The sequence below is a fragment of the Eleutherodactylus coqui genome, chromosome 10, assembly GCF_035609145.1.
Source record: "Eleutherodactylus coqui strain aEleCoq1 chromosome 10, aEleCoq1.hap1, whole genome shotgun sequence".
NCBI classification, from domain to species: Eukaryota; Metazoa; Chordata; class Amphibia; order Anura; family Eleutherodactylidae; genus Eleutherodactylus; species Eleutherodactylus coqui.
The window spans coordinates 2,266,248-2,505,525 of NC_089846.1; the positions used below are offsets into that span (position 1 = coordinate 2,266,248).

At 51.5% G+C, this 239,278-nt stretch overlaps 6 protein-coding genes across 10 annotated transcripts in view; 4 read left to right on the forward strand and 2 right to left on the reverse strand.

Annotated features, from left to right (window-relative positions):
* Nucleotides 1-27,253: 27,253 nt before the first annotated feature.
* Nucleotides 27,254-40,652, forward strand: LOC136579661 (M1-specific T cell receptor beta chain-like). Its single transcript, XM_066579709.1, has 3 exons — nt 27,254-27,475; nt 32,606-32,962; nt 39,841-40,652. Exons 1-3 carry the CDS (start codon nt 27,421-27,423, stop codon nt 40,167-40,169), a joined length of 741 nt encoding a protein of 246 aa, XP_066435806.1. The 5' UTR covers nt 27,254-27,420; the 3' UTR covers nt 40,170-40,652.
* Nucleotides 40,653-63,656: 23,004 nt separating this feature from the next.
* CDK16 (cyclin dependent kinase 16) lies at nt 63,657-86,435 on the forward strand. Of its 2 annotated transcripts, XM_066579981.1 has the most exons (17): nt 63,657-63,794; nt 65,571-65,706; nt 66,533-66,691; nt 69,606-69,736; nt 71,112-71,237; nt 71,327-71,383; nt 71,470-71,584; nt 74,098-74,192; nt 78,086-78,148; nt 79,557-79,680; nt 79,754-79,874; nt 80,193-80,290; nt 83,355-83,460; nt 83,533-83,575; nt 83,710-83,800; nt 84,201-84,272; nt 85,494-86,435. In XM_066579981.1, the coding sequence occupies exons 2-17, from the start codon at nt 65,580-65,582 to the stop codon at nt 85,532-85,534; spliced, it is 1,569 nt and encodes a 522-aa protein (XP_066436078.1). In that variant the 5' UTR covers nt 63,657-63,794; nt 65,571-65,579; the 3' UTR covers nt 85,535-86,435. The 2 variants fall into 2 exon arrangements, with proteins under 2 accessions (XP_066436078.1, XP_066436077.1); XM_066579980.1 differs by lacking the exon at nt 66,533-66,691 and having other exon boundaries at nt 63,664-63,794.
* A 3,944-nt stretch (nt 86,436-90,379) lies between these two features.
* Nucleotides 90,380-105,235, reverse strand: LOC136579900 (ER membrane protein complex subunit 3-like). Its single transcript, XM_066579983.1, has 8 exons — nt 105,025-105,235; nt 104,882-104,939; nt 93,948-94,041; nt 93,484-93,588; nt 93,078-93,159; nt 92,754-92,833; nt 92,164-92,246; nt 90,380-90,520 (listed from the first exon to the last, which is right to left on the reverse strand). Exons 1-8 carry the CDS (start codon nt 105,177-105,179, stop codon nt 90,428-90,430), a joined length of 750 nt encoding a protein of 249 aa, XP_066436080.1. The 5' UTR covers nt 105,180-105,235; the 3' UTR covers nt 90,380-90,427.
* Nucleotides 105,236-105,267: 32 nt separating this feature from the next.
* UXT (ubiquitously expressed prefoldin like chaperone) lies at nt 105,268-113,954 on the forward strand. Of its 2 annotated transcripts, XM_066579984.1 has the most exons (6): nt 105,269-105,395; nt 108,012-108,093; nt 108,897-108,964; nt 110,560-110,667; nt 113,505-113,568; nt 113,721-113,954. In XM_066579984.1, the coding sequence occupies exons 1-6, from the start codon at nt 105,334-105,336 to the stop codon at nt 113,766-113,768; spliced, it is 432 nt and encodes a 143-aa protein (XP_066436081.1). In that variant the 5' UTR covers nt 105,269-105,333; the 3' UTR covers nt 113,769-113,954. The 2 variants fall into 2 exon arrangements, with proteins under 2 accessions (XP_066436082.1, XP_066436081.1); XM_066579985.1 differs by lacking the exon at nt 113,505-113,568 and having other exon boundaries at nt 105,268-105,395.
* A 7,366-nt stretch (nt 113,955-121,320) lies between these two features.
* On the forward strand, nt 121,321-203,640 carry ELK1 (ETS transcription factor ELK1). Of its 3 annotated transcripts, none has more exons than XM_066579989.1 (6): nt 121,321-121,451; nt 121,583-121,789; nt 161,028-161,486; nt 162,707-163,114; nt 169,323-169,424; nt 194,031-203,640. In XM_066579989.1, the coding sequence occupies exons 2-6, from the start codon at nt 121,583-121,585 to the stop codon at nt 194,127-194,129; spliced, it is 1,275 nt and encodes a 424-aa protein (XP_066436086.1). In that variant the 5' UTR covers nt 121,321-121,451; the 3' UTR covers nt 194,130-203,640. The 3 variants fall into 3 exon arrangements, with proteins under 3 accessions (XP_066436086.1, XP_066436087.1, XP_066436088.1); XM_066579990.1 differs by having other exon boundaries at nt 161,028-161,459; XM_066579991.1 differs by lacking the exon at nt 121,321-121,451 and having other exon boundaries at nt 121,581-121,789; nt 161,028-161,459.
* A 28,869-nt stretch (nt 203,641-232,509) lies between these two features.
* LOC136579907 (leucine-rich repeat neuronal protein 1-like) overlaps nt 232,510-239,278 on the reverse strand; it is a 21,536-nt gene continuing 14,767 nt past the window's right edge. Inside the window, exon 2 of the mRNA XM_066579993.1 lies at nt 232,510-235,064. Within this exon, the coding sequence (XP_066436090.1) occupies nt 232,804-235,014 (2,211 nt within the window). The 5' untranslated portion in view covers nt 235,015-235,064 and the 3' untranslated portion in view covers nt 232,510-232,803. The remainder of the gene's footprint in view (nt 235,065-239,278) is intronic.

Genomic DNA, 239,278 nt, shown 5'->3' on the forward strand with positions numbered 1-239,278 from the left:
GTCGGGTCTACTTTTGTGTTGAGATTCGATCTCGGTTATTTGGGCAAGGAGCTTATTTGTTTCTTCTTCTCTTTGTCGTTTGACTTTAGTTCCCAAGGATATTAGTTCTCCCCTAATGAAGGCCTTGTGGGCCTCCCATAGGATGGGTGTGGATATCTCTGGTGTGTCATTAATTTTAAAGAATTCCTCCAGCTTTCCCGTCAAGAGATCGCATCTTTCTCGGCCATTTATAAGCGTACAATTGAGGCGCCAATGCCAGTCTCTCCTGGGCAGGCTGTCCACCACCAATTTAGTGGAAATGGGGGCGTGGTCCGAGATTGTGATTGGGCCTATGTCTGTTGCGGTGACTGCTTGTATGTGTTTGCCTGATATTAGAATATAATCTATTCTGTGGTATGTAGAGTGTATATGGGAGTAATACGTGTATTCTCTCGCGTCTGGGTTCAGTTTTCTCCATGCGTCTTGTAGGTTTAATTCCGACAGGAGGCTTCTTATTTTATGTATTTGTTTCCGAGTGTATGCCTCAGTCCTCGAAGTAGTGTCCAGTGTGTGGTCTAGGGCCAGATTAAAATCTCCGCCGACCACTCGTAGGCCCTCGGCAAATTCGTTAAATTTGGATAGGATACGCACTAACCATGGAATTTGGTTTTTATTTGGGGCGTATAAATTAGCGAAGGTTATTTTGCTGTTGGCTATTGTGCCCTTTAAGAAAATGTACCTGCCTTGTGTATCTATCTCCGTCTGCTCATGGGTAAAGGGGATCTTTTTTTCTATTGCTATCGAGACCCCCCTAGAGGCCGAGGAGTGAGTGCTATGGTACCAGTGGTTGAATCTATACGTAGGGAGGTTGGGGATTCTGTTATGTCGAAAATGGGTCTCTTGTAGAAACACCACTTCTGTTCCGAGTTTTTTCAGGAGAGCAAAAGTTTGGGCTCTTTTTTGCGGGATGTTCCAGCCTCTCACGTTAAATGACGTAATTTTAATTTCCGCCATGGGTCGGCTCCGGGGCAGCTTCAGGTTTTCGCTGGGTTACTCTCTCTCCTCCCATAATATTAAGTGCACGCTTGCCAGTTAAACAGTTAAACAAACATTTGTAAACAATAAATATCACAAAATGTGATAAAGTGAGGAACTTTGGTGTGTACGGGGTAATGAGGGGCTCATGCCTAAAAGGGTCCCGAGCCCGTTCCTCAATCGGGTCTAGGACTGGGGCTAAGCCCCCATGGTTCCCCTCATTCTCCGTATAAATGGGGGGTGGTTGGGCGCTCACCTGCAAAGGTGGGGTCAGCTCCCAAGACCTCCTCGTTCGACATTGCTATAGTTATATCTAGGGCCACTTAAGGTGGTCCTGATTCAGCATTTAAATTATTAGTAACAGACCGAAAATATAAGAAAATATAAGAAAATAGTCCCTGAGAGTGAGGGATCGTTCAAACCTTTCCAACAGCAGTAATAATGACATTTACTTATTTAAGGTAGAAATCTAAGTTAGTAACATTCAATTTGCATATAAGGCCCCGGGAATCGGGGACACTGTGAAAGTTACAACGTCTTTGGTGCGGATAGAATTGTCTATGTGGCCGCAGACCGAGTCTCTGTAGATAATGAGGTTGTGGCCCTGTATCGGGGATTGGGAGAAAAAAAAAAAAAAAACGGTGGTGGGGTAATACCCCTTTACCTGGCCTTCTAGTCCCAGAGGAAGCTCTCTGTGTTTCCTCGAATTCCCTCTCAGCATCCATCACATTGCTGAGCGTCTCATCAGCTAGAGGGCCGAGTTAAAGACGAAGTGTCAATGTCTCATATGGTGGCTTCCCACTGGGTGGAAGAAAAGGGTCTGAGAGTTTAGGCATCCGTTAATGTCCTTTTCTTGTGTCTTGGCGTTTTCGGGGTTCGTCCTAATGTCCAGTTCTCTGGTTTCTTTAGTGGGGGGAATTGGTGTTTGAGCTGGGCAGGTTGCCACGGCGGTATATCCATAGGGGGTATCTTGAGTCTCTCCCAAGCTTTTTCGAGATCCTCTGGGGTTCTTATTATTATCTGCTGGCCGTCTTTGTATGTAGAGAGGCCAAACGGAAAGAGCCATCTCACTGGCAGTTTTTTCAAGCGTAGAGCCTCAGTCAGTGGCTTTAGTATGCGTCTCTTTGCCAGGGTGCTAGGTGCTAGGTCCTGGAATAAGAGGATGGTGTTATCCTCAAAAATCACTTCCTTCATCTCTCTGGCTCGGTGTAAAATAGCGGCGGTGTCTGTGTAGCTTAATAGTCCGCATATTACGTCTCTAGGTGGCTCAGTGGGAGAGGGTCTGGGTCGTAGGGCTCTGTGGATCCGTTCAATAACTATTTTGTTTGCCCTTTCCTCCCCCAGTAAGTCCTGGAAAATCTTTATCGCGGTTGAGTTTAGTGTCTCCGTGGGAATGGACTCTGGTAAGCCTCTGAAGCGTATATTCTTACGCCGACTCCTGTTCTCCTGATCCTCTATCAGAAGCATGGCTTGGTTCAGCTGTTCTTGTTGAGCCGTCATGTTAGACTGGAGGGTCAGGTTGTGATGCGTTAGTTCCTGTTGTGCGTTCTCCAGGTCCTCCACTCTATGCCCAATTTGTTTTACTTCTGATTTAATGTCAGCTAGCTCCTTCATAACTGGCGAAATAGTGTGGGCTAGTAATTGTTTGAGGAAGGAGCGGGATATCGGGCCTCTGTCTGTATCGTCATTGCGTTCTGAGGTGATGGAGGCGCTATCTACGTCAGAGTCCTCTGAGATGTGTTCGGTGAAAGTTTCTTGTTGCGCCTTCTGTTTATGCGCCGCTGGGGAGTTGTGCTTTTTTTTTAAGTATTTTTCCATTTCAGCTTGATTTTTGGCAGGTCTCGGCGTATCTATGTGTTCTTTATTTTTATCTTTACCAATTTTCACCATGGTCTTTTTTTTTTTTTTTTTTTCCTCTTTTTCTTTTTTTTTTTTTTTTTTCCTCCTTTTTCGTAGGTCTGCGGCTTGCTGTTTTGTGCTGTAGTCTCAGGGTCAGTTAGCTTATTGTTGGTTCATTCGGTCTGTTATTTCATTAGGAAGGGAGAAGGTTCGGAGGTCTCGGGGTATCCCCTTACATTTTTTTTTAACTAGTCTTCCATCCTTCTTTTGGGCCCCTTAGCAGTGTGGCGCAACTAGGGTGCGTTTTCGCGGTTTTGTCGCTGTACGGCTTTAGGGGGGGAGGTTGCTGTTAGTAGAGCCACGCTAATGGTGGCTCCAGAAAAATTAGAGCTGGGCTCTCTACATGCCTCTATGTGAGGGGGGGGGGGGGGGGAGTGCTTCAGCCTCTCTATAAGGCTCTGCTGGCCTTAGGGCTTATTAATGTGTAAAAGTCCCTCTGGGCTGGTATGGAGGCTCCCTTTTATGCTCAGGGGTCTCTCTGTCTTTCAAGAGGGCTCTGCTGCTTTGTGTGTGCAGGCCCCCTCCCCTCTGCCAGCTCTCACCTCCTTCCTATGGAGCTTCAGCCCCCTGTCTCTACCTTCGGTTTCCTGCTGGAGGGCTCCGGTCTTCTCTGTCTCCCGGCCGGGAGCAGCTGCAGGCTGGTGTGCAGGTTAGGAGCCCGATTTTGCCGCCGTCAGGCCGCCGCAGTCACTTCCGGTCGGCCGGGGCCGGCAAATTTAGCCCGGGGATCCGCCTTGTGATGTAGGCCGCAGCGGTGAAAATGCAGCTAGAAGGCCCAGAGTGGTCTCGTTTTAAAGCACTCACGAGCGCGGTTCCGGTGGTGCTGTTTTTATCCCCGGATGGGGCCTCGTGACGGCGGGATGTCCCTCGGAAGCGCTGTGCCCTCAGGTGCCTCTAAAATGGCGCCCGCTCCCGCTGTTAGCTAGGCCACGCCCCCCTTATATAGTGATTATTAAGTCTTATTTTACACTCTTTGTCATAAACCCTCCGGCGCCCCCTGAAGAAGCTGGCGCTCTGCTGTAACACCCCGGCATGCGGCTCCACCTCAGGCAGATCTATAATGATGGGAGTTGTGGTGATTAGAAGGACGGTCACCGGAGGCCCTAAAACCGGTTCCCCCCCTTGGGCTATAAGAGGCTCTCGTAGGCCCCTTGTGTGTAGTGCCCTCTTCTTCCGCTTGTAGAGCTTGTTGGCCACTTGACGCCTCTACGACGCAGAGAAGAGGTTTCACCCCGTTACGAGAGGGGGGCACATTATTGGGATGGGAGAAGCTGGAGGGTCGTATTGATGAATTGTCCCCCACCGGCCGTTCTGACCAGACTGTTAGGAGGTGTTGGGACCAGTGGATGGGGGCACACAAGGTGACCAGGCACAGGACGCCCCCTACAGACCACCAGTAGAGAGAAGCGTCTGATCAGACTGTTAGGAGGTGTTGGGACCAATGGATGGGGGCACACAAGGTGACTGGGCTCAGGACGCCTCCTACAGACCACCAGTAGAGAGGAGCGTCTGACCAGACTGTTAGGTGGTGTTGGGACCAGTGGATGGGAGCACACAAGGTGAACAGGCTCAGGACGCCCCCTACAGACCCACAATAGAGAGGAGCATCTGACCAGACTGTTAGGAGATGTTGGGACCAGTACATGGGGGCACACATGGTGACCGGGCTCAGGACGCCCCCTACAGACCCCCAGTAGAGAGGAGCGTCTGACCAGACTGTTAGGGGGTGTTGGGACCAGTGGATGGGGGCACACAAGGTGACCGAGCTCAGGACGCCCCCTACAGACCACCAGTAGAGAGGAGCGTCTGACCAGACTGTTAGGGGGTGTTGGGACCAGTGGATGGGGGCACACAAGGTGACCGAGCTCAGGACGCCCCCTACAGACCACCAGTAGAGAAGGGCATCTGACCAGACTGTTAGGGGGTGTTGGGACCAGTGGATGGGGGCACACAAGGTGACCGAGCTCAGGACGCCCCCTACAGACCACCAGTAGAGAGGAGCGTCTGACCAGACTGTTAGGGGGTGTTGGGACCAGTGGATGGGGGCACACAAGGTGACCGAGCTCAGGACGCCCCCTACAGACCACCAGTAGAGAAGGGCGTCTGACCAGACTGTTAGGGGGTGAAATACAGTCTCCATATCACATCCTGTATCAAAGCTAGAGGCGGCACAACAGGGTACTAGAGTCTCTCTCAGTCTCTCTCTCATATACACACACTTCTTCTAGGGGGGGATGTTACTGATAATGAGTGTAGATCCGGAAAATACATTAATACTGATATAATAGTAAAGTCAGACATAAAATAAAAAAGTGCTATAATGCAAATAACTAAAAGAAGTCGTAACTGAGAAGACTTTTGGCTTCGTTACTTCTAAAAGTTCTCCTAGTAAATAATAGATGATCAAGAAAACAAAAGTTTCTGGACTTCATGTTTCTTGTATTCCATGCAAGGGTTAACAAGCTTTGTGGTGCCAAGTCTGTCCTAAGGCTGATTTGCACACAACAATTAGCGGTTTGAGCGATCATCTTTGTGTGTAGATGGCGCCCGTCCTGCAGTCCTCATCCATTACAGCATGAAGTCCTCGTCCCGCTTAGAGGGACAACATGCCGAGTTCTCCACGGGCAGCGCTGATAACAGTTATCAGCTAGTTATTAGCCAGCAGCCCTGCAGCAGAACAATGGACATGTATTTAAAGAGCAGACCACCTGCTGTTCTGTAAATACGTCTCCTGGCAGCTGATTAACATGCAAATGCTGTTAATTAACTGCTAAAGGACATTAGCAACTAAATATCATTATTACCTAATGCAAAATAATCGCTCACAGCTGTCCGTTTCTGAGGAATTTTGAGCGATCATCTTTGTGTGTAAATAGACTTTACCCAACGTGTTGGTTGCTTGTGGCAGTGTAGTAGTGGAGGAGAAGTTAGGAGGCGGAGCCTAGGCAGATGTAGTCGGTGGAAGAGGACGTCTCAGCCGGAGGCTGAAGCTCGCTTTACCTTCTGCCTGCGCAGAGCCGTGGGCCGATCTCATGTACGCTGGGATGTATCCCAGACTGCTGTAACAAGTCGGGAGAAGTAACCAGCCAGCAAGAGAAGCCAGGAGTTGTGTGTGAACTCACCATGTCAGGAGTGAATCCCCGGGGAGCGTCTTACAGATAACCTGGACTGAGGACGGGGAGGAGAGTGGCTCCTAGAGGAACGTGTGTGTGACAAAGTGGAAGAAGGAGGCAGCCTGCCAGAAATGTTGTGTCCGAGACGGTTGTCTGGTTGTATACTTGGAAAATCAAAGCTGGATTCTGTAAGTAAAGGAAACCGTGGACCTCCAGTTTGAAGATTATCACTTGGTTTGTGGACCCCTTCATTCGACATCTAGCAACTGTTTTGCTTGGAAGAGGCACTGGCGTCACGTGACAAGATCGTTAGGACGAAGTAATATGGTGTATTTCTGCTTGTTCTTTTGCATTGCACGCTACCGAGCTGGGCCACGTTGTGCCATTGTTTGGAGGAGATCACAGAGCCACCCCTGACAACCATCTTTGAGAACCCCCATGGTCTCACCTACAACGGCCGGTCCCCACCCCAACAAAGCGAGCAAATAAATAAGAGCAGCTGTCAGGACTCGGGGTCCGGGAAACTGGAGATCCCTGAAAATACCCGCAACCCCTGTCCCTTCCTACTTGCCCCCCTGCGCTAAGCCCCAGGGCGACAACTGGGCGACGGTCCCTACACTCACTAAGGAAGGGGGACACGGGGACTGACGAACAGACAGGCACTGGAACAAACAACAGCAAGGAGAGTCAGACAATCCGGGTCAGCAACAAGAGGGTACGCGGTACAAGAGGGTCAGGCAAAGGCAACGTCAGGTCCAAAGGCAGAAGGTCAGTAACAGGAGTCAGGAGTCAGAAGTATGCAGTACGCTGGTGTAGCAGGAAATCCAAATCTAACACTGGCACTGGTCAGGAGACACCAGCAGGTTAAAATGCTGTCAGAGCTCCCGCCCCAGCAGCTGATTGGGGCGGGGAGCCTGACAGCAGCTGAGTGCACCCAGCAGCACTGGGGAACCCGCCCCCAGCCCTGCAGGAGGCAGGACAGGAGACGCATGTTTGGTTGCCAAGGAACCTAGGACGCGACGCGGGGCAACACCCACCACGTCCCTAGCAACCCGGCGGCGAGGCGGAGCCCGGCGGCCAGGGGAGGTGACGAGGACAGGGGCTCCCCTGCGCCGCACAGCGGCCGCACGTGTGATCGGACCGGCGGTGCGGGCACAACGGACCCGCGAACCGCCAGTCCTTACAGTACCCCCCCTTCTACGGGGGGACACCGGACCCCCACGGCCCGGAGCAGGCTTGAGGGGAAAGGCTCTGTGGAACCGTCGGACCAACAGGGGTGCATGTACGTCCCGGGCAGGGATCCAAGTACGGTCCTCAGGGCCAAAACCCTTCCAATGTACAAGATATTGCAAAATACCTCTCACACGCCGAGCATCAATCAAACGCTCTACCTCAAACTCCAGTTCCCCCTGTACAAGAGTCGGAGCGGGCGGGCTCTGGGCGGGCAGAACTGGGGTTACATATTTTTTCAGCAGCCCCTTGTGGAAGACGTCATGAATCTTCCACGACTGCGGAAGAGATAATCTATACGCCACAGGATTGACCACCTGGGAGATGGTGAACGGACCAACAAAGCGGGGAGCCAGCTTTAGGGATGGAACCTTGAGTCTCAAATTTTTTGAGGCCAGCAATACCTGCTCCCCAACCACGAATGGTGCAGAGATCGTGCGTCTTTTATTAGTTTGACCAAGCAGTTTATCCTGGGAACCCTGAAGGTTCTTACGAACCTGGGCCCAAACTGTGCACAGTTCATTAATGGCAGAGTCCACAGATGGCGTGTCAGAAAATGAGGGCGCAGAAAAAGAAAATAGAGGATGGAAACCATAATTACAAAAGAACGGCGACACATGAGAAGACGAATTTACATGGTTGTTAATGGCAAACTCGGCGAGAGGTAGGAAGTTAACCCACAGATGTTGATTGTCCGAAACGAACAGTCGCAGGTATTGGATTAATTCTTGATTCATCCTCTCAGTTTGCCCATTCGACTCGGGATGGAAGGCAGACGAAAAGGACAGACCAATATTCAATTTCCTGCAGAAAGCTCGCCAGAAGCGAGCGACAAACTGTACACCTCTATCTGAGACCACATCCTCAGGAACCCCATGCAACCGCACCACCTCCTTAATAAACATGTCAGATAACAGTTTGGCGTTTGGTAGCTTGCTCAGAGGAACGAAATGTGCCATTTTGGAGAACCGATCTACAATGACCCAAATGACCGTATTCCCCTGTGACGGCGGCAAATCTGTGATGAAGTCCATTGATAGATGTGTCCAGGGCCTGGACGGAATGGGCAAGGGAAGAAGAGGCCCCTCAGGACGTCTCCTGACACTCTTCCCCCTGGCGCACACCGGACAAGCAGTGACAAACGCCCGAGCATCCCTACTCATATGAGGCCACCAATAAGTTCTGGAAAGTAATTCCTGCGTTCCTCGGATACCGGGGTGCCCAGCCAGGACCGAGGCATGCGTCTCTTCTAACACCTTCAACCTTAATGGTAATGGAACAAAGAGTTTGCCTTCTGGAAGTGCTTCAGGAGCTGATTGCTGCGCAGCCTGAATTAGCGGTGAGAGGTCAGAGGAGACAGCTGCGAGAACCACCCCAGGGGAAAGGATAGTCTCAGGCTCCGACTCGGGAGGTTCCGGAATACCAAAACTCCTAGACAGAGCATCAGCCTTAACATTTTTTGAACCGGGTCGGTAAGTAACCAGAAAATTAAAACGAGAGAAGAAAAGAGCCCAACGAGCTTGTCGAGCATTCAACCTTTTAGCAGAATCTAAATATATCAGGTTCTTATGGTCTGTGAGCACCATGATCTGATGGCGTGCTCCCTCCAAGAAATGCCTCCACTCCTCGAACGCCCATTTTATAGCAAGTAACTCACGATTGCCTATATCATAATTTTGTTCAGTAGGGGAAAATTTTCTGGAAAAGTAAGCGCATGGTCTAGGATTTGTGAGTGTAGACGGCCCCTGAGAAAGGACCGCCCCTACTCCAAACTCAGAGGCATCCACCTCCACCACAAACGGGCCCGACAGGTCTGGTTGGACAAGAACGGGTGCGGAGGAAAAGGCAGCTTTCAGGGTAGCAAATGCCGCCAGCGCATCTGGAGACCAGGTACTCACATCTGCCCCTTTCCGGGTGAGATCCGTTAAGGGTTTAGCCACTACAGAAAAGTTCTTGATGAACTTCCGATAATAATTAGCGAAGCCCAAGAAGCGCTGGAGGGCCTTTAGAGTGATTGGTTGGGCCCACTCTGTGATGGCTTTCACCTTCCCCGGATCCATCTGGATATCCCATGGAGTAATGATATACCCTAAAAAGGATATCTTCTGCACCCCAAAAACACATTTTTCAAGCTTAGCAAACAGCTGGTTAGCCCTGAGTCGAGTCAGGACCGTTTGAACATGTACCTGGTGTGTCTCCCAGTCGGGGGAAAAAATCAGAATATCATCTAGATACACTACGACGAACACCCCCATGATGTCCTGAAAAACTGAGTTCATGAAACCTTGAAATACAGCAGGGGCGTTACACAACCCAAAAGGCATGACCAGGTACTCAAAGTGACCGAGGGGCGTATTGAATGCAGTCTTCCACTCATCCCCCTCCTGAATACGAATGAGGTTGTAAGCTCCCCTTAGGTCGAGTTTAGAGAACCACTGAGCACCGGTGACCTGGTTGAGGAGGTCTGGGATGAGCGGGAGGGCGTACTGGTTCCTGACAGTGATTTTGTTTAGCTCCCTGTAATCAATACAGGGTCTGAGACCCCCATCCTTTTTCTCCACAAAGAAGAAACCAGCCCCTACTGGAGACTCGGAGGGCCGGATGTGCCCCCGGGACAAACTATCCTGGATATAGTCCTTCATAGATTCCCTCTCCGGAACCGTAACATTATAGATGCGACCTTTAGGAAGTTTGGCCCCCGGGATCAACTCTATCTTACAATCCCATTCTCTATGGGGAGGCAAGGCTTCTGATAGCTGTTTGGAAAAGACATCCGAAAACTCGGAGAGGTAGTCAGGTAGTTCAACTCCTTCACAGGTGGAGACATCCACCCCCACTGGGCGCACGTGGCTGTCACAGCGAGAACCCCACTTGACCAGTTCCAACGTATCCCAGTTAATTACTGGGTTGTGTTCCCTTAGCCAGGGTAGCCCCAGCACAACATCCACAGACAGGTTCTTCATAACCAAAAATGTACAGGACTCCGTATGTAAGGCCCCAATAGTGAACTGTAACTCCGGGGTAACCAGATTTACAAGACCAGCCTGCAAGGGAGTAGAGTCGACACCAGAGACCAGAATAGGGGGGTCTACACGGAAAAAATACTCAGACAGTTTAGCAACAAATTCAAAATTAACAAAATTAGCAGCAGCTCCAGAATCCAGAAACGCTTGCCCAGCACGGTAGAAAGACCGGAATTCTAAGGTGCAGGGCAGCAACATTTTAGACTTTACAGGGAGTACCTTAGCTCCTAGACAGTCCTCCCGACAACTGCCTAGGAGCGGAAGTTTTCCTGCCGCGGCTTTTTCTCACAGGTCACAATGCGATGACCCGGCTCCCCACAGTAGAGACAGAGGTTCATTCTGAGACGATATTCCCGACGTTTCTTCGGGGTCATGGTTCCCAGTTCCATGGGTTCTGTGGAGGGAGGGGTTAAGGTCGGAACCACCGAAGGAGTAGACGTACGGACAGGGCTGGTCCGAGTCGAGCGTCTGGCCCTCAAGCGTCGGTCAGCCCGGATGGCCAGAGACATGGCTTGCTCCAAGGTTCTGGGCTCCGGGTGTGCCACCAGGAGGTCCTTGAGGCCCTCCGACAGACCGGTCAAAAACAGATCCTTTAAGGCCGCGTCATTCCACCCAGACTCCGTGCAGTGTTGGCGAAATTGTGAACAATAGTCCTCAGCCACCTTCCGCCCCTGTCGCAAGGCCAGGAGTTTAGAGACTGCGAAGGCCGCACGGTCAGGCTCGTCATACAGCTGGCCCAAAGCAGTAAAAAAGGCGTCTAGTGACTGTCGGGTGGGGGAGTCAGCTGGTAAGGAGAAGGCCCAATTTTGGGGTTCTCCCCTCAGGCGAGTTATCACGAAACCCACTTTCTGGTATTCTGTGCCAGAGGTGTGGGGTCTGAGGTCAAAATAAAGCTTGCAGCCTTCTCTGAACACAAAAAACTGACTTCTCTCCCCGGAAAAGAAGTCAGGAGGTGTAGCTCGGGGTTCAGAAACCGTACCAGGAGTGGCAGGGAGCTGCATCATATTAGAAGCCCCTCGCTGCTCCTGATGCTGCAGGCGAGCAGTCAGGTCCTGGACCAGGTCCGTCAGAATCTGTACCTGGTTGGCTAAAGCCGCAACAGCCTCCATAGTGGGTTTCAAGGTTGCTGGTCGGATGTAGGGATCCGACTTCCGTTCGGCCAGTGTTACTGTCAGGACTCGGGGTCCGGGAAACTGGAGATCCCTGAAAATACCCGCAACCCCTGTCCCTGCCTACTTGCCCCCCTGGGCTAAGCCCCAGGGCGACAACTGGGCGACGGTCCCTACACTCACTAAGGAAGGGGGACACGGGGACTAACGAACAGACAGGCACTGGAACAAACAACAGCAAGGAGAGTCAGACAATCCGGGTCAGCAACAAGAGGGTACGCGGTACAAGAGGGTCAGGCAAAGGCAACGTCAGGTCCAAAGGCAGAAGGTCAGTAACAGGAGTCAGAAGTATGCAGTACGCTGGTGTAGCAGGAAATCCAAATCTAACACTGGCACTGGTCAGGAGACACCAGCAGGTTAAAATGCTGTCAGAGCTCCCGCCCCAGCAGCTGATTGGGGCGGGGAGCCTGACAGCAGCTGAGTGCACCCAGCAGCACTGGGGAACCCGCCCCCAGCCCTGCAGGAGGCAGGACAGGAGACACACATTTGGTTGCCCGGATACCTAGGACGCGACGCGGGGCAACACCCACCACGTCCCTAGCAACCCGGCGGCGAGGCGGAGCCCGGCGGCCAGGGGAGGTGACGAGGACAGGGGCTCCCCTGCGCCGCACAGCGGCCGCACAGCGGCCGCACGTGTGATCGGACCGGCGGTGCGGGCACGACGGACCCGCGAACCGCCGGTCCTTACAGCAGCAATAATAAGAATAAGAGTAATAATATATCACTTTATGGATCGGCCCTCCCCACGCGGTTCTGTCTTTGTGTCAGCTTTCATAGTATCAATGCAGCGCGTTCTTTGGTGGCCGGGTCTTCTTTTGCCGCTGACCACTCCAAGCATTATGGAGGTTTCTAGTGACTTAGCTTGTTTGGCTTCATGCGATCTGGACTGTTTTGTTTGTGATCTTGGCGGTCCAAGGAGTTTGTGGGAGTTTCTTCCAAATTTTGAAGGCATCAAACTTCCTCCTTTCCGTATACATCAGTTAGATTGGGAAGATGATGGTGTTGGCCATCCGGCATTTCATTGTAATTCTTATGTCTTTGTTTCTCCAGATCTCGTCCATACTTATCACCGCGCTGCGGCCTAGAGGGATTCGTTGGTTTATTTTGGGTCCCGATTCTCTATTCGGTTGATTTTTTGATCCGAAGAAGATGACGTCCTTCTCCTCTCCTCCCCATATTTCCAGGACTGGAAACTGCGCTACCAAAACTGTCTTTAGTCGCCGACCGTGCGGCTGGGATAACGCTACTAATAAAAGCCGTAATAACGGAAATAAGCATTCTAATGAAAAGTCAGTCCCGATGGCCGTAAAGAACAACCGCTGTTGTGGTAAAACGAAGCCGGCGTCCTCTCTGGGGAACTCCTCCTCCAGTCTGATGCATCACAGCCCGACCGTCCCGCTGCAAACATTCCAGATGAATCCAAGATGGTGGCATTCAAAATGGCCGTCATGTTGGTCACATGGCCTGACAGGTTTCCCCCGCAGCTTGTAGGTAAGATTGGATCATCATCCGCCAAATCGTTTACATTCTCTATGGGCGTTTCCACACTTTTGACACGCCCTGTATTCACAACTTCTTGATGGTGATGATAAAACCAGCTTGTAATTCATCTGGAAAGTTGATATTTTTTGTTTTCTACATAAAACCTCTCCAGTTTCCTCTTCCAGCCCTCTGCGGCTCGGTAGTCATGGTTCACTGCATACAGACAACTGTAATCCTCAGTGCGCGCCTGTCCAGCCCCCAGGTGAAAAACAAACTAGAACTTCAAACTTCCCCAAAATCGGCTCGTGGGGGGTTATTTCATGACATTAATTGTATGCTTTCATTGAAAAAAAAACAAAAAACAAATGTTAAAAAAATGATCTGTGACTAAAGCACATACAAGTTACCGTCTCCCCAGGCCACCGAGTCCACAGGTTACCGTCAGGTCATTGTCTCCCCAGGTTACTGTCTCCCCAGGTCACCGTTTCCGCAGGTCACCGTCTCCCCAGGCCACCGTCAGGTCATTGTCTACCTAGGTCACCGTCTCCCCAGGCCACCGTGTCCGCAGGTTACTGTCTCCCCAGGCCACCGTCTCCCCAGGTCACCGTGTCCGCAGGCAACCGTCTCCCCAGGTCACCGTGTCCGCAGGCAACCGTCTCCCCAGGTCACCGTGTCCGCAGGCAACCGTCTCCCCAGGTCACCGTGTCCGCAGGCAACCGTCTCCCCAGGTCACCGTGTCCGCAGGCAACCGTCTCCCCAGGTCACCGTGTCCGCAGGCCACCGTCTCCCCAGGTCACCGTGTCCGCAGGCCACCGTCTCCCCAGGTCACCGTGTCCGCAGGCCACCGTGTCCGCAGGTCACCGTCTCCCCAGGCCACCGTCTCCCCATGCCACCGTCTCCCCAGGCCACCGTCTCCCCAGGTCACCGTCTCCCCAGGCCACCGTGTCCGCAGGTCACCGTCTCCCCAGGCCACCGTGTCCGCAGGTCACCGTCTCCCCAGGCCACCGTGTCCGCAGGTCACCGTCTCCCCAGGCCACCGTGTCCGCAGGTCACCGTCTCCCCAGGCCACCGTGTCCGCAGGTCACCGTCTCCCCAGGCCACCGTGTCCGCAGGTCACCGTCTCCCCAGGTCACCGTCTCCTCCTGTGCGCTCCATGTAGGCGCACAGGAGGAGACTCAGATCCGTCTTTGATGGTCCTTGTGTCCTTGTTGCCATTATTTCATGAATGAAGTGCCATCTTTTACTTTCAGACCTTGGGATATTATTCTTTGGTGTTTGGACGCGTGAGGAATATTTATGGCATTTAGTAAATTGGAGAATAAACTACATTTTCGGTTTAATTTAATTTAAAGAAATTTTTGCTTAAAGGGCTAAATAGATTTTCTGCCTAGTTTTGTATCCTGCAGCAGGGATAGTATCAGCCGCATATGGTACCTGCATGCTGCACACGTGTTCCTTGAGGAGCAGTCAGGCTCCTGCAGGTTACAGTGGCGCTCCTGGACTGCGATGGATGTCCTATGAGGCCTCCTTACAACTCTGCATGCATGAGGTCTTATCCTGTCTCACATGCTAACTTAAAGGGGTTGTCCAGCTGTAAGCTATTTGCAGGATAGTTGCCCATCAGTAGGGTCTGCTGACTGAACCCCCTCTGATTAGCTGTTCGCTGGGCACTGAGCAGACAGTTCCGTTTTTTCACAGTGGCCAGACTTGGTGTTACGGAGGGTTTGTGGATCCACTCCATCGTCCTTCCGAGTGGAACCGCCCAGCAGGATAAGCAGCTGACACCGAGGCGAAGACTGTGCAAATGTGGGACCTCAGTACAAAAGGATGAGAACGGAGCTTACCCTGAACTTAGATATCCCTTCCTGGAGATACTCCAAGTGGTGGGGAGGTCCAGGCCGCCTTCCCTATCCCTGACTCCTAGACTTCCCTACCTACCTGGTGAGGATGGGAATCCAGAGTCAGTTGCACCGAGCCCAGCTGATATGGAGTAGTGGACATAAGGTGAGGACAGAAGGCAGTCCAGTACAGAGACCACAGAAACAGGGAACAGATAACAAGGACCCAGCAGAAAAACACACAGAGCCGAGAAGACCCAAAGACACAGAAGAGTCCAGCTAAGAAGTGAAGACAGACAGGATGGCTGCACCAGCAGCTCGCATGCAGTCATACAAAACATGGACACCACCAAGCATTCTGGGAAAGATCTGCAGAGGTTAAATAGGAGGATGATTGCAAATCCCCAGCAGCTGAGTGGAGGAGCTAGACAGAGTAACCCTGTGAATGCTGGAAGAAACAGAAAGAGACTCAAGAGACAGGACGACTCAGAGTACAGCTCATCAGGGGGGATCCCAGGTGGCAAATCCCCCACTAATTTACTATTAATGGTCTATACTACAGCTAGGCCATCAATAGTTTACAACTGGACAACCCACGGGAGTGTTCCTTCAATGGAAGTCTTCAGAGGCCGGACAGACATCTGGGATGTTTTAGTGATCCTGTACGGAGCAGGGAGTTTGAACTGATGGCCCCGAAGGTCCTGTCCACCTCCACCATTGTAGGATTCCAGATCATCTAAACTAAAAAATCAAACCTATTTAACCTCTTAAAGTCACCCTCCAGTTTGGGGATAAAGTTCTGTTGCAGGACAGGAAGGACAGGGCAGTGTCATGCCAGCAGTTGTTCTGCTCTGCTGGCCCTCTGATCTGCCAGTTTTGACCCCGGTACGTATTCATCTATTCAATATGGCTGCAACAATTTTCAAACAACGTAATGCACACTGTGTGCTGCTCTCTGATTGGCCAATGCTGATCACATGAGCAGCTCTGGCCAAAGAACAAGTGTAGTGCATTGGTAGTCTAACACTAGGTAGTCTGAAGGCGGCATCAGCCATCTTGGATGCCCAAGAACAGGACCCAGAAACATCAGATTGGAGGGACAGCAGAGAAGAAGAAGTGCAGGTAATAAACTCCTCCGCTCCAGATCTGGGACAGAGTTTTGTCCCAAAACAAGAGAGTCGCCTTAATTCTTCAGAGGACAAAACTGGAAGCAGAATCTGATTCTATTCTTCCATCTACTGTCAAAAGGTGGTGCAAAATAATCATCTTTATTTGTATAGCACCAGCTTATTCCACAGGACAGGGGGACACAAACTCTACCACAACTTATATGTGGTGCAAGGGCAGAAGAAGTACATGATAGACAAGGTGGAAAATGTGGGGAGCCATAAGGAGGAGAGAGAAGCATGTTGTGGGGGGACTATATCAGAAGGCATGGTATGCCTCCCTGAAAAGGTGCGTCTTTAAGGCGGGTTTGAAGTTTCGGACAGTTCCCGACGCACGGGTGTTTTGGGGTAGAGCATTCCAGAGGATGGGTGCTGCTCTAGAGAAGTTCTGGAGGCGAGTGTGTGAGGTTGGGATTAGAGGGGTGTTTAGTCTGAGTGTGTTAGCGTATCAGAGTGCAGACTGGGTGATGAACGGACAGGATGGAGGTGATGTATGGTGGTGCGAGGCAGGTGGTGTATGGACTGGGGGGGGCAATGTATGGTGGCACGGTGCCATGGAGAGCTTTGTGGGTGAGGGTGATGAGTTTGAATTGGGTTCTGCAGTGACCGGCATGGTGCAGACAGGTAGATGAGCCTAACTGCTGAATTCAGGATGGGTTGGAGTGGAGCGAGTCTGGTGCGGGGGCCGATGAGTAGCGAGTTGCAGTAGTCGAATTGGGAGTGGATGAGAGTGACAATGAGTGTCTTTATCTTGTCCGTGGTGAGGAACAGACGCATTTTAGCATCTTCACAGAACCACTAGGAATCTATTGCACTTTCCAGTGTGGGAGTTGAGCCTTAAATAACCCATGAAGCATCTGGATAGGCTGCAGATACAAACGATGGGTGCCCATGCTGGCCCATGCACACCCCGCACACCACTTAAGGGCAGACTAGCCCGCCAAAGGAATAGTGCAGCATCCGTTGCCCAGAAGCCCAAGGATGCCGATGGCAGTGACAAGGTGAGAGGGGACGGTGTGGAGAGGACCATTAGCCGTGGCTGGGACCGTAAAAATATCTAATTATAAATGGAAAATGTTTAGAAATACATTTTATTTTTAAAATGTAACTTTTTATTAAAAATGGACTCTTAAAAGTTTTTAATTTCTTAGAACTTTGTTTTTATTATTGCATAAAGATGTCTGAGAGGGTAAAGGTCAAGCGGAAAACAATACAGCAACCTAGAATAGTTAGAAGCTGAACATTCATTCCATGAAATACATTTAAAATCAGATTAGAAACATTTAAAACTGATTGACACAATTAATGAACTGAAGGACCGCCCATAAAGGGTGTGGCCTGTGATGCAATCCAGGTGATGGCGCTCTTTATCCTACAGCAGTTGGTAAGGAGAGGCGCCTGGGGCTTCCTGGCAGTTTCTATGATGTCAGATTTGTAAATTATGGCGCTCGTTTCCTTCCACCATGTAATTAATTGTAACCTGTGTCATTTCTGAACATTATTTTGCGCTAATTTCCTGATATAATTATTTTCAGAAGACATGACATATAATTATAAGTCACAGGGGCCAATCACCAACTGCCTTCAACTTCATCCCAAAGGCCGACAGTAGGTGCAGGAAAACCAGAAAATGACATGAAGTTCCCCTTCAAGGGGGCGACCACTTTGAACAATCTGCTTTTGTTAGAAAAGTCCCCTGATAAGAAGCTGAGCATGGAGCGTTTTGTTGCTGGGATCTCCTGTTATACCCTGGGGGAGGAGCCAGCTTCAAGTACTCCGTTTTCCTGCAGCACCTCCACAGGACAAGTGCAGCATTACACAATTCTCATTGATATCAATATGGTGTTTGTGTAATGCACCAATTATAGATGTCCGAGAATTGTCTTATCTGTGAAAAGTAGAACTCTTTTTTGGCGCCATTCCACATACATATACGGTGGTTGTGTGCAGGGTCTGTACGGAGCAATATTAATAACTGTATGGACATAAAGAGTCGGAATGTGAGTGATCGACATCAACGGTTGGAAGCTTCCAATATGGCTTCAGTTTGTTGACCTGTTGGGAATTCCTGACTACAAAGGTGATCACTGAAGACTTCTGGAAGTTTCCCATCATTTTAATACTGGGTCATGTCACTTAGAATAGAGACGGGTAGTGAGACCATCATCTGGTTCCTTATCTGCTACCATGTTTGCAGCCATCTTTTCATAGGTTTACTGCTTGGGGGCTTCCATAAGAAAGCCCCAAGTATGGGCTCTCACCAGTTGTTGCTGGGGCTCTCTTCTAGTCATCTTCTGGAATCACCTAGTAGAGGTGATTTGTTTGCCCCATTTCCTTTCAGAATAACTGCGGATTCTCACTATGCTGTAAAATAGAGAGTTAAGTCAACATGACCGGGCCATATCATCCAGGGGTCCCATATAGGGTTACTACCAGTAATCTGTCCAGCAGGCCGCTGTTTTACTTTTTACTGGTCCTATTGGAGGTAATAAATAATCTCCCATACTGAGCAGCTTGGGCCAACCAACCAACGCATTCACTTCACTGAGGTTCCATTCCAGATCCCACCCGCTGTACTCACACAGAGGGCTAGACTCCCCCGCTGGTGTCTATGTTCAGCAGAACGGAACCTCAGTGAAGTGAATGTGCTGGTTCGTATGGCTGTTGCCTGGTGCGGGCTTACACTATGGGGGTCACTTAGTGAGTCACTTGCTACTGCAGCCACGGTGAGGGCCACTATGGCTACTGTAGCATTCAAGGAGCGGGCCCGCAGCCGAGGAGATAGCGGGGTAGATAAAGACCTTGTCACTGGGCTCTAACATCTCCTCCCCCGGGGGTAGCTTGGGACCCGACCCTGTTACTACTGGGGGAGATCACAGGGAAAGTAACTGGGAGTTACTTTGAGTCCATTTATCATACGTGACACCACCGTTCCATCCTCTGCGGTGAAACTTGACAATGAAATAAAGTAGTCCATACCCACTGAGAAAAACGGTTAGGCTGGATGGAATCCAGGATACACTAACATTGCTAAGGGGCACTTACAGAATTCTTCTTCTCAAAGATTAAAGGAGAAATATGACACTGCAGCTAAACAGAAGAATAGAAAAAGGGTGACTGGTAGGACATGGAATGATTATCACTTCCCCTGAATCTCACAAAGGGTGGTAGCTTAAGTCAATACCCCCAACTGAGCTGACTAGAGAAAAAGTGGTTATGAGGCTGCGTCTCCTGTGACAGATAAGAAGACAGATAGACACTGGTGCACTAAGTGAATTAGTAGGGTGTAGGGTTTAAACCTCTTGCTTAACTATGCAAGGGACATAAATAACTTTAAAGTTCTTTTGGGCATAACAGGGGATGAAAGAAAAAAAATACCGTCTTAGGAAAGTCCAGAAGTACAACACAGGCACATAGAGTATCTTAACACCAAGACAGTCTTTGGCTTGATGAAATGGTGGTCTCTTCAGGCTCAGACCCCCTGCTAAAGCCTGTTGGCATAGCGTTGCTCTCCCAGGAACGAATTCCGACTGACGAACAGAGGGCAGACTGGCTCGCATAAAGGCTCTCACCTCAGACTCCTCTGTAATGCTCTTCCTTGACCGGCTCAAAACAGTTGGCTCCTGACTGCTGCCGAGCTTGAGATAAGTCCACTGAGCAGAGAGTTTCTCTGGGCAGACTCGTGATAAAGGAACATCACCGACAGCTGTTGCAGTCTCGCCAGAGGTTCTCTAGGGTGGTCATCCACAAAATAAAATGCAAAGTTGGAGTCCCCAAACTCCCCGAGGAATCGATGAAAGGACGATGGCTGCGCAGCCCCTACTGCCTGATTGTCCCAATGGACCAGGATCCACAGAGGATAGCGCAGTTCCACAAATCCACCCCGAGTCCTCAATTTCTGTAGTTTTCGGGGGCCTTTTCCTGGCCGGAGGAAGAAGATGCCGCCTCAGGAGGAACAGGGTCACGGTCCTGCGGTTCTACTATCCTTTCCTCAGATGGCTGAGAAGCAGGTGAAGCACTGGGCAGCAGCTCAAGCAACTCCAGCTCATCACCCCCAATAGAATCTGGACTGAGGTGGTGGGTGCCTAGCAGGAACAAACTAGAGTGTCTTAGTAGCCATCTCACCTGCAGGGGTGCTCATGCTGGTCTGCCGTGAAAAGTCCATAGGTTCACTCACCAGCGTATCTGACTCCTCCCCTGGGCGGTCTCCAGCACTCTTCTGCTGCTGTTCCGCGGTAGGTGTATCCCCCCCCCTACTATTCCCACAGCCACGGCGGGAACTGAGTGGCTAGAAATTTTTGCGGGTTCAGTAACTGTAGAAGACTGGGCGCCATCTTGAGTGTCCATACAGTCTTCCACATTTTCTGGCGCAAAGTGTAGATTAGGCAAATCCACCATGTCTACCAGTAGTACACGATCCTTCTCCAGATGAAAACGCATTCGGGACACATAAAAATAAAGTTTAGAGTCTTTTTGTCCACTCTGCATTCCTGCAGCTAAGTCAGCCTTGTCTCCCTGGCTTTTCTCAGGCTTAGAGGCTTGGAGAACTCTTGTCCTGGACATTCTCAGAGGGCTGGAACTGGACACAACATGATTGTCCATATAGACTCAGGCACAAGCACATACTCTTCTCTGTGTCTGGGAATGGCGGAGGTGCTTCTCCGTTTTTGCAGTGAAGGCGTGGAGGAATCATCCTGTCCGTGACGCCATAGCTCTGCGTTGCAGTGTCTGAGGAGCGGGCCCACAGCCGATAAGATAGAAGGGTAGATAAAGACCTAGTCACGGGGCTCTACCATCTCCTCCAGGTAGCTTAGAGCCCGACCTTGTTACTGCTGGGGGAGATCACAGGGGAAGTAACCGGGGGTTACCTTGAGTCCATTTGTCACACGTGACGCCACCGTTCTGTCCTCGGCGATGAAACTTGTTGAAATAAAGTAGTTCACACACAGGGAAAAGTTTCTGAACAAAACAGGCAACGGTCGGTAATGTCCATTTACTGAATCAAAGTCCAAACCACATCAACAGTCCTGGCACAGATACAACAATCCAGAGTGGTCTGACAGGGAGGATTCTTGGGGGAACTCGGATGATCCACAGTCCCAGTTATCTGTGGGGTTCTTCTCCTGGTGACTCTCTCTCTCACTCTCTACCGGTAAACACTCACTCTTGTTGTCCTCTTCTCGCCATGCAGCGGTTGGTCTCACTCTCAGCACTCAGCAGCACCAAGGTTTCCTAAGCAGGCTAAGCCCAAGCTGAGCATCAGACCATCGCGCGGCCTCCTCCATGATCCACTCACGGACCGATCAGAGTCTCAGTCCCTCTCCCTCCCTCTCTCTCCCCCTCTCTCCCTCTTCCCCTCTCTCCCTCTCCCTCTCCCCCTCTGCCTCTCCCCCTCTCTCTCCCTCTCTCTCTCCCTCTCCCCCTCTCTCTCTCCCTCTCCCTCCCTCTCCCCCCCTATCCCCTCTCTCCCCCCCTCTCCCCCCCTATCCCCTCTCTCCCCCTCTCTCCCTCCCTCTCCCCCTCTCTCCCTCCCTCTCCCTCCCTCTCCCCCCCCTCTCTCTCCCTCTCTCTCCCTCCCCCCTCTCCCTCCCCCTTTCATTTTGCTAAATGGTGTTTGCAAACTTCTGGGGTCTTTATAACCCCCCACCCATCTGAATATGTCCCCGATTTACAGTTTGCTCCCCAATAGATTCTGTGGCGGTTTCGTGATACATTTATGGCGCAGATGACCTGGCAGGAGGGTTCGCTGGCATCCGTAGCGATCTACGGGAATGCTCTACGAGGGATAATGGGAGGCTTTATTAACCCTTACATACCAGGATAGTCCGAGCTCCTGACTCTATCATGGGACGGCATTTTCTGTTATTCGCCGTCGTGTTTTGTTCTTCTGCTGGATAAAAATATCCCAACATAACAAGAAAACAAGTAACCGCCGAGCGGCGCAGCTGCAGACGGGCGCTTCCTCCTCCGCGCTGCAGGGGAAACAGGCATCAGTCTGGAGAGGACGCAGCGAGGAGGACGCACGAGGGTCGGGTGAGCCAGCAGGACACCTTATTAACCACTAGCAAACCTCAGGCCCCTATATACACTACAACTCCCAGCGGGGCACAAGACGATTATACTACTGACCCCCAACATGACCGACCGCCGGGCAGGACAGAACATAGTGCTGCTATACTCTGTATAGAGGACTACAACCCCCAGCATGCTGTAATACTATACTACTATACTCTATATAGAGCACTACAACCTCCAGCATGCTGTAATACTATACTACTATACTCTATATAGAGCACTACAACCCCCAGCATGCTGTAATGCTATACTACTATACTTTGTATATGGGGGACTACAACCCCCAGCATGCTGTAATGCTATACTACTATACTCTGTACATGGAGAACTACAACCCCCAGCATGCTGTAGTGCTATACTACTATACTCTGTACATGGGGGACTACAACCCCCAGCATGCTGTAATGCTATACTACTATACTCTGTACATGGAGAACTACAACCCCCAGCATGCTGTACCGCTATACTACTATACTCTGTACATGGGGGACTACAACCCCCAGCATGCTGTAATGCTATACTACTATACTCTGTATATGGGGGACTACAACCCCCAGCATGCTGTAACGCTATACTACTATACTCTGTACATGGGGACTACAACCCCCAGCATGCTGTAATGCTATACTACTATACTCTGTACATGGAGAACTACAACCCCCAGCATGCTGTACCGCTATACTACTATACTCTGTACATGGAGGACTACAACCCCCAGCATGCTGTAATGCTATACTACTATACTCTGTACATGGGGGACTACAACCCCCAGCATGCTGTAATGCTATACTACTATACTCTGTACATGGAGAACTACAACCCCCAGCATGCTGTAATACTATACTACTATACTCTGTACATGGGGGACTACAACCCCCAGCATGCTGTAATGCTATACTACTATACTCTGTACATGGAGAACTACAACCCCCAGCATGCTGTACCGCTATACTACTATACTCTGTACATGGGGGACTACAACCCCCAGCATGCTGTAATGCTATACTACTATACTCTGTATATGGGGGACTACAACCCCCAGCATGATGTAACGCTATACTACTATACTCTGTACATGGAGAACTACAACCCCCAGCATGCTGTAATGCTATACTACTATACTCTGTACATGGAGAACTACAACCCCCAGCATGCTGTAATGCTATACTAATATACTCTGTATATAGGACTACAACCCCCAGCATGCTGTAATGCTATACTACTATACTCTGTATATGGAGCACTACAACCCCCAGCATGCTGTAATGCTATACTACTATACTCTGTACATGGGGGACTACAACCCCCAGCATGCTGTAATGCTATACTACTATACTCTGTATATGGAGGAGTACAACCCCCAGCATGCTGTAATGCTATACTACTATACTCTATATAGAGGACTACAACCCCCAGCATGATGTAACACTATACTACTATACTCTGTACATGGAGAACTACAACCCCCAGCATGCTGTACCGCTATACTATTATACTCTGTACATGGGGGACTACAACCCCCAGCATGCTGTAATGCTATACTACTATACTCTGTACATGGAGAACTACAACCCCCAGCATGCTGTACCGCTATACTATTATACTCTGTACATGGGGGACTACAACCCCCAGCATGCTGTAACGCTATACTACTATACTCTGTACATGGGGGACTACAACCCCCAGCATGCTGTAACGCTATACTACTATACTCTGTACATGGGGGACTACAACCCCCAGCATGCTGTAATGCTATACTACTATACTCTGTATATGGAGGAGTACAACCCCCAGCATGCTGTAATGCTATACTACTATACTCTGTACATGGAGGACTACAACCCCCAGCATGCTGTAATACTATACTACTATACTCTGTATAGAGGACTACAACCCCCAGCTTACTGTAACGCTATACTACTATACTCTGTACATGGGGGACTACAACCTCCAGCATGCTGTAATACTATACTACTATACTCTATATAGAGCACTACAACCCCCAGCATGCTGTAATGCTATACTACTATACTTTGTATATGGGGGACTACAACCCCCAGCATGCTGTAATGCTATACTACTATACTCTGTACATGGAGAACTACAACCCCCAGCATGCTGTAGTGCTATACTACTATACTCTGTACATGGGGGACTACAACCCCCAGCATGCTGTAATGCTATACTACTATACTCTGTACATGGAGAACTACAACCCCCAGCATGCTGTACCGCTATACTACTATACTCTGTACATGGGGGACTACAACCCCCAGCATGCTGTAATGCTATACTACTATACTCTGTATATGGGGGACTACAACCCCCAGCATGCTGTAACGCTATACTACTATACTCTGTACATGGGGACTACAACCCCCAGCATGCTGTAATGCTATACTACTATACTCTGTACATGGAGAACTACAACCCCCAGCATGCTGTACCGCTATACTACTATACTCTGTACATGGAGGACTACAACCCCCAGCATGCTGTAATGCTATACTACTATACTCTGTACATGGGGGACTACAACCCCCAGCATGCTGTAATGCTATACTACTATACTCTGTACATGGAGAACTACAACCCCCAGCATGCTGTAATACTATACTACTATACTCTGTACATGGGGGACTACAACCCCCAGCATGCTGTAATGCTATACTACTATACTCTGTACATGGAGAACTACAACCCCCAGCATGCTGTACCGCTATACTACTATACTCTGTACATGGAGGACTACAACCCCCAGCATGCTGTAATGCTATACTACTATACTCTGTACATGGAGAACTACAACCCCCAGCATGCTGTAACGCTATACTACTATACTCTGTACATGGAGGACTACAACCCCCAGCATGCTGTAATGCTATACTACTATACTCTGTATATGGGGGACTACAACCCCCAGCATGATGTAACGCTATACTACTATACTCTGTACATGGAGGACTACAACCCCCAGCATGCTGTAATGCTATACTACTATACTCTGTACATGGAGAACTACAACCCCCAGCATGCTGTAATGCTATACTAATATACTCTGTATATAGGACTACAACCCCCAGCATGCTGTAATGCTATACTACTATACTCTGTATATGGAGCACTACAACCCCCAGCATGCTGTAATGCTATACTACTATACTCTGTACATGGGGGACTACAACCCCCAGCATGCTGTAATGCTATACTACTATACTCTGTACATGGAGAACTACAACCCCCAGCATGCTGTAATGCTATACTAATATACTCTGTACATGGAGAACTACAACCCCCAGCATGCTGTAATGCTATACTACTATACTCTGTATATGGGGGACTACAACCCCCAGCATGCTGTAACGCTATACTACTATACTCTGTACATGGGGACTACAACCCCCAGCATGCTGTAATGCTATACTACTATACTCTGTACATGGAGAACTACAACCCCCAGCATGCTGTACCGCTATACTACTATACTCTGTACATGGAGAACTACAACCCCCAGCATGCTGTAATGCTATACTACTATACTCTGTACATGGGGGACTACAACCCCCAGCATGCTGTAATGCTATACTACTATACTCTGTACATGGAGAACTACAACCCCCAGCATGCTGTAATACTATACTACTATACTCTGTACATGGGGGACTACAACCCCCAGCATGCTGTAATGCTATACTACTATACTCTGTACATGGAGAACTACAACCCCCAGCATGCTGTACCGCTATACTACTATACTCTGTACATGGAGGACTACAACCCCCAGCATGCTGTAATGCTATACTACTATACTCTGTATATGGGGGACTACAACCCCCAGCATGATGTAACGCTATACTACTATACTCTGTACATGGAGGACTACAACCCCCAGCATGCTGTAATGCTATACTACTATACTCTGTACATGGAGAACTACAACCCCCAGCATGCTGTAATGCTATACTAATATACTCTGTATATAGGACTACAACCCCCAGCATGCTGTAATGCTATACTACTATACTCTGTATATGGAGCACTACAACCCCCAGCATGCTGTAATGCTATACTACTATACTCTGTACATGGGGGACTACAACCCCCAGCATGCTGTAATGCTATACTACTATACTCTGTATATGGAGGAGTACAACCCCCAGCATGCTGTAATGCTATACTACTATACTCTATATAGAGGACTACAACCCCCAGCATGATGTAACACTATACTACTATACTCTGTACATGGAGAACTACAACCCCCAGCATGCTGTACCGCTATACTATTATACTCTGTACATGGGGGACTACAACCCCCAGCATGCTGTAATGCTATACTACTATACTCTGTACATGGAGAACTACAACCCCCAGCATGCTGTACCGCTATACTATTATACTCTGTACATGGGGGACTACAACCCCCAGCATGCTGTAACGCTATACTACTATACTCTGTACATGGGGGACTACAACCCCCAGCATGCTGTAACGCTATACTACTATACTCTGTACATGGGGGACTACAACCCCCAGCATGCTGTAATGCTATACTACTATACTCTGTATATGGAGGAGTACAACCCCCAGCATGCTGTAATGCTATACTACTATACTCTGTACATGGAGAACTACAACCCCCAGCATGCTGTAAGGCTATACTACTATACTCTGTACATGGGGGACTACAACCCCCAGCATGCTGTAACGTTATACTACTATACTCTGTACATGGGGGACTACAACCCCCAGCATGCTGTAACGCTATACTACTATACTCTGTATAGAGGACTACAACCCCCAGCATGCACCCACATAGTATCACACACAGTGGGCTTAGATACAGCGGGCGGCTCCGTATCACCCTGTCTACGTGGTATTTCCTGCAGTGCAGCAGAGTTTCCCGCGTTCCTGCGGATGTGTTTGCTGTGTGGTTGGGGGTCACAGCTTCCCATATTCTGTGCTGGGTCTTATGCCCCCTGCTGGACAGCTCGGACCCTGCAGACGGCACCCCTGGATTTAGGGACATTGGCCTGTGGTCCACAATCTGGGGTCCCCTGACGAGGTCCTGCTGCTGGGGTCACCCTACAGACACTGCAGGATGGGACCTCTGAGACCCTACGTTGGTGGGTCATTCAATGACATCATCCGAGCAGCGGGGGGCGCTGCCTTCTCCCCCCTCCCCCCCCCCCCCCAGCCACCCCTTTAAGGGAGACAACATGTCCTATAGGGGATTTCGCCCCTCACTTGCTTACTGCGGTTTGGGGAGCCCGCCTGTCTGACAGAAGAGCGCCCCCTGCTGGAGAGGTCTGCGGATGGGGGTGATAATGCCGCTCTCTTTATAGGTTTCCGGACTCCAGATTTTTGTATCCGATCTAAAGAACCAACCGACATCCAGCTAACTCCACGCCATGAGGTCCGCCACCGCCGCCGCTGCCTGCCTGCTGACGTGGCTGCTGCTTCCAGGTAAGTCCTGCCATCCCTCCCATCGTTAGAGCCTGACTCCCATGAGAGCGGCGCTGTGAGGGAATGTAGAGCGCACGTTGCAGACCGGTCACGGTCACACGTTGGTAGAATGGTTGGCACAGTAAATGGCAGCCGTCCCCCCAGGGTCACTAGCCCCCCGCCGGGTTCGCAGGGCCACTTGTGGTGAGAGCGCTCCCCAACATCTGTGTCACTCAGGCTCTTCCTCGCTGCACGGCGTCTTCTCCCACGACCTCCAGGGTGTCACTTCTAGCACCGCGCCCATCTACCAGTGGCTGACGCTGCGTCCGGTGGAGCCGACCTTCTCAGAAGGGGGCTGCGTACAGAATACGGTCATCAATTGCTGCCAACACCTCTGCAAGGACACTGCATGCACTCTACCCAGGGCCGGCTCCAGGTTCATGCGGGCCCTTGGACAACATAGTCTCAGTGGCCGCTCTTCAGCACCGCATACAGTGACCATATAGCGGTAGATAGCAGCTCTACAAAGGCGCTCTGCAGCCCTAGGAAGTGATTACAGTACCATTATATACAGTAATCTCAGGTGATATCCTCTCTGACTGGAGTTGTTCAGTTTCCCTTTTCTTCTGTATCCAGCCCAGACCACCATGATGACTTCTCCTGGCCACAACTTGTCTCTGTGGAATTTGGCACAGATATAATAATAATAATAATATAATAATCTTTATTTGTATGGCGCCAACTTATTCCGCAGCGCTTTCAGGCCTGGATAAATGCAAACAATACAATTACAATATAAGGTACATTGGGTTAGACACAAATGGGTTGAGGGTGGTACAGGAGATGCAGGGGGTGGGGAACACAGGCAATAGGGGATTTCATGTGCAGATCAATTATTAGAAGGCAAACAGGTGGAGCACCATAGGGAGGGGCGAGGGACTAGGTCAGGGGATTTGGTATGCTTCCCTGAAGAGGTGCGTTTTTAAGGCACGTCTGAAATTTCGTGCATTGGGAATTGTCGGGATGCCTTGGGGTAGAGCGTTCCAGAGGATGGGTGCTGCTCTGGTGAAGTCCTGTAGGCGAGCATGAGAGGTTCGTATTACAGGGGCGTTTAGTCTGAGTGTGTTAGCCGATCGGAGTGAGCGGGCTGGGTGGTGTACGGACAGTAGGGAGGCGATGTATGGTGGTGTACTGACAGGAGGGAGGTAATGTATGGTGGTGTACTGACAGGAGGGAGGTGATGTATGGTGGTGTACTGACAGGAGGGAGGCGATGTATGGTGGTGTACTGACAGTAGGGAGGTGATGTATGGTGGTGTACTGACAGTAGGGAGGCGATGTATGGTGGTGTACTGACAGTAGGGAGGCGATGTATGGTGGTGTACTGACAGGAGGGAGGCGATGTATGGTGGTGTACTGACAGTAGGGAGGTGATGTATGGTGGTGTACTGACAGTAGGGAGGCGATGTATGGTGGTGTACTGACAGTAGGGAGGCGATGTATGGTGGTATACTGACAGGAGGGAGGCGATGTATGGTGGTGTACTGACAGTAGGGAGGCGATGTATGGTGGTGTACTGACAGTAGGGAGGCGATGTATGGTGGTGTACTGACAGTAGGGAGGCGATGTATGCTGGTGTACTGACAGGAGGGAGGCGATGTATGGTGGTGTACTGACAGTAGGGAGGCGATGTATGGTGGTGTACTGACAGTAGGGAGGCGATGTATGGTGGTGTACTGACAGGAGGGAGGCGATGTATGGTGGTGTACTGACAGTAGGGAGGCGATGTATGGTGGTGTACTGACAGTAGGGAGGCGATGTATGGTGGTGTACTGACAGTAGGGAGGCGATGTATGGTGGTGTACTGACAGTAGGGAGGCGATGTATGCTGGTGTACTGACAGTAGGGAGGCGATGTATGGTGGTGTACTGACAGGAGGGAGGCGATGTATGGTGGTGTACTGACAGTAGGGAGACGATGTATGGTGGTGTACTGACAGTAGGGAGGAGATGTATGGTGGTGTACTGACAGTAGGGAGGCGATGTATGGTGGTGTACTGACAGTAGGGAGGCAATGTATGGTGGTGTACTGACAGTAGGGAGGCGATGTATGGTGGTGTACTGACAGTAGGGAGGCAATGTATGGTGGTGTACTGACAGTAGGGAGGCGATGTATGGTGGTGTACTGACAGTAGGGAGGCGATGTATGCTGGTGTACTGACAGGAGGGAGGCGATGTATGGTGGTGTACTGACAGGAGGGAGGCGATGTATGGTGGTGTACTGACAGTAGGGAGGCGATGTATGGTGGTGTACTGACAGGAGGGAGGCGATGTATGGTGGTGTACTGACAGGAGGGAGGCGATGTATGGTGGTGTACTGACAGGAGGGAGGCGATGTATGGTGGTGTACTGACAGGAGGGGGGTGATGTATGGTGGTGTACTGACAGGAGGGAGGCGATGTATGGTGGTGTACTGACAGGAGGGAGGCGATGTATGGTGGTGTACTGACAGGAGGGAGGCGATGTATGGTGGTGTACTGACAGGAGGGAGGCGATGTATGGTGGTGTACTGACAGGAGGGAGGCGATGTATGGTGGTGTACTGACAGGAGGGAGGCGATGTATGGTGGTGTACTGACAGGAGGGAGGCGATGTATGGTGGTGTACTGACAGGAGGGAGGTGATGTATGGTGGTGTACTGACAGGAGGGGGGCGATGTATGGTGGTGTACTGACAGTAGGGAGGCGATGTATGCTGGTGTACTGACAGTAGGGAGGCGATGTATGGTGGTGTACTGACAGTAGGGAGGCGATGTATGGTGGTGTACTGACAGTAGGGAGGTGATGTATGGTGGTATACTGACAGTAGGGAGGCGATGTATGGTGGTGTACTGACCGGAGGGAGGCGATGTATGGTGGTGTACTGACAGGAGGGAGGCGATGTATGGTGGCGCAGCACCATGCAGAGCTTTGTGGGTGAGGTAGAGGAGTTTAAATTTAGTTCTGCAGTGGATGGGCAGCCAATGCAGCGACTGGCATAATGCAGCGACTGGCATAATGCAGCGACTGGCATAATGCAGAGGCGTCTGAGTAACGGCTGGATAGAAAAATGAGCCTAGCTGCTGCATTTAGTATGGATTGGAGCGGAGCGAGTCTAGTGCGGGGGAGGCCGATGAGTACCGAGTTGCAGTAGTCAAGCCGGGAGTGGATGAGGGCAACCACGAGCGTCTTTAGCGTGTCCGTGGTTAGGAACGGACGGATTTTAGCAATATTTCTGAGGTGCATGTGGCATGTTTGGGCCAGAGATTGGATATGGGGGGCAAAGGAGAGGTCAGAGTCCAGTGTGACCCCAAGGCATCGGGCATGCCGTCTGAGGGTTTTGATGGTGCCAGACACTGGAATGGAGATGTTGAGGGGAGGTCGGTTAGAAGGTTGAAAGACAAGGAGGTCAGTTTTAGAGAGGTTTAGTTTGAGAAAAGAGGAGGACATAGTGTTAGAGACAGCGGACAGACAGTCGGTGATATTTTGGAGGAATGGTCCAGAGATCTCACGAGAGGAGGTGTATAGTTGGGTGTCGTCAGCATAGAGATGGTATTGGAGGCTGAATCTGTGGATGGTTTGTCCAATTGGGGCAGTATAGATAGAGAAAAGAAGGGGACCAAGGACCGAGCCCTGGGGTACCCCGACAGCGAGAGGAAGTGGATCAGAGATAGAACCAGCAAAGGAAACACTGAAAGAGCGGTCAGAGAGGTAGGAGGAGAACCAGGAGAGAGCAGTATCCTTTAGACCAATAGATTGGAGCATAGTGAGAAGGAGATTATGGTCGACAGTGTCAAATGCAGCAGACAGGTCAAGGAGGATTAGTAGGGAGTAGTCACCTCTCGACTTTGCAGTCATCAGGTCATTTGTTACTTTTGTAAGGGCAGTTTCGGTGGAGTGTAGAGAGCGGAAACCAGACTGGAGGGGGTCGAGGAGCGAGTTGTCAGAGAGAAAGCGAGTAAGCCGGGAGTAGACCAGGCGTTCCAGTAATTTGGAGATAAAGGGGAGGTTTGAGACGGGTCGGTAGTTAGCAGCATTAGTCGGGTCCAGGGTTGGTTTTTTAAGCAGAGGGGATATAATGGAGTGTTTGAATGAGGAGGGAAAAGTGCCAGAGGTTAGGGAGAGGTCGCAGATTGTGGTAAGGTGAGTGATGAGAGCTGGGGAAAGGGAGTGGAGGAGGTGAGAGGGGAGAGGGTCGCTAGTGCAGGTGGTAGGGCGGGCAGCGGAAAGGAGCCTGGAGACTTCTTCCTCTGTCGTTGGTATCTTTGGCTCCCTAAGTTATCCACTGCTTTACAGCCCCCACCCCCTTCTATGGCACCCAAGATAATAATAATGCCACCTGTGGTACCCCACACAGCATTACTGGCCCCATTTATGTGCCTCCTGTAGACCCCACACAATAAATACTGCTTATAGTGACCCTCACACGGTAAAAATGCCTCACTTAGTAATAATGCTCCTAATGTCCCCGTGGATGTAAAAAAAATTTTTTAAAGTCCATACCACCACCCCCTGTGTCACTCCCCAGCAGCTGTACTGGGGGCACTGTCCCCCACTACTTCCATATTGTGCGGTCATGTGACAAACACATGATCGGTAACACTGAGGCCAGGAATGGACTACGCTGGTCATGTGATTAGCACATGATCGTACAGCAGCGGACTGAATACACATTACAGCTGCGGGGAGCAACACAGGAGTGTGGGATGGACTTTATTTTAATTAATTAAACACACTTCAAATTAAAATCAGGGGCCCCGACTACTGTGCCTGACCGCCGAGCGCGGGCCCCTTTGTAACCCATCTTTGGTCAGCAAGTGGAGTGGCCCCATTCCTCTGGCTCAGTGAGTTCCAGCATCTGCCCGGTTTTGGAAAGTGCTGACACCGGCCCCGACGCTACCCATAATTCTAATTGTAACAAAATGACTCTGCTTACTCTGTCCCAGTCTACACAGCAAAGCTAACAAGTGAGCTCCTAGATCTGCTGCAGTGGCCCTTGTGAAAACTGGAATATTTCTGGAAGTTTTATCTAGATTTTTCACCTAAAACTTAAAATAGATGAGCCTGTGATTGTCGCCTCTCTGATGACACTTTATTGTTGCTTACTGTATTGAAGGCACCACCCCCATTGGACCTCACCAGTACAAGCACACCTCTGTGTCGGAGGGCAGCACGGCAGTTCTGGGATGTCTGCTGGACGGCAGCGGGGAGATTCAGGATGTCAGTATTCACTGGTTCAAGCAGTTGCCAAGTGCTGCGCCCGTCTACCTTCTCTCCCACTTGAATGACTCCAGCGTCCGCTGGTCTGGTGCATCTCCACCACGCTACCAGTCAATCAGGAATGGCAGCCATGTTCATTTACTGCAGGTCACAAATGTCACTGTGCAGGACAGCGCCCTCTACTGGTGTCTCCTCACAAGGAATGGCTCCTATCCAGTCTGGGGGGATGGAATGCAGCTCAGTGTGTATGGTGGTGAGTATCACACATCATAGGCTTAGATACACCTCGAATTAGATACATAGTTGCTACATCTGTGCTGGCCGTAGGAACAATGACCTACGGGAGCGCAATGGAATTGTATGAAAGGTGAGGAGAAGGGGGAGTTGGGACGTGCAGACATACCGGACACCAACCGCAAACATAGACCGGACGGGCATACAAACACAGGGAAACACGAACCGTGTCGGATCTCACCCACCAGACAACCTACAGGCCATGTCTGGGGGCCGCAGATCAGGGGTCCACACCATCTTCAGGGAAGCTGGGGCAGCAACTCAAACAAGCAGCATGCATGACACAAGCCACCAGGGACTGAGAAGGGAGGGATGAATGACCGGCACCCAAGGGGGCTGCAACTTACCTGCACAGACCAGTGGTGATTGGAGTATCCCCACTCCCAGCCAACCAAATCCTCACCTGTGGAAGTGTGCTCCAGGAAACCCATAGAACTACAGGTCCCAGGAGCGACACGTAACAATAGGATCACACATGATAGGTTTAGATACAGCATCTCAGCAGACAGTATCACACATATCGGGCTTAGATACACCAGTTCATCAGCATTGTATTGCACATGACAATCTTAGATATATAAGCTTAGCATACAGTATCACATACGACAGACCTAGTAGACACTAAGGTTGCACCTTTGTCACAAAAAGTACAGGCCAAGATAAAAGGGGGTGTGGTGTGGAGGCGTGGTCCCCAACAACATTTGTCTTTAACTCCATTATTTTGGTACCCTTAGTAGTGACCCCAGTATTAATGTATTAAAAGTGTCCCAAATAATTACTTCAGAAGTAATAGTGACCCACTCAGTGGTCCAGATTGTAATAGTGTCCCCGACAGTAGCTTCAGTAGTAATAGTGACCCCCACAGTGCCCTAGTAGTAATAGTGACCCCCACAGTGGCCCTAATAGTAATAGTGACTTCCACAGTGGGCCTAGTAGTAATAGTGTCCCTCATAGTGGGTTCACTACTCATAGTGACCCCCACAGTGGCCCCAGCAGTAATAGTGACCCCCAGAGCGGTCAAAGTAGTAATAGTGACCCCCACAGTGGTCCCAGTAGTAATAGTGACTCCCACAGTGGCCCCAGTACTAATATTGTCCTTCACAGTGCCTTCAGTAGTCATTGTGACCCCCACAGTGGTCTCAGTAGTAACAATGTCCCCCACAGTGGCCTCAGTAGTAACAATGTCTCCTACAGTGGCCTTAGAAGGAAAAGTGTCCCCCACAGTTACCCAAGTAGTAAAAGTGTCCCCCACAGTGGCTTCAGTAGTCCTAGTGTCCCCACAGTGTCCCCAGTAGTAATAATGTCCCCCAGTGGCCCCAGTAGTAAGTGTCCCCCACAATGGCTCCAGTAGTCATAGTGACCCTTACAGTGCTCCAAATAGTCATAGTGACCCCCACAGTGCCCTAGTAGTAATAGTGACTCCCACAGTGGCCCAAGTAGTAATAGTGTCCCTCACAGTGGCTTCAGTAGTCATAGTGACCCCCACAGTGGCCCCAGTAGTAATAGTGTCCCCCAATGGCCCCAGTAGTATTCGTGTCCCCCACAGTGGCTTCAGTAGTAATAGTCACCCCCACAGTGGCCCCAGTAGCAACAGTGACGCCCATAGTGGTCCTAGTAGTAATAGTGACTCCCACAGTGGCCCAAGTAGTAAAAGTGTCCCCCACAGTGGCTTCAGTAGTCATAGTGCCCCCACAGTGTCCCCAGTAGTAATACTGTCCCCCAGTGGCCCCAGTAATAATAGTGTCCCACACAATGGCTCCAGTAGATATAGTGACCCTCACAGTAGCCCAAATACTCATAGTGACCCCCACAGTGCCCTAGTAGTAATAGTGATTCCCTCCATGGCCCCAGTAGTAATAGTGTCCATCACAGTTGCTTCAGTAGTCATAGTGACCCCCACAGTGCCCTAGTAGTAATAGTGATTCCCACAGTGGCGCCAGTAGTAATAGTGTCCATCACAGTTGCTTCAGTAGTCATAGTGACCCCCACAGGGGCCACACTAGTAATAGTGACTCCCACAGTGGCCACAGTAGTAATAGTGTCCCCACAGTGGTTCTAGTAGTAATAGTGTCTCCCAGCGGCTCCAATAGTAATAGTGACTCCCACAGTGGCCCCAGTAGTACTCGTGTCCCCCACAGTGGCTTCAGTAGTCATAGTGACCCCCGCAGTGGCTCCAGTAGTCATAGTGACCCCCACAGTGGCCTGAGCAGTAATAGTGACCCCCACAGTAGCCCCAGTAGTAATAGTGTCCCCAGTAGTAATAGTGACTCCCACGGTGGCCCCAGTAGTAGTATTGTCCCTTGCAGTGGCCTCAGTAGTCATAGTGACCCCCGCAGTAGCCTCAGTAGTCAAAGTGACCCCCACAGTGGCCCCTGTAGTATTAGTGGACCCCACAGTGGCTTCAGTAGTCATAATGACTCCCACAGTGGCCCCAGTAGTACTCGTGTCCCCCACAGTGGCTTCAGTAGTCATAGTGACTCCCGCAGTGGCTCCAGTAGTCATAGTAACCCCCACAGTGGCCTGAGCAGTAATAGTGACCCCCACAGTAGCCCCAGTAGTAATAGTGTCGCCAGTAGTAATAGTGCCTCCCACAGTGGCCCCAGTAGTAGTATTGTCCCCCGCAGTGGCCTCAGTAGTAATAGTGTCCCCCACAGTGGCCCAAGTAGTAATAGTGACTCCCACAGTGGCCGCAGTAGTAATAGTGTCCCTCACAGTGGCTTCAGTAGTCATAGTGACTCCCACAGTGGCCCCAGTTGTAATAGTGTCCTCCACAATACCTTGAGTGGTCATAGTGACACCCACAGTGGCCTCAGTAGTGAAAGCGTCCCCCTCAGTGGCTTCAGTAGTCCTAGTGCCCCCACAGTGGACCCAGTAGTAATAGTTTCCCCCAGTGGCCCCAAAAATAATAGTGTCCCCCACAATGGCTCCAGTAGTCATAGTGACCCTCACGGTGGCCCAAATAGTCATAGTGACTCCCACAGTGGCCCCAGTAGTAATATTGTCCATCATAGTTGTTTCAATAGTCAGTGGCCCCACTAGTAATTGTGACTCCCACAGTGGCCACAGTAGTAACAGTGTCCTCCACAGTAACTTCAGTGGTCATAGTGACCCCCATAGTGGCCCCAGTAGTAATACTGTCCCCACAGTGGCTTCAGTGGTAATAGTATCCCCCATAGTGGACCTAGTAGTAATAGTGACTCCCACGGTGGCCCTAGTAGTATTAGTGTCCCTCACAATGGCTTCAGTAGTCATAGTGACCCCCACAGTGGCCCCAGTTGTAATAGTGTCCTCCACAGTACCTTCAGTGGTCATATTGACAACCACAGTGGCTTCTGTAGTAATAAGGACCTCAATAGTGGCCCCAGTAGTAATACTGTCCACTAAATGGTTTCAGTAGTAATAGTGGCCCCCTAGTAGTGTCCCCCTAGTAGTGTCCTCCTAGTAGTGTCCCCCTAGTAGTGTCTCACTAGTAGTATTAGTGCCTCCCACAGTGGCTCCAGTAGTATTATTGCCCCCCACAGTGGCTTCGGTAGTCATAGTGACCCCCCACAATGGCCCCAGTAGTAATAGTGACACCCACAGTGGCCTCAGAAGTAATAGTGTCCCCCATTGTAGCTCCAGTAGTAATAGTGTCCACAACAGTGACCCTAGTAGTAATATTGACCCCCAGAGTGGCTCCAGTAATAATAGTGTCCCCCACAGTGGCCCCAGTCATAATAGTGATCCCAATAGTGGCCCCAGTAGCAACAGTGTCCCCCACAGTAGCTAGTAGTAATAACAGTGATGCCCACAGTAGCCCTAATATTATTTGTTACCCCCACAGTGGCCCTATTAGTAATAGTGTCCCCCACAGTGGCTCCAGTAGTGATAGTGACCCCCACAGTGGCCACAGTAGTAATAGTGATTACTGCAGTGTCCCCAATAGTAATAGTGTACTCTACAGTGCCTTCAGTATTCATAGTGACCCCACTGTTGCCTCAGTAGTAATAGTGACCCCCGCAGTTGCCGCAGTAGTAATAGTGTCCCCCACAGTGGCCCCAGTAGTCATAGTGTACCTTGCAGTGGCTCCAGTAGTCATAGTGTACCTCACAGTGGCCACAGTAGTCATAGTGACCGCTACAGTGGCCCCAGTAGTAATAGTGACCCCCACAGTGGCCCCAGTAGTAATAGTGTCCCACACAGCTCCAGTAGTAATAGTGACACCCACAGTAGCCCTAGTAGTAATAGTGACCCCTGCAGTGGCCCCAGTAGTAATAGTGTCCCCCACAGTGGATTCAGTAGTAATAGTGACCCCCATAGTGGCCCCAGTAGTAATAGTGTCCCACACAGCTCCAGTAGTAAAAGTGACACCCACAGTAGCCTTAGTAGTAATAGTGACCCCTGCAGTGGCCCCAGTAGAAATAGTGTCCCCCACAGTGGATTCAGTAGTCATAGTGACCCGAATGGCCCCAGTAGTAATGGTGTCCCCCATAGTGTCCCTAGTGGTCATAGTGACTCCCACAGTGGCCTCAGTAGCAAGTGTCCCCCACAGTGGCTTCAGTAGTAATAGTTTCCCTCACAGTGGCCCCAGTGCTCATAGTAACCCCCACAGTGGCCCCAGTAGTAATACTGTCCCCCACAGTGGCTTCAGAAGTCACAGTGACCTGAACAGTGGCCCAAGTAGTAATAGTGACCCTGACAGTGGCCCTCAGTAGTAATGGTAACCCTTTCAGTGGTTTAGTAATCATAGTGACCACCACATTGGCCCTAGTAGTCATAGTGACCCCCACATTGGCCCCAGTAGTCATAGTGTTCAGCACAGTGGCCATCAGTAGTTATGGTGACCCCCCCACAGTGGTCTCAGTAGTAATTGTGTCCCCCACAGTGGCCCCAGTGGTAGTAGTGAACCCCTCAGTGTCCCCAGAAGTAATACTGTCCCCCTCAGTGGCCCCATTAGTAATAGTGTCCCCCACAGTAGCCCCAGTAGTGATAGTGAACCCCACAGTGGCCCAAGCAGTAATAGTGTCTCTCTCAGGGGTCTTAGTAGTAATAATGACCCCTGCAGTGGCCCCAGTAGAAATAGTGACCCCCTATAGTAGCTACACTAGCAATAGTGACCCCCATAGTAGCCCTAGTAGTAATAGTGACCCCCCACAGTAACTCTAGTAATAATAGTGTCCGCCACAGTGGCCCTAGTAGTAATAGTGACTCACACAGTGGCCCAAGTAGAAATAGTGTCCCCCACAGTGGCTTCAGTAGTCACAGTGACCCCCACAGTTGCCCCAGTAGTATTGGTGTCCCCATTAGTGATATTGACCCCCACAGTGGCCCCAGTAGTAATAGTGACTGCCACAGTGGCCCTAGTAGTAATAGTGTCCCCCACAGTGGCTTCAGTAGTCATAATGACCCCCATAGTGGCACCAGTATTAATATTGACTTCCACAATGGCCCCAGTAGTAATACTCTCCTCCACAGTGGCTTCAGTAGTCATAGTGACCCCCACAGTGGCCCTAGTAGTAATAGCGTCCCCCACAGTGGCCTCCGTACTAATAGTGACCCCACAGTGTAAGCCAATTGGAGTTAATAAATAATCACCTGTACTGAGTAGCTTCAGCCAACCAACCAGCACATTCTCTTCACTGAGGTTTTGTTCCGCTGTACTCACACAGGCACCGTACTTCTCCCTGGGTGTTAGTGTTCATCAATGTACTATATACAGTGCTAATTCTGGGGGAAGGAATCCGGGGTCCTGTGTGACCACAGCAGGTGGCGGCAGCAGAACGGAACCTCAGCAAAGTTAATGTGCTAGCTGGTCAGACGCTACTCTCTACTGGTGGTCTGTAGGGGGCGTCCTGAGCCCAGTCACCTTGTGTGCCCTCATCCACTGGTCCCAACACCTCCTAACATTGTGGTCAGATGCTCCTCTCTACTGGTGATCCATAGGGGGCATCCTGAGCCCGGTTACCTTGTGTACTCCCATCCACTGGTCCCAACACCTCCTAACAGTCTGGTCAGACGTTCCTCTCGAATGGTGGCCTGTAGGGGGGTCCTGAGTCTGGTCACCTTGTGTGTCCTCACACATCCACTGGTCCCAACACCTCCTAACATTGTGGTCAGATGCTCCTCTCTACTGGTGATCCATAGGGGGCATCCTGAGCTCGGTCACCTTGTGTGCCCCCATCCACTGGTCACAACACCTCCTAACAGTCTAGTCAGATGCTCCTCCCTACTGGTGGTCCGTAGGGGGGTCCTGAGCCCAGTCACCTTGTGTGTCCTCATCCACTGATCCCAACACCTCCTAATAGTCTGGTCAGACGCTCCTCTCTACTGGTGGTCTGTATGGGGTGTCCTGAGCCCGATTACTTTGTATGCCCCCATCCACTGGTCCGAACGCCTCCTAACAGTCTAGTCAGAATGGCCGGTGGGGGACAATTCATGGATATGACCCTCCAACTTCTCACAGCCCAATAATGCGCCACTCTCAGACTCTGGTAACGGGGTGACATCTCTTCCCTGTGTCGTAGAGGTGTCTAGTGGTCAACAAGCTCTACAAGCGGAAGAAGAGGTCACTGCACACAAGGAGCCTCCGAGAGCCTCTTATAGGACAAGGGGGGAACCAGTTTTAGGGTCTCAGGTGATAAGACCGTTCATCTAATCACCACAACTCTCATCATTCACTTATCTGCCTGATATGGAACTGCATTCCAAGTCTTTTAGCAAAATGACAACTTCTGCTGGGTGCACAGGAGTGTTTATGACAGAGTGTAATTATATACTCCTATGTACACACATATAATGGGCTCATAGTTGTTACATTGTACTCGTAGCTAATTCAGTCTCATCTCCCATATTTTGCAGGTAAAGAAGTTCGGGCCCCTATTGTGTCTCTCTTAAGTAGTCAAGAATCTCCGGATGACTCTGGCCTTCTCTATGCCGTCTGTCTAGCCACTGGCTTCTATCCTTCAGTGATAGAAATCACATGGAAGTCTAAAGGGGAACCTTTCCACGAGAACATTTTTTCAGGACCGTTTCTAGAAGAAGGAGACAATGCATACAGTGTAATAAGTATTATAGAGCTCACCTCAGAAAGCCGAAGAAATCTGTCATCCGTTGTTTGTGAAGTGCGCCATGATTCTTCAAAGACTTTCATCCACAAAGAACTACATAACTGCTACAGGAACACCTAGAATCATCCGCTAGTGATTACGTATGACTTAGGTTTCACATTGGACCTTTATGTCCACCTCTAACTATTATTGATGACTGACACCAGTCTAGAGAGCCACAACTGAGTTTATGACCAGAGTGCAGCTTAGGTTCATGGGCCTGCAAGATACAAGATACTTTTAGGGTGTGGCGATGTGGTTTACCATTACCCCTGACAATAGCTAAAGTACCTTTTCTTACCTCAGTGATGTGAATCAGTTAATTGCTCCCTTAAGAACTAATTTCAGATTTGGGACAACTTGATGTAGAGTTCTTTAATGGGGTTCGAGACAGGATGCCTTCTTTTATTGGACTTGTTTCATGTTAAATATTTCCATTTGTTGCAACTTTTGATTGCTTGTAACCCAAGACTGATTAATGAGATGGACTTGCAAAGTGCAGTATAAATTTAGAGTTCCGCTATGGATCCCACAATGACCCCTGACAGGAACTATATATAATCATAGCACAAAGATCCATTAAACCAAAGGTTTTCCTTATCTCAATTTGCTATGTAGGTGAATGCAGTTTATTGTTTCCTCTAAGAAATCTCCTCTTCCTCTTCAGGCTTGAGAGAAGTTGAATTGAATGAATTAATATAGGAGAATGAAAAATGTTCCTGCGGTGCCGCTAATAGAAGGCGGCTTCATTACAACTCAAGGTCCAACATTTTTACAGGCCTTGCAGCCTGACTAAAGATATAAGCCAAACCACAATCTTTTCCATTGGTGGTGCTACACAGGCATTTTTCTATCTCCCATCTATACACCTCATTTCCCAGAGAGCTTTGCATGGTCTATAAGTCTCCTTATATCAACCTGGCAGCCTCCACATGGAGAAACAGGACTTTCCTAGACCATCAATGTATTTATTGCAGGAGATCCTGACAGAATATCTTCTTCTATGGTTATTGCTTTGCTTTAAATATCTCCAACTGTGACAAGATTTCACACATGACTCAGTGCCCCAATGTAAAATCTGTAAGAGGGCCCCACTTGCCATCTGCCAATTAAAATACTGGTGTCTTCTTATATAGCTGAGGTACTTTGTATTAGCTCAGTCATAAGGGCCTAAGGGCCAGAAAGTGCCATCCCCTGATAACTCCAATTTATGGGCCCACTCCTGTGTTTAATAGAGGACCTATAGTGGAAGGTGTGAAATAAATTTAGGGTACAGCCATGGGTCCGAACATAACCCCTAACAGAAATACTGTCTCATTAAACATCAGTAACATGTCAAGTGACTGCACTATCAGGTAAAGAGAGTAATGATTAATTAAAGGGCATTATAGTTCTGAAAACTAGGTAGTTTATTACAGACTTCTTTACCCTGTTTCACTATGTATAGCACAGGAGACAACAGGCTGAGTAGACGTGTCCCTAATCTCTGAACATAAATTTCCTTGTGTTCCATTCTAGAATACAACAACAGTATTATATTAACATGGTAAATAAAACCACTTATGTTGTGACTGTTTGACCAAAAGATAAATGGGTGTTAAAAGAGACTCTGTGTTAAGGCCCATTTAGACGGGATGAATGTTGGGCAAATGATGCCCGACACTCCTCCCGGCACACACTTGCTCTCAGGCTGATGCAGGGAAGGTAGTATCACTGGCTCACAGCAGGGCGGCTGCAGGAGATTTCTCTCCTCGCTCTCCCCCTCAGTAGTCAAGAGAGAAGGGCGGGGGAGAGCGAGGAGAGGAATCTTCTGCAGCGGCACCCTGCTGGCCGCTATTCCTATGTACAAGAATATAACTTCTATATTACTGCCCCCTATGTACAAGAATATAACTACTATAATACTGCCCCCCTATGTACACGAATATAAGTACTATAATACTGCCCCCTATGTACAAGAATATAACTACTATAATACTGCCCCTATGTACAAGAATATAACTACTATAATACTGCTCCTATGTACAAGAATATAACTAATATAATACTGCCTCCTATGTACAAGAATATAACTACTATAATACTGCCCCTATGTACAAGAATATAACTACTATAATACTGCCCCCTATGTACAAGAATATAACTACTATAATACTGCCCCCTATGTACACGAATATAAGTACTATAATACTGCCCCCTATGTACAAGAATATAACTACTATAATACTGCCTCCTATGTACAAGAATATAACTTCTATATTACTGCCCCCTATGTACAAGAATATAACTACTATAATACTACCTCCTATGTACAAGAATATAACTACTATAATACTGCCCCCTATGTACCAGAATATAACTACTATAATACTGCCCCCTATGTACCCGAATATAACTACTATAATACTGCCCCCTATGTACCAGAATATAACTACTATAATACTGCCTCCTATGTACAAGAATATAACTACTATAATACTGCCCCCTATGTACCCGAATATAACTACTATAATACTGCCCCCTATGTACCAGAATATAACTACTATAATACTGCCTCCTATGTACAAGAATATAACTACTATAATACTGCCCCCTATGTACAAGAATATAACTACTATAATACTACTCCTATGTACAAGAATATAACTACTATAATACTACTCCTATGTACAAGAATATAACTACTATAATACTGCCCCCTAAGTACAAGAATATAACTACTATAATACTGCCCCCTATGTCCAAGAATATAACTACTATAAAACTGCCCCCTATGTCCAAGAATATAACTACTATAATACTGCCCCCTATGTACAAGAATATAACTACTATAATACTGCCCCCTATGTACAAGAATATAACTACTATAATACTGCCCCCTATGTACAAGAATATAACTACTATAATACTGCCAGCTATGAACAAGAATATAACTACTATAATACTGCCTCCTATGTACAAGAATATAACTACTATAATACTGCTCCTATGCACAAGAATATAACTACTATAATACTGCCTCTTATGTACAAGAATATAACTATTATAATACTGCCCCCTATATACAAGAATATAACTACTATAATACTGCCCCCTATATACAAGAATATAACTACTATAATACTGCCCCCTATGTACAAGAATATAACTACTATAATACTGCCCCCTATGTACAAGAATATAACTACTATAATACTGCCTCCTATGTACAAGAATATAACTACTATAATACTGCCCCCCTATGTACAAGAATATAACTACTATAATACTGCCCCCTATGTACAAGAATATAACTACTATAATAGTGCTCCTATGTACAAGAATATAACTACTATAATACTGCCACCTATGTACAAGAATATAACTACTATAATACTGCTCCTATGTACAAGAATATAACTAGTATAATACTGCTCCTATGTACAAGAATAAAACTACTATAATACTGCCCCCTATGTACAAGAATATAACTACTATAATACTGCCCTCTATGAACAAGAATATAACTACTATAATACTGCCAGCTATGAACAAGAATATAACTACTATAATACTGCCTCCTATGTACAAGAATATAACTACTATAATACTGCCTCCTATGTACAAGAATATAACTACTATAATACTGCCCCCTATGTACAAGAATATAACTACTATAATACTGCCTCCTATGTACAAGAATATAACTACTATAATACTGCCAGCTATGAACAAGAATATAACTACCATAATACTGCCCCCTATGTACAAGAATATAACTAGTATAATACTGCCCCCTATGTACAAGAATATAACTACTATAATACTGCTCCCTATGTACAAGAATATAACTACTATAATACTGTCCCCTATGTACAAGAATATAACTACTATAATACTGCCCCCTATGTACTAGAATATAACTACTATAATACTGCCCCCTATGTACAGCAATATAACTACTATAATACTGCTCCCTATGTACACGAATATAACTACTATAATACTGCTCCCTATGTACAAGGATATAACTACTATAATACTGCCCCCTATGTACAAGAATATAACTACTATAATACTGCCCCCTATGTACAAGAATATAACTACTATAATACTGCTCCCTATGTACAAGGATATAACTACTATAATACTGCCCCCTATGTACAAGAATATAACTACTATAATACTGCCTCCTATGTACAAGAATATAACTACTATAATACTGCCTCCTATGTACAAGAATATAACTACTATAATACTGCCCCCTATGTACAAGAATATAACTACTATAATACTGCCCCCTATGTACAAGAATATAACTAGTATAATACTGCCCCCTATGTACAAGAATATAACTACCATAATACTGCCCCCTATGTACAAGAATATAACTAGTATAATACTGCCCCCTATGTACAAGAATATAACTACTATAATACTGCCCTCTATGAACAAGAATATAACTACTATAATACTGCCAGCTATGAACAAGAATATAACTACTATAATACTGCCTCCTATGTACAAGAATATAACTACTATATTACTGCCCCCTATGTACAAGAATATAACTACTATAATACTGCCCCTATGTACAAGAATATAACTACTATAATACTGCCAGCTATGAACAAGAATATAACTACTATAATACTGTCCCCTATGTACAAGAATATAACTAATATAATACTGCCGCCTATGTACAAGAATATAACTACTATAATACTGCCCCCTATGTACAAGAATATAACTACTATAATACAGCCCCCCTATGTACAAGAATATAACTACTATAATACTGCCCCCTATGTACAAGAATATAACTACTATAATACTGCCCCTATGTACAAGAATATAACTACTATAATACTGCGCCCTATGTACAAGAGTATAACTACTATAATACTGCCCCTATGTACAAGAATATAACTACTATAATACTGCCAGCTATGAACAAGAATATAACTACTATAATACTGCCTCCTATGTACAAGAATATAACTACTATAATACTGCTTCCTGTGTACAAGAATATAACTACTATAATACTGCCCCGTATGTACAAGACTATAACTACTATAATACCGCCTCCTATGTAATAGGAATATAACTACTAGAGATGAGCGAGCACCAAAATGCTCCGGTGCTCGTTACTCGGGACGAAATTTTCGCGATGCTCGAGGGTTCGTTTCGAGTAACGAACCCCATTGAAGTCAATGGGCGACCCGAGCATTTTTGTATATCGCCGATGCTCGCTAAGGTTTCCATTTGTGAAAATCTGGGCAATTCAAGAAAGTGATGGGAACGACACAGCAACGGATAGGGCAGGCGAGGGGCTACATGTTGGGCTGCATCTCAAGTTCCCAGGTCCCACTATTAAGAGTGCCCCCCCCTCCCAACAATTTTTACTTCTGAAAAGCCCTCATTAGCATGGCATACCTTAGCTAAGCACCACACTACCTCCAACAAAGCACAATCACTGCCTGCATGACACTCCGCTGCCACTTCTCCTGTGTTACATGCTGCCCAACCCCCCCCCCCCCCGCACGACCCAGTGTCCACAGCGCACACCAAAGTGTCCCTGCGCAGCCTTCAGCTGCCCTCATGCCACACCACCCTCATGTCTATTTATAAGTGCGTCTGCCATGAGGAGGAACCGCATTCATTCTGTCAAGGTGTCTGCATGCCCTAGTCAGACCGCGTTTTTTTATAAATAGTCACAGGCAGGTACAACTCTGCAATGGGAATTCCGTGTGCACCCACAGCATGGGTGGCTCCCTGGAACCCACCAGCTGTACATAAATGTATCCCATTGCAGTGCCCTGGACAGCAGAGCTAACGTCAGATTAAATGCAGGTGGGCTTCGGCCCACACTGCATGCCCCAGTCAGACTAGGGTTCTTTAGAAGTGGACACATGCAGTTACAACTCCGTGTGGACCGACAGCATGGGTGGGTGCCAGGAAGCCACCGGCGGTGCATAAATATATCCCATTGCATTGCCCATCACAGCTGAGGTAACGTCAGGTTTAATGCAGGTGGGCTTCGGCCCACACTGCATGCCCCAGTCAGACTAGGGTTCTTTAGAAGTGGACACATGCAGTTACAACTCTGTGTGGACCGACAGCATGGGTGGCTCCCTGGAACCCACCGGCGGTACATAAATATATCCCATTGCAGTGCCCATCACAGCTGAGGTAACGTCAGGTTTAATACAGGTGGGCTTCGGCCCACACTGCATGCCCCAGTCAGATTGGGGTTCTTTAGAAGTAGACACAGGCAGGTACAACTCCCTATTGTGAAGTCCGTGTGGACCGACAGCATGGGAGGGTCCCAGGAAGCCACAGGCGGTACATAAATAAATCCCATTGCATTGCCCAGCACAGCTGAGGTAACGTCAGGTTTAATGCAGGTGGGCTTCGGCCCATACTGCATGCCCCAGTCAGACTGGGGTTCTTTAGAAGTGGACACATGCAGTTACAACTCTGTGTGGACCGACAGCATGGGTGGCTCCCTGGAACCCACCGGCGGTACATAAATATATCCCATTGCAGTGCCCATCACAGCTGAGGTAATGTGATGTTTAATGCAGGTGGGCTTCGGCCCACACTGCATGCCCCAGTCAGACTGGGGTTCTTTAGAAGTGGACACATGCAGTTACAACTCCGTGAGAACCGACAGCATGGGTGGGTGCCAGGAAGCCACCGGCGGTACATAAATATATCCCATTGCAGTGCCCAGCACAGCTGATGTAACGTCAGCTTTAATGCAGGTGGGCAAAAAATGTATTGGATTACACTGTAGGCGAGGGCCCCAAAAAATTGGTGTACCAACAGTACTAATGTACTTCAGAAAAATTGCCCATGCCCAACCAAGAGGGCAGGTGAAACCCATTAATCGCTTTGGTTAATGTGGCTTAATTTGTAACTAGGCCTGAAGGCAGCCCAGTTAAAATAAAAATTGGTGGAGGTGAAAGTTTCAACGCTTTAATGAGCATTGAAACGTATAAACATTGTTTACAAAAGTTATATGACTGAGCCTTGTGGGCCTAAGAAAAATTGCCCGTTCGGCGTGATTACATGAGGTTTCAGGAGGAGGAGGAATATTATACACAGATTGATGAAGCAAAAAGGTCCCCGTTTTTGATGGTGATAGAGAACGATGCTTCCATCCGCGGGTGCAGCCTACGTATTGTTTAGATATCGCTGCTCTCCGCTGGTGGAGAAGAGAAGTCTGGAGAAATCCAGGCTTTGTTCATCTTGATGAGTGTTAGCCTGTCGGCACTGTTGGTTGACAGGCGGGTACGCTTATCTGTGATGATTCCCCCAGCCGCACTAAACACCCTCTCTGACAAGACGCTAGCCGCAGGGCAAGCAAGCACCTCCAGGGCATACAGCGCGAGTTCAGGCCACGTGTCCAGCTTCGACACCCAGTAGTTGTAGGGGGCAGAGGCGTCACGGAGGACGGTCGTGCGATCGGCTACGTACTCCCTCACCATCCTTTTACAGTGCTCCCGCCGACTCAGCCTTGACTGGGGAGCGGTGACACAGTCTTGCTGGGGAGCCAGAAAGCTGGCAAAGGTCTTAGAGAGTGTTCCCCTGCCTGTGCTGTACATGCTGCCTGATCTCCGCGCCTCCCCTGCTACCTGGCCCTCGGAACTGCGCCTTCGGCCACTAGCGCTGTCGGATAGGAATTTTACCATCAGTTTGTCCGCCAGGGTCCTGTGGTATAGCATCACTCTCGAACCCCTTTCCTCTTCGGGTATGAGAGTGGAAAGGTTCTCCTTATACCGTGGGTCGAGCAGTGTGTACACCCAGTAATCCGTAGTGGCCAGAATGCGTGGAACGTGAGGGTCACGAGAAAAGGCATCCTAACATGAAGTCAGCCATGTGTGCCAGGGTACCTGTATGCAACACATGGCTGTCCTCACTAGGAAGATCACTTTCAGGATCCTCCTCCTCCTCCTCCTCCTCAGGCCATACACGCTGAAAGGATGACAGGCAAGCAGCATGGGTACCCTCAGCAGTGGGCCAAGCTGTCTCTTCCCCCTCCTCCTCATGCTCCTCCTCCTCCTCCTCAACGCGCTGAGATATAGACAGGAGGGTGCTCTGACTATCCAGCGACATACTGTCTTCCCCCGCCTCTGTTTCCGAGCGCAAAGCGTCTGCCTTTATGCTTTGCAGGGAACTTCTCAAGAGGCATAGCAGAGGAATGGTGACGCTAATGATTGTAGCATCGCCGCTCACCATCTGGGTAGACTCCTCAAAGTTTCCAAGGACATGGCAGATGTCTGCCAACCAGGCCCACTCTTCTGAAAAGAATTGAGGAGGCTGACTCCCACTACGCCGCCTATGTTGGAGTTGGTATTCCACTATAGCTCTACGCTGCTCATAGAGCCTGGCCAACATGTGGAGCGTAGAGTTCCACCGTGTGGGCACGTCGCACAGCTGTCGGTGCACTGGCAGATGAAACCGATGTTGCAGGGTGCGCAGGGTGGCAGCGTCCGTGTGGGACTTGCGGAAATGTGCGCAGAGCCGGCGCACCTTTCCGAGCAGGTCTGACAAGCGTGGGTAGCTTTTCAGAAAGCACTGAACCACCAAATTAAAGACGTGGGCCAGGCATGGCACGTGCGTGAGGCTGCCGAGCTGCAGAGCCGCCACCAGGTTACGGCCGTTGTCACACACGACCATGCCCGGTTGGAGGCTCAGCGGTGCAAGCCAGCGGTCGGTCTGCTCTGTCAGACCCTGCAGCAGTTCGTGGGCCGTGTGCCTCTTCTCTCCTAAGCTGAGTAGTTTCAGCACGGCCTGCTGACGCTTGCCCACCGCTGTGCTGCCACGCCGCGCGACACCGACTGCTGGCGACATGCTGCTGCTAACACATCTTGATTGCGAGACAGAGGTTGCGGAGGAGGAGGAGGAGGAAGGTGCTTTAGTGGAGGAAGCATACACCGCCGCAGATACCACCACTGAGCTGGGGCCCGCAATTCTGGGGGTGGGTAGGACGTGAGCGGTCCCAGGCTCTGACTCTGTCCCAGCCTCCACTAAATTCACCCAATGTGCCGTCAGGGGTGATATAGTGGCCCTGCCCGCCTGTGCTTGTCCACGTGTCCGTTGTTAAGTGGACCTTGGCAGTAACCGCGTTGGTGAGGGCGCGTACAATGTTGCGGGAGACGTGGTCGTGCAGGGCTGGGACGGCACATCGGGAAAAGTAGTGTCGACTGGGAACCGAGTAGCGCGGGGCCGCCGCCGCCATCATACCTTTGAAAGCCTCCGTTTCCACAACCCTATACGGCAGCATCTCCAGGCTGATAAATTTGGCTATGTGCACGTTTAACACTTGAGCGTGCGGGTGCGTGGCGGCGTACTTGCGCTTGCGCTCCAACACTTGCGCTAGCGACAGCTGGACGCTGCGCTGAGAGACATTGGTGGATGGGGCCGAGGACAGCGGAGGTGAGGGTGTGGGTGCAGGCCAGGAGACGGTAGTGCCTGTGTCCTGAGAGGTGGGTTGGATCTCAGTGGCAGGTTGGGGCACAGGGGGAGAGGCACTGGTGCAAACTGGAGGCGGTGAACGGCCTTCGTCCCACCTTGTGGGGTGCTTGGCCATCATATGTCTGCGCATGCTGGTGGTGGTGGCTCCACGGCTGATCTTGGCGCGACAAAGGTTGCACACCACTGTTCGTCGGTCGTCTGCACTCTCAGTGAAAAGCTGCCAGACTTTTGAGCACCTTGGCCTCTGCAGGGTGGCATGGCGTGAGGGGGCGCTTTGGGAAACAGTTGGTGGATTATTCGGTCTGGCCCTGCCTCTACCCCTGGCCACCGCACTGCCTCTTCCAACCTGCCCTGCTGCTGCACTTGCCTCCCCCTCTGAAGACCTGTCCTCAGTAGGCGTAGCAAACCAGGTGGGGTCAGTCACCTCATCGTCCTGCTGCTCTTCCTCCGAATCCTCTGTGCGCTCCTCCCTCGGACTTACTCCAATTACTACTACCTGAGTGATAGACAACTGTGTCTCATCGTCATCGTCCTCCTCACCCACTGAAAGCTCTTGAGAAAGTTGCCGGAAGTCCCCAGCCTCATCCCCCGGAGCCCGGGAACTTTCCAAAGGTTGGGCATCGGTCACGACAAACTCCTCCAGTGGGAGAGGATTCTGAACCATTGCTGCCCATTCTGGGCAGGGGCCCGGGAACAGTTCCTGGGAGTCTGCCTGCTCCTCAGAATGTGTCATTGTAATGGAGTGAGGAGGCTGGGGGGAAGGAGGAGCAGCAGCCAGAGGATTCAGAGTTGCAGCAGTGGACGGCGCAGAACTCTGGGTGGTCGATAGATTGCTGGATGCACTTTCTGCCATCCACGACAGGAACTGCTCACACTGCTCATTTTCTAATAAAGGTCTACCGCGTGGACCCATTAATTGTGAGATGAATGTGGGGACGCCAGAAACGTGCCTCTCTCCTAATCCCGCAGCAGTCGGCTGCGATACACCTGGATCAGGAGCTCGGCCTGTGCCCACACCCTGACTTGGGCCTCCGCGTCCTCGCCCGCGTCCACGTCCTCTAGGCCTACCCCTCAGCATGGTGTATTACCAGTAGTGCAGAAACAGAACGCTGTAATTCAATGTGCCGCTTATTGGCCTGTGGTTGGAGGCTGACTTCGCTTACAGAACGCATAGCAGAGGCAGGAAAGAATTTTGCGCAAGCCTGCTGTAACACTTAGCTGGCTGCGTATGAATTAGGACAACTACCCCCAGCAGAGACGCAGTACAGTCAGGACGGTCACAGGCAGCCCAAATAGATTTTTTTTCCCAAATTTTTTTGGAAAAGCCCACTGCCTATATAGACTGGATATGTCTTTCACTGTCCCTGCCTCACCACTACTGGCCCTGGACTATGTAAAATTACTGCAGGACGCAATGCTCTGCACGGCCGATATACAAAAAAAAAAAAAAGCGCAACACTGCTCCCAGCAGCCTCAACAGTACTGCACACGGTCAGATGTGGGCCTAAGAAGGACCGTTGGGGTTCTTGAAGCCTAAAATCAATCCTAAAACCAATCTCCCTATAGCAGCTCCGGCATCAGCAGCACTTTCCCTGATCTCTGTCAGAATGCATCTGTGGCGAGCCAGGGGAGGGGCCGAATTATATACTCGGTTGACACCTGATCTCGCCAGCCACTCACTGCAGGGGGGTGGTATAGGGCTTGAACGTCGCAGGGGGAAGTTGTAATGCCTTCCCTGTCTTTCTATTGGCCAGAAAAGCGCGCTAACGTCTCAGGGAAGGAAGTGAAAGTAACCGGAACACCGCGTGGTACTCGTCACGAGTAACGAGCATCTCGAACACGCTAATACTCGAACGAGTATCAAGCTTGGACGAGTACGTTCGCTCATCTCTAATAACTACTATAATACTGCCCCTATGTACAAGAATATAACTACTATAATACTGCTCCTATGTACAAGAATATAACTACTATAATACCGCCCCCTATGTACACGAATATAACTACTATAATACTGCTCCCTATGTACAAGAATATAACTACTATAATACTGCTCCCTATGTACACGAATATAACTACTATAATACTGCCTCCTATGCACAAGAATATAACTACTATAATACTGCTCCCTATGTACACGAATATAACTACTATAATACTGCTCCCTATGTACAAGAATATAACTACTATAATACTGCTCCCTATGTACAAGAATATAACTACTATAATACTGCCCCCTATGTACAAGAATATAACTACTATAATACTGCCCCCTATGTACAAGAATATAAGTACTATAATACTGCCTCCTATGTACAAGAATATAACTACTATAATACTGCCCGCTATGTACAAGAATATAACTACTATAATACTGCCCCCTATGTACAAGAATATAACTACTATAATACTGCCCCCTATGTACAAGAATATAACTACTATAATACTACCCCCTATGTACAAGAATATACCTACTATAATACTGCCCCCTATGTGCAAGAATATAACTACTATAATACTGCCCCCCATGTACAAGAATATAACTACTATAATACTGCCCCCTATGTGCAAGAATATAACTACTATAATACTGCCCCCCATGTACAAGAATATAACTACTATAATACTGCCTCCTATGTACAAGAATATAACTACTATAATACTGCTCCCTATATACAAGAATATAACTACTATAATACTGTCCCTATGTACAAGAATATAACTACTATAATACTGCCCCCTATGTACAAGAATATAACTACTATAATACTGCCCCCTATGTACAAGAATATAACTACTATAATACTGCCCCCTATGTACAAGAATATACCTACTATAATACTGCCCCCTATGTACAAGAATATAACTACTATAATACTGCCTCCTATGTACAAGAATATAACTACTATAATACTGCCTCCTATGTACAAGAATATAACTACTATAATACTGCTCCCTATGTACAAGAATATAACTACTATAATACTGCTCCCTATGTACAAGAATATAACTACTATAATACTGCCTCCTATGTACAAGAATATAACTACTATAATACTGCTCCCTATGTACAAGAATATAACTACTATAATACTGCCTCCTATGTACAGGAATATAACTACTATAATACTTCCCCCTATGTACAAGAATATAACTATTATAATACTGCCCCCAATGTACAAGAATATAACTACTATAATACTGCTCCCTATATACAAGAATATAACTACTATAATACTGCCCCCAATGTACAAGAATATAACTACTATAATACTGCCCTCTATGTACAAGAATATAACTACTATAATACTGCCCCCTATGTACAAAAATATAACTACTATAATACTGCCTCCTATGTACAAGAATATAACTACTATAATACTGCCCCCTATGTACAAGAATATAACTATTATAATACTGCCCCCTATGGACAAGAATATAACTACTATAATACTGCCCCCTATGTACAAGAATATAACTACTATAATACTACTATGTACAAGAATATAACTACTATAATACTGCCCCCTATGTACAAGTATATAACTACTATAATACTGCCCCCTATGTACAAAAATATAACTACTATAATACTGCTCCTATGTACAAGAATATAACTACTATAATACTGCCCCCTATGTACAAGAATATGACTACTATAATACTGTCCCCTATGTACAAGAATATAACTACTATAATACTGCCCCCTATGTACAAGAATATAACTACTATAATACTGCCCCCTATGTACAAGAATATAACTACTATAATACTGCCCCCTATGTACAAGAATATAACTACTATAATACTGCCCCCCATGTACAAGAATATAACTACTATAATACTGCCTCCTATGTACAAGAATATAACTACTATAATACTGCCCCCTATGTACAAGAATATAACTATTATAATACTGCCCCCTATGGACAAGAATATAACTACTATAATACTGCCCCTATGTACAAGAATATAACTACTATAATACTGCTCCCTATGTACAAAAATATAACTACTATAATTCTGCCCCCTATGTACAAAAATATAACTACTATAATACTGCTCCTATGTACAAGAATATAACTACTATAATACTGCCCCCTATGTACAAGAATATAACTACTATAATACTGTCCCCTATGTACAAGAATATAACTACTATAATACTGTCCCCTATGTACAAGAATATAACTACTATAATACTGCCCCCTATGTACAAGAATATAACTACTATAATACTGTCCCCTATGTACAAGAATATAACTACTATAATACTGTCCCCTATGTACAAGAATATAACTACTATAATACTGCCCCCTATGTACAAGAATATAACTACTATAATACTGCCTCCTATGTACAAGAATATAACTACTATAATACTGCCCCCTATGTACAAGAATATAACTACTATAATACTGCCCCCTATGTATAAGAATATAACTACAATAATACTGCTCCCGATGTACAAGAATATAACTACTATAAGACTGCTCCCTATGTACAAGAATATAACTACTATAATACTGCCTCCTATGTACAAGAATATAACTACTATAATACTGCCCCCTATGTACAAGAATATAACTACTATAATACTGCCCCCTATGTATAAGAATATAACTACTATAATACTGCTCCCGATGTACAAGAATATAACTGCTATAAGACTGCTCCCGATGTACAAGAATATAACTACTATAATACTGCCCCCTATGTACAAGAATATAACTACTATAATACTGCCCCCTATGTACAAGAATATAACTACTATAATACTGCCTCCTATGTACAAGAATATAACTATTATAATACTGCCCCCTATGTACAAGAATATAACTACTATAATACTGTCCCCTATGTACAAGAATATAACTACTATAATACTGCCCCCTATGTACAAGAATATAACTACTATAAGACTGCTCCCTATGTACAAGAATATAACTACTATAAGACTGCTCCCTATGTACAAGAATATAACTACTATAATACTGCTCCCTATGTACAAGAATATAACTATTATAATACTGCCCCCTATGGACAAGAATATAACTACTATAATACTGCCCCCTATGTACAAAAATATAACTACTATAATACTGCTCCTATGTACAAGAATATAACTACTATAATACTGCTCCTATGTACAAGAATATAACTACTATAATACTGCCTCCTATGTACAAGAATATAATTACTATAATACTGCCCCTATGTACAAGAATATAACTACTATAATACTGCCCCTATGTACAAGAATATAACTACTATAATACTGCCCCCTATGTACAAGAATATAACTACTATAATACTGCCCCCTATGTACAACAATATAACTACTATAATACTGCCTCCTATGTACAAGAATATAACTACTATAATACTGCCCCCTATGTACAAGAATATAACTACTATAATACTGCCCCCTATGTACAAGAATATAACTACTATAATACTGCTCCTATGTACAAGAATATAACTACTATAATACTGCCTCCTATGTACAAGAATATAACTACTATAATACTGTCCCCTATGTACAAGAATATAACTACTATAAGACTGCTCCCTATGTACAAGAATATAACTACTATAATACTGCTCCCTATGTACAAGAATATAACTATTATAATACTGCCCCCTATGGACAAGAATATAACTACTATAATACTGCCCCCTATGTACAAAAATATAACTACTATAATACTGCTCCTATGTACAAGAATATAACTACTATAATACTGCCCCCTATGTACAAGAATATAACTACTATAATACTGCCTCCCTATGTACAAGAATATAACTACTATAATACTGCCCCCTATGTACAAGAATATAACTACTATAATACTGCCCCCTATGTACAAGAATATAACTACTACAATACTGCCCCCTATGTACAAGAATATAACTACTATAATACTGCCCCCTATGTACAAGAATATAACTACTATAATACTGCTCCCTATGTACAAGAATATAACTACTATAATACTGTCCCCTATGTACAAGAATATAACTACTATAATACTGCCCCCTATGTACAAGAATATAACTACTATAATACTGCCCCCTATGTACAAGAATATAACTACTATAATACTGTCCCCTATGTACAAGAATATAACTACTATAATACTGCCCCCTATGTACAAGAATATAACTACTATAATACTGCCCCCTATGTACAAGAATATAACTACTACAATACTGCCCCCTATGTACAAGAATATAACTACTATAATACTGCCCCCTATGTACAAGAATATAACTACTATAATACTGCTCCCTATGTACAAGAATATAACTACTATAATACTGTCCCCTATGTACAAGAATATAACTACTACAATACTGCCCCCTATGTACAAGAATATAACTACTATAATACTGCCCCCTATGTACAAGAATATAACTACTATAATACTGCCCCCTATGTACAAGAATATAACTACTATAATACTGCCTCCTATGTACATGACTATAACTACTATAATACTGCCTCCTATGTACAAGAATATAACTACTATAATACTGCCCCCTATGTACAAGAATATAACTACTATAATACTGCTCCTATGTACAAGAATACAACTACTATAATACTGCCCCCTATGTACAAGAATATAACTACTATAATACTGCCCCCTATGTACAAGACTATAACTACTATAATACCTGAACACTGGCAGAATGAATAGAAAACCACTCCTCCACTGTCCTTCCAGGCATGGCTAATCCAGCCTGCATCCATGCAGCAATGACAGACAGCACCAGCAGACTCCGCACATGATGCATTAACCATTAACCTGCTTAACCAGTACTCAGGTCTTTGGCCTGTGTTGAGGCCACCATGCCACGACAGACCAACCTGACAACCTCTCTGTAGTGTCTGTAATTCTCTAGCCTCAAGACTGACTTACATTTAGAGATGAGCGAACGTACTCGTCCGAGCTTGATACTCGTTCGAGTATGAGCGTGTTCGAGATGCTCGTTACTCGTAACGAGCACCACGCGGTGTTCCGGTTACTTTCAGTTTCCTCTCTGAGACGTTAGCGCGCTTTTCTGGCCAATTGAAAGACAGGGAAGGCATTACAACTTCCCCCTGCGACGTTCAAGCCCTATACCACCCCCCTGCTGTGAGTGGCTGGGGAGATCAGATGTCACCCGAGTATAAAAGTCGGCCCCTCCCGCGGCTCGCCACACATGCCTTGTGAGTTAGCTGAGGGACAGTGCTGTTGGTGCCGGAGCTGCTATAGGGAGAGCGTTAGGAGTGAGTGTAGGCTTCAAGAACCCCAACGGTCCTTCTTAGGGCCACATCTATCCGTGTGCAGTACTGTGCAGGCTGCTGTTAGCAGTGTTGCACATTTTTTTTTTCCCCAAATCGGCCGTGCAGAGCATTGCGCCCTGCAGTAATACTCCAGGGACAGAATTGTGTAGGCAGGGCCAGAAGACATATTTTATTGATTGAATATAGTCAGTGGGCCTTCCCTTTAAAAAAAAAAGGGAAAAATTCTATTTGGCCTGCCTCTGACAGTCCTCAGCGTTCTGGGTACGTGTGTGGTGGGTGGAGAACGTAAAAAAATCATACGCAGCCAGCTAAGTTAGCAGCAGGCTTGCGCCAATTTATTTCCTGGCTGGGAAATCACCGCTCTGCTGCAGTTAATAACACTGCACTTCTGTGACACACTGCAGGGCCACAGAACACATTTGTCACTTGATTGAATATAGTCAGTGGGCCTTTCCTTTTTAAAAAAAAGGGGGAAAAGATTCTATTTGTCCTGCAGGCTTGCGCCAATTTATTTCCTGGCTGGGAAATCACTGGTAATACAGCATGCTGAGGGGTAGGGGTAGGGCTAGAGGACGTGGACGCGGCCGAGGACGCGGAGGCCCAAGTGAGGGTGTGGGCACAGGCCGAGCTCCTGATCCAGGTGTATCGCAGCCGACTGCTGCGCGATTAGGAGAGAGGCACGTTTCTGGCGTCCCCACATTCATCGCCCAATTAATGGGTCCACGCGGGAGACCTTTATTAGAAAATGAGCAGTGTGAGCAGGTCCTGTCCTGGATGGCAGAAAGTGCTTCGAGCAAGCTATCGTCCATCCACAGTTCGGCGCCGTCCACTGCTGCAAATCCGAATCCTCTGTCTGCTGCTCCTCCTTCCTCCCAGCCTCCTCACTCCATTACAATGACACCTGCTCAGGAGCGGGAACACTCCCAGGAACTGTTCTCGGGCCCCTGCTCAGATTGGGCAGCAGTGGTTCCTCTCCCACCAGAGGAGTTTATCGTCACTGATGCCCAACCATTGGAAAGTTCCCGGGGTCCGGGGGATGAGGCTGGGGACTTCCGGCAACTGTCTCAAGACCTTTCAGTGGGTGAGGAGGACGATGACGATGAGACACAGTTGTCTTGCAGTGAGGTAGTAGTAAGGGCAGTAAGTCCGAGGGAGGAGCGCACGGAGGATTCGGAGGAAGAGCAGCAGGACGATGAGGTGACTGACCCCACCTGGTGTGCAACGCCTACTGAGGACAGGTCTTCAGAGGGGGAGGCACAGGCAGCAGCAGGGCAGGTTGCAAGAGGCAGTGCGGTGTCCAGGGGTAGAGGCAGGACCAGACCGAATAATCCACCAACTGTTTCCCAAAGCGCCCCCTCGCGCCATGCCACCCTGCAGAGGCCGAGGTGCTCTAAGGTCTGGCAGTTTTTCACAGAGACGCCTGACGACCGACGAACAGTGGTGTGCAACCTTTGTCGCGCCAAGATCAGCAGGGGAGCCACCACCACCAGCCTCACCACCACAGGCATGCGCAGACATATGATGGCCAAGCACCCCACAAGGTGGGACGAAGGCCGTTCACCGCCTCCGGTTGGCACCGCTGCCTCTCCCCCTGTGCCCCAACCTGCCACTGAGATCCAACCCCCCTCTCAGGACACAGGCACTACCGTCTCCTGGCCTGCACCCACACCCTCACCTCCGCTGTCCTCGGCCCCATCCACCAATGTCTGTCAGCGCACAGTCCAGCCGTCGCTAGCGCAAGTGTTGGAGCGCAAGCGCAAGTACGCCGCCACGCACCCGCACGCTCAACCGTTAACTGTCCACGTAGCCAAATTTATCAGCCTTGAGATGCTGCCGTATAGGGTTGTGGAAACGGAGGCTTTCAAAGCTATGATGGCGGCGGCGGCCCCGCGCTACTCAGTTCCCAGTCGCCACTACTTTTCCCGATATGCCGTCCCAGCCCTGCACGACCACGTCTCCCGCAACATTGTACGCGCCCTCACCAACGCGGTTAGTGGCAAGGTCCACTTAACTACGGACACGTGGGCAAGCACAGGCGGGCAGGGCCACTATATCTCCCTGACGGCACATTTGGTGAATTTAGTGGAGGCTGGGACAGAGTCAGAGCCTGGGACCGCTCACGTCCTACCCACCCCCCGAATTGCGGGCCCCAGCTCGGTGGTGGTATCTGCGGCGGTGTATGGTTCCTCCACTAAAGCACCCTCCTCCTCCTCCTCCTCAACCTCTGTCTCGCAATCTAGATGTGTCAGCAGCAGCAGGACGTCGCCAGCAGTCGGTGTCGCGCGGCGTGGCAGCACAGCGGTGGGCAAGCGTCAGCAGGCCGTGCTGAAACTACTCAGCTTAGGAGATAAGAGGCACACGGTCCACGAACTGCTGCAGGGTCTGACAGAGCAGACCGACCGCTGGCTTGCGCCGCTGAGCCTCCAACCGGGCATGGTCGTGTGTGACAACGGCCGTAACCTGGTGGTGGCTCTGCAGCTCGGCAGCCTCACGCACGTGCCATGCCTGGCCCACGTCTTTAATTTGGTGGTTCAGCGCTTTCTGAAAAGCTACCCACGCTTGTCAGACCTGCTCGTAAAGGTGCGCCAGCTCTGCGCACATTTCCGCAAGTCCCACACGGACGCTGCCACCCTGCGCACCCTGCAACATCGGTTTCATCTGCCAGTGCACCGACTGCTGTGCGACGTGCCCACACGGTGGAACTCTACGCTCCACATGTTGGCTAGGCTCTATGAGCAGCGTAGAGCTATAGTGGAATACCAACTCCAACATGGGCGGCGCAGTGGGAGTCAGCCTCCTCAATTCTTTTCAGAAGAGTGGGCCTGGTTGGCAGACATCTGCCAGGTCCTTCGAAACATTGAGCAGTCTACCCAGATGGTGAGCGGCGATGCTGCAATCATTAGCGTCACCATTCCTCTGCTATGCATCTTGAGAAGTTCCCTGCAAACCATAAAGGCAGCCGCTTTGCGCTCGGAAACAGAGCCGGGGGAAGACAGTATGTCGCTGGATAGTCAGAGCACCCTCCTGTCTATATGTCAGCGTGTTGAGGAGGAGGAGGAGGAGCATGAGGAGGATGAGGAGGAGGGGGAAGAGACAGCTTGGCCCACTGCTGACGGTACCCATGCTGCTTGCCTGTCATCATTTCAGCGTGTATGGCCTGAGGAGGAGGAGGAGGAGGAGGAGGAGGAGGATCCTGAAAGTGATCTTCCTAGTGCGGACAGCCATGTGTTGCATGACTTCATGTTAGGATGCCTTTCTCGTGACCCTCGCATTCAACGCATTCTGGCCACTACGGATTACTGGGTGTACACACTGCTCGATCCACGCTATAAGGAGAACCTTCCCACTCTCATTCCCGAAGAGGAAAGGGGTTCGAGAGTGATGCTATACCACAGGACCCTGGCGGACAAACTGATGGTAAAATTCCTATCCGACAGCGCTAGTGGCCGAAGGCGCAGTTCCGAGCGCCAGGTAGCAGGGGAGGTGCGGAGATCGAGCAGCATGTACAGCACAGGCAGTGCAACAGTCTTTAAGGGCCTGGACAGCTTTATGGCTCCCCAGCAAGACTGTGTCACCGCTCCCCAGTCAAGGCTGAGTCGGCGGGAGCATTGTAAAAGGATGGTGAGGGAGTACGTAGCCGATCGCACGACCGTCCTCCGTGACGCCTCTGCCACCTACAACTACTGGGTGTCGAAGCTGGACACGTGGCCTGAACTAGCGCTGTATGCCCTGGAGGTGCTTGCTTGCCCTGCGGATAGCGTCTTGTCAGAGAGGGTGTTTAGTGCGGCTAGGGGAATCATCACAGATAAGCGTACCCGCCTGTCAACCGACAGTGCCGACAGGCTTACACTCATCAAGATGAACAAAGCCTGGATTTCCCCAGACTTCTCTTCCCCACCAGCGGACAGCAGCGATACCTAAGCAATACGTAGGCTGCACCCGCGGATGGAAGCATAGTTCTCTCTCACCATCCAAAACGGGGACATTTCTGCTTCATCAATCTGTGTATAATATTCCTCCTCCTCCTCCTGCTCCTCCTCCTGAAACCTCACGTAATCACGCTGAACGGGCAATTTTTCTTAGGGCCACAAGGCTCACTCATATAATTTTTCTAAAAATTTTTTATACGTTTCAATGCTCTTAAAAGCGTTGGAACTTTAACTTGAACCAATTTTTCGTTAAACTGGGCTGCCTCCAGGCCTAGTTACCACTTAAGCCACATTAACCAAAGCGATTAATGGGTTTCACCTGCCATCTTGGTTGGGCATGGCCAATTTTTACTGAGGTACATTAGTACTGTTGGTACACCAATTTTTTTGGGCCCTCACCTACAGTGTAATCATAGCAATTTCTATGTTCTTCGCCTGCACTCATGGTACAGAAAGGTGTGTGGGGTTGGCCTACACTTTAGCTACATAAATGTAACTTGGGCCTTGGCTATACTGCAGCTACTGAAATGGAACTAAGACTGCGCTCCCACTATACTGCTGCTTCAGAATTGTTCCTGGGGCCTGTGTAGGCTGCTACTATTACTTAAATGGAACTTAGAGTATGCTCCTCCTATACTGCTGCTTCGGAATTGTTACTGGGGCCTGTCTTCAGTGCTACTATTACTGAAATGGAACTAATACTGTGCTCCCCCTATAATGCTGCTAGTGATATGTTAGTGGGGCCTGTCCTAATGCTACGGCTGAAATGTTACGAATTATGGGCTCTGCCTATACTGCTGCTAATGGTATGTCTCTGGGGTGTGGAAACAGAGGCTTCCCAAAGACATGATGGCGGCGAGGCCATTTCCCACCAACGCGGTTACTGTTAAGGTGCCTATAACCACGGACACGTGGAGAGGACACGTAGTGCCTCAAAAACATCCCCCTCCTCCTCCAACAATGAAAACATTCTTGGCAAATGCCTTTGCATTGGTCCGTCTGGTGGCAGTCCAAGAATTTCACCTTTACCGACACAACAAGAGAGCCCCCCCACCATCCCCCCGCCACGGCCCACTTAATCCTGGCCACATTCCGAAAACCAACTAAATAAAACCGCGCTACTAGGTCCGCAGTCGCCACCACATTCCCACCAACGCGGTTACTGTTAAGGTACATATTACCAGTCTGACTGGGGCATACAGACACCTTGACAGAATGAATAGTGTGTGGCACATAGGTTCCCCATTGCTATGCCCACGTGTGCAGCTCCTGATGGCGGTGGCACAGGATTGGATTTCTCATTGCTTCTGTACAGCATTGTGGGCTATCGCCCCACCACTTTTAAAGAGGGTCGCTGCCTAGCCGTGCCAACCTCTGCAGTGTGTGCCTGCGGTCCCTCGTCATGGCAGACGCAATTCTAAATAGACATGAGGGTGGTGTGGCATGAGGGCAGCTGAAGGCTGCGCAGGGACACTTTGGTGTGCGCTGTGGGGGGGAGGGGGGGCGGTTGGTCAGCATGTAACCCAGGAGAAGTGGCAGCGGAGTGTCATGCAGGCAGTGATTGTGCTTTGTTGGAGGTAGTGTGGTGCTTAGCTAAGGTATCCATTGCTAATGAGGGCTTTTCAGAAGTAAAAGTTGTTGGGAGGGGGGGGCACTCTTGCCGCTATTGTGGCTTAATAGTGGGACCTGGGAACTTGAGATGCAGCCCAACATGTAGCCCCTCGCCTGCCCTATCCGTTGCTGTGTCGTTCCCATCACTTTCTTGAATTGCCCAGATTTTCACACACGAAAACCTTAGCGAGCATCGGCGAAATACAAAAATGCTCGGGTCGCCCATTGACTTCAATGGGGTTCGTTACTCGAAACGAACCCTCGAGCATCGCGATAAATTCGTCCCGAGTAACGAGCACCCGAGCATTTTGGTACTCGCTCATCTCTAGTTGTTACATTGTATCTGAATGACTGTTATTATACATCATGGAGGGTTGTTACATTGTATCTGCATGATTGTTATTATACATCATGGAGGGTTGTTACATTGTATCTGGATGACTGTTATTATACATCATGGAGGGTTGTTACATTGTATCTGGATGATTGTTATTATACAGCATGGAGGGTTGTTACATTGTATCTGGATGATTGTTATTATATGGCATGGAGGGTTGTTACATTGTTTACAGATGATTGTTATTACACATCATGGAGGGTTGTTACATTGTTTACAGATGATTGTTATTATACAGCATGGAGGGTTGTTACATTGTATCTGGATGACTGTTATTATACGGCATGGAGGGTTGTTACATTGTATCTGGATGATTGTTATTATACATCATGGAGGGTTGTTAGATTGTATCTGGATGATTGTTATTATACACCATGGAGGGTTGTTACATTGTATCTGGATGATTGTTATTATACATCATGGAGGGTTGTTACATTGTATCTGGATGATTGTTATTATACGGCATGGCGGGTTGTTACATTGTATCTGGATGATTGTTATTACACATCATGGAGGGTTGTTACATTGTATCTGGATGATTGTTATTATACAGCATGGAGGGTTGTTACATTGTATCTGGATGATTGTTATTACACATCATGGAGGGTTGTTACATTGTATCTGGATGATTGTTATTACACATCATGGAGGGTTGTTACATTGTATCTGGATGGTTGTTATTACACATCATGGAGGGTTGTTACATTGTATCCAGCACTGAGCTGTTACTGTAAACAGATTGATAACATTTGCTACATTGGCAGCGGATTCTTGCACTATCTGGGAAGGCTTCTTGCTCTTCTGTCCACCGCCTGCGGCTTGTCACATTGTGGCAGTGGGTGGCCCTGGATGGAGCATATGGTGGAGGGGGGACAGGAAGAGGAGGAGGCAGCTGGAGGGGGAGGACTGCACAGGAACAATGGCTGAGGATTCCAGGGACCTGGCTGGGCCTGCTCTCTGTCATTGACTGCCTGCTTCATGTCCCTGACTCTCTGCCCTCCAGACACAGGGTAAGCGGGGCCCTGGTGCTGCAGGGGCCTGGCTGCGGTGCTCAGGAGCGCTGCAGCCATTCCTTGCAAGCAGCGCAGTGCATTGTGGGGGAAGGATTGCAGGATTAGGATGTTGTAGACGTGGGAAGGGGTGCAGGAATAGCAGAGCTGGGGGCTAACGGGCTGTGATCAACGGTCGCTGACCGCTAGCTGTGACAGGAACAGCAGAGACGATGTAGTGGCAGAGCTCAGTGTGGGATTCAGTGGAGGGACGAGCTGCGGAGAGAGTGTCATGGTGGGACGCTACGTATAATAGCATTGTCATGGAGTTACTTGTCAAGCAATTCTCCAATGGATCCCCATATACGCTCCGCTGCGGAGGGTCGGGGTCCGGAGAATTGGCCCCCTTCCCGGCTCCGGTCAGCTGTGTATACGGCTGACCAGTCCCTGCGTCCGCACACAAGCCAACGACTACTAGTTAGCGTCATTTGTGTATCGTGAGGAAAGTTGCACAGGACCCCCATCTACTAAAGGGGCGCAGCTGGAGGGCTCGGCACTATATGGGCACCTATAGATTCCACAGATACCTCATTTCTGGAAGCCAGAGTGCAAACAAAGAGGCGTCCGCGTCGGGACAATCTCATCATGTCCGACTGGAGAATCGCTTAAAGGCAATTCCAGAATATAAACTCAATAGATGGTGATCTGTAGAGCTTTATGCTTAGGATGATGGGGGCAGTGTAGGATATTGGAGACATCCCTAATACCCCTCTCATCCCCCGCCTCCCCGCGGTCGCCCTTCTCCATGGCGGCGATGGATATTATGCTGCAAACTATAACGATTCATTAAAAATGCATAGAAGTAAAGATCGTGTTGCGGCTTTATGAGCTGCGCTCGCGGATTGTCCCTCCGAACGGAAGGCGGCGACTCTGGAGCAACTGCCGCTCCTATCCGCAGAGAAAGCATGAAGTGGCGCTGACAGCTCTACGGCGAGGGCCCGGGCTGCGTCCGCATTTATACCGCAAAACGCACGAAAGTCGTACAGAAATAGAAGTCGTTATTTTAATGGCGCCTCTTTACACGTGCGGTTTGTCTCTCGCAGCGACGCCAAGGTGTGCTGCTGTGCGCCAGCTGAGGATCGCCCCGCACTGGCGTGCGCACGTGAGGACGGCGTGGTTTTTCCTTAATTTCCCTTTTGAGAAATCATGAAACTTCCACGCACGACCGCGGTGCGATAATCTCCCAAAATGCATTGTACCTACAGTAAAAATCACGGGTTTAGGAGGGCGATACTGGTCTGAGTAAACACGGCCTCGGGTGCGGCGAGCGTCACGGGCGACAGCTGAACGATTCGCTCAGGTATCCCGTGTGGCAAGGACCGGCTGATCGTGTTTGTTCCCGAGCGCTGATATCGAAGAGGAATCGCGGCGCGGCCTATTTTTGGGCGACTGTTTCAGAGTTGCCCATTATCTCCTGTGGCAGAGACCACGTGTGTCGCGTTTGCACGTAGATACGATTTTTCCGTTTTTCCTATTGAAGCAGCAGCAGATTTCCCTGGCATGAGAATCCCGTGTTGCGGAGATGCGATGCGTGTTCTGGTGGGTGCGGCATCGATATCGCAGTCACCCGTGTGAAGAAGTCCTAACATATATCCCTAACCCTCTGGGGCAGCGAGATCCCAGGACGCCTGCTGTGCGGCCCCTCCGGTCACTAGGGGGGGCCCGTGAAGCCCACCTAATGGGACTTGTAGGACCTGCTCCCCCATCTAGTCAATAACTTGTCTTCTCCACTTTCAGCTGGCAGCCATGGACCGGATGAAGAAAATCAAGCGGCAGCTTTCTATGACCCTCCGGGGTGGAAGAACTGCAGAGAAGAGCCCTGGAGACCACTCCGAGCAGATCACCATGGAGGACAACGGCAGCAGTGATAATGGTGAGTACCACCGCCCAGGAAGGTGCCCACACGAAGGAGCCGTTGGGTGAGCGGAGGCAGGTGAGTGGGCGCTAGATGCCAGCCATGTGAACGGTCTCGGGATCTTAAGATGTTTGGTAGGAAGAGAGACGTGCGGTGAGGATGGGGGCGGGGCCAACTACCCCCCATGTTTGCTCTAAGATATAAGGAAGAAGCCCACCTTTGTCTGTTCTTGGGACTGTCCAGAGTTGTAGTCCCTTTAGGGTTAGACGGACGCTTCCCAGTAATGCGCCAGTGGGGGAGGTGGCAGCGGACCCTGTGGCAGCGCTGGGCACTCTCTTGAGGTGGTCTTCCAGCCATCTTGACCTTGAGATGGCTTGGGACCCCTTGGCTGCAGAGAGGTAAATTAGAGGCTCTATCAGGAGGGGGGTGGGGGGTCTGGCCAGGTGATGGCGCCAGGTAGGTGAGGGTCTTTGGCACCACGGAGGTGGAGCTCGCACACTTCTCGCTGGTGAGTGCCCGCTTTGCATGCTGCTGGTTTTTGGGTTGAGATCGGGGGATTTTCTTTTTGGCTTTTTACTTTATGTTGAATCTGTATGATTTATTTTCCTTTTCCGTTAATTTCTTCTTCCCTTGCTGTCTTTTCCCTTCTTCTCCGGCACCTTCTCCCCATCCTCCTCCTCCTCCTCTCTCTGTGCCTTTGCCATGTGCTTCCTTTTGGTTTCCATATTACCTGTCCCCTCCCCCATCTACCTGTGGTTCTTATTCTGGATCTCTGCCCATTCTGCGCCATTCTTGCCCTGCCTTCACCCTACCTGTTGTCCTGATCCCCTCCCCCTCCCCTCAGAGCCCATCGTCCGAAATGGGAGAAGCCTTTCGTCCCACAGCATGCAATCCTTCCTGCACCACTACACCGCCAGCTCCTTCCAAAAGCCGCCCATCCCCCGGCCGCACAGTGCCGTCTGCCGGAGCCTCAGCTCTTACCTGAACCGGAGCAGCCGACTAGGTACGTGTGCGCACCAGCAGACCGAGCGCGCAGGGAGCCCGGGCTCACTACCTCTGCTTGCTGTCAGGGTACTTAAGTGCTTATTTTTTACATCCAGAGCCTATTGGATCTCCGAAATCTCAGAGCTGGGGGTTTGTTACAATTGTAGAGAATCCTCTGCCAGCTACATAAAGCAGTTTGTTACAATGTATCAGTGCAGGTAACATGTATCAACTTGGGGCTGAAAACTGGTCCTGGGCTCTTCCTACTGTCACACAGCAGAGGGTTTGTTACAATGTATCAGTGTAGTCAGGCTGGCGGGAAATGTTATATATATACTGTCTCCAGAATTAAATGGGGTCTGGGGGCCCCCAAGCCGCAGGACCTGATGACCTACAGAGGCGATCAGTGGAAACCACCTGCATGCTGCAGCGCTCTGGTGCTACCTCAGCTTCCAGACCCCCGTGATGTGAGGAGCGGCGGTCCGATGCGGGGATCTGCTCTCCCAGCCGCCTTCTCTTGGCTTCACCGCTTGTTACTAACAGAATATTGTGTGAAGAGTGATCAGAGATGGGGAACAAACGAATGGTTGGAAACCGTCAGCAAGGAGCTCGTGACCGATCCCGGACTATCCCCCTCCGCTAATGATCAGCAGGGTCTGCGGGTGCCCCCCATGAGACCCCTCACTATCTGTATTGTAGTGCCCCCTCCTGGAGAGGCTGGGCACCTTCTACGGTTAACCCTGTCGTTACCATCGCCCCCCGCTGGCCCGGCGTCCCCCATCATTACACGACGCATCAGTACCATAAACTCACTTTGGACGCTGCCGTTATCGCGGCCCGATCATACCAGCGCCAAACTGTTACTCTGGAGTCGTGGTGCCAGGTATAAAGGGGAGCGCCACTCTCAAATATAGCACTCTGGTTGCCCAGGGGGACCCCAAGCCTTTCTGCTCCCGAGGCAAAGTGTGACCCCCCCCCCCCCCCCCCCCCCCTGCTGAAAACCCACTTATTTTACAGGCATTGAAAGCGCCAAAACACAAACTACCCAACATGCATCAGAACCACGGAGACTTGTCTGCAGGGTAATAGTGCGTGGCCCCTCTAGTAGCTCCATGAGCGGCCCCTCTAGTAGCTCCATCAGTGGCCCCAATAGTGCGCGGCCCCTCTAGTAGCTCCATCAGTGGCCCCAATAGTGAGCGGCCCCTCTAGTAGCTCCATCAGTGGCCCCAATAGTGAGCGGCCCCTCTAGTAGCTCCATCAGTGGCCCCAATAGTGAGCGGCCCCTCTAGTAGCTCCATCAGTGGCCCCTATAGTGCGCGGCCCCTCTAGTAGCTCCATCAGTGTCCCCTATAGTGAGCGGCCCCTCTAGTAGCTCCATCAGTAGCCCCAATAGTGAGCGGCCCCTCTAGTAGCTCCATCAGTGGCCCCTATAGTGCGCGGCCCCTCTAGTAGCTCCATCAGTGGCCCCAATAGTGAGCGGCCCCTCTAGTAGCTCCATCAGTAGCCCCAATAGTGAGCGGCCCCTCTAGTAGCTCCATCAGTGGCCCCTATAGTGCGCGGCCCCTCTAGTAGCTCCATCAGTGGCCCCAATAGTGCGCGGCCCCTCTAGTAGCTCCATCAGTGGCCCCAATAGTGCGCGGCCCCTCTAGTAGCTCCATCAGTGGCCCCAATAGTGAGCGGCCCCTCTAGTAGCTCCATCAGTGGCCCCAATAGTGAGCGGCCCCTCTAGTAGCTCCATCAGTGGCCCCAATAGTGAGCGGCCCCTCTAGTAGCTCCATCAGTGGCCCCAATAGTGAGCGGCCCCTCTAGTAGCTCCATCAGTAGCCCCAATAGTGAGCGGCCCCTCTAGTAGCTCCATCAGTGGCCCCAATAGTGCGCGGCCCCTCTAGTAGCTCCATCAGTGGCCCCTATAGTGCGTGGCCCCTCTAGTAGCTCCATCAGTGGCCCCTATAGTGCGTGGCCCCTCTAGTAGCTCCATCAGTGGCCCCTATAGTGCGTGGCCCCTCTAGTAGCTCCATCAGTGGCCCCTATAGTGAGCGGCCCCTCTAGTAGCTCCATCAGTGGCCCCTATAGTGCGTGGCCCCTCTAGTAGCTCCATCAGTGGCCCCAATAGTGAGCGGCCCCTCTAGTAGCTCCATCAGTGGCCCCAATAGTGAGCGGCCCCCTCTAGTAGCTCCATCAGTGGCCCCAATAGTGCGCGGCCCCTCTAGTAGCTCCATCAGTGGCCCCTATAGTGCGTGGCCCCTCTAGTAGCTCCATCAGTGGCCCCTATAGTGAGCGGCCCCTCTAGTAGCTCCATCAGTGGCCCCTATAGTGCGTGGCCCCTCTAGTAGCTCCATCAGTGGCCCCAATAGTGAGCGGCCCCTCTAGTAGCTCCATCAGTGGCCCCAATAGTGAGCGGCCCCCTCTAGTAGCTCCATCAGTGGCCCCAATAGTGCGCGGCCCCTCTAGTAGCTCCATCAGTGGCCCCAATAGTGAGCGGCCCCTCTAGTAGCTCCATCAGTGGCCCCAATAGTGCGCGGCCCCTCTAGTAGCTCCATCAGTGGCCCCAATAGTGCGCGGCCCCTCTAGTAGCTCCATCAGTGGCCCCAATAGTGAGCGGCCCCCTCTAGTAGCTCCATCAGTTGCCCCAATAGTGCGCGGCCCTTTTAGTAGCTCCATCAGTGGCCCCAATAGTGCGCGGCCCCTCAGGGGGTCGCAGAGTACCACAGTGGCGGCCGGAGCTGCAGGCTGTCGGTTGCTGCCGGTCGGCTCGCTGCTGGCAGTTTCGTTTTTTCTGGCCCAATGAATAGGGACTAAGGTCCGGGTGGCTTCCAGCGCCATTCTGAGGCCCCGCGGACAGGTGGGGGCCCCAGGTGGCCCCAACATATTTCCCTGTAACTTGCGTCGGTCGCTGTCGGATCTTCCGTGACAAATGGGCTCCCTCTGTTTAGAGATTGTACATGAAGACCTGAAGATGGGCTCCGACGGGGAGAGCGACCAGGCCTCGGGCTCTTCGGATGAAGTTCAGTCGCCAGTCCGGGTCCGGATGAGGAACAACGCCGCGCGCAAAATCTCCACCGAGGTAACCGTGCCGTCACTTCTGTCTGGTTAGTCGTGTCTCAGTTCTATCGGCTTCTGGAAGCCGCGCAGACAACCGCGGTATACGGGCACCATTACCGCTTGCGATTAGCGGGCAGGGCGGGTCTCGCCGGGCCCCTCGCATGTACGATGTGTGGCTTCATAATGAACAGGTCGGCACTTCTCTAATATTTTATTCCATTACCTTTCTTCACCATTCAAGATCTCTGCTTGCTGACAGTGAATGAACATCTTGTAGAGACCTGATACTTCTTAGAGCGGAGGTTTTGTTACAATTGTATCCAGTCTAGACGATCCTCTGGGAGCGAAACCATCTGGACTCCACACTGATACACTGTAACAAAGCAGACACTTGTGGTGCTGCGGTCTTGGCTCGACTGGGTACAATTGTAGCGAACCCTCAGCTGTGAGAAGTATCAGGTCTCCGGACGTAAACAAGAATGTCATTGCCAACAAGGAGTTTGTTGCCAAAGTTAAGAATTTTGCAGGTTCCTTGTTAGAACTTAACAGTCGCCAATCCCTTTAAGGGCGCCTAGCTGAGATGCTGCAGATCCACATCGAAAACCGTAGCATCTCTGCATCAAGGTCGGATCCCCGGGTGATATCGGCCTTCAGCTCCGCTACACAGGCGCAGGAACAGATGCTTAACAAGGCGCTGCTCACTGGCGCCACCCAGAGCCACCGCTGGTCAGGTGATGCGAATGTGAGCCGCCTGTCACCGGGGAAGGGATGCCGGGGCAGGGAGTAGCGTCGCCGGTGGTCCTTGGCACCTGCCTATGACCGCTAGCTGCTGGAGGAAGCTTCAGTCTGTGGTCCGCTGCAGCGGGGGCTGCTGGGGGGGATCCTCTGTCGGGGCTCCTGGGGGGGATCCTCTGTCGGGGCTCCTGGGGGGGATCATCTGTCGGGGCTCCTGGGGGGGATCATCTGTCGGGGCTCCTGGGGACGGAGGATCATCTGTTGGGGCTCCTGGGGACGGAGGATCATCTGTTGGGGCTCCTGGGGATTGGGGATCCTCTGTCGGGGCTCCTGGGGGGGATCCTCTGTTGGGGCTCCTGGGGACGGGGGATCATCTGTTGGGGCTCCTGGGGATTGGGGATCCTCTGTCGGGGCTCCTGGGGACGGGGGATCATCTGTTGCGGCTCCTGGGGATTGGGGATCCTCTGTCGGGGCTCATATCGACTGTGGATCCGAGTCCAAATACACAAGAAGGGTGCAGATTTTGTCGGCTGTGTGAGCGCTCCCTACGGGGGTCTCCTAGCCGGTTGCTGCGGTCGGACCCGTTCTCTCCGGACTGCCGCCCTTACGGGCTCTTTGGCTCCCAGTTGAGGCCTTAATTCTCGGTGTTTTCCCTCCCGCAGGATGTAAATAAGCGCCTGTCCCTCCCGGCTGATATCCGTCTTCCAGAGGGCTACCTGGAGAAGTTGGCTCTGAGTAGCCCCCCGTTTGATAAGCCACTGAGCAGGCGACTGAGGAGAGTCTCTCTGGTGAGTGACCCCGGCACCCCGCACCCCCCAATAGTTTGACACCCCCAACCTCCATGCTGATTCCTGGATCTCCATATCTTCTCTCGCAGTCAGAGATCGGTTTCGGGAAGTTGGAGACGTACGTCAAGTTAGACAAGCTGGGAGAGGTGAGTGGACTGGTCAGTACTGGTGAGGACAGCGGGACAAGATGGACGCCGGCGTCCCTTTAACTGCGCCCCACCTGTCTCCTCAGGGCACTTATGCTACTGTTTACAAGGGCCGCAGTAAGCTGACGGAGAACCTGGTGGCTCTTAAGGAGATTCGTCTGGAACATGAAGAAGGAGCCCCATGTACAGCCATTCGGGAAGGTAGGTACCAGGGACAGAGCCACGGCTGTCCAGGACTGCTCAAGCAGTAGGTTCACCTCGTGCCGCTCCACCTCAGCTTCCCAGGCTTCTAATCCTCTGCATGTCCCTCATTAACTAAAGTATTGGCCCCCTGCACACGGGCGGAAATTCCGCAGCGGGATTTGCCGCAGAATTTCCACCCCTGGAAGCTGCCATAGGATCCTGTTAGAAAACGCCATCCTGTGCAGACGGCCGCGGGGAAAACAAACCGCAAAGCCCCGCACAGGAATGTCACTCCCTGGCCGCTGGCTCTGCTCATGCGCCGGCTGGGTGGCAGCTGGCACGTCACAGAGCCGGAGCCGCGGGAGCAGGTGAGTGCCGCGCTGGTCCCTGCAGGGGCTCGGGTCGGGTCCCGCTCGAGAATTCTCGCAGCCAGATCCGACCCGGCCGTCTGCAAGCGGCCAAACTCAGCAGCTGCTGTTTGCTCAGCTGGCATGTGTTTATGCGAGGATTATCTTTCCGGCAGGAGTAAACCGTGTGCTCATTGTGTAGGCCAGGCAAAGAGAAGCCATCCTGCAGCCGCTCCAAGGACGGAACGAACTCCATCCAAATGTAACGTCTTTTGAGCTGCTTCACCCGCAGCTAATGACAACTGAGCGAATAGCGCACGACTGCCCGCGTTCAAACATACAATTATCGCTCACATTCGATCATTTGAGCGAATTTAGAGCAATAATTGTTGCGTGTAAAAGGGCCAGTAAACGTCTGGGGGCTTGTGGTTTGTAGAATGAGTAGTCAATGTTACGGGCCGCACTCTGGGGGGACATATAATGTGTTGCAGATGTTACTGGCTGCACTCTGGGGGACATATAATGTGTTGGAGATGTTACTGGCCGCACTCTGGGGGACATATAATGTGTTGGAGAGGTTACTGGCCGCACTCTGGGGGACATATAATGTGTTGGAGATATTACTGGCCGCACTCTGGGGGACATATAATGTGTTGGAGATGTCACTGGCCGCACTCTGGGGGACATATAATGTGTTGGAGATGTTACTGGCTGTACTCTGGGGTACATATAATGTGTTGGAGATGTTACTGGCTGCACTCTGGGGGACATATAATGTGTTGGAGAGGTTACTGGCCGCACTCTGGGGGACATATAATGTGTTGGAGATGTTACTGGCCGCACTCTGGGGTACATATAATGTGTTGGAGATGTTACTAGCCGCACTCTGTGGGACATATAATGTGTTGGAGATGTTACTGGCTGCACTCTGGGGGACATATAATGTGTAATAGATGTTACTGGCTGCACTCTGGGGGACATATAATGTGTTGGAGATGTTACTGGTTGCACTCTGGAGGACATATAATGTGTTGGAGATGTTACTGGCCGCACTCTGGGGGACATATAATGTGTTGGAGATGTTACTGGCCGCACTCTGGGGAACATATAATGTGTTGGAGATGTTACTGGCTGCACTCTGGGGGACATATAATGTGTTGGAGATGTTACTGCCTGCACTCTGGGGGACATATAATGTGTTGGAGATGTTACTGGCCGCACTCTGGGGGACATATAATGTGTTGTAGAGGTTACTGGCCGCACTCTGGGGGACATATAATGTGTTGGAGATGTTACTGGCTGCACTCTGGGGGACATATAATGTGTTGTAGAGGTTACTGGCCGCACTCTGGGGGACATATAATGTGTTGGAGATGTTACTGGCTGCACTCTGGGGGACATATAATGTGTTGGAGATGTTACTGGCCGCACTCTGGGGGACATATAATGTGTTGGAGATGTTACTGGCTGCACTCTGGGGGACATATCATGTGTTGGAGATGTTACTGGCCGCACTCTGGGGGACATATAATGTGTTGGAGATGTTACTGGCCGCACTCTGGGGGACATATAATGTGTTGGAGATGTTACTGGCCGCACTCTGGGGGACATATAATGTGTTGGAGATGTTACTGGCTGCACTCTGGGGGACATATAATGTGTTGTAGAGGTTACTGGCCGCACTCTGGGGGACATATAATGTGTTGGAGATGTTACTGGCTGCACTCTGGGGGACATATAATGTGTTGTAGAGGTTACTGGCTGCACTCTGGGGGACATATAATGTGTTGGAGATGTTACTGGCATTAATGCACTGCATCACTAAGCCTATTACAGCAGCCTATTGGACTCTGATGGAGGCGGGCCTTAATGGTCTGAGTTACATACAGACATGGAGGTCTTTGCAGGCTTCTGGCTGCCATGTGAACCCATTGCTACCTTGCAGGGCCATAACTATAGGGATGCAGAGGATGCGGTTGCCCCAGGGCCCAGGAGCCTTGGGGGCCCCATAAGGCCTCTCTTCTCCATGTAGGGAGCCCAGTACTATAAGTAAAGCATTATAGTTGGGGGTCCTGTTATAGACTTTGGATTAGGGCCTTGGAGTGTTGTGTTCCCCGCCGGACCCTCCACCAACGCTCTCGGGCAGTTACTGTGATCGCTGACGGATCTTCTCTCTCGTCTTAGTTTCCCTACTCAAGGACTTGAAACACGCAAATATTGTTACCCTGCACGATATTATCCACACGGAGAGGACGCTGACCCTCGTCTTCGAGTATCTGGTGAGTTGGGAGAAGTCTTGGTAGAGACCTCAGAGGTAGGTGGCCGCAGATCCTGGTCATCCATGGAATGTGGTGCAATGTCGAGGAGCCGTGCCGTCATGGGTGCCCCCAGATCCAGAAGCCTACAAATGGACAGAACCAGTTCTTCCCCGACCCGAGATATCCACAGGAGAGGGGTGCTGATTGGTGGGGGTCATCCCCGAGATCCCCGCTCATCTCCAGAACGGACATGCTGGGCCAGCGCTCCATTCAGAGTGAAGTCCCTGCAGAGGAGAGAAGCAGCCCCCCCCGTAGAGAGAGGAGGGTGGGACATGGGAGAACAGCAGCGAGACCCCCATCAATCGGTAAGTCACTCCGATACTGTGGATCTCCTGTGGATGGGGGTGGTGTTACCCTGCTACTAAAAAAACGGGGCCCAGGATTTTTTTTTCAATTTTTGGTTTTTCTCTCCCCCCCCCCCCATCCTCCGTCGCCGTCCGAGGGTTGTGGTGGATGTTGCTGTTTTTTGCAGGACGAGTTGTATTTTTTTATGTCCTGAAAAACCTTTAAAAAAAGTGGAGTGAAATGGAAAAAAAGGACATTCCGCCATCTTTGTGGCATCTTGTTTCTACGGCGCACAAACTGCAACAAGAACGACCTGCTAACGTTATTCCGTGGGTCGGGCGGTCGTTACCCGGCTCGCACGGTTTGGGTCTGTTTCATTTATTTTAGTCAGAGATATTTCATCTTTTTGAATTATTTTCTGCCGCCATAACTGTTTATTTCTACTTGTGAGGCTCGTTTTTTGCGGGACGTCCCGTAGATTCTATTGGAGCCATTTTGGATACATTTTTTTTTTAGATGAAAGTGACTGAAAAAGCGCATTTCTGGTGTTCTTTATTTTTTTCCGGACGACCTTCACTGTGCGGGGTACAGAATGCATCACTTTGGTAGATCGGACTTTTACGGACGCGGCGGTACCGAATATGGATTTTTGTTTTATTATTTGGATTCTTTTATTATAAGGTTGTGTTTTTTGTTGTGTTTTTTGTTGTGTTTTTTGTTGTGTTTTTTGTTGTGTTTTTTGTTGTGTTTTTTGTTGTGTTTTTTGTTGTGTTTTTTAATGAGTAGTAAAACTTTTTAAAAGTGATCTTATTTTTTAGCCCCCTGAGGGGTACAAGTTCTTGCGATGCTACAGCATTACATCGTACCGCGTTCTAACAGGCATTCTATCAAGCCACCCCACAGACACGGCTTGATAGCCGCTCTGCAATGGCAACCCTGGGGCCTTGTCTGCCATGACAACCACACAGCAACCTGTGATGTCATCGTGGGGGCGCTGTACGGGACCCCGGAACATCGGTCAGGGCATTTAAATGCTGCTGTCAGAATGGGCTGCGGCATTTAAAAGGTTAACAGCTCTGACGTTCCTGCGCTTCATTTTATCCTAAATATATGAAAAAGTCGTCTTTTTATCTTTCAATAAAACTAAAACGCAGAAAAAAGTCAGTGGGAGAAAATCTATAAAAAGGCAGCAGAGATAGTTGTGGTCGCTGAGAAAGAATCGGCCAGTAAAAGCAGCGAAGGGGGAGCGCCCCTGACGCAGGCTGCCCTGAGGGGGGAGCGCCCCTGACGCGGGCCGCCCTGAGGGGGGAGCGCCCCTGACGCGGGCCGCCCTGAGGGGGGAGCGCCCCTGACGCGGGCCGCCCTGAGGGGGGAGCGCCCCTGACGCGGGCCGCCCTGAGGGGGGAGAGCCCCTGACGCGGGCCGACCTGAGGGGGGAGCGCCCCTGACGCGGGCCGCCCTGAGGGGGGAGCGCCCCTGACGCGGGCCGCCCTGAGGGGGGAGCGCCCCTGACGCGGGCCGCCCTGAGGGGGGAGCGCCCCTGACGCGGGCCGCCCTGAGGGGGGAGCGCCCCTGACGCGGGCCGCCCTGAGGGGGGAGCGCCCCTGACGCGGGCCGCCCTGAGGGGGGAGCGCCCCTGACGCGGACCGCCCTGAGGGGGGAGCGCCCCTGACGCGGACCGCCCTGAGGGGGGAGCGCCCCTGACGCGGACCGCCCTGAGGGGGGAGCGCCCCTGACGCGGACCGCCCTGAGGGGGGAGCGCCCCTGACGCGGACCGCCCTGAGGGGGGAGCGCCCCTGACGCGGACCGCCCTGAGGGGGGAGCGCCCCTGACGCGGACCGCCCTGAGGGGGGAGCGCCCCTGACGCGGACCGCCCTGAGGGGGGAGCGCCCCTGACGCGGACCGCCCTGAGGGGGGAGCGCCCCTGACGCGGACCGCCCTGAGGGGGGAGCGCCCCTGACGCGGACCGCCCTGAGGGGGGAGCGCCCCTGACGCGGACCGCCCTGAGGGGGGAGCGCCCCTGACGCGGACCGCCCTGAGGGGGAGCGCCCCTGACGCGGACCGCCCTGAGGGGGAGCGCCCCTGACGCGGACCGCCCTGAGGGGGAGCGCCCCTGACGCGGACCGCCCTGAGGGGGAGCGCCCCTGACGCGGACCGCCCTGAGGGGGGGAGCGCCCCTGACGCGGATCGCCCTGAGGGGGGGAGCGCCCCATACGCGGACCGCCCTGAGGGGGGGAGCGCCCCATACGCGGGCCGCCCTGAGGGGGGGAGCGCCCCATACGCGGGCCGCCCTGAGGGGGGGAGCGCCCCATACGCGGGCCGCCCTGAGGGGGGGAGCGCCCCATACGCGGGCCGCCCTGAGGGGGGGAGCGCCCCATACGCGGGCCGCCCTGAGGGGGGGAGCGCCCCATACGCGGGCCGCCCTGAGGGGGGGAGCGCCCCATACGCGGGCCGCCCTGAGGGGGGGAGCGCCCCATACGCGGACTGCCCTGAGGGGGAGCGCCCCTGACGCGGACCGCCCTGTGGGGGAGCGCCCCTGACGCGGACCGCCCTGTGGGGGAGCGCCCCTGACGCGGGCCGCCCTGTGGGGGAGCGCCCCTGACGTGGGCCGCCCTGAGGGGGAGCGCCCCTGACGCGGGCCGCCCTGAGGGGGTTAATGTACTGACAGAGGTTTAAAAAATTTTATGTGAAGTAAAATGGAACCTAAATGCAGTTCCGCCATCTTTGTGTCTTGTTTCTATGGCGACAAGAACGACGCGATCGCGGCATTCTGCGGCCGCACGTTTATGATAAATGCTGGTTTGGGTTTTTTTCTGCAGTACGGTATCTTTTGAATTACATTCTCTTCTGCCGGCCGTAACGTCTTTCCGTTGACCTCGTGGGCGGGGCTCGTCCTGTGGGCGGGGCTCGTCCTGTGGGCGGGGCTCGTCCTGTGGGCGGGGCTCGTCCTGTGGGCGGGGCTCGTCCTGTGGGCGGGGCTCGTCCTGTGGGCGGGGCTCGTCTTGTGGGCGGGGCTCGTCTTGTGGGCGGGGCTCGTCCTGTGGGCGGGGCTCGTCTTGTGGGACGTCCCTGAGTCGTGGGGTGATACTATTTTGCAGCACTGAAGACTTTTTGATCGCTTTCTATTAAATCTTTCTTTTTTGGAGACGGAGTGACTTGTTTTTTTGTGGTGACTTACACTGCCACGGCGACTGAGCGGCCCCCGGGGACGTCCTCACGGGGTGGGGGTGTTGGGGCCCCGACCTCAGTAGTTTACAGACAGAGGTCACCGCATTGTGCGAGCGGTGTACAAACCCCGACCCTCCACGACTGACCGCACGCCCGCAGCATTAACCCCTTATTAGGATACTCCAAACATCCACCGCTACATGCCACGTACAAGCTGCATAACAAACCCATCCATACACGTAGCAGGTCTGCGTGGGAGCTGCGTACACAACACGGCAGAGATGATTATTGTAGACGCGGTGGAGCAATAATAAAAGCTGTCTTCAGGCCGTTGTTGAGGTCGGCGCTGCTGCTCGCTGCGCTCACCCATTTATCTTATGTTTTGTTGTTCCTCCAATCAGGACAAAGATTTAAAACAGTATCTGGACGACTGTGGGAACCTAATAAACCTGCACAATGTCAAGGTGAGCGCCGCTCCTGTTCACACAGCGCATGGTGCAAAGATTTATCTCACTGCCCCCAAATACTTCTCCCATATATACTGTACACAGCACATCGGGTGACCGTATATGATGAAATATCAGAGGTAGCATCATTTATTATCTGTTGTCCATAGCAACCAGCCACATGCTAATCACCTGCAGGTTCAGAGCTCAGTGGGGGTTCCCGATGCAGCTGCAGGTTCAGAGCTCAGTGGGGGTTCCCGGTGCAGCTGCAGGTTCAGAGCTCAGTGGGGGTTCCCGGTGCAGCTGCAGGTTCAGAGCTCAGGGGGGGTTCCCGGTGCAGCTGCAGGTTCAGAGCTCAGGGGGGGTTCCCGGTGCAGCTGCAGGTTCAGAGCTCAGGGGGGGTTCCCGATGCAGCTGCAGGTTCAGAGCTCAGGGGGGGTTCCCGGTGCAGCTGCAGGTTCAGAGCTCAGGGGGGGTTCCCGATGCAGCTGCAGGTTCAGAGCTCAGGGGGGGTTCCCAGTGCAGCTGCAGGTTCAGAGCTCAGGGGGGGTTCCCAGTGCAGCTGCAGGTTCAGAGCTCAGGGGGGGTTCCCGGTGCAGCTGCAGGTTCAGAGCTCAGGGGGGGTTCCCGGTGCAGCTGCAGGTTCAGAGCTCAGGGGGGGTTCCCGGTGCAGCTGCAGGTTCAGAGCTCAGGGGGGGTTCCCGATGCAGCTGCAGGTTCAGAGCTCAGGGGGGGTTCCCGGTGCAGCTGCAGGTTCAGAGCTCAGGGGGGGTTCCCGGTGCAGCTGCAGGTTCAGAGCTCAGGGGGGGTTCCCGGTGCAGCTGCAGGTTCAGAGCTCAGGGGGGGTTCACGGTGCAGCTGCAGGTTCAGAGCTCAGTGGGGGTTCCCGATGCAGCTGCAAGTTCAGAGCTCAGTGGGGGTTCCCGGTGCAGCTGCAGGTTCAGAGCTCAGTGGGGGTTCCCGCTGCAGCTGCAGGTTCAGAGCTCAGTGGGAGTTCCCGGTGCAGCTGCAGGTTCAGAGCTCAGTGGGGGTTCCCGCTGCAGCTGCAGGTTCAGAGCTCAGTGGGGGCTCCCGTTGCAGCTGCAGGTTCAGAGCTCAGTGGGCGTTCCCCGTGCAGCTGCAGGTTCAGAGCTCAGTGGGAGTTCCCGGTGCAGCTGCAGGTTCAGAGCTCAGTGGGGGTTCCCGGTGCAGCTGCAGGTTCAGAGCTCAGTGGGGGTTCCCGGTGCAGCTGCTCTTTCTTTGTTTCTTGCCTTCCTTGGTGAGGGGGGAGCTAGATGCCGGATCTGACTACACAGGGTTTGTAGTCTGTAACCATATATCACATAGACCATATATCACATGTATGTAGGATGTTTCTTACGAGGACTATTCCTCCTTATGTGATGACCGGGTGTTGGCGTTACGTAACCGTGTCCTCTTTCCATAGCTTTTTCTTTTCCAGCTGCTTCGAGGACTTTCGTACTGTCACCGCCGTAAGGTTCTGCACCGAGACCTCAAACCGCAGAACTTGCTGATCAATGAGAAGGGGGAGCTTAAACTTGCCGACTTTGGTAAGTGCGGTCAGTAGGTGGTAGAGGGCCGTTGGTGTCGTCCCAGCGCCTCATTGTCGTTGTGTCTTTGCAGGTCTGGCTCGTGCTAAATCCATCCCCACAAAAACCTACTCCAATGAAGTGGTGACCTTGTGGTACCGGCCCCCAGACATCCTTCTGGGGTCCACGGAATACTCCACCCAGATCGACATGTGGTAAGTAATCTAGAAAGCCGCGCCGAAGGAGAGAGAGCAGCAGGGGATCTATTAGGCCGAGTGATTGTAATGGGACACTAAACCTGTAGTCTAATGCAAGCTATTGCCCAGTGTTGTCAGCCATTCTCAGCAGGGAAGAAGCTGAATGTAGGGTTCCTGGAGCCGTCGCCTGATCCTCCAGTGCTGCGACCAGATGCTCCTCTTATAACACTCCTGCACCATTAGAAGTCTGTAACCTCTTGCAGCGACATGTAGATACAATGTAGTTGATTCGATGAGGTGTGATTACTTATGCACGTGACTTCCCGTATCCTCTAGGGGCGTCGGCTGCATCTTTTACGAGATGGTTACGGGGCGACCGCTCTTCCCAGGATCCACTGTGGAGGAACAGCTGCACTTTATATTTCGGATACTCGGTAATTGTCAATTTGCATTTGATGGGAGTGGTCTGATAGAATGACAACGGGGTGGGGCGCCTGTACTGCTGATGAACGGCCCACTAATGTGATTCAAGCTGCACTGTGATGTGTCGGCCTCAGGCCTCATGTCCACGGGGAAGATCCGATCCGCTGTGGATTTGGGCCGCGGATGCCCTGTAATTGTCTTTTATTTGCCATGTAGCCCTGTGCTCTGTGAGCTCCGCACGCGTGATCCGCACATACACGGAGCATGGCCATTTTTTTTCATGCTCCAGAAATTTTTTAACCCCTTAGTGACGGAGCTTTTTTGCTTTTTTCCATTTTTATTTTTTCCTACTTCCTTTTAAAAAATCGTAGCTCCTTTATTTATCGATCGCCGTCGCTGTATGAGGGCTTGTTTTTTGCGGGACGAGTTGTATTTTTCAATGGCACTATTTATTGTACCCTATAATGTACTGAAAAACTTTTCAAAAATTCTTAGCGGAGAGAAATGGAAAAAAAACGACATTCCACCATCTTTCGGTGCGTCCTGTTTCTACGGCGCACAAACTGCAACAATAGCGACCTGATATTTTTATTCTATGGGTCGGTACGATTACTACGATACCAAACTTATATAGTATTGTTTTTGCTGTAGTACTTGTATTTTTTTTTTTTAAGATATTTAATTTTTTTCAATCATTTTCTGCGGTCATTTTGTGCGCGCGATAACTTTTTAATTTTTTCGTCGACGTAGTTGAGCAAGGGCTCATTTTTTGCGGGATGTCCTGTAGTTTCCGATAGTATCAATTTGGAATACATACGACTTTTTGATCGCTTTTTATTGCGTTTTTTTCTGGGAGACAGGGTAACTAAAAATATGCATTTCTGGCGTTCTTTATTTTCTTTTTCGGACGACGTTCACCGTGCAGAAAAAATAATGTGCTACTTTGATAGATCGGACTTTTACGGACGCGACGATACCAAATACATATTTTTATTTTATGATTTAGATTTTTTAATAATTGATATGGCAAAAGGGGGGTGATTTAAACTTTTATAACTTTTTTTTTTTTTTTTTTACAATTTAAAAAACTTTATTGATCTTTTTTTTACTTTACTTTGAAGTCCCCCTGGGGGACTTTAACATGCGATGCTTTGATGGCTCCTGCAGTATGACGTAATGCTATAGCATTACGTCATACTGCTTTTTTACAGGCAGTCTATGAAGCCACCCTGTGTGGATGGCTTGATGGGCAGTCTGCTAAGGCAGCCCTGGCAGCAGCGCTATCTGCCTCCATACACGTCCTGCAGCTGCAGGACGTAAAAACACTATAGGGTGGTCACTAAGGGGTTAATTACCATCCGCAGGTATTTATCTACCCGCGGGTGGTCAATGCATCCCTATGGGGCGCGGATCCGCGTGCGGGACAAACGCTGCGGATTTTAATTCTTCTTTTCCCCGTGGACATGGGGCCTTAGAAGAGGATTTCATTCGCTCTGGATTAACCCTTTAATGGTGCAACTATTTTTTTCCCAATGTTGTCTTCCTGCTTTCAGTCGCCTCCACTCTCATCTGTCCGTCGCGGCCGGAGGCTCGCTGTTGTCACGGGACAAGTTGTATTTAATGTACTGAAACACGACTTTTTGATCGCTTCCTATTACATTTTTTCTTGTCCACAAATAACACAACGCCAGAATTGCACTATTTTTTTTTCTGCTCAAAAGCAGTCTGTTGAGCAATAATCTGTGTGTGTAAATGTGCCCATCTTTCAGTTTTCTGCCGAACGACGGTTTTCAGTTCTGCCTGCAGAGCCGGTAAGACGCACCGCACGCTGTGCTCTGCCTGCAGAGCCGGTAAGACGCACCGCACGCTGTGCTCTGCCTGCAGAGCCGGTAAGACGCACCGCACGCTGTGCTCTGCCTGCAGAGCCGGTAAGACGCACCGCACGCTGTGCTCTGCCTGCAGGGCCGGTAAGACGCACCGCACGCTGTGCTCTGCCCACGGAGAACCGATAACATTGTATCAGCTGTTCTCAGCTGTCAGCACTGCCGGCAGATCAAAGCGACAGTAATGAGGAAACAGCGGGAGGTCTGTTTCCTGACTACAGCTACCGGCGGCTCGCACGCTGCTACTTAGTACTAATAGGCATTAGTAGCAAGTAGTAGTTTATGCAAAATGATCACTCAAAAGCCCTTTTGGAGCAATCATCTTTGCAGCCTAAATGCACCGACGGTCGTGATCTGTTGCTCATACTGATCACAGCTGTTTCAGGCGAGTGTCAACTGTCGAAAACAGCCGGTACCTGCCATGTGGAGCGGCCGGCTCCATACAAGCCCGGCTGCTGGAGGGCGTACACCCAAAAGCATCAAGAGGTGCAAGTGAATTTTAATATGAGAATCCGCCCTTTTCTCACTGTCACCCTCCTCTACTCTCGGATCGATTATTAGAACTCGCTGCTGATTGGCTCTACCCTCTCCAATCTGCCCTACATTGTATCCCTCATCTCAATCTACCACTCAGCCTGCGCCCTCCGCTCCACTAACTAAATTGGACTGGGCGCCCCTTTAACCCAAATCTCTCATTCCCACCTCCAAGACTTCTCCAGAGCAGCACCGGTCCTCTGGAACGCACTACCAAAACTATCCGCACAATCCCCGACACACACAGCTTCAGGCGGGCTCACCATATTCCCTAAACAAACCCCTCTGTACTCCGATAACCTGCTCCCTGCCAGCCGTCATATACCGCCCCCTGCAGTCATCCCACCATACCGTGCCCATCCCCGTATTACCTGTAGTATGTCAGCTCGTTGGAGCCCCGCACCCCTACTGTCTCCATCAGCTCATCTCTACATAGACCCGGGTTTGTATCTGTTCCCCGTCTTGTAAATAAAGATTATTGTTCTATGTAATAATATATGGCAAGGCTCCTCCTAATCCGGCACCAGTGGGGTTGGGTAGCTGCCGGATTACCAGATATTCTGGATTATCAGTGATAGAATGGATACAGAATCCTGACAGGGAGTAGCAAGTTGCCGGATGAAAGGAATTGTTCCCTCTCCTTCCTGTTATTCCTTAGGCACGCCCACGGAGGAGACGTGGCCCGGGATCCTCTCGAATGAAGAATTTAAATCCTACAACTACCCCAAATATTATCCAGACCCCATCCAGAAACATGCTGCCAGGTACGGGCACCGCCGCCACCCGCTGCCCTTCCTCGCTCCTCCTCCTCTAATGCCATGCTTTATCTCCTGCAGGCTGGATACAGACGGAGCCAACCTTCTCTCCAAGTTCCTTCAGGTAGGCGGAGCCACCGATCGCCTGGCAGGCATGCAACTACTACTCTCAGCATGGCGTTGTAGTGCCCCAGGCTGCTGACCGCTGCTGTGCGGCCCTCGTGGACGCTTATGTTCATGGAATCTGTTTTTCTACAGCTGGAAGGAAGGAAACGGATCTCCGCCGAGGAAGCCATGAAACACTCCTACTTCCAGGAACTGGGCGAGAGGGTTCACAAACTCCCAGACAGTAAGTGCTGCAACCTGCCCCCCCCCCCCCATCCCCTTTACTATACCCCATCCCCGTCCCCTTTACTGCCCCCCCATCCCCTTTACTAGACCCCATCCCCTTTACTAGACCCCGTCCCCTTTACTAGGCCGATATTCCTGCAGGAGGATTTCATCACCGAGTGGGATCTACTCCATGATGAACTCTGGAGCCCAATGCTACTAGATGGGGGTAATAAAGGGGGTCAGTGTGTATCACCATCTGGGAGGGCTGGGCGACAGTCAGTATGAGCACCCAGCTTTCCTGGAGTCCTGACTGTCCCTGCAGCCTACTGCTGCACAGTGGGACCAGATCGTTGCTTAGAAGGTAGATGTGCCACGAGGTCACCCAGAAAGTCTAAATTCTTGCCGTTTATTTCCAGCTACTTCCATCTTTGCACTGAAAGACATCCATCTGGAGGAAGAGAACAAGATTCGGGCGGCCACGGAATCTGGTAAGACCCCTTCCAGGACTGGCTAGACCATTGTGCAAATACAAGCCTGCTGGGACTTGTACCCAGGCTGTATAAGGGCAGGGACCGGACAGCTGCTAAAGGACACCCAAGAAGAACAGCATCCGTTCCTACCCCAGCATACACGCTACATGCGAGTAAACCAGCAGTACACGCGTGCCGTCCCAGGGTGAGGGGTCATACGGGCCGCAGACGCTGGTGCTGATGGTACTAACCCTGCTGTAACCCTACAAAACCATAAGACCCAAACCCAACGCACTTCTCCCATAGGTAGTTGTTGGAGTCATCGGGGAAGATTCGTAAGGACGGACTTGGAGAGCAGGAAAGTCCCCTATCCCCCACGATGTGGACGCTCATCAGGGATGTGTAGGGTTCCAGCAGGGTTGGCATCTGCTGCGTGGGGGCGCACTTGTCAGGGCGATGGTAGGTCCTGTATATGGTCAGTGTGCTATCAGAACATATAGGCCGTCCGGTATCTGTGTGTAGTACCAGCAACATCTGAGTCGACAAGCGGCGAGTGCCGCAGTAATGCCGGCCGTCTGACCCTTCACCTCGGACGACACGTGTGTATTTCTTGTTTAATCTCGTTTTGTGTGAATATTGGGCTAATAATGGTTTTAAAGTATCTGTGAATAAAGGTTTATATTCTTAAAGGGGTTTGCTGAGACTTGTAGTTGCATACTGTAGCCTGGATGCAATTAACATATGCTCAGCTGTTTTAAAGGGGTTGTAAACTATTGATAGCCTATCCTCAAAGTAGGCCATCAATAGTAGATCTGTACATCTGACTCCCACCATTGAACTGTTGGCTGGGCTTGTGCACTTATCCACTGCGCTGATTTCTGCAGAAAGCAGACAGCTCCATTCCCACTACAGTGGCCAGGCTTGGTATTGCAGGTTTACGTTCCCATTAAAGTGTATGGATGTAATACCAAGCCTGGCCACTGCAGTGGGAATGGTGCTGTCTGCTTCCTGCAACATCAGCTCTGTGCATTGGTCCATAGAACAGCCAATAAGCATTGGTCTTAGGTGACTGAGCTGTGCCGATCTACTATTGATGGCCTATTCTGAGGATAGGCCATCAGTATTTTACAACTGAACATCCCCTTTAAGTATTCCAGAAGAGCCATTCAGTGAAGGCAAGCAGAGGTCTGGAACACAATGACAAGTGACATAATAGTGACTCTTTGTTTCTGTTTGCAGTTCACATCCAGTCTCGGAGGCTCAGCCTTGTTCTTGGTTGAATACTTGGAGGGTCTGTTGTTGAAGCAAAAATTTGGCCCTACAGCTGAAGGAGCCCGAGGCCGGGCAGAGTCTGACTTGACTGCTCTTTGAGCCTGCAGTAGGTGGACAAGTGGACATTAAGCAGTGCCAGCATGTGGCATCTCCAATACCCATATTATCTTTCCCGTTGCCGTGCGGACACTATGTGCTGATCTGCTGCTGTTCCTCTGGGGACGTCTTTGCCACACCCCCGCCGTGTGTCCCGCCCCTGCTGAACGTCCTCTCCTTGCTCTCCCTTGTGTGCCGCCCCTCCTACTCTACTCCCAGCCGCACTAGGATGTGCTTAGTTTCTCTACATGAAGATTTGGCCCAGAGGTGACATCTCCATCCTGAGGAGAGCCGATGACTTAACTCAAGGCCCAGACTCCTCTGTATGGCTCTGGCTGAAGGGGGGTCTGAAAATGGCCATTAAGAACCAGGAAAAGGGGGAAACCGATGCTCTGGCCAGACTCTAGTGTTAGAGCAAGGTGGGGCTGCAGGAAGAATGTGGTGGGAAGTGAGGAGGACTTGTTACAGTTGGCCTGGGTGAGCGGTGGTTGACTTATCCCGCACTTGTAGAAGGAGGAACGAGGTGTCAATTCGCTTTTCTCAGGAAGCCGGATGCAGGACTGTGCCTGAGGCAGGAGTCAGTATTACAGAGGGGCTCGAGCGCCCTCGCAGCTGCGTGCAGGTACCAAAGCTTTGCATTCTGTAGAGAACGGAAAGGATGAGCGTGAACTATATGTAATGTATACACGAGCGGCCCTTCCCTACTCTCATCCCTTTTTAGTTTGCCACCCAGGGGAGGAGCAAGGAAAGGGCTCCGCCCCCTCCTCCTGCTACATATCAGATGTATGAACAACTAATAAAACCGTGAACCAAGTTCTGCCTGGTCTGTGCTTGCCTTATGACCTTGAAGGGGCGACGCCAACCCCCCTAAAACACCTGTGAAAGCCACGGGGCGAAGAACATTGTTATATCGGAGGTGAGATGGGGGTGCTGGAGCTTCTCTTTAACCCCTTCACTCCCTAGGATGTACATTTATGTCCTGGGGGGTGCAAGGTTTGTATGGAGGAGGATTGGAGGTTGATAGCACTCCATACAATGCGGGTGCCGACCATGGAAGCCACAAGGCCTTTCTAGGACTGCCCGGAAACACAAAAATGGAGTCTGAGTGCCTGAAAGCGGAATAGATTCTCGGAGCACGAACAAAATGGAGCCTACGGGGAGCGCAGCGAGGCTGGAGGGCTGCCATCGGCAGCGAGGCTGGATAGTAGCACCATCTCCTCATTGACGTGGAATGCCACCACCTTGTCCTGCTGCACTACAGTGAAGCGTAGCGGAGAAGGTGGCAAGCTCTGAGACTCGACGAATGGAGCCAACTGCCACCAAGAACACCACCTTGTGTGCCTAAAGGTGAGCTGGGAGATCTTGCATAGGTTCGAAGGGACGTGATAGAAGTGCATCTCGGATCAGGTTAAGGTCCCATGGTGGAATCGGAGGAGGAGCTAGCTTTCATCATAGTCGGGATGACCGGTTCAGTAAAATCCCGAGCCCTCAGCACTGCTTCAACCTCCACCACTAGGGGGACTAGAGGAGTTGTCCATCCTAAAAGGCCTTGTAATATCATCACCGTGACAACGAAGGGGGGAGAATAATGACATCATGGAGAAGGACACTCGCCCATCTTTAGAATGACTCCTGTAGTCCAGCAGAGTGCGCCCCAGGGCTTGCCTACCCTTTGTGGAGGGCAGCTATGGCTGGTGGGTCACAGTTAAACTGGTGTTAACCCTCCTTTTCTTCAGAGGTTCGGGGCATACAACAGGGTGGTTGGTTTCTCTGTGATAGCCGTCCATGGTGGGCAAACAGTAGGAGGCTAGTGCCTGCCATACAGTGCTAAAGGAAGTCCTAGAAACCGGACTGAAGACTGGTAACAGAGAGGTCTGCTGCCTACGGACACTTCAGAGTAATGATCCGCGCCACCATATAATAAATAATGAGAGTGACTCACCTGGTGCCCAGCGGGGTTCCCGTAGACCGTTAAATCCTTGGGGAACACCCCGCCTGCACCTGTGATCCGAGTGTGCCTGTAGTAATATACGAAGAGACTTCAGATATCCTTCGATGGGGAAGGAGAGCCGCCGGAATGAAAGGAATCCCAAGGAGAGAAAACTTCCCTCAATGGGTTAAAACGGGTAAATCTTCAAATAGAAAAAGCTCTTTCCGCGCTCCTGCTGGAGCTCCTCTTCGGAAAAAATGAACTGTCGTGGCGGACAGGATTTATATAAATTAATCATAAATGTATTTCCGAATAAAAGATTGCATGCAAGTGGAGATCTTGCAGCGATAGTTATACAACGCGTTTCGGCGTTCTTAAAGGGGTGGTCTCGCGGCAGCAAGTGGGTCTATACACTTCTGTATGGCCATAATAATGCACTTTGTAATGTACATTGTGCATTAAATATGAGCCATACAGAAGTTATAAAAAGTTTTATACTTACCTGCTCCGTTGCTGGCGTCCTCGTTTCCATGGAGCCGACTAATTTTCGCCCTCCGATGGCCAAATTAGCCGCGCTTGCGCAGTCCGGGTCTTCTGCTGTCTTCAATGGGGCCGCTCGTGCAGAATGCCGTCTCCGTGTAGCTCCGCCCCGTCACGTGCCGATTCCAGCCAATCAGGAGGCTGGAATCGGCAATGGACCGCACAGAAGAGCTGCGGTCCACGGAGGAAGAGGATCCCGGCGGCCATCTTCAGCCGGTAAGTATAGAAGTCACCGGAGCACGGGATTAAGGTAAGCGCTGAGCGGTTTTTTTTTACGTCCCTGCATCGGGGTTGTCTCGCGCCGAACGGGTGGGGGGTTTGAAAAAAAAAAAAACCGTTTCGGCGCGGGACAACCCCTTTAAGACGCCTTTCTCAAGTATACAGATAGATCAAAATGCAACCTTTAAATAGCATGTCTTACCTGTAACTCCCACCTCCAAAAAGGTAAGACATGCTATTTAAAGGTTGCATTTTAATCTATCTGTATACTTGAGAAAGGCGTCTTAAGAACGCCGAAACGCGTTGTAGAACTATCGCTGCAAGATCTCCACTTGCATGCAATCTTTTATTCGGAAATACATTTATGATTAATTTATATAAATCCTGTCCGCCACGACAGTTCATTTTTTCCGAAGAGGAGCTCCAGCAGGAGCGCGGAAAGAGCTTTTTTCTATTTGAAGGCCTACGGACACTAAGCTACAACTGATTTAGCTTGGTGCCTGCAGGGGTAGTAGAGCTGGTAGCAGAAAAAGTGGCAGCTCCTGCTTAGTGTTCGCCCCCTAGTGGCAGCAGCTATACCCCGCAGTCTACATAGTATGTTAGGCTGAAGGGAGACCATGTCCATCTAGCTCAGACTGTTTCTACCCCCATTGTTGATCCAGAGGAAGGCAAAAAACTCCGAATGAGGCAGAATTCTAATGTAACTTATGAGAAAAGTACTTTCTACCCACAAAAAATAAAATCATTTCCCCGCTGGTTTTGCAATGTCTTGTTGTGTTGCTCGCAGCGCAGTATGAAGGTTACCTTTAGGGCTCTCTTACACAATGGGGCCCTGCAGACATGCGATCGATCGCAGCACAAGATGGCGCTTTCCAGCGATTTTGAGCGGTCTGCTCTATTTTTCAGCGTTTTGCACACCCTCGCCATGATGCCGTCTGTTTCTGGCATTCCCTGCACTGGATAAACGTAATATTCCGCCGTCCGCGGCGTTACGGATCTGATACCTATAGACCTTTTTTTTTGCTTTTATCTTTTTCAATATTTAAAGCTTTATGTAAAAGGGAAAAAATGTAAAAAAAAATTCTGCAGACTTAAACAGTGGAGAGCAGTGATTAGTCAATATTTCACTCTTTTGGGGGGCGGGGGGGCTCATCTGTCATAATTGGAGAGCAAATATTCTCTCTGCTTGCTGGGAAGGTGATAACATGCCCCCTGCCTGTGAGAGGGAGAATCGCAGCTCGTCTCCCCTCCAGCTTTGCTCTGCACACCCTGGCTGTAAATTCAGTATTCCCGGCCCCACTTCAAACGGCTATAACTCTGGTTCTATAAGGGCGGACGTGCTTTTGGTTTTAAACCCAAGAATCTTAAAGGTAGAACAAGCTCAGTTTGTCCAAAACTGTAAGAATGAACACCGTTCTCCCTAAACGGCTTGGGGGTTAAAGAGGAAGCTCCATTCTCTAGGGCATCACACTGTTGGTGGCTAGGACCTCGGACCACCACTGATGTGCGGTGTGAAGGCCTCCACCGAGCACTCAGATTATATGTTGTGACATCCCTGAGCGGTGGATCATCTTCCCTGTATACCCACAGGCCACTGTGTAATACCCCACTCCTTCCTCCAGAGCAGCCAGCAGCTGCAGAGCTGCAGGTCGTGCAATTATCCAACTTACCGAACAGTTGTGGATTTAGAAGAACATCTCCATCTTGGCCCTCCAGCCCAGAGATAAAGGGGATCTTCCCCTGGCCAAGTGCCGTCACACAGACTATCAGGCCTGGTCAGGAGCCACAGCCATTCTGTGGAGGTGCTGGAGATTTCTTCCGGCCCGACCGCCTCCAGTGGCTGAGGGTTGAGTTCTGCTAACAACCAAGCGGCTCCGGCAAGTGATTTGTTGCTCAGCAGCGGCGAGCCGCTACCAGTGCTAATTACCCCGTGTAACAGGTACCTTCATAAGATGCTTCTATGTGGAATGAAAGCAATGCACCGGTGTTCTCTAGTCCCCCGGGGTACAAAGACCACCAGACCCCCCCCCCCCAGCACTTCTAGAATGAACCCCAGGAGGCACCAGAATAGAGTACAGGACTTTAATATGGCGATCCGTAAGAACAGGCTGTGCGGCTACTCCAGGTTCAGGTCCTTGGAGACCAGATCTTCCTCCACGTTCTCCAGCGCCCAGTGATGCTCCGTGATCTCCATGGCTTCCCATTCAGCCTGAACAGGACGGAAAATATTAAAGTGTGATGTTTACTTGTCGGCATTGAGGGGCGCCACGCGATAACTGAGGGGTAAACAGGGCAACGAGAGAAGACCCAAGCATCACCGCTCTGCATCGGCCAACTGCCCACTGTGAATGGAGGCGGCTGCAAGAGAGCTCCGGCCTTAAAGGGGTTCAGTCATTAAAAAACAAAAAGATTCTAAACTTACCTCCTCTTCTCCCTGCCGATCTTCTCCTGTCTCCTGCAGTCTGGGGGGGGAAGGGGGGGTCTGAGTATAGAATTTTTTTTTTTAATGACTAGACCCCTTTAACCCTTTCCAATCCAATTTTTTTGCCACGCTCATTTTTCTCAGCTCCAATTTATTTTGTGCGGGAAAGAGGTTGGTGGATTACTTGGAACAACATAGAAAACCACACAAATAAATTACCTAATCATAATCTTTATTTGTATAGCGCCAACTTATTCCGCAGCGCTTTGATGATTTTATTAGCACTTTTAGATAAATTAAAAGGTTTTTATTTATTTTGACTTATAATTTTTTAGCGCGTGATACTTTTTGAAACAAATTGCAGGATGAAGTCACGGCTTCCTAGTACATGTTTCACAGTAAGGCCGCCTGCAGACGGCCGGGTCGGATCCGGCTGCGAGAATTCTCACAGCGGGACCCGACCCGAGTGTCTGCAGAGAGCAGCGCGGACACTCACCTCTCCCGCGGCCCCGGCTCTCTCATGTGCCAGCTGCTGGGCAGTCGGCGCATGCACAGGGCGGGGCCGGCGGCGGTGAGTGACGTTTCTATGCGGGGCTCTGCGAGCCCTGCACAGAAATAGAGCATGCCGCGATTTGTTTGCCGCGCGGCCGTCTGCCTAGGATTGTGTTTGTTAACGCAATCCTATGGCAGCTTCCAGGGGCGGAAATTCAGCAGGAAATCCCACCGCGGAATTTTCGCCCGTGTGCAGGTGCCCTAAAAGGTGGTTTCTCTCCTTCCCACTTTCTCATTTCTTTTGCTCACTATTATGTGAATAAGCGAGCTGCAAACAGCACTGATCAGCGCTCCATTCTGCATTTACTGAATGCCCCCCTGTTCCCAGTTCACTTACTGACATAAAAGTGTGTCGGGTGTCCTCTGGCAGCAGAGCGGGGGAGGGAAGCACATTCGGGCATTCACTATCAGCACTGATAAGCGCTGGGCTCCTCATTTACTGACTGCACTCATGTTCTTTCTCCCCTCCTGTATTGTCGGAGAATACAGGGCAGCAGGGCAGAGGAGAAGGAACATCTGGCTTTCAGTAAATGAAGAATCCAGCGCTGTTCAGTGCTGTTTGCATCTCACTTATTCACATAAGTGTGTCGGGTGGCCTCTGTCAGCAGAGCGGGGGAGGAAACAGCATGTCGGGCCTGCCCCGACATCGGAGCTATAGAGGAAAATGATGATGTCAGGGCAGCCCCGACAGTGGATTGGAAAGGGTTAAGTGGACACAGCCTCTTGGGTACTTCTAAAGGTGGGCAGCAGGGGGCGACATACATGAGACTTCCAGAAGCAAGGACAACCTGGAGAGTGCCTTTATAACAAGCAGCTGATCAAGAACTATTCTCTGCCCCCTCCACGTGGCCGACGGGGGTTGGGAAGACCTCACTTACTTTGAAGGCTTTGTTGGTGTCTTGGGGTGCGGCCATCGCAGCTCCTGTCATCTGGTCCTGCATGATGCGGCTCTGGTCTGCAGCTGAATGGGACAAACAAGCCCAAGAAGTTAACTTTACCCTAAAAGGGTTAACAGATGGCCCTATACTGGGTGGTGGACAGCCTGCGGCTCTCCAGCTGATGCAAGACTACAACTCCCAGCATGCTCTAGGGGCCTTGGGCTGCTAAGAGTTGTACTTTGACTGCTGGAGTCAGAAGTTGTAAACCTTGAAGGGGTCGTCCCATGAAACTACTGGATTTTCTGGACTAAAGACACTTTTTAACAATAAAAAACAAAAAAAATCTTGCTAAAAAGTGTGCGAGTCTTTTGGTTGATGGAAGGAGGGTCTGACATTGCCAGATCCCTCTGGCTGCTTCTACAATCAGGCATATCACATCGGCCACTGGCAGCAGTCCTATTGAAATAAAGTATGCTGGACCACCATTCCTTGGGGTTCGGTAGGTGGTCTCAGCTGTTGGACCCTCACAGATCCCTTCAACTGTCGCCAGCAGGAGGGCAGTTTAGGCTGGGGGTGGTTCTGTGACTCACCGTTGTCCTGTCCCAGAATCAGCGTGTACATACTCCGCAGGCCGAAGACGTTGAGGAAATACCAAGAGGCAGAGCTGACCCTACAAGAGAGCCACAGGTCAGGCCGAGCCCCGCAACCACAGGTCCGGCCACACACCCCAACCACAGGTCAGGCCGAGCCCCCCAACCGCAGGCCCGGCCACACACCCCACCACAGGTCAGGCCGAGCCCCCCAACCGCAGGCCCGGCCACACACCCCACCACAGGTCAGGCCGAGCCCCGCAACCACAGGTCAGGCCGAGGGTCGAGCCCCGCCACAGGGAGTCCAGCAGGAGATGTACTCACCAAGATGCGTCCAGAGACACAAGCTCAATGCCCCGCTGTAACATGGGCTTGAACCGCAGCGTCAGGGGGAAAGGAACCTTCGCTGGAAAGACAAGAAACGTCACTTGTGCTCTGAGAGAGCCCTCACTAGCGCCGCCCTTCAGGCAAGAATAACAGTGTGAACTGGTCCTTAATATCTGCCTCCCCTACAGAGATATGAGCACATCTGGCTCCAGGCCCAAAGCCTGAGGCTGCACTACCATCAGCTCGGGACAGCGTCTCCATGACAACGGAAGGCTTCAGTAGGGCAGCCTCAGGCTTCCAGCGATCCTGTCTCGGTGTAGGAGAAGGACAATAAACAGACAGTTTCTACATCTTTTTCTGCCTGAAAGGACCTTTAAGAAGCAAAGAATGTGGCGAGTCTTACTGGTGAGGAAGCCGGAGAAGGCCCAGTTGATCCAACCGCCGATGAGGATCATGGGGAGGACGTTGGTGAGGTTACCCTTCATCATCTCTGTCATCATGGAGGGATCTGCAGAGGGGCAAAAGGACAACATGAAGCAGGGGCCGGCGCTGGGGGAAGGGGAGGTCTCCAGAGAGCAGGGGCCGGCGCTGGGGGAAGGGGAGGTCCCCAGAGAACAGGGGCCGGCGCTGGGGGAAGGGGAGGTCCCCAGAGAGCAGGGGCCGGCGCTGGGGGAAGGGGAGGTCCTGGGAGAACAGGGGCCAGCGCTGGGGGAAGGGGAGGTCCCCAGAGAGCAGGGGCCGGCGCTGGGGGAAGGGGAGGTCCTGGGAGAGCAGGGGCCAGCGCTGGAGGAAGGGGAGGTCCCCGGGGAGCAGGGGCCGGCGCTGGGGGAAGGGGCTGGTGCTGCGGGAGGGGAGGTCTGTACCTACCTGTCATCGGGTTCTTCTGCACCACCTTCCTCTTGGTCTTCTTGAAGAAGCCGGTCTCCGCGTCGTTGAAATAGAACTTCCTCATGAGGAATGACTTGGGGCGAAGAGAAGAACAAGGGTCACAGGGGGTGCAGTAACGACCCATCTAAAAGCTGGCAGTCCCCTCACCCGTCGCAGCAGCATCTCCATGGCGTCAGGTGAGCCGTTGCTGTACATTCAGAGTCTGACGCACCCCGGAGCAGACAATACCCCTGTGCAGAGAGCGGGGTCCCAGCGGTTCATAAGGTGGGGCTGCACCCCAAACCGTGACGACGTCCTGTCCTCTCCTAACATGAGCATTGACAGGCTAGAGCCCGAGGCCGCACTGCCCACGGTCCCCAACGGGGCCGCACTGCCAACAGTCTGCCCGAGGCCGCAGTGCTGACAGTCCTCAGCGGGGCCGCACTGCCGACGGTTTGCCGCGGGGCCCGAGGCCCCACTACTGACGGTCCGCCCAAGGCCACACTACTCCCGTGCGCAGTCCAACTCCCATGATGGTTTCACGTCGAGTGAAGTTGGACCGCGCAACAGAAGTTCCTTTATTCCCCCTATTGTTGACTGCAGAATTGATAGTTTTGAAAATATGGTCAGAAGGGATATTAATGGGTGGAAGCTTCTTACAAATGTAGGTTTGACAGAAGGGAAAGGTCTGCGCTGAGAACACCGTCTACTGACAAGGGGGTGCAGACACCCCCAGATATAACGCTCAGGTAATGAGGCAGGTGGATGATCATGACCCTTGTGAGGTGTTGACAGGAGATCCGACCTCGGTTTTCAGAGGGGCCTTCAGTTTCTCCTCGATGATGCCAAGTGTCCCATCACACCCGTACTGCACATGGTCCCCAAGGTACACAACCCTCTATCATCCACCAGGACGCCCCATAGTGTCCGGTCGGGGGTCATTGTACAACGACCCCTCCAGATTTCTCGATGCTGATTTACGGTAACATGTAATGGACACCAAACCGCACATTCCTGACACCTCCGACACTTTATTTAAAATTAAAGCTCTTAAGGTGGAGAATCGTGCGATCTGGGTACACCGGGCATCGGGTCACTTTATACCAGCATGGAGCCCGGACTGGGCAGGGGTACACTACTGAATACAGATCTGTCCAGTCGTTGGTTATCTTCATCATGGCACTGCTTGAGGACGTCCTCGACAATTACAGGTACGGCAATGGGGTCAAACGTGGCCCCTACATATGTGGCAAGTGTAGAGTCGTCCCTTTACACCTCCCCAGTCCGGACCAGGGTATATTGCCCACATGGTCGTTATCTGCCCGGCACAGGAGGGTCTCTTCAGACATTCTATACTGGACTCCATAATAGGCATCCGGAACTGGAATTCACCTGGACTCATTCTGATGATCACAAAGATGGGGACAGGCTCACTGCCGAACTACTTACCAGAGGCACAGCTGGCAATGACATGCTACGCTAGGACAGCGGTCAGCCGCCTCCAATGACTACACCGCTCCCGTGGAGCCAGCTCGAGGGGCCGGCGGGTTGTTGCCAACCAATTCATTGACAAACGTCTTCGCCAGATGGGCGAGAGATTTATTGAGAGGGGTTACCCTACAGCAGTGTTGGCGAACCCATGGCAAGCGTGTCGGGGAGGGCACCCAAGCCCCTTCTGCCGGCACGCATGCTGTTCGCTAGTGTCACCCGCTCCTCCGCACTGCAGCTCAATGGCAGAGCTTCCTCCCCTGTCAGAAGTATAGGCGGGCAGTCCAAATCCAGCGCTGACGGCAGCCGGAGGTGAAGGGGATGGCAGCACACACTGTTGTCTAGCGGCTCCTCCTTCCCCCGCCCCTCCGCACAGCAGCCAATCAGAGCGCTTCCTCCCCTGTCAGAAGGAAGGCGGGCAGTTCATATGCGGAGCCGATGGCAGCCGGCACTCAGTGTGATTGCCCTGTGAGCGGGTGGAGCGGAGCTGGAGGGCAGCCGTAAGGAAAACCTGGGCGGAGGGTAAGAGGAAGACCAGAGCTGCCTGGGCAATAGAAGAAGCAAGCGGCCATTACTGCGAAGACAGCGGCATCATTAGTAAGAAGGAACGGACAGAAGGGTCTCACTGCTGACCACCCCTCAGCTCACCAGCTGCCCGCTGCAGACGGGCGGCCGTAGTCCACGGCAAATACTGCACCGACACGCGGAGGGAAATCACGTCTCCAAGCCCACGAGCGGAAATCAACTGCGACTTCTCGCTCGCGGATGGAAAATCACAGCAGGTTCTATTTTGGCCGAAGGCACACAGCGGATCTGCACTGCGGAGTCCACAGCGGGCGTCCACCTCCGGACCCCACAGCACATACCGCCCCATGGCATGCTGGGAAATACGTGGTTATACTTCCGTGAGCAGAAATCGATTGCGATGTTCTGCTCGCAGAGGATAAATCGCAGCCCGCAGCAGATCTGTGAGGGCCACGCACGGACGGCTCCCGGTGAAGTCAATGGAAGCAGCTTGTCCTGCGGCTATTCCGCAGTCATGATTGCAGAGTGGCCCCAGGACCCGTGTCCGCGCGGTATAATCTGTACTGCGCATACGTGCTGGGGTACGCGGGGGCACCGGCCGGGCACAGGGTTGGATACTGCTGCGGGATCTGATTTTACCCCTTCAGGACGCGGACCCTTTTTTTTCCATTTTCGTTTTTTCCTCCGCCCTTTATTTCTCCATCGCCGCCGCGGTCTGCGGTTGGTTTTTGCGGGACGAGTTGTGTTTTTCGCTGGTGTTATTTAATATAATGTGCTGAAAAACTGTAAAATAATTCTAAGTGGAGTAAAATGAAAAAAAAAAAACGTACACTCCGCCATCTTTGTGCGCGTCTTAATTCTACGGCGCACAAACTGCACCAACACCCGATAACTTCGGTGCGATTGCTGCGATGCCCAACGAAGAGTTTATTTTTTCTGCGCTGCTTTTATTTTTTTTCTAAGACATCTTATTTTTAATATTCCTTCCTGCCGCCGTCTTCTGCGCACAATAACGCGGTCATTTCTCCGTCCACACAGTTGTGCGCGGCTCGTTGTTTGCGGGACGTCCTGCAGTTTATTTTGGTATCCTTTTGGAATGCGTAGAACTTTTTGACTGTTTCTGGCAGACAGGGGGACTGAAAAAGCGCATTTCTGGCGTTCTTTATTTTTTTTCCGGACAGCGTTCACCGTACGGGGTAAATATTGCGCTACTTTGATAGATCGAACTTTTACGGACGCGGCGATACCAAACATGTATTTTTGTTTTAGGATTTAGATTTTTTTATTATAGATTTGGCAGAAGGCGGGATTAAACTTTTGTGATTATTTTTTTTACAATTAATAAAACTTTATTGATCTTATTTGTACTTTAAGTCCCCCCGGGGGACCACAACCAGCGATGCTCTGATGCCCCAGCATTACATCATACTGCGATCTGACAGGCAGCCTATCAAGCCATCTCACACGGGGGGTGGGCGTACGGGACCCCCAAACATCGTTCGCAGGAATTTAAATAACGCTGCCGATTGCAGCTATTGCCCGTGGGTGTCAGCTGTAGTAAACCACTTTCACCCACGCTGTATGAAGAGAGGTGGCCCCGCGATCGCTCTTCATACATACCCGCACCTGCATGACCTAAATGTACGTTACATAGCAGGAAGGGGTTAATAAGCGAGCAGTAACCATATTGGGGGGGGGGGGGTCACCGGAGTGATAATCTGCAACATTCACAGTATTGGCGATGGGAACAAGATTGTGAAAATGTCATCCACAAGCTGCGGGAAAACCCAAAAACATGTGAGACCGACTTGTGGTGCGGAATGTAACCGCGACCGGTCAACTTTATGGCGGTCTTCGCTGCAGCGTTCACCCTCTCACTGAGGGCCCCCCCCCCCCCCCCTATATCGCTGCGACTGTCAGCGGGACCCTCTAATGTAATTCAGCCCGTCGCCGCGCTGTGATGTTTGCGCCATGCGGTTTTAACATCAGAAAGTCCCGTTGACAATCGCCGCGATAAACCCCCCAGTGTGCGCCGTGAGCCCCCCTCATCTCTGCAGACCAGCGTGGGCCCTTTAGGGTGAGGACCGATGGCTGTATGCGCAGCTCCACTCACCAGCAGGGGGCGCAGGTGAGCCTGAATGAGGGCATCTCTTGCCCTTTGCCGGGCGCTCACACTCCGCACCGGAGATGGAAGAAGACTGCGGGCCAATAGGTGCCGCCGCTCCCCCGCTGGAGGCGCTCACCACAGGGCAGGCCAAGTATTAAAGGCCAAGTGAAGCCCAAGTTATACCAAAGCTCTGAGCTCCATCGGCTGCAGCGCTCATCTGTCCCGCTATACCGCCGTGGTTATTGCAGCCGCAGAAGGGGGGGAACCGCGTCCGCCTAAACACTACCCCTAAGGGTTAAAACGGACGGCCAGATGTGCAACTGTGCCCGCCACTACAGAGTCCAAACTCCTCTGAGACCCTTCCGGGCACGCTGCCATGTTGGCACTCTGCGGTAAGTAAGTGGGTGTTGGGGTACATTCGGGCGCTCGGTCTCTTAAAGCTTCGCCATCGCTGCCCCACAGCTTTGGTCGAACAACAATGTGCTGGTGGCGGACTACACGGCCCTGAGAGTCTACTTACTGGTAGGTCACAGGGTGCCATCTGTGAGCCCGTTCTGCCCAGGGGGATCGTGGGGCATACGCAGGCATCGGCCACTAATATTACTGGACTTCCATCTCCCCCCGATGGCGTACCGGAGGGGCAGTAATCTGTGATAAGCTGATGCATGCCACCCTGGATGGCGCACTACCAAACACCGGAGATGGTAAACCGGGCAATGATCCCTGCCCTGGCTGTGCGAGCCGCAATACCCACCGCGAGGAGCCGCAGCCCGTACAGGCGGACCCTGCAGGATCAGACCGATACCGGCTATAGGAAGCAATGCCTCCCGCCGCTGCGGGCTTATGTGCGTCGGCGAAACCAACACGATTGGGGATGGCGTGAGACGGAGGTCCCGGGGCCGAGCACTACTGGCATCGGTCAGCTCCGCTGTAGGATCACTGATCATGTACGGTACCAGAGCACAGGCAGTGGGAGAAGACTGAAGGGGCTAAAGCGGATGTCTGAGCTGCACGCCCCACAGCCCGACGGGCGACATCTGGAGGAGCAGGCGCTGCCGCACGCAGAAGGGTCCTCCTACATTAGGGGCTGGCTGACGCTATCGGGGGGTTTGCTGAACTCATCCGCTTCCTTGTGTTGGTTTTGTCTTTTCCGCGGCCCCCCAGTGTCCCTGGCGCAGCGTCTCGCACGGCTCCGCCCCCAGAGGTCACATGATTCGGATCAGCTTCCATAATATTCACTTACTTTGTAATCATTCTTTTTTACGGAGTGAATAAAACATTTGTTGCCCCACTGTTGTTCCTCAGCGCCGCAGACAGACCGCTGATATCACCTATCGGGGCGGGCTGCCGCATTGTAGAGTGGGCTATGAGCAGACACATCGTATGGGGTGCCCAGACCCCCTTATCTGAATTAGTCACTCAGTTCTGATTATTGGTGACTTCACCTTGGGGGGGCTCAGCGGATGATGGGTCCACCCAGGGCCGCACTACTGACGGTCCGCCCGGGGCCGCACTGCTGACGGTCCGCCCGAGGCCGCACTGCTGACGGTCCGCCCGAGGCCGCACTGCTGACGGTCCGCCCGAGGCCGCACTGCTGACGGTCCACCCGGGGCCGCACTACTGACGGTCCACCCGGGGCCGCACTACTGACGGTCCACCCGGGGCCGCACTGCTGACGGTCCGCCCAGGGCCGCACTACTGACGGTCCGCCCGAGGCCGCACTACTGACGGTCCGCCCGAGGCCGCACTACTGACGGTCCGCCCCGGGCCGCACTGCTGACGGTCCGCCCAGGGCCGCACTACTGACGGTCCGCCCGAGGCCGCACTACTGACGGTCCGCCCGAGGCCGCACTACTGACGGTCCACCCGGGGCCGCACTACTGACGGTCCGCCCGAGGCCGCACTACTGACGGTCCGCCCGGGGCCGCACTACTGACGGTCCGCCCGAGGCCGCACTACTGACGGTCCGCCCGAGGCCGCACTACTGACGGTCCGCCCGAGGCCGCACTGCTGACGGTCCGCCCGAGGCCGCACTGCTGACGGTCCGCCCGAGGCCGCACTGCTGACGGTCCACCCGGGGCCGCACTGCTGACGGTCCACCCGGGGCCGCACTACTGACGGTCCACCCGGGGCCGCACTGCTGACGGTCCGCCCAGGGCCGCACTACTGACGGTCCGCCCGAGGCCGCACTACTGACGGTCCGCCCGAGGCCGCACTACTGACGGTCCGCCCCGGGCCGCACTGCTGACGGTCCGCCCAGGGCCGCACTACTGACGGTCCGCCCGAGGCCGCACTACTGACGGTCCGCCCGAGGCCGCACTACTGACGGTCCACCCGGGGCCGCACTACTGACGGTCCGCCCGAGGCCGCACTACTGACGGTCCGCCCGAGGCCGCACTACTGACGGTCCGCCCGAGGCCGCACTACTGACGGTCCGCCCGAGGCCGCACTACTGACGGTCCGCCCGAGGCCGCACTACTGACGGTCCGCCCGAGGCCGCACTACTGACGGTCCGCCCGAGGCCGCACTACTGACGGTCCCCCCGAGGCCGCACTACTGACGGTCCGCCCGAGGCCGCACTACTGACGGTCCGCCCGAGGCCGCACTACTGACGGTCCGCCCGAGGCCGCACTACTGACGGTCCACCCGGGGCCGCACTACTGACGGTCCACCCGGGGCCGCACTACTGACGGTCCACCCGAGGCCGCACTACTGACGGTCCGCCCGAGGCCGCACTACTGACGGTCCGCCCGGGGCCGCACTACTGACGGTCCGCCCGGGGCCGCACTGCTGACGGTCCGCCCGAGGCCGCACTGCTGACGGTCCGCCCGAGGCCGCACTGCTGACGGTCCGCCCGAGGCCGCACTGCTGACGGTCCGCCCGAGGCCGCACTGCTGACGGTCCGCCCGAGGCCGCACTGCTGACGGTCCACCCGGGGCCGCACTACTGACGGTCCACCCGGGGCCGCACTACTGACGGTCCACCCGGGGCCGCACTACTGACGGTCCACCCGGGGCCGCACTGCTGACGGTCCGCCCAGGGCCGCACTACTGACGGTCCGCCCGAGGCCGCACTACTGACGGTCCGCCCGAGGCCGCACTACTGACGGTCCGCCCCGGGCCGCACTGCTGACGGTCCGCCCAGGGCCGCACTACTGACGGTCCGCCCGAGGCCGCACTACTGACGGTCCGCCCGAGGCCGCACTACTGACGGTCCACCCGGGGCCGCACTACTGACGGTCCGCCCGAGGCCGCACTACTGACGGTCCGCCCGGGGCCGCACTACTGACGGTCCGCCCGAGGCCGCACTACTGACGGTCCGCCCGAGGCCGCACTACTGACGGTCCGCCCGAGGCCGCACTACTGACGGTCCCCCCGAGGCCGCACTACTGACGGTCCGCCCGAGGCCGCACTACTGACGGTCCGCCCGAGGCCGCACTACTGACGGTCCACCCGGGGCCGCACTACTGACGGTCCACCCGGGGCCGCACTACTGACGGTCCACCCGAGGCCGCACTACTGACGGTCCGCCCGAGGCCGCACTACTGACGGTCCGCCCGGGGCCGCACTACTGACGGTCCGCCCGAGGCCGCACTACTGACGGTCCGCCCGAGGCCGCACTACTGACGGTCCGCCCGAGGCCGCACTGCCGACGGTCCGCCCAGGGCCGCACTGCCGACGGTCCGCCCGGGGCCGCACTGCCGACGGTCCGCCCGGGGCCGCACTGCCGACGGTCCGCCCGGGGCCGCACTGCCGACGGTCCACCCGAGGCCGCACTGCCGACGGTCCGCCGCGGGGCCCGAGGCCGCACTGCCGACGGTCCGCCGCGGGGCCCGAGGCCGCACTGCCGACGGTCCGCCGCGGGGCCCGAGGCCGCACTGCCGACGGTCCGCCGCGGGGCCCGAGGCCGCACTGCCGACGGTCCGCCGCGGGGCCCGAGGCCGCACTGCCGACGGTCCGCCGCGGGGCCCGAGGCCGCACTGCCGACGGTCCGCCGCGGGGCCCGAGGCCGCACTGCCGACGGTCCGCCGCGGGGCCCGAGGCCGCACTGCCGACGGTCCGCCGCGGGGCCCGAGGCCGCACTGCCGACGGTCCGCCGCGGGGCCCGAGGCCGCACTGCCGACGGTCCGCCGCGGGGCCCGAGGCCGCACTGCCGACGGTCCGCCGCGGGGCCCGAGGCCGCACTGCCGACGGTCCGCCGCGGGGCCCGAGGCCGCACTGCCGACGGTCCGCCGCGGGGCCCGAGGCCGCACTGCCGACGGTCCGCCGCGGGGCCCGAGGCCGCACTGCCGACGGTCCGCCGCGGGGCCCGAGGCCGCACTGCCGACGGTCCGCCGCGGGGCCCGAGGCCGCACTGCCGACGGTCCGCCGCGGGGCCCGAGGCCGCACTGCCGACGGTCCGCCGCGGGGCCCGAGGCCGCACTGCCGACGGTCCGCCGCGGGGCCCGAGGCCGCACTGCCGACGGTCCGCCGCGGGGCCCGAGGCCGCACTGCCGACGGTCCGCCGCGGGGCCCGAGGCCGCACTGCCGACGGTCCGCCGCGGGGCCCGAGGCCGCACTGCCGACGGTCCGCCGCGGGGCCCGAGGCCGCACTGCCGACGGTCCGCCGCGGGGCCCGAGGCCGCACTGCCGACGGTCCGCCGCGGGGCCCGAGGCCGCACTGCCGACGGTCCGCCGCGGGGCCCGAGGCCGCACTGCCGACGGTCCGCCGCGGGGCCCGAGGCCGCACTGCCGACGGTCCGCCGCGGGGCCCGAGGCCGCACTGCCGACGGTCCGCCGCGGGGCCCGAGGCCGCACTGCCGACGGTCCGCCGCGGGGCCCGAGGCCGCACTGCCGACGGTCCGCCGCGGGGCCCGAGGCCGCACTGCCGACGGTCCGCCGCGGGGCCCGAGGCCGCACTGCCGACGGTCCGCCGCGGGGCCCGAGGCCGCACTGCCGACGGTCCGCCGCGGGGCCCGAGGCCGCACTGCCGACGGTCCGCCGCGGGGCCCGAGGCCGCACTGCCGACGGTCCGCCGCGGGGCCCGAGGCCGCACTGCCGACGGTCCGCCGCGGGGCCCGAGGCCGCACTGCCGACGGTCCGCCGCGGGGCCCGAGGCCGCACTGCCGACGGTCCGCCGCGGGGCCCGAGGCCGCACTGCCGACGGTCCGCCGCGGGGCCCGAGGCCGCACTGCCGACGGTCCGCCGCGGGGCCCGAGGCCGCACTGCCGACGGTCCGCCGCGGGGCCCGAGGCCGCACTGCCGACGGTCCGCCGCGGGGCCCGAGGCCGCACTGCCGACGGTCCGCCGCGGGGCCCGAGGCCGCACTGCCGACGGTCCGCCGCGGGGCCCGAGGCCGCACTGCCGACGGTCCGCCGCGGGGCCCGAGGCCGCACTGCCGACGGTCCGCCGCGGGGCCCGAGGCCGCACTGCCGACGGTCCGCCGCGGGGCCCGAGGCCGCACTGCCGACGGTTCACCCTGGGCCGCACTACTGACAATTCGCCACGGGACCCGAGGCTGCACTACCGATGGTTCGCCGTGGGGCCCGAGGCCGCACTACCGATGGTTCACCCGGGGCCACACTACTGACGGTTCGCCGCGGGGCCCGAGGCCACACTACTGACGGTCCGCCCCAGCAGTACAGCTCGCCACGTCGCCCCGCCCCCGGTCCGCCCCAGCAGTACAGCTCGCCACGTCGCCCCGCCCCCCGTCCGCCCCAGCAGTACAGCTCGCCACGTCGCCCCGCCCCCCGTCCGCCCCAGCAGTACAGCTCGCCACGTCGCCCCGCCCCCGCAGTACAGCTCGCCACGTCGCCCCGCCCCCGCAGTACAGCTCGCCACGTCGCCCCGCCCCCGGTCCGCCCCGCCAGTACAGCTCACCACGTCGCCCCGCCCCCGGTCCGCCCCAGCAGTACAGCTCGCCACGTCGCCCCGCCCCCGGTCCGCCCCAGCAGTACAGCTCGCCACGTCGCCCCGCCCCCCCGGTCCGCCCCAGCAGTACAGCTCACAACGTCGCCCCGCCCCCCCCAGTCCGCCCCAGCAGTACAGCTCACAACGTCGCCCCGCCCCCCCCAGTCCGCCCCAGCAGTACAGCTCGCCCCGCCCCCCGGTCCACCCCCGCTCCGCCCCAGCAGTACAGCTCGCCACGTCGCCCCGCCCCCGCTCCAGCAGTACAGCTCGCCACGTCGCCCCGCCCCCGCTCCGCCCTAGCAGTACAGCTCGCCACGTCGCCCCGCCCCCGCTCCACCCCAGCAGTACAGCTCGCCACGTCGCCCCGCCCCCGTTCCGCCCCAGCAGTACAGCTCGCCACGTTGCCCCGCCGCCGCTCCGCCCCAGCAGTACAGCTCGCCACGTCGCCCCGCCCCCGCAGTACAGCTCGCCCGCCCCCCCCCCCAGCAGTACAGCTCGCCACATCGCCCCGCCCCCAGTCCGCCCCAGCAGTACAGCTCGCCACGTCGCCCCGCCCCCGGTCCGCCCCAGCAGTACAGCTCACCCCGCCCCCCGGTCCGCCCCCGCTCCGCCCCAGCAGTACAGCTCACCCCGCCCCCCGGTCCGCCCCAGCAGTACAGCTCACCCCGCCCCCCGGTCCGCCCCAGCAGTACAGCTCGCCCCGCCCCTGGTCCGCCCCAGCAGTACAGCTCGCCCCGCCCCTGGTCCGCCCCAGCAGTACAGCTCGCCCCGCCCCTGGTCCGCCCCAGCAGTACAGCTCACCCCGCCCCCCCGGTCCGCCCCAGCAGTACAGCTCGCCCCGCCCCTGGTCCGCCCCAGCAGTACAGCTCGCCCCGCCCCTGGTCCGCCCCAGCAGTACAGCTCGCCACTCTCCGCCCGGCTCTCACCTGACGCGGGATGTACTTCCCATTTTCTCTGAGGATTCGGCTTCGGATGAGGATCTGACTGAGGGAGGAAGAAGGAAAACCGGTGAGCGGGGGAGGGGCCACAACCCAGGGGCCCCATGAAGCCATGTGCCTAGGGGCCCCACCTGTCGCTGAGGGGCTCCAGCTCCGCCCTCTTCTCGCCCTGCAGCAGGCGGGTCACGTGGTGCCTGAGGAGGCCGCTGAGGAAGGTGATAAAGACGATGGGTAACACCACCCACAGCCGGATACTGGAGTCCAGCAACAGCTCCGGACTCGCCATACTGCTATCCTGCTGCCCGGGAGACCAAAGCGGATGGACACCGGCACATCCGCCAGGAACAAACATGGCGGCGCCTCGTGGGTCCTACTAGTCATGTGACCAGCGGAGCGCGCCGTGACGTCAGAGCTGCGCGGCCAGAGGCTGCCGGACGGACATGGAGGAGAAGGTGCTGCGGTACGAGGCGTTCGTGACGGACACCCTGCAGAGGGACCTCAGGTGCGGCCCACGTGACCTGCGGCAGCCGTGACGTCACCGGCGAGGGGGGCACGTGTGACGGAGAGGATTGTGGGGGCAGCTCGTGCAGAAAGTGTACAGAGACCCCCCCCCCCCATATACAGCCACCCCTCATACCTACAGGGACCCCCAATATACCTGCAGAGACCCCCAATATACCTGCAGAGACCCCCAATATACCTACAGGGACCCTCAATATACCTGCAGAGACCCCCAATATACCTACAGAGACCCCCCCCCCATATACAGACACCCCTCATATACCTACAGGGACCCCCAATATACCTGCAGAGACCTCCATGTACAGACTCCCAATAATGGCGCGGTCTCTGTCTGCGCAGCGCGGGCGGTCTGGGGTGTCTGCGCAGCGCCGTTGGCTGGTCTGCGGTGTCTGCGCAGCGCCGTTGGCTGGTCTGCGGTGTCTGCGCAGCGCCGTTGGCTGGTCTGCGGTGTCTGCGCAGCGCCGTTGGGGGGTCTGCGGTGACTGCGCAGCGCCGTTGGCTGGTCTGCGGTGTCTGCGCAGCGCCGTTGGGCGGTCTGCGGTGTCTGCGCAGCGCCGTTGGGCGGTCTGCGGTGTCTGCGCAGCGCCGTTGGGCGGTCTGCGGTGTCTGCGCAGCGCCGTTGGGCGGTCTGCGGTGTCTGCGCAGCGCCGTTGGGCGGTCTGCGGTGTCTGCGCAGCGCCGTTGGCTGGTCTGCGGTGTCTGCGCAGCGCCGGTGGCTGGTCTGCGGTGTCTGCGCAGCGCCGGTGGCTGGTCTGCGGTGTCTGCGCAGCGCCGTCGGCTGGTCTGCGGTGTCTGCGCAGCGCCGTCGGCTGGTCTGCGGTGTCTGCGCAGCGCCGGTGGCTGGTCTGCGGTGTCTGCGCAGCGCCGGTGGCTGGTCTGCGGTGTCTGCGCAGCGCCGGTGGCTGGTCTGCGGTGTCTGCGCAGCGCCGTTGGCTGGTCTGCGGTGTCTGCGCAGCGCCGGTGGCTGGTCTGCGGTGTCTGCGCAGCGCCGGTGGCTGGTCTGCGGTGTCTGCGCAGCGCCGGTGGCTGGTCTGCGGTGTCTGCGCAGCGCCGGTGGCTGGTCTGCGGTGTCTGCGCAGCGCCGTCGGCTGGTCTGCGGTGTCTGCGCAGCGCCGTCGGCTGGTCTGCGGTGTCTGCGCAGCGCCGTCGGCTGGTCTGCGGTGTCTGCGCAGCGCCGTCGGCTGGTCTGCGGTGTCTGCGCAGCGCCGTCGGCTGGTCTGCGGTGTCTGCGCAGCGCCGTCGGCTGGTCTGCGGTGTCTGCGCAGCGCCGTCGGCTGGTCTGCGGTGTCTGCGCAGCGCCGTCGGCTGGTCTGCGGTGTCTGCGCAGCGCCGTCGGCTGGTCTGCGGTGTCTGCGCAGCGCCGTCGGCTGGTCTGCGGTGTCTGCGCAGCGCCGTCGGCTGGTCTGCGGTGTCTGCGCAGCGCCGTCGGCTGGTCTGCGGTGTCTGCGCAGCGCCGTCGGCTGGTCTGCGGTGTCTGCGCAGCGCCGTCGGGGGGTCTGCGGTGACTGCGCAGCGTCGTTGGCTGGTCTGCGGTGTCTGCGCAGCGCCGTTGGGCGGTCTGCGGTGTCTGCGCAGCGCCGTTGGGCGGTCTGCGGTGTCTGCGCAGCGCCGTTGGGCGGTCTGCGGTGTCTGCGCAGCGCCGTTGGGCGGTCTGCGGTGTCTGCGCAGCGCCGTTGGGCGGTCTGCGGTGTCTGCGCAGCGCCGTTGGGCGGTCTGCGGTGTCTGCGCAGCGCCGTTGGGCGGTCTGCGGTGTCTGCGCAGCGCCGTTGGGCGGTCTGCGGTGTCTGCGCAGCGCCGTTGGGCGGTCTGCGGTGTCTGCGCAGCGCCGTTGGGCGGTCTGCGGTGTCTGCGCAGCGCCGGTGGCTGGTCTGCGGTGTCTGCGCAGCGCCGGTGGCTGGTCTGCGGTGTCTGCGCAGCGCCGGTGGCTGGTCTGCGGTGTCTGCGCAGCGCCGGTGGCTGGTCTGCGGTGTCTGCGCAGCGCCGTTGGCTGGTCTGCGGTGTCTGCGCAGCGCCGGTGGCTGGTCTGCGGTGTCTGCGCAGCGCCGGTGGCTGGTCTGCGGTGTCTGCGCAGCGCCGGTGGCTGGTCTGCGGTGTCTGCGCAGCGCCGGTGGCTGGTCTGCGGTGTCTGCGCAGCGCCGGTGGCTGGTCTGCGGTGTCTGCGCAGCGCCGGTGGCTGGTCTGCGGTGTCTGCGCAGCGCCGTCGGCTGGTCTGCGGTGTCTGCGCAGCGCCGTCGGCTGGTCTGCGGTGTCTGCGCAGCGCCGTCGGCTGGTCTGCGGTGTCTGCGCAGCGCCGTCGGCTGGTCTGCGGTGTCTGCGCAGCGCCGTCGGCTGGTCTGCGGTGTCTGCGCAGCGCCGTCGGCTGGTCTGCGGTGTCTGCGCAGCGCCGTCGGCTGGTCTGCGGTGTCTGCGCAGCGCCGTCGGCTGGTCTGCGGTGTCTGCGCAGCGCCGTCGGCTGGTCTGCGGTGTCTGCGCAGCGCCGTCGGCTGGTCTGCGGTGTCTGCGCAGCGCCGTCGGCTGGTCTGCGGTGTCTGCGTTGAGCACCAGTTTCCATAACGGCCCCTGATATCAGTCACTGTAGAGCATGTTCTTCTTGCAGGCGAGTGCTGGAGAGTCGTGACAGTGTGTATGAGAAGATCAGCCAGTACCTGCAGCTGAAGAGCCTCATCCAGAGACTCCAGGTGAGCCCCCATAGCAGTGTGGTGTCTGCAGGGCGCCCCCTATAGGCAGGAGGCCCATTTACACACAAATCACATCTTTCAAATGGTTGACAGTATTAGGCCTCCTTCCCACGAGCGTGACGGGGTCCGCCGCGTAATATTACGCAGTGAAGCCCGTCACGGCGCCCCCCAGAGCCCCTATACTTACCTGCGGGAGATAGCGTGAAATCGCTTCCCCGCCCACCACCGCCGCGTCACCGAGCGTGTCACGTGACGCGGCCGGCCGCGTCATTTGGCGTCAGATGACGCGCGGCGGTGGGCGGGAAAGCGTTTTTTCACGCTATCTCCCGCTGGTTACAGCGGGAGATAGCGTGAACGGACGGCTTCCATTGACTGCAATGGAAGCCGTCAGTGCGTACAGCCCGTCCTCACCCGCAGAAAACGAATTACGCGGCGGAAATCCGTTCGTGGGAAGGAGGCCTTAGTGATTGTTTTGCAATAAGTGTTAACACTTTGTTAGCTTTGTTTGCATGTAAAAGGGTCTCCTGCAGCTGTTTGCAGAGCACAGCATGTGTTCTGAGCTCTGCACACAGCTCCATTGTCCTCACAAGGGCCGTTGGCAGAATACAATGTAATCTCCGACTTCTGTGCAGAACACAGCGTGCGGTCCCTGTTATCTCTCTCTCTCTCTGTCTGAACGACTGCATCGTTTGAACGAATTTTGAGCGCTAATTGTTTCGTGTAAATGGGCCTTCAGGAGATGCTGTCAGCCCTCTGCCTGCAGGCACTTCCTGCTGTTCATAAGACTCCTTTATGTTCTACAGGAGTTGGAGTCGGGAGCCCTCCAGACGCAGGTGGACCTGGGCTGCAACTTCTACGTCAATGCGGAGGTGTGAGTGATTAATCTGCTCGATCCCCTCTGTGTGGCGCGCGCCCCCTCCTCCTCCTCCTCTATGTGGCGCTCCCCTCGGTCCCCCCCAACTTCCTCTATTCCTCTATGTGGAGCTCCCCTCGGTCCCTTCCCCTTCTGTTTTCTGTGCGGCACTCCCCTTCGTTCCCTCCCACCTTCCTCTGCGCGGCGCTCCCGTCGCCCGTCCTCTGCGCGGCGCTCCCGTCGCCCGTCCTCTGCGCGGCGCTCCCGTCGCCCGTCCTCTGCGCGGCGCTCCCCTCGCTCCTGCCCTCCCTCCTCTGCGCGGCGCTCCCCTCGCTCCTGCCCTCCCTCCTCTGCGCGGCGCTCCCCTCGCTCCTGCCCCCCCCCCTCCTCTGTGCGGCGCTCCCCTCGCTCCTGCCCCCCCCCCCTCCTCTGTGCGGCGCTCCCCTCACTCCTGCCCCCCCCTCCTCTGTGCGGCGCTCCCCTCGCTCCTGCCCCCCCCCCCTCCTCTGTGCGGCGCTCCCCTCGCTCCTGCCCCCCCCCCCTCCTTTGCACGGCGCTCCCCTCGCTCCTGCCCCCCCCCCTCTGTGCGGCGCTCCCCTCGCTCCTGCCCCCCCCCCCTCCTCTGTGCGGCGCTCCCCTCGCTCCTGCCCCCCCCCTCCTCTGTGCGGCGCTCCCCTCGCTCCTGCCCCCCCCCCTCCTCTGCGCGGCGCTCCCCTCGCTCCTGCCCCCCCCCCCCCTCTGTGCGGCGCTCCCCTCGCTCCTGCCCCCCCCCCCTCCTCTGTGCGGCGCTCCCCTCGCTCCTGCCCCCCCCCCTCCTCTGTGCGGCGCTCCCCTCGCTCCTGCCCCCCCCCCCTCCTCTGCGCGGCGCTCCCCTCGCTCCTGCCCCCCCCCTCCTCTGTGCGGCGCTCCCCTCGCTCCTGCCCCCCCCCCCTCTGTGCGGCGCTCCCCTCGCTCCTGCCCCCCCCCTCCTCTGTGCGGCGCTCCCCTCGCTCCTGCCCCCCCCACCTCCTCTGTGCGGCGCTCCCCTCGCTCCTGCCCCCCCCTCCTCTGTGCGGCGCTCCCCTCGCTCCTGCCCCCCCCCTCCTCTGTGCGGCGCTCCCCTCGCTCCTGCCCCCCCCCCTCCTCTGTGCGGCGCTCCCCTCGCTCCTGCCCCCCCCCTCCTCTGTGCGGCGCTCCCCTCGCTCCTGCCCCCCCCCTCCTCTGTGCGGCGCTCCCCTCGCTCCTGCCCCCCCCCTCCTCTGTGCGGCGCTCCCCTCGCTCCTGCCCCCCCCCCCCTTCTCTGTGCGGCGCTCCCCTCGCTCCTGCCCCCCCCCCTCCTCTGTGCGGCGCTCCCCTCGCTCCTGCCCCCCCCCCCTCCTCTGTGCGGCGCTTCCCTCGCTCCTGCCCCCCCCCCTCCTCTGTGCGGCGCTCCCCTCGCTCCTGCCCCCCCCCCCCCTCCTCTGTGCGGCGCTCCCCTCGCTCCTGCCCCCCCCCTCCTCTGTGCGCCGCTCCCCTCGCTCCTGCCCCCCCCCCTCCTCTGTGCGGCGCTCCCCTCGCTCCTGCCCCCCCCCCCCCCCCCGGCTGATTGTTTCCTGCTCTGTGTATTTACACCCTGCTGATTGTTTCCTCTTCAGCCCTGACTCCTCGAAGATATTTGTGGCTTTGGGCTTCGGGTTCTTTGCGGAGCTGACGCTGGAGGAAGCTCTCAGGTTTATCGAGAAGAAGAACAGGATGCTGACGGAGTAAGGAGCCCGCGGCACCTCGGCCCTCCATTGTTCTATCGTCTCCTCTAGTCTGTCTTGGCTGCTCTGGGGTGACCTAGGCCAGTGATTCCGAGCTCCAGTCCTCAGGGACCCCCAGCAGGTCACGTTGTCAGGATGTCCTATAGTATGAACACCGGTGCAATCCTGTTGGGGTCCCTGAGGACTTCAGTGGGAAACTCTGACCTAGACAACCAATCTAGACACAGCTTGGATTACGGCTCACGGACTACTTACTGCTTGACTAGTTGTTTAGTGACTGGACATGGGTCGTCCGGCAGCACCGCCGGTCATGTGATGGGTGCCATGCTCTGTACAGGCTGCCGGTGAAGGAAGCACTGGCAGCCCAAGGCTTCAGAGGCTAGCACTGGGTCTTCTGAGATCGGTGGGGAGTGGGCGCTCCCGGGGGGCAATGGGGATGGTATCAGGGTATCAGTCTGTCCTTAAAGTCTTTGAAAGCCATCGTTGGCTCGTTGACTAATCGTTCCGTCGCCTGCTGGTATGACCGGGCCGCCCGGCGGTCTCTGACATCGTTGGCTCGTTCTGTCGCCTGCTGGTATGACCGGGCCGCCCGGCGGTCTCTGACATCGTTGGCTCGTTGACTGATCGTTCCGTTGCCTGCTGGTATGACCGGGCCGCCTGGCGGTCTCTGACTTCGTTGGCTCGTTGACTAATCGTTCCATTGCCTGCTGGTATGACCGGGCCACCCGGCGGTCTCTGACATCGTTGGCTCGTTGACTAATCGTTCCATTGCCTGCTGGTATGACCGGGCCGCCTGGCGGTCTCTGACTTCGTTGGCTCGTTGACTAATCGTTCCATTGCCTGCTGGTATGACCGGGCCGTCCGGCGGTCTCTGACATCGTTGGCTCGTTGACTAATCGTTCGATCGCCTGCTGGTATGACCGGGCCGCCCGGCGGTCTCTGACATCCTTGGCTCGTAGACTAATCGTTCTGTCGCCTGCTGGTATGACCGGGCAGCCCGGCGGTCTCTAACATCGTTGGCTCGTTGACTAATCGTTCCGTTACCTGCTGGTATGACCGGGCCGCCCGGCGGTCTCTGACATCGTTGACTAATCGTTCCATTGCCTGCTGGTATGACCGGGCCGCCCGGCGGTCTCTGACATCGTTGACTAATCGTTCCATTGCCTGCTGGTATGACCGGGCCGCCCGGCGGTCTCTGACATCGTTGACTAATCGTTCCATTGCCTGCTGGTATGACCGGGCCGCCCGGCGGTCTCTGACATCGTTGACTAATCGTTCCATTGCCTGCTGGTATGACCGGGCCGCCCGGCGGTCTCTGACATCGTTGACTAATCGTTCCATTGCCTGCTGGTATGACCGGGCCGCCCGGCGGTCTCTGACATCGTTGACTAATCGTTCCATTGCCTGCTGGTATGACCGGGCCACCCGGCGGTCTCTGACATCGTTGACTAATCGTTCCATTGCCTGCTGGTATGACCGGGCCGCCCGGCGGTCTCTGACATCGTTGACTAATCGTTCCATTGCCTGCTGGTATGACCGGGCCACCTGGCGGTCTCTGTCATCGTTGGCTCGTTGACTAATCGTTCGATCGCCTGCTGGTATGACCGGGCCGCCCGGCGGTCTCTGACATCGTTGACTAATCGTTCCGTCGCCTGCTGGTATGACCGGGCCACCCGGCGGTCTCTGACATCGTTGACTAATCGTTCCGTTGCCTGCTGGTATGACCGGGCCGCCCGGCAGTCTCTGACATCGTTGGCTCGTTGACTAATCGTTCCATTGCCTGCTGGTATGACCGGGCTCCCCGGCAGTCTCTGACATCGTTGGCTCGTTGACTAATCGTTCCGTCGCCTGCTGGTATGACCGGGCCGCCCGGCGGTCTCTGACATAGTTGGCCCGTTGACTAATCGTTCCGTTGCCTGCCGGTATGACCGGGCCGCCCGGCGGTCTCTGACATCGTTGGCTCGTTGACTAATCGTTCCGTTGCCTGCCGGTATGACCGGGCCGCCCGGCGGTCTCTGACTTCGTTGGCCCGTTGACTGATCGTTCCGTTGCCTGCTGGTATGACCGGGCCACCCGGCGGTCTCTGACATAGTTGGCTCGTTGACTAATCGTTCCGTTGCCTGCCGGTATGACCGGGCTGCACGGCGGTCTCTGACTTCGTTGGCCCGTTGACTAATCGTTCCGTTGCCTGCTGGTATGACCGGGCCGCCCGGCGGTCTCTGACATAGTTGGCTCGTTGACTAATCGTTCCGTTGCCTGCCGGTATGACCGGGCTGCCCGGCGGTCTCTGACTTCGTTGGCCCGTTGACTGATCGTTCCGTTGCCTGCTGGTATGACCGGGCCACCCGGCGGTCTCTGACTTCGTTGGCTCGTTGACTAATCGTTCCGTTGCCTGCCGGTATGACCGGGCCGCCTGGCGGTCTCTGACATCGTTGGCTCGTTGACTAATCGTTCCGTCGCCTGCTGGTATAACCGGGCCCCCCGGCGGTCTCTGACATCGTTGGCTCGTTGACTAATCGCTCCGTCGCCTGCTGGTATGACCGGGCCGCCCGGCGGTCTCTGACATCGTTGGCTCGTTGACTAATCGCTCCGTCGCCTGCTGGTATGACCGGGCCGCCCGGCGGTCTCTGACATCGTTGGCTCGTTGACTAATCGTTCCGTCGCCTGCTGGTATGACCGGGCCGCCCGGCGGTCTCTGACATCGTTATTATCTGGTTACTCTTACCTAACCTGCTAGTCAGGCCTAAACTCATCCAATCTGGATCCTGCGGACGGGTGCGGCCATGTCTAGTCCAGCCTCCGTCCCATCGCCAAGTAATGTCTTTGCTTTTCTTTAGCATTAGTGAACATCTGACGGACGACGCCTCAAACATCAGGGCCCACATCAGGCTGGTCCTAGAGGTGAGACCCCCGGGCTGCCCACACGGATATGTCAATGTTATAGGGGGACCCCGTTACCCTCCATAAGCCCGATGAGGGCATATAGGGGCACATGAAGGGGGCACAGCTCGTCTTATCGTCATTAAATGGATGGACTTTGGATGTTTCTGCAGGGTCTGCGGGAATTACAGGATCTGCCTAACGAGCCAGTGAATCAGTGACAGAAGCCGAGGGGTCTTCCGGCTCCCACCATGAGGGAGTCCAAGTAGTGGCGGAAAGCATAAGCGAACGAGCACATACGTGTGTTACATTACACGGACAGGTCCGGTACTTGTGTGCAGGGGGCAGCAATAAAGGATTGTTAGGAAATCGTTGCAAATAAAGCTTTATCAGTAGCAATGTGCAAATGTGTGATGGAAGAATTATTTACTAGTCAGGTTTGGGAGCACGGCATACATACATTACTTATCCTGTATTATACCCCAGAGCTGCACTCACTATTCTGCTGGTGGAGTCACTGTGTACATACATTACTTATCCTGTAGTGATCCTGAGTTACATCCTGTATTATACTCCAGAGCTGCACTCACTATTCTGCTGGTGGAGTCACTGTGTACACACATTACTTATCCTGTACTGATCCTGAGTTACATCCTGTATTATACTCCAGAGCTGCACTCACTATTCTGCTGGTGGAGTCACTGTGTACATACATTACTTATCCTGTACTGACCCTGAGTTATATCCTGTATTATACTCCAGAGCTGCACTCACTATTCTGCTGGTGGAGTCACTGTGTACATACATTACTTATCCTGTACTGACCCTGAGTTACATCCTGTATTATACCCCAGAGCTGCACTCACTATTCTGCTGGTGGAGTCACTGTGTACATACATTACTTATCCTGTACAGATCCTGAGTTACATCCTGTATTATACTCTAGAGCTGCACTCACTATTCTGCTGGTGGAGTCACTGTGTACATACATTACTTATCCTGTACTGATCCTGAGTTACATCTTGTACTATACCCCAGAGCTGCACTCACTATTCTGCTGGTGGAGTCACTGTGTACATACATTACTTATCCTGTACAGATCCTGAGTTACATCCTGTATTATACTCTAGAGCTGCACTCACTATTCTGCTGGTGGAGTCACTGTGTACATACATTACTTATCCTGTACTGATCCTGAGTTACATCCTGTATTATACTCCAGAGCTGCACTCACTATTCTGCTGGTGGAGTCACTGTGTACATGCATTACTTATCCTGTACTGATCCTGAGTTACATCTTGTATTATACCCCAGAGCTGCACTCACTATTCTGCTAGTGGAGTCACTGTGTACATACATTACTTATCCTGTACTGATCCTGAGTTACATCCTGTATTATACTCCAGAGCTGCACTCACTATTCTGCTGGTGGAGTCACTGTGTACATGCATTACTTATCCTGTACTGATCCTGAGTTACATCTTGTATTATACCCCAGAGCTGCACTCACTATTCTGCTGGTGGAGTCACTGTGTACATACATTACTTATCCTGTACTGCTCCTGAGTTACATCTGTATTATACTCCAGAGCTGCACTCGCTATTCTGCTGGTGGAGTCATTGTGTGCATACATTACTTATCCTGTACTGATCCTCAGTTACATCCTGTATATTATACCCCAGAGCTGCACTCACTATTCTGCTGGAGTCACTGTGTACATACATTACTTATCCTGTACTGATCCTGAGTTACATCCTGTATTATCCTCCAGAGCTGCACTCACTATTCTGCTGGTGGAGTCACTGTGTACATGCATTACTTATCCTGTACTGCTCCTGAGTTACATCCTGTATTATACCCAAGAGCTGCACTCACTATTCTGCTGGTGGAGTCACTGTGTACATACATTACTTATCCTGTACTGATCCTCAGTTACATCCTGTATTATACCCCAGAGCTGCACTCACTATTCTGCTGGTGGAGTCACTGTGTACATACATTACTTATCCTGTACTGACCCTGAGTTACATCCTGTATTATACTCCAGAGCTGCACTCACTATTCTGCTGGTGGAGTCACTGTGTACATACATTACTTATCCTGTACTGATCCTCAGTTACATCCTGTATTATACCCCAGAGCTGCACTCACTATTCTGCTGGTGGAGTCACTGTGTACATGCATTACTTATCCTGTACTGATCCTGAGTTACATCTTGTATTATACTCCAGAGCTGCACTCACTATTCTGCTGGTGGAGTCACTGTGTACATACATTACTTATCCTGTACTGATCCTGAGTTACATCCTATATCATACCCCAGAGCTGTGCTCACTATTCTGCTGGTGGAGTCACTGTGTACATACATTACTTATCCTGTACTGATCCTGAGTTGCATCCTGTATTATACTCCAGAGCTGCACTCACTATTCTGCTGGTGGAGTCACTGTGTACATACATTACTTATCCTGTACTGATCCTGAGTTACATCCTGTATTATACTCCAGAGCTGCACTCACTATTCTGCTGGTGGAGTCACTGCGTACATACATTACTTATCCTGTACTCCTCCTGAGTTACATCCTGTATTATACTCCAGAGCTGCACTCACTATTCTGCTGGTGGAGTCACTGTGTACATACATTACTTATCCTGTACTGATGCTGAGTTACATCCTGTATTATACCCCAGAGCTGCACTCACTATTCTGCTGGTGGAGTCACAGTGTACATACATTACTTATCCTGTACTGATCCTGAGTTACATCCTGTATTATACACCAGAGCTGCACTCACTATTCTGCTGGTGGTCACTGTGTACATACATTACTTATCCTGTACTGATCCTGAGTTACATCCTGTATTATACCCCAGAGCTGCACTCACTATTCTGCTGGTGGAGTTACTGTGTACATACATTACTTATCCTGTACTGATCCTGAGTTACATCCTGTATTATACTGCAGAGCTGCACTCACTATTCTGCTGGTGGAGTCACTGTGTACATACATTACTTATCCTGTACTGATCCTGAGTTACATCCTGTATTATACCCCAGAGCTGCACTCACTATTCTGCTGGTGGTGGAGTCACTGTGTACATACATTACTTATCCTGTACTGATCCTGCGTTACATCCTGTATTATACTACAGAGCTGCACTCACTATTCTGCTGGTGGAGTCACTGTGTACATACATTACTTATCCTGTACTGATCCTGAGTTACATCCTGTATTATACCCCAGAGCTGCACTCACTATTCTGCTGGTGGTGGAGTCACTGTGTACATACATTACTTATCCTGTACTGATCCTGCGTTACATCCTGTATTATACTCCAGAGCTGCGCTCACTATTCTGCTGGTGCTCTCTCTTCACTATGTAATAAGCCCGTCCTGTTCTAGTTCGGCCGCTCTAGCACAGATGGTTACTCAGCTTTCTCATTGCTCTGAGCGGCTGCTCTCTGCCGGTCCTGCTGCCGGGTGCTGTGGATGTGATGGCCGTCGCACTCAGTATGCTTAGAACAGCCGAGCTTCTATAACTCCCATAGAAGTCAATAGGAGTGACCCAAAGAGCGAGCTCGGCTGGACCGTACGGGGGCGCTGCGGGCAGCTGGAGGCGCTCCGTGTTGTGCTGTGTACAGCAGTCGCATGGCTTTCCCTGGCGGGTACAGAGTGGCGCCAAACCTTACGGGGGTCCCAGCAGTCGCGCCTCGGCTCACCCCAAGTTCTGGATTGATCCTGTCGGAGGAGGCGAGGAATGCCGTTCAGACCGCTGGAGCAGAAGCGTTGGCCGTCGCATGGCCGCGCTCTCCGGTGGAGTTTGTTGTGCGGCATCAAAGAGGTTAAATAATGTTTTGCTATTTGAAGAGGGGCGCCAGCAGGAGAAGGGTTAATCTGCGACTGTCTCTCCATTGGCGCTGCTTTCTCTCTGTTACCGTGACAACACGGCCTTGTCGCTGCTCAGAACGGGGCGCCAACAGAGAGTCACCTCCACACAAACAAGTCAGTGGCGCACCTCCTACGACACCTGCGGGCGGGCGCTGCGCCGTAACCCCTTCACCGCTGCGAGGCGGGCGCTGCGCCGTAACCCCTTCACCGCTGCGAGGCGGGCGCTGCGCCGTAACCCCTTCACCGCTGCGAGGCGGGCGCTGCGCCGTAACCCCTTCACCGCTGCGGGGCGGGCGCTGCGCCGCAACCCCTTCACCGCTGCGAGGCGGGCGCTGCGCCGTAACCCCTTCACCGCTGCGAGGCGGGCGCTGCGCCGTAACCCCTTCACCGCTGCGAGGCGGGCGCTGCGCCGTAACCCCTTCACCGCTGCGGGGCGGGCGCTGCGCCGTAACCCCTTCACCGCTGCGAGGCGGGCGCTGCGCCGTAACCCCTTCACCGCTGCGAGGCGGGCGCTGCGCCGTAACCCCTTCACCGCTGCGCTCCTACGACACCTGCGGGCGGGCGCTGCGCCGTAACCCCTTCACCGCTGCGAGGCGGGCGCTGCGCCGTAACCCCTTCACCGCTGCGGGCGGGCGCTGCGCCGTAACCCCTTCACCGCTGCGAGGCGGGCGCTGCGCCGTAATCCCTTCACCGCTGCGAGGCGGGCGCTGCGCCGTAACCCCTTCACCGCTGCGAGGCGGGCGCTGCGCCGTAACCCCTTCACCGCTGCGAGGCGGGCGCTGCGCCGTAACCCCTTCACCGCTGCGAGGCGGGCGCTGCGCCGTAACCCCTTCACCGCTGCGAGGCGGGCGCTGCGCAGTAACCCCTTCACCGCTGCGAGGCGGGCGCTGCGCCGTAACCCCTTCACCGCTGCGAGGCGGGCGCTGCGCTGTAACCCCTACACCGCTGCGCTCCTACGGCACCTGCGGGGCGGGCGCTGCGCCGTAACCCCTTCACCGCTGCGAGGCGGGCGCTGCGCTGTAACCCCTTCACCGCTGCGCTCCTACGGCACCTGCGGGGCGGGCGCTGCGCCGTAACCCCTTCACCGCTGCGAGGCGGGCGCTGCGCCGTAACCCCTTCACCGCTGCGGGGCGGGCGCTGCGCCGTAACCCCTTCACCGCTGCGCTCCTACGACACCTGCGGGGCGGGCGCTGCGCCGTAACCCCTTCACCGCTGTGAGGCGGGCGCTGCGCCGTAACCCCTTCACCGCTGCGCTCCTACGACACCTGCGGGGCGGGCGCTGCGCCGTAACCCCTTCACCGCTGTGAGGCGGGCGCTGCGCCGTAACCCCTTCACCGCTGTGAGGCGGGCGCTGCGCCGTAACCCCTTCACCGTTGCGCTCCTACAACACCTGCGGGGTGGGCTCTGCGCGTAGACCCATCGCCGCTGTGGGGCGGGTGCTGCGTCGTAACCGCTGCACTCCTCTGATACCTGCGGGGCCGGTGCTGCGCCATAACCCCTTCACCACTACTCTCCTACAACACCTGCGGGGCAGGCAAATTTAAGGGGCGCTTCAGCTTCCAGACTCGTAGTAGAGCGGAGTGCTGCCCGGCTCTCATGTACTTTGTGTTCCAATTCGTCAGCACCTGCAGGACCTCTGCTTGCTGTCAGTAGATGGATGTGCGCCCCCGAGGAGTATGGGGTCAGGACAGGTTGTCAGTTTCTGGATGTAAACAAGGATGCTCTCATTCACTGACAGCAAGCAGAGGTGTGCAGCACGTATGGAGCGATCTGCTGCGGTCGATGAGCGCTGAAGACGCACATTGGCGCGTATTTACCTGTCCTTTATGCGGTCCCAGTCCGACTCACACGATCGTTCATCCCCCGCAGTGCCCCGCCATCACAGGGCGGCCGATGACATAGGATGCGACCCGACGAGCGGCTTCACAGGCGGCAAACAAGCGTTACTGCAAAAGGTTCAAGTAAGGGATATGGGACAATCCCTCTGCAGCGCCACCTGCTGGAGGGCGGCATTCCTGCAAGTCAATGTCAAACTCTTTGTACAAGCCTTGCAACAATGACTTCCAGCAGGTGGCGCTGCCGAGGGATTGTTCCATCTCCCTTATTTGCATATATTACCCAGAAGCGCCTGCATGGCCTCATCCGTCTCCTCGCTCTCCCTAAGGAGAACAGATAGCGTTCCTGCAAAGGTTCACTCGCAGTTGTCGACCCGCGTAAATAACGGAGGCGATTTATCTAAGCTGCTGTAAGGGGAAGATGGCGTTGCCTTAGCAACCAATCAGGTCGCACGCTGCTCCAGGGCTGTGGACGATAACAGCCATGAGGGAGACAAGGGGTTAAATGAGTGCAATGTGTAGGGAGCAGCCGCCGGTCCATGCGGTCTGTAAAACTTCCGCCCCAGCAGCCAATCACGGCGCAGCTTTTAGTTTACCACAGTCGTTTAAGAAAGGACATCTGCGCTGTGATTGGCTGCTTCGGTCTTGTGGGCACCGCTGGTTTTCTCCATTGATGGCGCTGTATCCAGTAGTCTGGCATCTGATAGTCCAGCATATGGCGGTGACTGCAGAACGCCCGGTAATCCGGCTCCAATTACTGATGTGTCAGGAAATGTTATCGGCTTTCCCAGCATCCTGAGAGGCACATCTGTCTAATATCAGCGAGGAGGCGACAGCATGGCCACCATGTTGCTTTCCACCCAGCTTTCCAGAAACCCTGAACGACAGAGCTGCCTAGTGAAAGGAAGCCGCGTCATCGCTTACAGTACCAGATCAGTAATCAGGGGCTCCGCCAGCGGCCATATTGGTTGTCACCCAGCTTTCCAGAGCCCTAAATAGCAAATACACGATACAGGAGATGATGGCGGCATATATGTATATACTCAGGCCTGACAGAACTGCTTGTGTTTGTTGTCATCCAGCTTTCCCACAGCCCTGAAAGGCAAGCATGCCTCCTTAGAAAGTGCAAAGGGAGAGCAAATTCCATCACTACTAAACTCGTCAGATCTGTTGTTCGGCACCCGTAACATCAGCCATATTGGTTAGCACCCAGCTTTCCTAGTATCCAGAAGACCACAGCTGTCTGCTAAGGGCAGCCGTACCCGGGAGGGAGGCAAATTACTGTGTAACTTGGCAGGTAGGATATTCAGAACCCACCTTGGGGTGTTACAATGATGGTCACCCAGCTTTCCCAGTGCCCTGAATAGCATAGCTATCTACGCAGACACCCTCAGAGAGAGAGCAGAATCATCAGCTAGGCAATATTTAAGATTGGCGTTGTGAGAGCTATAATGGTGGCCAAATTGGTTGTCACCCAGCTTTCCTAGAGCCCTGAAATACAAGCATGCCTTGTTATAGAGTGCAAAAGAAGAGCAAACTGCATCACTGCTAAACTCGTCAGATCTGTTCTTCGGCACCTTCGCTGCGAGAGCCATAACGGCAGCCATATTGGTTGGCACCCAGCTTTCCTAGAGCCCTGAATAGCAAATCTGCAGTACCACAGTAGCGGAAGATGATGGCGGCATAACTGGGCAGTCTCAGTCAGCAGTTGTGTTGGTTGTCGCTCAGCTTTCCCACAGCCCTGAGTATGCTGCGATAAGCATTGCTGGGGCCAGAGTGGTTGGCACCCAGCTTTTCCTCTCCCAGTGCCTGGCAGGGGCGTGCGCAGCCTGGGCATCCATCGCCCTCCCCTGTCGCCTCCCCTTCTCCTTCCCTCTGACGTAGAGCAGGATTCTCTCCTGTGTCTGCTGGCTGCAGGGAAGAGGGGCAGACAGCGAAAAAAACAAGCAGGAGGCGGAGGAGAACGATGGAGGCAGGAAAGCTGAGCGCTGCTGCGTGAAGCAGGCCAGGACTCCTCTCCCTCTCGCCTCCCAGGACCCGGGACCATGCGCCAGGCTGATTCCTCCGCAGCCTCATGGTTGCAGCAGCGGCGCAGCGCCACTCAAAGACCCTTCAAGAGCAAAGTCGAGCAGATCCGCCAGAGTTGTGTGGACAGGAGAGGCGCCTGAGACTGCAGACAGGTAGGTGGCCGCCAGACCCAAAATAGGTGGTGGTGGTGGGGCTGCTGCAGGAAGGCTGTCAATCCATTGGCTGCTCTACCTGCACCCGTAGTCCTCCTCCCACGCCTGTCCCTTCTCTGCCCCTCCACTAGATGGACCCATCTGGGACGCTCTGGCAGTTCCTGCTGCAGCTGTTGGAGGAGCAGAGCCACCGGCACCTCATCTCCTGGACCTCCAACGACGGCGAGTTCAAGCTGCTGGACGCCGAGGAGGTGGCGCGGCTGTGGGGTCTGCGCAAGAACAAGACCAACATGAACTACGACAAGCTGAGCCGGGCGCTGAGATACTACTACGACAAGGTGAGTGCAGCATGGTGGCATCCAGGTGGGGATCGGGGTAACCGAGCGCATGAAATCTGATTATCCAGCCATCGGACTAAAGGACAACAGCATGTCAGTCACAGGAGGTCACAGGTAGTCATAGGTAGTCTCGGGAGGTCACAAGTAATAACAGATGGTCACGTGTAGTCACAGGTAGTCACGGGAGGTCCCATTTAGCCACAGGAGGTCACAAGTAATCACGGGAGGTCACAGGTAATAACAGGTGGCAACCTTTACTCACAGGTGGTCATATTTAGTCTCTTGTAGTTACAGGTAGTCTCGGGAAGTCAAGGATAGTCACAGGTAATTACTGGTAGTCAAAGGAGGTCACAAGTCGTCATCGGTAGTCCCGGGAGGTCACAGGTGATCACGGGTAGTCACCGGTAATCGGGGGTAGTCATGGTTGAACACAAGTAGTCATGGGTGGTCAGGAGTAGTCGTGGGTGGTCACAGATAGTCGCATGTGGTCACAGGAAATCACAGGTGGTTAAGAAAATGGTTGTAGATAGTTGGGTGGTCATGGTAGTTGACATTAGTCACGGATAGTCACAAGTGGACACGGGTGGTAATGGATTGTTGGGTGGTCACAGTAGTCACAGATGATAATGGATGTTTGGGTGGTCACTGAAGGTTAGGTGGACACCAGTGGGAATAGCTGGTTGGGTGGTCAGGATAGTTACAGGTGGTAATGGATGGTCGGGTGGTCACTGATGGTTGGGTGGTCAAGGTAGACACGATAGTCACAGGTCGACACGGGTGGTAATGGATGGTCAGGTGGTCACTGGTTGGGTGGTCACGGTAGATGTTTGGGTGGTCACTGAAGGTTAGGTGGACACGAGTGGGAATAGATGGTTGGGTGGTCAGGATAGTTAAAGGTGGTAATGGATGGTCGGGTGGTCACTGATGGTTGGGTGGTCAAGGTAGACACGATAGTCACAGGTGGGCATGGGTGCTAATGGATGGTTAGGTGGACACAGATGGTTGGGTGGTAATGGATAGTTGGGTGGTCATGGTAGTCACGGAATAGTCACAGGTGGACACGGGTAGTAATGGATGGTTGGGTGGTCACAGTAGTCACAGGTGGACACGGGTGGTAATGGATGGTTGGGTGGTCAGATGGTTGGGTGGTTATGGTAGTCACAGTTGGACACAGGTGGTAATGGTTGGTTAGGTGGTCACAGATGGTTGGGTGGTAATGGATGGTTGGGTGGTTACGGTAGTAACAGGTGGACACAGGTGGTAATGGATGGTCGGGTGGTTACGGTAGTCACTGGTGGTAATGGATGGTTGGGTGGTCACAGATGGTTGGGTGGTAAGGGAAGGTTGGGTGGTTAAGGTAGTCACAGGTGGACACATGGTAATGGATGGTTTGGTGGTCACAGATGGTTAGGTGGTAATGAATGGTTGGGTGGTCACAGTATTCATGGAATAGTCACTGGTGGACACGGGTAGTAATGGATGGTTGGGTGGTAAGATGGTTGGGTGGTTACGGTAGTCGCAGGTGGACACAGGTGGTAATTGTTGGTTAGGTGGTCACAGATAGTTGGGTGGTTACGGTAGTCATGGAGTAGTCATAGGTGGACACAGGTGGTAATGGATGGTTGGGTGGTCAGATGGTTGGATGGTAATGGATGGTTTGGTGGTTTCGGTAGTAACAGGTGGACACAGGTGGTAATGGATGGTTGGGTGGTTACGATAGTCACTGATGGTAATGGATGGTTGGGTGGTAATGGATGGTTGGACACTGGTGGTAGTAGATTTTTGGGTGGTCACAGATGGTTGGGCGGTCACGGTAGTAGCGGATAGTCACAGGTGGACACGGGTTGTAATGGACAGTTGGGTGATCACAGATGGTTGGGTGGTAATGGATGGTTGTGTGGTCACGGTAGGCACAGGTGGACATGGGTGGTAGTGCATGGTTCGGTGGTCACAGATGGTTGGGTGGTCATGGTAGTAGCGGATAGTCACAGGTGGACATGGGTGGTCACGGATGGTTGTGTGGTCACGGATGGTTGTGTGGTCACGGATGGTTGTGTGGTCACGGATGGTTGTGTGGTCACGGTAGTAGCCGATAGTCATAGGCGGACACGGGTGGTAATGGACGGTTGGGTGGTCACAGATGGTTGGGTGGTCACGGTAGTAATTTATGGTTGGGTGGACACAGATGGTTGGGTGGTAATGGATGGTTGTGTGGTCACGGTAGTCATGGAATAGTCACAGGTGGACACTGCTAGTTATGGATAGTTGGGTCGTAACAGTAGTCACAGGTTGACATGGGTGGTAGTGGATGGTTGGGTGGTCAAAGTAGTAATGGATGGTTGGGTGGTAATGGATGGTTGGCGGGTCACAGTAGTCACAGGTGGACATGGGTGGTAATGGATGGTCTGGTGGTAACAGATGGTTGGGTGGTCACGGTAGTCACAAGTGGACACGAGTGGTAATGGATAGTTGGGAAGTCAGATGGTTGGGTGCTAATGGATGGCTGGGTGGTCACGGTAATCACAGGTGGACATGGGTGGTAATGGATGGTTGGGTGGTCTCAGTAGTCACAGGTGGACACGGATGGTAATGGATGGTTGTGTGGTCACGGTAGTCACGGAATAGTCATAGGTGGACACGGCTAGTAATGGATGGTTGGGTGTTCACGGTAGGCACAGGTGGACATGGGTGGTAGTGCATGGTTCGGTGGTCACAGATGGTTGGGTGGTCATGGTAGTAGCGGATAGTCACAGGTGGACATGGGTGGTAATGGATGGTTGTGTGGTCACAGATGGTTGAGTGGGCACGGCAGTAGCCGATAGTCATAGGTGGACACGGGTGGTAATGGATGGTTCGGTAGTCACGGTAGTAATTGATGGTTGGGTGGTCACAGATGGTTGGGTGGTAATGGATGGTTGGCTGGTCACAGTAGTCACAGGTGGACATGGGTGGTAATGGATGGTCTGGTGGTAACAGATGGTAGTGGGGTAACGGTAGTCACAAGTGGACACGAGTGGTAATTGATGCTTGGGTAGTCAGATGGTTGGGTGGTAATGGATGGTTGGGTGCTCACAGGTGGACACAGATAGTTGGGTGGTAATGGATGGCTGGGTGGTCACGGTAGTCACAGGTGGACATGGGTGGTAATGGATGGTTGGGTGGTAATGAATGGCTGGGTGGTCACGGTAATCACAGGTGGACATGGGTGGTAATGGATGGTTAGGTGGTCACAGATGGTTGGGTGGTCACACTAGTACCGGATAGTTACAGGTGGACACGGGTGATAGTGGATGGTTGTGTGGTCACGGTAGTCACGGAATAGTCACAGATGGACACGGCTAGTAATGGATGGTTGGGTGTTCACGGTAGGCACAGGTGGACATGGGTGGTAGTGCATGGCTCAGTGGTCACAGATGGTTGGGTGGTCATGGTAGTAGTGGATAGTCACAGGTGGACATGGGTGGTAATGGATGGTTGTGTGGTCACAGACGGTTGTGTGGTCACAGACGGTAGTGTGGTCACAGACGGTTGAGTGGTCACAGACGGTTGAGTGGTCACAGACGGTTGAGTGGTCACAGACGGTTGAGTGGTCACAGACGGTTGAGTGGTCACAGACGGTTGAGTGGTCACGGTAATAGCCGATGGTAATGGATGGCTGGGTGGTCACGGTAGTCACAGGTGGACATGGGTGGTAATGGAGGTTGGTTGGTAATGGATGGCTGGGTGGTCACGGTAGGCACAGGTGAACATGGGTGATAATGGATGGTTGGGTGGTCACAATAGTAGCGGGATAGTCACAAGTGGACACGGGTGGTAATGGATGGTTGGGTGGTAACAGTATTCACAGGTGGACATGGGTGGTAGTGGATGGTCTGGTGGTAACAGATGGTTGGGTGGTCACGGTAGTAGCGGATAGTCACAGGTGGACATGGGTGGTCACAGATGGTTGTGTGGTAATGGATAGTTCAGTGGTCACGGTAATCATGGAATAGTCACAGGTGGACACAACTAGTTATGGATGGTTGGGTGGTAATGGATAGTTGGGTGGTAACAGTAGTGACAGGTTGACACAGGTGGTAGTGGATGGTTGGGTGGTCACAGATGGTTAGGTGGTCACGGTAGTAATGGATGGTTGGCTGGTCACAGTAGTCACAGGTGGACATGGGTGGTAATGGATGGTCTGGTGGTAACAGATGGTTGGGTGGTCACGGTAGTCACAAGTGGACACGAGTGGTAATGGATGGTTGGGTATTCAGATGGTTGGGTGCTAATGCATGGCTGGGTGGTCACGGTAGTAGTGAATAATCACAGGTGAACATGGGTGGTAATGGTTGGTTGGGTGGTCACAGATGGTTGGGTGGTCACACTAGTAGTGGATAGTCACAGGTAGACACGGGTGGTAATGGATGGTTGTGTGGTCACGGTAGTCACGGAATAGTCACAGACGGACACGGCTAGTAATGAATGGTTGGGTGTTCACGGTAGGCACAGGTGGACATGGGTGGTAGTGGATGGTTCGGTGGTCACAGATGGTTGGGTGGTCATGGTAGTAGCTGATAGTCACAGGTGGAAATGGGTGGTAATGAATGGTTGGATGGTCATGGTAGTCATGGAATTGTCACAGGTGGACACGGCTAGCAATGGATGGTTGGGTGGTCACAATAGTCACAGGTGGACACGGGTGGTAATGGATGGTTGGGTGGTCACAGATGGTTGGGTGGTCACAGAAGGTTGTGCGGTCACAGATGGTTGTGTGGTAATGGATGGTTGAGTGGTTACGGTAGTCATGGAATAGTCACAGGAGGACACAGCTAGTTATGGATGGTTGGGTGGTAATGGATAGTTGGGTGGTCACAGATGGTTGGGTAGTAACAGTAGTCACAGATTGACACGGATGGTAGTGGATGGCTGGGTGGTCACAGATGGTTGGGTGGTCACAGGTGGACACGGGTGGTAATGGATGGTTGGGTGGTCACGGTAATCTCAGGTGGACACGGGTGGTAGTGGATAGTTCGGTGGTCACAGATGATTTGGTGGTCACGGTAGTAGCGGATAATCACAGGTGGACATTGGTGGTAATCGATGGTTCGGTGGTCAGAGATGGTTGGGTGTCCAAAGTATTAATGGATGGTTGGGAGGTCACAGAGGGTTGTGTGGTAATGGATGGTTGGGTGGTCACAGTAGTCACATGTGGACACGGCTGGTAATAGATGGTTGGGTGGTCACAGATGGTTGTGTGGTCACGGTAGTCACAGGTGGTAATGGATGGCTGGGTGGTCACGGTAGTCACAGATGGACATGGGTGGTAATGGATGGCTGTGTGGTCACGGTAGTCACAGGTGGACACGGGTGGACACGGGTGGTCATGGATGATCATGGATGATCACGGATGGTTGGGTGGTCACAGATGGCTGGATGGTCACGGTAATCACAGGTGGACACACGTGGTCATGGATGTCTGGGTGGTCATAGTAGTCACAGGTGGACACAAGTGGTAATGGATGGTTGGGTGGTCACAGATGGTTGGGTGGACACGGGTGATTGTGGATTTTTGGGTGGTCACAGATGGTTGGGTGGTCACACTAGCAGTGGATAGTTACAGGTGGACACTGGTGGTAACGGATGGTTGTGTGGTCACAGTAGTCACGGAATAGTCATAGGTGGACACAGCTAGTAATGGATGGTTGGGTGTTCACGGTAGTCACAGGTGTACATGGGTGGTAGTGGATGGTTCGGTGGTCACAGATGGTTGGGTGGTCACGGTATTAGCGGATAGTCACAGGTGGACACGGGTGGTAATGGATGGTTGGGTGGTCACAGGTGGACATGGGTGGTAATGGATGGTCGGGTGGTCACGGTAGTCACAAGTGGACATGGGTGGTAATGGATGCTTGGGTAGTCAGATGGATAGGTGGTAACAGATGGTTGGGTGGTTACGGTAGTCACAGCTGGACACGGGTGGTAATGGATGGTTCGGTGGTCACGGTAGTCACAGGAGGAGACGGGTGGTAATGCATGGTTGGGAGGTCACAGATGAATGGGTGGTAATGGATGGTTGGGTGGTCACGGTAGTCACAGGTTGACACAGGTGGTCACAGATGGTTGGGTGGTAATGCATGACTGGGTGGTCATGGTAGTCACAGGTGGACATGAGTGGTAATGGATGGCTGGGTGGTCATGGTAGTCACAGGTGGACATGAGTGGTAATGGATGGCTGGGTGGTCACGGTAGTCACTGGTGGACATGGGTGGTAATGGATGGCTGGGTGGTCACAGTAGTCACAGGTGGATACGGGTGGTCCCAGATGGTTGGGTGGTAACAGATGGTTGAGTTGTCACAGTAGTCACAAGTGGACACAGGTGGTAATGGATGGTTGAGTGGTAATGGATGGATGGGTGGTTACGGTAGTCACAGGTGCACACAGGTGGTAATGGATGGTTGGGTGGTCACGGAATAGTCACAGGTAGTAATGGATGGTTGGGTGGTCACGGTAGTCACAGGAGGAGACGGGTGGTAATGCATGGTTGGGAGGTCACAGATGAATGGGTGGTGATGGTTGGGTGGTCACGGTAGTCACAGGTTGACACAGGTGGTCACAGATGGTTGGGTGGTAATGCATGACTGGGTGGTCATGGTAGTCACAGGTGGACATGAGTGGTAATGGATGGCTGGGTGGTCACGGTAGTCACTGGTGGACATGGGTGGTAATGGATGGCTGGGTGGTTACGGTAGTCACAGGTGCACACAGGTGGTAATGGATGGTTGGTTGGTCACGGAATAGTCACAGGTAGTAATGGATGGTTGGGTGGTCACGGTAGTCATGGAATAGTCACAGGTGGACACAGCTAGTTATGGATGGCTGGGTGGTAATGGATAGCTGGCTGGTCACAGATGGTTGGGTGGTAACAGTAGTAATGGATGGTTTTGAGGTCACAGATGGTTGTGTGGTAATGGATGGTTGGGTGGCCACAGTAGTCACATGTGGACATGGCTGGTAATAGATGGTTGGGTGGTCACAAATGATTGGGTGGTCACCGTAGTCACAGGTGGACATGGGTGGTAATGGATGGTTGGGTGGTAATTGATGGCTGTGTGGTCACGGTAGTCACAGGTGAACACGGGTGGTCACAGGTGGACACGGGCGGTCACAGACGGCTGGGCGGTCACGGATGGCTGGGTGGTCACGGTAGTCACAGGTGGACACACGTGTTCATGGATGGCTGGGTGGTCATAGTAGTCACAGGTGGACACAGGTGGTAATGGATGGTTGGGTGGTCACAGATGGTTGGGTGGACAAGGGTGATACACGGGGATTTTTGGGTGGTCACACTAGCAGCGGATAGTCACAGGTGGACACCGGTGGTAACGGATGGTTGTGTGGTCACGGTAGTCACGGAATAGTTATAGGTCATAGGTGGACACGGCTAGTAATGGATGGTTGGGTGTTCATGGTAGTCACTGGTGTACACGGGTGGTAGTGGATGGTTCGGTGGTCACAGATGGTTGGGTGGTCACGGTAGTAGCGGATAGTCACAGGTGGACCCGGATTGTAATGGATGGTTGGGTGGTCACAGGTGGACATGGGTGGTAATGGATGGTCGGGTGGTCACGGTAGTCACAAGTGGACATGGGTGGTAATGGATGCTTGGGTAGTCAGATGGTTGGGTGGTAATGGATGGTTGGGTGGTTACGGTAGTCACAGCTGGACATGGGTGGTAATGGATGGTTGGGTGGTCACAGATGGTTGGGTGATCACGGTAGTCACAGGTGGACTTGGGTGGTCATAGATGAATGGGTGGTAATGGATGGTTGGGTGGTCACGGTAGTCAAAGGTGGACACAGGTGGTCACAGATGGTTGGGTGGTAATGGATGACTGGGTGGTCATGGTAGTCACAGGTGGACACGGGTAGTAATGGATGGTTGGATGGGCACAGATGTCTGGGTTGTCACGGTAGTCACAAGTGCACACGGGTGGTAATGGATAGTTGGATGGTAATCGATGAATGGGTGGTTACGGTAGTCACAGGTGGACACAGGTAATAATGAATAGTTTGGTGGTAACAGATGGTTGTGTGGTCACAGATGGTCACGGAATAGTCACAGGTGGACACAGCTAGTAATGGATAGTTGGGTGTTCACGGTAGTCACAGGTGGACACGGGTGGTAGTGGATGGTTGGGTGGTAATGGATGGTTGTGTGTTCACGGTAGTCACGGAATAGTCACAGGTGGACACGGCTAGTAATGGATGGTTGGGTGTTCACGGTAGTCACAGGTGGACACACGTGGTCATGGATGGCTGGGTGGTCATAGTAGTCACAGGTGGACACAGGTGGTAATGGATGGTTGGGTGGTCACAGATGGTTGGGTGGACAAGGGTGATACACGGGGATTTTTGGGTGGTCACACTAGCAGCGGATAGTCACAGGTGGACACCGGTGGTAACGGATGGTTGTGTGGTCACGGTAGTCACGGAATAGTTATAGGTCATAGGTGGACACGGCTAGTAATGGATGGTTGGGTGTTCACGGTAGTCACTGGTGTACACGGGTGGTAGTGGATGGTTCGGTGGTCACAGATGGTTGGGTGGTCACGGTAGTAGCGGATAGTCACAGGTGGACCCGGATTGTAATGGATGGTTGGGTGGTAACAGGTGGACATGGGTGGTAATGGATGGTCGGGTGGTCACGGTAGTCACAAGTGGACATGGGTGGTAATGGATGCTTGGGTAGTCAGATGGTTGGGTGGTAACGGATGGTTGGGTGGTTACGGTAGTCACAGCTGGACACGGGTGGTAATGGATGGTTGGGTGGTCACAGATGGTTGAGTGATCACGGTAGTCACAGGTGGACTTGGGTGGTCACAGATGGTTGGGTGGTAATGGATGACTGGGTGGTCATGGTAGTCACAGGTGGACACGGGTAGTAATGGATGGTTGGATGGGCACAGATGTCTGGGTTGTCACGGTAGTCACAAGTGCACACGGGTGGTAATGGATAGTTGGATGGTAATCGATGAATGGGTGGTTACGGTAGTCGCAGGTGGACACAGGTAATAATGAATAGTTTGGTGGTAACAGATGGTTGTGTGGTCACAGATGGTCACGGAATAGTCACAGGTGGACACGGCTAGTAATGGATAGTTGGGTGTTCACGGTAGTCACAGGTGGACACGGGTGGTAGTGGATGGTTGGGTGGTAATGGATGGTTGTGTGTTCACGGTAGTCACGGAATAGTCACAGGTGGACACGGCTAGGAATGGATGGTTGGGTGTTCATGGTAGTCACAGGTGGTAGTGGATGGTTCGGTGGTCACAGATGGTTGGGTGGACACGGGTGGTAATGGATGGTTGGGAGGTCACGGTAGTAATGGATGGTTGGGTGGTCACAGATGGTTGAGTGGTAATGGATGGTTGGTGGTCACAGTAGTCACAGGTGGACATGGGTGGTAGTGGATGGTTGGGTGGTCACAGATGGTTGGGTGGTCACGGTAGTCACAGGTGGACACGGGTGGTAATGGATGGTTGAGTGGTCACAGATGAATGGAACGTTGGGTGGTCACGGTAGTCACAGGTGGTCACAGATGGTTGGGTGGTCATAGTAGTTACAGATGGACATGGGTGTTAATGAATGGCTGGGTGGTCACGGTTGTCACTGGTGGACATGGGTGGTAATGGATGGCTGGGTGGCCACGGTAGTCACAGGTGGACATGGGTTGTCACAGATAGTTGGGTGGTAATGGATGGCTGGGTGGTCACGGTAGCCACAGGTGGACATGGATGGTAATGGATAGTTGGGTGGTCAAAGATGGTTGGGTGGGCACGATAGTCACAGGTGATTGGGTGGTAATGGATGGTTGGGTGGTCACGGTAGTCACTGGTGGACATGAGTGGTAACGAATGGCTGGGTGGTCACGGTTGTCACAGGTGGACATGGGTGGTAATGGATGGTTTGTTGGTAACAGATGGTTGGGTGGTCACGAATAGTCATAGTAAATCAAACGCTTCCTAATGACACCAGGCCCCGAACACAAAGCCAATTTGAGGATAAAATGGAGCCGTTGTCCATAGCAACTAAAGGGACAACGGCTGTCATTTCCAAAACGGCACTGGAGGATGGGAGGAGCCTGGTTGCTACGGACAACGCTGCGGATACGTTGGAGATGCTCATGTCTGTCAGTGACGTTTTTTTTCAGTGGATTATTTGGATTTGAGTTCCACTTTAAAACTGATATGAAGTCTTACGCCGCGCTCCCACCGGACGGAAATCTCGCGGAATGTATGCACGGAAAGATTGCTTCAAACCGACATCATTCGGCGCGGGTTTGAAGCGGCTCTTCCGCCTGAATTTTTGTAAATCTCGTCCACTTTTCTGCTTAGTTTCAGGTTTAAAAATGAAGGCGGAATTTCCGTGCGATTCGGCCTTAAAGAGAGTTACAGTATTATGGAATCAAAGGTTGGTTGGCAGCGGCGCCAAACGCCTGACCAATCAGCGTCCCTCCACTGAAAGCAATGGAGCAGCCATCGTTCTGGCTCAACCACCGCTTCCTGTATTTGGGCACTTCAGGACCGGAGCGGAACCGACGCTCAACCGCCAACGAGAAACTTATCGCCAATCGTGATTGATGCAACAGATCTTATGCCCTAAAGAACAAACGATTTATAAGGTCACATGACAAGAGACAAAACACGTTCACAACCGCATGAAGACTCGCTGTTTGCCGGACAAGCGGGAGATGTTACTGGCCGCACTCTGGGGGACATATAATGTATTGGAGATGTTACTGGCTGCACTCTTGGGGACATATAATGTGTATGAGATGTTACTGGCCGTACTCTGGGGGACATATAATGTGTATGAGATGTTACTGGCCGTACTCTGGGGGACATATAATGTGTACGAGATGTTACTGGCCGTACTCTGGGGGACATATAATGTGTAATAGATGTTACTGGCTGCACTCTGTGGGACATATAATGTGTTGGAGATGTTACTGGCCGCACTCTGGGGGACATATAATGTGTTGGAGATGTTACTGGTTGCATTCTGGGGGACATATAATGTGTTGGAGATGTTACTGGCCGCACTCTGGGGGACATATAATGTGTTGGAGATGTTACTGTCCATACTCTAGGGGACATATAATGTATTGGAGATGTTACTGGCCGCACTCTGGGGGACATATAATGTGTTGGAGATGTTACTGGCCGCACTCTGGGGGACATATAATGTGTTGGAGTTGTTACTGGCTGCACTCTGGGGAACATATAATGTGTTGGAGATGTTACTGGCTGCACTCTGGGGGACCTATAATGGGTTGGAGATATTACTGGCTGCACTCTGGGGGACATATAATGTGTTGTAGATGTTACTGGCTGCACTCCGGGGGACATATAATGTGTTGGAGATGTTACTGGCTGCCCTCTGGGGGACATATAATGTGTTGGAGATGTTACTGGCCGCAATCCTGGAGACATATAATGTGTTGGAGATGTTACTGGCCGCACTCTGGGGGACATATAATGTGTTGGAGATGTTACTGGCTGCACTCTGGGGGACATATAATGTGTTGGAGAGGTTACTGGCTGCACTCTGGGGGACATATAATGTGTTGGAGATGGTACTGGCCGCACTCTGGGGGACATATAATGTGTTGTAGATGTTACTGGCTGCACTCTGGGGGACATATAATGTGTTGGAGATGTCACTGGCCGCACTCTGGAGAACATATAATGTGTTGGAGATGTTACTGGCCGCACTCTGGGGGACATATAATGTGTTGGAGACGTTACTGGTCGCACTCTGGGGGACATATAATGTATTGGAGTTGTTTCTGGCTGCACTCTGTGGGACATATAATGTGTTGGAGATGTTACTGGCCGCACTCTGGGGGACATATAATGTGTTGGAGATGTTACTGGCTGCACTCTGGGAGACATATAATGTGTTGGAGATGTTACTGGTTGCACTCTGGGGGACATATAATGTGTAATAGATGTTACTGGCTGCACTCTGGAGGACATATAATATGTTGGAGATGTTACTGGCCGCACTCTGGGAGACATATAATGTATTGGAGATGTTATTGGCTGCACTCTGGGGGACATATAATGTCTTGGAGATGTTACTGGCTGCACTCTAGGGGACATATAATGTGTTGGAGATGTTACTGGCTGCACTCTGGGGGTCATATAATGTGTTGGAGATGTTACTGGCTGCACTCTGGGGGACATATAATGTGTTGGAGATGTTACTGGCTGCACTCTGGGGGACATATAATGTGTTGGAGATGTTACTGGCTGCCCTCTGGGGGACATATAATGTGTTGGAGATGTTACTGGCTGCCATCTGGGGGACATATAATGTGTTGGAGATGTTACTGGCTGCACTCTGGGGGGACATATAATGTGTTGGAGATGTTACTGGCTGCACTCTGGGGGACATATAATGTGTTGGAGATGTTACTGGTTGCATTCTGGGGACATATAGTGTGTTGGAGATGTTATTGGCTGCACTCTGGGGGACATATAATGTGTTGGAGATGTTACTGGCTGCACTCTGGGGGACATATAATGTGTTGGAGATGTCACTGGCCGCACTCTGGAGAACATATAATGTGTTGGAGATGTTACTGGCCGCACTCTGGGGGACATATAATGTGTTGGAGACGTTACTGGTCGCACTCTGGGGGACATATAATGTATTGGAGTTGTTTCTGGCTGCACTCTGTGGGACATATAATGTGTTGGAGATGTTACTGGCCGCACTCTGGGGGACATATAATGTGTTGGAGATGTTACTGGCTGCACTCTGGGAGACATATAATGTGTTGGAGATGTTACTGGTTGCACTCTGGGGGACATATAATGTGTAATAGATGTTACTGGCTGCACTCTGGAGGACATATAATATGTTGGAGATGTTACTGGCCGCACTCTGGGAGACATATAATGTATTGGAGATGTTATTGGCTGCACTCTGGGGGACATATAATGTGTTGGAGATGTTACTGGCTGCACTCTGGGGGACATATAATGTGTTGGAGATGTTACTGGCCGCACTCTGGGGGACATATAATGTGTTGGAGATGTTACTGGCCGCACTCTGGGGGACATATAATGTGTTGGAGATGTTACTGGCTGCACTCTGGGGGTCATATAATGTGTTGGAGATGTTACTGGCCGCACTCTGCGGGACATATAATGTGTTGGAGATGTTACTGGCTGCACTCTGGGGACACATAATGGGTTGGAGATGTTACTGGCTGCACTCTGGGGGACATATAATGTGTGGGAGATGTTACTGGCTGCCCTCTAGGGCAGGGGTCCCCAAGTCCAGTCCTCAGGGACCACCAACAGGTCATGTTTTCAGGATCTCCTATGGTAAGAACACCCATGGCAATGGCTCAGGCACTGACAATAATTACATCACCTGTGCAGCACTGAGGAGATTCTGAAAACATGACCTGTTGACGGTCCCTGAGGACTGGAGTTGGGGATCACTGCTCTAGGGGACATATAATGTGTTGTACATGTTACTGTCCATACTCTAGGGGACATATAATGTGTTGGGGATGTTACTGGCTGCACTCTGGGGGACATATAATGTGTATGAGATGTTACTGGCCGTACTCTGGGGGACATATAATGTGTTGGAGATGTTACTGGCCGCAACTCTGGGGGACATATAATGTGTTGGAGATGTTACTGGCTGCACTCTGGGGGACATATAATGTGTTGGAGATGTTACTGGCCGCACTCTGGGGGACATATAATGTGTTGGAGATGTTACTGGCTGCACTCTGGGGGACATATAATGTTTTGGAGATGTTACTGGCTGCACCCTGGGGGACATATAATGGGTTGGAGATGTTACTGGCCGCACTCTGGGGGACATATAATGTGTTGGTGATGTTACTGGTTGCAGTCTGGAGGACATATTATGTGTTGGAGATGTTACTGGTTGCACTCTGGGGGACATATAATGTGTTGGAGATGTTACTGGCTGCACTCTGGGGGTCATATAATGTGTTGGAGATGTTACTGGCCGCACTCTGGGGGACATATAATGTGTTGAAGATGTTACTGGCTGCACTCTGGGGGTCATATAATGTGTTGGAGATGTTACTGGCCGCACTCTGGGGGACATATAATGTGCTGGAGATGTTACTGGCCGCACTCTGGGGGACATATAATGTGTTGGTGATGTTACTGGCCGCACTCTGGGGGACATATAATGTGTTGGAGATGTTACTGGCTGCACTCTGGGGGACATATAATGTGTTGGAGATGTTACTGGTTGCACTCTGGGGGACATGTAATGTGTAATAGATGTTACTGGCTGCACTCTGGGGGACATATAATGTGTTGGAGATGTTACTGGTTGCACTCTGGGGGACACATAATGTGTAATAGATGTTACTGGCTGCACTCTGGGGGACATATAATGTGTTGGAGATGTTACTGGTTGCCCTCTAGGGGACATATAATGTGTTGGAGATGTTACTGCCTGCACTCTGGGAGACATATAATGTGTTGGAGATGTTATTGGCTGCACTCTGGGGGACATATAATGTGTTGGAGATGTTACTGGATGCACTCTGGGGGACATATAATGTGTTGGAGATGTTATTGGCTGCACTCTGGGGGACATGTAATGTGTTATAGATGTTACTGGCTGCACTCTGGGGGACATATAATGTGTTGGAGATGTTACTGGCCGCACTCTGGGAGACATATAATGTGTTGGAGATGTTATTGGCTGCATTCTGGGGGACATATAATGTGTTGGAGATGTTACTGGATGCACTCTAGGGACATATAATGTGTTGGAGATGTTACTGGCTGCACTCTGGGGGACATATAATGTGTTGGAGATGTTACTGCCTGCACTCTGGGAGACATATAATGTGTTGGAGATGTTACTGCCTGCACTCTGGGGGACATATAATGTGTTGGAGATGTTACTGGCCGCACTCTGGGGGACATATAATGTGTATGAGATGTTACTGGCCGCACTCTGGGGGACATATAATGTGTTGGGGATGTTACTGGCCGCACTCTGGGGACATATAATGTGTTCGAGATGTTATTGGCTGCACTCTGGGGGACATATAATGTGTTGGAGATGTTACTGGTTGCACTCTGGGGGACATATAATGTGTTGGAGATGTTACTGGCTGCACTCTGGGGGACATATAATGTGTTGGAGGTGTTACTGGCTGCACTCTGGGGGACATATAATGTGTTGTAGATGTTACTGGCCGCAATCCTGGGGACATATAATGTGTTGGAGATGTTACTGGCCGCACTCTGGGGGACATATAATGTGTTGGAGATGTTACTGGCTGCACTCTGGGGGACATATAATATGTTGGAGATGTTACGGGCCGCACTCTGGGGTACATATAATGTGTTGGAGATGTTACTGGCTGCACTCTGGGGGACATATAATGTGTTGGAGATGTTACTGGCCGCACTCTGGGGAACATATCTGTTGGAGACGTTACTGGCCGCACTCTGGGGGACATATAATGTATTGGAGATGTTTCTGGCTGCACTCTGTGGGACATATAATGTGTTGGAGATGTTACTGCCTGCACTCTGGGGGACATATAATGTGTCGGAGATGTTACTGGCCGCACTCTGGGGGACATATAATGTGTTGGAGATGTTACTGTTTGCACTGTGGGGGACATATAATGTGTAATAGATGTTACTGGCTGCACTCTGTGGGACATATAATGTGTTGGAGATGTTACCGGCTGCACTATGGGGGACATATAATGTGTTGTAGATGTTACTGGCTGCATTCTGGGGGATATATAATGTGTTATAGATGTTACTGGCCGCACTCTGGGGGACATATAATGTGTTGGAGATGTTACTGGCCGCACTCTGGGGGACATATAATGTGTTGGAGATATTACTGGCTGCACACTGGGGGACATATAATGTGTTGGAGATGTTATTGGCCGCAATCCGGGGGACATATAATGTTTTGGAGATGTTACTGGCCGCACTCTGGGGGACATATAATGTGTTGGAGATGTTACTGGCTGCACTCTGGGGGACATATAATGTGTTGGAGATGTTACTGGCTGCTCTCTGGGGGACATATAATGGGTTGGAGATGTTACTGGCTGCACTCTGGGGGACATATGATGTGTTGTAGATGTTACTGGCTGCACTCTGGGGAACATATAATGTGTTGGAGATGTTACTGGTTGCCCTCTGGGGGACATATAATGTGTAATAGATGTTACTGGCTGCACTCTGGGGGACTTATAATGTGTTGGGGATGTTACTGGCTGCACTCTGGGGGACATATAATGTGTTGGAGATGTTACTGGCTGCACTCTGGGGGACATATAATGTGTTGGAGATGTTACTGGCTGCACTCTGGGGGACATATAATGTGTTGGAGATGTTACTGGCTGCACTCTGGGGGTCATATAATGTGTTGGAGATGTTACTGGCCGCACTCTGGGGGACATATAATGTGTTGGAGATGTTACTGGCTGCACTCTGGGGGTCATATAATGTGTTGGAGATGTTACTGGACGCACTCTGGGGGACATATAATGTGCTGGAGATGTTACTGGCCGCACTCTGGGGGACATATAATGTGTTGGTGATGTTACTGGCCGCACTCTGGTGGACATATAATGTGTTGGAGATGTTACTGGCTGCACTCTGGGGGACATATAATGTGTTGCAGATGTTACTGGTTGCACTCTGGGGGACATGTAATGTGTAATAGATGCTACTGGCTGCACTCTGGGGGACATATAATGTGTTGGAGATGTTACTGGCTGCACTCTGGGGGTCATATAATGTGTTGGAGATGTTACTGGCTGCATTCTGGGGGTCATATAATGTGTTGGAGAGGTTACTGGCCGCACTCTAGGGACATATAATGTGTTGTAGATGTTACTGGCTGCACTCTAGGGGACATATAATGTGTTGGAGATGTTACTGGTTGCCCTCTAGGGGACATATAATGTGTTGGAGATGTTACTGCCTGCACTCTGGGAGACATAATGTGTTGGAGATGTTACTGCCTGCACTCTGGGGGACATATAATGTGTTGGAGATGTTACTGGCCGCACTCTGGGGGACATATAATGTGTTGGAGATGTTACTGGCCGCACTCTGGGGGACATATAATGTGTTGGGGATGTTACTGGCCGCACTCTGGGGACATATAATGTGTTGGAGATGTTACTGGCTGCACTCTGGGGGACATATAATGTGTTGGAGATGTTACTGGCCGCACTCTCGGAGACATATAATGTGTTGGAGATGTTATTGGCTGCACTCTGGGGGACATATAATGTGTTGGAGATGTTACTGGCTGCACTCTGGGGGACATATAGTATGTTGGAGATGTTACGGGCCGCACTCTGGGGGACATATAATGTGTTGGAGATGTTACTGGCTGCACTCTGGGGGACATATAATGTGTTGGAGATGTTACTGGCTGCACTCTGGGGGACATATAATGTGTTGGAGATGTTACTGGCCGCACTCTGGGGAACATATCTGTTGGAGACGTTACTGGCCGCACTCTGGGGGACATATAATGTATTGGAGATGTTTCTGGCTGCACTCTGTGGGACATATAATGTGTTGGAGATGTTACTGCCTGCACTCTGGGGGACATATAATGTGTCGGAGATGTTACTGGCCGCACTCTGCGGGGCATATAATGTGTTGGAGATGTTACTGTTTGCACTGTGGGGGACATATAATGTGTAATAGATGTTACTGGCTGCACTCTGTGGGACATATAATGTGTTGGAGATGTTACCGGCTGCACTCTGGGGGACATATAATGTGTTGTAGATGTTACTGGCTGCATTCTGGGGGATATATAATGTGTTATAGATGTTACTGGCTGCACTCTGGGGGACATATAATGTGTTGGAGATATTACTGGCTGCACACTGGGGGACATATAATGTGTTGGAGATGTTATTGGCCGCAATCCGGGGGACATATAATGTTTTGGAGATGTTACTGGCCGCTCTCTGGGGGACATATAATGTGTTGGAGATGTTACTGGCTGCACTCTGGGGGACATATAATGGGTTGGAGATGTTACTGGTTGCACTCTGGGGGACATATGATGTGTTGTAGATGTTACTGGTTGCACTCTGGGGGACATATAATGCGTTGGGTATGTTACTGGCTGCACTCTGGGGGACATATAATGTGTTGGAGATGTTGCCGGCTGCTCTCTGGGGGACATATAATGTGTTGGAGATGTTACTGGCCGCACTCTGGGGGACATATAATGTGTTGGAGATGTTACTGGCTGCACTCTGGGGGACATATAATGCGTTGGGTATGTTACTGGCTGCACTCTGGGGGACATATAATGTGTTGGAGATGTTGCTGGCTGCTCTCTGGGGGACATATAATGTGTTGGAGATGTTACTGGCCGCACTCTGGGGGACATATAATGTGTTGGAGATGTTACTGGCTGCACTCTGGGGGACATATAGTGTGTTGGAGATGTTACTGGCCGCACTCTGGGGGACATACAATGTATTGGAGTTGTTACTGGCTGCACTCCGTGGGACATATGTGTTGGAGATGTTACTGGCCGCACTCTTCGAGACATATAATGTGTATGAGATGTTACTAGCCGTACTCTGGGGGACATATAATGTGTTGGAGATGTTACTGGCTGTACTCTGGGGGACATATAATGTGTTGGAAATGTTACTGGCTGCACTCTGGGGGACATATAATGCGTTGGGGATGTTACTGGCTGCACTCTGGGGGACATATAATGTGTTGGAGATGTTACTGGCTGCACTCTGGGGGACATATAATGTGTTGGAGATGTTACTGGCTGCATTCTGGGGGACTTATAATTTGTTGGAGATGTTACTGTCCATACCCTAGGGGACATATACTGTGTTGGAGATGTTACTGGCTGCACTCTGGGGGACATATAATGTGTTGGAGATGTTACTGGCTGCACTCTGGGGGACATATAATGTGTTATAGATGTTACTGGCTGCACTCTGGGGGACATATAATGTGTTGGAGATGTTACTGGCTGCACTCTAGGGGACATATAATGTGTTGGGGATGTTACTGGCCGCACTCTGGGGGCCTTAAAATGTGTTGGAGATGTTACTGTCCGTACTCTGGGGGCCATATAATGTGTTGGAGATGTTACTGGCTGCACTCTGGGGGACATATAATGCGTTGGGTATGTTACTGGCTGCACTCTGGGGGACATATAATGTGTTGGAGATGTTGCTGGCTGCTCTCTGGGGGACATATAATGTGTTGGAGATGTTACTGGCCGCACTCTGGGGGACATATAATGTGTTGGAGATGTTACTGGCTGCACTCTGGGGGACATATAATGTGTTGGAGATGTTACTGGCCGCACTCTGGGGAACATGTAATGTATTGGAGATGTTGCTGGCTGCTCTCTGGGGGACATATAATGTGTTGGAGATGTTACTGGCCGCACTCTGGGGGACATATAATGTGTTGGAGATGTGACTGTCTGCACTCTGGGGGACATATAGTGTGTTGGAGTTGTTACTGGCTGCACTCCGTGGGACATATGTGTTGGAAATGTTACTGGCCGCACTCTTCGAGACATATAATGTGTATGAGATGTTACTGGCTGCACTCTGGAGGACATATAATGTGTTGGAGATGTTACTGGCCGGACTCTGGGGGCCATATAATGTGTTGGAGATGTTACTGGCCGTACTCTGGGGGACATATAATGTGTTGGAGATGTTACTGGCCGTACTCTGGGGGACATATAATGTGTTGGAGATGTTACTGGCTGCACTCTGGGGGACATATAATGCGTTGGGGATGTTACTGGCTGCACTCTGGGGGACATATAATGTGCTGGAGATGTTACTGGTTGCACTCTGGAGGACATATAATGTGTTGGAGATGTTACTGGCTGCACTCTGGGGGACATATAATGTGTTGGAGATGTTACTGGCTGCATTCTGGGGGACTTATAATTTGTTGGAGATGTTACTGTCCATACCCTAGGGGACATATACTGTGTTGGAGATGTTACTGGCTGCACTCTGGGGGACATATAATGTGTTGTAGATGTTACTGTCCATACCCTAGGGGACATATAATGTGTTGGGGATGTTACTGGCTGCACTCTGGGGGACATATAATGTGTTGGAGATGTTACTGCCTGCACTCTGGGAGACATATAATGTGTTGGAGATGTTACTGGCCGCACTCTGGGGGACATATAATGTGTTGGAGATGTTACTGGTTGCACTCTGGGGGACATATAATGTGTAATAGATGTTACTGGCTGCACTCTGGGGCACATATAATGTGTTGGAGATGTTACTGGCTGCACTCTGGGGGACATATAATGTGTTATAGATGTTACTGGCTGCACTCTGGGGGACATATAATGTGTTCGAGATGTTACTGGCTGCACTCTGGGGGACATATAATGCGTTGGGGATGTTACTGGCTGCACTCTGGGGGACATATAATGTGTTGGAGATGTTACTGGTTGCACTCTGGAGGACATATAATGTGTTGGAGATGTTACTGGCTGCACTCTGGGGGACATATAATGTGTTGGAGATGTTACTGGCTGCATTCTGGGGGACTTATAATTTGTTGGAGATGTTACTGTCCATACCCTAGGGGACATATACTGTGTTGGAGATGTTACTGGCTGCACTCTGGGGGACATATAATGTGTTGGAGATGTTACTGGCTGCACTCTGGGGGACATATAATGTGTTATAGATGTTACTGGCTGCACTCTGGGGGACATATAATGTGTTGGAGATGTTACTGGCTGCACTCTGGGGGACATATAATGTGTTGAAGATGTTACTGGCTGCACTCTAGGGGACATATAATGTGTTGGGGATGTTACTGGCCGCACTCTGGGGGCCTTAAAATGTGTTGGAGATGTTACTGGCCGCACTCTGGGGACATATAATGTGTTGTAGATGTTACTGTCCGTACTCTGGGGGCCATATAATGTGTTGGAGATGTTACTGGCTGCACTCTGGGGGACATATAATGCGTTGGGTATGTTACTGGCTGCACTCTGGGGGACATATAATGTGTTGGAGATGTTGCTGGCTGCTCTCTGGGGGACATATAATGTGTTGGAGATGTTACTGGCCGCACTCTGGGGGACATATAATGTGTTGGAGATGTTACTGGCTGCACTCTGGGGGACATATAGTGTGTTGGAGATGTTACTGGCCGCACTCTGGGGGACATACAATGTATTGGAGTTGTTACTGGCTGCACTCCGTGGGACATATGTGTTGGAAATGTTACTGGCCGCACTCTTCGAGACATATAATGTGTATGAGATGTTACTGGCTGCACTCTGGAGGACATATAATGTGTTGGAGATGTTACTGGCCGGACTCTGGGGGCCATATAATGTGTTGGAGATGTTACTGGCCGTACTCTGGGGGACATATAATGTGTTGGAGATGTTACTGGCCGTACTCTGGGGGACATATAATGTGTTGGAGATGTTACTGGCTGCACTCTGGGGGACATATAATGTGTTGTAGATGTTACTGTCCATACCCTAGGGGACATATAATGTGTTGGGGATGTTACTGGCTGCACTCTGGGGGACATATAATGTGTTGGAGATGTTACTGCCTGCACTCTGGGAGACATATAATGTGTTGGAGATGTTACTGGCCGCACTCTGGGGGACATATAATGTGTTGGAGATGTTACTGGTTGCTCTCTGGGGGACATATAATGTGTAATAGATGTTACTGGCTGCACTCTGGGGCACATATAATGTGTTGGAGATGTTACTGGCTGCACTCTGGGGGACATATAATGTGTTATAGATGTTACTGGCTGCACTCTGGGGGACATATAATGTGTTCGAGATGTTACTGGCTGCACTCTGGGGGACATATAATGTGTTGGAGATGTTACTGGCTGCACTCTGGGGGATATATAATGTGTTGGAGATGTTACTGGCCGCACTCGGGGGGACATATAATGTGTTGGAGATGTTACTGGCTGCACTCTGGGGGATATATAATGTGTTGGAGATGTTACTGGCCGCAATCCGGGGGACATATAATGTGTTGGAGATGTTACTGGCCGCAATCCGGGGGACATATAATGTGTTGGAGATGTTACTGGCCGCACTCTGGGGGACATATAATGCGTTGGAGATGTTACTGGCTGCACTCTCGGGGACATATAATGTGTTGGAGATGTTACTGGTTGCCCTCTAGGGGACATATAATGTGTTGGAGATGTTACTGGCCGCACTCTGGGGGACATATAATGTGTTGGAGATGTTACTGGCTGCACTCTGGGGACATATAATGTGTTGGGGATGTTACTGCCTGCACTCTGGGAGACTTATAATGTGTTGGAGATGTTACTGGCCGCACTCTGGGAGACATATAATGTCTTGGAGATGTTACTGGCTGCACTCTGGGGGACATATAATGTGTTAGAGAGGTTACTGGCCGCACTCTGGAGGACATATAATGTGTTGTAGATGTTACTGTCCGTACTCTAGGGGACATATAATGTGTTGGAGATGTTACTGGCTGCACTCTGGGGGACATATAATGTGTTGGAGATGTTACTGGCCGGACTCTGGGGGCCATATAATGTGTTGGAGATGTTACTGGCCGTACTCTGGGGGACATATAATGTGTTGGAGATGTTACTGGCCGTACTCTGGGGGACATATAATGTGTTGGAGATGTTACTGGCTGCACTCTGGGGGAGATATAATGCGTTGGGGATGTTACTGGCTGCACTCTGGGGGACATATAATGTGTTGGAGATGTTACTGGTTGCACTCTGGAGGACATATAATGTGTTGGAGATGTTACTGGCTGCACTCTGGGGGACATATAATGTGTTGGAGATGTTACTGGCTGCATTCTGGGGGACTTATAATTTGTTGGAGATGTTACTGTCCATACCCTAGGGGACATATACTGTGTTGGAGATGTTACTGGCTGCACTCTGGGGGACATATAATGTGTTGTAGATGTTACTGTCCATACCCTAGGGGACATATAATGTGTTGGGGATGTTACTGGCTGCACTCTGGGGGACATATAATGTGTTGGAGATGTTACTGCCTGCACTCTGGGAGACATATAATGTGTTGGAGATGTTACTGGCCGCACTCTGGGGGACATATAATGTGTTGGAGATGTTACTGGTTGCTCTCTGGGGGACATATAATGTGTAATAGATGTTACTGGCTGCACTCTGGGGCACATATAATGTGTTGGAGATGTTACTGGCTGCACTCTGGGGGACATATAATGTGTTATAGATGTTACTGGCTGCACTCTGGGGGACATATAATGTGTTCGAGATGTTACTGGCTGCACTCTGGGGGACATATAATGTGTTGAAGATGTTACTGGCTGCACTCTAGGGGACATATAATGTGTTGGGGATGTTACTGGCCGCACTCTGGGGGCCTTAAAATGTGTTGGAGATGTTACTGGCCGCACTCTGGGGACATATAATGTGTTGTAGATGTTACTGTCCGTACTCTGGGGGCCATATAATGTGTTGGAGATGTTACTGGCTGCACTCTGGGGGACATATAATGCGTTGGGTATGTTACTGGCTGCACTCTGGGGGACATATAATGTGTTGGAGATGTTGCTGGCTGCTCTCTGGGGGACATATAATGTGTTGGAGATGTTACTGGCCGCACTCTGGGGGACATATAATGTGTTGGAGATGTTACTGGCTGCACTCTGGGGGACATATAGTGTGTTGGAGATGTTACTGGCCGCACTCTGGGGGACATACAATGTATTGGAGTTGTTACTGGCTGCACTCCGTGGGACATATGTGTTGGAAATGTTACTGGCCGCACTCTTCGAGACATATAATGTGTATGAGATGTTACTGGCTGCACTCTGGAGGACATATAATGTGTTGGAGATGTTACTGGCCGGACTCTGGGGGCCATATAATGTGTTGGAGATGTTACTGGCCGTACTCTGGGGGACATATAATGTGTTGGAGATGTTACTGGCCGTACTCTGGGGGACATATAATGTGTTGGAGATGTTACTGGCTGCACTCTGGGGGACATATAATGCGTTGGGGATGTTACTGGCTGCACTCTGGGGGACATATAATGTGTTGGAGATGTTACTGGTTGCACTCTGGAGGACATATAATGTGTTGGAGATGTTACTGGCTGCACTCTGGGGGACATATAATGTGTTGGAGATCTTACTGGCTGCATTCTGGGGGACTTATAATTTGTTGGAGATGTTACTGTCCATACCCTAGGGGACATATACTGTGTTGGAGATGTTACTGGCTGCACTCTGGGGGACATATAATGTGTTGTAGATGTTACTGTCCATACCCTAGGGGACATATAATGTGTTGGGGATGTTACTGGCTGCACTCTGGGGGACATATAATGTGTTGGAGATGTTACTGCCTGCACTCTGGGAGACATATAATGTGTTGGAGATGTTACTGGCCGCACTCTGGGGGACATATAATGTGTTGGAGATGTTACTGGTTGCTCTCTGGGGGACATATAATGTGTAATAGATGTTACTGGCTGCACTCTGGGGCACATATAATGTGTTGGAGATGTTACTGGCCGCACTCTGGGGGACATATAATGTGTTATAGATGTTACTGGCTGCACTCTGGGGGACATATAATGTGTTCGAGATGTTACTGGCTGCACTCTGGGGGACATATAATGTGTTGGAGATGTTACTGGCCGCACTCGGGGGGACATATAATGTGTTGGAGATGTTACTGGCTGCACTCTGGGGGACATATAATGTGTTGGAGATGTTACTGGCCGCAATCCGGGGGACATATAATGTGTTGGAGATGTTACTGGCCGCAATCCGGGGGACATATAATGTGTTGGAGATGTTACTGGCCGCACTCTGGGGGACATATAATGCGTTGGAGATGTTACTGGCTGCACTCTCGGGGACATATAATGTGTTGGAGATGTTACTGGTTGCCCTCTAGGGGACATATAATGTGTTGGAGATGTTACTGCCTGCACTCTGGGAGACTTATAATGTGTTGGAGATGTTACTGGCCGCACTCTGGGAGACATATAATGTCTTGGAGATGTTACTGGCTGCACTCTGGGGGACATATAATGTGTTAGAGAGGTTACTGGCCGCACTCTGGAGGACATATAATGTGTTGTAGATGTTACTGTCCGTACTCTAGGGGACATATAATGTGTTGGAGATGTTACTGGCTGCACTCTGGGGGTCATATAATGTGTTGGAGAGGTTACTGGCCGCACTCTGGGGACATATAATGTGTTGGAGATGTTACTGGCTGCACTCTGGGAGACATATAATGTGTTGGAGATGTTACTGGCTGCACTCTAGGGGACATATAATGTGTTGGGGATGTTACTGGCCGGACTCTGGGGGCCATATAATGTGTTGGAGATGTTACTGGCAGCACTCTGGGGGACATATAATGTGTTGAGGATGTTACTGGCTGCACTCTGGGGGACATATAATGTGTTGGAGATGTTACTGGCTGCTCTCTGGGGGACATATAGTGTGTTGGAGATGTTACTGGCCGCACTCTGGGGAACATATGATGTGTTGAAGATGTTACTGGCTGCACTCTGGGGGACATATAGTGTGTTGGAGATGTTACTGGCCGCACTCTGGAGGACATATAATGTGTTGGAGATGTTACTGGCCGCACTCTGGGGGACATATAAGGTATTGGAGTTGTTACTGGCTGCACTCTGGGGGGATATAGAATGTGTTGCAGATGTTACTGGCCGCACTCTGGGGGACATATAATGTGTTGGAGATGTTACTGGCCGTACTGTGGGGGACATAAAATGTGTATGAGATGTTACTGGCCATACTCTGGGGGACATATAATGTGTTGGAGTTGTTACTGGCTGCACTCTGGGGAACATATAATGTGTTGGAGATGTTACTGGCTGCACTCTGGGGGACATATAATGGGTTGGAGATATTACTGGCTGCACTCTGGGGGACATATAATGTGTTGTAGATGTTACTGGCTGCACTCTGGAGGACATATAATGTGTTGGAGATGTTACTGGCTGCACTCTGGGGGACATATAATGTGTTGGAGCTTTTACTGGCTGCACTCTGGGGGACATATAATGTGTTATTGATGTTACTGGCTGCACTCTGGGGGACATATAATGTGTTGGAGATGTTACTTGCTGCACTCTGGGGGTCATATAATGTGTTGGAGAGGTTACTGGCCGCACTCTGGGGACATATAATGTGTTGTAGATGTTATTGGCTGCACTCTGGGGGACATATAATGTGTTGGAGATGTTATTGGCTGCACTCAGGGGGACATATAATGTGTTGGAGATGTTACTGGCTGCACTCTTGGGGACATATAATGTGTTGGAGATGTTGCTGGCCGCACTCTGGGGGACATATAATGTGTTGGAGATGTTACTGGCTGCACTCTGGGGGACATATAATGTGTTGGAGATGTTACTGGCTGCATTCAGGGGGACTTATAATTTGTTGGAGGTGTTACTGGCTGCACTCTGGGGGACATATAATGTGTTGTAGATGTTACTGGCCGCAATCCTGGGGACATATAATGTGTTGTAGATGTTTCTGTCCATACCCTAGGGGACATATAATGTGTTGGGGATGTTACTGGCTGCACTCTGGGGGACATATAATGTGTTGTAGATGTTTCTGTCCATACCCTAGGGGACATATAATGTGTTGGGGATGTTACTGGCCGGACTCTGGGGGCCATATAATGTGTTGGAGATGTTACTGGCTGCACTCTGGGGGACATATAATGTGTTGGGGATGTTACTGGCTGCACTCTGGGGGACATATAATGTGTTGGAGATGTTACTGGCTGCTCTCTGGGGGACATATAATGTGTTGGAGATGTTACTGGCCGCACTCTGGGGGACATATAATGTGTTGGAGATGTTACTGGCTGAACTCTGTGGGACATACAGTGTGTTGGAGATGTTACTGGCCGCACTCTGGGGGACATATAAGGTGTTGGAGTTGTTACTGGCTGCACTCTGGGGGGATATAGAATGTGTTGCAGATGTTACTGGCCGCACTCTGGGGGACATATAATGTGTTGGAGATGTTACTGGCCGTACTCTGGGGGACATAAAATGTGTATGAGATGTTACTGGCCATACTCTGGGGGACATATAATGTGTTGGAGTTGTTACTGGCTGCACTCTGGGGAACATATAATGTGTTGGAGATGTTACTGGCTGCACTCTGGGGGACATATAATGGGTTGGAGATGTTACTGGCTGCACTCTGGAGGACATATAATGTGTTGGAGATGTTACTGGCTGCACTCTGGAGGACATATAATGTGTTGGAGATGTTACTGGCTGCACTCTGGGGGACATATAATGTGTTGGAGATGTTACTGGCTGCACTCTGGGGGACATATAATGTGTTATAGATGTTACTGGCTGCACTCTGGGGGACATATAATGTGTTGGAGATGTTACTGGCCGCACTCTGGGGGACATATAATGTGTTGGAGATGTTACTGGCTGCACTCTGGGGGACATATAGTGTGTTGGAGATGTTACTGGCTGCACTCCGTGGGACATATGTGTTGGAAATGATACTGGCCGCACTCTTCGAGACATATAATGTGTATGAGATGTTACTGGCTGCACTCTGGAGGACATATAATGTGTTGGAGATGTTACTGGCCGTACTCTGGGGGACATATAATGTGTTGGAGATGTTACTGGCCGTACTCTGGGGGACATATAATGCGTTGGGGATGTTACTGGCTGCACTCTGGAGGACATATAATGTGTTGGAGATGTTACTGGCTGCACTCTGGGGGACATATAATGTGTTGGAGATGTTACTGGCTGCATTCTGGGGGACTTTTAATTTGTTGGAGATGTTACTGTCCATACCCTAGGGGACATATACTGTGTTGGAGATGTTACTGGCTGCACTCTGGGGGACATATAATGTGTTGTAGATGTTACTGTCCATACCCTAGGGGACATATAATGTGTTGGGGATGTTACTGGCTGCACTCTGGGGGACATATAATGTGTTGGAGATGTTACTGTCCGTACTCTGGGGGACATATAATGTGTTGGAGATGTTACTGGTTGCACTCTGGGGGACATATAATGTGTAATAGATGTTACTGGCTGCACTCTGGGGCACATATAATGTGTTGGAGATGTTACTGGCTGCCCCTGGGGGACATATAATGTGTTATAGATGTTACTGGCTGCACTCTGGGGGACATATAATGTGTTGGAGATGTTACTGGCTGCACTCTGGGGGACATATAATGTGTTGGAGATGTTACTGGCCGCAATCCAGGGGACATATAATGTGTTGGAGATGTTACTGGCCGCAATCCGGGGGCCATATAATGTGTTGGAGATGTTACTGGCTGCACTCTGGGGGACATATAATGTGTTGGGGATGTTACTGGCTGCACTCTGGGGGACATATAATGTGTTGGAGATGTTACTGGCTGCTCTCTGGGGGACATATAATGTGTTGGAGATGTTACTGGCCGCACTCTGGGGGACATATAATGTGTTGGAGATGTTACTGGCTGAACTCTGTGGGACATACAGTGTGTTGGAGATGTTACTGGCCGCACTCTGGGGGACATATAAGGTGTTGGAGTTGTTACTGGCTGCACTCTGGGGGGATATAGAATGTGTTGCAGATGTTACTGGCCGCACTCTGGGGGACATATAATGTGTTGGAGATGTTACTGGCTGCACTCTTGGGGACATATAATGTGTATGAGATGTTACTGGCCGTACTCTGGGGGACATAAAATGTGTATGAGATGTTACTGGCCATACTCTGGGGGACATATAATGTGTTGGAGTTGTTACTGGCTGCACTCTGGGGAACATATAATGTGTTGGAGATGTTACTGGCTGCACTCTGGGGGACATATAATGGGTTGGAGATATTACTGGCTGCACTCTGGGGGACATATAATGTGTTGTAGATGTTACTGGCTGCACTCTGGAGGACATATAATGTGTTGGAGATGTTACTGGCTGCACTCTGGAGGACATATAATGTGTTGGAGATGTTACTGGCTGCACTCTGGGGGACATATAATGTGTTGGAGATGTTACTGGCTGCACTCTGGGGGACATATAATGTGTTATAGATGTTACTGGCTGCACTCTGGGGGACATATAATGTATTGGAGTTGTTACTGGCTGCACTCCGTGGGACATATGTGTTGGAAATGTTACTGGCCGCACTCTTCGAGACATATAATGTGTATGAGATGTTACTGGCCGTACTCTGGGGGACATATAATGTGTTGGAGATGTTACTGGCCGCACTCTGGGGGACATATAATGCGTTGGGGATGTTACTGGCTGCACTCTGGGGGACATATAATGTGTTGGAGATGTTACTGGTTGCACTCTGGAGGACATATAATGTGTTGGAGATGTTACTGGCTGCACTCTGGGGGACATATAATGTGTTGGAGATGTTACTGGCTGCATTCTGGGGGACTTATAATTTGTTGGAGATGTTACTGTCCATACCCTAGGGGACATATACTGTGTTGGAGATGTTACTGGCTGCACTCTGGGGGACATATAATGTGTTGGAGATGTTACTGGCTGCACTCTGGGGGACATATAATGTGTTATAGATGTTACTGGCTGCACTCTGGGGGACATATAATGTGTTGAAGATGTTACTGGCTGCACTCTAGGGGACATATAATGTGTTGGGGATGTTACTGGCCGCACTCTGGGGGCCTTAAAATGTGTTGGAGATGTTACTGGCCGCACTCTGGGGACATATAATGTGTTGTAGATGTTACTGTCCGTACTCTGGGGGCCATATAATGTGTTGGAGATGTTACTGGCTGCACTCTGGGGGACATATAATGCGTTGGGTATGTTACTGGCTGCACTCTGGGGGACATATAATGTGTTGGAGATGTTGCTGGCTGCTCTCTGGGGGACATATAATGTGTTGGAGATGTTACTGGCCGCACTCTGGGGGACATATAATGTGTTGGAGATGTTACTGGCTGCACTCTGGGGGACATATAGTGTGTTGGAGATGTTACTGGCTGCACTCCGTGGGACATATGTGTTGGAAATGATACTGGCCGCACTCTTCGAGACATATAATGTGTATGAGATGTTACTGGCTGCACTCTGGAGGACATATAATGTGTTGGAGATGTTACTGGCCGCACTCTGGGGGACATATAATGTGTTGGAGATGTTACTGGCCGGACTCTGGGGGCCATATAATGTGTTGGAGATGTTACTGGCCGTACTCTGGGGGACATATAATGTGTTGGAGATGTTACTGGCCGTACTCTGGGGGACATATAATGCGTTGGGGATGTTACTGGCTGCACTCTGGGGGACATATAATGTGTTGGAGATGTTACTGGTTGCACTCTGGAGGACATATAATGTGTTGGAGATGTTACTGGCTGCACTCTGGGGGACATATAATGTGTTGGAGATGTTACTGGCTGCATTCTGGGGGACTTTTAATTTGTTGGAGATGTTACTGTCCATACCCTAGGGGACATATACTGTGTTGGAGATGTTACTGGCTGCACTCTGGGGGACATATAATGTGTTGTAGATGTTACTGTCCATACCCTAGGGGACATATAATGTGTTGGGGATGTTAGTGGCTGCACTCTGGGGGACATATAATGTGTTGGAGATGTTACTGTCCGTACTCTGGGGGACATATAATGTGTTGGAGATGTTACTGGTTGCACTCTGGGGGACATATAATGTGTAATAGATGTTACTGGCTGCACTCTGGGGCACATATAATGTGTTGGAGATGTTACTGGCTGCCCCTGGGGGACATATAATGTGTTATAGATGTTACTGGCTGCACTCTGGGGGACATATAATGTGTTGGAGATGTTACTGGCTGCACTCTGGGGGACATATAATGTGTTGGAGATGTTACTGGCCGCAATCCAGGGGACATATAATGTGTTGGAGATGTTACTGGCCGCAATCCGGGGGACATATAATGTGTTGGAGATGTTACTGGCCGCACTCTGGGGGACATATAATGCGTTGGAGATGTTACTGGCTGCACTCTCGGGGACATATAATGTGTTGGAGATGTTACTGCCTGCACTCTGGGAGACTTATAATGTGTTGGAGATGTTACTGGCCGCACTCTGGGAGACATATAATGTCTTGGAGATGTTACTGGCTGCACTCTGGGGGACATATAATGTGTTAGAGAGGTCACTGGCCGCACTCTGGAGGACATATAATGTGTTGTAGATGTTACTGTCCGTACTCTAGGGGACATATAATGTGTTGGAGATGTTACTGGCTGCACTCTGGGGGTCATATAATGTGTTGGAGAGGTTACTGGCCGCACTCTGGGGGACATATAATGTGTTGGAGATGTTACTGGCCGCACTCTGGGGGACATATAATGTGTTGGAGATGTTACTGGCCGCACTCTGGGGGACATATAATGTGTTGTAGATGTTACTGTCCGTACTCTAGGGGACATATAATGTGTTGGGGATGTTACTGGCTGCACTCTTGGGGCCATATAATGTGTTGGAGATGTTACTGGCTGCACTCTGGGGGACATATAATGTGATGGAGATGTTACTGGCCGGACTCTGGGGGCCATATAATGTGTTGGAGATGTTACTGGCTGCACTCTGGGGGACATATAATGTGTTGGGGATGTTACTGGCTGCACTCTGGGGGACATATAATGTGTTGGAGATGTTACTGGCTGCTCTCTGGGGGACATATAATGTGTTGGAGATGTTACTGGCCGCACTCTGGGGGACATATGATGTGTTGAAGATGTTACTGGCTGCACTCTGGGGGACATATAGTGTGTTGGAGATGTTACTGGCCGCACTCTGGGGGACATATAAGGTATTGGAGTTGTTACTGGCTGCACTCTGGGGGACATATAATGTGTTGGAGATGTTACTGGCCGTACTGTGGGGGACATAAAATGTGTATGAGATGTTACTGGCCATACTCTGGGGGACATATAATGTGTTGGAGTTGTTACTGGCTGCACTCTGGGGAACATATAATGTGTTGGAGATGTTACTGGCTGCACTCTGGGGGACATATAATGGGTTGGAGATATTACTGGCTGCACTCTGGGGGACATATAATGTGTTGTAGATGTTACTGGCTGCACTCTGGAGGACATATAATGTGTTGGAGATGTTACTGGCTGCACTCTGGGGGACATATAATGTGTTGGAGATGTTACTGGCTGCACTCTGGGGGACATATAATGTGTTATAGATGTTACTGGCTGCACTCTGGGGGACATATAATGTGTTGGAGATGTTACTAGCTGCACTCTGGGGGTCATATAATGTGTTGGAGAGGTTACTGGCCGCACTCTGGGGACATATAATGTGTTGTAGATGTTATTGGCTGCACTCTGGGGGACATATAATGTGTTGGAGATGTTATTGGCTGCACTCAGGGGGACATATAATGTGTTGGAGATGTTACTGGCTGCACTCTTGGGGACATATAATGTGTTGGAGATGTTGCTGGCCGCACTCTGGGGGACATATAATGTGTTGGAGATGTTACTGGCTGCACTCTGGGGGACATATAATGTGTTGGAGATGTTACTGGCTGCATTCAGGGGGAATTATAATTTGTTGGAGGTGTTACTGGCTGCACTCTGGGGGACATATAATGTGTTGTAGATGTTACTGGCCGCAATCCTGGGGACATATAATGTGTTGTAGATGTTTCTGTCCATACCCTAGGGGACATATAATGTGTTGGGGATGTTACTGGCTGCACTCTGGGGGACATATAATGTGTTGTAGATGTTTCTGTCCATACCCTAGGGGACATATAATGTGTTGGGGATGTTACTGGCCGGACTCTGGGGGCCATATAATGTGTTGGAGATGTTACTGGCTGCACTCTGGGGGACATATAATGTGTTGGGGATGTTACTGGCTGCACTCTGGGGGACATATAATGTGTTGGAGATGTTACTGGCTGCTCTCTGGGGGACATATAATGTGTTGGAGATGTTACTGGCCGCACTCTGGGGGACATATAATGTGTTGGAGATGTTACTGGCTGCACTCTGGGGGACATATAGTGTGTTGGAGATGTTACTGGCCGCACTCTGGGGGACATATAAGGTATTGGAGTTGTTACTGGCTGCACTCTGGGGGGATATAGAATGTGTTGCAGATGTTACTGGCCGCACTCTGGGGGACATATAATGTGTTGGAGATGTTACTGGCTGCACTCTTGGGGACATATAATGTGTATGAGATGTTACTGGCCGTACTCTGGGGGACATAAAATGTGTATGAGATGTTACTGGCCATACTCTGGGGGACATATAATGTGTTGGAGTTGTTACTGGCTGCACTCTGGGGAACATATAATGCGTTGGAGATGTTACTGGCTGCACTCTGGGGGACATATAATGGGTTGGAGATATTACTGGCTGCACTCTGGGGGACATATAATGTGTTGTAGATGTTACTGGCTGCACTCTGGAGGACATATAATGTGTTGGAGATGTTACTGGCTGCACTCTGGGGGACATATAATGTGTTGGAGATGTTACTGGCTGCACTCTGGGGGACATATAATGTGTTATAGATGTTACTGGCTGCACTCTGGGGGACATATAATGTGTTGGAGAGGTTACTGGCCGCACTCTGGGGACATATAATGTGTTGTAGATGTTACTGTCCGTACTCTAGGGGACATATAATGTGTTGGAGATGTTACTGTCCGTACTCTAGGGGACATATAATGTGTTGGGGATGTTACTGGCTGCACTCTAGGGGACATATAATGTGTTGGAGATGTTACTGGCCAGACTCTGGGGGCCATATAATGTGTTGGAGATGTTACTGGCTGCACTCTGGGGGACATATAATGCGTTGGGGATGTTACTGGCTGCACTCTGGGGGACATATAATGTGTTGGAGATGTTGCTGGCTGCTCTCTGGGGGACATATAATGTGTTGGAGATATTACTGGCCGCACTCTGGGGGACATATAATGTGTTGGAGATGTTACTGGCTGCACTCTGGGGGACATATAGTGTGTTGGAGATGTTACTGGCCACACTCTGGGGGACATATAATGTATTGGAGTTGTTACTGGCTGCACTCTGGGGGGATATAGAATGTGTTGGAGATGTTACTGGCCGCACTCTGGGGGACATATAATGTATTGGAGATGTTACTGGCTGCACTCCGTGGGACATATGTGTTGGAGATGTTACTGGCTGCACTCTGGGGGACATATAATGTGTTGGAGATGTTACTGGCTGCACTCTGGGGGACATATAATGTGTTATAGATGTTACTGGCTGCACTCTGGGGGACATATAATGTGTTGGAGATGTTACTGGCTGCACTCTGGGGGACATATAATGTGTTATAGATGTTACTGGCTGCACTCTGGGGGACATATAATGTGTTGGAGATGTTACTGGCTGCACTCTGGGGGTCATATAATGTGCTGGAGAGGTTACTGGCCGCACTCTGGGGACATATAATGTGTATGAGATGTTACTGTCCGTACTCTAGGGGACATATAATGTGTTGGGAATGTTACTGGCTGCACTCTGGGGGCCTTAAAATGTGTTGGAGATGTTACTGGCCGCACTCTGGGGACATATAATGTGTTGTAGATGTTACTGTCCGTACTCTGGGGGCCATATAATGTGTTGGAGATGTTACTTGCTGCACTCTGGGGGACATATAATGCGTTGGGGATGTTACTGGCTGCACTCTGGGGGACATATAATGTGTTGGAGATGTTGCTGGCTGCTCTCTGGGGGACATATAATGTGTTGGAGATGTTACTGGCCGCACTCTGGGGGACATATAATGTGTTGGAGATGTTACTGGCTGCACTCTGGGGGACATATAGTGTGTTGGAGATGTTACTGGCCGCACTCTGGGGGACATATAATGTATTGGAGTTGTTACTGGCTGCACTCCGTGGGACATATGTGTTGGAAATGTTACTGGCCGCACTCTTCGAGACATATAATGTGTATGAGATGTTACTGGCCGTACTCTGGGGGACATATAATGTGTTGGAGATGTTACTGGCCGTACTCTGGGGGACATATAATGTGTTGGAGATGTTACTGGCCGTACTCTGGGGGACATATAATGTGTTGTAGATGTTACTGATTGCACTCTGGAGGACATATAATGTGTTGGAGATGTTACTGGTTGCACTCTGGGGGACATATAATGTGTAATAGATGTTACTGGCTGCACTCTGGGGGACATATAATGTGTTGGAGATGTTACTGGCCGCACTCTGGGGAACATATAATGTGTTGGAGATGTTGCTGGCTGCACTCTGGGGGGACATATAATGTGTTGAAGATGTTACTGGCTGCACTCTTGGGGACATATAATGTGTATGAGATGTTACTGGCTGTACTCTTGGGGACATATAATGTGTATGAGATGTTACTGGCCGTACTCTGGGTGACATATAATGTGTATGAGATGTTACTGGCCGTACTCTGGGGACATATAATGTGTTGGAGTTGTTACTGGCTGCACTCTGGGGGACATATAATGTGATGGAGATGTTACTGGCTGAACTCTGGGGGACATATAGTGTGTTGGAGATGTTACTGGCTGCACTCTGGGGAACATATAATGTGTTGGAGATGTTACTGGCCGCACTTTGGGGGACATATAATGTATTGGAGATGTTACTGGCTGCACTCTTGGGGACATATAATGTGTATGAGATGTTACTGGCCGTACTCTGGGGGACATATAATGTGTAATAGATGTTACTGGCTGCACTCTGTGGGACATATAATGTGTTGGAGATGTTACTGGCCGCACTCTGGGGGACATATAATGTGTTGGAGATGTTACTGGTTGCATTCTGGGGGACATATAATGTGTTGGAGATGTTACTGGCTGCACTCTGGGGGACATATAATGTGTTGTAGATGTTACTGGCCGCTCTCTGGGGAACATATAATGTGTTGGAGATGTTACTGGCTGCACTCTGGGGGACATATAATGTGTTGGAGATGTTACTGGCCACAATCCGGGGGACATATAATGTTTTGGAGATGTTATTGGCCGCACTCTGGGGGACATATAATGCGTTGGAGATGCTACTGGCTGCACTCTGGGGGACATATAATGTGTTGGAGATGTTACTGGTTGCCCTCTAGGGGACATATAATGTGTTGGAGATGTTACTGGCCACACTCTGGGAGACATATAATGTGTTGGAGATGTTACTTGCCGCACTCTGGGGGGCATATAATGTGTTGGAGATGTTACTGGCTGCACTCTGGGGACATATAATGTGGTGGAGATGTTACTGGCCACACTCTGGGGGACATATAATGTGTTGGAGATGTTACTGGCTGCACTCTGGGGGTCATATAATGTGTTGGAGATGTTACTGGCCGCACTCTGGGGACATATAATGTGTTGTAGATGTTACTGTCCATACTCTAGGGGAAATATAATGTGTTGGGGATGTTACTGGCTGCACTCTGGGGGACATATAATGTGTTGGAGATGTTACTGGCTGCGCTCTGGGGGACATATAATGTGTTGGAGATGTTACTGGCCACACTCTGGGGGACATATAATGTGTTGGAGATGTTACTGGCTGCTCTCTGGGGGACATATAATGTGTTGGAGATGTTACTGGCCGCACTCTGGGGGACATATAATGTGTTGGAGATGTTACTGGCTGCACTCTGGGGGACATATAATGTGTTGGAGATGTTACTGGCTGCACTCTGGAGGACTTATAATGTGTTGGAGATGTTACTGGCTGCACTCTGGGGGACATATAATGTGTTGGAGCTGTTACTGGCTGCACTCTATATTCATGACTGACTGGCCACTAATTCTCTAACCTCTCGGTGTCGTACAAACATTAAATTTGCTGCGAGCATCCTTTAGGCCTAAGTGAGGAGAGTGGGAGGGGCGGCACATTCTGCAAAGGGACATCGGTACATGCAGCCTGAGGAGAATCTATCACTCCTCTATGTGTATACATATTTTATTCCCATAAGTAGCCACGACTTCATGAAATTTTTCATATGAACAACACATAAACACCTTGTATCAAATTAACTCCGATGACGCCGGGTATATCAGTATAAGCGCCCCTGTGTAATGTACAAAATCTAATTCTCTAACTTCCCCATGTCATACAAACATGATATTTGGCAAGACCATTCTTTAGGTCCTATATAGGAAAAGTAAAGGGGTCACAGCTTGATTATTCATTGCTAAGTGCAAAAGTATTTGTTACATCTGCCAAGGAGCTGTAGCCTGCAGATATGCACCTACAACCAACGTAAAATGAACGGATAATCCTTCCCCAACTACGTGACAGCAGGGAGAGAGCCCTGCATAGCACGGCAGACTGATCGCATCGATAGGTGCGGGCCTGCACTCGTTCCTGGGCCCTTAGTAACCCTACGTGGGTCTGGACGAAACCAACAGAAGAACAAACAAATGCAAACAGGAAAAGTGAAGGGGTGTCAGCTTGATTATTCAATGCTAAGGGCAAAAGTATTGGCACCCCTATGTAATGTAACTTCCCAGTGTCGTACAAGCATGAAATTTGGCACAAGCATTCTTTAGGTCCTGAATGAGTGGAGGGAGGGGGGGCGGTACATTCTGCAGAGGGACATCAGTACATGCAGTCTGAGGAGAATCTAACACTCCTCCATGTGAAGACACATTATATTCCTCGGTTACTCTAAAGTAACAACCACTTCATATAATTTTATGTGTGAACAATATGTAAACACCTGTATCACACTAACTGGGGCGAGGCGGGGTACATCAGCGGGGTACATCAGCCAGTACCAAATATGTGCTGCTGCTTTAAGAAATTGTTGGTATTTTATCCATTGTAAATGTTTTTTGATGGGAAAAATGTGTTCATTTTTTAAACTGGATATTTTTTTTCATTTAAACTTTTTTGAACTTTTTTCACTATTTTTGGCCCCTGAAGGCAACTTGAAGATGTGATTGTTGGATCTCTAGAATAGTACAATGTATTACTTAAGTACTGCACTCTGCCAAGCCTGTGAGACTCTGCCGGAAGCGGGGCATAATAGGCTGAGTTACACGGCAGACATGGAGGCATTTATCAGGCTGCCATGAGAAGCCACTGGTACCTTGTGATTGCCTCGTGGGGTCCGATGGGTGACAGAAGGAGCCCCCTGGCCTCTGCTTACAGGCTGCAGTTACTATTGATTGTGGCCTGTATGGGGTTAAACTGGCAGGATTGGCGGTTAGAGCAGGAGCCGTGCCATCAGTAGCTCGCCATCCCCGCCTTGAAGAGATGTGTGCAGGCGTAAAGCCCATTAGTGGAGGTTTCCCACCATAGGTGATAAATCTACTGAGCCCCCTACTGATTACTAGCCTGGGGGTCTCGAGGTTTCTGCTGACCCACATGACCGCAGCGAGGACCAGCAGGGCTGGATCAGTGGACCCAGCAGCGCCGTACGGTCTGCTGCTCCCCTCAGGCCTTGGCCACACGCAGGATTTTGCCACAGATGTCGCAGATTTCGCATCCCTAATATCCTTGATTTCGTGGCTTTCTGCGCTCGGATGCGAACGTTACAAATTTTTCTGTGCGCATATTTTAAATCTGCTTCATGTTAAAATAGAGCCATGCGCGGATCGCTCCCATTGGCTGCACCCCAACCGCCTGCGGAATCATGGCTGCAGCTAATGACACAATGTGACGCAGCTCTCACTGTGTAAATACAACGGTCACATGGGCGGGGGGCTCATGTAGAGGAAACATTCCTTCTGCAACTCCCTTCCATATCTGAGATTAGCTCCTCACTATTCTCAAGATCTCTGCTGAATGTCAGTGAATAGAAACAGGCTGTGCGATAGAATGCGGCTGAGGGTTTGTTTCAGTGGTCTCCACTGGGCTCCCAGAGGATGCAGCTGTAGCGGACGCTCGGCGGCGGACCCTCGGCGGCGGACCCTCGGCGGCGGACCCTCGGCGGCGAACCCTCGGTGGCGGACCCTCGGCGGCGGACCCTCGGCGGCGGACCCTCGGCGGCGGACCCTCGGCGGCGGACCCTCCAGATCTTGTAAGATTTAAAAAAAAAAGAAGAAAATCTTTATCCAATGTATTTTTGTCTCTACAGAACATCATCAAAAAAGTCAGCGGGCAGAAGTTTGTGTACAAATTCGTGTGTTACCCGGATCCTGGCAGCGGCGAAGCCTCCAAGGAGGACGCCAAATGTAGGGACTCTGTGAACGAGCCGACCCAGACCCCAAAACCTGGAGAGAACTCCCCTTTTGTCCCCAAGATGGTGAGGAGCAGCCCCAAGACCAGCCGCAACGAGTACATGCGCTCCGGACTCTACTCCACATTTACCATCCAGTCACTGCAAGCTCCGCCCACTGCGCAGCCCAAGGCTAACAAACTGGATCTCTCGCCTCCAGCTGAAGCTTCTTCCCTACCGAAGGCCAAAGATCAAAGTATCAGCATCCCATCGTATGAGACCATGGAGCAGGATGACGGCGATCTCTCCTTGGAAGTCAACATCCATAGCTCCAAGGAACTGCAGCTGCATGTAATGGCCATAGAGCACATATGGATGGTAGATATAGGGGCCCCAAAGTAAAAGTAAAAATGAGGGTAGGGTCAGGGGCGTGGCTAGGGGTGTGGCTTATCACAACATAAGATTTTACCTCTCAGTGGCCCCTATAATAATAATGCTTTTCTCAGTGGCCCAAGTGATCATATTGCACCCCATTACTGTAGCAAGAATAGTAACGGTGCACCCCCAGTAGTGGCCCCAAAGGTAATAGTGCCCCCATAGTGGCCTCAAAAATAATAGTGCCCCTTCAATAGTGGCCTCAAAAATAATAGTGCCCCTCCGATAGTGGCCTCAAAAATAATAGTGCCCTTCCGATAGTGGTCTCAATAGTAATAGTGCCCCCATAGTGGCCTCAAAAATAATAGTGCCCCTCCGATAGTGGCCTCAAAAATAATAGTGCCCCACCGATAGTGGCCTCAAAAATAATAGTGCCCCTTCGATAGTGGCCTCAAAAATAATAGTGCCCCTTCGATAGTGGCCTCAAAAATAATAGTGCCCCTCCGATAGTGGTCTCAATAGTAATAGTGCACCCCCTTAGTGGTCTCAATAGTAATAGTGCACCCCCTTAGTGGTTTCAATAGTAATAGTGCACCCCCTTAGTGGCGACATTTGTAATAGTGCCCTCAATAGTGACCCCAATAGTAATAGTGGCCCAAATAATAATAATGGTGCACCCCCTTAATGGCCTCAATAGTAATAGTGCCTACAGTGGTAATAGTGCACCTCGGATAGTGGCCCCAATGGTAATAGTAGTCTGATAGTGGCCCCAGAAATACTATTGTGGCCCCAACATAAATGGTGCACCCCTAGTAATGCCCCCCAATGGTAATAGTGCCAACAGTGGTGGTAGTGGCCCCCATGGTAATAGTGCGCACCCTTGAGCAACAATCATGGCCGTCGTTTTACTCACCGAAGCAGCTATGTTCCCTATGACATCACACAGTGCAGATGCCGAGGGGAGGAAGAAGGGTCTCTGCCTACAGAAGCCGTGGTGGACGAACCGGAACTGCTTCATGAGTAAAGCTGCTGCTGCCATGGCTGCTGCCGGCCGTTCTCACAAGGGGCAATAGGTTTATATTGGCCATCAATAAGGCCAGTAAAAAATAAATCCCGGCACTGGCCTTAAAACGTAATTAACGGCCCGGGGATTTAGGGATTTAGAGAACTTGAAGAAAGGAATCCTGTTGTGTCATCCAGTATGTTTCTCCTCTTCTAATTAGGTCACAGTTGACCCACCAATTCCAGACATTAAGGTGGAGGACTCTCTTGAAGACCCCTCAACAGATGTTGAAGACCTCTCGGAACCCCAGGTCTTTCTAGCTTCACTCCCGGATTTGAAGACCCCAACTTCTGAGCAGCCACTTGCCCAAGAGATTTTGGTGGTCATCAACTCACCTGAGAAGGAGGAGGAGGAGGTAAAGGTGAAGACGGATTCTCAGGAGGAGGCAAAGAAGGACACGTCTCCTCTGGTGTCCTCTTCAGAAGCAGGACAGCCAGTTAAAGGAAGGAAGCCAAAGGACTTGGAAATTCCGTTCTCTTCGGTGATAGGACCCGAGAAGGTGAACGCCGCTGTGAACTCCTTGCTGGCTCCTGGGAGCGCGTCTTCTGTCATCACTTCTCATTCACTGGTAGGTTCAAGATGATGGCGATGGTGTCAAAGGTGGGATCCGAGAGTTAGGGCCCCACCCATTTCCTAATTAAAGGGGGCCAAGGTACTTCGCTGAATAGTATGTCACAGACATGAGCTTACCTCAACATGATTCCATAATAATGGCTGCCTGGTAGCCGGTCATCAGTGTGGTGTCTCATCAGGGTCTTGGCCTGCGCGGACCCTCGTCTACACTTTACACTGCAAGAAGGGCCAGCTTCAGGTTGTCCAAACTGCACCAAATCTCTTACAAATGCCAGAGGAAGCAATGCTTCAAAAAAGAAGAGACGCAGCGTTCCGGGCAGCACAGAGTATTTCAGCATATCAAGATCGGAAGGAGCAGGGCGCCTCAAGCCTGTATGCTGCCTGAGGTGTGAAATGACCCCCTTCCCAGCGAAAGACAACTAATGTCACAGGCATTAATAATAATAGTACCCCCAGTAGTGGTTCAATAGTAAGTGTGCCCCTTAGTAGCCCCAGTAATAATAGTGACCCCCATAGTGGTCTCAGTATGAACAGTGACCCCCATAGTAGCCCTGATAGTAATAGTGACCCCCATTAGTAGCCCCAGTAATAATAATGACCCCCATAGTAGCCCTGATAGTAATAGTGACCCCCATAGTAGCCCCAGTAATAATAGTGACCCCCATAGTAGCCCCAGTAATAATAGTGACCCCCATAGTAGCCCTGATAGTAATAGTGACCCCCATAGTGGTCTCAGTATTAATAGTGACCCCCATAGTAGCCCTGATAGTAATACTGACCCCCATTAGTAGCCCCAGTAATAATACTGACCCCCATAGTAGTCCCAGTAATAATAGTGACCCCCATAGTAGCCCCAGTAATAATAGTGACCCCCATAGTAGCCCTGATAGTAATAGTGACCCCCATAGTGGTCTCAGTATTAATAGTGACCCCCATAGTAGCCCTGATAGTAATAGTGACCTCCATAGTAGCCCCAGTAATAATAGTGACCCCCATAGTAGCCCTGATAGTAATAGTGACCCCCATAGTGGTCTCAGTATTAATAGTGACCCCCATAGTAGCCCTGATAGTAATAGTGACCCCCATTAGTAGCCCCAGTAATAATAGTGACCCTCCACAGTAGTCCCAATAGTAATGGTGGGTTCACAATTAATAGTGACCCCCATAATTGTCTCAGTATGAATAGTGACCCCAATAGTAATAGTGCTCCTATTAGGAGCCCCAGTAAAAACAGTGACCCCCATAATGGTCTCAGTAATAATAGTACCCCCAGTAGTGGTTCAATAGTAAGTGTGCCTATTAGTAGCCCCAGTAATAATAGTGACCCCCATAGTGGTCTCAGTATGAATAGTGACCCCCCATAGTAGTCCTGATAGTAATAGTGACCCCCATAGTAGCCCTGATAGTAATAGTGACCCCCATTAGTAGCCCCAGTAATAATAGTGACCCCCATAGTATCCCTGATAGTAATAGTGCTCCCATTAGTAGCCCCAGTAATAATAGTGACCCCCATAATGGTCTCAGTATGAATAGTGACCCCAATAGTAATAGTGCTCCTATTAGGAGCCCCAGTAAAAACAGTGACCCCCATAGTGGCTCTAATACTATTATTGGCCGGGATGTAACGCAACAGGCATTCCACTTACCCAGTCTGATACTCCCCTCCGGCGGCCACTACTGAGACTGAGACCCCTGACACCCCTCTGCCCCCTGTGTCTGCACTGAGAAACACATGCAGATGCCACAGGGGAGAGGTCAGGCGTCTCAGACTCAGCAATAGGGTGCCCTGGGTGAGTGGAATGCCTTTCGCGTTGCATCCCAGCCGACTGGTAAAAATTAATTACTGGCGGGGTGGCGACCCACAGCTTTCTGGGGTCCTGTAGACGGGCAGCTGAGACAGCAATTGGCGCCGCTGTGCAGGATACCATTGCAGGAAGGATCCTGTCTGCTCCTGCCATGATGTTACCAAGTTCAGGATTGGGTTTAACAATGATGGTGATGAGGGCGACAAGTGGGCGGTCACAGGAGAGGAGTGCGATGACCTCAGTGAGGGCGCGGCCGCATGCAGTGGGGTCAGTGACACGATGGAAGGACCCCCGGGATGCAGATGACCCGACTGAGGACGTGGCCGCATGCAGCGGGGTCAGTGACACGATGGAAGGACCCCGGGATGTAGATGACCCCAGTGAGGACGCGGCCGCATGCAGCGGAGTCAGTGACACGGCGGAAGGACCCCGGGATGCAGATGACCCGACTGAGGACGTGGCCGCATGCAGCGGGGTCAGTGACACGATGGAAGGACCCCGGGATGTAGATGACCCCAGTGAGGACGCGGCCGCATGCAGCGGGGTCAGTGACACGATGGAAGGACCCCGGGATGTAGATGACCCCAGTGAGGACGCGGCCGCATGCATCGGGGTCAGTGACACGATGGAAGGACCCCAGGATGCAGATGACCCGACTGAGGACGTGGTCGCATGCAGCGGGGTCAGTGACACGATGGAAGGACCCCGGGATGTAGATGACCCCAGTGAGGACGCGGCCGCATGCAGCTGGGGCAGTGACACGACGGAAGGACCCCGGGATGCAGATGACCCGACTGAGGACGTGGCCGCATGCAGCGGGGTCAGTGACACGATGGAAGGACCCCGGGATGTAGATGACCCCAGTGAGGACGCGGCCGCATGCAGCGGGGTCAGTGACACGACGGAAGGACCCCGGGATACAGATGACCCGACTGAGGACGTGGCTGCATGCAGCGAGGTCAGGGACACGATGGAAGGACCCCGGTAGCAGATGACCCCAGTGAGGATGCGGTCGCATGCAGCGGGGTCAGTGACACAACAGAAGGCCCCCCGGGAGGCAGATGACCCTAGTGAGGGCACGGCCACATGCAGCGGGGTCAGTGACACGATGGAAGAACCCCCGGGATGCAGATGACCCCAGTGAGGGCGTGGCCGCATGCAGAGGGGTCAGTGACACAACGGAAGGACCCACGGGATGCAGATGACCCCAGTGAGGGCGTGGCCGCATGCAGTGGGGTCAGTGACACGATGGAAGAACCCCCGGGATGCAGATGACCCCAGTGAGGGCGTGGCCGCATGCAGTGGGGTCAGTGACACAATGAAAGGACCCCCGGGATGTAGATGACCCCAGTGAGGGTGTGGCCGCATGCAGCGGTGTCAGTGACACGACGGAAGGACCCCCGGGATGCAGATGACCTGACTGAGGACGTGGTCGCATGCAGCGGGGTCAGGGACACGATGGAAGGACCCCGATAGCAGATGACCCCAGTGAGGATGTGGCGGCATGCAGCAGGGTCAGTGACACGATGAAAGGACCCCTGGTATGCAGATGACCCCTGGTATGCAGATGACCCCAGTGAGGGCACGGCCGCATGCAGAGGGGTCAGTGACACGATGGAAGGACCCCGGGATGCAGATGGACCCCAGTGAGGGCACGGCCGCATGCAGAGGGGTCAGTGACACGATGGAAGGACCCCGGGATGCAGATGACCCCAGTGAGGGCACGGCCGCATGCAGAGGGGTCAGTGACACAATGGAAGGACCCCGGGATGCAGATGACCCCAGTGAGGGCGCGGCCGCATGCAGCGGGGTCAGTGACACGATGGAAGATCCCCGGGATGCAGATAACCTCAGTGAGGGCGCGGCCATATGCAGTAGGGTCAGTGACAAGATGGAAGGACCACTGGCATGCAGATGACCCCAGTGAGGGTGCGGCCGCATGCAGCGGGGTCAGTGACACGATGGAAGGACCACTGGCATGCAGATGACCCCAGTGAGGGCGCGGCCGCATGCAGCGGGGTCAGTGACACAACAGAAGGACCCTGGGATGCAGATGACCCCAGTGAGGATGTGGCGGCATGCAGTGGGGTCAGTGACACGATGGAAGGACCCCCAGAATCCAGACGACCCCAATGAGGGCGCAGCCGCATGCAGCGGGGTCAGTGACATGACGGAAAGACCCCCGGGATGCAGATGACCCCAGTGAGAGCATGGCCGCATGCAGCAGGGTCAGTGACACGATGGAAGGACCCCGGGATGCAGATGACCCCAGTGAGGATGTGGCGGCATGCAGCGGGGTCAGTGACACGACGGAAGGACCCCGGGATGCAGATGACCCCAGTGAGGGCGCGGCCGCATGCAGCGGGGTCAGTGACACGATGGAAGGACCCCGGGATGCAGATGACCCCAGTGAGGACGCGGCGGAAGATGAATGACTCGTCTAACGGAACGGTTGAGTCGCTGCAGCAGAGAACGGAGGAACGACTGCTGTTTAAACCACGCGACTAGCGAACAAATTCTCCTTCATCGTTCAGTCGCCGGCCGCGCTTTACACGGAACATTAATCAATCCTATTCGGATGCTCCAGCGGTTTTTAGTTGCTCCCCTGATGATCCCCCCGCAGCCGCCATGTTGGGGTGTGTTTACACAAACATTTGCGTCTGATTGCGATATGACAAGCGCTTCAATGGGTTAATTTACATGAAGAATCTGTCGTGCGAGATCAAAAAATCCCAGCAGTGCGGTCTATGGGCAATATCGCCATGGGAACCACTGCCCCGCGCCCGGACCGGGACGCCATTTTCATGCGAGCGCGAGTTTGTCTTTAATCTTTCCTACTGAAGCAACGTGCGACTTTCGGTAATGACCAGCGAAGGAAACGAGGTGAAGTCCCGATAAACGGGGAGCGGGAAGCTGAGCGGTCGGACAATACAAGAGGAGACGCCAGAGACCACGCCGATCACAAGAACAGCCCTCTAGCGCCCCCTAGCATGTCATACAGGACTGACGGCAGATAGTGGTGGGTATAGCCCTACTCTGGTACCTGTGGTACTACAGCGCCACTCTGCCTTCCTTCGTGTTATTCTTGTACCTGTAGTCCCACGTTGCTCCCATCACGCGGTAGTGATGATTAACCCTTGCCTTCCCATAAGCTCATGGTATGTAGTGTCAGTCCTGCAGTTTGCATGATCTTCTTAGGGGTGCGGTAACACGGACCGCTTACTAGGGTGCGTTCATAGCAGACGCCTCCCTGGAATTCTGCACCAAAACCTGCGCGACGAACTGCGGATTGTGCTGCGGAATCGCCGGCGGGATGTTAGCAGCGCAAATCTTGGTGCGGAATGTTCCATGGGAGGGGGGGGGGGGCGTCTCCTGCGCTGTTGTGGAATATTCCATCCCGCGTCACGTCTTCTTTTTTTTGACAGTTCCAATTTCACACTATGGCGCAAAAATATGAAGCAGATCGGCCCGACGGCAAAACTGCGCGAGGAAAGACGCGGCTCGTACAGAAGGATAATGCACAACGACTTCACAGCCGTCTGTTTAAACCCTTCTAGCGACCGTGTCGGGCTCTGATCTGTCGTCCACAGCTGCTTCTGGTATCATCTGACGGCCGCGACTTTTATTCGCACGCGCTGCTCTCCCTTTTTTTTGGTCTGACAATGGGATTTTCTCATGCAAGAAAAATGCGATGTGCTGCGACCTACTGTGACGTACTGCATTGTGCTGCCATGTGCTGCCATGTGCTGCGACGTACTGCGATGTGCTGCGACCTACTACGATGTGCCGTGACGTGCTGCAACGTACTGCGATGTGCTGCGACCTACTGCAATGTGCTGCGATGTGCTGCGACCTACTGTGACGTACTGCATTGTGCTACCATGTGCTGCGACGTACTGCAACGTCCTGCGACCTACTGCGATGTGCTGCGACCCACTACGAAGTGCCGTGACGTTCTGCGACATGTTGCAACGTGCTGTGATGTGCTGCGACCTACTGTGACGTACTGCAATGTGCTGCGACATGTTGCGACGTGCTGCAATGTGCTGCGATGTGCTGCGACGCAATAGATTTTTCTCACGAAGCGCACTGCACTCACATAAACGAGGGTCCCGAGTGCGGCATCCGTCCCGGGTGTTTGGACCATCGCCCGTGTAAATACGGCCTTCCCCTGTGTGATGGCCATAGATGGCCGTTACCCACAAGCCTCTTCTGTCCGTTCTTCTACGTACATATCCTTCGCCTATATCGTATCTTGTCATTAACATCCGTGCGCAGCGGCTGAGATGCCCACAGAGAGGCGCCATATATCCCACCGTCCGCACAGGACACGGCGGCAGCGCGAGCGCCGCTCCTCCATGACTGTCGCCGGTAACCCTGCCTACTTCTCTCTTGCAGACGCCTCTACTGCTCACCCCGAGCTCGCTGCCGCCGTCCATCCACTTCTGGAGCACGCTCAGCCCCATCGCTCCTCGCAGTCCTGCTAAGCTGTCCTTCCAGGTAAGGTTCCCGCCGACATGCTGTCCAGGGGGCTGCGGGGCCGGGGGGCCGCAGGAGATCGCAGGCAGAAAACGTCAGGACACGGGGGTCCGTCTCCACGGCCGGATAGATCGTTTACATCCCCGCATCCAGGAAGGATTATCGCCGAGTGTGAACGCTGCCGACGGAACCAGAACGGGAATTGGTTTGCTGCTCAGTTTCTGCATACATAGACCTAAGCGCCGGGTCGTCCGTGTAAACAGGTAGTATCATCCATGAGCGCCGGGTCGTCCGTGTAAACAGGTAGTATCATCCATGAGCGCCGGGTCGTCCGTGTAAACAGGTAGTATCATCCATGAGCGCCGGGTCGTCCGTGTAAACAGGTAGTATCATCCATGAGCGCCGGGTCGTCCGTGTAAACAGGTAGTATCATCCATGAGCGCCGGGTCGTCCGTGTAAACAGGTAGTATCATCCATAATCCGGGATCGTCCGTGTAAACAGGTAGTATCATCCATGAGCGCCGGGTCGTCCGTGTAAACAGGTAGTATCATCCATAATCCGGGATCGTCCGTGTAAACAGGTAGTATCATCCATAATCCGGGATCGTCCGTGTAAACAGGTAGTATCATCCATGAGTGCCGGGTCGTCCGTGTAAACAGGTAGTATCATCCATGAGCGCCGGGTCGTCCGTGTAAACAGGTAGTATCATCCATGAGCGCCGGATCGTCCGTGTAAACAGGTAGTATCATCCATGAGCGCCGGATCGTCTGTGTAAATAGGTAGTATCATCCATGAGCGCCGGGTCGTCCGTGTAAACAGGTAGTATCATCCATGAGCGCCGGGTCGTCCGTGTAAACAGGTAGTATCATCCATGAGCGCCGGGTCGTCCGTGTAAACAGGTAGTATCATCCATGAGCGCCGGGTCGTCCGTGTAAACAGGTAGTATCATCCATGAGCGCCGGGTCGTCCGTGTAAACAGGTAGTATCATCCATAATCCGGGATCGTCCGTGTAAACAGGTAGTATCATCCATGAGCGCCGGGTCGTCCGTGTAAACAGGTAGTATCATCCATAATCCGGGATCGTCCGTGTAAACAGGTAGTATCATCCATAATCCGGGATCGTCCGTGTAAACAGGTAGTATCATCCATGAGTGCCGGGTCGTCCGTGTAAACAGGTAGTATCATCCATGAGCGCCGGGTCGTCCGTGTAAACAGGTAGTATCATCCATGAGCGCCGGATCGTCCGTGTAAACAGGTAGTATCATCCATGAGCGCCGGATCGTCTGTGTAAATAGGTAGTATCATCCATGAGCGCCGGGTCGTCCGTGTAAACAGGTAGTATCATCCATGAGCGCCGGATCGTCCGTGTAAACAGGTAGTATCATCCATGAGCGCCGGGTCGTCCGTATAAACAGGTAGTATCATCCATGAGCGCCGGATCATCCATGTAAACAGGTAGTATCATCCATGAGCGCCGGATCGTCTGTGTAAATAGGTAGTATCATCCATGAGCGCCGGGTCGTCCGTGTAAACAGGTAGTATCATCCATGAGCGCCGGGTCATCCATGTAAACAGTAGTATCATCCATGAGCGCCGGATCGTCCTTGTAAACAGGTAGTATCATCCATGAGCGCCGGGTCGTCTGTGTAGACAGGTAGTATCATCCATGAGCACCGGATCATCCATGTAAACAGGTAGTATCATTCATGAGTGCTGGATCGTCCGTGTAAACAGGTAGTATCATCCATGAGCGCCGGGTCGTCTGTGTAGACAGGTAGTATCATCCATGAGCGCCGGATCATCCATGTAAACAGATAGTATCATCCATGAGCGCCGGATCGTCCGTGTAAACAGGTAGTATCATCCATGAGCGCCGGGTCGTCCGTGTAAACAGGTAGTATCATCCATGAGCGCCGGATCATCCATGTAAACAGGTAGTATCATCCATGAGCGCCGGATCGTCCGTGTAAACAGTAGTATCATCCATGAGCGCCGGATCGTCCGTGTAAACAGGTAGTATCATCCATGAGCGCCGGGTCGTCCGTGTAAACAGGTAGTATCATCCATGAGCGCCGGATCATCCATGTAAACAGGTAGTATCATCCATGAGCGCCGGATCGTCCGTGTAAACAGTAGTATCATCCATGAGCGCCGGATCGTCCGTGTAAACAGATAGTATCATCCATGAGCGTCGGATCGTCCGTGTAAACAGATAGTATCATCCATGAGCGCCGGATCGTCCGTGTAGACAGGTAGTACCATCCATGAGCGCCGGATCGTCCGTGTAGACAGGTAGTACCATCCATGAGCGCCGGATCGTCCGTGTAGACAGGTAGAATCATCCATGAGCGCCGGGTCGTCCGTGTAAGCAGGTAGTATCATCCATGAGCGCCAGATCGTCCATGTAAACAGGTAGTATCATCCATGAGCGCCGTATCGTCCATGTAAACAGGTAGTATCTTCCATGAGCGCTGGGTCGTCCGCGTAAACAAGTAGTATCATCCATGAGTGCCGGATCGTCCGTGGAGACAGGTAGTTTCATCCATGAGCGCCGGATCGTCCGTGTAAACAGGTAGCATCATCCATGAGCGCCGGGTCGTCCGTGTAAACAGGTAGTATCATCCATGAGCGGCGGGTTGTCCGTGTAAACAGGTAGAATCATCCATGAGCGCCGGGTCGTCCGTGTAAACAGGTAGTATCATCCATGAGTGCCGGGTCGTCCATGTAAACAGGTAGTATCATCCATGAGCGCCGGATCATCCATGTAAACAGGTAGCATCATCCATGAGCGCCGGATCGTCCGTGTAAACAGGTAGTATCATCCATGAGCGCCGGGTCGTCCGTGTAAACAGGTAGTATCATGCATGAGCGCCGGATCGTCCGTGTAAACAGGTAGTATCATGCATGAGTGCTGGATCGTCCGTGTAAACAGGTAGTATCATCCATGAGCGCCGGATCGTCCGTGTAAACAGGTAGTATCATCCATGAGCGCCGGATCGTCCGTGTAAACAGGTAGTATCATCCATAAGCGCCGGGTCGTCCATGTAAACAGGTAGTATCATCCATGAGCGCTAGATCGTCCGTGTAAACAGATAGTATCATCCATGAGCGCTGGATCGTCCGTGTAAACAGGTAGTATCATGCGTGAGCACCGGGTCGTCCGTGTAAACAGGTAGTATCATCCGTGAGTGCCGGATCGTCCGTGTAAACAGGTAGTATCATCCATGAGCGCTGGGTCGACACTGTAATCAGGTAGCATCATCCATGAGCGCCGGATCGTCCGTGTAAACAGGTAGTATTATCCATGAGCGCCGGATCGTCCGTGTAAACAGGTAGTAGCATCCATGAGCGCCAAATCTTATATATAAACAGGTAGTATCATCCATGAGTGCCGGATCATCCGTATAAATAGGTAGTACCATCCATGAGTGCCGGATCGTCCGTGTAAACAGGTAGTATCATCCGTGAGCGCCGGGTCGTCCGTATAAACAGGTAGTATCATCCATGAGCGCCGGATCATCCATGTAAACAGGTAGTATCATCCATGAGTGCCGGATCGTCCGTGTAAACAGGTAGTATCATGCATGAGCGCCGGATCGTCCGAGTAAACAGGTAGTATCATCCATGAGTGCCGGGTCGTCCGTGTAAACAGGTAGTAGCATCCATGAGCGCCAAATCTTATATATAAACAGGTAGTATCATCCATGAGCGCCGGGTCGTCCGTGTAGACAGGTAGTATCATCCATGAGCGCCGGATCGTCCTTGTAAACAGGTAGTATCATCCATGAGCGCCGGATCGTCCGTGTAAACAGTAGTATCATCCATGAGCGCCGGATCATCCATGTAAACAGGTAGTATCATCTATGAGCGCCGGATCGTCCGTGTAAACAGTAGTATCATCCATGAGCGCCGGATCATCCATGTAAACAGGTAGTATCATCCATGAGCGCCGAATCATCCGTGTAAACAGATAGTATCATCCATGAGCGTCGGATCGTCCGTGTAAACAGATAGTATCATCCATGAGCGCCGGATCGTCCGTGTAGACAGGTAGAATCATCCATGAGCGCCGGGTCATCCGTGTAAACAGGTAGTATCATCCATGGGCGTCGGATCGTCCATGTAAACAGGTAGTACCATCCATGAGCGCCGGATCGTCCGTGTAGACAGGTAGAATCATCCATGAGCGCCGGGTCGTCCGTGTAAACAGGTAGTATCATCCATGAGCGCCAGATCGTCCGTGTAAACAGGTAGTATCATCCATGAGCGCCAGATCGTCCATGTAAACAGGTAGTATCATCCATGAGCGCCGGATCGTCCATGTAAACAGGTAGTATCTTCCATGAGCGCTGGGTTGTCCGCGTAAACAAGTAGTATCATCCATGAGTGCCGGATCGTCCGTGTAGACAGGTAGTTTCATCCATGAGCGCCGGATCGTCCGTGTAAACAGGTAGCATCATCCATGAGCGCCGGGTCGTCCGTGTAAACAGGTAGTATCATCCATGAGCGCCGGGTCGTCCGTGTAAACAGGTAGAATCATCCATGAGCGCCGGGTCGTCCGTGTAAACAGGTAGTATCATCCATGAGCGCCGGATCATCCATGTAAACAGGTAGTATCATCCATGAGCGCCGGATCATCCATGTAAACAGTAGTATCATCCATGAGCGCCGGATCATCCATGTAAACAGGTAGTATCATCCATGAGCGCCGGATCGTCCGTGTAAACAGGTAGTATCATCCATGAGCGCCGGGTCGTCCGTGTAAACAGGTAGTATCATCCATGAGCGCCGAATCATCCATGTAAACAGGTAGTATCATCCATGAGCGCCGGATCGTCCGTGTAAACAGTAGTATCATCCATGAGCGCCGGATCGTCCGTGTAAATAGATAGTATCATCCATGAGCGTCGGATCGTCCGTGTAAACAGATAGTATCATCCATGAGCGCCGGATCGTCCGTGTAGACAGGTAGTACCATCCATGAGCGCCGGATCGTCCGTGTAGACAGGTAGTACCATCCATGAGCGCCGGATCGTCCGTGTAGACAGGTAGAATCATCCATGAGCGCCGGGTCGTCCGTGTAAACAGGTAGTATCATCCATGAGCGCCAGATCGTCCATGTAAACAAGTAGTATCATCCATGAGCGCCGTATCGTCCATGTAAACAGGTAGTATCTTCCATGAGCGCTGGGTCGTCCGCGTAAACAAGTAGTATCATCCATGAGTGCCGGATCGTCCGTGTAGACAGGTAGTTTCATCCATGAGCGCCGGATCGTCCGTGTAAACAGGTAGCATCATCCATGAGCGCCGGGTCGTCCGTGTAAACAGGTAGTATCATCCATGAGCGCCGGGTTGTCCATGTAAACAGGTAGCATCATCCATGAGCGCCGGATCGTCCGTGTAAACAGGTAGTATCATCCATGAGCGCCGGGTCGTCCGTGTAAACAGGTAGTATCATGCATGAGCGCCGGATCGTCCGTGTAAACAGGTAGTATCATCCATGAGTGCTGGATCGTCCGTGTAAACAGGTAGTATCATCCATGAGCGCCGGATCGTCCGTGTAAACAGGTAGTATCATCCATGAGCGCCGGATCGTCCGTGTAAACAGTAGTATCATCCATTAGCGCCGGATCATCCATGTAAACAGGTAGTATCATCCATGAGCGCCGGATCATCCATGTAAACAGTAGTATCATCCATGAGCGCCGGATCATCCATGTAAACAGGTAGTATCATCCATGAGCGTCGGGTCGTCCATGTAAACAGGTAGTATCATCCATGAGCGCTAGATCGTCCGTGTAAACAGATAGTATCATCCATGAGCGCTGGATCGTCCGTGTAAGCAGGTAGTATCATCCATGAGCGCCGGATCGTCCGTGTAAACAGGTAGTATTATCCATGAGCGCCGGATCGTCCGTGTAAACAGGTAGTAGCATCCATGAGCGCCAAATCTTATATATAAACAGGTAGTATCATCCATGAGTGCCGGATCATCCGTATAAATAGGTAGTACCATCCATGAGTGCCGGATCGTCCGTGTAAACAGGTAGTATCATCCGTGAGCGCCGGGTCGTCCGTATAAACAGGTAGTATCATCCATGAGTGCCGGATCGTCCGTGTAAACAGGTAGTATCATGCATGAGCGCCGGATCGTCCGAGTAAACAGGTAGTATCATCCATGAGTGCCGGGTCGTCCGTGTAAACAGGTAGTAGCATCCATGAGCGCCAAATCTTATATATAAACAGGTAGTATCATCCATGAGCGCCGGGTCGTCCGTGTAGACAGGTAGTATCATCCATGAGCGCCGGATCGTCCTTGTAAACAGGTAGTATCATCCATGAGCGCCGGATCGTCCGTGTAAACAGTAGTATCATCCATGAGCGCCGGATCATCCATGTAAACAGGTAGTATCATCTATGAGCGCCGGATCGTCCGTGTAAACAGTAGTATCATCCATGAGCGCCGGATCATCCATGTAAACAGGTAGTATCATCCATGAGCGCCGGATCATCCATGTAAACAGGTAGTATCATTCATGAGCGCCGAATCATCCGTGTAAACAGATAGTATCATCCATGAGCGTCGGATCGTCCGTGTAAATAGATAGTATCATCCATGAGCGCCGGATCGTCCGTGTAGACAGGTAGAATCATCCATGAGCGCCGGGTCATCCGTGTAAACAGGTAGTATCATCCATGGGCGTCGGATCGTCCATGTAAACAGGTAGTACCATCCATGAGCGCCGGATCGTCCGTGTAGACAGGTAGAATCATCCATGAGCGCCGGGTCGTCCGTGTAAACAGGTAGTATCATCCATGAGCGCCAGATCGTCCGTGTAAACAGGTAGTATCATCCATGAGCGCCAGATCGTCCATGTAAACAGGTAGTATCATCCATGAGCGCCGGATCGTCCATGTAAACAGGTAGTATCTTCCATGAGCGCTGGGTCGTCCGCGTAAACAAGTAGTATCATCCATGAGCGCCGGATCGTCCGTGTAGACAGGTAGTTTCATCCATGAGCGCCGGATCGTCCATGTAAACAGGTAGTATCATCCATGAGCGCCGGATTGTCCGTGTAAACAGGTAGTATCATCCATGAGCGCCGGATCATCAATGTAAACAGTTAGCATCATCCATGAGCGCCAGATCGTCCGTGTAAACAGGTAGTATCATTCATGAGCGCGGGATCATCCATGTAAACAGGTAGTATCATCCATGAGCGCCGGGTCGTCCGTGTAAACAGGTAGTATCATGCATGAGCGCCGGATCGTCCGTGTAAACAGGTAGTATCATCCATGAGCGCCGAATATTATATATAAACAGTTAGTATCATCCATGAGTGCCGGATAGTCCGTGTAAACAGGTAGTATCATCCGTGAGCGCCGGGTCGTCCGTATAAACAGGTAGTATCATCCATGAGCGTCGGATCGTTCGTATAAACAGGTAGTATCATCCATGAGCGCCGGGTCGTCCATGTAAACACGTAGTATCATGCATGAGCGCCGGATCATCCAAGTAAACAGGTAGTATCATCCATGAGTGCCGGGTCGACACTGTAATCAGGTAGCATCATCCATGAGCGCCGGATCGTCCGTGTAAACAGGTAGTAGCATCCATGAGCGCCAAATCTTATATATAAACAGGTAGTATCATCCATGAGCGCCAAATCTTATATATAAACAGGTAGTATCATCCATGAGTGCCGGGTCGTCCGTATAAACAGGTAGTATCATCCATGAGCGTCGGATCGTTCGTATAAACAGGTAGTATCATCCATGAGTGCCGGATCGTCCGTGTAAACAGGTAGTATCATCCATGAGCTCCGGATCATCCGTATAAACAGGTAGTATCATCCATGAGTGCCGGATCGTCCGTGTAAACAGGTAGTATCATCTATGAGCGCCGGATCGTCCGTGTAAACAGGTAGTATCATGCATGAGTGACGGGTCGTCCGTGTAAACAGGTAGTATCATCTATGAGCGCCGGATCGTCCGTGTAAACAGGTAGTATCATCCATGAGCGCCGGGTCGTCCATGTAAACAGGTAGTATTATCCATGAGCGCCGGATCATCCATGTAAATAGGTAGCATCATCCATGAGCGCCGGATCGTCCGTGTAAACAGGTAGTATCATCCATGAGCGCCGGATCGTCCGTGTAGACAGGTAGAATCATCCATGAGCGCCGGGTCGTCCGTGTAGACAAGTAGTATCATCCATGAGCGCCGGATCATCCATGTAAATAGGTAGCATCGTCCATGAGCGCCGGATCGTCCGTATAAACAGGTAATATCATCCATGAGCGCCAAATCTTATATATAAACAGGTAGTATCATCCATGAGTGCCGGATCGTCCGTGTAAACAGGTAGTATCATCCGTGAGCGCCGAGTCGTCCGTGTAAACAGGTAGTATCATCCATGAGCGCCGGGTCGTCCATGTAAACACGTAGTATCATGCATGAGCGCCGGGTCATCCGAGTAAACAGGTAGTATCATCCATGAGTGCCGGGTCGACACTGTAATCAGGTAGCATCATCCATGAGCGCCGGATCGTCCGTGTAAACAGGTAGTAGCATCCATGAGCGCCAAATCTTATATATAAACAGGTAGTATCATCCATGAGCGCCGGGTCGTCCGTGTAAACAGGTAGTATCATCCATGAGCTCCGGATCATCCGTATAAACAGATAGTATCATCCATGAGTGCCGGATCGTCCGTGTAAACAGGTAGTATCATCCATGAGCGCCGGATCATCCGAGTAAACAGGTAGTATCATCCATGAGTGCCGGGTCGACACTGTAATCAGGTAGCATCATCCATGAGCGCCGGATCGTCCGTGTAAACAGGTAGAATCATCCATGAGCGTCGGGTCGTCCGTGTAAACAGGTAGTATTATCCATGAGCGCCGGGTCGTCCATGTAAACAGGTAGTATTATCCATGAGCGCCGGATCATCCATGTAAACAGGTAGCATCATCCATGAGCGCCGGATCGTCCGTGTAAACAGGTAGTATCATCCATGAGCGCCGGATCGTCCGTGTAGACAGGTAGAATCATCCATGAGCGCCGGGTCGTCCGTGTAGACAGGTAGTATCATCCATGAGCGCCGGATCGTCCGAGTAAACAGGTAGTATCATCCATGAGTGCCGTGTCGTCCGTGTAAACAGGTAGTAGCATCCATGAGCGCCAAATCTTATATATAAACAGGTAGTATCATCCATGAGCGCCGGGTCGTCCGTGTAGACAGGTAGTATCATCCATGAGCGCCGGATCGTCCTTGTAAACAGGTAGTATCATCCATGAGCGCCGGATCGTCCGTGTAAACAGTAGTATCATCCATGAGCGCCGGATCATCCATGTAAACAGGTAGTATCATCTATGAGCGCCGGATCGTCCGTGTAAACAGTAGTATCATCCATGAGCGCCGGATCATCCATGTAAACAGGTAGTATCATCCATGAGCGCCGAATCATCCGTGTAAACAGATAGTATCATCCATGAGCGTCGGATCGTCCGTGTAAACAGATAGTACCATCCATGAGCGCCGGATCGTCCGTGTAGACAGGTAGAATCATCCATGAGCGCCGGGTCATCCGTGTAAACAGGTAGTATCATCCATGGGCGTCGGATCGTCCATGTAAACAGGTAGTACCATCCATGAGCGCCGGATCGTCCGTGTAGACAGGTAGAATCATCCATGAGCGCCGGGTCGTCCGTGTAAACAGGTAGTATCATCCATGAGCGCCGGATCGTTCGTATAAACAGGTAGTATCATCCATGAGTGCCGGGTCGTCCATGTAAACACGTAGTATCATGCATGAGCGCCGGGTCATCCGAGTAAACAGGTAGTATCATCCATGAGTGCCGGGTCGACACTGTAATCAGGTAGCATCATCCATGAGCGCCGGATCGTCCGTGTAAACAGGTAGTAGCATCCATGAGCGCCAAATCTTATATATAAACAGGTAGTATCATCCATGAGCGCCGGGTCGTCCGTGTAAACAGGTAGTATCATCCATGAGCTCCGGATCATCCGTATAAACAGATAGTATCATCCATGAGTGCCGGATCGTCCGTGTAAACAGGTAGTATTATCCATGAGCGCCGGATCATCCATGTAAACAGGTAGCATCATCCATGAGCGCCGGATCGTCCGTGTAAACAGGTAGTATCATCCATGAGCGCCGGATCGTCCGTGTAGACAGGTAGAATCATCCATGAGCGCCGGGTCGTCCGTGTAGACAGGTAGTATCATCCATGAGCGCCGGATCGTCCGAGTAAACAGGTAGTATCATCCATGAGTGCCGGGTCGTCCGTGTAAACAGGTAGTAGCATCCATGAGCGCCAAATCTTATATATAAACAGGTAGTATCATCCATGAGCGCCGGGTCGTCCGTGTAGACAGGTAGTATTATCCATGAGCGCCGGATCGTCCTTGTAAACAGGTAGTATCATCCATGAGCGCCGGATCGTCCGTGTAAACAGTAGTATCATCCATGAGCGCCGGATCATCCATGTAAACAGGTAGTATCATCTATGAGCGCCGGATCGTCCGTGTAAACAGTAGTATCATCCATGAGCGCCGGATCATCCATGTAAACAGGTAGTATCATCCATGAGCGCCGAATCATCCGTGTAAACAGATAGTATCATCCATGAGCGTCGGATCGTCCGTGTAAACAGATAGTATCATCCATGAGCGCCGGATCGTCCGTGTAGACAGGTAGAATCATCCATGAGCGCCGGGTCATCCGTGTAAACAGGTAGTATCATCCATGGGCGTCGGATCGTCCATGTAAACAGGTAGTACCATCCATGAGCGCCGGATCGTCCGTGTAGACAGGTAGAATCATCCATGAGCGCCGGGTCGTCCGTGTAAACAGGTAGTATCATCCATGAGCGCCAGATCGTCCGTGTAAACAGGTAGTATCATCCATGAGCGCCAGATCGTCCATGTAAACAGGTAGTATCATCCATGAGCGCCGGATCGTCCATGTAAACAGGTAGTATCTTCCATGAGCGCTGGGTTGTCCGCGTAAACAAGTAGTATCATCCATGAGTGCCGGATCGTCCGTGTAGACAGGTAGTTTCATCCATGAGCGCCGGATCGTCCGTGTAAACAGGTAGCATCATCCATGAGCGCCGGGTCGTCCGTGTAAACAGGTAGTATCATCCATGAGCGCCGGGTCGTCCGTGTAAACAGGTAGAATCATCCATGAGCGCCGGGTCGTCCGTGTAAACAGGTAGTATCATCCATGAGTGCCGGGTCGTCCATGTAAACAGGTAGTATCATCCATGAGCGCCGGATCATCCATGTAAACAGGTAGCATCATCCATGAGCGCCGGATCGTCCGTGTAAACAGGTAGTATCATCCATGAGCGCCGGGTCGTCCGTGTAAACAGGTAGTATCATTCATGAGCGCCGGATCGTCCGTGTAAACAGTAGTATCATCCATTAGCGCCGGATCATCCATGTAAACAGGTAGTATCATCCATGAGCGCCGGATCATCCATGTAAACAGTAGTATCATCCATGAGCGCCGGATCATCCATGTAAACAGGTAGTATCATCCATGAGCGCCGGATCGTCCGTGTAAACAGGTAGTATCATCCATGAGCGCCGGGTCGTCCGTGTAAACAGGTAGTATCATCCATGAGCGCCGAATCATCCATGTAAACAGGTAGTATCATCCATGAGCGCCGGATCGTCCGTGTAAACAGTAGTATCATCCATGAGCGCCGGATCGTCCGTGTAAATAGATAGTATCATCCATGAGCGTCGGATCGTCCGTGTAAACAGATAGTATCATCCATGAGCGCCGGATCGTCCGTGTAGACAGGTAGTACCATCCATGAGCGCCGGATCGTCCGTGTAGACAGGTAGTACCATCCATGAGCGCCGGATCGTCCGTGTAGACAGGTAGAATCATCCATGAGCGCCGGGTCGTCCGTGTAAACAGGTAGTATCATCCATGAGCGCCAGATCGTCCATGTAAACAAGTAGTATCATCCATGAGCGCCGTATCGTCCATGTAAACAGGTAGTATCTTCCATGAGCGCTGGGTCGTCCGCGTAAACAAGTAGTATCATCCATGAGTGCCGGATCGTCCGTGTAGACAGGTAGTTTCATCCATGAGCGCCGGATCGTCCGTGTAAACAGGTAGCATCATCCATGAGCGCCGGGTCGTCCGTGTAAACAGGTAGTATCATCCATGAGCGCCGGGTTGTCCATGTAAACAGGTAGCATCATCCATGAGCGCCGGATCGTCCGTGTAAACAGGTAGTATCATCCATGAGCGCCGGGTCGTCCGTGTAAACAGGTAGTATCATGCATGAGCGCCGGATCGTCCGTGTAAACAGGTAGTATCATCCATGAGTGCTGGATCGTCCGTGTAAACAGGTAGTATCATCCATGAGCGCCGGATCGTCCGTGTAAACAGGTAGTATCATCCATGAGCGCCGGATCGTCCGTGTAAACAGGTAGTATCATCCATAAGCGTCGGGTCGTCCATGTAAACAGGTAGTATCATCCATGAGCGCTAGATCGTCCGTGTAAACAGATAGTATCATCCATGAGCGCTGGATCGTCCGTGTAAGCAGGTAGTATCATCCATGAGCGCTGGGTCGACACTGTAATCAGGTAGCATCATCCCTGAGCGCCGGATCGTCCGTGTAAACAGGTAGTATTATCCATGAGCGCCGGATCGTCCGTGTAAACAGGTAGTAGCATCCATGAGCGCCAAATCTTATATATAAACAGGTAGTATCATCCATGAGTGCCGGATCATCCGTATAAATAGGTAGTACCATCCATGAGTGCCGGATCGTCCGTGTAAACAGGTAGTATCATCCGTGAGCGCCGGGTCGTCCGTATAAACAGGTAGTATCATCCATGAGTGCCGGATCGTCCGTGTAAACAGGTAGTATCATGCATGAGCGCCGGATCGTCCGAGTAAACAGGTAGTATCATCCATGAGTGCCGGGTCGTCCGTGTAAACAGGTAGTAGCATCCATGAGCGCCAAATCTTATATATAAACAGGTAGTATCATCCATGAGCGCCGGGTCGTCCGTGTAGACAGGTAGTATCATCCATGAGCGCCGGATCGTCCTTGTAAACAGGTAGTATCATCCATGAGCGCCGGATCGTCCGTGTAAACAGTAGTATCATCCATGAGCGCCGGATCATCCATGTAAACAGGTAGTATCATCTATGAGCGCCGGATCGTCCGTGTAAACAGTAGTATCATCCATGAGCGCCGGATCATCCATGTAAACAGGTAGTATCATTCATGAGCGCCGAATCATCCGTGTAAACAGATAGTATCATCCATGAGCGTCGGATCGTCCGTGTAAATAGATAGTATCATCCATGAGCGCCGGATCGTCCGTGTAGACAGGTAGAATCATCCATGAGCGCCGGGTCATCCGTGTAAACAGGTAGTATCATCCATGGGCGTCGGATCGTCCATGTAAACAGGTAGTACCATCCATGAGCGCCGGATCGTCCGTGTAGACAGGTAGAATCATCCATGAGCGCCGGGTCGTCCGTGTAAACAGGTAGTATCATCCATGAGCGCCAGATCGTCCGTGTAAACAGGTAGTATCATCCATGAGCGCCAGATCGTCCATGTAAACAGGTAGTATCATCCATGAGCGCCGGATCGTCCATGTAAACAGGTAGTATCTTCCATGAGCGCTGGGTCGTCCGCGTAAACAAGTAGTATCATCCATGAGCGCCGGATCGTCCGTGTAGACAGGTAGTTTCATCCATGAGCGCCGGATCGTCCATGTAAACAGGTAGTATCATCCATGAGCGCCGGATTGTCCGTGTAAACAGGTAGTATCATCCATGAGCGCCGGATCATCAATGTAAACAGTTAGCATCATCCATGAGCGCCAGATCGTCCGTGTAAACAGGTAGTATCATTCATGAGCGCGGGATCATCCATGTAAACAGGTAGTATCATCCATGAGCGCCGGGTCGTCCGTGTAAACAGGTAGTATCATGCATGAGCGCCGGATCGTCCGTGTAAACAGGTAGTATCATCCATGAGCGCCGAATATTATATATAAACAGTTAGTATCATCCATGAGTGCCGGATAGTCCGTGTAAACAGGTAGTATCATCCGTGAGCGCCGGGTCGTCCGTATAAACAGGTAGTATCATCCATGAGCGTCGGATCGTTCGTATAAACAGGTAGTATCATCCATGAGCGCCGGGTCGTCCATGTAAACACGTAGTATCATGCATGAGCGCCGGATCATCCAAGTAAACAGGTAGTATCATCCATGAGTGCCGGGTCGACACTGTAATCAGGTAGCATCATCCATGAGCGCCGGATCGTCCGTGTAAACAGGTAGTAGCATCCATGAGCGCCAAATCTTATATATAAACAGGTAGTATCATCCATGAGCGCCAAATCTTATATATAAACAGGTAGTATCATCCATGAGCTCCGGATCATCCGTATAAACAGGTAGTATCATCCATGAGTGCCGGATCGTCCGTGTAAACAGGTAGTATCATCTATGAGCGCCGGATCGTCCGTGTAAACAGGTAGTATCATGCATGAGTGACGGGTCGTCCGTGTAAACAGGTAGTATCATCTATGAGCGCCGGATCGTCCGTGTAAACAGGTAGTATCATCCATGAGCGCCGGGTCGTCCATGTAAACAGGTAGTATTATCCATGAGCGCCGGATCATCCATGTAAATAGGTAGCATCATCCATGAGCGCCGGATCGTCCGTGTAAACAGGTAGTATCATCCATGAGCGCCGGATCGTCCGTGTAGACAGGTAGAATCATCCATGAGCGCCGGGTCGTCCGTGTAGACAAGTAGTATCATCCATGAGCGCCGGATCATCCATGTAAATAGGTAGCATCGTCCATGAGCGCCGGATCGTCCGTATAAACAGGTAGTATCATCCATGAGCGCCAAATCTTATATATAAACAGGTAGTATCATCCATGAGTGCCGGATCGTCCGTGTAAACAGGTAGTATCATCCGTGAGCGCCGAGTCGTCCGTGTAAACAGGTAGTATCATCCATGAGCGCCGGATCGTTCGTATAAACAGGTAGTATCATCCATGAGTGCCGGGTCGTCCATGTAAACACGTAGTATCATGCATGAGCGCCGGGTCATCCGAGTAAACAGGTAGTATCATCCATGAGTGCCGGGTCGACACTGTAATCAGGTAGCATCATCCATGAGCGCCGGATCGTCCGTGTAAACAGGTAGTAGCATCCATGAGCGCCAAATCTTATATATAAACAGGTAGTATCATCCATGAGCGCCGGGTCGTCCGTGTAAACAGGTAGTATCATCCATGAGCTCCGGATCATCCGTATAAACAGATAGTATCATCCATGAGTGCCGGATCGTCCGTGTAAACAGGTAGTATCATCCATGAGCGCCGGATCATCCGAGTAAACAGGTAGTATCATCCATGAGTGCCGGGTCGACACTGTAATCAGGTAGCATCATCCATGAGCGCCGGATCGTCCGTGTAAACAGGTAGAATCATCCATGAGCGTCGGGTCGTCCGTGTAAACAGGTAGTATTATCCATGAGCGCCGGGTCGTCCATGTAAACAGGTAGTATTATCCATGAGCGCCGGATCATCCATGTAAACAGGTAGCATCATCCATGAGCGCCGGATCGTCCGTGTAAACAGGTAGTATCATCCATGAGCGCCGGATCGTCCGTGTAGACAGGTAGAATCATCCATGAGCGCCGGGTCGTCCGTGTAGACAGGTAGTATCATCCATGAGCGCCGGATCATCCATGTAAACAGGTAGCATCATTCATGAGCGCCGGATCGTCCGTGTAAACAGGTAGTATCATCCATGAGCGCTGGATCGTCCGTGTAGACAGGTAGAATCATCCATGAGCGCCGGGTCGTCCGTGTAGACAGGTAGTATCATCCATGAGCGCCGGGTCGTCCGTGTAGACAGGTAGTTTCATCCATGAGCGCCGGATCGTCCATGTAAACAGGTAGTATCATCCATGAGCGCCGGATTGTCCGTGTAAACAGGTAGTATCATCCATGAGCGCCGGATCATCCGTGTAAACAGGTAGCATCATCCATGAGCGCCGGATCGTCCGTGTAAACAGGTAGTATCATCCATGAGCGCCGGGTCGTCCGTGTAAACAGGTAGTATCATGCATGAGTGCCAGATCGTCCGTGTAAACAGATAGTATCATCCATGAGCGCTGGATCGTCCGTGTAAACAGGTAGTATCATGCGTGAGCACCGGGTCGTCCGTGTAAACAGGTAGTATCATCTGTGACCGCCGGGTCGTCCGTGTAAACGAGTAGTATCATCCGTGAGTGCCGGATCGTCCGTGTAGACAGGTAGTATCATCCATGAGCGCCGGATCGTCCGTGTAAACAGTAGTATCATCCATGAGCGCTGGGTCGACACTGTAATCAGGTAGCATCATCCATGAGCGCCGGATCGTCCGTGTAAACAGGTAGTATCATCCATGAGCGCCAAATCTTATATATAAACAGGTAGTATCATCCATGAGTGCCGGGTCGTCCGTATAAACAGGTAGTATCATCCATGAGCGTCGGATCGTTCGTATAAACAGGTAGTATCATCCATGAGTGCCGGGTCGTCCGTGTAAATAGGTAGCATCATCCATGAGCGCCGGATCGTCCGTGTAAACAGGTAGTAGCATCCATGAGCGCCGGGTCATCCGAGTAAACAGGTAGTATCATCCATGAGTGCCGGGTCGACACTGTAATCAGGTAGCATCATCCATGAGCGCCGGATCGTCCGTGTAAACAGGTAGTAGCATCCATGAGCGCCAAATCTTATATATAAACAGGTAGTATCATCCATGAGTGCCGGGTCGACACTGTAATCAGGTAGCATCATCCATGAGCGCCGGATCGTCCGTGTAAACAGGTAGTAGCATCCATGAGCGCCAAATCTTATATATAAACAGGTAGTATCATCCATGAGCGCCGGTTCGTCCGTGTAAACAGGTAGTATCATCCATGAGCTCCGGATCATCCGTATAAACAGATAGTATCATCCATGAGTGCCGGATCGTCCGTGTAAACAGGTAGTATCATCTATGAGCGCCGGATCGTCCGTGTAAACAGGTAGTATCATCCATGAGCGCCGGATCGTCCGTGTAAACAGGTAGTATCATCTATGGGCGCCGGATTGTCCGTGTACACAGGTAGTATCATCCATGAGCGCCGGATCGTTCGTGTAGACAGGTAGAATCATCCATGAGCGCCGGATCGTCCGTGTAGACAGGTAATATCATCTATGAGTGCCGGATCGTCCATGTAAACAGGTAGTATCATCCATGAGCCCCAGATCGTCCATGTAAACAGGTAGTATCATCCATGAGCCCCAGATCGTCCATGTAAACAGGTAGTATCATCCATGAGCGCCGGGTTGTCTTTGTAAACAGGTATTATAATCCATGAGCGCCGGATCGTCCTTAGAAACAGATAGTATCATCCATGAGCGCCGGATCATCTGTGTAGGCAGGTAGTATCATCCATGAGCGCCGGATCGTCCGTGTAAACAGGTAGTATCATCCATGAGCGCCGGATCGTCTGTGTAAACAGGTAGTATCATCCATGAGCGCCGAATCGTCCGTGTAAACAGGTAGTATCATCCATGAGCGCCGAATCGTCCGTGTAAACAGGTAGTATCATCCATGAGCGACGGGTCGTCTGTGTAAACAGGTAGTATCATCCATGAACGCCGGATCGTCCGTGTAGACAGGTAGTACCATCCATGAGCGCCGGATCGTCCATGGAAACAGGTAGTATCATCCATGAGTGCCGGATAATCTGTGTAGACAGGTAGTATCATCCATGAGCGCCGGATCGTCCGTGTAAACAGGTAGTATCATCCATGTGCGCCGGATCGTTTGTGTAAACAGATAGTATCATCCATGAGCGCCGGATCGTCTGTGTAAACAGATAGTATCATCCATGAGCGCCGGATCGTCTGTGAAAACAGGTAGTATCATCCATTAGCGCCGGATCGTCCGTGTAAACAGGTAGTATCATCCATGAGCGCTGGATCATCCATGTAAACAGGTAGTATCATCCATGAGCGCCGGATCATCCATGTAAACAGGTAGTATCATCCATGAGCTCCGGATCGTTCTTGCAAATGGGTAATATAACCCATGAGCGCCGGGTAGTCCGTGTAAACAGGTAGTACCATCCATGAGTGCCGGATCATTCATGTAAACAGGTAGTATCAACCATAAGCGCCGGCTCATCCATGTAAACAGGTAGTATCATCCATGAGTGCCGGATTGTCCGTATAAACAGGTAGTATCATCTATGAGCGCCGGGTCGTCCATGTAAACAGGTAGTATCATCCAGGAGCGCCAGATCATTCATGTAAACAAGTAGTATCATCCATGAGTGCCGGATCGTCCGTGTAAACAGGTAGTATCATCCATGAGCGCCGGATCGTCCGTGTAAACAGGTAGTATCATCCATGAGCGCCGGATCGTCCGTGTAAACGGGTAGTATCATCCATGAGCACCGGGTCATCAGTGTAAACAGGTAGTATCATCCATGAGCGCCGGATCGTCCGTGTAGACAGGTAGTATCATCCATTAGCGCCAGATCGTCTGTGTAAACAGGTAGTATCATCCATTAGCACCGGATCATCCGTGTAAACAGGTAGTATCATCCATGAGTGCCTGATCGTCTGTTTAAACAGTATCATCCATGAGTGTCGGCTCATCCATGTATACGGGCAGTATCTTCCATGAGCGTCGGGTGGTCCGTGTAAACAGGTAGAATCATCCATGAGTGCCGGATTGTCCGTATAAACAGGTAATATCATCCATGAGCGCCGCATCATCCATGTAAACAGGTAGTATCATCCATGAGCGCCGGATCGTCCGTGTAAACAGGTAGTATCATCCGTGAGCGCCGGATCGTCCGTGTAGACAGGTAGTATCATCCATTAGCGCCGGATCGTCTGTGTAAACAGGTAGTATCATCCATGAGTGCCGGATCATCCATGTAAACAGGTAGTATCATCCATTAGCGCCGGATCGTCTGTGTAAACAGGTAGTATCATCCATGAGTACCGGATCATCCATGTAAACAGGTAGTATCATCCATAATCCGGGATCTTCCATATAAACAGCTAGTATCATCCATGAGCGCCGGGTCGTCCGTGTAAACAGGTAGTATCATCCATGAGTGCCGGATTGTCCGTATAAACAGGTAAGATCATCCATGAGCGCCGCGTCGTCCATGTAAACAGGTAGTATCATCCATGAGCGCCGGATCGTCCATGTAAACAGGTAGTATCATCCATGAGCGCCGGATCATCCGTGTAAACAGGTAGTATCATCCATGAGCACCGGATCGTCCGGGTAAACAGGTAGTATCATCCATGAGCGCCGGATCGTCCGGGTAAACAGGTAGTATCATCCATGAGTGCCTGATCGTCTGTTTAAACAGGTAATATCATCCATGAGCGCCGGGTCGTCCGTGTAAACAGGTAGTATCATCCATGAGTGCCGGTTCATCCATGTATACGGGTAGTATCTTCCATGAGCGCCGGATAGTCCGTGTAAACAGGTAATATCATCCATGAGCGCCGCATCGTCCATGTAAACAGGTAGTATCATCCGTGAGCGCCGGATCGTCCGTGTAGACAGGTAGTATCATCCATTAGCGCCGGATCGTCTGTGTAAACAGGTAGAATCATCCATGAGTGCCGGATCATCCATGTAAACAGGTAGTATCATCCATAATCCGGGATCTTCCATATAAACAGTAGTATCATCCATGAGCGCCGGATCGTTCGTGTAAACAGGTAGTATCATCCTTGAGTGCCGGATCGTCCATGTAAACAGGTAGTATCATCCATGAGTGCCGGATTGTCCGTATAAACAGGTAATATCATCCATGAGTGCCGGATTGTCCGTATAAACAGGTAATATCATCCATGAGCGCCCCGTCGTCCGTGTAACCAAGTAGTATCATCCATGAGCTCCGGATCGTCCGTGTAAATAGGTAGTATCATCCATGAGCGCCGGGTCGTCCGTGTAAACAGGTAGTAGCATCCATGAGCGCCAAATCTTATATATAAACAGGTAGTATCATCCATGAGCGCCGGATCATCCGTATAAATAGGTAGTATCATCCATGAGCGCCGGATCATCTGTGTAAACAGGTAGTATCATCCATGAGCGCCGGATCATCTGTGTAAACAGGTAGTATCATCCATGAGCGCCGGATCATCCATGTAAACAGGTAGTATCATCCATGAGTGCCGGATCGTCCGTGTAAACTGGTAGTATCATCCATGAGCTCCGGATCGTCCGTGTAGACAGGTAGTATCATCCATTAGCGCCGGATCGTCCGTGTAGACAGGTAGTATCATCCATTAGCGCCGGATCGTCTGTGTAAACAGGTAGTATCATCCATGAGTGCCGGATCATCCATGTAAACAGGTAGTATCATCCATAATCCGGGATCTTCCATATAAACAGGTAGTATCATCCATGAGTGCCGGATTGTCCGTATAAACAGGTAATATCATCCATGAGCGCCCCGTCGTCCGTGTAACCAAGTAGTATCATCCATGAGCGCTGGATCGTCCGTGTAAACAGGTAGTAGCATCCATGAGCGCCAAATCTTATATATAAACAGGTAGTATCATCCATGAGCGCCGGATCATCCGTATAAATAGGTAGTATCATCCATGAGCGCCGGGTCGTCCGTGTAAACAGGTAGTATCATCCATGAGCGCCGGCTCATCCATGTATACGGGTAGTATCTTACATGAGTGCCGGATTGTCCGTATAAACAAGTATTATCTTCCATGAGCGCCGGATCATCCATGTAAACAGGTAGTATCATCCATGAGCGCCGGATCGTCTGTGTAGACAGGTAGTATCATCCATGAGCGCCGGGTCGTCCATGTAAACAGGTAGTATCATCCATTAGCGCCGGATCGTCCGTGTAAACAGGTAGTATCATCCATGAGCGCCGGATCGTCCATGTAAACAGGTAGTATCATCCACGAGCGCCGGATCGTCCATGTAAACAGGTAGTATCATCCATGAGCGCCGGATCGTCTGTGTAGACAGGTAGTATCATCCATTAGCGCCGGATCGTCCGTGTAAACAGGTAGTATCATCCATGAGCGCCGGATCATCCATGTAAACAGGTAGTATCATCCACGAGCGCCGGATCGTCCGTGTAGACAGGTAGTATCATCCATGAGCGCTGGATCGTCCGTGTAAACAGGTAGTATCATCCGTGAGCGCCGGATCGTCCGTGTGGACAGGTAGTATCATCCATTAGCGCCGAATCGTCCGTGTAAACAGGTAGTATCATCCATGAGTGCCGGATCATCCATGTAAACAAGTAGTATCATCCATGAGCGCCGGATCGTCCGTTTAAATAGGTAGTATGATCCATGAGCGCCGGATCGTCCGTGTAAACAGGTAGTATTATCCATGAGCGCTGGATCGTCCGTATAAACAGGTAGTATCATCCATGAGCGCCGGATCGTCCGTGTAAACAGGTAGTATCATCCATGAGCGCCGGGTCATCCGTGTAGACAGGTAGTATCATCCACAAGCTCCGGATCATCCGTGTAAACAGGTAGTATCATCCATGAGCGCCGGATCGTCTGTGTAAACAGGTAGTAATATCTATTAGCGTCAAATCTTATATATAAACAGGTAGTATCATCCATGAGCGCGGGATCGTCCGTGTAAACAGCTAGTATCATCCATGAGCGCCGGAATGCACGGGTAGACAGGTAGTATCATCCATGTGTATCCGATCGTCCATATAAACAGGTAGTATCATCCATGAGCGCCGGATCGTCCGTGTAACCAAGTAGTACCATCCATGAGCGCCGGGTCGTCCATGTAAACAGGTAGTATCATCCATGAGCGCCGGATCGTTCGTGTAAACAGGTAATATCATCCATGGGCGTCGGATCGTCCATGTAAACAGGTAGTATCATCCATGAGCGCCGGCTCATCCATGTATATGGGTAGTATCTTCCATGAGTGCCGGATTGTTTATGTAAACAGGTAGTATCATCCATGAGCGCCGGATTGTCCATGTAAACAGGTAGTATCAACCATGAGCGCCGGCTCATCCATGTATATGGGTAGTATCATCCATGAGTGCCGGATCGTCCGTGTAAACAGCTAGCATCATCCATGAGCGCCGGAATGCACTGGTAGTCAGGTAGTATCATCCATGAGTTTCCGATCGTCCATATAAACAGGTAGTATCATCCATGAACGCCGGATCGTCCATGTATACAGGTAGTATCATCCATGAGCGCCGGGTCGTCTGTGTAAACAGGTAGTGTCATCCATGAGTGCCGGATCGTCCGTGTAAACAGGTAGTATCATCCATGAGCGCCGGATCGTCCGTGTAAACAAGTAGTATCATCCATGAGCGCCGGGTCGTCTGTGTAAACAGGTCAGGTAGTATCATCCATGAGCGCCGGATCGTCCATGTATACAGGTAGTATCAACCATGAGCGCCGGGTCGTCTGTGTAAACAGGTAGTATCATCCATGAGCGCCGGATCGTTTGTGTAAACAGGTAGTATCATCCACAAGCGCCGGCTCATCCATGTATACGGGTAGTATCTTCCATGAGTGCCGGATTGTCCGGATAAACAGATAGTATTATCCATGACCGCTGGGTCATCCGTGTAAACAGGTGGTATCATCCATGAGCGCTGGGTCATCCGTGTATACGGGTAGCATCTTCCATGAGCGCTGAATCATCCACGTAAACAAGTAGTACCCTTCATGAGTGCCTGATCATTTGTATAGACAAGTGATACCATCCATGAGCGCCAGATCATCCGTGTAAAGAGGATGCATCATCCATGAGCGTCGGATCGTTCGTGTAAACAGATAGTATCATCCATGAGCGCCGGATCGTCCATGTAAACGGTTAGTATCATCCATGAGCGCCGGGTCGTCCGTGTAAACAGGTAGTATCATCCATGAGCGCCGGATCGTCCGTGTAGACAGGTAATATCATCCATGAGCGCCGGATCGTCCGTGTCAACAGGTAGTATCATCCATGAGCGTCGGATCGTTCGTGTAAACAGATAGTATCATCCATGAGCGCCGGATCGTCCATGTAAACGGGTAGTATCATCCATGAGCGCCGGGTCGTCCATGTAAACAGGTAGTATCATCCATGAGCGCCAGATCGTCCATGTAAACAGGTAGTATCATCCATGAGCGCCAGATCGTCCATGTAAACAGGTAGTATCATCCATGAGCGCCGGATCATCTGTGTAAACAGATAGTATCATCCATGAGCGCCGGATCGTCCGTGTAAACAGGTAGTATCATCCATGAGCGCCGGATCGTCCATGTAAACAGGTAGTATCATCCATGAGCGCCGGATCGTCCATGTAAACAGGTAGTATCATCCATGAGCGCCGGGTCGTTCGTGTAAACAGTATTATCATCCATGAGCGCCGGGTCGTGCGTGTAAGCAGGTAGTATCATCCATGAGCGCCGGATCGTCCGTATAAACAGGTAATATCATCCATGAGCGCCGGGTCGTGCGTGTAAACAGGTAGTACCATCCATGAGCGCCGGGTCGTGCGTGTAAGCAGGTAGTACCATCCATGAGCGTTGGATCATCCGTGTAAACAGGTAGTATCATCCATGAGCGCCGGATCGTCCGTGTAAACAGGTAGTACCATCCATGAGCGTTGGATCATCCGTGTAAACAGGTAGTATCATCCATGAGCGTTGGATCATCCGTGTAAACAGGTAATATCATCCATGAGCGCTGGGTCATTCGTATAAGCAGGTAGTATCATCCATGAGCGCCGGGTCGTCCGTGTAAACAGGTAGTATCATCCATGAGCGCCGGATTGCAGGGTGCTTGGAGGACAAACTCCATTAACAGTAGTATGACCGTTAAAGAAAAAACAGGGTGAGCTGAGGACAAATATAGAGGATGTGGAGGTACGCAATGAGAGGGAGGGGGTTGGGCGGCCCTCTTAATAAGCCAGGGGGTTATAGAGGTGCTAAATCTGTGCAGAGAAGAGAGTGCAAAAACCTAGGATTCGGCACCAACCCTAGACAAAAGTCTGATATGAAGATCTAGAGATGGTAGCTTTATCTGAGCTGGGCCGCCTGGGACTTCCTCTCCCGTCCTGGCTATGCAGGCACATTTGTACTCCATATCTCTGATGCCATCCAGCTGACCGCAAGCCGCCCAACCAAGACCCGGGTGCCCGCAATCAGTCTCCAGTTCTCACCCCCGTGCCCCCACTGACCACCAATGGCAATTGGCTGAGACATTCTGTCGTCCCTCCACTTTACGATTCCTTACAGCTGCAGATTCCAGCAGTTTGAGAAAGAGGCAGAATGCCTTGAAACGCGTCACTAGCTGGCTATCAGATAAAGCTAACATCTCCGTGCAATATCTGCATATCAGGCTTTGGTTTGCGGTTTGCGCCCAGTTCTAGTTCTTTGCACCATCTTCTCTGCTTGGTAAACAACATGGCGCCCCTGGGCCTAACCAAGCATGGCCGCATCTGCCTGTGGCTATTTCCCATGATATTTCCACATCACCCAAATTCTTTTTTTTACATTCCAGTTCCCAACAAATGGAAGCAACCAGATCCATATTCCAACCCTCAGTGTTGATGGACTATCCACCCCTGTTGTCCTTTCACCTGGACCTCAGAAGCCATAAGAAACCCACAGAGCTGTGATTTCCAAGTTTTCCATAAGGACACAATATCTTGTCTGTCCGCAGGATCATCCTTGGGCATCTCTTACCCGTTGACAGAGATGTATATTTTGTGTTGTGATATCTACATGGACACAGCGTGCGTAACGCTTGGGGCAATTCCTTGGATGTAAATGCAAAATGCACCATGGATATCCAGATGACATCCAGTCCAATGTGCCACCGATCACACAGAAGATGTTCCTCCATCCACGGAAGTTGGATACCAAGTAATGTGCAGTAAAGAATATTAATTGCTGCACTCGCTCTATGAAGACAAGCCTCCTTATAGCCCTCAAGAGGGTGCCATCACCAAGCCTAAGGTCAACATATATGGTGGAGAGCTTTAGAAGGACTCACAAGGTCAGTCTGATTTCAGGTATGGAAGAGAAGACTCTAAAGGTCCTCCTTTGAGAATGGCCACTTGGTTCTCAAGGGGACATTAATGATGTTACCGTGTCCCATGGTCACCAAAAATCCACCAACTCCTAATTGTATCAGTGCCATTGGTGCCATTTACGTAGCTCTGTTCTCAAAATTGTCCATCAACTTAGAGCCTCCAACTTGGCTACATTTACAAATGTGAAGAACTTTTTGAAACATTGGATTTAGTTATTTTCATACTTGGAACAAGAACCTAATTCTATACGGGGACTGGGAGGTCATCCATATGTAGTCCAAACTTCTAAGAAGTCAAGCGGGAATGGCATTCATCTCGAGAACATCCAGCTGGTCATAAGGATTGGCAGTCCTTGAGTATTACCTGAGATTACGCTGGATTAAAGATGACTGCCACTTGAGGCGCAGAAAACTTCTAGACATTTAAGGAAATACAGTTCCCAGGTAGATGAGAGAATGTCCTTGTATTTATAAGAAGACGTGTCCACTTTCTCCAAGATGCCGGGGAACCTTTCCGATAGCACTTAGTACAGGCGGTCTGCTGGCGTTTTCTTGTGCATTATTGCTAAGAAGTCGCACAGACGCCGCAGACCTCTTTATTTCAAGAGTGTGAAAACCTTTCTTCTATTGTTACCGAGATTCTGGAACGCAGAGTCTCTGACACCTCTGATACCAAGTTGTCTCCTCACCTCCTTCTCGAGCAGCAGAAAGTTCAGCCACTGTTGAAGATGGGACTATATTTAGACTTTGTGTTGCTGCCCCCTTTTTCAGGTTACATTTCCTCATTCCTTCCTTAATGTTCTGTTTTTCTGGATCCGGCTTTCTGGTGTCCCTCTACCCTCTTTCAGGTTATGTGGAGATCTGATGCATGTTCTGATAAGAGTAGTCTAGAACGTCGGGGGGCAAGCAACCCATCGGAAAACCAAAAGGGGTCAAGGATCACATTTATAAATTTTCTCTGATTTAAGGACAGGTGGGGCTCTGATTGTCAGAGGTGAAACATGTCACCTCATTTTTTGCCCCCCTCCCCCGTCCGTGGCTGATTGAAGCTTGGGATCGCTCATCGCTGTTCCAGAACGTGGCTTTTTGATATATTTTAATTCTTGAGGCAAATGAAATTGATTTAATAATTTCTTGTTGATTAGAAAGCTGCTGCTTCACCCCCACTTCTCATGGAGACCACGATTACCTCTCCGATATCCCCACCATACTAGAATATGATCTGGCCCCATGGTACATTATCACCTCTTCTTGTCATCTGTCCCCTGAGATGTTCTCATTAGAGATTCTCTAATTCATCATCCCTCCCTTCTGATCCCATCATGCTTGATGTATCTCTAGACTGTCAGCCTCTGTAGATACACATCAGATTTACATCTAGAGTCTCTCAGCCATCATGCATACTTCTAGATTCTCTCTCCGTTAAGCATTCCTTTTCCATATCTCTAGGTTCTCTAATAGAGGATCATTATATCTAGATTGTCTCATTCATCATCCATATCGCTAGATTGTTTCAGTCAACATCTATATCTTTAGATGTGTCGTCTGTGTCTTTATATCCGTGACACATCATCTCTCTGTCTACTCACTCATCATCCATCTCTTCTTTAGATCCGTTATCCACATCTCTGGATTGTCCCAGTTGTCACCCACGTCTCTAGATCCATCATGCATATCTCTATATTCAAAGCTATTAAGTATCTACATCTCTTGATTAATCATCTATAGCTCTAGATTTTCAGTCATCATCTACCTCTCTAGACCCATCATCCATATCTCTAATCATTATCCATATCTGTAGAACCCCCATTCATATTTCTAGATTGCCACACTTAGGATCTACATCTCTGGATCCATCATCCACATCTATAGATGGTCTAAATCATCATCCATAACTCTGGATTGTTATCATGCAGATCGCTCTCGCCATTATCCATATCTCTAGACTGTCTAAATCGTTGTCCATATTTCTATGTTTCAGTAATAATCCACATCTCTAGACCCATCATGCATATCTCTAGGTTGTCTAAATCATTATCCATAGCTCTTGATTATCCCATTCACCATCCACATCTCTAGATCCATCAACCAGATCTCTAGATTGTTCCGGTCATCATCCTCATCACTAGGCCGATCATCCATATCTCTATGCTTCAGTATCATCCATATATTTGGATTGCCCCAGTCATCATGCACTTCTCCTGATCCATCTTCTAGACACATCTCTGGAAGTCATCATCCACATCACTAGGTCAGTCGCACAGATTTCTTGGCCGTCTCCGTCCCCCCTTCCCGCGTGGTGGATCACTGCTTTCTATACTTTCACTGTATATAGTCCCATGTGGTTTTTGTGTCCCCCCTTCTTGATAACCGATCATGGAACGGTCTGTATCTCACATTCCCTTCTTGGTGGCCCCGGTCCACCGATTCCAAAGAACTCCTCAGGAATGTTCCACAGATGCCAGACAGAGGGGGAGCCCAGCGACGCCCCCCAAACACGAACATTTCAGGGTAACATATTTTTATTTCTCGGGCGTGCGGTCCCTGCGGCTCTCCCTCATCTTTCCTAAGGCCTTTCTCTACACACCACAGGGGCGTCTTGTCCTTGAAAGGGCTTCTGGGAAAACCCCCACCATTTTCCTGTGCAGCGGCGTTGCGGCGGCTCGCTGCGTCCTCCAGCGCTTCTACCAGCCGAGTGTCTGATGTTAGACTTTGCCTTTGCTGCTGAAGACTCCAAGCACAACGCGGTCGGTGCGCCTCCTTGTTTCTGTGCAGAGATCCTGTATATACTCCGTATGGCCACGGGGGCGCTCTTGCTTGACATGGCAGAATGTGCGGGATCATTTGTTTAACTGCTTTCTCCCCTTTAGTTTAGTGGTCAGTGTTCTCCCCCAACTTTAAGGGGTTGTCCAGAATTAGAAAAAACATTCAGCTTCTTCCCTGCAGCAGCGCCACTCTTGACCGCAGGCCATGTCTGGCAGCGCAGCTCCATTTACTTCAATCGGAATGAGCTGTAATACCCGACACAGCCTGGGAACAAGGGTGGCGCTGTTTCTGGAAAGAAGCTGCTACAGTGAGGTGAGTATGTATATACCGGGGGATCCCAAAGTCAGGGCCACCGGGAAATCTGCCGAGTGACGAGATACAAAGAGGAAACTTTGTGGAGCACTTTGATGGGTGGCAGTCTGGTGTGACGGCCATCTTGGCTTCAGCCCAAGAGACTTCAGTGTGAGGAGTATGGTGGGTACGTGATACAAGGGCAGAGGGATTAATCGCTGCGATCATTCCTAAGATACGTCAACCATCCTGGAGTTACGCATCACGTCAGGCTGGGTGCTAAAGCTGTTATATTGGGTATTGGGGCACGGAGAATGCTAACCACACGTCCAATCAGGAAGCAGAAGATGCCGGCAGCCATCCAGGACAGTGCGGCCACCCTGACGGCCGGGAGCAGACGATCATGGGAGGTCAAAAGGGGTCAAGGATCACATGTTTGAATTTTCTCTGATTTAAGGAAAGGTGGGGCTCTGATTGTCGGAGGTGAAACATCTCACCTCACCCCCCCCATCCGTGGCTGATTGGGATTGGTCACCGTTGTTCCAGAACGTGGCTTTTTGATCTAGTTTAATTCTTGAGGCAAGGCGTGTGATTAACATCCTCCATACCCCAATATTCAACATATCAGCTTTATTAATACTCCACCTGACATGATCGCACCAATCCATTTCTGATGACCACCTACCCTTATGTCAGACACCCCTTCCTCCACGTTCCATGGAATGTTCTTGGGCTGAATCCAAGATGGCCGACAGGCGCCATCATAGTTCCAACAGCTTTCCTTCAATTGTTCCATAAAGTCTCCTACTTGTATGGCTTTTGGTTGAGAAGATCTGCTGGGTGGCCCTGACTTTTGAATCACGGTGTGTATAATATATATATATACTGTAGTCATTTTTTGAACCCTCCATGGGACATGAAAATGTGCTCCTGATTTAGTTTATTGAGGAATTACTGTAAAATCTGCATCAAAAGTGCAACAGAACCATTGTGCGTATGCCAGGGCAAGAGGAGGCTTGCCAGCTTTGCCCGCCATCAGCTGCGCTTTGTGTAGAGAGGAGTCCTTATAAGGCGAAGGCTCCGCAGCGACAGGGACAAGTCACAACCTAAAGGGTTACATTCTGGGTGTTTAATGCGCCCACATTGAGTTTAGGGGCATCCGGCTGAGAAGGACCCTGGAGAGGAGCTCCTCCCATCAGCTTCTTGCAGCCAATCGGCATCGCTGAGAATGCTTCCAGTGATGCTGATTGGCTGAGAGCAGATGCTCACATTGTCGGTTTCAGTTGGATGCCGAGCTGCATAGTGAGGGGAGCTTGTGGCGCCCACTTCAGGACTTTAGGAGTCTCATTGGTATATGCACAAGGGAAAAGATAAAACGGGTCATGCAGTGGGGGGTCCGCAAAAATGCGTCATATGTAATGCCCCATCTTTACAGCTCTGCCTGGTGCTGTGGGACATACGGCAAATGCCCTACATGGGTGCAGAGGTCGGTGGCTGGGGTTGGGGACACCAGTACTATAAATGGCATGTGGTGATTGGGGGCCCCTGGCACATTTTGCATCGGGGCCCAAGTCCTGCCATTGCTGCTAACTCCAGCATCAAGCTAGCACTATGCAGACATTATATAGTCTATTTATGATACAATTACCTGGTATCCAACGGGCGATTCTCTTAAAGGCACGCTGACCTCCGAGGTATTGGTGTGCCGGACAGAAGTGTATTCTGAGCTTTGTGAGGAGCTGGAAAGGGTTAAGGGAAGTTGAAGCAATGGTGAATTCTGCGGGCAGACTTCATAGAAGCTCGGCTATTTTTATAAGTCATTCCTTGCTATAGTACGGATTATGATGGGTTTATGGACCCTCTTTAGGGACTGCCCACACCCTGTGATGGCGGGAGGGGGCGTACTATTAAAATTTACCAAAATGTGTGAGCGTGTGTCCGGTCCGTGGTTGAATGAGCGTCTGTTCACGTGGCACTTTCTGCATGAACTCTACGACCGCCGAGGTCTTGTCCAAATATTTCAATGCTTGTCCTAAACAGGAACCTTATTGATGGCACCGTTGACGAGGCAGCAGTCGGGCACTGTTTTTGGGCTGGCATCCTATGTCTCTACTTCATAGTGAGGGCGCTTTATGCCAATGTGATGGACTCCGTATTGGCTTATGGTCATTTCTTTGCAGCCAGACAGTCATCTGCCCAAGTCAAGATGGTAGAAGTTTTGTAACCAACCAAGCCCTGTGGCAAGGATGAGGTTCATAGAGCGAGAGGGCCCAGTTCAGCTTAGTCTTACCCCTTGTTGGCATCTCTTTATGGTCACTATGTTGGCAAACGGTGCAGAAATAGACAGAAGAGGTAATGTGAGGGGGCAAGGAACAGCATTTTGGGATGCATTGGCATGAACCATGTGGGGGAAGATGTTAATGTTCTTGGAAGCAGGTATCGATGAAAATCCAAATGGTCCAAAATCTGGCAGGGTTGGGGTCAATGCGCCCAGAAGCTGGTGTCAAGTAGAGAAGGCCCATCGCAAGAATCAAGATGGGGTCTACCCTCTTGCTTGTTCACACCATTCACCATCCAGGGCATGGAGGGTCCAGTACTTGTTCGCCCCTCTTCCTTTGTGAATAGGTTGGATATGTCTTCCACCATGTTTGCTGACATTGCAGTGCCTGCTGAGAGGAGATGCCTTGTTGAGGTTCTCATTACCGAGTGGGAACTAATCTGAGCTGGGACCAACCTTCTCCGTAAGCCCCACATCAGCTGCCTCCATGGGTTCACTCTTGCTGCTACCAAACTTTTTGATTTGTTTTCAATTGATGCCTTGACACAAAAAATTCCCAAAAGTCAAGTTGGCTCTAATGGCCTCTCCAGTATATGGTCTATTCCAGGTCTACACCTCTGCTTGCTAGCTTGAAAGACAACTCAGAGGGTTGGAACCAGCAATAAACCCTAGACGTGGGCCTCTGGCCTGAGGGCCACAGCAGGTTCGGGCTATCTATGAGACCTTCTTCATGAGCTTCTTTTGGTTGGTGACCTTCTTGTACAATCCCTTAATACAATCGGATTTACTACACACGGAGGTTCAGGACGTAGAGATGCTGCTCCCCGCTGTTGTGCTGTTACATTATATTACTATGATGCTGTACCTGTGGGTCAATTTATTGAAGCTCGGCCCCGCTGAGATGACCCACGTTGGAAATTTTTTATTTTTCTTGAATTTAGCTGCTGTGAAATTTTTAGGGTTCGGGAACCGGGGGGGGGTCGATGAATGTGCTTTGTCAGCGAGTCAACAGTTTCCTCCCAGCTGTTTGGTGGCCATTTTTGTACTCTTTGTGTGCCAAAAAGTATAGAGTCTATAGGTGGTTTTTCCGTAGCTCTAGTTCGGTTAGAAATTTCATGCAAGATTTTAGTATTTTTCTGATTTTGTTCAGGTGACAAATTCAAGTCTTATGCAATATTTTTGTGAAGTGATTTGCGGACGTGCCGCTGTAAAGGGAAGGTGCTGCCGAGCGCGCGGAAGTCTCCCACCTTTCTTCTGCTGACTTTAGTGATCTTGTATGTTAAGAAATATATTTATGATTTAAATGGAGAAAAAATGAACGATGACTGAAAATGTATCTCGTATAGAGAGAATTTATTTATTATCGGTTCACGGAACTGAAGGGAAAAAGCAACAATATTTATTAGCCAGAGAGAAGGAAGACTGTGGATACGGACAAACACATTGTAGATGCACAGAGCCCGTCCCCTCCAGTCACTACACAAGCACAACCCATCTTCTCCAGTCACTACACAAGCACTGCCACCCTCCCCACAACACACAACCCATCCGCTCCAGTCACTACACACACAATGTGCCTTCTCTGGTCACTACACAGGGCCTGTCCCCTCAGCCCACCACACTCTCAGCCCCTCCCCTCCGGTCACCACACACACGGCCCGTCCCCTCAGGTCACCACACACACAGATGGTCACCACACACACGACCCATCCCCTCTGGTCACCACATGCACGGCCGGTCCCCTCAGATCACCACATGCGCGGCCGATCCCCTCCAGTTACCACACACACGGCCCGTCCCCTCAGGTCACCACACACACAGACGGTCACCACACACACGACCCATCCCCTCTGGTCACCACATGCACGGCCGGTCCCCTCTGGTCACCACATGCACGGCCGGTCCCCTCCGGTCACCACACACACGGCCCGTCCCCTCAGGTCACCACATGCGCGGCCGATCCCCTCCAGTCACCACACACACGGCCCGTCCCCTCAGGTCACCACATGCGTGTCCGGTTCCCTCCAGTTACCAGACACACAGCCTGTCCGCTCAGGTCACCACATGCGCGGCCGGTCCCCTTCGGTCACCACACACACACGTCCCGTTCCCCCAGGTCACTACACACACAAAGCCCAGCCCCTCTGGTCACCACACACGCGGCCTGTCCTCTCCAGTCACTACACACACGGCCCAGCCCTTCTGGTAACCACAGGCATGGCCCATCCTCCCCGGTCACCACACACACGGCCCACGTCCCCTCCGGTCACTACACGGATGGCCCCTCCACTCACCATACACACAGGGCCCGTCCCGTCCAGTCACCACACACACAGGGCCCGCCCTCTCCAGTCACTACACATAGGGCCCGTCCCCTCCTGTCACCACACACACAGGGTCCTTCCCCTCCGATCACCACACACACAGGACCCGTCCTCTCCAGTCACTGCACATAGGGCCCGTCCCCTCCTGTCACCACACACACAGGGCCCGTCCTCTCCGGTCACCACACATAGGGCCCGTCCTGTCCGGACAGCACACAAACACGGCCCCTCCAGTCACCACACACACAGGGCCCGTCCCCTCCTGTCACCACACACACAGGGCCCGTCCCCTCCTGTCACCACACACACAGGGCCCGTCCCCTCCGGTCACCACACACACAGGGCTGTCCCCTCCTGTCAACACACACAGGGCCCGTCCCCTCCTGTCACCACACACACAGGGCCTGTCCTCTCCTGTCACCACACACACAGGGCCCGTCCTCTCCTGTCACCACACACACAGGGCCCGTCCCCTCCTGTCACCACACACACAGGGCCCGTCCCCTCCTGTCACCACACACGCAGGGCCCGTCCCCTCCTGTCACCACACACGCAGGGCCCGTCCCCTCCTGTCACCACACACACAGGGCCCATCCCCTCCTGTCACCACACACACAGGGCCTGTCCCCTCCGGACAGCACACATAGGGCCCGTCCTCTCCGGTCAGCACACACACACAGGGCCCATCCCCTCCTGTCACCACACACACAGGGCCCATCCCCTCCTGTCACCACATACACAGGGCCCGTCCCCTCCGGACAGCACACACACACAGGGCCCATCCCCTCCTGTCACCACACACATAGAGCCCGTCCCCTCCTGTCACTACACACACAGGGCCCGTCCTCTCCTGTCACCACACACACAGGGCCCGTCCCCTCCTGTCACCACACACACAGGGCCCGTCCCCTCCTGTCACCACACACACAGGGCCCTTCCTCTCCGGTCACTACACATAGGGCCTGTCCCCTCCGGACAGCACACACACCTGTCCCGTCCCCTCCTGTCACCACACAATGTCCTGTCCCCTCCTGTCACCACACACGCGGCCTGAAGATGTCACTCTGCACATATATGTGACCCTGCCGCGGCCGCACACCCATCTTTCCAGGGCTCTGGCGTCACGGTCTGCACAGTATTCCTCTGCACTCTGTTCGGTCTGTTCGCACATGGTGGGTTTTCTGCAGCAGCTGATCCGCCAACATCCGCCGTTGTTGCAAGTGGGGATTTTGCTGCGGATGATCTGCCCGGTGTGACCATCCCTCTGGTGTTGATGAGGAGACGCCCCGCGGGTCTCCGTGCTGCTCTTACTGTCTCACTCTTCTGGTCTTGTTCATTGGACTCTTTTCTGAAGGCCTTCGAGGACTCTGTAAATCATTATATATTGTTATATCTGTAAATATATTTTTTAAAAATACCCCGCTGTCCGGACCCCGTGCTTCTTGTGTCTCTCTGATTTCTCACCATAAGCCGGAGGAAGCGGCTGCTCGCTGCCAAGGATTGGGGTCCCATGTGCCCGCCATGGTAGGTACGCTGCTGGAGCCGTGAGATGAAGAACAGTCCTGCATTACGGGACATCCAGGAGGTGCTATCAGTGCCAGCTGGGGGCGCTACACCGGAGACCAGCAGTCCTGGCCAAACGTTTGGAGTCTGACATAAATTTAGGTTTCCCAGTTTTCTGCTCCAGTGTTTTTAGTTCTGTCGGGCTGCTTTCACGTCGGTGTCGGGGGTCCCGAGGAGCAGAAAAATGGAATCCCCAGGCTGAATGGGTCTGTCTGTGAACTGAGAGCAAGGCAGGTGGTTTGGTCTCCGCAACCAGAAAGGACGCAGACGGGGTGGTCAACTTAAGAAAAATGTATTTACTACAGGTTAATAAAGGCAAGTTAATGGTAAAAGAACAGGAATAAGGACAAGCACAATACACAGTATAGTTGGAACAATTCAAGTTAGATTTCACAATATATTCCACGGTTACTATGTCCACCTCCACAGCACGGACACTGAAAGAACAATAGTCCCCAAACTATCCCTAACTGACCCTAACTTCACATTTGGGTGCGCACCCCTCTTACCAGTGGTCCGGGTGGACTGCTTACAGTGTGTAGAAGCGCGTGTTGGGGCCCGATGTCGTCCCTTTCTAGTATAGCGAAGCGTCGTCTCCTCACGGTTATCACAACATCCGAGGCAATAAGATTCTTCTCAGCAGGCAGGAAAACAAAATGGATGAAATGGGATCCAACAGCAAGTAGCTCGGCACACTGACAGTCCTGCAGAATCCATACACTGCGGTGTGATATAAGCCAGGGGTTGTGCAGTTACCGTCCGGTACTCAACAGCACTGCCAGTCTTTAGCTTTGGCGGCAATGTCCACAGCCATAATGTCAGTATTACTGGTTACCCACTGGGCACAGTCCTTTCAGCATGGCTCCACTGAACATACTGTCTCTTTACACTCTGTCTGCCTCTGGACTGAATTACACACGGGTTAGCTGCACAGGAAAGTCCTCTAAGATCCCCACACACTCTCCATGCAGCACAGACACTTGGTTCTCTCTCTGCAAAGATGGCTGCTGCTCTCTGTGTGTCGTCACATCCTGCTTCCTTCTCATACTGGCAGGCTGACCCCATAGGGGTGTGTCCCTCTAGCATCACATTCCCATTGCAGGGGCTGCTGACCAAAATCACAGAAACACATATACACTCAACCTTAACACAGTTTAAACAAATGGCACCTCATTGGGCTGTGTATTAGGACAAGTATATGCACAGAAGCAGCACTCCTATTGCCATAAGGCTGGGACACAGTCTGTATATTACATATTCCCCCCCACTTTAAGATTGGCAGTCCCTGCCAACGACTGAATATCCAGAGGGTTGTACTTTTATGTGCAAAGTTGTAGTGTACCGTTGTATGGCAGGCCAAACAAACTCATCCTGCAAATACCGAACAGGGGGGGTGCCAGCATTTGTCCTAGTGGTCCGTCTGAGGACCTGTGAAATACTCTGGGGCACTTCAGCCATGGGCTGAGAAGTACTAGCAGACTCCGCACCAGTGGGGGCAGAGGCTGGAGGCTCAGTAGTCACCGGTGGAACATCCTCAGGAGCAAGGATCGGCCAGCAATCATCCTCATCGTCATAGGCCCATTCCACACCACCAGTCTCTGACTGTGGGAGCTCGTTGACGTTGGCAGTTCTGATACAATTTGTTTCTTCAGAATGACATAGGCGCAGCATATTTCTGTGAAGTACTCGAACATAATCAGCTCCTTCCTTCTGGACTTGGTACACTGGCCCATTGGCATACTTGCGGCAAACAACACGATATGGCACAGCCTCCCATCTGCTTTCCAGCTTCCCTTGGGGCTTCTTGACACGTACCAGAACCAGGTCGCCTGGCTGCAATGGTGCTTCTTGCACTGGGGTCTTATCAGAATGAGAATGTTCTCGTAGATGCTGCCGCACCAATCGATGGATCGTCTCAAGTCTCTGCCGATGTGCTCGTACCCAGGAGTTTGGATCCCTTGGAGGGAACCCATCCACATCAGTCAGCTGTAATTCTCCCATACTTCGCCCAGAACGCCCAAAGAAGAGAGTATAAGGGGAGTACCCCGTTGTAGAATGGACCTGATTATTATAGGCCCAGACCATCTCAAACAAGAACTGAGGCCATTGTAACTTCTTGTCTTCCTCCAGCGTCCGCAGCATCTGTAGCAGAGTTCTGTTGAATCTTTCACAGGCCCCGTTCCCTTGCGGATGGTATGGAGTTGTGTGCGACTTCTTTATTCCATAGATACATTGAACTTCCTTCATTACATGGCCCTCAAAGCAGGCTCCCTGATCGGAGTGGATGCGTTGAGGACACCCATACACTCGAATGAAATCTTGACACAGAGCCCGAGCTGCTGACTCAGCTGTCTGGTCCTTGGTGGCGGTTACCACTGCAAATTTGGTAAAGTGGTCCACCATTACGAGGCAAAACTGATGCCCGCTGTTGGATGGGCCCACCATTAGATAGTCTATCATGACGATTTCCAAAGGTTCCTGGGTCACTATGGTTTGCAGGGGAGCCCTCTGTTCTATTGCCTTATGGATCTCACAAGTTCGACAGCTGCGGCATACTTCTTCAACCATTTGACGGAGACCATGGCAGTAAATCAGACGCTGTAACCAACTAAAGGTCTTTTCGTGACCAAAGTGACCATTCTTGTTATGAGCCTCCATCGCCAATGAGCGAGCCAGTTCACTAGGCACCACAATTTGGTATCGAACGTCGATTTCAGAAGGTAGATAAACCTTTCGGCATAGAACTCCATTTTTCATCTCCAACTTCTCCCACTGACTCAGAACCAATAACATCTCCCGTGTCAGTCATTCTCTTTCCTCTCTACAGGGCTTCTTGCCTTCCTCAACAAACTTGATCATCCGTGCCAGCCCCTCATGGGCCTGCTGCATCTGTGCCCATTCCTGTCTTGAGGGACCAAAGAAAGGAGCCACTTCAGTCCCTTCCATTTCACACTGATTAGCGGTGGCCAAGGCCTGTGAAAATCTGCTGAAGTCAGGCACCTCCACATGCTCTAACTCGTGATCCACATCTCCTGTGGGGGTCTGGGTAGTTACCCTAGAAAGTCCATCAGCATTCTGGTTCTCTGTCTTGGACCAATACTTAATGTGATAATTGAACTTAGACATTCGGGCTATCCACCTCTGCTCTAAAGCCCCAAGCTTGGCATTTTCCAGATGAGCTAATGGGTTGTTGTCAGTCAGTACTAAAATTTCAGCCCCAGTCAAGTATTCAGAGAATTTCTCAGTCATGGCCCACACTAGTGCCAACAGCTCCAACTTAAATGAACTATAATTCTCAGGATATCTTTCAGAATCCCGCAAAGACCGGCTGGCGTATGCTATAACCCGCTCCTGGCCATCCTGAATCTGGGAAAGCACTGCTCCGAGACCATACAGGCTCGCATCCGTATATAGCTGGAACGGTAAGTGGTAATCAGCGTACGCCAAGATTGGGGTCGTTGTCAGAGCATCCTTCAATTCCCGGAAGGCTTTTTCCTGTTCAGTTCCCCATTTCACAGGCCGGTTCTTCGGACCACCGGATGTGCCCCGTAGGAGGGCATTTAGTGGTGCTGCTACCCTGGCAAAATCCTTAATAAACCGTCGATAGTAACCGGCTACTCCAAGAAACGCCCTTACTTCTCGCAGGGTAGTTGGTGTTGGCCAATCCTGAATAGCCGCTATCTTGTCCCTCGACGGTCTCATCCCTTCTCCTGATACGCGATGACCCAAGTAATCAATTTCAGATTGGAACAACCAACATTTGCTGGGTTTTAATTTGAGCCCGTGTTCCCGCAATCGTCGAAATACTTGACCCAGTTGGTAGAGATGGTCTTCAAAGGTTGCAGAATACACTATAATGTCATCCAAGTAAATGAGAGTGAACTCAAAGTTAAAGTCACCGAGACATTTCTCCATCAATCTCTGGAACGTTCCGGGTGCATTTGTCAGCCCGAAGGGCATCCGGTTAAATTCATATAGTCCCATGGGCAAGATGAAAGCTGTCTTCTCCTTGTCTTTCTCAGCCATCGGCACCTGTCAATACCCACTAGCCAGATCTAGTGAGGAGAAGTACCGAGCTCTCCCTAGCGCTGAGAGGGATTCCTCAATCCGGGGTAAGGGGTAGGAATCTCTCACGGTGCAGGCATTTAACTTCCGATAGTCTACACAAAACCGAAGAGACCCATCTTTTTTTTTTACTAACACCACTGGAGCTGCCCAGGGACTTTGGCTTTCTCGGATGATCCCACCTTGCAGCATCTTAGTCAACAGTTCTTTCACTTCCTGATACAACCGTGGAGGAATTTGTCGGTAGCGCTCTCTAATTGGAGGGGTGTCTCCTGTGGGAATCTCATGGCAGACCCCAGTTGTACATCCAAAATCTTCAGCGTAACGCGTGAAAGTGGCTCTGTTTTCCCACAACAGCTCATCTATTTTCTGGACCTGTTTTGGAGAACACGAATAAGTCTCCATCTTCATCTGTTCTCGAATTGCACAGCCATTCCATTCAGAGGAGGGACCCTCATCTTCTCCCATAGACACGGTTATGGTCCACTCATCTCTTTCAGCCGGCTTCAGATGCATCGGCGTTACCCCCTTTACTTCTTCCGGAGTTACATAGATGTTAGCCAGCATCCTTCCTGGTGTCAGATCTACACTCCGGTCCCGGGTGTTTACACATCGGAGTGGTACTCTCCCATTGCGAACTATTGCCAAGGAACGGGCTACTAGCGGATCAACACCTCCTTCGGCTGCCGGCAGTGGTTCTACCAGGACAGCTATGCCTTCTAATTTCCGACAGGTGCCTACAGGCATGGACACTATCATCTCCCGACGGGGTGGCAGTGTAACTTTTGTATGCATAGGGACAGAAATTCGTGCCAGAGGACGCTGTGCATCCGAGCTTTCCTGTAAGCCACATATCCGGATCAGCCGCTGGAACGCTGCTCGAGTAGGCCGATGGGTGGTAGTTTGTTTCCAATAACCATGACCTTTCTTTTCAATGAGGATCTGATCCAATTCTTTTAGCACATTCATCCCCAAAATGACAGGGGCCTTTACTTCATGTGGCTCCTGTACCACCACAATGCCTTTCTTACCTAGATCTTGACCACATAACCGGACATTCATCCAGGTCACTCCCACTACTGGGACTGGTAACTGGTTGGCTGCAACCACTCGTACGAATGTATGGGGATCATATTTCACATGTTGTCGGAAGTACCGTTCATAACAATCTCTACTCAGAGTCGTTACTTGAGAACCCGTGTCAATCATCCCGATAACCGGAATACCTTCTAATTCCATTTGGATGACAGGACTTGCAGCAATTAGGTCATCATCAGGGCATTTTCCCCACATAATCTCCTTCTCAGTCTCCCCTACTCCATGCCCTACAGCAGCAGGGGACCGTAGTTTAACGGCAGTCTCTCATAAGCTTGTCGCTGGTCTGGACATCTGGCAGCAACGTGGCCCATCCGTCCACACTCCCAGCAGCGTATTTCCCGTCGTTCTGGACATCGATTTGGACCCCTTCGGTAAGCCCCTTCGGTTTCTCCTGAGCGCTGTACTAAATCATTGGGACCCCTTCGGTAGGTCCTGTTCTCATCCCTCCAGCGGGGTTGTGGGTGGTTCTGACCTTCTTGGTCGGCCCACTCCTTCATCTCTAGTTCTCTGGAAGTCTGCAATTCTCATAGAGTTTTCATCACAACAGGTTTGCAAGCGTTCCATTTGCTGTTGCAATTTCTGCATTACCGTTAGAATTTCTTTAGCTGGCACTCTTTCTACTGTTTCTAGGCTGGAGCTAGCCCCCTGCGACAAAGTGACTCCAACTGCGGTCTGGGGCTTTGGGACAATACTATTGGCACGTGAGATGGCCTCTACCTGCACGTCATGAAATTTAGCATTAGTCTCTCGTCGTATAAAGTCCTGCATAGCAACAGTCAAACTGCCGTCGCGGATCCCCAGAGCAAACTGCTCACGGAGAGTCCGATCAGGGTTACAGAAGGCCGGTGAGCCTCTTTCCTTTCCTTAAATATCTCGGATCAGTTCTTGTAGGGCATTTGCATATTGGGGGGGGGGGGGGGGCTTTCATTCTCCTGTTGCACTCTCTGGAAGAATCGAGTCTGCAGGGATCCCAGCAATGCTGTTTCTCCATAGATGGTTTCTAGAATCTGTACCACTTACTCAAATGTCTGCCTTTGATCGAATGGCCTTAAAGGGGTTGTCTCGAGGAAGCAGTGAATTTTTTTTTTTTGGCCAGTCCCCCTTATTAAGCATACATTACTAAGCCCCCCTGTAAATGACTTTTCTAGCTGGTTTGTTCTTACAGTTCCAGCGTTTCAGCAACTTATAAAAATGTTCCCAAGATGGCCGCCGGCTTTTTTCCCGTCGCTTGGTGTAGCCCGACGTGCGCGCTCCCGAGACGCTACCAGCTGTGTCTCCCTGACAACCAGACGCCCCGCAGCCGCCGACCGGACCCCTGGATTGAACGCGGCCGACCACGGCACACAGTCACCCACCGCCAGGCAGCAGGTAACCGGCGCTAGACCCCTGACAACAGACAAAGGCCCCCCGGCCCAGCGGCAGACCCCCCCCGGCCCAGCGGCAGCCCCCCCGGCCCATCACTTACCTGGGCGGCAGGACGGCGGGACGGCAGGACGGCGGGACAGCTGGGCGGCTTCTCGGGACGGCTGGGCGGCTTCTCGGGGCGGCTGGACGGCTCAAGTTTCTGCACCTTCCTCTAAGAGAGGATGGTACAGAATGGCCGCTCCAGCGTGCTCCCGAGAAGTGACAGCTCGTCTGCGCATGCGCAGAAGAGCTGTAGCGGCTAGCAGGCTGAAGCGGCTCGTGCTGAGAGCAGAAGACCGGACTGCGCAAGTGCGTCTAGAAAAGCAAGCTGCCAGCGAATTTAGACGGAACCATGGAGACGAGGACGCTAGCAACGGAGCAGGTAAGTGAATAACTTCTGTATGGCTCATAAGTAATGCACGATGTATATTACAAAGTGCATTAATATGGCCATACAGAAGTGTATAACCGCACTTGATTTCGCGAGACAACCCCTTTAATATCACTGTGGTCTTAGCATCACCTTGTAACGTCAATATTGCTAGCTCTACTAGTACTTCTGGTGCGGTCTGGTACATTCGCTGGACCATTCTTATCTGCTCCACCCACATACTCACAGACATATTATTGCCATCAAATTTAACTAACTGACTCACTATAGCCCCTGCTGGCATTCCTCCTCTGGCACCATCCCCTCTAACTGGCGCGTTGCCGTCCATTCGGGAAAGCGGATCCTGCCGACTACGCCAATTTGTGAACCGAGAGCAAGGCAGGTGGTTTGGTCTCCGCAACCAGAAAGGACGCACACGGGGTGGTCAAGTTAAGAAAAATGTATTTACTACAGGTTAATAAAGGCAAGTTAATGGTAAAAGAACAGGAATAAGGACAAGCACAATACACAGTATAGTTGGAACAATTCAAGTTAGATTCCACAATATATTCCACGTTTACTATGTCCACCTCCACAGCACGGACACTGAAAGAACAATAGTCCCAAAACTATCCCTAACTGACCCTAACTTCACATTTGAGTGCGCACCCCTCTTACCAGTGGTCCGGGTGGACTGCTTACAGTTTGTAGAAGCGCACGTTGGGGCCCAATGTCGTCCCTTTCTTGTATAGCGAAGTGTCCTCTCCTCACGGTTATCACAACATCCGAGGCAATAAGATTCTTCCCAGCAGGCAGGAAAACCAAATGGAGGCAATAGGATCCAACAGCAAGTAGCTCAGCACCCTGACAGGCAATGTCCACAGCCACAATGTCAGTATTACTGGTTAGCCACTGGGCACAGTCCTTTCAGCATGTCTCCACTGAACATACTGTCTCTTTACACTCTGTCTGCCTCTGGACTGAATTACACACAGGTTAGCTGCACAGGAAAGTCCTCTAAGATCTCCACACACTCTCCATGCAGCACAGGCACTTGGTTCTCTCTCTGCAAAGATGGCTGCTGCTCTCTGTGTGTCGTCACATCCTGCTTCCTTCTCATACTGGGTCTGCAGACAGGCAGGCTGACCCCATAGGGGTGAGTCCCTCCAGCATCACATTCCCATTGCAGGGGCTGCTGACCAGAATCACAGAAACACATATACACTCAACTTTAACACAGTTTAAACAAATGAAACTTGGCACATCATTGGGCTGTATATTAGGACAAGTATATGCACAGAAGCAGCACTCCTATTGCCATAAGGCTGGGACAGTCTGTATATTACATGTCTTATGGCTGCATGGAGCGCATGGACTATAATGAGGCCCCATCAGTTTCCGCTCAGCTGCTCGGCATTTTACCTGGAGAATAAACGCTTTTCCTCGTATTTTGCGGCAGATCTGCAGCAGACCCCCGGACAGAAGTCCCAGCACAGATGTGAAGGCAGCCCAATGCCGGGCTCACTCGTTCGGAAGCGCAAAATACTGCGTGGGTCACGGAGTGTTTTACAGCCGTGGAGCTGGCCGTGACTCTGCGTACTATTGCAGATGATGGCGAAATTGTACTGCGCATGACCGCGTATCTCACACGCACTGCTGCGCACATATACACGCCGCCCATAGAGAACAATGGGCTCCACCGCATGTATATACGCCACACTCGTATATTATGTCATTCTGACATGCTAATGTGAGCAGAACTGCATACGGCAATGTAACGGGGTGCCTGCGAATGACACGGGCGCACAGCCCCCGCATAGCCTGAGTCCAGCCTAAGGCAGATGCTTCTATGGTTACTGAAGTACAGTTATAACATTTCATAGGATTTTACACTTTTATTGACAAATACAGCGGATATAAAAAGTCTAAAAATTCCGACAAGGATGAATCATTTGACAATTCTTTCCACCTACAAAGAGAATAACAGAACTAAAGTAATCCAGGAGCAACTTCTTCCAAGCATCCAAGTACTTGGATGAGAATGGAGTAATTAACCAGAGCCAGCATGGGTTTGTACCAAACAAGTCATGCCAGATGGATCTAATGTCCTTATATAACAGAATCACCGACCGATCAGGGAAATGCGGTGGATATAGTATATCTTGGCTTTAGTAAAGCATTTGACAAAGTATCTCATACCAGACTTATTGATGAAATGACCAAATCTGGGATTGACGAGACAACTGTTAGGTGGATTCCCAACTGGCTGAGTGATCGTACTCAAAGAGTGGTCATAAATGGCTGCACATCCAAGTGGGAGAATGTATCAAGTGGGGACCACAAGGCTCCGTCCTAGGCCCAGTGTTGGTCAACATTGTTATACATGATCTGGAGGAGGGAATTGTGGGAAACTGATCAAATGTGCCGGCGACACAAAGCTGGGAGGGATAGCTAACACTAGGGAAGAGAGGGAGAGGATTCAGAAAGATCTAGAAAAGCTTGCACAGTGGTCGGCGACTAACAGAATGGTATTTAACAAGGAGAAATGCCAAGTCCTACATCTGGGCAAGAAAAATGAAGTAAGCACATACAGAATGGGAGGAATTGGGCTAAGCAGCAGCACATGTGAAAAAGACTTGGGTATACTAATAGATCATAGACTGAACATGAGCCAACAATGTGATGCAGCAGCCAAAAAGGCAAACCCAATTCTGGGATGTATTAAGAGAAGCACAGAGTCTAGATCACGTGTGGTCATTATCCCCTCTACTCTTCCTTAGTCAGACCTCATCTGGAATACTGGGTCCAGTTCTGGGCACCCCACTTTATACAAGACATAGACAAACTGGAGCAAGTTCAGAGAAGAGTTACCAAGATGGTGAGCGGTCTGCACATCATGTCCTATGAGGAACGGTTAAAGGATCTGGGAATGTTTAGCAGAAGAGAAGGCTGAGAGGAGACTTAATAGCGGTCTACAAATATCTGAAGGGCTGTCACAGTGCAGAGGGATCAGCCCTATTCTCATCTGTACAAGGAAACACTAGAAGCAATGGGATGAACCTGAAAGGGAGGAGACAGGTTAGATATTAGACAGTGAGGGGATCAATGAGTGGAACAGGTTACCACAGGAGGTGGGGAGTTCTCCTTCAATGGACGTGTTCAGAGGCCGGAAAGACATCTGTCTGGGATGATTTAGTGATCCTGCACTGAGCAGGGGGTTGGACCTGATGACCCCGGAAGGAGTCGATGACCCCGGAGGAACCGATGACCCTGGGAGGTCCCTTGCAACTCCACTATTCTAGGTTCCTATCCAGGAGCAACTTCTCCCAACCACCCAGGAGCAATCTGGTGATGAACAAGCCTTTTTGCAGCATGATGGAGCCCCATGTGTAGTGGCCCAGAGTTAACAGGGCCCCCTATAAGTATGAATGGGTTTGGTGCATTTGTATTGTCAGTGTCTTCTATGTGTGTGCATCTGAGTGCCTTTTTTCTAAATGTGAATGTTGATGAGAGAGAGAGAAAGAGAGAAGACAGGAGAGAGAGAGAGAGCGAGAGAGAGAGAGCGAGAGCGCAAGAGAGTGGCTGGGAACAGAACCCCACAGATAACTTGAACTGTGGACTTGTTTGTCATCTTGTGAATTCTCCCTGTCACACCACTATTGTGTCTGCACCGGTGTCCTCCTGGCTTCTGTAAAGTGTTGGACTGTAACCTTTTGTTGGAATAAACGAGCTCTACGGATCGTTCCTGGTTTTGCTCATAACGTTATCCCTAACTGTGGACTGTTTATTTGCCAACTTCTTGATTCATCGCAGAGGACAGAATGGTGGCATCACAAGTGAGAAAGGACCAAACCACAGCCTGGGTTACCCTGTGAAACTCCCCCAGCAGTAACATGGTCGGGTCCCATACTACCCCCAGGGGAGGAGATGGTAGAGCCCTGTGACAAAGCCCCCAATCTACCGCGCTATCTCCTCGGCTGTGGGCCCACTTCTCGGATGCTGCAGAGCAAACCTTATGGCGTCACGAACAGGATGATTCCTGCATGCCTGTTCTTAAGAGACAGAGAAGAAGTGCCTCTGCTGTCTTTCTCTCTCCAGGTCTCTACCAGTCAACACTCACATTCGTAAAAAAGGGCACTCGTCGCTGCCTGGCAGTTCCTCTCACTCTCTCAGTCCTCCATATTAGTAGCAGAGAGGCCTGGGTGAATAGGGCCCAGGCCACACAACAGGCCATCACTCAGCCTCTTCCATCCTGGGGGATCCTCATAGGACGAGGTGCTGTTTTTCCTACTCACTAAAAGTCTCTCACTTCCCCAGACTCCAATCAACTTGCAGACTGACTTTTACAAGAGGCTCCAGAAGCAGACTCACGTGCTAACTCTCTCTGGCAAGAAGACCCCTTGCACTACACCTTGCATACACATATATGAAACACGATCACGTGACACACAACCAGATACATTTTTCAGACATCACATCACAGATGCACATACATAGAAGACACTGACAATACAAATGCACCAGACAAACACATTCATACTTATGGTGGGGCTCCATTAACTCTGAGCCACTACAGTTTCCCCTACTTAGGACATGCCGACATCGGCACCTCTTTAAAACAGAGTATAAATCTGGAGTTGGTCAGTCTCAGTGATCTACCCAAAGATCACTTTGAAGAACTATCTGCTCATTCATGGAGGCTGCAAGGAAAAACCTTAACACTTACTCCACCTCCGGTTACTACTTAGAGCTTACCGATTCCGGTGTACTCAGACTACCTAAGACGTCACTTTCCTGGAAAAGCATTAATGCACAACAGTATGTATAAAACGTGATATGGCCATTTTCTGGTATTCCAGCCCTCTGAGCCCTCTGAGAAAGTCACCAGAAAGACAAGTCTGAGCAACCTGCAGAAAAATGCATCGAGAAGATACAGACTCTTCATCTAAATCTCATTTATATGTGTCCAGGATGCGTTATACCCTGAGACACGGTCGTGTTGAACTATTAGACAAAGTTGAATTGCCTGCTCTACGTTTCATGACTGTTAGTGAAGAGGACAACATGGACCCACAGGATGGCACCCAAGCTTCTTCACCATCCTGTACTTTGGAAGCCACGAAAACTTTCTGCCACAAAGTTCCCGCCATGGCTGAGGGAAAGGTAGGTGGGGTCGCCACTACCACAGAACAGCAAGAGAGTGCAGAAGACTGCCCAGGGGAAGAGTCGCCACTGTTGGTGAGTGAGCCTCTACATCTTTCCCTAAAGACCAGCATGAGCACCCCCCTCCCAGGTGAGATAGTGGCTAAGGTTATACTGCCAGTTCCAGCTTGATATCCTCCATCCAGATCCCGCATTTACTGGGGTGACTAGCCCAAGCTACAGGGATTGGTACCCCCCTCATTTGCTTCACCACCTCCAGAGGAGTGCCTGAGGTAACCCCCCAGACAGACCTTATCCTGTCCAAGGGTACTTCTTCATCTCCAATCCCTCCTGCAAAGGAGAGACTCCGGAGGCTGCAGAGATACCACGCTGGGGGTGGTTTTGTGAAAGGCTGGTACCCCCATGGGTCCTGATTCACAGTAATAATCAGGAGGATAAGGACATCCTGTCTGCACACCTGTTACCCTTCATATGGAAGTATGGAGATGCAATCTTGAATTTTGTGTTTGTGGATGAACAAAGGGACCATTCCTCAGGACCACCTTACTTTGTCCCGGCTGAGATACCCTGGGGTTTAACTCTAAACTGCTCTCCAGCAGCAGAGGGAGCTAGAGAGAGGTATGCCAGTCCAGCGGACTTATTTGCCTCACTGCGGCAACCTCTTTCTGTGCCTCGGGTACTTTCTGAGGAATACGTTGAGAGGCCTTCCAGTGTGTCTGCATCACTGCAGCAGTTGGACCATGACTGTTCTGAGCTGGCAGCAGATCCAGAGGACAGGGAGGACTCTGCGGTAAGAGCCTTCTTGTACAAGAGTCCTTCCCTGTGTTCATCCACTGGCATAGAGTCTTGGAGTACCAATCCTACACCCACAGGATTCAGTGCTGGTTCAGAAGCAGAGGAGCCCACCGTTCCCTACACCAAGGTTACATAGTGTTAATAGACTCCTGTGTTTTTCTTTTTGGACTCATTATCCAGAGTCTTTATGTTGCCCTGTTATGCCCAAAATTACTGGAAAGTTGTTATGTCCCTTTGGATAATTTAAAATGCATGTTATTTTTCTAATGTTTATTTCATAATGTGATTTTGCCGTGTCTAATGGAGCACTATAATGTTCAAGTATTGTGCACGACTATGACGGGAGTTTTAAGTAAAAATCTGCATTTCCATCAACTGTGTGTACCTGTAAGTGATAAGTGTGTAAGTGCATTAGGAGTTTTATTTTCATGTTTCCACTTAATGTGTGCCAGTGCCTGTCTGTTATATTGTCTGTCCCAGGGGATACAGTCTCATTATCATTTTTCTAGTCAACTCGGTTGGGGGTATTGACTTCTAGCTACCACCCTTCACATAGTTTCTTCAGGGGAAGTGATGGTCATTCCACTTGCCTTCTGTTCTTTAAACCTGCCAGTCGCCCTCTTCTATTCTTTTGTCTAGCTACAGTGATGTATGCTCTTTTTCAGTCTTCTTTAGTCTTTGGGGAGAATAATTATGTAAGAGCCCCATAGCAATGTTAGTGAATCCTGGATTTTGTCCAGTTTAACAGTGTACTCCAGTGGTTATGGCCATATCACGTTTTATACATGCTGTCGTGCATTAATGCTTTTCAAGGAAAGTGACATCTTAGGTAGTCTGAGTACACCGGAATCGGTAAGCTCTAAGTAGTAACTGGAGGTGGAGTAAGTGTTAAGGTTTTTCCTTGCAGCCTCCATGACTGAGCAGATAGTTCTTCAAAGCGATTTTTGGGTAGAGCACACAGACTGACCAACTCCAGATTTATACTCTGTTTTAAAGAGGTGCCGGTGTCGGCATGTCCTAAGTAGGGGAAACTGTAGTGGCTCAGAGTTAATGGAGCCCCTCCATCAGTATGAATGTGTTTGTCTGGTGCATTTGTATTGTCAGTGTCTTCTATGTATGTGCATCTGTGATGTGTATTGCCCCTCTGCAGCACTGAATAGGTTAATGTCTGGGTGATGTCTGGAAAATGTATCTGGTTGTGTGTCACGTGATCATGTTTCATATATGTGTATGCAAGGTGTAGTGCAAGGGGTCTTCTTGCTAGAGAGAGTTAGCACGTGAGTCTGCTTCTGGAGCCTCTTGTAAAAGTCAGTCTGCAAGTTGATTGGAGTCTGGGGAAGTGAGAGACTTTTAGTGAGTAGGAAAAACAGCACCTCGTCCTATGAGGATCCCCCAGGATGGAAGAGGCTGAGTGATGGCCTGTTGTGTGCCCTGGGCCCTATTCACCCAGGCCTCTCTGCTACTAATATGGAGGACTGAGAGAGTGAGAGGAACTGCCAGGCAGCGCCGAGTGCCCTTTTTTTACAAATGTGAGTGTTGAACGGTAGAGACCTGGAGAGAGAAAGAGAGTGGCCGGGAGTAGAACCCCACCAATAACTGGGACTGTGGACTCGTCTGTCATCCTGTGAATCCTCCCTGTCACACCTCTATTGTGTCTGCACCGGTGTCCTGCTGGCTTCTGTAGAGTTTTGGACTGTAACCTTTTGTTGGAATAAATGAGGTCTACCGACCGCTCCTGGTTTTGCTCATAACGTTATCCCTGTGTGTAGACTGTTTATTTGCCAACTTCTTGATTCACCACAACGAATGAAATAGTGGCGAAAAAGGACTTAAGGTAAACCACATCTTGTGTTACCCCGTGAAACTCCCCCAGCAGTAACTTGGTCAGGTCCCGTGTTACCCCCAGGGAAGGAGATGGTAGAGCCCAGTGACAAAGCCTCAATCTACCTCGGCTGTTGGCCCACTCCTCGGACACTGCACATGTCACAAGGCCGAAGTGAGAACTAAGAGGCTCAGTGACATTTTGGTCTTTGGCCAAGAACCTCCTCAAATCTCATCCCATTGAGAATCGGGGGTGAATCCTCAAAACCAGATGAACAAACAAAAACATAGAAATTGTGATTAACTGCAAGCAGTGGTTAGGAGGAACGAGTGGTCATCCACCAGGATTTGGCCCAGAAGCTGATTTCCAGCCTGTCCTGTTGAAGTGTAGAAGTCTTGGAGGGTCACCGCTCTAAATATGGGTTCTTTGCCAAAATTTGAGTGGTGGGGTCTGAGGGAGTTGTTGGGTGGTGTTAGGGAGTTGTTAGTTCAGTACAAGAGGGGAAGCAGGTTTCAGATAACCCTTCTCTGGCTTCAGCATGGATGACTCCTGTGGCCCCTTCAGTGGTGAGGGCCAGCTAGTCACAGATGTAAAGTTAGCATCAGGGGTGACAGTAGCTGTTCAGACTGAAAAGGACGGCGATGAGATCTGTCTCAACAACAGCGCTAAGGGCGAGGTCTACGAATACTTTCAGGGTCCGCTGGGAGTTCACTTAACTCAAGTAATAAAAGACAAGATTTGGCGCAGCACATATGTAGAGATATTTTGGCTCCTACCTTTGGAGAAGTTTAACTTAGACCAAGAGAATTGAGGACCAAGTCAAAAAAGGATGAGGAGAAGAAAAGATGGCGTTTGATCCCACAGAACTGGCTGCAGACATTCGGTATTCTGGCTAACGTCATTGGAGAACGGGCGCCAATTGTTCGGCTCTTTTCTGGTATACGGACGCTATTGGGGAGGCATAACGAGTTTACGGAGGCCAAACTTGACTTTGATATGATCAGCAGTTTAGATAACGAAAAGCTGTTTGTCCCAACATTAGGTGGGACCACAAGGACATCGGCTTGTGGTTGAGGGTGGTCGCTCCTGTGAGATATGGCCAGTCCCTTCCAGAATCCTATGGCTTGGCTAGTAATTCAAGTTCCTCTAGGCAGTCTGGCCAATCCAGGGGCCACGTCTGGAGATAGATCACCCTATCATTACATATGGTTAGACTTGGAGGTGTGGATGTCTTTTCTCACCCACTACAATGGGAAGTCATGAAGGACGGAGAAGACGATCGCCAATCCTGACTGTGAACTGTTCACTGATGCGGCGGGCGGCTCAGGGATCAAGTACAATGGTGCGCTGCTCAGTGGCCTGAGACATGGGTGCTGTCAGGCCTGCTTACAAATCTGGTTGTGGCGGTGACGCTATGGGGTGTATGGTTCTGTAATGGAAACATTAGGTTTCACTGCAATAACTTAGAAGTGGTGCCGGCCCTTAGCAGCACAACGGCGTCCACCGCTCCTGTTGTTCGTTTACTTCGGCATCTACTATTAAAGTGCTGGTCCTCCAATATGTGGCTGGTAGCGGTTCATGTGCCGGGTATTCAAAACCCAATTTCGGACGCTGTCTGTCACTTTCAGTGGGAACACTTTCGACCCTTCGTGCCAGAAGTGAAAGAAGAAGGGAGGATCTGCCCCCACAGCTACGGGGTCTGGTCATGTGATTCAGGCATTGTTGGCGGCAGGTACGTGGACAGCTTATGAAACGGCCGCCAATGGGAAGATTGGGTGATGATAAGGTTGGGGCATTAGTATACTTATTGGGCGAAGCTTCCACTGCAAGGTTGTCAGTAGCGAAAGAGAAGCGTTTGGTAGCTGCCCTAGTTTTCGGTTTTAACCCCTTAATGATGCGGCCATTTTTTTTTCCAATTTTGTCTTTTCCTCCCACGATTTAAAAAATCGTAACTCCTTTATTTCTCCATCGCGGTCTGCGGTTAGGTTTTGCGGGACGAGTTGTAGTTTTCAATGGCGCTATTTAATGTACCATATAATTAGAGATGAGCAAACCTACTTGGCCACGCCCCCGCGATTTTCGAGTACTTCCGTACTCGGCGCCCCTCGAATCTTTTCACCCGCGGTGCTCGATCGAGTAATTACTCGAAACGAGTATATTCGCTCATCTCTACATATAATGTACTGAAAAACTTTTACAAAATTCTAAGTGGAGTATTCCGACGCGTCTTGTTTCTACGGCGCACAAACAGCGACAAAAGCGACCTGATAAGGTCATTCTGTGGGTCGGTACGATTACTATAGGTGTTTTTTGCTGTACTGCTTTTATTCTTTTTTAAAGACATTTTATTTTTTTTATTTCCTGCCGCCATCTTCTGCGCACAATAACCTTTTTAGTTATCAGAGACAGGGTGACTGAAAAAGCGCATTTCTGACGTTCTTTTTTTTTTCTGATGACGTTCATCTTGTGGGGTAAATAATGCGCTACTTTGATAGATCGGACTTTTACGGACGCGGCGATACCAAACATGTATTTTTGTTTTAGGATTTCGATTTTTTGGTTATAGATATGGCAAAAGGGGGGCGAGTTGAACTTTTATTATTTTTTTTCCACAATTAAAACTTAAAAGTAAAACTTTATTGATCTTATTTTACTTTTATTTTGTAGCCCCCCGGGGGACCACAACCAGCGATGCTTTGATCACTCCTGCAGTATGATGTGATGCCATAGCATTACATCATACTGCATTTTGACAGGCAGTCTATCAAGTCACCTCACAGGGACGGCTTGATGGGCAGTCTGCTAAGGCAGCCGGGGTCCTTCTCCCCACTGCCATGACACCCGCACGTCTCCCTGCGATCTCATTGACAGCGGCATTTAAAGGGTTAATAGCCGTGCTTGGTCATACGGCCGATTGCAGCTATTGCCCATGGGTGGTCAGCTGTTATAAACAGCTGACGCTGCGCTGTATGAAGAGAGGTCGCCCCGCAATCACCCCTCATACAAACCCCCACGCTGCATGACGTAAATGTACACCCTATAGCGGGAAGGGGTTAAAGTAAGTGGTGGCCAGGATGTAATAAAGACATTTTTAGTAAGCCAGGCCCTGAAGAGTTTTCGATGGGGTACACGAAGGCCCGCTTCTTTTCAGTTACTGGGACGCTTGGGGGTGGAGTTAGATCGTATGCGTTATAATCTGGGGGTGGGGCAATGGGTGTTTCCCAGCCTAGACCGGTTTATAGAAGAAGAGGTAGTGCTCTCAGGTGATCAGGTTGAAGTTTGGGTTCGGCTCTCCAAAACCCATCAGTTGGGCAAGGGACGTCGGATTGTACCAAGGGCTTTAATGCGCCCGGTACGTAGTTTGTCCGCTTAGGGTGGTTCTTTCCTGTCTAGATTCATATTTAACACTATTTTGCGGAAGGCCTTGGCGGTCCGGCGTCTCAGTAGTTCTCTTTTTAGTGCACATTCATTCCATGTAGGGGCAGCGGCGGGAGCAGCAGGTCGGGGGCTCAAGCGGTGCAACGATTGGTTAGATTGGAATTCCACCATTATAAATCTGACATCACCCACAATTGTTATCAGGCAGTCTAATGGGAGGGGAGTTCATGTAGCGCTCAGTTTACCGTGGTGTATTTTTTTCTGTTGGCGATGCCTCCGCAGAACGTATTTTGCGGTGTTACGGGTCATGGTCCGGCTCGAGTTTGGACTTTTGGGCATTCATTTGTGCATTGGGGTGCTGAACAGGCAAAAGAGCGGCCTAGTGGGAGGCAGCTTGGGTTTTCCGGGGATGTTGCACTCATAATTTGGTTAGGATTCGCGGCACGGTCTGGAGCCGTGTCTTGTCAGATACGCTGTTTTGTTCGTCTTGATTGATGGCTCCAGTCATTTTAGTTTTACACGGCGGGGCAATGATTTGGGGGCTCGTCCTTTCCAGGAATTAATTTGGATATTCGCTATGACATGTTGCGTCTCTGGTCCCTGTTCCACGGAATGATGATAGTATGGTTGGAGATTGTCCCCTGTAAACCCTGGCGTACCGCTTGGTCAGTCAAAAAGCTCAACAATGTGCAAGTCAAGGTCAATTGTGCAATTTTGGCCTGTAATGGAGAAGTGGGAATACCGCCCCTTGATTTAGAGTCGGGTCGCTGCCCTCGCCGTCCTGCAATGGTTTTGTAACTTTTTACAATCTACATTATCATGTTCAATATTCAATGTGCTGAGTAGAGATGAGCGAGCACCAAAATGCTCGGGTGCTCGTTACTCGGGACGAAATTATCGCGATGCTCGAGTGTTCGTTTCGAGTAACGAACCCCATTGAAGTCAATGGGCGACCCGAGCATTTTTGTATTTCGCCGATGCTCGCTAAGGTTTCCATTTGTGAAAATCTGGGCAATTCAAGAAAGTGATGGGAACGACACAGAAACGGATAGGGCAGGCGAGGGGCTACATGTTGGGCTGCATCTCAAGTTCCCAGGTCCCACTATTAAGCCACAATACCGGCAAGAGTGCCCCCCCCCCCTCCCAACAACTTTTACTTCTGAAAAGCCCTCATTAGCATGGCATACCTTAGCTAAGCACCACACTACCTCCAACAAAGCACAATCACTGCCTGCATGACACTCCGCTGCCACTTCTCCTGGGTTACATGCTGCCCAACCCCCGCCCGCACGACTCAGTGTCCACAGCGCACACCAAAGTGTCCCCGCGCAGCCTTCAGCTGCCCTCATGCCACACCACCCTCATGTCTATTTATAAGTGCGTCTGCCATGAGGAGGAACCGCAGGCACACACTGCAGAGGGTTGGCACGGCTAGGCAGCGACCCTCTTTAAAAGGGGCGGGGCGATAGCCCACAATGCTGTACAGAAGCAATGAGAAGTCCAATCCTGTGCCACCTCCATCTGGAGCTGCACATGTGGGCATAGCAATGGGGAACCTATGTGCCACACACTATTCATTCTGTGAAGGTGTCTGCACGCCCCAGTCAGACCGCGGTTTTTTATAAATAGTCACAGGCAGGTACAACTCCGCAATGGGAATTCCGTGTGCACCCACAGCATGGGTGGCTCCCTGGAACCCACCGGCGGTACATAAATATATCCCATTGCATTGCCCATCACAGCTGAGGTAATGTCATGTTTAATGCAGGTGGGCAAAAAATTACTGGGATTACACTGTAGACGAGGGCCCCAAAAAAATGGTGTACCAACAGTACAAATGTACTTCAGAAAAATTGCCCATGCCCAACCAAGAGGGCAGGTGAAACCCATTAATCGCTTTGGTTAATGTGGCTTAATTGGTAACTAGGCCTGGAGGCAGCCCAGTAAAAATAAAAATTGGTTCAGGTGCAAGTTTCAACGCTTTAATGAGCATTGAAACGTATAAAAATTGTTTACAAAAATTATATGAGTGAGCCTTGTGGGCCTAAGAAAAATTGCCCGTTCGGCGTGATTACGTGAGGTTTCAGGAGGAGGAGCAGGAGGAGGAGGAGGAATATTATACACAGATTGATGAAGCTAAAATGTCCCCGTTTTGGATGGTGATAGAGAACGATGCTTCCATCCGCGGGTGCAGCCTACGTATTGCTTACGTATCGCTGCTGTCCGCTGGTGGAGAAGAGAAGTCTGGGGAAATCCAGGCTTTGTTCATCTTGATGAGTGTTAGCCTGTCGGCACTGTCGGTTGACAGGCGGGTACGCTTATCTGTGATGATTCCCCCAGCCGCACTAAACACCCTCTCCGACAAGACGCTAGCCGCAGGACAAGCAAGCACCTCCAGGGCATACAGCGCGAGTTCAGGCCACGTGTCCAGCTTCGACACCCAGTAGTTGTAGGGGGCAGAGGCGTCACGGAGGACGGTCATGCGATCGGCTACGTACTCCCTCACCATCCTTTTAAAGTGCTCCCGCCGACTCAGCCTTGACTGGGGAGCGGTGACACAGTTTTGCTAGGGAGCCATAAAGCTGTCAAAGGCCTTGGAGAATGTTCCCCTGCCTGCGCTGTACATGCTGCCTGATCTCTGCGCCTCCCCTGCTACCTGGCCCTCGGAACTGCGCCTTCTGCCACTAGCGCTGTCGGATGGGAATTTTACCATCAACTTGTCCGCCAGGGTCCTGTGGTATAGCAACACTCTCGAACCCCTTTCCTCTTCAGGTATGAGAGTGGAAAGGTTCTCCTTATACCGTGGGTCGAGCAGTGTGTACACCCAGTAATCCGTAGTGGCCAGAATGCGTGGAACGCGAGGGTCACGAGAAAGGCATCCTAACATGAAGTCAGCCATGTGTGCCAGGGTACCTGTACGCAACACATGGCTGTCCTCACTAGGAAGATCACTTTCAGGATCCTCCTCCTCAGGCCATACACGCTGAAAGGATGACAGGCAAGCAGCATGGGTACCCTCAGCAGTGGGCAAAGCTGTCTCTTCCCCCTCCTCTTCATGCTCCTCCACCTCCTCCTCCTCAACGCGCTGAGATATAGACAGGAGGGTGCTCTGACTATCCAGCGACATACTGTCTTCCCCCGCCTCCGTTTCCGAGCGCAAAGCGTCTGCCTTTATGCTTTGCAGGGAACTTCTCAAGAGGCATAGCAGAGGAATGGTGACACTAATGATTGCAGCATCGCCGCTCACCACCTGGGTAGACTCCTCAAAGTTTCCAAGGACCTGGCAGATGTCTGCCAACCAGGCCCACTCTTCTGAAAAGAATTGAGGAGGCTGACTCCCACTGCGCCGCCCATGTTGGAGTTGGTATTCCACTATAGCTCTACGCTGCTCATAGAGCCTGGCCAACATGTGGAGCGTAGAGTTCCACCGTGTGGGCACGTCGCACAGCAGTCAGTGCACTGGCAGATTAAACCGATGTTGCAGGGTGCGCAGGGTGGCAGCGTCCGTGTGGGATTTGTGGAAATGTGCGCAGAGCCGGCGCACCTTTCCGAGCAGGTCTGACAAGCGTGGGTAGCTTTTCAGAAAGCGCTGAACCAGCAAATTAAACGTGGGCCAGGCATGGCACGTGCGTGAGGCTGCCGAGCTGCAGAGCTGCCACCAGGTTACGGCCGTTGTCACACACGACCATGCCCGGTTGGAAGCTCAGAGGCGAAAGCCAGCGGTCGGTCTGCTCTGTCAGACCCTGCAGCAGTTCGTGGGCCGTGTGGCTCTTCTCTCCTAAGCTGAGTAGTTTCAGCACGGCCTGCTGACGCTTGCCCACCGCTGTGCTGCCACGCCGTGCGACACCGACTGCTGGCGACGTGCTGCTGCTGACACATCTTGATTGCGAGACAGAGGTTGCGTAGGAGGAGGAGGAGGAGGAGGGTGGTTTAGTGGAGGAAGCATACACCGCCGCAGATACCACCACCGAGCTGGGGCCCGCAATTCTGGGGGTGGGTAGGACGTGAGCGGTCCCAGGCTCTGACTCGGTCCCAGCCTCCACTAAATTCACCCAATGTGCCGTCAGGGAGATATAGTGGCCCTGCCCGCCTGTGCTTGTCCACGTGTCCGTTGTTAAGTGGACCTTGGCAGTAACCGCGTTGGTGAGGGCGCGTACAATGTTGCGGGAGACGTGGTCGTGCAGGGCTGGGACGGCACATCGGGAAAAGTAGTGGCGACTGGGAACTGAGTAGCGCGGGGCCGCCGCCGCCATCATGCTTTTGAAGGCCTCAGTTTCCACAAGCCTATACGGCAGCATCTCCAGGCTGATCAATTTGGCTATGTGCACGTTTAACGCTTGAGCGTGCGGGTGCGTGGCGGCGTACTTGCGCTCCAACACTTGCGCTAGCGACGGCTGGACGGTGCGCTGAGAGACATTGGTGGATGGGGCCGAGGACAGCGGAGGTGAGGGTGTGGGTGCAGACCAGGAGACGGTAGTGCCTGTGTCCTCAGAGCGGGGTTGGATCTCAGTGGCAGGTTGGGGCACAGGGGGAGAGGCAGTGGTGCAAACCGGAGGCGGTGAACGGCCTTCGTCCCACCTTGTGGGGTGCTTGGCCATCATATGTCTGCACATGCTGGTGGTGGTGAGGCTGGTGGTGGTGGCTCCCCGGCTGATCTTGGCGCGACAAAGGTTGCACACCACTGTTCGTCGGTCGTCTGCACTCTCAGCGAAAAACTGCCAGACCTTAGAGCACCTCGGCCTCTGCAGGGTGGCATGGCGCGAGGGGGCGCTTTGGGAAACAGTTGGTGGATTATTCGGTCTGGCCCTGCCTCTACCCCTGGCCACCGCACTGGCTCTTCCAACCTGCCCTGCTGCTGCACTTGCCTCCCCCTCTGAAGACCTGTCCTCAGTAGGCTTAGCAAACCAGGTGGGGTCAGTCACCTCATCGTCCTGCTGCTCTTCCTCCGAATCCTCTGTGCGCTCCTCTCTCAGACTTACTCCAATTACTACTACCTGAGTGATAGACAACTGTGTCTCATCGTCATCGTCCTCCTCACCCACTGAAAGCTCTTGAGAAAGTTGCCGGAAGTCCCCAGCCTCATCCCCCGGACCCCGGGAACTTTCCAAAGGTTGGGCATCGGTCACGACAAACTCCTCCGGTGGGAGAGGAACCATTGCTGGCCATTCTGGGCAGGGGCCCGGGAACAGTTCCTGGGAGTCTGCCTGCTCCTCAGAATGTGTCATTGTAATAGAGTGAGGAGGCTGGGGGGAAGGAGGAGCAGCAGCCAGAGGATTCAGAGTTGCAGCAGTGGACGGCGCAGAATTCTGGGTGGTCGATAGATTGCTGGATGCACTTTCTGCCATCCACGACAGGACCTGCTCACACTGCTCATTTTGTAATAAAGGTCTACCGCATGGACGCCTTAATTGTGAGATTAATCTGGGGACGCCAGAAACGTGCCTCTCTCCTAATCCCGCAGCAGTCGGCTGCGATACACCTGGACCAGGAGCTCGGCCTGTGCCTACACTCTGACTTGGGCCTCCGCGTTCTCGCCCGCGTCAACGTCCTCTAGGCCTACCCCTACCCCTCAGCATGGTGTATTACCAGTAGTGCAGAAACAGAACGCTGTAATTAAATGTGCCGCTTATTGGCCTGTGGTTGGAGGCTGACTTCGCTTACGGAACGCACAGCAGAGCCAGGAAAGAATTTTGCGCAAGCCCACTGTAACACCTAGCTGGCTGCGTATTAATTAGGACTACTACCCCCAGCAGAGACGCAGTACACTGAGGACGGTCACAGGCAGCCCAAATATATTTTTTGTCCCAAATTTTTTTGGAAAAGCCCACTGCCTATATAGACAGTATATGTCTTTCACGTTTTTCACTGTCCCTGCCTCAGCACTACTGGCCCTATACTATGTAAAATTACTGCAGACTGTTTCCCTCTGGACAGGATGACAGCAATGATGTAACGGGCAACGCAGAGCCAGGAAAGAATTTTGTGCAAGCCTGCTGTAACACTTAGCTGGCTGCGTATTAATTAGGACTACTACCCCCAGCAGAGACGCAGTACAGTCAGGACGGTCACAGGCAGCCCAAATATATTTTTCTGTCCCAAATTTTTTTGGAAAAGCCCACTGCCTATATAGACAGTATATGTCTTTCACCTTTTTCACTGTCCCTGCCTCACCAGTGCTGCCCCTATACTCTGTACAATGACTGCAGACTGAGGACGCAATGCTCTGTACGGCCGATATACAAAAAAAAAAAAAAAGTGCAACACTGAAAAAGCTGCCTCAACAGTACTGCACACGGTCAGATGTGGCCCTAAGAAGGACCGTTGGGGCTCTTGAAACCTAAAATCACTCCTAACACTGTCCCTATAGCAGCAGCAGCAGCACTGTCCCTGATCTCTGTCAGAATGCATCTGTGGTGAGCCGCGGGAGGGGCCGATTTATATACTCGGGTGGCACCTGATCTCGCCAGCCACTCACTGCAGGGGGGTGGTATAGGGCTGGAACATCACAGGGGGAAGTTGTAATGCCTTCCCTGTCTTTCTATTGGCCAGAAAAGCGCGCTAACGTCTCAGAGATGAAAGTGAAAGTAACCCGAACATCGCGTGGTACTCGTCTCGAGTAACGAGCATCTCGAACCCACTAATACTCGAACGAGTATCAAGCTCAGACGAGTACGTTCGCTCATCTCTAGTGCTGAGTATTAAGGCAACAGTACGCAGTCCTGAGCTCTTGCTCACGACCTGAAGGTTGTGAGTTCAATCCCCGCATGATTCAGGTAGCCAGCTCAAGGTTACCTTAGCCTTCCATCCTTCAGAGGTCGGTACTGGGGGGTAATAAATTACATGAAAGCGCTGCGGAATAAGTTGGCGCTATACAAATGACAAGTACCTTCCCTTATGCAAATAAAATGGCTGCTGTGGCCAAATGATCCAAAATTAGAATTGTCAGTGTCTTTTATTGTTCAATAGAAATAGGGTTTTTAAGGGGATATTTGGCGGAGGTTCGCTGGGGATGTAATAGTATAGGATATGCAAGACACAACTCCGCAATACCCGGGTCATGCAGCTCCGTCAGCTCTGTCAGAGACATGAAGAGACAAATGCAGCTCGGCAGCGACGTCCCTCTGTTCATGAAGTGTCGAATCAAGATAGAAGAACCATACCCAAGCCAATGCCATAGGTGGAAACCTTGTAGCATCGCCCCTATAGACTGTAGACCACTGACAGAATTTGGAAGGTGGCTGTAGACTCATGCCTGTATGGGGCTGTCACTAGAGTGCTGCTCCACTCATAGGGGTTGCAGAGATAGCAACTGCACCCAGGTCCCGGTGCCTGAGGGTCTCCCTGCCACATCAGAAGACACTTTATGTTGTGGACTTGTGTTCCCCCATCATTCTGCACTCAGTACTCCATAATAACACAGTAACAACTAAATGGGTGAAATCACTGTGAAAAATATAAAAATGAAAAAGCCCATTTTGCAGTAACACCCTTTCGTATGACACTTGTAGCTCTGGGGTCTCCCATTCTGCTTGGTCATTTTGTATATTTTTCTACACCTTGATTGGAGTCACTCATGGTACATTCAGCTGATTGGACATCAGACCCCCATTTATATAAAGTACTCACCGCTCACAATGCATATCAGATCCAAAACCAAGCCATGAGGAGGACAGATCTGCCTGCTGAGTTCAAAGACAGGATTGTGTAGAGGCTCAGATCTGGAGAAGCTACAAAAACATTTCTGCTGCCCTGAAAGTTCCCAGAAGCCCAGCGGACCCCATAATACTTACAGGGAAGAAGAACCAGGACTCTTGCTAGAGCCACTGGCCCTTCAAACTAAAGGGGAGAAGGGCCTTGTAAGAGAGGTGGCCAAGAACCCAGTGGCCCCCATAATATTTACATGGAAGAACCACCAGGACTCTTCCTAGAGCCGCCAAAACCCTAAACTAAGGGGGAGAAGGGTCTTGTAAGAGAGGTGACCAAGAACCCAGCGAACCCCATAATACTTACATGGAAGAACCACCAGGACTCTTCCTAGAGCCTCCGACACACTAAACTAAGGAAGAGAAGGGTCTTGTAAGACAGGTGACCAAGAACCCAGCGACCTTCATAATACTTACATGGAAGAACCACCAGGACTCTTCCTAGAGCCGCCAAAACCCTAAACTAAGGGGGAGAAGGGTCTTGTAAGAGAGGTGACCAAGAGCCCAGAGGCTCCATCATACTTACATGGAGGAACAACCAGGACTCTTCCTAGAGCCGCCAAAACCCTAAACTAAGGAGGAGAAGGGTCTTGTAAGAGAGGTGACCAAGAGCCAAGCGAACCCCATAATACTTACATGGAAGAACCACCAGGACTCATCCTAGAGCCTCCGACACACTAAACTAAGGAGGAGAAGGGTCTTGTAAGAGAGGTGACCAAGAACCCAGTGACCTTCATAATACTTACATGGAAGAACAACCAGGACTCTTCCTAGAGCCTCCGACCCCCCAAACTAAGAAGTAGAAGGGTGTTGTAAGAGTGGTGACCAAGATCCCAATGGTCACTCTGGCTGAGCTCCAAAGATCCTGTGTGCAGATAGAAAAACTTCCAGAAGGTCGACCAGCCCTGCAGCCTCCACCAATCTGGGCTTAATGCAGAGGGGCCAGAAAGAAGCCTCCTCAGTAAGACACATGGAAGCCCCCTGGAGTTATCAAAAAGACCCTAAAGGACCCACAGACTGCGGGAACAAGATTCTTTGCTCTGATAGCACCAAGATGGAACGTTCTGGCCTCTAAGTGTTCTGTCTGAAGGAAACCAGGTGCCGCTCATCACCGACCCAATACCATTCCTACAGTGTAGCCTGGTGGTGGAGCATCATGCTAAGGGAGGGGAGACCAGTCAGGGTGGATGGAAACCAGGCAACGCTCATCACCTGCCCAATACCATCCCTACAGTAAAGCCTGGTGGTGGCGTATTATGCTGGGGCAGGGGAGACCGGTCAGAGTGGATGGAAACCAGGCGCCGCCCATCACCTGCCCAATACCATCCCTACAGTAAAGCCTGGCAGGGGAGCATCATGTTGGGGGAGGGGAGACCGGTCACGATGAATGGAAACCAAGCACAGATCATCAAGTGCCCAATACCATCCCTACAATGCAGCCTTTTGGTGGAGCATCATGCTGGGGGGGGGGGGGGGGGAGAGACTGGTCAGGGTAGATGGAAACCAGGCACCACTCATCACCAGCCCAAACCATTCCTAAAGTGAAGCCTGGTGGTGGAGCATCATGTTGGGGAGGGAAGACCAGTCAGGGTGGATGGAAAACAGGCGCCGCTCATCACCTGCCCAATACCATCCCTACAGTGAAGCCTGGTGGTGGAGCATCATGCTGGGTGAGGGGAGACCGGTCAAGGTGGATGGAAAGCTGAATGGAGTAAAGTACAGAGATAATGACTTCCTGATCCAGAGCACAAGGGACTTCAGACCGGGCAGAAGGGTCACCTTCCAACAAGACAATGACCCTAAGACCCCAGCCAAGACCACACAAGAGGGGGGACAACTCTGTGCATGTCCTTGAGTGGCCTGGCCAGAGCCCTGAACCCAATTGGACATCTCTGGAGAGACCTGAAAATGTCTGTCCACAGACGGCCCCCATCCAACCTGACAGAGGGCAGAGAATCCCCAAATCCAGGGGTGCAAACCCTGTGGCTTCATCCCCAAGAAGACTGGAGGCTGGAATCACTGCCAAAGGGGCTCCGACTAAGTACAGGGGTGTGAATACTTATGTTGCTGCAGAATATAAGGTTATCATTTTGAAAACATTTATGAAGATTTCTCCCACTCTGTTGTCACTTTGTAATGATACTGAGTGCAGAATGAGGGGGACACAAAGCCACAACATAAAAGTAAGAGGGTGTGAGGACTTTCCAAATGCATTGTAAATACAACGGTAGCTGGGGGCCCATGTTGCAGATTTTGCAGTGGGGCCCAAGAGCTCCCCTCTGGTAATAGCAAACTATCTGAATGAAGTCTAAGTTATGGGCCGAGAATCGTCTTGTAATGTATGTCGACCAGCAAAGCATGTTGGTTGGCAGGGGATTACTGGTATGGGGATGAACAATTGTTGCTATGACCATTAATTCCCATAGAGCTATGATTGGTCGGTTACGCTTCTCCCTGTTCACACAAACTAACGAGTGAGCATTTTTACGAATGAACATTTTCGTCAACTGCTCATGGGCATCTTTACAGGGACCGATCATCAGGCAAAGGAACATTCCAACAAGCACTCTAGCCCGATCATCAGGCTATGGAAAAGCCCTTAAAAAGGTCCTTTAGACCGCAAACACTAGTTCATGAGCGGATTGTGTCTTTCCTAAAAATTCTCGCTGGTTGGCTATATCTCTAATGGAAACAGCAGACATATGGATGACCATTCAGAGCGGTATGTCAACGATCACATTACCAATCATTGGTTCCTATACCAGTGATTCTCTACTATGTGTGAACAGCAGTAAACGAGCGCCGAATGACATACTTTGCTGATCAGTGCTCATTACAATGGGCCAATTCTTGGCTTGTGTAAAAGGATCTTCAGACCTCAATATCAGAAGCAACACAACTAAATCACCAGACAGCAGACAGGTGTGAACTTCCAAAATTCCCTTCTTATTGACAGTTTTCCACAAAAGACATGTGACGTATAAATGGCCGCCATTTTACTTTTGAAAGCTGGTAATGGAGGTCAAACCAAGACTCTAGAATGAAAAGAAGAATGTAATATCGTTCCAACATCTCTTGCTGAAGCCAGTCTGGGCAAAATTGTGCTAATGTCACCAATGTCACGTCAAGTCTGCTTGTACAAAAGTTTCTAAGACAGCAACATTTTCTACGCATGAAATTCTGGGGCACAATGTCCAGTTCATGGGGTGAGGGAGGGGTTTAAGGCTGCCACATGTAAGTCTTTGATGTATCAATCTGAACCACTGATGGAAACGTCTTATCTTCTTGAGGGGGCACCAAGACTGGCTGTTCCAAGCTGCTCTCCTTTTCTTTCTCAACTTCTCCTTCCCAAAGGCTGATGAGCGGTGGATAGAACTCATTGAGAGGGATGAATGAAGCCCTCTGCATATACTTTTTCAAAGAATGTCCACAACTTTTGTAGCGTAGATGATGTCCGGCATATACGATGACAGCAGCCATGCAAAGTCCAGCAATGAGGGAGCCTAGAGCTGCTGAGAGGGCAATACTGACCGGCCGGCCAACTGAGGCCACGGAGAAGGAAGCGTTTTTAGTGGTCACATTGAGACAAGACTGTTGACTGGGCCGAGAAAGAGATGACACAGTGAAGCAAACCTCATACTTGGTGGCCGGCTGCAGATGTGTGAGGTTATACTCTTGTATATCCAGAGGAACTTTGGCGGTATAACTGATATGGGGGTTGTGTATCCTCATGGTCGCAGAGGTCCATAAGGCTGGAACCAGGACATTGGGAGCATTGGCTGGTCCACCTAACATCTTCCACTCCACCACAACAAAATTAGAATGAACTTTCTTGGTGACTATGGAAAGAGATGTGAATTCCTGTTCTTCAGTCCCGTTAATGAAGATGACAACACTTTTACTGTCTGTACCATCTGAGTTCCACATTTGGCACATGTATGACCCAGAATCTTCTTCTGTAGCATCCAAAATTTCCAGAGATCCCTCGGCTAGAAGTCGGACTCTACCCGTTCCTCCTGATATCCTTTCTCCATGAGGAGTTATCCAGTATATCTCTGGCTTTGGGTGACCACTGGCTTGGCAGTTGAGAGTGACCAACTGGTGTTTGGAAAGGTGAAGCCGAGATGGAAAGGAATGTTCATCTATTAGTGGAGGACATCGACTTAACCAAGCTTGTCCTTGTATTTCCTGGAAGAGGTGTCCGCTGACCAATGGAGGGCTCGTACAAAGTGTGGCCTGGGCTTCTATTAGTTGAACTGATGAAAGTCCCTTCCAGTTGTTCTGGCAATCACAGCGCAGAGGATTACTGTATAAGCTGATTTCAGATAATCCTGGTAGTGTCTGAAATACTTTAAGCGGTATTAATGCCAATCGATTATTGCTAAGTAGTAAAGTCTTCAAAGCCCCAACGTTTGCTCCAAAAGCATCGGGGTCCAGGTAGGTCAACCTAGGATTGTTGAAAATTTCTAATTTAATAAGCTCGGGCAGATCCTGAAAGGCGTCAGCTTCTACACGTTCTAGATCTTCCATTGAATTTAGGCTCAGTTCCTCAAGATGAGGCATGTCTTTAAAATCTCCATTCTGGATTCTACTTATGGGGTTTTTGTTAAGGTCAAGGAATTTCAGGAGTTTCAAGTGTTTCAGTGACTCCCTGGGGACAGAAGTAAGACGATTATCAAAAAACGACAGGCTTTCAAGGTAGTCCAATCCAAAGAAGGCATTTTCTGGAACCCGGTTAAGTTCCATACCTGCCAGTACTAGACTGTGCAACTTGCCAAGTGGTTGAAAATTCAAGTTTTGAAGGGCGCTCACGGGGTTCTCCCCAATCATTAGTATCTCTAGATTCGGAAGATCTTCAAACCATGTTGAGTCAATAACACGCAGACGGTTGGCATTGAGATGAAGTCTCAGTAGCTTTCCCAAGCCGGCAAAGGCTCGAGGGCCGATATAATTAATCTGGTTGTGATTGATATACAACTCTTCTAGACTCTCTAGATCTTTTAGACAATAGTCCGGCAGCTCAGTGAGCTGATTCTCTTCTAGATAAAGGGTGATGAGATGGGAAAGGTTGGATACGCTTAGATCCTGGATGCTCTGAAAGTGGTTTTGAGATAAGTCAAGTTCGGTAAGGTTCACCAGATCTTGAAGCTCCCAGCCCATATGAGATATCTTATTACTCTGCAGAAGTAGCACTTGGGTGTCGATGGAAATATTTTCTGGGATGTGAGTCAGTAGAAGGTCATTGCAGTCCACTGTCTTCGCTTCATGGTACACAGACTGAGGAGTAAACCAGGGCCTTGTCTCACAGACACATTGAGGAGGACAGAACGCCAGACCTGAGATGTAGAATAACTGGCAAATGACCAGAATGGCCCAAGTCTCAGTCCGAGGAAGTGATATCTTCATTCTTAAGAAATGGATATGAGGCATGTCAAATGAAATCCAGAAGAAGACAATGAGCCAGCTGTGGGTCAATCAATCTGGAAGGAAACAAAGCAGAAGATTACAGGAAGAAGCAGAAATTCTTAAACTAGTAATGCCTTGTGTCTAAAATTTAAAGGGATTGTAGTGGAATTGACTTTTATCATCTCTCCATAGGATAGGTGATAAAAATCTAATAGATTGGGGTGTCACTGTTGAGACCCCCACCGATCCCGACAACAGACAGCAGACCCACTCGCAGTGATGAGGAGAGGGGGACATGGGACAATTGTTCTTGGGATTGCTGAGCGTCTCAGTGGTGGGACCCCTACTGATCCGATCAATTGTGGTACAACCCCCTTAAAGGGTTTTTCCCATTAAAGACACTAGATAGGGGATAAAGGTCTGATGGCTGTGTGTCAATTTCCAACCATTAGGACCCACAACGATCATGAGTCCAGTGCATACGAATGGAGAAGTGGTGTGCATGCTCTACCGCCGCCGCATTTCGTTTTATCGAGAGGGGTATCATCAGAAGGTGGGTGCGGAGACTTATAAGACCATGCATGCTCCTCTGGGAAATATATACAATTCCCCATAATTGTTGCGTGTCTCCTCACTCACCTTCTAGGTGTCTCCTTAAGAAGTGCGGATACCCTCTCGACTAATATCATAGACCTCTGACTAGCCAAGCCAGGATCCTACCGCACACTGATGAGGGGCAAACACCCCGAAACAGCCGTCTGCGGATGGAGTCTGGATTGGTTTTCATTTCCCAATCATTGTTGCATGGACCTGTAGAAAAGGGTTGGACATTAACTTGCAGGACTGCTGCCTTCCAATAGGTGGCGCTGCAGAGGGATTGTTCCATCTTCCTTATTTGCATATTCAGTTTTATGGCACAGGCGGAGATGAATGCATTCGGCCCTCCATCCCATGAGTGAATGGAGCAGCGGTCGAGCATGCACACCACCTCTCCATTCACATGGGGCATTCGGGTGTGCTGCGCTTGGGATCGCTGGGGGTCCCCAGTGGTTGAGCTTCCCCTTCCCCGTTCATAGGGAATAAATGTCTTTAGCGGTGAAAGCCCTTTAAGTATGATTATATAGACAAAGCCCAGTAAGAGTGAAGATGGGGGCGACAGTTGTGGTTCTCCAAGCTGCGCATATCGTCCTGGGCTGCAGCGCTCCATCAGTATCAGGGCCCCCCGGCTCCCCCTTATTATACGGGTGTCATCATATGGAACCTTTGGGTCCCCTCAGACAGCGATCTCTGCTCCCTATAGCTACAGCCGGCCAATGCAGACTCACATCCAGGTCCGACTTCTTTAATGGACTTCTGGTCACAAACACCTAAAGATTTACACAAAAATGGGTCCCCCATGATATGCCTAGTACTGGAGCTGAGGAGGCGGAGCTTCAGAGACCACTTATCTATGCCCCGCCCCATCAGGGGTGTAAGCCTATGTCCTGGCTGGGAAGGGCTTCCTGTGAGTGGATGTAAACATACGTCCTACCAATGCTGCGGCAACAGCGGGCTTCAGGGAGGACTGATCCCCGCTGTTAACCCCTTACATGCTGCAATCAATGTAAAGGGTTTCACAGAAGGATTACGCTCTGTCTGCAACGCCAGACAACGGTGTCCAGAGCTATGAAGAGCGTACTGCAGTGTATTATCACACGTTTGATATCATCACATCCGTAATAATTAATTGAACGCACTTTTTCATCCTGCACGGCAAATACACATACACCCCAAAATAAAGCCTACAGCAAAACCCTCCCCGCGGAGCGCCGTCCATGGAAGTAAACAAGCGATGGGACTTTACACGCAGCCATGCAAAAAATAATAATTTTTCACTAAAGTTTTTTGCATTGTGTCTGCGTCTGTTTCTGTCGCTCCCGTAGAAGTCGGTGGGGTTGGACGGACCGTGTCGCACGCTGAGCGGCGCCGCTTCGGTGACGGCTCAAGCGCTCGTTCACAGATGCATATTTTTCATTACACAACGCAGCCGTTGCAATCAATTGGCGCACGTAAATACGCAGAAAACCCGGATATCCGCTGCCTATTTACACTCCACATCAATTGACAGGCCGAACCCGCCTACGGCCGTGTGACTGCGCCTGACCGCTGCCGTGCGACTGCGCCTGACCGCTGCCGTGCGACTGCGCCTGACCGCTGCCGTGCGACTGCGCCTGACCGCTGCCGTGCGACTGCGCCTGACCGCTGCCGTGCGACTGCGCCTGACCGCTGCCGTGTGACTGCGCCTGACCGCTGCCGTGTGACTGCGCCTGACCGCTGCCGTGTGACTGCGCCTGCCCGCTGCCGTGTGACTGCGCCTGACCGCTGCCGTGTGACTGCGCCTGACCGCTACCCGCCCCGTTGATTTCTATGGCAGTTTTGGCAACAACGGCAATCGCAGCAGTGGGAGGGAGATGACGGCGGCCCCCGAGGCGGCCCCCCAACCTGTCTTTTATGGCACATCCTGTGGATTGGAAGCCCCCTTCAAATACCAGTCAGGAGCGGAGCGACCAATCAGATCGCATCTTTCATTTTGCAAAAGGGCCAATCAGATTCCAGCTCTTATTTCTCAAAGGGCTTTTGGAAAATACAAGGCGGCACGTGATTGGTGGCCCCTGCCGTACGGTCCGTTGGCGCCGCTGTTGGCAGACCCCCCGTGACGTATATGAGGGCATTATAGGACATATTATTTACGTCTCCTAACAATCCAATTGAAGTCACAAAATCGGCGGTTTGATTCTTCTTCGTAAGCCGCTGATTTTGTGATCCCGCCGCCCCCATCCCCCGTCCTCATCCTCCATTTTGGCTCCTCGCGGCAATGTTTTCCCTTTCTTTCCTATTAATACAAGTCCTTGATCCCTTTATTTTCGCCTCCGCCGCTCGCCGCGGCTCGTCATCCCCTCTTGTATAATTCGCCAGCTCCGCTCGTTTTTCTCCCCATCTTAAGCCGCGTCTCCTACGCTCTCTTTAGCTCGCACTGAGATGTTGCCATGGTGACACCCTGAGCGCTTTCTCCCGATGATAGGAGAATGAAGGCACATTATTAACCCTGAGCGCGCCGCCAGCTCTGCTACATCAGCGGCAATGGGCTATGTACTGCCGTATGTGTATAAGGATGTAGCAGAGCGGAGTTTGTCACCTGTCGCGGTGCTATATGACTGCAGGGGAACCAACTGACAGCTTCAGCTCTGCTACATAAGACCTTCTAATTCACTCATTAAGATTACCCCACCCCTCCACCATCTTGTAAGTCGCCATCAAATGCATTCAAAGGCATATTACACCTAAATTACATCTCATGCAGGTTTGCAGTGCTGTTGCTCCCTGTTATCAGCCACTTCATAAGGAAGAGATGCTCAGTGTTGTATTCCTGATTCTCTGCCCCCAATACTACTACACCCACTATTGGCATCCGATTTACTGCAGACTATTACTCCCCCGGTGGATGACGGGCGGCCGCTGTTCCTCCATCTTTGTGGCGCAGTATGGTGGTCAGGCTTGGCGGCACGCGATATACTGATATTGACAGTGCCGCACACTATATCTGCGGTTGCACAACACCAGGCCGATACATGTCACACCAAATCCCCCGCAAGGCGTATCTGGTGCGGCGCAGAGGCTTTACATACCTACTTCTATATAGAGATGCCTGAAATAATACAAGGAGGGCCGAGAGAGAGAGAGAGGGGGAGACAGAGACAGATAGAGAGAGGGAGACAGAGACAGATAGAGAGAGGGAGACAGAGACAGATAGAGAGAGGGAGACAGAGACAGATAGAGAGAGGGAGACAGAGAGAGGGAAATAGAGAGGGAGAGAGAGAGACAGATAGAGAGACAGAGACAGATAGAGAGAGGGAGACAGAGACAGATAGAGAGAGGGAGACAGAGACAGATAGAGAGAGGGAGACAGAGACAGATAGAGAGAGGGAGACAGAGACAGATAGAGAGAGGGAGACAGAGACAGATAGAGAGAGGGAGACAGAGACAGATAGAGAGAGGGAGACAGAGACAGATAGAGAGAGGGAGACAGAGACAGATAGAGAGAGGGAGACAGAGACAGATAGAGAGAGGGAGACAGAGACAGATAGAGAGAGGGAGACAGAGACAGATAGAGAGAGGGAGACAGAGACAGATAGAGAGAGGGAGACAGAGACAGATAGAGAGAGGGAGACAGAGACAGATAGAGAGAGGGAAATAGAGAGGGAGAGAGAGAGACAGATAGAGAGAGAGAGAGACAGAGACAGATAGAGAG

Coding starts and splice junctions, on each gene's coding strand:
- CDK16 (XM_066579981.1), top strand. CDS start 65,580: ATGGACCGGATGAAGAAAATCAAGCGGCAGCTTTCTATGACCCTCCGG. Junction 80,291..83,354: donor CTTTATATTTCGGATACTCG/GTAATTGTCAAT, acceptor GTTATTCCTTAG/GCACGCCCACGGAGGAGACG. Junction 83,461..83,532: donor ATCCAGAAACATGCTGCCAG/GTACGGGCACCG, acceptor TATCTCCTGCAG/GCTGGATACAGACGGAGCCA.
- LOC136579900 (XM_066579983.1), bottom strand. CDS start 105,179: ATGGCGAGTCCGGAGCTGTTGCTGGACTCCAGTATCCGGCTGTGGGTG. Junction 93,589..93,947: donor GCAGAAGAACCCGATGACAG/GTAGGTACAGAC, acceptor GCCCCTCTGCAG/ATCCCTCCATGATGACAGAG. Junction 90,521..92,163: donor ACACCAACAAAGCCTTCAAA/GTAAGTGAGGTC, acceptor CGTCCTGTTCAG/GCTGAATGGGAAGCCATGGA.
- ELK1 (XM_066579989.1), top strand. CDS start 121,583: ATGGACCCATCTGGGACGCTCTGGCAGTTCCTGCTGCAGCTGTTGGAG. Junction 121,790..161,027: donor TGAGATACTACTACGACAAG/GTGAGTGCAGCA, acceptor TTGTCTCTACAG/AACATCATCAAAAAAGTCAG. Junction 163,115..169,322: donor TCATCACTTCTCATTCACTG/GTAGGTTCAAGA, acceptor TCTCTCTTGCAG/ACGCCTCTACTGCTCACCCC.
- LOC136579661 (XM_066579709.1), top strand. CDS start 27,421: ATGAGGTCCGCCACCGCCGCCGCTGCCTGCCTGCTGACGTGGCTGCTG. Junction 27,476..32,605: donor GACGTGGCTGCTGCTTCCAG/GTAAGTCCTGCC, acceptor ACTGTATTGAAG/GCACCACCCCCATTGGACCT. Junction 32,963..39,840: donor GCAGCTCAGTGTGTATGGTG/GTGAGTATCACA, acceptor CATATTTTGCAG/GTAAAGAAGTTCGGGCCCCT.
- UXT (XM_066579984.1), top strand. CDS start 105,334: ATGGAGGAGAAGGTGCTGCGGTACGAGGCGTTCGTGACGGACACCCTG. Junction 105,396..108,011: donor ACCCTGCAGAGGGACCTCAG/GTGCGGCCCACG, acceptor TTCTTCTTGCAG/GCGAGTGCTGGAGAGTCGTG. Junction 108,965..110,559: donor TTCTACGTCAATGCGGAGGT/GTGAGTGATTAA, acceptor TTTCCTCTTCAG/CCCTGACTCCTCGAAGATAT.